Source organism: Alligator mississippiensis, chromosome 15 (assembly GCF_030867095.1).
Source record: "Alligator mississippiensis isolate rAllMis1 chromosome 15, rAllMis1, whole genome shotgun sequence".
NCBI classification, from domain to species: Eukaryota; Metazoa; Chordata; order Crocodylia; family Alligatoridae; genus Alligator; species Alligator mississippiensis.
In genome coordinates, this window is record NC_081838.1 from 3,365,630 (window position 1) to 3,637,524 (window position 271,895).

General features: G+C 63.0%; 15 protein-coding genes and 3 long non-coding RNA genes across 43 annotated transcripts in view; 7 read left to right on the forward strand and 11 right to left on the reverse strand.

The window, feature by feature from the left end:
- Nucleotides 1-3,557: 3,557 nt before the first annotated feature.
- Nucleotides 3,558-29,344, reverse strand: FRMD8 (FERM domain containing 8). 4 transcript variants are annotated; one of them, XM_019483979.2, is made up of 11 exons: nucleotides 29,247-29,344; nucleotides 9,490-9,574; nucleotides 9,162-9,329; nucleotides 8,871-8,972; nucleotides 8,501-8,559; nucleotides 8,246-8,412; nucleotides 7,522-7,743; nucleotides 7,288-7,411; nucleotides 5,758-5,919; nucleotides 5,426-5,609; nucleotides 3,558-5,026 (listed from the first exon to the last, which is right to left on the reverse strand). In XM_019483979.2, exons 2-11 carry the CDS (start codon nucleotides 9,572-9,574, stop codon nucleotides 4,920-4,922), a joined length of 1,380 nt encoding a protein of 459 aa, XP_019339524.2. In that variant the 5' UTR covers nucleotides 29,247-29,344; the 3' UTR covers nucleotides 3,558-4,919. The 4 variants fall into 4 exon arrangements, with proteins under 4 accessions (XP_019339524.2, XP_019339522.2, XP_019339523.2 ...); XM_019483977.2 differs by lacking the exon at nucleotides 29,247-29,344 and adding an exon at nucleotides 9,953-10,054; XM_019483978.2 differs by lacking the exon at nucleotides 29,247-29,344 and adding an exon at nucleotides 9,961-10,053.
- SLC25A45 (solute carrier family 25 member 45) lies at nucleotides 10,400-13,039 on the forward strand. 3 transcript variants are annotated; one of them, XM_019483984.2, is made up of 6 exons: nucleotides 10,457-10,884; nucleotides 10,970-11,013; nucleotides 11,088-11,159; nucleotides 11,563-11,748; nucleotides 11,868-12,138; nucleotides 12,423-13,039. In XM_019483984.2, the coding sequence occupies exons 1-6, from the start codon at nucleotides 10,848-10,850 to the stop codon at nucleotides 12,680-12,682; spliced, it is 870 nt and encodes a 289-aa protein (XP_019339529.1). In that variant the 5' UTR covers nucleotides 10,457-10,847; the 3' UTR covers nucleotides 12,683-13,039. The 3 variants fall into 3 exon arrangements, with proteins under 3 accessions (XP_059574479.1, XP_019339529.1, XP_059574480.1); XM_059718497.1 differs by lacking the exon at nucleotides 11,088-11,159 and having other exon boundaries at nucleotides 10,835-10,884; nucleotides 10,970-11,087; XM_059718496.1 differs by having other exon boundaries at nucleotides 10,400-10,884; nucleotides 10,970-11,748.
- Nucleotides 19,201-25,986, forward strand: TIGD3 (tigger transposable element derived 3). The gene is made up of 2 exons (XM_019483981.2): nucleotides 19,201-20,381; nucleotides 21,016-25,986. The coding sequence occupies exons 1-2, from the start codon at nucleotides 20,130-20,132 to the stop codon at nucleotides 22,435-22,437; spliced, it is 1,674 nt and encodes a 557-aa protein (XP_019339526.2). The 5' UTR covers nucleotides 19,201-20,129; the 3' UTR covers nucleotides 22,438-25,986.
- Nucleotides 29,345-32,979: 3,635 nt separating the features above from the next.
- Nucleotides 32,980-134,632, reverse strand: NRXN2 (neurexin 2). 8 transcript variants are annotated; one of them, XM_059718383.1, is made up of 22 exons: nucleotides 134,527-134,632; nucleotides 126,197-127,275; nucleotides 120,271-120,288; nucleotides 112,494-112,523; nucleotides 99,147-99,448; nucleotides 97,653-97,676; nucleotides 83,801-83,962; nucleotides 82,797-83,259; nucleotides 80,332-80,715; nucleotides 79,538-79,741; nucleotides 77,898-77,924; nucleotides 73,747-73,866; nucleotides 73,249-73,630; nucleotides 72,657-72,847; nucleotides 71,895-72,068; nucleotides 71,586-71,705; nucleotides 56,938-57,119; nucleotides 50,211-50,382; nucleotides 47,347-47,436; nucleotides 41,308-41,630; nucleotides 39,686-39,764; nucleotides 32,980-34,350 (listed from the first exon to the last, which is right to left on the reverse strand). In XM_059718383.1, the coding sequence occupies exons 2-22, from the start codon at nucleotides 126,894-126,896 to the stop codon at nucleotides 33,467-33,469; spliced, it is 5,031 nt and encodes a 1,676-aa protein (XP_059574366.1). In that variant the 5' UTR covers nucleotides 126,897-127,275; nucleotides 134,527-134,632; the 3' UTR covers nucleotides 32,980-33,466. The 8 variants fall into 8 exon arrangements, with proteins under 8 accessions (XP_059574366.1, XP_059574367.1, XP_059574368.1 ...); XM_059718384.1 differs by lacking the exon at nucleotides 77,898-77,924; XM_059718385.1 differs by lacking the exons at nucleotides 47,347-47,436; nucleotides 77,898-77,924.
- Nucleotides 34,612-55,763, forward strand: LOC132245716 (uncharacterized). Its single transcript, XR_009457444.1, has 3 exons — nucleotides 34,612-34,996; nucleotides 47,443-47,601; nucleotides 55,147-55,763. It is a non-coding gene; the product is annotated as an uncharacterized LOC132245716 (long non-coding RNA).
- Nucleotides 134,633-140,081: 5,449 nt separating the features above from the next.
- RASGRP2 (RAS guanyl releasing protein 2) lies at nucleotides 140,082-153,574 on the reverse strand. Of its 4 annotated transcripts, none has more exons than XM_059718474.1 (17): nucleotides 153,506-153,574; nucleotides 149,347-149,491; nucleotides 148,416-148,518; nucleotides 148,215-148,277; nucleotides 147,095-147,226; nucleotides 145,571-145,718; nucleotides 145,086-145,259; nucleotides 144,743-144,859; nucleotides 144,208-144,489; nucleotides 144,039-144,122; nucleotides 142,662-142,775; nucleotides 142,318-142,433; nucleotides 141,999-142,140; nucleotides 141,766-141,802; nucleotides 141,419-141,568; nucleotides 140,555-140,626; nucleotides 140,082-140,419 (listed from the first exon to the last, which is right to left on the reverse strand). In XM_059718474.1, the coding sequence occupies exons 2-16, from the start codon at nucleotides 149,417-149,419 to the stop codon at nucleotides 140,568-140,570; spliced, it is 1,794 nt and encodes a 597-aa protein (XP_059574457.1). In that variant the 5' UTR covers nucleotides 149,420-149,491; nucleotides 153,506-153,574; the 3' UTR covers nucleotides 140,082-140,419; nucleotides 140,555-140,567. The 4 variants fall into 4 exon arrangements, with proteins under 4 accessions (XP_059574457.1, XP_059574458.1, XP_059574456.1 ...); XM_059718475.1 differs by lacking the exon at nucleotides 153,506-153,574 and adding an exon at nucleotides 150,447-150,763; XM_059718473.1 differs by lacking the exon at nucleotides 153,506-153,574 and having other exon boundaries at nucleotides 149,347-150,426.
- Nucleotides 153,575-154,895: 1,321 nt separating this feature from the next.
- PYGM (glycogen phosphorylase, muscle associated) lies at nucleotides 154,896-164,428 on the reverse strand. Of its 2 annotated transcripts, XM_019490214.2 has the most exons (20): nucleotides 164,138-164,428; nucleotides 162,789-162,890; nucleotides 162,266-162,344; nucleotides 161,929-162,032; nucleotides 161,585-161,716; nucleotides 160,483-160,594; nucleotides 160,098-160,180; nucleotides 159,802-159,945; nucleotides 159,523-159,615; nucleotides 159,139-159,285; nucleotides 158,847-159,010; nucleotides 158,293-158,407; nucleotides 157,791-157,892; nucleotides 157,561-157,708; nucleotides 157,163-157,221; nucleotides 156,855-156,996; nucleotides 156,344-156,551; nucleotides 155,797-155,931; nucleotides 155,545-155,611; nucleotides 154,896-155,369 (listed from the first exon to the last, which is right to left on the reverse strand). In XM_019490214.2, exons 1-20 carry the CDS (start codon nucleotides 164,378-164,380, stop codon nucleotides 155,217-155,219), a joined length of 2,532 nt encoding a protein of 843 aa, XP_019345759.1. In that variant the 5' UTR covers nucleotides 164,381-164,428; the 3' UTR covers nucleotides 154,896-155,216. The 2 variants fall into 2 exon arrangements, with proteins under 2 accessions (XP_019345759.1, XP_059574407.1); XM_059718424.1 differs by lacking the exons at nucleotides 162,789-162,890; nucleotides 164,138-164,428 and adding an exon at nucleotides 160,684-160,858 and having other exon boundaries at nucleotides 162,266-162,338.
- Nucleotides 164,429-166,369: 1,941 nt separating this feature from the next.
- SF1 (splicing factor 1) lies at nucleotides 166,370-180,167 on the reverse strand. Of its 5 annotated transcripts, XM_059718430.1 has the most exons (13): nucleotides 179,586-180,055; nucleotides 175,617-175,742; nucleotides 172,978-173,053; nucleotides 170,168-170,320; nucleotides 169,867-169,956; nucleotides 169,381-169,564; nucleotides 169,094-169,209; nucleotides 168,896-169,003; nucleotides 168,545-168,725; nucleotides 167,943-168,183; nucleotides 167,766-167,825; nucleotides 167,495-167,665; nucleotides 166,370-167,209 (listed from the first exon to the last, which is right to left on the reverse strand). In XM_059718430.1, exons 1-13 carry the CDS (start codon nucleotides 179,965-179,967, stop codon nucleotides 166,875-166,877), a joined length of 2,223 nt encoding a protein of 740 aa, XP_059574413.1. In that variant the 5' UTR covers nucleotides 179,968-180,055; the 3' UTR covers nucleotides 166,370-166,874. The 5 variants fall into 5 exon arrangements, with proteins under 5 accessions (XP_059574413.1, XP_059574410.1, XP_059574411.1 ...); XM_059718427.1 differs by lacking the exon at nucleotides 172,978-173,053 and having other exon boundaries at nucleotides 179,586-180,167; XM_059718428.1 differs by having other exon boundaries at nucleotides 166,865-167,209; nucleotides 167,495-167,825.
- A 1,107-nt stretch (nucleotides 180,168-181,274) lies between these two features.
- Nucleotides 181,275-192,167, reverse strand: MAP4K2 (mitogen-activated protein kinase kinase kinase kinase 2). The gene is given in 35 exon segments (XM_059718571.1): nucleotides 181,275-181,784; nucleotides 181,873-181,885; nucleotides 181,888-181,927; nucleotides 182,471-182,541; nucleotides 182,706-182,792; nucleotides 182,887-182,958; nucleotides 183,089-183,278; nucleotides 183,460-183,563; nucleotides 183,688-183,746; nucleotides 183,852-183,975; nucleotides 184,114-184,174; nucleotides 184,260-184,339; nucleotides 184,834-184,878; nucleotides 184,881-184,917; nucleotides 185,037-185,078; nucleotides 185,430-185,533; nucleotides 185,740-185,824; nucleotides 185,826-185,891; nucleotides 185,991-186,021; nucleotides 186,101-186,139; nucleotides 186,383-186,423; nucleotides 186,545-186,609; nucleotides 187,742-187,820; nucleotides 188,404-188,511; nucleotides 188,886-188,967; nucleotides 189,053-189,115; nucleotides 189,226-189,357; nucleotides 189,562-189,634; nucleotides 189,886-189,928; nucleotides 190,059-190,106; nucleotides 190,367-190,422; nucleotides 190,732-190,796; nucleotides 190,982-191,072; nucleotides 191,244-191,301; nucleotides 192,029-192,167. Coding segments are annotated over 35 exon segments (2,538 nt in total). The 5' UTR covers nucleotides 192,125-192,167; the 3' UTR covers nucleotides 181,275-181,696.
- Nucleotides 192,168-192,336: 169 nt separating this feature from the next.
- Nucleotides 192,337-197,007, reverse strand: MEN1 (menin 1). The gene is made up of 10 exons (XM_059718477.1): nucleotides 196,909-197,007; nucleotides 196,137-196,589; nucleotides 195,749-195,957; nucleotides 195,246-195,374; nucleotides 194,723-194,763; nucleotides 194,544-194,631; nucleotides 194,293-194,429; nucleotides 193,934-194,072; nucleotides 193,669-193,839; nucleotides 192,337-193,397 (listed from the first exon to the last, which is right to left on the reverse strand). Exons 2-10 carry the CDS (start codon nucleotides 196,579-196,581, stop codon nucleotides 192,972-192,974), a joined length of 1,785 nt encoding a protein of 594 aa, XP_059574460.1. The 5' UTR covers nucleotides 196,582-196,589; nucleotides 196,909-197,007; the 3' UTR covers nucleotides 192,337-192,971.
- A 2,793-nt stretch (nucleotides 197,008-199,800) lies between these two features.
- On the forward strand, nucleotides 199,801-203,306 carry LOC102569896 (phospholipase A and acyltransferase 3). Its single transcript, XM_014608882.3, has 4 exons — nucleotides 199,801-200,303; nucleotides 200,643-200,739; nucleotides 202,691-202,959; nucleotides 203,093-203,306. The coding sequence occupies exons 1-4, from the start codon at nucleotides 200,301-200,303 to the stop codon at nucleotides 203,204-203,206; spliced, it is 483 nt and encodes a 160-aa protein (XP_014464368.1). The 5' UTR covers nucleotides 199,801-200,300; the 3' UTR covers nucleotides 203,207-203,306.
- Nucleotides 203,307-210,769: 7,463 nt separating this feature from the next.
- LOC102570128 (phospholipase A and acyltransferase 3) lies at nucleotides 210,770-214,803 on the forward strand. The gene is made up of 4 exons (XM_019488677.2): nucleotides 210,770-211,025; nucleotides 213,228-213,324; nucleotides 214,128-214,396; nucleotides 214,561-214,803. Exons 1-4 carry the CDS (start codon nucleotides 210,948-210,950, stop codon nucleotides 214,675-214,677), a joined length of 561 nt encoding a protein of 186 aa, XP_019344222.1. The 5' UTR covers nucleotides 210,770-210,947; the 3' UTR covers nucleotides 214,678-214,803.
- LOC109283486 (uncharacterized) lies at nucleotides 211,917-214,055 on the reverse strand. 3 transcript variants are annotated; one of them, XR_009457427.1, is made up of 4 exons: nucleotides 213,948-214,055; nucleotides 212,765-212,823; nucleotides 212,480-212,560; nucleotides 211,917-212,205 (listed from the first exon to the last, which is right to left on the reverse strand). It is a non-coding gene; the product is annotated as an uncharacterized LOC109283486 (long non-coding RNA). The 3 variants fall into 3 exon arrangements; XR_009457428.1 differs by lacking the exon at nucleotides 213,948-214,055 and adding an exon at nucleotides 213,205-213,219; XR_009457426.1 differs by lacking the exon at nucleotides 213,948-214,055 and adding an exon at nucleotides 212,939-213,030.
- Nucleotides 214,804-216,257: 1,454 nt separating the features above from the next.
- LOC132245713 (uncharacterized) lies at nucleotides 216,258-223,324 on the reverse strand. The gene is made up of 3 exons (XR_009457440.1): nucleotides 219,537-223,324; nucleotides 217,142-218,332; nucleotides 216,258-216,994 (listed from the first exon to the last, which is right to left on the reverse strand). It is a non-coding gene; the product is annotated as an uncharacterized LOC132245713 (long non-coding RNA).
- An 814-nt stretch (nucleotides 223,325-224,138) lies between these two features.
- On the reverse strand, nucleotides 224,139-240,314 carry LTBP3 (latent transforming growth factor beta binding protein 3). The gene is given in 31 exon segments (XM_059718569.1): nucleotides 224,139-224,558; nucleotides 225,035-225,166; nucleotides 225,295-225,375; nucleotides 225,988-226,149; nucleotides 226,819-226,863; nucleotides 226,866-226,958; nucleotides 227,084-227,221; nucleotides 227,362-227,490; nucleotides 227,944-228,027; nucleotides 228,069-228,080; nucleotides 228,212-228,239; nucleotides 228,241-228,368; nucleotides 228,572-228,680; nucleotides 228,682-228,701; nucleotides 229,124-229,243; nucleotides 229,699-229,821; nucleotides 229,920-230,039; nucleotides 230,156-230,284; nucleotides 230,399-230,530; nucleotides 231,572-231,697; nucleotides 231,999-232,094; nucleotides 232,256-232,340; nucleotides 232,415-232,434; nucleotides 232,825-233,019; nucleotides 233,112-233,267; nucleotides 233,524-233,646; nucleotides 234,040-234,132; nucleotides 235,034-235,139; nucleotides 235,212-235,432; nucleotides 236,015-236,305; nucleotides 239,540-240,314. Coding segments are annotated over 31 exon segments (3,747 nt in total). The 5' UTR covers nucleotides 239,835-240,314; the 3' UTR covers nucleotides 224,139-224,403.
- A 962-nt stretch (nucleotides 240,315-241,276) lies between these two features.
- On the reverse strand, nucleotides 241,277-251,511 carry MAP3K11 (mitogen-activated protein kinase kinase kinase 11). Its single transcript, XM_059718418.1, has 10 exons — nucleotides 250,148-251,511; nucleotides 247,970-248,150; nucleotides 247,627-247,775; nucleotides 247,213-247,388; nucleotides 246,775-247,018; nucleotides 246,489-246,599; nucleotides 243,815-243,935; nucleotides 243,631-243,707; nucleotides 242,822-243,520; nucleotides 241,277-242,717 (listed from the first exon to the last, which is right to left on the reverse strand). The coding sequence occupies exons 1-10, from the start codon at nucleotides 250,608-250,610 to the stop codon at nucleotides 242,347-242,349; spliced, it is 2,592 nt and encodes an 863-aa protein (XP_059574401.1). The 5' UTR covers nucleotides 250,611-251,511; the 3' UTR covers nucleotides 241,277-242,346.
- A 915-nt stretch (nucleotides 251,512-252,426) lies between these two features.
- PCNX3 (pecanex 3) lies at nucleotides 252,427-269,392 on the forward strand. Of its 3 annotated transcripts, none has more exons than XM_059718373.1 (35): nucleotides 252,427-252,681; nucleotides 253,525-253,721; nucleotides 253,845-253,950; nucleotides 254,728-254,767; nucleotides 254,975-255,070; nucleotides 255,277-256,224; nucleotides 256,416-256,545; nucleotides 256,692-256,861; nucleotides 257,169-257,265; nucleotides 257,427-257,565; nucleotides 257,946-258,106; nucleotides 258,517-258,670; nucleotides 258,781-258,813; nucleotides 259,307-259,478; nucleotides 259,628-259,738; nucleotides 259,888-259,979; nucleotides 260,085-260,194; nucleotides 260,307-260,409; nucleotides 260,500-260,592; nucleotides 260,978-261,128; nucleotides 261,629-261,776; nucleotides 262,149-262,326; nucleotides 262,524-262,632; nucleotides 263,214-263,343; nucleotides 263,707-263,765; nucleotides 263,931-264,146; nucleotides 265,006-265,259; nucleotides 266,145-266,375; nucleotides 266,565-266,668; nucleotides 266,748-266,895; nucleotides 267,049-267,279; nucleotides 267,532-267,806; nucleotides 268,028-268,152; nucleotides 268,269-268,591; nucleotides 268,906-269,392. In XM_059718373.1, the coding sequence occupies exons 1-35, from the start codon at nucleotides 252,529-252,531 to the stop codon at nucleotides 269,014-269,016; spliced, it is 5,898 nt and encodes a 1,965-aa protein (XP_059574356.1). In that variant the 5' UTR covers nucleotides 252,427-252,528; the 3' UTR covers nucleotides 269,017-269,392. The 3 variants fall into 3 exon arrangements, with proteins under 3 accessions (XP_059574356.1, XP_059574357.1, XP_059574358.1); XM_059718374.1 differs by having other exon boundaries at nucleotides 256,419-256,545; XM_059718375.1 differs by lacking the exon at nucleotides 254,975-255,070.
- Nucleotides 269,393-270,070: 678 nt separating this feature from the next.
- Nucleotides 270,071-271,895, forward strand: part of SIPA1 (signal-induced proliferation-associated 1) — a 12,281-nt gene continuing 10,456 nt past the window's right edge. The window contains exons 1-2 of one of the 2 annotated variants that reach the window (XM_059718415.1): nucleotides 270,071-270,160; nucleotides 270,764-270,812. The gene's annotated coding sequence lies outside the window, so the exon portion shown is untranslated. Of the gene's footprint in view, nucleotides 270,161-270,730; nucleotides 270,813-271,895 lie in introns of those variants that run through there. The other variant, XM_059718416.1, reaches the window with a different exon arrangement.

Sequence of the window (271,895 nt, forward strand, 5' to 3'; positions counted from 1 at the left end):
GGGGAGGTATAAAAAAAATAGTCCACCCCCCCAATATCCCTGCCCCCCCACTATTCTGTATACACCCCCCTCAAAATAGGGGCAGGGGGTCATGAATCCAGGAGAGGGAGGGGAACTGGGCAGGAGGGGGTAAGTTTTAGGTCCATCCCCAACCCCCCAGGACAAAATGGCCACCGGGGAATGTTCTAGAGGTCTCCGGCTGGGGAGGCCCGAAGCAAACAGGACTGGTTCAGGGGGAAGGAATTTAGCGTCACGCAACACACATGCTCGCCACACGCAACCAGGGGGCTGGCCTGGGCGGGGGGTGCAGGACATGCCCTTTGGTGTGGGCCAGACAGGGCCGTGGGGGAAACTGAGGCATGGACAAGGCCCTACGTCCTAGGGGGCTCGGGAGAGGCTTGTGACCCCCACCCCCAAATGAGGAAGGGGGGTAATTAGTGCTGAGAACCCCTCTCTCCCCCCCAGCCCCAGGCAGGAGGTTCAAAGACGATCCTCTGTGCACACAAGACTGGGGTGATGTCAACAGGAAGGGGCTAATTTGGGGGGGGGGCCGTGGGGGAGGAATATGCATGCCTAGCCCCTGGCAGGGTGAGAAGAAAGAGGGGTCAGCTCATTCTGTGGGTGACGCTAGAGCTGGCCCCTGCTGGGGGCAAAGGGGGTGCCAAAGGGGGGACACACACCACACATGCCATGCCCATCCCCCGACAGGGCAGGAGGAAGGGGGTGGGGGGGGCGTTACTGTCAGAGGTGACATGTACAACTCTGGCCCCGATAGGTCACAGGGTCAATGCGTGTGTGCAGACACGTGTGCGTGGTGTGCGCGCACACGTGGGCCCAATTGGAACCTGGGAGGGTATTTTTGTTTGGGGGGGGCGGGGGGCTATACCCAGCCACTCCCTGGCAGCCAGGGAGGGGGGTGTCACTAATTTTGTGCTGGTCCTTTAAGAGCATGCATATTTGGGGGTGGGAGGGGGCTGAAGAAATAAGGTCCGGGGTGGAGGGATACCTGCGCAGGGGGTGCATCACTGGTGTGGGGGGGGGGGAGAACACACTTCCACCCAAAACAGCACAATGCAACAGCCCCTGTACACAACACACAACTGCCCCCCCTTCCCCACGGCAACCCCCAGAGGTGGCACAGACCCCCACGGTACACAACACACCTCCCTGGCCAGTGTGTGCCCCCCCCCCGGCTCACAACCCACCGCAACTGTTGCACCACACAGCTCGGCCTGCACAGGACAACCCCCAGACACGTGTGCCAAACCATGGATGTGGAAGCCCCAGCTGTCACACACGCCCCAGGGCCCGGCACGCCGCAGCTGCCCCCCAATGGCTTCAGCACCAGTGTAGTTCCCTGGCACATGCAGGTGCACACGTACAATTTCATGCATAAACACACACACACACACATACACAGACCCACGTCTTGCACACGCATATACAGATACCCTGCACACACGAACCCTGCATACACATACTCCATTAAACCTTGCACACAGATGCATACACCCCACCACACGTACACCATCACACCCTGCACATGCACACACATGCCCTGTGCACAAACACATCATACCCTGTACATGCACACACAAACACCATCATGCCCTTGGACACGCACACATGCCCTGCGCACACATACATACACCCTGTCACACCCTGCATGTACAACAAAACACGACACAACGCAGCGACACTTTCACCCAGTGTATTGCCATTGTGGGCTCACGGGCTCAAAGACCCCACACCCCGCTCCTCCGCTCTGCCCACTGCAGGCGTCCTGGCTCCCAACCCCGACCCCGCTCCCCTCCTGCAAAACCCAGGGGTTGGGCTCCCTGCCCCCCTGCTCGGCTCCTTCCTCAGGATGGCGCTGCCCTCTGCTGGACACCAAACACCAGCTGCTGCAACTCAACACCGGGCAAAGCCAGGGCAGGGACCTCCCAGGAACCGGGAGAAAAGAAACCCCCTCGTCCCCCTCCTTCCAAAGCTGCCTGGGCCCGGCGAAGGGGAAACTGAGGCCAGGGGCTAACAGTCACGCCCAGGGCCATGGGCAGCAGGTCTGTGCCTCCAAGGCATGTCCACAACTTCCCGCAGCAGCTCGGCGGGCAGCCAGGCCTCACCCCTGGGGGAAGCAGCTGGACACCAAGCCTTTGGCCTGGTCATGGTAGGAGCTGACACATAGGCCAGTGGGGTGAGACCCATGGTCCATCCAGCGGTGTCTTAGGCACAGAAGAGGGACAACGCTGAGCTGGGCATCTCTAGAGCCACCTGCCCCCTATTCAACAACCCCCTCGTAGGCATCTACCTTCCCTGCCGTACAGATGCCCCGACACGGACTGGGTCAGACCTGGGTCCATTAGCCACATGCTCGAAGTCCAGGCTGGGGGACAAAACTGCCTGCCTGGGGTTGATGTTAAACTCATGCGCTGCATTTCACTGTCATCAGGGGGGAGCCGGCCCACGACAAACCGCTCCCAACTTCCTCGTCTCCATTTCACACTCTATAAACCCTCCGCATGTCACCTAATTCTACACGGACCAGGCCCAGCCTCATTAGCCCCCTCCTCATGTGGAAGCTCCTACATCATCCTTGCTGCTCTTCTCCAGAGGTGCCAGAGGCAACATCTCTACCTGTCCTGACCACCAGCCACAAATAGCAACACAAGTGGATGCTCTAGAGCAGCAGTTTTCAACCTTTTTCCATTTTCAAAATTTCAAGCGGAGGTGCGGGTCCCCTTGAATTGTACGTGTGGGCATTCACATACTTTTGGTTGATCTTTCACGCACCCCTCGGACAGAATATGGACCCCCCAGGGGTTGAAAATCATTGCTTCAACTTCAAACCGGATCTCTCTCGTGATCAATTCCCTGCTTAATGCTCACCCTGGCACCCACGGTCACAGGTGCAGAGGCAACTCTAGGTAGTTTCTTTTCTCCCAGCGTGAAATTAAAGTGGGGAGATTGGTGCCGCCAGATGTCGGGGGATCTGGGCGTTCAGCCAGAATCACCAAGGGACCAGACACACCCTCGGAGGAAAGGGGGGACTTGGGGGCTGTGGAGCGCAGGAGGGGCACAGCCTCTGGGTCAGAACATCCTGGTCCTGAAATGGCTGCAAGGGAGAAAGGAGCAGAGGGAAAAAATCCCTGCTCAGACCCAGTTGCTCTCCCTCCCAGCCCCTGTGCTCTGCTGCTGGGGGATACAGGAGACCTGGCGGCCTGACCCAGTCCGTGGTAGGGCTTCTGCTTGTACATTCACCAACTGATCTGCTTCGTACCCAGGTATAGATGCATCCTCAGTGACTTCATCCAGCCCCCGGTTCTACTCTACCTCCACTTTGCCCTGCAGCAATGAGTTCCATGCATCGCTTCCCTGAGACAGTCCAGATACTTGCTAGCCTTAAACCACCAGGCTCAAGCATCTGGGACACGGTGAACAGTGGCTCTGTTCCCCCACCTTGATGTTACAGCCCCCCGGCCCCAGCGGATCACCCCGTCACCTTGGTGAGCCGGGACCCTGCTCCCTCCACCACCTGCTTTGGTAAGAACACAGCGCCATCAGAGACACGGGCTTTATTGGTGTGCCGTCCACACCGTACAAAAAGGAAGGGGGGGCGTTAGTATCTGTGCAGCTCTGGGGCTGGTGACCCCGGCTATTAGTATGAGGCCAGGGATGTGATGCCCAGTAGTGAGCTGGAGCAGCATTGCCAGTGTTTCTAGTTCAGGACAATTATAAAAAGCGTGGGGGGGAAAAAAAGCCCACCACAAAACCCAGCCCCCGGTCACGCCCGGAAGTCTGTTTGCAGCCCAGCACGTGTGTGCATGGCGTGCAGAGTCCAGCTGGCACAGCACAACTGCTCCTCGGCCTCTTCCTTTGGCGAGGAGAAATGAGGTTCTCTGAAGACTGAATTCTCCCTTGAAGAATTGTGCCCCCAGCTACCCGCAGGGAGGCATCTGGGGATGTGACGGGGTGTGGGAAGGCGTTACATGCGAGAGGCTGCCCACAGCCCTGGCTGCATGGGCTTTGGCATCTGACTGGCTTTGGCCGCTCCGGCCCCAAGAGGTGCTGGAGCCTGGTGCAGGGCAGTGCTCCCAAGAGGGGGAACCTGACCTCTCTCCCCAGTGAGGGGAAGTGGCACAGAGCTTCCCACGAAGGGGCAGAACACAGGGACTCTGGACTTGGCCCTGGCATGAGGAGGTCCAGGGTCTGCAACCCAGGACACCTGGGGACCCTGGGGTCTGCACTAGGAGTCGAGACACCCACCGGACAATGCCCAGATTTGGCAAAACACTGCCAGCAGCGGGGGAGGGGGGGGCCAGTGCAGGGAAGTGTTCATGATCACTCAGGACCAAAAGGGGGGGGCAGTGCAGGGAAGTGTTCATGATCACTCAGGACCAAAAGGATCAGTGAGTGAGGTGAGAGCAGGACGGGCTGGAAGCCTGGACACCTGGGGTCTCTCCAACTCTGGGATGGGACTGGCGTCTGGGGGGTGGGGGTGAGAGATCGGGGGCTGGGAGCCTGAATACCTGGATTTTGTCCAGCTGTGGGAAGGGAGTGTGGGCTGGGGAGTGGAAGTAGGGGGGCTGGGAGCTAGGGGTTGAGATCACGGGGGCTCAGAGCCCGGATACCTGGGTTCTTTCTAGCTGTACGATGGGAGTGGGAGCTGGGGAGTGGAAGCAGAGGGGCTGGGATCCCGGATGCCTGGGGTCTCTCTGAGAGGTAGGGCAGGAGGCAGTGCTGGATGCCCCCTCTGTGCCATGGTCCAGGAGAGATGCGGGGTCTAGCCCCAGCTAAAGAAGAGGGTCTGAGAAAGGCCAGAGGTAGCAGATGGGGTTATAAATTAATGCAGAATAACTTAGAGGCATGGGTGCTGGGGGGCAGCAAACCAGGGGTCCTAGGGCGGCTCCATGGCTCCAGGCTCAAGCCTCCGCAGGCCGCACAGGCGCATAGGTGGTGAGGCCATGTGAAAGCTGCCGCGTGAAGAAGGATGTTGTCCGCCGCGGCTTCACCCGTCGGATCTCCTGGCCTGCACCCAGGGAGAGAAGAGGGTCAGGGTGGGGCAGGGCCCAGCTCCAGGAGGGGTTTCTGGGAGCCCAGACGCCTGGGTGTTCTCCTGCTACGGGAGGGCAGTGGGGGCTGGGGGGTGAGAGCCGGGAGTCTGGACAGCTGGGTTCTCTTCGAATCCCAGGAAAGAAGCAAGAAGCTGGGCTGCTTGAGTTCTTTCCCCACTCTAGGAGGGCAGTGGGATCTGGAAGATGGGAGCAGGGAGAGCTGGGAGCCCAGACACCTGTATTCTCTGGGAAGAGTGGGGTCAGGGGAGCCTGGACACCTGGGTTCTCCCTAGCAACAGTCTAAGTTCGAGGGGGGTCAGCAGGGGATCAGCCTGTTTGGGCTCCCCCCTGCCGTGTCCTCACCCTGGACTCACCATCCTCCACGTAGTCGATGGTGGCCAGCTGCTGGAGCCGGCTGCACACCACGCTGTCCTGGCGCTGCAGGCGGGGGCGCGGGCGGTCGCTGGGGACTGCTCCAGGGGGAGGCTCCGGGGGTGCCACCTCCACCCCCGCACTCAGCTCAATGCAGTACTCGATCAGGCCACTCATCAGCTCTGCCTGTGGAAGGATGAGCATATCAGAGCTGCCCCGATCTGGGGGTGGGGGGTGGCACAGGCCTGGGAGGGCATTGGCTGAGGCCTGTCTCCTCCAGGGGCCCTGATACAGGCCTGATCCTGGTTGGGGGGGGGAAGGAGTTGCAGCTCACCTGCTTAGAGTAGATCTTAAGTAGCTTGTTGACAGGGGAGCCGTCCTCGCCCTGGCCATCGAACTCGAGCCACAGCACGTGGTCACCGTCGCTGCCCGCCGCCTCCTCGGGGAACGTGTGGTCCCACGACAGCTCCTGGAAGCGCAGCCCCAGCAGCACGTGCTGCCACCGCGCACATGGACACGTGAGCCCCAATCCAGGTCCTGCCCCCAGGGTACCAGGCCTGATCCTGGGACATGGGATGGGGGAAAGGGGCAGGGATCTTTCACTCTAGGTGGCCCTGATCCTGGCCTGATTGGGGGCAGAGAAGTGGGGGGCACCAATGTCCACACAGCCCCTCCCCCCATGACTTTAGCCATCCATGTGCAGCTCCTTGCAGGCTGCCCTAAACACACAGCATATGCATGTCCTGGATGCCTGGGTTCTGCATGTCAATGCACACATGTCCCAGGTACCTGGGTTCTAGGCATGTGCGAATGTATCTGTGCCTAGGTTCTCTCTGCACATATGTACATGCATCCCCACAAGAGCTGGGTTCTCTGCGAGTGCACACAGGTATATGTCTGCATGCACGTGTCCCAGGCATCTGGATTCTCTCTGTGCGTGTGCACATGTATCACAGACACCCGAGTTCTGCAGGTGTGTCTGCATGCAGGTGTGTCCTGGACACCTGGGTTCTCTGTGAGGGGGTGTCTGTGTCCCAGATACTTGGGTTCTGTACATGTATGTGTCTGTGCACGTCAGACATCTGAGCTCTGCAAGTGTCCCAGGCACCTAGGTTTTGCATGCGTCTCCCCCAAACATCCAGGCTCTCTGTGTGCATGCATCCCACACACCTGAGCCTTTACACAAGTCTGTCCACATGCGTGTCCTGGACACCTAGGCTCTCTACGTGTGCACGTGCGTGTGTTGCTTGGGTGCATTCCAGGCACCTGGGCTCTACACATATGCATGTAAATGTGTCCCAGACAACTGGACTATGTGTATGCATGCATAAATATACATATGTGTGTGTGCATGACGTGGGCTCTCTACGTGTATGTGCCCACACGTTTCAGGCACCAGAGAGTTACACACATGCATACGCTTATGTCCCAGGCACCTGGATTCTGTGTGCGTCTCAAACACCTAAGCTCTATATGTGCATGTATGCATCCGTGTGTATGCATGACCTGGGTTCTCTACACACGTTTCCATGTGTATGTCCTGGACATCTAGGTTTTCTACATGCACACATGCATGTGTTGCTTGGATGTGTTCCAGGCACTGGGGCTCTACATGTATGCACGGGCACGTATCCCAGACACCTGGGTTCTGTGCATGTATCCCGGACACGTAGACTCTCTACAGGCGTGTATACGTATGTGTGTGGACATGACCTGGGCGCTCTATGCGTGTGTCCATGTGCGTGTCCTGGACACCTACGTTATTATGTGCACGTGCATGTGTTGCCTGGGCGTGTGTTCCAGGCACCTGGGTTCTACACGTATGCACGTGCCTGTTGTGCACGCACAGTGGTGAGGTCTGTACCTTCTCCTTGCTGTCTATGATGTAGACACCCTCCAGGCTGATGGCGACGGACACGGGCTTGCGCCCCCCGCGGTGCAGGAAGCCCTGGGCTGGTCGGTCGATCTCCCCGGGGAAGAAGGCACAGCTGTGGAGACACACACACACACGCTGCTCGCCTCACAGGAGATAGCATGGGGGGGCGCGGCAGAAGGGGGGCCCAGACGCCTGGGTTCCACCCCGCTCGGGCACACTCACCCGTAGTAGGGCAGGCGGTGGCAGTGCTGCAGGTAGGCGCGGTGGAGCCGGCTCTGTGCCTCAGGCTCGGGGCTGGCGGCCTCGTCCTGCAGGGCCCGGAAGGCCTTGAGCAGGCCCAGCTCGGGGGCTGGGGCCCGGGTGCTGCCCCGCTTACGTAGCACTCCCAGCAGCCCCCCGCCCCGGTGGCCCCGGGGGGGTGGCAGGAACTCTCCCAGGCTCGTTCTAGAGAAGAGGGGAGCAGCGAGGCCAGGTGAACCCCAGATACTCCAACCAGGGATTGCCAACCCCCACACACAGGTCCCCCCTTGCTTCCATCAGCCCCCACGTCCCCCATCCAGGTCTCTCATTTATCCCCTTAATGCCCCCTGTCACCCACAGTCAGCCACTGCCACCCATAACCCCTGGCCGGGGGGGATGAGAGTGAGAAGCCAGGACTCTTGGACTGTCTCCAGCTCTGGGAGGGGAGTGGGGGCTTGGGTCCCCACCTCAATGCCCCATTGTCTGGGCTGGGCCAAGCCACCCACAGAGGCCACGGGACAAAGCGCGATTGTCAGGTCTGGCCGCATTCCTGGGGTGGGACGGGGCTGCGTGGGACCGGGTGCCTCCCCTGCCCCAGATGCCTGGGAGCCCGGACGTCCGTGTCCTTCCTCCAGCTCTGGGAGGCGAGTTGGGTCTGGGGGACAACGGGAGCCCGGGCTCTCCACCCCCCCCTCCAGCCCCTTACTTGAGGGCACCGGGCGTGTGGCGGTCGGGGTTGTAGGGCCCCAAGGTGAGGCGGCAGGCCAGGGCACCGAGCTGCTCGCCGTCCTCGGGGTCGCAGGGGTAGCGCCCCTCCAGCACGTTCAGCTTGGCCTCCTCATACAGCAGCCGCAGCACCTCTGGGCTCTCCACCTGCCAAGCGCCATGGCCTCCCCGTCAGGGCTAGACAGATCCCAGCCGTCCTCAAGCCCCCCCGGATCGGGGCCCCCCCTGTGCTCACCTGCAGCTCCCGGTGCTTGGGGAAGAACACGTTACGGCGGAACTGCAGGGCTGGCTCGTCTGCGGGGCAGAGACAGGGCTGAGAGGGGACAACCCAGGCGCCTGGGCCTCCAGCCCGCCCTGCTCTCAACCCGCACCCTCCACGCCCTTCCTACAGAACCTAGGAGTCCCAACTCCCACCCCCATGAAACCCAGGTGTCTGGGGCACCGGCTCCCCCCACCCCGACTCCCCTCGGAGCTGGAGAGACCCCAGGCGTCCGGGCCCCCAGCCCCTTTCCATCCTCCAGTACAAGTGCAGCGGTTCCAGCCTCGCACTTGGGGCCTGTCACGCCAGCTGGGGGCTTTGCACATGCGTGTACGTGCACACGCACCTTGCACGATCTCCTCCTCAGAGCAGTCCGTGAAGCGGAAGAGCAGCTCCGGCCACTGCCGGCAAAGCTTGTAGGGCTGGTGCCGCGGCTTCAGCTGCACCTCTGGGGGCGGGGGGAGCGCAGGGGCCCGTCAGCGCAGGGAACGCAGGCGTCTGGGCTCTCCCCTCCCAGAGCGGGAGAGAACCCAGGTGCCGAGCCCATACAAGGCTTGTGTGAGACCCGTCTTGGCCCCCGCACCCTTTGGGGCTCCCTGTGCCTCAGTTTCCCCTGCCGCACCCGCGGGGCCCTCACCCAGCAGCGGGGAGATGAGCCAGAGGGCAAAGGCGTCAGCAGCGACGTCAGGCAGCTGCAGGGCGTCGCGCAGGCCGCGGTGCAGCTCGTGGGCGCTGACCGAGGGCAGGCTCTCCACCGCCAGCGGCACCGGCGTGTCGTCCACCAGATACACCACCACGTCCAGCACTGCCGAGGGACCGGGCGTCCAGATGCTCAGCACCCACCGCCCCGCACCCTGCTGGGGCCAGACCCCAGTCCCTCCCAGACAACCCGGGTGTCCGGGCTCCCAGGACCCCTCCTCTCACCCCCAGACCCCGCTCCCCTCCTGAGAACCCAGGGAACCCACCTCGGGCGCCGGTGGAGGAGACGCTGCTGCGCTGGGAGCGCTGGGCCGGGCTGGGGGGCACGGCCGCCCCCTCCTCGTTCTCCATCTGCACGGGGGGGGGGGTGTCACATGAGATCACCCCCAAACTCAGGCAAGAGGGGGGAAGGGAGTGGGGGGGCAGCACCTTAGTGGGGGGCTGGAGGTACCTTGGGGTCAGGGGAAACCCTAGAAAATGGAAGGAGAATCTGGGGGTCCCCAAGGTGGGGGGTGGCAGGACTCAGGAAGGTCTCTCCACTCCAGGGGAACCCCAATGGGTGTGGGGGGGCCCAAGGTGGGGGACTAAGTGGGAGATGGGGGTCCCCTGGGGGGAGAGCAGTCCGCAAGGTGGGGTAGCAGGAGCCCCAAGGGTGGGGTCTGGAGGTTCCCTGGGGAGGGGATCCCCAAGATAGGGGACAGAGACCGGGACCGGGACCCCGCCCCGCACCTCCATACCCCAGGGACCCGCCGAGCTGGTGCCGCCGCCGCGGGGACCAGGCGGAAGCCACCAGGGGGCGGGGCCAGCGCAGGCTCCACCCCCTTCCCGCCCGCGCCTTGCCCCCTGGGGTGACGTCAGGACCCTCCCTGTCCCGAACCCAGTGATTCCCATCATGCCCTGCGACAGGAATCCGCCTACAGCCAATGTGGGGGGGGAAAAACTCCATTTCCCATCGTGCCTCGCGCCGGAGGAGTCCGCCAGGCCCCGAGGGCGGGGCTGGACTCCATTTCCCGTCACCCTCCGCGGCGGAAGGAACTCCGCCGTTTTCCTCACCAGCAGAGCTTCACTTCCTGGGGTCCCCCGCGGTAGGGACGCGTTTCCCACCATGCATCGCGGCCGGACTCCATTTCCCGTCACCCCCTCGGGAGACGGTGGGGGAGGGGGTCCATTTCCCACAATGCCCTGCGCTCCGGGGGAAAGAACTCCGCTACCCAGCATGCCCCGCAAAAGACCATGTCCATGTCTCACAATGCCCCGCGACGGGAGCCCCGTATCCCATGATGCCCCGCGACGCCGACTACGTGACCAACAAGGCCCGGGAAGGATGGACTCTGTTTCCCATCATGCCCCACGTCCCAGCTTCACCTCCCCCGCCCCCCCACCGCCGGGAGAGGCCGGGCGGCCGCCAGGGGGCAGCAGTGGCGGGGGGCGCTCAGCCCCTCCTCCCCCCGCCCCGGGGCATGGCAGGGAAACTGAGGCACGTCCCGGCAGGGACAGCACCGGGGCCGGGCTCGCTCGCGCTGCGGCTCGGGGGTGCCCGGCCGGGGTAGACTGAGGCCGCCCCCGTGGGGCCCGGCTCTGCCTGTGGCCGGGGGTGCCCTCCCCCCCCGCCCGGGGCCGCCCCATGGCCGGGGCCGACTTCGTGGCCGGGTGGATCTCGGGTGAGGCCCGGGGGGTCCTGCCCCCGCCCCGGACCCCCGCCCCGGGGTGCCCCCGCGCCCGTGACGGCCTCTCCCTTGGGCGCAGGTGCGCTGGGGCTGGCGGTCGGGCACCCCATGGACACGGTGAAGGTGACCGGGCCGGGCGCATGCGAGCCGGGGGGGGGGCTGTGGCCCCTGCCCCGCGCCGACCCCCCTCGTTGCAGGTGCGGCTGCAGGCGCGGGCCGGGTACCGCGGCGCCCTGGACTGCGTGCTCCGCACGTACCGCGAGGAGACGGTGCGCTCGCACGGGGACCGCGGGCGCGCTTCGCACGGGCACCCCCGCCCCCCACACGCCTGGCTGGAGCCCCCACCCTGCACGCTGCTCCCACGTGCGACACCCGCTCCGCCGCACCGGTGTCCGCGTGTCTCACGGGGGGACGCGTGCAAGGGGCTGTGTCCGTGCAAGGAGGGGCACGTGCACTAGGGCAGCTAGGGTGCTCACAAGAGGCGCACGCACGAGCTCCTGCGGGGCACTTGTGCTTCCACGAGGGGGTGTGCGCTCCTGCCCCCTCGTGAAAGTGCAGGTGCCCCCCGTGAGCGCCCGAGGGGCAGGCGATCTCACGGGGGTGCCCGCACTTACACGAGGGGCGGGGGTTTCACGGGAGGCCGTGCGCTCACGAGGCCCTGGTGCCGGGCAGGTGCTGGGGTTCTTTAAGGGCATGAGCTTCCCGCTGCTGAGCGTGGCCCTCGTGAACGCCGTCATGTTCGGGACCTACGGGACCGCCCTGCGCTGCCTCGGGGGCCCCCCCCGCCCCGACCGGGGCGCCTCGGCCCCCCCCGCCCGCCGGGTCCTCGCCGCCGGCTGCTGTGCCGGCCTGGCCCAGGTGAGGTTCCCTCCGGCTCTGGGCGGGCGGCGGGGGCTGGGGCGAGAGCGGGGGCCTGGGGTGCGGGGGCAGTACCCCGTGCCCCACAGCTGGGGCGGGGGGCGGTCTCCTTTGCACAGGCCGTGGTCCTGGCCCCCGTGGATCTCATCAAGGTGCGGCTGCAGAGCCAGACCCACGGCCTGGGCCGGGGGGGGCCGGCGGAGGAGACGCGCGCCCCCCGGTACCGGGGCCCCGTGCACTGCGCTGCCTGCATCCTGCGCGAGGAGGGGCCCCGGGGGCTGCTGCGGGGCGCGGGGGCCCTGGCGCTGCGCGACACCCCCACCAGCGGCCTCTACTTCCTCCTCTACGCCAGCCTGTCCCGCGGCCTGACGCCCTCTGGGCAGGAGCCAGGTGAGCGGGGAGACGGGGCAGGGCAGAGCGGGGGGCAACATTTGGCCCCTCCTGGGGGTGCGGGAGCAATTCCTGTTATATAACAAGGGCTCAGCCGCTCCCTCCCTGGGCAAGGGTTAATGGACGTGCCACGGTGTTGCACGAACTTTGCACAGCAGCTGACGCTGCCCCTCCCCACCATGGCACGGCCTCCCTCGCTTCCCAGGACTATCCTGGGCAGAGCGCCCCCCGCTGGCTGCCCCCCCGCGGCACAGCCCTAAGCACCCCGTCCTGCTCCCTGCCAGGTGCGTGCACGGTGCTGCTGGCGGGCGGCGTGGCCGGGTCCTTGTCCTGGGCCTGCGCCACCCCCATGGACGTGGTGAAGGTGCGGCTGCAGGCGGGGGGCAGCCCCTACCGCGGGATCCTGCACTGCGCCCGCCTCAGTGCCCGGCAGGAGGGTGCCCGGGTCTTCCTGCGGGGCCTGGGGCTGAACTGCGCCCGGGCCTTCCCCGTCAACGCCGTCACCTTCTTCGGCTACGAGAACATCCTCCGAATCATCACCTGAGCCCCCCCCAGGCTGCCCCCTCGCTCCCTGCAGCACCCACCTTCCCTGACCCGGCTTAGCTTCCTAGGGCGTCTGCTGGCCAGCGCCCCCTGCTGGTTGCCCCCCACCCCGAGCCCCTCCACTCCAAGCAGGGAGACAACCCAGGCATCCGGGCTCCGGGCTGCCTGCACCAGCTCCCCTGAGCCACTGAGGTTTGGCACGGCCCCCCCCAGACTCTGGGTCTAGCCAGGACGAGGGGCAGAGCGTATCATCAGCCCTGGGGCACCTGGGCCCCGGCTCGGGTTGGGTGCGGGCTGTTACCTGCCAGGCTCACGCACCTGGGTCAGCAATGAGAGGGAATAAAGAACCTGCACATGACCCACGTCACCGCCTTCGTGCCCCCTTGCGCCCACCCAGATCCCTGGGGTCAGCACCCAGGTGACCGGGCTCCCTGCCCCCATCTCCGAGCCCCCGCTGCCTTGCCAGGGCAGGGGGAAGTACGCAAGGCCCCAGGCTCCCGTCCCATCCACCCATCTCCAGGGGAGCAGAAGACACCCAGAGCCCCGGCCTTCAATGCATTTCTACAGCCTCCCACCCCCTGTAAATTGCAGCTGCTTCTGGGGAGGAGGGCCCCAGGCTGGTGTGCTGCAGCTGTGAGCGATTAAAGCACTTACGGGCGGGGGGAGAGAAGCGTGATGGAGACAGTTTAGCACAGGCCTCGTCCCAGCTGGGATTGCAGCCGCGCTGCGTGGAAGTGCTTGTGGCCAGGGGCCTGGGGACCCTGGAAGGGGCAGCAAGGGACAGGGAGCCAAAGGAGGAGGGGGCCGGGTGCTTGGGTCCCACGGCTGCTCTGGGTGACCGGAGGTGAGGAGCCGAGTCTGGGGAGCGCTGTGCCTTGCGGAGGGAGCCGGCCCTCTGCTCCAGAAAGCCCATGCCCTACCTCTCTGCTGCCCTTAGTCTCTAAGGTGCGTGTGGCCCATGCCCAGCTCCTGCCTTCCCCACGAGGGAGCTCCAGGCGGGGATGGTGGGGGATTGCCCCGTCAGACCCCTGAGCTGCCCGGGTGCACGGGATCTCGGGGAGACGCCGTCCCTGCCAGCGCAGGCGGTGGCGCAGCTGTGGCCGCCCCGTCCGTGGAGCGGTGCGCGGAGGGGCTGGATGAGCCCAGGCCGGGGCGATCCCTGTGCGCGCGCTGCTCTGGGTGCTTCCCAGGCCTCCGGGCTTTGCCAGCTGCCGCGTGGGGCCAGGAAGGACCCCCCCAGCAGGGCTCTCTCCGGCCTGGGGGAGAAAGACCTGCTGGGGGCTGGTTTTAAACCGGCGGCCTGGCCCCTCGCTCCCCTTGCCTGCTGAGACACCGTGGGAAATCCTCACGGACTTCCTCTTCCCGCTGAGGGTTGTAAGGCCTCGTCCTGGCCGGTCCCGGCCCCTGTCGTGCCCTGACCAGGCCTGGCCTCCTCAGCGGCTCATAGGGAAGCCCCTGCGGGCCGCCCTACCGCTTCTGGTCCTTCCCCGGTTGGAGCGGAAACTAACCCTGACCCTAACCCAAATGTGGATAAACTGGAGAGAGTCCAGCGGAGGGCAATGGACATGGTTGTGGGGCTGGGAGACAGGACTGGTGAGGAGAGGCCGAGGGAAATGGGCTGATCGAGTCTGGAGAAGAGAAGATGGAGGGGGTTGAAAGCAGCCTTCACCTCCCTGCAGGGGGCTGCAGAGAGGCTGGAGCTGGGCTGGTCTCAGTGGGGGCAGGCGACAGGACAAGGAGCAATGGGCTCAGGCTGCAGCAAGGGGAGTCGAGGTTGGATATCAGGAAAAACTCCCACTAGGAGGGTGGTGAAGCACTGGAGCAGGTTGTCTAGGGAGGTGCAGCCTCCATCCTTGGGGGTTTTCGGGTAGACAAAGTCTTGGCTGGGATGATGCAGTCGGGGCTGGTCCTGCTTGGAGCAGGGGTTGCACTGGATGCGACACCCTGAGGTCCCTTCCAGCGTGAATTTTCATTCTATGAAATCTCTCCCCCTCCGAGACATGGGACACGCTGGGGTTTTCTTGCCCCCCGTCGGAGGGAAACAAGGGGCACCGATCACTGCAATGCTTGCGCTGCCGCCCTGTGCCCAGCGCCGTACCTGGACTCCTCGTGGCCCCACGTGCACTCCTAGCACTGGCCCCCCTTCTCCGGAGATAAGGATAATAATAATAATAAAAATGACCAGTTTTGGGCCCCTTTTCTGTCCAGGCCTCAGGCAACTGCCCGTGTCCGGCCCTGCCCGTGCTGGGCTATGGCCGATGCTTTGTATCGGACCTAACCCCGTCCCTAGCCGTGCTGCTCGGTGCCCTTGCCAGAGGATGTTTCTAGCTGACTGTCATCTGCTTGCTGTTCTCCGGACGACTCAATAAAACCTAGACACTGGACGGGAGGCTAGGGCCATCTTAGCCACTTTAGGCTGGCACCAGAACCACAGACCAGCTGCGACACTGTTACACGTGATGTGCACAACAAGCACGACACGCCGGGCGACGTGTCTCGATGGTGGTTGCTTCTGCAGACCCCCAGGCAGGTTGTTTCCAGCTTCACAGCACAACACCGGGGCTCCCGGAGCCCCTTGGCAGCGTGTCCAGCGCCTCCGAAAGTCAAGGCTGCCCGGGAGCTCGGGCTTGCCCGTGGCTGGGGTTTTGCCAGAGCTAACACCAGTTTGCTGGGCTGGGAAATGGGAGTTGCGTGACCAGGAGCGGCTGCTGGCAGAGCTGGGCAACAGCACCGAGAGGAGCGCATCGCAGCACCTCAGATCCCCCTTTTCCCCACCACATCAGGCCATTTAAAGTCAATGCGGGGTAAGAAAGCAGCGGGACAGGCAACGCAGAGAGGTGGTGCAGCCTCCGACCTTGGAGGTGTTGAAGACCCGGGCAGACAAGGCCTCGGTTGGGATGTTGCAGTTGGGGCTGGTCCTGCTTGGAGCAGGGGTTGGACTGAATGTGACCCCCCCGAGCACCCTTCAACCCTCCTTTTTTGTGATTCTAAGTCACGCTCACACCAGTATATATTAGAGTTATAAAATCACAGACAAGGAGGGTGGGAAGGGACCTCTAGTGCAGCCCCCTGCTCCGAGCAGGACCAGCCCCAACTGCATCATCCCAGACAAGGCTTTGTCTAGCTGGGTCTTCAAAACCTCCCAGGATGGAGACTGCACCACCTCTCTGGGTAACCTGTCCCAGTGCTGCACCACTCTCCTCGTGGGAGAGCTTTCTCTAACATCCAACCTCAATTTCCCTTGCTGCAGCCTGAGCCCATTGCTCCTTGTCCTGTCGCCTGCCCCCACTGAGATCAGTCCAGCCCCATCCTCTTTGCAACCGCCCTGCAGGGAGCTGAAGGCTGCTATTCAATCCCCCTCAGTCTTCCCTTCTGCAGACTCAATCAGCCCATTTCCCTTGGCCTCTCTTCACCAGTCCTGTCCCCCAGCCCCACAACCATTTTCCTTGCCCTCCGCTGGACTCTCTCCAACGTGCCACATCCTTCCTGCAGCGGGGCCCACAGCTGGACACGGGACTCCAGATGTGGCCTCCCCAGTGCTGAACAGAGGGGTTATTGCCAGATATTGCTAACAAAGACGATGATCTCGGTTTCCCCCGCCCCACCACGGGACTCGGAGCACTCCAGCCACGGGCCCCAACACTATCCCTCGACAACCATCACTTGCATTTTTTTCTTTCCAGCAGGCAGCACAAAACCCAGGTTTTTTCCCCTTCCCATTGAAACCATACGGTTTCCAAGCCACGCGCAACCCCTCCAGCCCCCAAACCACAGCGGTGTTCCTGCCCAAATCACCTACACCGCACACGTCCAGGCCAGCAGCTCACAAAATGCAGCCAGAAGTGACAGGCTGCTGGGTTACTGTCTTGGGGAAAACCCCATTATACTCCTCCCCACTCCCTGTTTTTCCAACTAGCCTGGACTTTCCTCTCTATTTATTCTTTGCATACTTCTTCCACTTCCGTTCCTTCCCACAAGCCGCATGCCCGCAACAACAGATGCACACATTTTCTCCTTTGACTTATTGGCTATTTTCCCAACAAGCTGTATTTCTAGAGACTCCGTATTTCTCCACGTCCCGATGTCTAGAGACGAGGCGACAAAGGGAGCTTAGGCTGTCGGACGGGGCCTGAGACCACGAGAGAGCGCGCCCGGCCCGTGTCAAGACAGTCACTCGATGGGAACGCCCAACCGGGGGGAATTACCATTCAGACCAGTAAATGCTCGCGCCTGGGAGGGTGGGTGCAGGCCGGACCCTGGGACCTCTGAGCTCTTGTCCAGCTCGTCTGGGTGCTCGGGTCCAGGACGCCCCACTTCCCCGGGCTCTGCAATCCCAGCTACGTGCTTATTAATGCCACGCGTCTGTCTACGTCCAAAGCAGAGGCGTATGGATGGTCGTGGAGACCCGCTCCCCCGCTACGTGAAGCGGTTAGGATAAATGCTTCCCGCCGGAGATCCAGGTTGTAGCTGTATTGGTCTAGAGGCGAAAGCCACCAGGACTCGTGGCAGAGGGATCTTTGTCAGACCGACTAGATTTTTGCAAAAACAAGTTCTTTAATTGCAAGCTTTCAGGCACAAACTTTTCTCCCGTGCCTGAAGAAGGGTATGTGTGCCTGAAAAGCTTGCAGTTAAAGACATTTTTTTGCAAAAATCTAGTTGGTCTGATACAAGAGATCCCCTCTGCCACGAGTCTCGGCTTCGGTTGGGTCTCACTCTTGACCGTGAGGCTCTGCCTTATGGCCGTGGGTCTCCCTTGCTGGGTTTGTGCGCCTACAGGCAGACACCCCCGTCGGTGCTTCCTTGTCCACGCCAGCAAAGACCAGGGCACGTGGCATGGTGTGGCCATGTCTCTACAAGGTTCCCCACCTTCCTTCCAGCCATTATACAATGGAGGGCGTCTGCAAGATGGAGGTGCTCGGGCCAAGGCCTCTAAAGCCTTCGTTGCGTTGGCCGTCCGTGGAGAACGGGCAATGGCTGCACGCCCGGGCACCTCTCGTGTGGACAACTCCTCGTGGCAGGAAGACCACGCGGGCATCCTCTTCGCCCGGTCAAGAGCCGAGGGCTGCGGCCATCCAGCCGAACCACGGGGAGGAGCGGGCTGAGGCTGGAGGCGCTTGGGAACGGCCTCAGTGGTGTGGCGCGAAGGCTTTGGAGGAAGAAGAGCCTGATCCGCGAAGGGCAGCAGAAACTCCGGAAGAACCTGCGCCGCGTTCAGGAGCGTCTGAGACCGATGTCGCGGGTAGGTGTGGAAGGGACCGGGCGCTCCCCGCACCTGCACACGGCCGGCCAGCTGGCACCTCTCCGCGCCGTCCTCCTGTCTCGGGGACGGGACAGTCACCGTGCTGGGGTCGCCCGAGCCCACGCGCCTGTCCTGCCTGGTGCAGCGGGCTGGCCCCGACGCCCTCCCGACGTCCCTTCCAGCCCCTGACGTCTGTGACACACACACATACACGTGTGCACACGCACACGTTCTATTTTTACTTATTAACATTTTTTCTCACGTCTTTTCTAACTTAATCCTCGACTGCAAGGGGTTGCCAAAGCAGAGTTTTCTAACCATCTATATTTGTCTAGGCTGTCTACATTTCCTTCCTTCATTTCAAACTATATACACACACACGCATTACACACACACTTTCTAATTTTGTTTTGTCTGCTTTTCTAAAAATTGAGGGTTTTCCAGACTATTTCTACATTTTCTTCCTCTGCCCCTGGCAATTTATATATATGCAATTTATATATATACTGTACATTATAACATACACACAAATATTCTATATACACAAACATCTTCTAATTTTCATGAACTGCATCTTTTTCTAATAATCTACACAGACTATATATTTCTATATTTTTCTTCCTCCCTAACAATCTATATTTTCATATACATGTGTGCACACACACACACACATATCCTGAACATCACACAGGCACATTTTCTACTTTTACGTATTGTCTATTTTTATAACAATCAATATTTTTATTTTATATTTTATTTCTACATTTTCTTCCTCTATCACTAACAATGTGTGTGTGTGTGTGTGTGTGTACACACATGTATATGACATGTGTACACATGTATACACACACACACACACACACTTGTATATAGACATACATACACACACACAGAGGTATGTATGTCTATATACACACACATAGATGTGTGTGTGTGTATTCTATATATTCTAATTTCTATTAATTCAATATTTTTCTACCAACCCACATGCTTACAGACCATCTATTTCTATATTTTTCTCCCTCTATTTCTAACAACCCATCCTGTTCAACGATACGCCTGCATGCACACGTACAGACACACGAGCTCACATACATGTATACGTGTTCTACAAGGGTTTAGGTTGTAGCCGTGTTGGTCTAAGGACATAGGCAAACAAGGTTCCTTGGGTGAATTTGATATCTTTTATTAGACCAACCCAAATGGTTGGAGAATAGTTATTAAGCAAGCTTTATTCTCCAACCATTTGGGTTGGTCTAATAAAAGATATCAAATTCACCCAAGGAACCTTGTCTGCCTACGTGTTCTACAGACACACACTTTCTAATGTTACTTATTGCCTATTTTTCTAACAACTGGCATGGTTCTGGATGGCCCCCATCTATATTTCCACAACCTACATCTTGCCAACAATATATTTCTACACATGTATTTTGCCGCATACTTTTGCTGCTCTTATGTACCTTTCCAGCAGCCCGTGTCTTGACGGAGCACGCGCTGCTGGACTTTCCACTCTCAGGATTTCTCTCTCTGTGTTTTAACAACCTACGTTTCTCAGAGATATTTCTCTCAGCACGTATAATTTCCTGATCTCCTTTACCTGTTCTCCTCGCCACCCCTGTGTTGGGAGATGGCATCCTTCTGCCCTTGCCACGTGCCTGCAGCTTACATTTGTTCTAACACTATATATGTTTCCATATATATATATAAGTGTGTGTGTGTATATATATATATATACACACACACACACACACACACACACACACACACACGTTTCTCTGTCTATATATATTTTCCATATATATATATATATCTATATATTGCTCTCTCCCCACGTTTCTGGCTCGTATCCGCTATCCGTGCACACCGTAGAGTTTCTCCCTTTCCTTGTCGCACTTCTCCAGTCCCTTCTGCTCCAGAAAACAGCAAACCGCCATGTGCCCCCCACGTTTCCTGACCCACCGGCACCCCCCCAGCCGCAACCAGTGGTTGAAGCAAAACCCATCATTTTAGGCCACCAAACCCCCCCAAATTCAGCCAACGCCCCTCGGCTGGGCTATCAAAGAGCCCCCCACGTTGCACAAGTGACACTCCCAGCCCAGGGCCCAGGGCCGAGCGAGCGCTGGGCCTGGCTGTGCCCCACATCCCTGCCCGCAAAGCCCACAGATCAGGATAAAAACCCCAAAGCCCCAAGAAACAACTGGGAAAAATGAGCAGCAGGGGTCACAGGTCCCTGGGGGGGGCAGCTAGAGGGTCCCACCATCCGCCTCCCAGTATAAACCACCCCCAGGCCTGGGAGAACTGGGGGGGTTGGGGGGGGGGAGCCGGACGCCTGGGTTCCCCCCTTGCAGCCCCCCCCCTTCCTCCTCCTCCTCTTCCTGCCGCCGCGCGGAGCCCTGGGAAGAGGTGCCTCGTCCTGCCCGACCGACCCCCCCGCCATGGCCACGGCCTGAGCCGGCAGGTAGGGGGGCTGGGGTGGGGGGAGGGGTGGGGGGCGTCCAGGGCACCCAGGTGTCTGGGACACGCGCGCACACCCCCGCCAGGCATCCAGCACAAACACAGACACACATGCGGAGAACCCAGGCGTCCGACACACACTCATGCACACACACACGCACACACGCGCGTGCACGCGCACACGCCACGGAACCCAGGCATCCAAGACACGCACAGAACTTGGGGGTCTGACACGCATGCACCACCCCCAACACACACACTCAGCCCCCCTCCCAGGCATCTGAAACACTCGCACACACCCACACCCACACCCACACCCACGGTGCCTGAGACACACACACACACACACCTGCAGAGAATCCAAGTGTCGGGGATGCACACACACTCACACACATGCTCACGCCCAGAACCCAGGCATCTGAGATACACATCCACACACACACACAGCCCAGGTGTCTCACACATACACACACACACCCAGCTGGGGGAGGTTACACCAAGGGAAGCCCAGACGCCTGGTTGCCCCCAGCCCCTGGGGGTTGCACCGGGGCACGCTGGGCGCCCGGACGCCTGGCGTCTCCCCACCCCGCTCACCCTTTGCCTCTGGGGGGGTCTCTTTGCTCTCTCCCCCCTTCCAGCTCCTTCCAGCCTCCTCCGCCGCCGCGGCCCTTCCGGGGGGGCCCCCCACCCCCTCCTGCCGCCCCTGGGGGCCCCCCCGCGCCCGTGCCCACGCCCCCATGGAGCTGGGCGGGAAGAAGAAGCTGCACGCGCTGTCGCTGGCCGAGAAGGTGCAGGTGCTGGCGCTGCTGGCCGAGTCCAAGCTGTCGCAGTCGGAGGTGGCGCGGCGCTTTCGCGTCTCGCAGCCCCAGATCTCCCGCATCTGCAAGAACCGCGACAAGCTGCTGGCCGACTGGCGCAGCGGCACGGCCAACCGCCAGCGCAAGCGCAAGCGCGAGTCCAAGTACAGCGGCCTGGACGAGGCGCTGCTGGGCTGGTTCCGGCTGGCGCGGGCGCGGGCCGGCGACGTCACGGGCCCCGTGCTGCTGCAGAAGGCCAAGGAGCTGGCGGACCGCGCCGGGCAGGCCTTCGTGCCCAGCATCGGCTGGCTGGTGCGCTGGAAGCGCCGCAACAACGTCTGCATGGTGCCGCGCCCGCCGCGTGCCCACCAGCCCCCGGCGCCCGCCCGCCTGCTCCGCGACTTCCCGCCGCAGGACATCTTCGGCTGCGGGGAGCTGCCCCTGCTCTACCGGACCCTGCCGGGAGCCGGAGCCGGCGCCGGCCCGCGGGTGCAGGTGGCTCTGTGCGCCAATGGCACGGGCACCGAGAAGCGCAAGGCCGTGGTGGTGGGGCGCCGCGGGCCGCCGCCCGGCGCTGACGCGGAGGCCCTGCCAGCGCTGTACCGGGCCGGGCGCGGGGGCCGCGTGACGCCCGAGCTGGTGTCCGAGTGGCTGGCCGACTTCGACTGGGAGCTGGGCCGCCAGGGCCGCACCGTGGCCCTGCTCCTGGACCCCGAGTGGTGCTGCCCGGACCCGGTGCCCACCAACATCCGCGTGGTCTTCGCGCCCCGTGGCGACGCGCCCTGCCCGCTGCACCCGGCTGTGGCCCGCGACTTCAAGGCGCGCTACAAGCGCCGGCTGCTGGCCAAGGCGGCTGCGCGGGGCACGGCCCCCGTCACCCTCCTGGATGCACTGCACATGGTGGCAGCCGCCTGGGAGGCCGTGGAGCCCACGCTGCTTGCCCGTTGCTTCGCCGACGCCGGGCACGAGGCCCCCGAGGTGCCACCCCCGCCGGGGCTGACGCCCGCTGCCTTCCGCCGCTACCTGGACCTGGAAAGCGAGGGGGGTGCCCCCGCGCTGCCGCCACCCTGCAAGGAGGAGGAGGAGGAGGAAGAAGAGCGAGGGGAGGAAGGAGAGGGGCCTGGCGAGGTGCCCAGTCGGGACGAGGCGCTGCGGGCGCTGGGGACGCTGCGGCGCTGGCTGGAAGCCCGCGGGGCCCCTGACACCGTCTTCCGGCACTTCTACGCCTGCGAGGAGGAGGTGGAGAGGGACCCCGGGCCCTGAGCCTCCACCCCCCGGGAGCCTGGATTCCCCCCAACCCGAGGCCACAGGGCAGGAAGCTGCTGGGAGGCCTGGGCTCTCCTCCCGCGCCCCCCAGCTTGGGGTCTGCCCCAGGCGGGGAGGGTGAGAACGACCCACGTACCGCGCCGTGCGCGCTGGGCGGCGAAAGCGGGGGCCGGGCACCGCGGTCCTACTGAGTCAGCAAGTGCATTTGGGGGCTGGGGGTGGGTTTTTTGAGGGAGGGGGGAGAGGAAATAAAGGACAAGGACAAACAGGAGGATTTGCTGGCCGTTCCTCTTTCCCTGGGGGCTGGGCCCAGACGCCTGGGTTGTCTCCCTGTCTGGGGACAAGGGGTGAGAGCGGGGGGCTGGGAGCCCGGGCCCTCCCCCGGCTGCCTTGCGACCCGGGCCAGGTTCAGCACGTTCAAGCGGTGACTCGACCCCGGGCTGCTCCGTTCCCGTCCCCGTCCAGCTCCCGGCGCAGCGGGATCACCGCCGCATCCGCTCAGCCCGGACCCCCAGCCACGGCCTTCGTGCCCCCACGGCTGGCTGGATCGGGGCCCTCTGCCCCACACCACCCTCCAACCCACCTGCCAGGCCCAGGGTTCGAGTCCCACCGGGGTGTCCGTCTCCGTCTGCACTGGGGCGCACCAGGTGCCCCCGGGATCTTACAGACGACGAGATTTGCCCGTTACAGTGAACAGGAAACGCCGTCAGCGACTCGGTGTCGTGGCTTCTCCGAGAATCGGGGCCTGGAAGAACGCGGGGGGGTCTCGCGCGCAGAAAAGAATATTTTGGAATTGAAATAATTTAAATGCGACAAATATAAGGAAGATTCAATCCCCCACTAACGAACAGACGCTAATGAGTACAAAGCAGTAAAAATGTGTTAGTAAAAGTATAGCAGCATAGCAAAGGTGCTGTCAGAAAAAGGAAAGTGCTAAAGAACAAATACTAGGAAAATGCCATTAATAAAACAACGATGCGGCGGTAACGATCCACTAATAAGAAGCATTATGATAAAGACTAAAGAGAATTAAAATCCATTGGTAACAAGTGTATGATGAAGAAATAGCAAGAACGGATTAGTAAAAAGTATTCAATAAAGGCTAAATAATGGCAGAAATCCACTAATAAAGAGTATATGCCAGCGATTACAAAACAGCACGACTCCATTGATAAAAATGTATGAAAAAGAATAAATAAGACCTAAATTGCATTAATAAAAAGCATATGCGAAGGAATAAATAAAAGCAAAAATTGATTACTTAGAAGCATATTATATAGAATAAATAACAGCAAAACTTTGTTAATAAAAGTGTATGATGATGAACAAGCGTGAGCAAAACTCCATTAGTGCAAAGTATACGATATAGAGTAAATATCAGCAAAAGTCCAGGGATACAAAATACACGATAACGACTAAATAAAAGCAAAAATCCACTAATAAAAGTATATTTTTCCTTTATAATATTAGTAAAAATCCACTAATAAAAGGATACGATAATGGCTAAATAACAGTAAAAATCCAAGAATAAAAAGTATGTTACAAAGGCTAAATATCAGCAAAAATCCACTGCTGAAAGTATGCCGTAAAGAATAAATAGAAGGAAAAATCCGTTTATAAAAGTATACGATAGACAATAAATAGCAAAACCCCACTAATAAAAGTATACGATAAAGAATAATGCACATATCCATGAATATCTCATATCTAATTATAAAGGAAAAATATTAGCAAAAATCCAGTACTAAAAGTATACAATAATAAGGAAAAGGAAAAATCTGTTAATGAAAGTATATGACAAAGAATTAACAGCAAAATCCGTGAGGAATAAGCATGTGCTATCGAAGAGACGCGAGCCCAAACCCACCACGAAGCCGGGTACGGTACAGAAGAAAGAAGAGTAAGTAAGGCAATAGAGGCAAAAGTCAATTAATACTAATGAAATAATCAACAAGACTGACATAAGAAATCATTTGGAAAAAAAAAAGAAATAGAAAAGCCTCAATTTTTTTTAGGCAAAAATTGGACACCCAGAGCAGCTCAGCCAGTATTTTAATCTTCTAGCAGAGCGGTTTATTAAAGGCAAACGACAGGCCAAAAACCCCGTTGACTCCATTTGGACCGTCCGTTTCCACGCGTGCCGGCACAAGGACAAGCCGCGGCGAAGCAAAAAGCCAGCGGCTGAATCGATCCGGCGTCTGCGCGTCGGTCCGCTGCAGAGACTGAACCCCCGAGCAAGGGAGCAGACCTTCGCTTCTGGTTGTGGAAATGCAGCGGTACGCCTGCGGGGCCGGGTCAGGCGCCGGGGGGCGCTAGAGCACGCCGCCCTGCTCGGCTGGAGCAGGCAGCCTGGGCCAAGGCGAGCCCGCCCACCCTGCAAGGCGCTAAGCACCCTGGGATGCTGGAGGACTGTGAGTTAACGTCAGCGCGGAGGGGCTCTGGGACAGAAGTGCACCAAACCGGTTCAACTTGAACCAGTTCAGTCTGACCCGGCACCCGTCCGGGCTGCTCTTCAACCCGCGCCGCCCATTTGGAAAGCAGTTTGCGTGCCGCCACAGGTCTGCACTGGTTTCCAGTCACTTCCACCAGTTCGTGTCGCGTCTGTCCCCGGACGACCGCAGGCAAAGACGTGAGGCACGGAGACGGCTCCGGGGCCTGCGAGCGACAAGCCGATCCGCCACGGTCAAATGATCCCTCGTCCCCCGAGCGCCCCCACGTCCGTGCCGGGAGCTGGGCCCCCCGCCACGATGGAGCGGGGGGTGTCAGGAGCCTCCTCCGCGCTTTGTGCTTGGGCCCCACGAGCGCGGCCGGTGTCCCCCCGAGGAGGAGCCCGGCGCGGCGCGGCGCGGCGCAGCACGACGCAGCACAACACGGGCCCGCACCCACACCCGCACCGCCACCGGGGGCAAGAACTAACGGCCCCGCCTGGAACGAGAGTCCAGTGGAAAGCAGCCCTAAGGCCTGATGGGTTTTGCCTTTTAGGCAAGTGCACATGTGTGCGTGCACACACACACACATGCAGAATCCAGGCATCTCTCATGTAAACACATGTGTGCGTGTGCACACACAAAATCCAGGCATCTCTGTCATGTAAACACAGGCGCACACTGTGTCCCCCCCCGGCCAGGTGTCTGGCACATAGGTGCCTGGATGTGCATGTCCTGGACACCTGGGTGTATGTGTGTGTGTGTGCGCGCACGCGTTTGCATTAGAGACAAAGATACCTGGATTTTGTGTTTCTCTCTAATGCAAACACACACACACACAAAATTCAGGTGTCCAGGGCACGCACACAAAAATCTAGGCATCTCTTTCATGTATACACATGCACACACGCATGTGCGCGCACACACACTATTTCCAACTGAAACTTAAATAAAGCAAAGCAAGCCCCCACTCTAAAATCCAGAATTTCTCCCTCCAGGCCCCCCTCCATAAAACCTCCCCCTTCCCTTTTCTCTCTTTTTGGCAAGCAGACTCGTGGCGCGGCGCGGCGCAGTGGGGGGGCGGAGTCTAGCTGCAATTAAAATAATTCAATGTTTCAAATATTTAAAATGAAAAATAATTAAAATCCAAACCTCGCCCGTCTTTCTGGCTCTGGACACGCACACACAGAGCAAGAGGCGTATGGGACACCCCCCACAAGGGTCCGAGACACGCAACGTATAGTGCACACGTACACCAAGCCCAAGTGTTTCACACACACACACACGCACGCACACGTAGTTTTTAGAGGAAAAAACAAATTCTGTGCAGACCAATGACTGGGCTGGAAAACAATGTCTAGCTAGGCCTTACACACAGACACACACACACACACACACACACACACCCCACAACACACCCACCACACACACAGGACCAATCACGGGGCACCCTGCACCGCCTGAACACACGCACACAAACACAGCCACAGGGCACCCCATGCCACCTGAACACACACACATGCACACACATACACTTTTGTTTGTAACACACGACACACGGGGGGGGGGGGGGAAGCCACTTGCACACGCCAGTCCCAGCTGGATTGTCCACTGAGAAACTCATCCCAAACTGAATCCAAAATTGGTTTCAGGAAACAACCCCCCCCAGGTGTCCAGGACACACGCGGTCCCACAACTCAGGCATCTAGGACACCCCCCACCCCCGAGCCCAGGTGTGCGACAGACAGACCCAGAACGAAAGAAATCGCGCTCAGACGATCTGTCCTAGTATTATCTTCATTCCCGCTGCACTTCTCCCCTGCGCCGCTCCCTGCTTTACACAAACGAGTACCCCGGGGAGCTCGGCTGGCTGTCGCTCTCCCAGGTTCGCCCCCCGGGTGATACGATCATTAGTACTAGTAGTACTAGCAGGAGTATTACTAGCCTTAGTAGTATTATTTTATCATCATTCTTACGACCCTCATCATTACTATGGCCATCATCATCATTATGATAGTTGTTACTACTGCCACTACTAGTACTATTACTACGACCATTGCTGTTACTACTAGTCATAATAGCCAGAATAGCAATGTGACTATTAGTACTATTAGTACTATTGTTGTGATCATCATTACTCTGATCATCATCGTTGCTATAAGCATCATCGTCGTTGTGAAAGTCGCTATTACTATTCCTACTCATACTAGTGCTATTATCATATTACTATTATTTTGGCCATCATAACTATGATCGTCATCATGATAGTTATTACTACTACTAATATTGCTATTATTATTACTACTACTACTAGCAACAATAACAAGGTTGCTATTATTACTATTGTTACTACCACCACCACCACCACCATTACCAGTGATAACAACAACGTTACTCTTACTGCTATTACTAGTAGCAGCAACACTAGCAGTGGGAGTAACAGCAATAACGGTAACATTGTTCTTGCTATTACTACTAACAGTAACAGTGATAACAATAGTAACAATAGTAACATTGCTACTGCTATTACTACCAGTAGTGATGGTAATAACAAGAGTGATAGTAGTAATATTGTTGTTGCTATTATTATTACTATCACTATTACTACTACTACTACTAAGATCAGTAGTAATAATACTAGCAATAATAACACTGTTACTATTCTTACTCCCGTTGTGATCGCCGTTCCTACGCTCACCACTACCCCCATCGCCGCGGCTCTTCTCTTCCCCATTCCCGCCAGGATCACGATCGATCAATCCTCTCGATACAACACTGATCAATCCTATCCTCCTCGAGAGCTGCAGCACTGCGAGGCGACCCTAGGATCGCCGCCGGCCCGGCCCCGAGACCAATATCCTACAAGAATAATACCGATGGCAGCGGGAATGGGAGCGGGGACGAGGGCGGGGACACGGGAGCCACGTAAGAACCAGATGGCGACAAAGGCAACAACAGGAGTGAAATCTGAATACACTAACGAGGCTGCTGATCACCTGTGAGCGAGGGGACTACATCACCCCCGGCCCCGACTCCGCGTGACGCTGAGGCAAAGGCCGCGGCCGCAGCCGCCAGGGCAGCCCAGCCGGCGGTTTATTCCCCAGCTGAGGTTCGGGCCTGGACAAGTGCTTGGGCCCAGAAGAAAGGCCCGGTCCCTCCCGGAGCAAAGGCCCCAGGTCCTTCCACCCCCAAAACTTTGGCCTGTGAAGCACGGTCCCCCCCGCCCCGGCGGCAGCTCCTTCACCGCCCAGGGCCCTGCGCGAGGGGGGGTGGGGGGAGCCAGGCCGCACTGCAGCTCCCAGCCGGCTCCTGGGAGATGGGGAAGAGGTGCATTGTGGGAAACTCCCCGCCTCACAGCGTGTCGGGACCAGAGTGCGGCTGCGGGAGCCCGGGTGGTCCTGGGGGAACGGGGCAGAGGAGCATCCTGGAGCTGCAGCCCCCCCGCAGAGCCGGGACCTGGAGCCCCGACCCCCACCCCCAGCCAATACATCTCTTCTACTGGGCTGCTGGTGTGTCCCACCCCAGAGCCAGCCGCCCTGCAGTCCTGTGTCCCCAGGGCCCAAGGCCTCACTCCAGAGGCAGCTGCATCTCTGCTCTACTCAGCCACTTACACCCCCCACCCCAGAGCCGGCTGTACCCCAGCACCTGGCTTTGTACCCCTGCCCCTGCCCCACCCCAGAGCCCGCTGCATCTGTTCTACTCGGCCACTGGCACAGCCCCCCCAGCCCCAGCCGCAGCACAGACCTGCATCCCTAGCCCCGATGCCCCCAGAGCTGGCTGCCTCCGTTCTACTTGGCTGCTGACACATCCCACCCCAGAGCCAGCTGCATCCCAGCACCCCGTCCTGCCACCCCAATTGCCCCGCGTGCAGAAGGGGCAGGCAGCTGCAACTGGCTCTAGGATGCAGCTGGCGGGGCGGGGCGGGGGTGGGTGCTGGGGCTGGGAGTCGGGGCCCCGAGCTGGGGTGCAGCCGGCTCGGCGGGGGGGGTGTTGGCAGCCGAGTAGAGCAGAGAGGCGGCTGGCTCTGGGGTGGGGCCAGGGGGTTGCAATGCGGCTGGCTCTGGGGTGCGGGGTGCCAGTGTCCGAGAAGAACAGATGCAGCCGGCTCTGGGGCGGGGCGGGGCGGGGCGGGCCGTGCGGGGTGGAGCCGAGGCGGGGCTGGCTCGGGCCGGGACACGGTGCCCCGGGGTGCGACGCGCGCCCCACGAGCCCGGCCGGCGCCTCCGCGGGCGCGGCTGCAGCGCGATGCGCGGGGGCTGGGAGACCCGGGGCGGCCGCCAGGGGGCAGCACCCCGCCCGCGGCAGTGACCCGAGCCCCGCCCCCCCCCGCGGGGTCCGGCGCGGTCCTGCCTGCGCGGAAGAGCTGGGGGCGGGACTCACCAATCACGTCGCAGCCCTTTGCATAGTAATGAGTTCGCGCGGGGCGGGGCGAGGCGTGCGTGTGCTCACACACGTGTGTGCAAAGCGTGCCGAGGGGAGGCAGGCACACCCTCCCCTTGCACACGGGGCGCCCCCCACACGGCCTCGGGCGTTTGACTCTATAGGCATCTCATTTGCATAACCCCGCCCCCACCGGGAGGGCTTGCCGGGCTCATCCGGAGGGAGCCGATTAGCAGCGCTTCGCTAATCAGGGGGAGGAGCCGCGCGGGGGCGGGGCGGGGCCCGGCAGAGAGCAGACGAGGCGCGGGCGGTACGAAGTCTAGAACCGGTTTATTCCCCTGGCGATAATGTACATGTGACATCGGCGGGGTCGGAGCCTCGTCCTCCCGGCGGCGCCTCCCGCGACACGCGTGACGTGACATGACTCGAGGGTGGGGGGGCGGATGCGGGGCCCGGCGCCGGCTCGCCCCCCCCCCGGGGCCCCTCGGCCTCTGGTTTTCTTTAAAAAAACGCCAACTAAAAAGAACCGAAAACCCCCGATTCGGTACAAAAAGAACCACTTAAAAGCCAGCCGCGCCCGGGGCGGAGCCTCCGGTACCGTACTGCCGCGTGCACAACGCAGCCCCGTGCCGTATTTCCCCGAGCACGCGCTGGGCGCGGCCCGCTTGACAGGCCCCGTCTCGGCTGGGCGGGCAGCGGGGCGCGTGGGCACGCAGAACTACGGTAGTTGTACTATGGGGGTAGAGCCGCCAGGTCCTGCTCCCCCCCGCCTCCAGCATGGGCCCCTGAACCGGGGGGGCATTTGGCAACTGGAAAGTAATGCGACCCGGCCAAGGAAGCAGCGGCGGAGCCCGGCGGCCCCGAGTCCCGCTGGGTGGAAAAAGCAGGATTTGGGGGCGCCGGAAACAGCCGGGTTTTGGGGGATGAAATCTGAGGGGAGCCGCTGCCTTTCCGGGGCTCACGGGGGGAGGGGGGCTGAATTTCGGGGCCTTTCAGGGCCCCCCCTCTGAATTTTAGGGACCAGATTTTGAGGGGGGAAGCTGAATTTTGGGGCACCCCCCCCCTCCGGGCACGCAGCGGGGGAGGCTGGGCCCTGACCCGGGCTGGCAGTGTGGGGGCACAGGCTGGCAGGGGTTAACACTGCTGGCTGGGCAGGGAGGGCTCTGCCCCCCCCCCCGCCCAGCTCCCCTATAGATATAGATATATGTATGTACATTTGAACACAGAACAGGCGCCTGGGCCCCATAGCGAGCTCAGGAGCCTATGGCGGTGCAGGCGTTGGGGGGCATCCACGGGGCCGGCACCTATAGCCTCATCTAGATAGGGACCGTGGGGGCCGGCCCTGTGCCTGTATATATCTATGGGGACCTCATGGGCCAGCTTCACACCTCTGTATAGGCACCCCACGGGTCATCCGTTACCTATCTCTCTGTCATATATAGGGATCTTGGGGGGTCATCCCTAGCTCTCTTTCTATATCTATATATAGGGACCTCACAGGTCCTTATATCTACATATATAGGGATTGGAGGGCCAGCCCTATATCTATAGACACCTCATGAGCCACCCCTATATCATACCTATATATAGGGCTGGCCCATGAGGCCACTACATATATATGCATCTATATATGTATCTGTATCTCTCTCTCTGTATATACATACATACATACGCACATGTATCTATAGGCACCTCATGGGTCAGCTATATATATACATATAGCTGATCCACACACACACACGCACACCCCCTCATGGGTCATCCCTATATCTCTGTATATAAGGCCCTTGCAGGTCAGCCCTATATCTATATGCATCTATAGGGACCTTGGAGGCCGTTATACATGCACACACACACACATATATATGTGTGTGTATGCATGTATCTATCTATATATAGGAACCTTTCAGGTCATTCTCATATCTATATATCTGTATATATATAGGGACCTCAAGGGCCAGCCCTATTTCTACTTAGCTATAGGGACCGCTCAAATCACCCCTTTAGCTATATAGGGACCATGCAGGCCATCCTTTTATTATATATATATATATATATATAGACACACACACACACACACATATGAGAACCACAGGGATCAGCCTTGTTTATACATATATACATGCATACATACACACACGCACACACACATATATATATATACACACACACACACATACACCCAGACATACATATATAGGGACCTCATGGGTCACCCACACATATATATGGGCCACTGGGGTCAGCCCTGTATCTATCCCTATAGGGACCTCCCAGGTCAGTGCTCTCGCTCTGTATAGGGACCCTGTGGGTCATCTATATATCTCTGTATAGGGCCCGCAGGGGTCAGCCCTGTATCTATATAAATGTGTGTGCATATATGTGTATATATAGGGGTCAGCCCTGTATCTATGTGTGTGTGTGTGCATGTCTATACACACACATATATACATGTATAAATACACAAACACAAATGTATGGCTATATATGTGTGTGTGTATATATGTGTGTGTATATATATATATATATATATATGGGGGAGAGCCCTCCGGGGCCATCCCTATACAGCTCCCTGTCCAAGGCAGATGCAGACACGCACGCTCCCAGGCCACATCCCTTAGGGGCTCCCCTATAGCTGCACGTCCCTACGTCTGCCTAGAGATACAGGGACCCCCCCATACCGCCGTGCAAGGCCCCCACGGCCGGTCTCTGTATCTGCCTATAGGGACCTCAGCCACTTGTCAAGGGGGGGCATACACAAAGAGACGCGCGACGGGGGGCGGGCGATAGCACCTTGGTACAGAGAGAAATTGGGGGGCCCCCAACCCGGGCAGGACGCATCCCCCCACAAACCCCATACAGTCACATACAGGCCGTGAGCCCATCCCGGGGGGGGGGGGTCAGATGCCTCCTGGTGGGGGCTTGGCTGGAGGGGCAGGGGGAGGTTTCAAAGACTTTGTTTTGGGGGGAGGTCGCTTTCTACCCCCCAAGAGTTCAAACCAGGGGGGCTTTTTCCACTGGTCATGAGCAAAAGGAAAAGAAATGGGGGGGACCGGGAGTGTCTGTCCCCCCCAGCTGCGTCCAGATGTGAGGGGGGCAGAGGGGGGATCCCCCAAAGTCATCTCCAGAGAGAGGAAGTGTCTCGCGGCCCCCCCGGCCCCGGCGGCGCTGGGGGGGGGCTCCGGCCCCGGGGGGGTGAGTATATTGAGATACGTGGAGGTCCGGTCTCCGTTCGTCCCCTCGGTGTCTGAAGGCAAAATCCTGGCTCGTCTCCGCGCTGGGGGAATTGTGGGGGGCTGGATCTGTGCCCCCCATGGGTCCCGCGGCCCCGGCCCCCTCATCCTCCTTGCTGGCTGGGGGGGAAGAGGGAGGGCAAAGAGCAACCCCGGGGGCCCCTAAATCGACCCCAAACCCCAAAGAAATGGATGGGAAATGAAACGGGAACCCCTGCAAACCCAAAGTGACATCCAGGCGGCCGGGAACGGGCCCGGCCCCCCGCAAGAGAAACCCCTCCAACTCCTCCCAAAAGGAAACCCTAAGAAACTCCAAACGACCCTCGAGGAGCCCGGCTGGGAACCCCAAGTCCCCGACCGAAGGGAAACCCGAAGACACTGACCCCGAGGCAACCCCGACCGAAACGCCCCCAAACCCCCAAATCAACCCCCCCGAAGGAAACATCCCCCCACAATCAACTCCCCAAAGCCCCTCACCCCCCCACAGGAAACAAGCCCCCAAAATCAACCCCCCCAAAAGGAGACACAACCCTCTGAAATCAACCGCCCAAGCCCCTCAACCCCTCACAACTCAACCTCCCAAAGCCCCTACAGCCCTCAAAAGGAGACAAACCCCTCTGAAATCAACCCCCAAAGCCCCTCAACCCCCCCAAAGGGCCCCCCAAGTCAATCCCCGAAAGCCCCTAAACCCTCCTGACCAAGCAGACCCCTAAGAAGCCCCGAAACTACCCCCTTCGACCTCCAGACCCCCCCCCGACAAAGCCCAGAGCCCCGTGGGAGGGTGGGGAGAAGGTGTCTCTGCCTGGGGGGGTCCTTGCCCCCCCGCCCTGGGCGTGCACTCCCGGAGGGGGATGAGGGGCCGGGGGGGCCGGGTTCTCCCTGCGCTGCTCTCTCGCTCGCACGCAGGAGGCCTGGCCGGGGCCGGGGCCGGGGGCGCCGGGGGTCCGTGCGGGCGTGTGAAGGGCAGGGCGGGCGGCGGGGGGGCGCTCAGACGTAATACTCCTTGTCTTTGTTCTTCTTGCTCTTGCCGGGGGCCTTGGCGGCGGCGGCCGGCTTCTCCTTGACCACGGCCCCGTTGCTCTGGGCCGAGTTGCTGATGTAGTTGCGGCTCTGGTCGACCTGGTAGGAGCCCTCGTCCCGGTTGCGGTACTTGTACATGGCGTAGAGGAGGATGAGGATGCAGAGGGCGGCGGCCGCCACGATGCCCACCACCATGCCCGTGGTGCTGCTGGACTCGCGGATCACCTCCACGGCGCCCGGCGCGCCCCGCTCCCCGGGGCCCGTGGTGCCGGCTGTGGGCAGAGGGCGGGGGTGAGGGGCGGCCGAGGCGCCGGGCGGCCGCGGCCGGCGCCGGGGGTCCAGTTCGAAGGCGGTGGGCGGGGGCGGGGGCTGCTCGGGGGGGGGCTTGGGGGCTTCGCGGTTGTTCATTTTCCCGGCGGGGATGTTCCTCAGCAGGTCGGGGGCGGCCGTGGTGAGCGGCGCGGGGCTGGCCGAGGCGGCGGGCGCGCCTGTCCTGCCCGGTGGCCGCGGCCCCTTCTTGCCCCCGTCCGGCCGGGCTAAGAGGGTCCGGTCGGTGACCAGGGGGAAGGTGGCCTCGAAGTCCTCGTCGTCCGTGGGGGGCAGGCTGGAGTCGAAGACCTCGCCCGAGGCGTAGCCGGAGGCCTCGATGGCGTCGTCGCAGTCGCTGTCGTCCTGCTCGGCCAGGCAGGGCGGGCGCGGCTGGGCGCCGGGCGCCAGCGAGTCCCGCGTGGCCTCGACCACGGTCAGGTAGGGGCCGAAAGTCGGCGGTGGGGGGATGAAGGGGGAGCGGGTGGCCACGGGCGGGGTGTCTAGGGAGTCCTCCGTGATTATGGGCAACACCAGGTCGCCGCCTGGAACAAGAGACAGAGACAGGAGGAGGAGAGACAGGGAGAGGAAGGAGGGGGGGCGGGTTAGTGCCCGGCGGGGATGCCCCCCCGGCCCCGCACGCCCCCCCCGGCCAGCTGCGCCCCGCTGCCCCCCTCCTCGTGGCCACTAACCACGCCGGACTTCCACGGGGGAACCAAAAGCCAACAAAAAAGAAGTGGGGGGGGAGGGGGAATAAAAGAAAACCAAAGCAACGGGGGCAGGACGAGGAACTCAAAGCGGGCAGCGCGGAGGCCGCGAACGGGGGCAAAGAAACAGAAAAGCTCCCTGGTCCGGCCTGAACCTCACACACCCCCTCGGCGCGGCGCGGCCTCCGCTGCCTCCGTTAGCGGCTCCGTCTGGGGGGCGTTAACGCGGGGACCTTGGTTTCCCCTGTGCTCGCAGCGTCACACAGCGGGTGTTTTTTTTTTCCTTCCTCTTTTTTTTTTTTTTCCTTTCTTTCCCTCGTTATTTTATGTATTTAGTTAGTTATGTTATCTGTTTCCTCCTTCCTTCCTTCCTTTTTTCCTTTAAACATAAGAGAGCAAACCCCGGAATTCAGGCAACTTACATCAACAAATTGGCCCATGTGATTTTAGCATGAAGAAAAAAAATTACAAAAAAGAAAACTAGGTAAGAATGTTTTTTGGAGAAAAAGCAACTTTTTTTTTCTTTCTTTCATTCATTTTTCCTTCTTTTTTTTTTTTTTTCCTCTGGTCTTTGTCCGACCTCCTCTCCTCTCCTCGCCCTGCCTGGCTGGCCCTCGGCCTGGCTCCGCTCCTCTCCGCGGCTCTGAGCTGAATGATCTTCCTGCCCCAGCTCCTTCCTCTTCTGCTCTTCCTTCCTTCCTCTCCCTCCTCTCTCCTTTCTCTCTTCCTTCCTTCCTTCTTCCCTCTCTCTCTCCTTTCCTTTCCTCTCCTTTCCCCCGCGCTCTCTCGCCTCCTTCCTCCCTTCTTTCCTCTCTGCCCTGGCTCCGCACACACTGCTCCGTCCTCTCCCTCTCGCTCCCTCCATCCATCCATCTCTGTCCTTGCACCCTCCGCCCCTCTCCCCAGGCTCCGGCCAGGCGTCATCCGCCAGCCTCTGCACCTGCGCCCGTGCCTCCCTTTCCTGCCGTGCTGGCTCTGTCCTTCCTGCTCCCCCTGTCCCCGTCCCCCCAGCCCTGCTCTCCAGCCTGCATCTCCATCTGCAGCTCCAGCTATCTGTCTGTGTCCCCTCCCACCGCCCCCCGCCCCGGCTTTCCACTCTGACAACCACCACGGTGGAGGTCGGGGTCGGGATCGGGTCTGCGGGAGACCCGTGGGAGGCCCTGCCCTGGCTGGAAGGGGGTTGGGGGCAGGGGGGCGGGGGCAGACAGAGCAAGCAGCCCGTCGGGTGGGGAGCGCGGCAGAGATGGGGGTGGGGGGAGCGCAGAGGCCGGCAAAGGAAAAGGCAGCTGAGCCCCGGGACCCAGGAGTCCTGGCGACCGGGTCCGCGTTGCTTTGGGACTCTAGGCCCCTGCTGGAGTGGGGGGAGCACCCGGGCCCCCACTCCCCGCCCAGAGCTGGAGGGAACTCAGGCATCCGGGCTCAGGCCCCGCTCCCCTCCATGAGCTGGGACGGAGCCCAGGCGCCCGGGCTCCCCGCCACCCCTCAGACCCCACTCCTGTCGTGGGTCTCAGGAAGAACCAGGTGTCCGGGCTCCCAACCCCTTGCTGCCACGTAACCCGCACCCAGGACTATGTCGCAGTATGAACAGAGCCCAGAGTGATGCCTTGGCCCTGATTAGGGGCACGACTGAGTGAGGAGGGGGAGAGGGCGGCAAATGTAGGTGAGGGGCCGGGATGCCGGGGTTCTGGGTGTTTTGGGGCTTGGGGAGACCAGGCCCCTCACTGGGATGCGGCTGGCTCTGGGGTGGGGGGTGTCAGCAGCTAAGTAGAACAGAGACACGGCTGCCTCTGGGGTGGGGCCTCAGGAACGGGACGCGGGGCTGCAATGCAGCTGGCTCTGGGGTGGGATGTGTTGGCAGCCGAACCACTGGCTCTGGGGGGCATCGGGGCTGGGGACGTGGGGCTGCAATGTGGCTGGCTCTGGGGTGGGATGTGTTAGCAGCCAAGCCACTGGGTCTGGGGGGCATCGGGGCTGGGGACGTGGGGCTGCAATGTGGCTGGCTCTGGGGTGGGATGTGTTAGCAGCCAAGCCACTGGGTCTGGGGGGCATCGGGGCTGGGGACGTGGGGCTGCAATGCGGCTGGCTCTGGGGTGGGATGTGTTAGCAGCCAAGCCACTGGGTCTGGGGGGCATCGGGGCTGGGGCTGCGGGGCTGCAATGCGGCTGGCTCTGGGGTGGGATGTGTTAGCAGCCAAGCCACTGGGTCTGGGGGGCATCGGGGCTGGGAATGCGGGGCTGCAATGCGGCTGGCTCTGGGGTGGGATGTGTTAGCAGCCAAGCCACTGGGTCTGGGGGGCATCGGGGCTGGGAATGCGGGGCTGCAATGCAGCTGGCTCTGGGGTGGGATGTGTTAGCAGCCAAGCCACTGGGTCTGGGGGGCATCGGGGCTGGGGACGCGGGGCTGCAATGCGGCTGGCTCTGGGGTGGGATGTGTTAGCAGCCAAGCCACTGGGTCTGGGGGGCATCGGGGCTGGGAATGCGGGGCTGCAATGCAGCTGGCTCTGGGGTGGGATGTGTTAGCAGCCAAGCCACTGGGTCTGGGGGGCATCGGGGCTGGGGACGTGGGGCTGCAATGCGGCTGGCTCTGGGGTGGGATGTGTTAGCAGCCAAGCCACTGGGTCTGGGGGGCATCGGGGCTGGGGCTGCGGGGCTGCAATGCGGCTGGCTCTGGGGTGGGATGTGTTAGCAGCCAAGCCACTGGGTCTGGGGGGCATCGGGGCTGGGAATGCGGGGCTGCAATGCGGCTGGCTCTGGGGTGGGATGTGTTAGCAGCCAAGCCACTGGGTCTGGGGGGCATCGGGGCTGGGAATGCGGGGCTGCAATGCAGCTGGCTCTGGGGTGGGATGTGTTAGCAGCCAAGCCACTGGGTCTGGGGGGCATCGGGGCTGGGGACGCGGGGCTGCAATGCGGCTGGCTCTGGGGTGGGATGTGTTAGCAGCCAAGCCACTGGGTCTGGGGGGCATCGGGGCTGGGAATGCGGGGCTGCAATGCAGCTGGCTCTGGGGTGGGATGTGTTAGCAGCCAAGCCACTGGGTCTGGGGGGCATCGGGGCTGGGAATGCGGGGCTGCAATGCGGCTGGCTCTGGGGTGGGATGTGTTAGCAGCCAAGCCACTGGGTCTGGGGGGCATCGGGGCTGGGGACGTGGGGCTGCAATGCGGCTGGCTCTGGGGTGGGATGTGTTAGCAGCCAAGCCACTGGGTCTGGGGGGCATCGGGGCTGGGGACGCAGGGCTGCAATGCAGCTGGCTCTGGGGTGGGATGTGTTGGCAGCCGAACCACTGGCTCTGGGGGGCATCAGGGCTGGGGACGTGGGGCTGCATTGCGGCTGGCTCTGGGGTGGGATGTGTTAGCAGCCAAGCCACTGGGTCTGGGGGGCATCGGGGCTGGGAATGCGGGGCTGCAATGCAGCTGGATCTGGGGTGGGATGTGTTGGCAGCCGAGTTGCTGGCTCTGGGGGGCATAGGGACTGGGGACACAGGGCCCTAGCAGGGCTGCGCCCAGCTCTGGGGGGTGTGGGTCACTCATGAACACTTTACCACAAAACAGCTCGAACAATCAAAGCCCCCTCGTCGGTATGTAAATGAAGCGGGTGGCAGCTATTCACGAGCTGGGCTTGAATCTCTGAGAGGAGGGAGCCTGGACACCTGGGTCCTCCACAGCTCGGGTGGGGGGGCAGTGGGAGCTGGGGGTGGGAGCCTGGATGCCTGGGAGGGGCGTGGGGTCTAGGGAGTCAGAGCAGGGGGCCTGGCAGCCCGGACACCTGGGGTCTCCTCCCGGTTTCACCAGCCAGGGCCTGGCGTTCCGGGTTCAATGGCTTCTGCTGCGTTTTCCTTTCTGGCCCTGAGTAATGCAGGGAGCTGGTGCTGGGGGGGGGGGAGCGGGGCTCAGTCTGTCCATCTGTCTGTCCAGTCTGTCCAGTCTGTCAGTCAGTCCGTCCGTCTGGAGAAAGGTGCTAAGGGGGGTGGGGGGTGGAGCCTGGACATGGGGGGAAGCAGGGGGTGGGGGTGGGGATCAGTCCTGGGGGGGACAGGCCAGGCCGGGCGCGCAGTACTGGGCTCTGGGTCAGTGCACAGCGGCCTGGGGCCGGGGTCTGGGACCGTCACAGGTGTGTGCAAGTGTGCACATGTACGTGTGACGTGTTGGAGAGTACATGGAGCCACAACCACATACACGCTTGCATGTATGCAGACGTGTGTGGGCATGTCTGAGTGTCGCAGTGCATTACTGCATGCTGAGATGGCGTGCGGGGAGAGCTGTGTGTGTAAGCGTGTGCACAGAAATGAGTGCAGGTTGGGGGGCTCCCAGTGAAGCTGTTAATGTTCCCTTGTGCACAAGGTGTGTTCGTGTAGGGCGTGTCATGGTGTGCACATGTGCCTGTGTCAGTGTAGACTTATGAGCACGTGACTGCATGTGTCAAAGGATAAGTGGCAATGCACGCAAGTGTATGTGAGCGCCCGTGTCCACACAGGAGTGTCTGAATCTTGGCAGGCATAGGAAGGCATGAACCTGTCCCTGTCTGTGCACAAAGGCATTTACAGGGACAGGTATGTGTGTTTACAGGGATGTGTGTGTGCATGTGTCTGTGCGTGCATGAAGGCATGTGTGGAGAGGGACAGCTGTATGCATGGGCACAGAGGTGTGTGCGTGTGTATACAGGGGTGTGTGTGTGTGTGCGTGCACACCATGCTGTGTGCATGCCCTGGGGATATGCAGGTGTGTGTGTGTGAGTATGCACTGGGGTGTGCATGTGTGCCTCAGGACATGTGTGTTCATAAGGGTGTGTTCCAGGATTTTTCTATATGTATGAATGCACCAAGGCTTGTGTATGTGTGTGTGCATGGGGGCATGTGCACGTGTGTGTACAGAGGCATATGTATATGTGCTGGTACCCCAGGGCATGTGTCCATAGGAACATGCGTATTTGTGTATGCACCAGCGTGTGCATCTACAGAGATACGCATGCATGTGCATGTGCACTGGGGTGTGTGTCTACACGGACATGTGTGTATGTACGTGTGTACCGGGGTGTGTGTCTACAGGGACACACGTGTATGTACATGTGCACCTGGACACGTGTCTACAGGGACACCTGTGCAGGTGCGTGTGCACCAGGATGTGTGCGCACGTTGCCCCCCCTCCCCCTGGCACTGGCGGCGGCGCGGAGAAGGACCCACCTGTGCTGGGCTCACACTCCTCCAGGTCCTCGTCGTCGCTCGGGCACTCGGCTGACGCCACCAGCAAGTCGTCCGTGTTCTGGTGGGGGGAAGGAGGGTGAGGTCAGCAGGGGAGCGCCCAGGTGTTCAGGCACCCTGCCCCACTGCCCCAACCCCTGCTCTAGCCGGTGCCCCCGGATCGGGCCTGGATCGGGCCCCCCGGAGGGAGCCGCGCTGTGGGGGGGCAGCCAGCAGGGGGCGCTCTGCCTCGAGGGGCCCTGATACCCACTCCAGGAAGCTAAGCAGGGTCTGGGAAGGTTGGCATACCAATGGGAGACCACGTGTGCTGATGTCCCAAGCCCTAGGGGGCACCGTGCTGCAGGGGGCAGCCAGCAGGGGGCGCTGGGCTTGGCTGCGGTGCCAGGGCCCGGTGCCCTTGGAGCGGGTCTGTGGCGCTGCAGGGAGCGGGCGTGGAGCCAGCAGGCGCTGGGACTGCCGAGGAGCAGCAGTGCAGGGGCAGCATGGCAGGGGCCAGCGGCTGGTGGTGAACACGGGCTGGGGGGCGGGCTGGGAGGGCAGCATCTGCTAGAGGGCAGGAGGCCTGTCCCCAGGTGTCCAGGCTCCCTCCTGTCACCCCCAGCTCTGACCCCCTCCCAGAGCCGGGGGGAACCCGGGCATCGGGCTCCCAAGTGTCTGGGGTCCCAGGCCCCCTGCTCTAGCTTGCAGCCCCCGCAGCGGGGAGGGGCTCCAGGTGTGTGGGGTCCCAGGCGTCCGGGGTCCCAGCCCCCCCCTGACTCGCAGCCCGGGCAGTGGGGAGTGAACCCAGGTGTCCGGGGTCCCAGCCCCCTGCTCTCGCCCCCCAGACCCGCCCCCTCCCCCTCGCTGCCTTCAGCTCTGAGTCATCCTCACCCCAAAACCCCGGCCTCCCCCTCCCCCCCCAGCTCTGCTCTCCCAGGGATGGGAAATCAGGCCGCTCTAATTACCGGCTCCGGTTGCCATGGCAGCCGGGACGACTTTGTCAGCGATTTTCCCTCTAATGCAGGAGGAGGAGGAGGAGGGGGCTGCAAAGGCTCTGTCACTGCAGCTGGGGTGTGAGACCCTGCAGCCCCCACAGATCTGCCCCCGGGGTCCCCTGTGCCTCCCAGTGGGGTGTCATCCCCTGCCCTGTCCATCCCCATGGCTGCCCCCGACATCTCCCTACCCCGCAGCACCAGCCCCCGGGGCTCCCCGGGGTCACAGGTCCCACTTATGCTACAGAGCTGGGACACGCGGCCTAGAGCAGGAGGTTGGGGGGGAGGATACAGACCCCCCATGTTACAGAGCTGGGACACTTGGCCTAGGGCAAGGGGGCGGGGAGGATACAGACCACCCTTATGCTACCGAGTTTGGACACGTGGCCTAGGGCAGGAGGTGGGGGGGGAGGATACTGACCCTCCCCCATGATATGGAGCTGGGACATGTGGCCTAAGACGGGGTTAGTGTGGGGGAGGATACGGACCCCCCATAACACAGAGATGGGACACGTGGCCTAGGGAAGGGGTTGCGGGGAGGATACAGACTGGACATGCTATGGGTCTGGGACACGCGGCCTAGGGCAGGGGGTTGGGGGTGAAGATACAGGCCCCCACCCCGGCCCCGCTGACCTGGGCAATGCTGTCACGCATGGTGGGGGAGCGCCCACGCCGCGTGGTAGTGGTGGCCATGGTGGTGGTGGTCTCCATGATGGTGGTGGACATGTCGGCCAGCAGCGTGGTGGCCGTGGTCTCAGTGGTGAGCACGGAGGGCACCTCGCCCACCAGGCGCAGGTTGCCTTCAGCCCGCACGTTGGGGTCGCTCTCAGCCGCCAGCGCCAGCACCTTCAGCCCGTTGTAGTACAGCCCCGAGATCTGGCCCTGGAAGGGGCGGTCCTGGTCGCGGCCCCCGATCTTGATGGCGGCCTGGCTGTTAAAGATGGTCAGCTGCCGACCTGCCGGGGGACATAGAGAGGCAGGACCAGGGTGAGCGAGCGCCTGGCAGCTGCTGCACGGGGGGAGCTGTAGGAGCCGGGGGCCCGTGGCCATGTCCCCTCCTCTGGGCCCTGCCCCCTGGATACGGTGGGGCTGCCCCTGCTCGGATCCCCTCACCCAGCACGTGGTGGAGATCAGCAGGCCTCTTGCCGGCACCCAGCACCCATCCATCTCTCTACCCCTGCTGCCTGCCATCCCTCCACCCCTCTACCCCCACTGCCTGCCATCCCTCCATCCTCCCTTCCTTTCACCCACCCATTCCCATTTCCACCCGCCAGCCCCACTTCCCTCCCCATCCATCCATTCTCCTCGCTCCTTCCTGCCTTCCTTCCATTCATCCACCCATCTCCATTCCCCCCCATCCATGCCCTGCAACCTCCACCCCGTCCTACTCCAGCCCCGGCCGAGCCCTGCAGGGGGAAGACGAGGGAACAGGAGGGCGAGAGAGCGCGAGGAGGTGCTGCTGGGGGGGGGGGGCTCAGACACCTGGGGACCAGGCCAGGGGCCATCACCACCCAGCCCCACGTGCAACGTGCCAGCCCTGGTGTGAAGCGAACCCCCACCCTCCCCTTCCCTCCCATGCTCTCTTCCCCTCCTCCTCTTCCTCACTCCCTCCTTCCCACAAGGTTTTAAAAAAAGCCAAAGGGAAGTGTCAGAGGGGGGTGGGGGGGGCATTGAAGGGACCTCCTAGTGCAAACGGCACTGCATCCTCGTGTGAGCCCCTCGCACAGGGCCAGTGCAGACGCTGTAACCCTCTGGGTGGGGCGACAGCAGGTTTAGGCACCTTTAAGCCACCTGGCCCTGCACGGGGCCCTGCCAGGTTTTGGGGGTGTGGAGGGGAGGGAGGGGGCATTAGAGTTTTAATTAGTTTCCCTCTCGTTAGCAGGTTATTATTAGAATTTTTGTTGTTGCTTATTTAGAGGCATTGTTAGATGGTTTAGTTCCTGCCGGGGGTTTGGTGCTTTTTTCAGCGTGCAAGAACCCGTGTGCGCTGGGAGGCACCCGCCTCCCCCCCTCGCATGTGCTTGTGGCAGGCATGGGGGCCGGCCCAGGCCTTGCTCACTGTGCTCGCACCCTCACTGGATGCTTTGGGCCTATGAGCATGGGGATGTGTGCGAGGAAGAAGGGGTAAGGAGTGTCACATGCTTGTGAACAAGGTCACGTTGGTCACTGACCCATGCAGGCAAAGGGGCATGATGGGGGCGCATGCCTCTTGTGAACAAGGCAGGCCTGGTGAACTGGAGTCATTGAGCGTGACCCTGGAGCATGTGGGGCACCAGGCCGTGCCCGTTGTGTGTGTTGGGGCATCCCCAAACCTGGCCCCAGTGAACACCAAAGCATCATGCGTGACCCTGGTGAATGCCAAGGTGCCACCAGGCAGGACCCTTGTGAGCACCGAAGTGTCATGAGTGAACCTGGTGAGTACTGAGGCATCAGCCCATGGGTCACGGGGGCCCTGATGCAGGACCCTTGTGAGCGCAGGAGCATGAAGCGGGACTCTCGTGATGCTTGGGCAGACAGGACTTGTGACGAAGGAGGGTGAGCCTGGCACGTGTCATGAAACTGGTGAGACTGACAGGAGCACAGTTGTGCCAAGCTGCGGCCCTCGTGAGCGCAGCAGCATCACCGACCAGGGCCCTCGTGAACAGGGAAAGCGTCAGCGAATATGACCCTCGTGACCAGCAATGTGTCACTGCACACGACCCTTGCGAACAGCAAAGTGTCGTGAAATAAGGCCCTCGTGACTACTGGCGTGTCCACAACATGTCCCTTGTGAACAGCAACTTGTCACAGAGTCATAGAAGATGACGGGACCTCCGGAGGTCACATCTAGACCAACCCCTGCTCCGAGCAGGACCAGCCCCAGCCCCAACTCCATCATCCCAGCCAAGGCTTTGTCTACTCGGGTCTTCAAAACCTCCCAGGATGGAGATCCCACAGCCTCTCTGGGGAACTTGTTCCAGTGTTTTACTACCCTCCTCCAGGGAAAATTCTTCCTAAAATCAAAACTAAACCTCCCTCGCTGCAACTTGAGCCCATTTCTCCTCGTTCTGCCATCTGCCACCGCTGAGAACAGCCCAGCTCCAGCCTCTCTGGATCCACCCTGCAGGGAGCTGAAGGCTGCTATCAAATCCCACCTCCGTCTTCTCTTCTTCAGACTGAATCAGCCCAGGTCCCTCAGCCTCTCCTCACCAGTCCTGTCCCCCAGCCCCACAACCATTTTCCTTGCCCTCCGCTGGCCTCTCTCCAACTTGGCCACATCCTTTCTGTGGTGGGGGCCCACAGCTGCACACAGGACTCCAGATGTGGCCTCCCCCGTGCCACGTAGAGGGGAAGAATCACTGCCCTGGATCTGCTGGCACTGTTCCTACCAATGCAGCCCAGGATGCTGGTAGCCTTCTTGGCACCAAGGGCACACTGCTGGCTCCTGTCCAGCTTCTTGTCCCCTGTCTCCCCACATCCTTTTCTGCAGAGCTGCTGCCCAGCCTGTCACCCCCAGCCTGTCCCAGTGCAGGGGACTGTCCCGTCCTAAGTGCAGGACTTTGCACTTGTCCTTGTTGAACTTCCTGAGATTGCTGTTGGTCGGATCCTCCAATGTGTCGAGGCCTCTCTGAGCCCCAGCCCCCCTCATCACACAACCCTTGTGAGCAGGGAAGCATCACAAAACAGGACCCTTGTGATAAACAAACGTGACCCTTGTGAACAGCAACGTGTTGCTGCAAGTGACCTTCGTGGAACAGCTCCCGAGACAGGCCCCTCGTGAACCGGGAAGCGTCACAGAGCAGGCCCCTCGTGAATACGGGAGCATTAATAAATGTGATGAGCAACATGTCACTGCACGCGACCCTTGTGAGCAGTGACACCTCGCAAAACAGGCCCCTCGTGAACAGGGAAGTGTCCCAGAGCAGGCCCTTTGTGAACACCAGAGCATTAATAAATGTGATGAGCAGTGTGTCACCACATGCGACCCTCGTGAGCAGTGACACCTTGCAAGAAAAGGTCCCTTGTGAATAAGGAAGTGTCAGCAAATGGGACCCTCATGAGCTCCAGAGTGTCAATATGACCCTTGTGAAAACCAGTGCGTTGCCACATGCAACCCTTGTGAACACGTCTCAAAACAGGATCCTCGTGAACAGGGAAGCCTCACCAAATGGGACTCTCATGAGCACCAGAATGACACTGAATGGGACCCTTGTGAATGCCCTCATGCTTGTGACACCATGTCACATGGTGAACACAGCTGAGCAGGCCCAACGTGCTCTGCTCACCGGGAGACACGGGGCCTGGGGGTGGCAGGCTGACCCTGGGGGGTGGCTAGGCCCAGGGAGAGGGATAAGTGGGGCGGGGGGGTGGGTGGATGGATGGATGGATGAAAGGATGTGGAGATGGATGGATGGAGGTGGGGTTGGATGGGTGGATGTGAGGACATGTGGAAGGCTATGGTGACAGATGGATGGGTGTGAGCGTGTATAGAAGGCTATGGTGATGGATGGATGGATGGATGGATGGATGGGTGTGAGGACATAGGGAACGCTATGGTGAAGGAAGGATGGTTGGATGGATGGATGTGAGGATAGATGGAAAGCTGGGGGAGGAGGGATGGATGGGGATGGGCGAGTGGTTGCGAGGATGGGATCGAGGGGGTAGGGAAGGTTATGGTGAAAGAAGGAAGGTGGACGGATGGAGGATAGCTGGGGGATGGAGAAGTGTGGGGATGACAGGTGGATGAAGGGAGGAAAGGACTTGGAGCTGAGCAAAGGGGCGAGTGGGGGACGCAGGGAAGGTGGGGGGAGGCATGGATGGAGGGGGCTGGGGCAGGGGCAGATGGAGGTGTCCAGAGTGGCAGAAAGGGAAACAGAGGGATGGATTTGGGGTGCAGGAGGGATGGACAGGGAGGGATGCCCAAGGGGGCTTCTGCAGGTGGGGAAACTGAGGCCCGTGGCCAGCAGCTGCTACATACCCTTCCCCCCTGCTGACCCAGAGGCAGCATCGGGGATGGAAGCCAGGCATCCTGGGGCCTGTGGGTCCCAGTCCCATAGCTGGGGGGGGTGGAGATAAGCAGGGTGGGACTGGGAATGTTTACCCCTTCCTGCTCCAGCACAGCCCCAACCCAGCCTGGAGGACCCCTCACTGCCTCGATGGTGGCTGCGATGGGGGACAGCACAGGGCTGGGATCGGGGCGATGGCAGTGAGGGGAGACCAGACCCAAGTACGTGCCCCCCTCAGTCCCAGCCTGGCCAGGAGGCTGCCCCTGTGACCCCCCACGCCCCGCGAGACCCAGATGCCTGGGTTCTCCCCTCACTCTGGGCAGGGACTAGGATTCGGTGGGTTCGAGCGGGGGCAGCGGGAGCCCGGACACCCGGGTTCTCTCCCAGGCCCCAGCCAGGTGCTGGACGCCAGGACAGACCAGGCCACGGTGGGGGTGGGTGGCTGGGGGGCCGATGTTTTCCAAGCGCCCCTTTCCCCACTGACTCCAGACAGGTTTTCGCGCCCAGCAGAACGCAGCACTTGCCACCCCCACCCCCTGGCACGCCAAGGGTTACCTCTCCTTCGTTACCAGGTCCGTCCATAATTAGTGAGCCGATCACCCTGAGTTGGATTATTTGGGGGGAGAAGTTTGGGGGGAGGTTTAAAAATCCATTAGCAGGTTAGCATCCCTTTAACTGGAGTTTTGGGTTGGTTTTTGGCAGTTTAATGATTCTGTTAGTAATGCTTTGTTAGCGGGTTCGGGCTTTGCCCGGCGAGACGGGCTGTTGCTTAGCAAGTTAGGCCAGTGGTTAGCTGGTTAGATCGGCCGTTAGCGGATGAGGCCGGTAGTTAGCAGGTTAGATCAGCCATTAGCAGGTTACCGCGGCGTGGTTAGAGCCTTGTTAGCACCTGGTTACACGCAGTTAGGAGGAGGGTTTGGGGGCAGGTTTTTTTTGGGGGGGTTGCTTTTTTGGGTGGTTTTGGTGGGGTTTTTTTGTTTTTTCCTTTTTCCCCAACTGAGTTTGAGCCTTAAAGGTACAGAGCTCCACCTGGCGGGGTGGGAAAGGCGGGCAGAAAGCTCTGCCCAGAGGGTGGGGGGAGCAACGGGGCAATTACAAAGCTGGTGAGGGGGCAGGACGAAGAGGAGCTGGGCTGGACTTGGATAAGTGTGCAGGGTGCCTGGGCAGGAGGGATGGCCCGGATACCTGGTCTCTATGCTCATCTCTGGGAGGGTGAGAGCAGGGGGCCGGAAGCCCAGATGCCTGGGGTCTCCCCAGCTCTGGGAGGGGAGTTGGGGCTGGGAGCCAGGACACTTGGGGTCTCTTCAGCTTCGGGAGTGGGGCTGGAGGGGGGGAGCTGGCAGCTGGACGCCTGGGTTCTCTGCCAGCTTTCCAGCAGACTCCAAGCCCGTTCTGCCCTTGCTCTTGCCCGGTGTCTGCCTCTCTGGACAGGACCCTGCTCCTTCTCAAAGTCCCTAAGCGCTGGTGTCCTATTGCCCAGGCCTGGGCAGGCGGTATCTCCCGACAGTGCCCTACGGGGGGGGAATGACACCCGTGCCATGGGGGAGCCCCGACCTTCCCAAATCCGTCACCAGCTTCCAACTGCCCTGGGGGCCTGGTGGGGAGGGGGAGGCGGGTGGGCAGAGCTCTGCACCTTTAAGCGCTGTGATTTATTGGTTATTAAGCGGAATTAATTGCTGTTAATTACCTTTGTCGAGTAGCCACTCATCTACTACTCGACCGAGCCGATACGGTATTCTCTGTCTAGCAATCGCCAGGCGTTCATTATCACTGTTGCCTTTAGAGAAGTTTAAGGGAAGAAGAATGTTGCAGTCGGTTAAAAAACGGGAAGGAGAGAAAGGAAGAAAGAAGAAACAGAAACCAGGAAAGAACCAAAGAACCAGAAAGAGAGAGAGAAAGAGAGAAAAAGACCCAGCCCCACGCGCCCGCTGGAAGGTCAAAGGTCAGAGGTTAGCGGGTGGGGGGGGCCCGGTTGGTTTAGCGGGTTTAGCGCGGCCGCGAGCTAGTTAGGCGGGTTTAGGGGGCTTTAGCGGGGGGGGTTAGACGGGTTTATGCAGCGTTTATGGGCTTTAACGGGGCTTTAGTGCTGGTCGTTAGTTCCCTCCGCGCGGTGGGGGGGTGGGAGGGGCAGCGGTGACCGGAGCAGCAGAGGAAATGGGGCATGTGGCCCCCCCAACCGGCTCCCCCCCTCCCTCAGCTGGTCCCAAACCAATGACCCCCCCGACCCGGACCCCCATCCCCGCCAGCCGCATTTGTATCTGAGAACAGGGGGAGCTGGGCACAGCTGGGAGCCATGGATGCGAGGGGGCAGGGGGCTTTTGTGCCTGGGGTAGATCAGGCCCCTGGTCTGAAAGGGGGTAGGCGGGGGAGATGGGGGAAGGATGCAGGGCAGGAGGGGGCTGGTGGGAGACGGGGTCCTGATCTTGGCTTGGGGGAGGCTGGGCAGTCCCGGGTGCCTGGGCTCCCTCCAGCTCTGGGAGGGGAGTGGGGGGCTGTGGGGTCTGGGAGCCCGGACGCCTGGGGGCCGAGAGCAGGGGGTGTTGGGAGCCTGAAGTGCTCTTCCCAGGGTCCCCCCTCTGTCTCTCAGCCCCGGATGTCGCTCGTCCCTCCTAATTAGCAGCCATCGGGGACTTTCCAGGCTCTCATTAGCGCCCGTATTAACAAGGCGATTAACATCTTTAATTAAAAGCAGGCGGGTGCTGGGAAGTGACCTGGGTTGGTAATCAGAAGCTGGCGCTCCCAGGGGGCCGGGGAGACGGGATGGTGCAGCTGCACATGGGGACCGCATGCATGTGCATTGCGTGTGTCCTCTGGTGCACAGAGCCACAAGGCAAGGGGGGGTTGTGGTGCTTGCATAGGTGTGCAGTGCACGTAAAAGGCGTGTCCGTTTGCACATCAGCCCATGCATGTGTGCCCCGTCCTCCTGACCCTAGCAGGGCAGACAGGAACCACATGCATGTGCCTGGCATGTCACTCCACCTGTGCATCACGGGGTGTAATTGTGTGAGTGCTGGCCTGCAGACGAACTACACGTGTGCTTCCTGTGTCAGCCTGCACGCTCCTTGGGGCCTGCACAATCCTGCCACGTGTGCCTGGCTTGCCTCCCCCATGCCCATGGCCACCCCTCACCTAAATATGATGTGCATGGGGGATACTGGAGTGTCCAAGAGTGTGCATGAGGACCCACGTGCACAAGCGTATGCATGGGGCTTATGTGTGCAAGTGTGTGCATGTAAGCATGCATGGGGCCTGCGTGTGCTCCCAGCCTGCTCTGGGGGAGGGGCTGGCTGAGCCCCCCTCCTGGGGGCAGCATGTCTGGGCAGGCGCTAGTACAACGTGATGCCTGTCCCTCACGATTACCCACAATGCTGTGTGCTGGATGCTGAGCAACTGCTAATGCGGCCTGGCAGCCCCGCTCCACCGGGCGGAAGCACACGGCCAAGGGTGGGGGAGAGGGGGGGTGGGGAGCACGCATATCAGTGCACATGTGTGTGCGTGCGCATGAGTGTCTCTCCCATCTACCTCCAGAGCAGCTCAGCTCGCAGGGTGCTGGGTTGCGGAGAAGTGTGTGCGTGCGTGCTTGTGCAAGGGACCCCCTCCGGCATGTGCGTGTCCCAGGTGTGCCTGTGAGCATGCACAGGGTCTGGGAGGAAGCGTGCAAGCACATGTGTGCATGCTGCACTGGGAGGCGGGGGCGTTACACGCTCACATGTGTCGGGATCCCTGCACGTCCTCTGGTCTGACCTGGTGGGGCTGGAGGGGGTGTTTTGTGCGTGACACAGCACTGGGAGGGGCAGTGTGGGGGTGAGACAGCCAGCGAGGTGCAGAACCGGGGGGGCGGGTGTTTCCAAATACAAATGCGGCATCTTCCCCCCCGTTGCCCCCCGACCCCAGGGGCAGTGGGATGCAGCAGAGGCCGGAACTGCCCCAGACCCTGCCTGGGGGGCACCCATGGCAATGGGGGGGCAGGGCAGAGCCGTGGCCCCCGGGAGCCGTATGGGGGGTGTTTCACTTCCCCCTGCTAAAATCCACCCCTGGGGCAGCTGAGATACCCCGCCCAGCCCGCTGGGAACTGCCCCACTAGACCTCAGCTACCCCTGGGCCATCTGCCCCCCCACGCTGTGCAGGCAGGTCCTGCCCCGGCCTCCTTCCAGCCCTGCGGGGAGGGCAGCTTTACGCAGAATCCTCTGCCCAGGGGAGAGTGGCATTCTTACCCAGCATGCTTTGCACAGGGCAGGCTGACGGCTTTACCCAGAATCCTTTGCACTGGGTCTGACACTAACAGGGCAAGGCTGGCTCCTGACCATACCCACAATCCTTTGCACTGGAACTGGTGCTAACAGGGTGGGCTGGCTCCTGACCATACCCACAATCCTTTGTACTAGAACTGATGCTAACAGGGCAGGATTGGCTCCCAACTGTACCCAGAATCCTCTGCACTGGGGCGGACGCTAACAGGGCGCACTGGCTCCCGGGGCTGGCGGCTGTCCCCAGCCCCCTGGGGCAGGCAGGCGGGGGGGCTCCGGCCCGCACGGGGCGGGGGGTGCCTACCTGCAGGGTAGCGCTCGTTGACGGGCCAGTTGTCCACCTGGAGCGTGGCGTTGCCCCCGCTGCGCGTGAAGCGCACCACGTGGTACTTGCCGTCGCTCACCGCCGCGTTGGGCTCCTCGATGGTGATGTCGTCCGTGCCCACGTTGAAGATCACCCCGATCGTGCCCTGGTCCTGGGGGCACGAGACACGTCAGGGGGGGTGGGGGGGCAGGACACCTGGGTTCCATCCTGGCTCTGGGAAGAGCGTGGGGGGCTGGAGGGTGAGAGCAGGGGGCGGGCTGGGAGCCCGGACACGTGTGTCCCCTCCAGCACTGGGAGGGGAGTGGGAGCTGGGGGGGGAGAGCCGGGGGGCCGGGAGCCTGGACACCCGGGCTCTCTCCAGCCTGGGGGGGAGTGGGAGCTGGGGGGCTCCCTGGCTCACTTGGGTTCTCCCCAGCTCTGGGAGGAGAGCAAGGGCCGGGGGGGTGCGAGCGGGGGGGCCGGCAGCCTGGGTCCTCTCCAGCTCTGGCAGGCGAGCGGAGGGGGAGTGGGTGCGGGAGAGGCAGCAGAGCAGTGCCCGCGGCAGTGGCTGGCTGGCAGAGGCGCGTGCGCAGACAGATTAGTAGGCAGGTAGGTGTGTGCAGAGGGATGCAGGGAGAGGACGGATGTGGGAGGGAGCGACAGAGGAGACAGAGAGGATGGATGGGACCCAGGTGGGCAGCCCCTGCTCCCCCCACCCCGGACCTGGAGGGAACCCAGGAGTCCCGGCTCCGGCTCCCAGCGCCGCCCCCCCGCTCCCCTGCCAGAGCCAGGACCCCAGGCGTCCCACCCTGCGGCTCCGTGGAGGCAGGGGCTCCCTCCCTGGGGCCTCGTTCATCAAAGCCCTGTTAATCCAGCTCCTGGAGCGCATTAATGATCAGGCCGGGCCTGCAGAGATGGGGGGGAGGCTTGGGCTCGCTGGCTGGCCCCCTCAATGGAGCGGGCTGCGTGTGTCCTGGATGCCTGGGGGGTGTGTGTGTGTGCGTGTGTGTTTGCGTGTGTCCTGGATGCCTGGGGTGCATGCATGTCCTGGATGCTTGGGGGGGTGTGAGTCCATCCTGGGTGCTTGGGGCGTGTGTACATCTGTGTGTGTGTGCACATGTGTGTTCTGGATGCCTGGGGTGTGTGCGTGTCCTGACTGCTTAGGTGTGTGTGTGTGTGTCTGTCCTGGGTGCTTGGTGTGTGTGTGTGTTGCCTGGATGCCTGGGGTGTGTGTGCGCATGCGTGTCCTGGACGCTTGGAGGTGTGTATGTGTGTGTGCGCGCGTCCATCCTGGGTGCTTGGGGGGTGTGTGTGTCCGTGTGTGTCCCAGTTATGTGTGTGTGTGTGTGCAAGTGTGTGTATCCACATGTCCCCCAGATGCCTGGTTCTGCGCATGTGTCCACGCACCATCGCTCCCTCTGTCCTCTTCAGAAAGGCCCCACGGGGGCTGTCTGCACGGGTGCACTCGTGTGTGCTGGTCCGTAACTCACCGCACCAGCTCTATCTGGGTAGTGTGCGTGTGCGCGCGCGCACGTGTGTGTGTGTACATGTGCGGGTGTTGGCTCATAGCTCACAGCTACCATTCTTGCAGCCATGCCAGCCTCCTCCCTGGCTCTAGGAGAGCAGGGGGGCTGGGAGCCCGGACACCTGGGTTCCCCCCTTGCTTTGGGAGGGGAATGGGGGCTGTGGGGTGAGAGCCAGGCATTACACACAATACAGACCGGCAGAGCAGAGCATGGAGGGCCATGGCCCGGGGAAGGGGCTGGAGCACGCTAGGACACGGAACTGCATGCATCACAGACCACCGAGGCGAGGGTGCGATGCCGAAGCCCTGGCAAAGCAACATGGAGCAGGCAAGGGGAGGGCATTATGGGAAGATGGGCCACCAGAGCCAGCCCAAGGGCATGGGACACGCTAGGTACCGAGGGCCGTCCATGGACTGCCAGGGCAGCGCACAGAGCAATGGCCCGGCAGGGCAAATCTACAACCTGCAACGACCGGGTGTTACATGAGACACGGGCTGCCACGACTGGGCGTTATATGGGACATGGGCTGCCATGAGTGGGCATTACACGGGACACGGGCTGCCATGACTGGGTGTTATATGGGACACAGGCTGCCACGACTGGGCGTTATATGGGACATGGGCTGCTACAACTGGGTGTTACACGGGACACGGGCTGCCATGACTGGGTGTTATATGGGACACAGGCTGCCACGACTGGGCGTTATATGGGACATGGGCTGTTACAACTGGGCATTACACGGGACACGGGCTGCCATGACTGGGTGTTATACGGGACACGGGCTGCCACGACTGGGCGTTATATGGGACATGGGCTGCTACAACTGGGTGTTACACGGGACATGGGCTGCCATGACTGGGTGTTATATGGGACACAGGCTGCCATGACTGGGTGTTATATGGGACACAGGCTGCCATGACTGGGAGTCACATGGGACATGGGCTGCCACGACTGGGTGTTACACGGGACACGGGCTGCCACGACTGGGCGTTACACAGGATACGTGCTGCCCTCGCCAGGTGTCACACAGCACACATGCCACCATGCCCAGGCATTACATGAAACACGGGCTGCCACCACTGGCCATCACACACGACCAGGCGTTACACAAGATACAGACTGCTAACAGGTCGCTACACAGGATACGGACCGCCAACAACCGGGAACCACGTGGAACGGGCTGGCAGAGCCACCCCAAGAAGGTCACTGTGCAAGGGAAGCGACAAGATGGCCGCTGCAAGTGCCTCCTGCCACTTCAGCCCCCCAAATGGCCTCCTGGTCATGCCAAGCAACAAGATGGCAGCTGCCTGGGCAGGATATCTGCTTTCCCGTCATTAACATCAATCTCTCCCTAACGAGCTGGGCCACCCGCTCAGTGGTCTCCTAGTCATGCTATCAACAAGATGGCCGCCACCCCGGACGACTGCTTGCTCCTCTCCCATTAACATCATGTTCTCTCCAAGAAGCGGGCCAGCTCCAAAATGGCCCCCAGTCCCGCTAAACTAGATGGCCGCTGCCCTGAGGTCTGCCCCGCTCTTGTGGTCATCACGAGCGATCCCCAAAATGGCTGCCTGGTCATGCTAAGCAAGGTGGTCGCTGCCCTGCTGACTGCCCCCGCCTCCGCCTTCCCCCCTCTCATGGACGTCCCACTCTCCCTAACGAGCAGAAGATCCCTAAAACGGCTGCTTGGCCGCGCTCAGCCAGCCCGGATGCCTCCTTCCCCCTTGTTAACACCACTCTCTCCCTCACGAGCAGGGCCACCACCAAAATGGCCGCCCGGTCACGTCAAGCGATGAGATAGCTGCCCCCGCGGCACGTGCTGAGGCCTGGGCGCCGGTCGGCCTCGCCCCTCTGGCCCTCGTGAAGAAGACGACGACAATTAAATCCGGACATCCAGCCCCATGGCGCTGCCCGAGGGGCCGACTCTGCCCTGGAGGAGTGCGGTCCCCAAGATGGCTGCCGGCACCCACGCCAAGTGAAGGGGCAAAATGGCAGGTCCGTCCGTCCTCCCCTTGGGCCGGCGCCACAGCTCAAGACCGAAACAGCTCGTCTGCCCAAAAAGGGGCACGGGATTGAGATGGGGACCCCCGCGCCCGAGCCTTTGCCAGGAAACAAAATGGCTGTCGCCTCATGGCAAGATGGCCGCCGCTCGTGCCAACCTGCAAGGCGCCGTGACAGCGAGCGGCCGGCTCGGGGGCATCGGGGTGGGATGCGGCTGGCTCTGGGGTGGGACACGTCCCGGTGGAGACGGCCGGGCCGGGCCGGGCCTGCGGGCGGACGGATCCAGGCGTCTGGGGCGGCGGCAGGTGCCATGCCACGTCGCCAGCCCCCCGCCGCCTGCCGAAGGCCAATCAAGGGAAATTGTTAATTAGGAGCTAATGAGACCGATCAGCTCCCAGCTCGTTAGCGCAGCTGTAATTACTGCGCCAGGGCAGAGAATATGGGAGCCTGGAGACTGGGCGGGCGGGGGCTGCCGGTGCCGGGGGCTCCCCTTGGCGAGGCGGGGAGGGAACCCAGGGACGGGGGCTGCCAGTGCCCCGCTCTCCCCCCACCCCGGCACTGCTGCCCTCCCCGAGCCGGCACAGCCCAGGCTGCGGGCTCAGGACCCCCGATGGGGCGCTGGGCACGGGGGGGGGGGCACAGGCAGGATCCTGGCTTTACACGGGCGCGGAGGGGCCGGGAGCCCGGACGCCTGGGCTCTCTGGGAGGGGAGTGGGGGGCTGGGGACCCGGACCCCAGCGCTCCCCACCGTGCCCAGACACCCGCTCGTGCGCGGCGTGCGACGCCAGGGCCCCGTGCGATGGCTTGGGGGGCAGGGCGGGCAGAGCTGAGGGCTCAAGGGCGTCGTGCGCCTGCTCGTGCGAGGGATGGAGGGGGCGTGCAAGGCACCTGTCACGGGGACACAGCTCGCACCAGGGAGAACCCATGGGGTCCGGGCCGCCTGCTGCACGCGCTCCGCCGCGCTCCCCTTCCCCGGGCTGGTGTCAGGGCCAGGGGAGCCCGACCTGGGGAGAGCCCGGGGGTCCGGGGTCTTGGGGGCTGGTCATACAGCCTATCCCTGCCCCCCGCCCCCCCGGAGCTACCATAATTCTGCTGACAAAGCGCACGCCCAAAACTCTGAGGTACCGTAATGCTCTTTGTAAAGCACCTGCCGCAACAGCCTGGGGCCATGCTGTCTCCAGGTGTTACCATAATTCTAGTAAGAAAGCGCAGGCAAATCCAGCAAGCCGCTCCCCAACCCCCACCCCTCCTTTTTTTTTCTTTTTCCCTTTCTGGGATCTACCGTAATCCACTGAATAAATGGACACACCAGGGAGACCCTGATGATGCCAGGCCAGGGGGTACCCTCGGTCTACCATAATGCTACTAATAAATGGTAAGCACTCACATTTCCACGTCCTCCCCCCCAGGTCTCAGCTGAAGTCTTTGGGAGCTACCGTAATACCACTAACGACACCCCCATCTCCAACTGGCAAGTGCTACCACCGGGCTGTTAATACAAGGCATGCTGTACCAGACACCACCCCACCTCACCGTACCGTAAGTGCTCCTTATAAAGCGCACACCACACGGGGGACCCCAGTCTCAGCGTGAGTTATAAGCGGGGTGGGGGGTCCATCAAGGGGCTCCCATAATGTTACTAATGAAGTGCACACCATAACAGAGACCCTGACCCCAGACTGGCCAGCAGGGTATGGGCGCTACTGTAACACCACTAATAAAGTGCACTCTGTAATGCAGACCCCGATTCCGGACTGGGGGTGCTACCATAATGACTCTAATAAGGTGCACTCCATGACACGGACCCTGGCCCCAAGCTGAGTATATGATCGTTACCGTAATACCACTAATAGACAGCATTATAAAATGGAGACCCCCGATGGCAGTAGTGGGGGAGGGGGTGCTGGCGATTACCGTAATACTACTGAGGAAGCACAGCTGGAAGCAGGCCAGGCGCCAAGGCAGGGAAGGGCCCGCGGGGCTGACGGGTGTGACAGATGCTGTGCATGGCTCCAGTGGTGGGGGAGGAAGGGGGGGCTGGCATCGATGGGAGCCTAATAGCTCTAATTAGGCAGAGATGCTGGCAGCCAGCAGGGACTCAGTGTGACCCAGTGCCAGCCCTCGTGAGCATCACTGGGAGACAGGGCTGCAGCTCCCAGCTCCCCTGCCCCCACTGCCCTCCCAGAGCTGGAGAGAGCCCAGGTGTCCGGGCTGCCAGGCCCCTGCTCTAACCCCCAAAGCAGAGGCCAGGCCACCCGCCGTGGGGGGGCGGGGCGGGCAGCCTGTCAGCCCAGGTTAGCCTGCTGGGGCTGGGATGAGCTGACAAGAGGAGACAGTGCCAGGGCCTCCGGAGGCACAGGCGGGGATGGGGAGAGTGGTTGGGAGCTGAGCAGAATGGGGGTGGGAAAGGACCCCCAATGCTCACCCTGCAGGAACCCCGCAATGGTGGTTGGTGCATGTACACATGCACGCGTGCGCTCTCTGGTGTGCGTTGCTCCCTCTGCAATTGTGCAAACATGTTGCACAGGAGGTATCTGAGCCTGGGGGGCGGGTTGAGCCGGGGCTGCCCTGTGCAGGGGTGTATGTGTGACTGTGCCTGTGCAACCCCACTGCACTAGTGCCCGGCGCATGTGAAGCATTGGTGCGATTGCACAAGGACCTGACTGGGCATGACGGGGTGCATGTGAGCTCGGGCTGCTGCAAGGGGACCACAGGGCTGCAGATGCTCCACGCCCTCCTGGCTCAGGTATGGGGGGTCTGGGCCCAGTGACCCCCCAGCACCTGGGGCCCAGCTGGGCTGAGCCTCTGGGAAGGTGTCAGGTGGGGGGCAGGAAAGGCGAGGGGCCAGGCTGCACACACTGGTGGGGGTGGGGGTAGGAGGGAGGTCAGTTCTTTGTGTGGGGGGCGGGGGGGGGGGGGGGGTTATAAGCTTCCAGCCCCGGAGTGAAAGGGGGGTGGGATCCAGCTGCTCCCCTGGCACTTGAGGCAATGGGAGAACCCAGGAGTTCAGGTCCCAGCCCCCGCCGGGACCCCCCATACCCTCAGCTGGGCAGGGAGAACCCAGGTGTCTGGGCTCCCCTCCCGGCGCTGTAGCGAACCCCCGGGTCCTGCTCTCCCCTCCCAGCGCTGAGGGGAGCCCCGGTGTCTGGTCTCCCAGCCCTGCCCCCCCGGGGAGCCCCGGCATCCAGGCGGGTGCTTACGATGTGCAGCTGGAGGTAGTCGCCGAGGCCGGAGGCGCTGTCGACCCGCACGAGCACGGCGCTCTTCTGGTGCGTGCTGAAGCCCACGGCCAGGCGGTCGGCGCGTGTGCTGGGCCGGTCGTTGGGCGGCCACGTGTAGGTGATGAGCGCACCGCCCTTCCCGAAGATGTACGTCGTGCCGGCTGCAGGGACAGAGCGTGTCAGGACCAAAAGCCAGGCGTCCGGGCTCCCGGCGCCCCCCAGCCCCACTGCCCCCAAAGCTGCAGAGGACGCAGGCATCCAGGCTCTCAGCCCTGGCTCCCCTCGAGACGGCCTGCAGCCCCCTTGCCTGCAGCTCTGGGGGCAACGGTCTAGTCCAGGCTCCTAGCGAACCCTGGGCTAACGAGCCAGCCAGGCCCAGGTGCCTGCCATAGAGACCACCTCCTTCCAAGCCTGGGCTGAAAGAGACCCTCCTCTGCCAGAGACCCCCAGCGCTGCCCCGCCCGTCAGAGCCCAAGCAATCTCCTGGGGCACCAATTAGCACTTAATGAGCCGAACAGCGGGTATGGAGGGAGCCCGGCCCTGAGCACAATGAGCTGTGTAAATGCGCGTGTGTGCGAGCACAGGTACATGCATCTCGGCCCCAAGACATGCACGCTTAGGTGCACACGGGCTAACATGTGCAGGTACATGCACCTCCAGCCTCTGAGACGCGCACACGTGCACACACAGGCGGAGGGGCACGGGGGTCAGGACACACATCCACAGACCCACACATGCCCCCAGCCCCACTCCCCTCTCACAGCTGGGAGCAAACCCAGGCGTCCGGGCTCCCAGCCCCCCTGCTCTGACCCCCCAGCCCCACTCCTCTCCCAGAGCTGGAGAGATCCCAGGCATCTGGGCTCGCAGCCCTGCAACAAGAGACGGTGGGGCTTGGCCGTGACCCCCACCCCACCCCACCCAGCGCCCTCCCACGGCGCCAGCAGCCGTGGGCTGTTGGCAATCGATGAGCAAGAGACGGTGACAAACACCACGAGCTGAGCGGGGAGACAGGCCCATCGCTCCGCGGCGCCGCGGCCACCCGGACGCCCCCGCCCTGGACACGCGGTGGCATTGGGGGACGTCAGGGCTGTAGGCAGCAGAGAGACCCTACAATAACACGCAGCCCCCGGTGGGCGCCTGGGCCGATATCCTTGATGAGCAGTGGACCAAAGATAACATGTCCAGAGCAAGGAGAGAAGCCCGGTGTCCGGGCCCCCAGCCCCCTGCTCTCACCCCCTTGAGCTGGGGCAGAGCCCAGGCGTCCGGGCGCTGCCCCACCCCTTCCTGTCAGCGCCTCCCATGGCCAGGGGCTAATTCATATTTAATGCCCACGCCGCAGCCCCCCGCTTCACCCCCCCACTCGATCGATCGCCATTAGCAGCTGCGCTTCGCCAGCGCCGGCCCATGCGCGGCCTGGGGTGGAGGGGACCGATAAACTGGGCCAGTATCCGGGGCTGGGCAAGAGCCCAGGCGTCCGGGCTCCCCACATCCTCCCTCTTCCAAACCACCCGCCCCCACCCAGGTGTCCTTGCTCCCAGCCCCCCCTCGCTCTGACTCCTCATCTCACCGAGCAGGGCAGGAGACGACCCAGGCGTCCGGGGTCTCAGCCCCCCTGCTCTCACCTGCCCCCCACCTGGGGCAGAACCCAGGTGTCCAGGCCCCAGCACCAGGAGCCCAGGGATTGCAGGGGGAGGCAGGGAGACAGAGCCCTGCATGGCTGTGGCTGGCTCTGGGGGTGGGGGTCAGGGCTGGGGATGCAGGTCTGTGCTGCGGCTGGCTCTGGGGTGGGCTGTGCCGGCAGTCAAGTAGAGCAGATGCAGCCAGCTCTGGGGTGGGGCAGGGACTGGGGGTACAAAGCCCGGCACTGGGGTGCAGCCAGCTCTGGGATGGGGGGGTGTCAGTGGCTGAGTACAACAGAGACGCAGCAGCCTCTGGGGTGGGGCCTTGGGTCCTGGGGATGTGGGGCTGAAATGCGGCTGGCTCTGGGGTGGGACATGCCAGCAGCCAAACAGAACAGACACAGCCAACTCTGGGGGGGTCGGGGCCCAGATCTGGGGTGTGGGCAGTTCAGGGGCCACGAATCCCATTCAGGGGCAGCTTTGGCACTGTCGGGTTTCAGGGCCCCAAGAACTGGTGCTGTTGTGTGTGCACAGATGCGCACACAGGCATGCACTGACATAGTGACATCGCTGAGTGTGCCTACCCCCCTCCAGCTCATGACTGTGCGCACACACACATGTACACAAACACACGTGTGCACAAGCACCCACATGCACATCTATGCCCAGTCCCCCTGTGTGTCCTGGGTCCCCCCATTAATTCCAGACCCCCAAATTCTCACCCTCTCGGTGTCTCACAATGGCCCCACCTTGCACACATGTGTATGTGCACACCCCACGCATGCCCACTCCCTGGTGCCAGAGCCTGGCCACTCCCCTCGGCTTCCTTGTCTGTGACGCTCATAACGAGGCGAATTAAGTCATTAGCAGGTAATGGCCCTGTGGGCGCTAATGACTCGCCCCCCCCAGCCTGGGGATTCCCCCCCCTACACACACACCAGCTGCACCAATACACATGCGTGTGCAATGCTCACTCACACCCCTCACATGGGGAGGGAGAAGCTGGGGAGGGGGCTGCACCCCCAGCCTCTCCTTCCCCCCTCATTCACATTCCCCCCACGGGTGAGCGGGGGCCAGAGGTGGGAACAGGGCTGGAGGCCCAGACGCCTCGGTTCCCTCCAGCCCTGGGCGGGCAGCGGGGGCTGGCGGGTGAGAGCGGGGGGCTGGGAGCCCGCACACCTGGGTTCTCTCCTCGGAGGCAGGATTCCTGCCTTCCCGAAACGCCGGAGATGAACCTGGCTCAGCTGGGCGAGATGGAGGCACCTGTGCAGGACACCTGAGTCCCCGTCATCCCCAGCCCTCTGCTCTGATCCCCCAGCCCCACTCCCCGCCCAGAGCTGGAGGGAACCCAGGTGTCCGGGGCCACCCCGCTCTCACCCCCAGGCCCCACTCCCCTCCGACATCAGGGAAAGGATGGGTGGAGCGATGGGGGGTGGATGGATGAATGAATCAACGGTGGGGACGGGCAGAGGTGGCACACAGCCAGACGGACAGATCTGCCCTAGAGTGCGGCTGTACACGTGGGGGTGGACACATGGACAGACACAGGCACATAGGGGTAGGGGGGCAGGGTGGTCGGGGCAGGAGCTGGAGGAATACAGGGGGCACGGATAGACAGACCCCTGCCTGGGGGTGGGAGATAGATAGATAGATAGATAGATAGATAGATAGATAGATAGATAGGATGGATGATACATTGATAGATACACAGATAAATAGATGATATATATATAGACAGAGAGATAGATGGATGATATATAGATACCTAGATGATACATATAGATGGATGGATGATAGATAGGCGGGTGGATGATGGATGGGATGGATGGGATGGATGGATGCATGATAGATAAATAGATAGGTGGATAAATGTATAGACAGACACGCGGACAGGTAGAGAGACAGGTGGAGGGACGGACAGACAGATGCACAGGGACGTGGCAGCTAGCGTGCTATATGGACAGAGAGGCAGACGGGGGGTGGATGGACAGACAGGTGCACAGGCGGATGGCAGACAGGCAGGGGTTGCAGGGCCGCTGGACGTATGGACAGACAGGTGGACAGATGGGAGGGGGTTGCCTGGACAGACAGCTGGACAGATGGCCGGGGGGTGAGGATGAGGCGGATGGACAGACAGACGGGTGGGGAGGCACGTGCAAGGGGCTGGGGTGGATCGGGACCGCCGGAGCCGGGGGCGCACGGGGCCGGACACACGGACGCGGGAGGCTCCCCCCTTCCCCCTGCAGCTCTGAACACGGCTCTAACGAGCCCCAGAGCTCCGGCGCCGCGCACCCGATCCCTGCCGTTGCCATGGCAACCCTAATACCCAGCGCCTCCCCCCCTGGACGCGCTCGCCCTCCAAATGAGAGCGCATGGGGGGGGGTTAACCTCTCATGTGCTGCAGCCAGTGCTGCACCCCCGGCTTGGGGCTGGATCGGGGCCCTGTCCCCAGTGGGACAGCCGGCCCAGCCCCCCCACCCCGCTCCAGGGCCCAGCCAGGACTCCTGGGTTTTCCCAGGCCCCTCAGGACTTTGAGGCTGGTGTTTGGCACATGTCAGTGGGGGCAATTTTGGCCCCTGGATGGGTGGATGGAGGGGCAGACGGATGGACAGACATCCCCCAGCCCCAACAGATGGGTTCGAGGACAGGGGGTGGGAGAGCGCGAGGGACACTCAGGGCCTGCAGAGATCAGTGGGGGAGAGAAGGACAGAGACGGGGGGGTCCGGGCGGACGGACGGACACAGTGAAAGGGGGCGAGGCGCGGAGATGGGGGATGGACAGAGAGACAGACAGGGAGATGGTCGGTGGAGGGATGGGCTGGTAGGTGAAAGGAAATAGGCAGATAAGTAGGTTCCTAGATAGATAGATAGATAGATAGATAAGTAGGTAGGTCGGTCAGTAGATAGATAGGTAGACAGACAGATGTGTAGATGAAAAATAGAGGATAGATGAATAGAATAATCAAAGATAGATAGATAGATAGATGCATGGATGGAGGGCTGAACAAATAGACGATAGGTGAATGTATCGATCGATCAATGGCAGAGAGACGGATGGATGGAGAGGGACGGATGGACGGATGAAGGTGGCGCGATAGAGAGATACGCAGCTGATGTGTCGAGGGATGGACAGGGGAAGAGGGAGAGAACAGGGCGGACAGACGGATGGAGAGGCGGCACAGGCCCCGTGCGGGGGCAGAGTGTGTGGGGAAGAACGGACCCACAGACAGACGGGCGGAGGGAGGGAGGGAGGGAGGGAGGGATGGGTGGATAGATGGGGGTGGACGGACAGACGAGCGGGTGGGCAGATGACCGAGGGCACCCTGGGTGCAGGCCAGCCCAGGATGCCTCACCGTACGGCTGCAGAGGGGAGGGGGTGTCTCAGCCTGGGGGTGCCCCGGGGGCTCTGTCCAGGGGGTGCTGGGGTGGCCCCAGCCCTGGGCCAGACCCATCCGGCGCTGCCCTGGTGCCAGAGCCAGGCATGGAAGCCGGAGTCCGGGCCCTGCTCCCCGTGGTGCCTCCCCCAGCGCTGGGGGAGCCCAGGGGTCCGGGCTCCCGGCCCCGTGCTCAATCCCCTACTCTCCTCCCAGGACTGAAGCAAACCCAGGCGTCCGGGCTTTCAGCCCTGTTCCTTTACACCCCCAGCCCCCAGTCCTCTCCTAGAGCTGGGGGAACCCAAGTGCCCGGGCTCCTACCCCCCTGCTCTCACCCCCCGGGCGCCGCTCCCCTGCCAGAGCGCGAGAGCGCCCCGGCGGCCGCGCTCCCGACCCCCCTCCCCAGCCAGGGAGAGCGCCTAGGCGTCGGGCCTGGCTCCGGCTGCCTCACTGCTCTCACTGCCCGGCCCCCCCTCGCCTGGGGATGCACCCCAGGTGTCCAGGTCCCCGGTGGCCCCCATCCGGGACAACCCAGGCGTCCGGACTCCTTGGGCCAGGGTCACAGGCTGGACGCCCTGGCTGGACAGATGGACAGGACCCCCCCTCCCCAGCTGCTCCCGGAGATGCTGGCTGCCGGGGGGGGGGGAGGTGTAGGGGGGAGTCCATGAGGGGGCTGCCCCCCCACCCCCTACCGGCTGCGGGGCTGGAGGTGCGGATGGAGGGAGCCGGAGAGCGAGGGAAGGTGGAAATGGAGGAGAGAGAAGGGGGGGGAGGGGCGCGGCCGCGGCAATGCGGCTAGGGGGGCTGCGGGGATGGGGGGGCCAGGCTGACCCCCTGGGAGGGGGGATTAACTCCTCACACCTTGTAGCTGCCAGGAGAAGCCATGGCAGCAATGCCCCCCCCCCCAGTTACCTGCCCCCACCCTGGACTGGGGTATTGTCCCCCCCAGGGGTTTCCCATCCAGGCCTGGCCCATGTCCCCCCCGCCCATTTCAATGCCATTCCGACACCGGAGACAACAGCACCAGGTGCCCCCCCAATCCTCCTTGCCCCACAGGGGGGTGCCAGGGGCCAGGCAGGGGTGGGGGGAGAACCTAGGAGTCCTGAGAGCCCCTGCCCCCCAGTGGGGAGGGAACCCAGGCGTCCGGGGCCGGGATTGGGGGGCGGGGGGGCAGTCTGGGCTGGCCCGGGTGTTATGTAATGGGGTTGCACTGCCTGCACGGACCCCCGTACGGCTGGCACTGACTGTATAGGCCCCTGCACAGCCAGTACTGACTGTATGGAGTCCTGGACCGCCGGTGCTGACTGTACAGCCCCCTGCACCACCGGCGCTGACTGTACAGAGCCCCAGACCACTAAAGCCGACTGCAAATCCCCCCACACCTTCAGGACCGGCTGCATAGCTCCTTGCACCACCAGCACCGACTGTAAGAGTCCTGGACTGCTGGTGTCAACTATACAGACCCCCCACACTGTCGGTGCCGACTGTACAGCTCCCTGCACTGCCGGCGCCAACTGTGCAGGGTCCCAGACCACCGGCACAGACTGTACAGCCCCCTGCACCACTAGCACTGACTGTACCGTGCCCCACACCCTGAGGACTGACTTGGCAGCCCCCCACACCACTAGCACTGACTGTACAGCGTCCCAGACCGCCGGTACCGACTGTAGAGTCCTGTGCACCCTCCAGACCAGCTATGCAGCCCCCTGTACCACCGGTACCAACTGCATGGAGGCCCAGACCACCGGCACTGATTGTACAACCCCTTGCACTGTGAGCACCGACTGTACAGAGCCCCAGACCACCGGCACTGACTGTACAGACTCCAGCACAACCAGCAGCAGCTGTAGACCCCCCCCCTGCACACCTGGTGCCGACTGTACAGAGCCCCACACCCTCAGGATTGACCGTACAGCCCCACACAATGCTAGCACCAACTATAGAGGCCTGGATGGCTGGGATCGACTCTACACCCCCTGCACCATGGGCCCCAACTGTACAGCCCCTCGTGCCACTGGTACTGACTGTACAAAGACCTAGACCACCAATACCTACTGTACAGCCCCCTGTACCACCTGCACTGACTGTACAGTCCCCCGCATTGCTGGTACTGACCGTTCAGCCCATCACATCCTCAGGACCGAATGTAACAGCCCCCCAGGCCACCCGGACTGACTGTACAGGCCCCTGGTCTGCCAGCACCAACTCTACAGCTCCTCGGACCTCCAGCACCAACTGTAGAGAGCCCTCGCACCACCAGCACCGGCTGTATGGCATCTGAACCACCTCAACTGACTGTACAGAGCCCCACACCGCTGGTCCAGACTGTCCAGCCCCCCAAACCACCAGCACCAACTGTTCAAACCCCACCCCTGCACCACCAGAGCCAGCACCGCGAGGGTGCAGTGCTCCATGCCCCTGGCCTCAACACTGGGGGCAGGCAGCTCCCCAGGGCCGGGACAGACACCCTCATCCCCCTGGCACTGACTGTGCTGTCTCCTTGGCCATCATGCCACTGGGACCAACAGCCAGATGATGGCTGTACCTACCCATCCCCTGACACCAACACTCGGACTGCACATTGACAACAGCCCTCCCCACCATGAGCCACACAGAGCACGGACCCCAGAGCGGGTACTAGCCCCCCCAGCACCCACCAGTTCCCCCCCAGAGCACGAGGGCAAGAGGATGGGAGAGGGGCAAGTGGGGGGTGGGGGCCTGGATGTCTGGGAGGGGATTGGGGACTGGGAGGTGAGAGCAGGGAGTGGGGGCCAGGAGCCAGACACCGGGGTCTCTCCTGGGCCCCTTCCCCTCCATCTTCGCTGCCCTCTGGCTGCCCCCAAGGGTGTGGGCAGTCTCCCCTTCCCCATCCCACCCCCTGGGGGGCTTGGCTGTGGGGGTGGCAGGGCAGAGGGGCCTGGTGTGTCCCCCCCACATGCAATGAGTTTGACCAGGCTCAGTGGGGGACACTGGGGAGAAAGTACCATGGTAGAAGGGGGTGGGGGGGTCCATGGGAGGAGGAGACCATGGTAGGGGGGCTGGGGGAGTTACCATAATGGTATGGACCAGGGGGGGGGATGGGAAAGGTGGGGGCTGCCCCAGGCATGGTGGGGGGCAGAAGGGCAGGGGCAAGGACGGGGTTGGGGGGCGGAGCATAGGGGGACCAGGGGCTTCCAGGGCATGTGGGGGGACGGGAAGGGTCCCAGTCAGGTAGGGTGGGCTGGGGCAGACACCTCCCTTCTTGTGACCCCCCGCAAGGTGATGGGGGGGCTACAGTTGGGCAGGGGGTTGCGGGTGCCCCTATCCTGTGCCCCCAGGTCATGGGGGAGCTGTGGCTGGGTGAGGGGTCCTGGGGAGGGGCTAGGGGATTCCTAGGGGGGCTCGGCGATGGGGGCAGGGGGCCGTGGTCAGGGAGACAAGGGGCTGGGGTCCCAGGATGGGATGAGGGAGCTGGGTGGGGGGTCTCACCAGCCTGTGCCCCCCCCGGTGATGGAGAGGTGACTGCAGCCAGGTGGGCCTGGCCCTAAGGATGGGGCTGGGGGTCTTGGGGAGGGTTTCACCCTCCTGTTCCCCCTGCCCAGGTGCTGGGAGGGGTTGGGGCCAAGCCGGGAGGGGGTGGCAGGTACTGGAGCTGTGGCTAGGCAGTGCTGTGGGTCCTAGGGGGGCTTCCCATCCTGTATGCCCAGGTGATGGGGCTTGTGGCCAGTTGAGCGGGGTCCCCACAGGTGCTGGGGGGCCGTGTCCAGGTGGGGGCCCAGGAGGAAGGGACCATGGGCTTAAGGGGAGGTCCCTCATCTTGTACACCCAAGTGATGGGGGCTGTGGCCAGGTAGGGGGGGCATCTCGGGGACCCCCCCCAGGTGCTGAGGTTGTGACCAGGTAGGGCTGGGGGTCCTGGGTAGGGATGAAGAATGGTCCCCTATCCTGTATGGCCCGGTAATGAGGGATGCAGCCAGGTAAGGGGGGGTCCCCACAGGTGTTGGGGAGGGTCTAAGGGGGGGTCCCCCAGCCTGTAGCCTCAGGTGATGGGGGATGCAGTCAGGTGGGGGTCCTTGGAGAGGGGACCAGCAGTTCCCTGTCCTGTACCCGCAGGTGATGGGGGGGCCCTACAGGTGCTGGGGGACCGTGGCTAGGTGGGGGTCCTGGAGGAGGGGACCACATAGCCCAATGGGGGGGGTCCCTCAGCCTTTAGCCCCAGGTGATGGGAGTCCCCAGGTGCTGGGGGGGCTGTGGCCAGGTGGGGGTCCTGGGGGAGGGGATCAGGGGACCAAGGTGAGGTGATGGGGGCTGTGGCCAGGTGAAGGGGGGCCATGGCCAGGTGGCAGTCCTGGAGGAGGGGAGCAGGGGACCTCCAGGTGATGGGGGCTGTGGCCAGGTAGGGGGTCTGGGGGAGGGGACCAGGGGTGCGAGAGGGGGTCCCCATCCTGTACCCCCAGGTGGTGAAGGCTATGGTCAGGCGAGGGTCCCAGAGAGGGTCCAAGGGGGGGGGGTCCCCCAGCTGGGGGTGGGGGCCCCACTTACCGTGGCCACCGCGGGTGAGGAAGGGCGTGCGGTTGATGGCGATGGGCACGGTGCCGTGCTTGCTGTGGAAGTGGTGCACGTGGTGGGTGGTGCTGAGGCTGGACGAGACCCGGGCGGCGCCCACCGGGCCCCCCAGCGCCCCCAGCGCCAGGGCCAGCGCCAGGGCCCCCAGCGCCGACCCCCCGCCCCCGCCGCCCCGCCGCCGCATGGCCTCAGCGCCGCATCCGCCGGGGGGGGCAGGGGGGCAGGAGCGGGGGGGGGCGACCCCGGGGGGGGGCTGCAAAAATGGGGGGGGAGAAAGCCCCCAGGGTCCGCTCACAGCCCAGGGGCCATGGCGCTGCCCCGGGGTCCGGGGGGGCCCGGCGCCCGCGGCATCAAGGGGACCCTGGCATCCGGCGGGGAGGGATGCAGGAATGGATGGACCAGTACGGGGAGGGAGGGAGGGAGGGATGGATGCGGGAGGATGGATGCGGGGACGGAGGAGCCGGCGGGGGGCTCAGGGGGGGTCCCTGCCCATGCCGGGGGCTGCGGCGGGCGCTGGCTCGGCGGGCGCTGGCTGCTCGGCTGGTGCGTGCTGCAGAGGAGAGGGAAGGCTGGAAGGAGGGAGCGGGAAGGGGGCGGCGGAGGGAGGCGGAGGGAGCGATGGAGGAAGGGGGAGGAGGAGGAGGCGGCGGCCGGGAGGGAGCGCAGCTCCGCTCCAAGAGCGAAGGATGGCCCGGGAGTGCCCCCCCCCGGGTACCAGCCGCTCCTAGCCTGGATATCAGCCCCCCAGCTAGGCTTCAGCCCCCCGGGCGGGGCACCCCCCCCACACGCTAGAGTATTAGCCCTTCCAGCCTGGGTATTGCCCCCCCCGGGTTTCAGCTCCCCTAGCCTGGGCATTGCCCCCCCGGGTATCACCCCCCCAACTAGGTTTCAGCCCCCTCCTAGCCTGAGCATTGCCCCCCTACCAGGTATCATCCCCCCCAGCTGGGCTTCAGCCCCCCCAGCCTGGGTACTGCCCCCACAACTGGGTATCGCCCCCCCCTCGAGCTGAGTTTCAGCACCACCCCAGCCTGGGTATTGCCTCCCCCCCCGGGATTAGCGTCCCCAGCTAAGATCAGCTCCCCCCAGCCTGGGTTTCAGCCCCTCTGCGGATCCCCCCCTTCCAGCCTGGGTATTGCCATCCCTGCTGGGTATTAGCCCCCCTCAACCAGGGTACTGCCCCCCCGGGTATAGCCCCCCCCAGCTACCTATCAAACTCCCCTGGTATCAGGACCCTCCTGGCCGGGTACTGGTCCCCCAGGTATCTGCCCCACCCTGGGTATTGCCCCACTTAGGCTCGCTTTTATGCCCTCCAGTTATCACTCCCTCCACTGTGTATTGCCCCCCCAGGTATCACCCCTGCCAGGTATTGCCCCACCTAGGCTGGGTATCCTGTCCTCCAGTTATCATCCCCCCCCCCGCCCCCCCCGAATAGTGCCCCTGCCAGGTACCAGCCCCTCCCCCCGGCTGGATATCCGCCCCCACACTGGGTATCCCCCCCTCAAGCACCAGCCCCCCATGGGTCAAGCCCCCCCATTGCTTTCAGTTCCCTGCATCTGCACCCATGCCCCCCAGAGCCAGGGCACACGCCTGCACACACATGCAGCACAGCTGTGGTGCTCACATGCACCTCAAACACATGCATGTGGGCAGCCTGTCACACTTCCCCCATGTGTGCCCATGCACTTTGTGCTGCAGGTGCGACACAGTCACGCTTCCCACACGTGTGCACATAGACACAGCACGCATCAGGCAGGAGGCCTGCAGTGGTTCCCACAGGCGTGGCTGCACGCACCTTACATGGCAGACAAGAACCTGTCACGCTTCCCACACACGTGCACAAGAACACAGCACACACATGCAGGCATGCATACACGCTGTAACGCTTCCCACACGTGTGCACACGGACACAGCGCACAGCACACACAAGCATGCACGCATCCTGTCACACTTCCCACCCATGTGCACACAGACACAGCTCACATCACACACAGCCATGCATGCACCGTCATGCTTCCCACACATATGCACACAGACACAGCGCACATCACACATAGGCATGAACCAATCCTTATGCTTTCCATGTGTGTGCCCACGGATACAGCTTGTATTGCACACAGGCCTGCACGCATCCTGTCACACTTCCCACATGTGTGCACACAGGTGCATCACACACCGCCATGAACACACCCTGTCCCGCTTCCCACACGTGCACAGCAAACACCACGTGCCCGCACAGCCTGTCACACTTCCCCGGTGTGTCTGTGTGCCCACTGCACGCACAAGCCCGTTGGTTTCACACACACAAAGCCTCTAGCCGCCCCTTGCCGCTTACCTGGTGTGCACCGCTGTGCCCCCCCAATGCCTCTCGCACAGACGGCCGTCGTGCACGCACACATTGCAGCTGCCCACCTCCCATGCATGTGTGCACGTACATGCACCCCACAGACCCCCCCTGCACCCCCCCCTTACCTTGCTAATCCCTGGGGGGCCCCAGCCCTCGGTTAACCCCTTCCCTGCCAGGCGAGGCCTCCCCATAGTGCCTCCTGTAGGCCACATGGCTGTGACCCTGGCCCCTTAGAGGTCAGAGGTCAAGGGTCAACCCCCTGGGTGAGTTGCATGAGGCCTGTAATCTGGCAAACTTGTCCCACCCTTGGGTGCTGCTGTGGGTGGGGGGGTAGCCAAGTGTTGCGAGCTTCCCTTAGGTAGTGCCCCAGCTGGTCCATCCCCCGGGTGGGGGTCTGGGGGAGGGGGCTGCCCTGCCGGTTCTGGCAGCGCTGACCTCACGGTCCCCAGTGGCTGTAAATCACCGGCGGTGAGATCATCGCGCTATGATGTCACTGCCCCATGGGAGCCGGTGGGCGGGGGGGGTTCGGCCTATCCACCCTGGTCTGCTCCTGGGGTGGGGGGGATCCCGGATGCCTGGTTCTCCCCGGCTCTGGCGGGGGGGGGGGGGGGGCTGGGGAGTGGAGGGTGAGAGCAGGGGGGGGGCCAGGAGCCCAGACATGTAGGTTCCCCTGGGTCTGGGGGAAGCGGGGGGATAGAGCAGGAGGGGGTGAAAACCCAGACACCTGGGCTTTCTGGCCGGGCAGTGAGGCCTAGTGCTTGGAGCCGGGCCGAGGCTGGCAGCGCCAGCGCGCGGCGGAGCTATAAATACGCCGGGCAGGAGCGGAGACTGACAGACGGGTGGGCGGCGGACGGGGGCCGCGAGCAGCGCTCGAATTAGCCACCGCCGCAGCCGGCGCCGTGCCACCCCCGCCCCAGGGCGCCGCCCGGACGCCTGGGTCCTCTCCCCAGACAGCCTGCCGGAGAGGACGGGGGCCTGGGGGGTGCGAGCAGGGGGGCCGGGAGCCCGGACGCCTGGGTCCTCTCCAGCTCGGGGAGGGGAGGGGAGGGGGGCTGGGAGCGACAGCAGCAGGGGGCTGGGAGCCCGGATGCCTGGTGCCACCTCCTACTCCCGCTGTTCGCACCCACGGCTGCCCCGGGCGCCCAGCGCTGGCACCCACTCCCCCCAGAGGTGTGACATGAGCCAGACGGTGACGCGAGTGGGAGGGGGGGTGGCAGCCGGCTCTGGGGGGCATGGGGGCTGGGGAGACCGGGCCTAGAGCTGGGATGTGGCTGCCTCTGGAGGGGGATGGGTCTTGGGAGCACTGGGGAAATGGGGCTGAAATGCGGCTAGCTCTGGGGTGGGACGCGTTGGCAGCTAAGTGGCTTGGGGTGGGGGTGGGGGGGTCAGACTGGTTCAGGGGGCCAGACCCACCACGGGGCTGGGAGGAGAACCCAGGCGCCCAGCCCCTCCTGCTCTCACCAGACAGACCCCTCTGGCACCGTGTCCCCCTGCTCAGCCTGTGGCTCCGCACCCTTGTACGGCTCACACCAACGCTCATGTTCATTTACCCTCCCTTGGCCCCCCCAGGCTCCGTGCCCTTGCACACACAGCCAATGGTACTGGGGCCCTCGTGCTAGGTTGGTGAGTGGTGCCAGGCTCCTCATGTGTGGGCAAGCTAGCACGCGATTCATGCCTGTGCACGCTATCTGAATTGCACCAGGCCCAGACACACCAGTGTGTCAGTCTGGTGCCCCCACCTCACACGGACACCAGGTCACGTGGTTTTCACACGGCTGCCCTAATAGTGACCTACGCCAAGCTTCTCATGTACATAGTTGTGCCACACTCTGGTTTCACGGCCTCACACCAATAGCAAACGCTGCCAGGTGGTTCATGTCTACGGCTGTGCCCTGGCCTGCTTTTCATGGCCTTCAATTGATAGTGAGTGACATGCCCCTCCTGTACATGCTTGTGCCACACACTGGTTTCATGGTCTCACCCTGATCGTGAACAATGCCCAGCTGCTAGCGTGTACAATTGTGCCTTGGTCTGGATTTCACAGCCTTGCACTGATAGTGAACTACACCACGTGGTTTGTCCGGTCTAATAGTGAACGATGTGGACAACACCTGGCCACTTGTGCATGTACAATTGTGCCCTGGTCTGGGTCTCAGCCTCACACTGATAGTGAACAGCCCTTTGTGTATGCCGTTGTGCGCCAGCTCCAGTTTCATGGCCTTGCACTGATGGTGAATGCCACCAGGTGGTTCACAAGTGCAGCGTGCCCTGGCCTGCTTTGCTTTCCATGGCCTCATACTGATAGTAAATGACCCCCAGCTATGTGTGTGCACGGTATTGTGCAACGTGCCAGGTCACTTCCTCTTTCTCCCCCTCCCACCACGTGTGCAAGTGTGAGATGCAACATGCTGCCTCACCTTCCGCACACCCTGGTGCAAGGCGCCCCGCCCCCGGCCATTTTCATGCTTGTGTGTGCAAAGTCCTGGATGGCTCATTTCTGTGCCCCTCCAACCCTCCCCTCACACACTTACGCCTGCACTGGCAGGCTCATGTGACACACTCACCCAGCACCACGGTGTCCCCTGCTCGGCCTGGGGCTCTGAGCAGGCCTGACACACTTTCTGTGCCCACGCATTCACCCTTGGCCTGGCAAGACCCTTTCCCATCTGGACACCCAGCTTGCCCCACCCTCCTCCGTGTACCCTATGTTGCCCCCCCCAGCAGCCCACGTGTATGCCAGCACTCACGGTCGTTGCACACGGGGCCACCGTACGAGGTCATAGTGCAGTCGCACGTGTAGCCATCCCACTGCTGCAGGCAGACACCCTGGTTGGCGCACGAATCCTCGGTGCACGTCGTGCTGGGGCCTGGGGGGTGGAGAGGGGGCCGGGGGGAGGTTATAGGGGCCTCCACCCCCAGCACCAGGGGGAGCAGAGCAGGGAGAGGCTCCCAGCCCCCAGCCCCACTCCCCTCCCGGAGCTGGAGTGAAGCCAGGCGTCCGGGCCCCCTGCCCGCCGTGAGTTTGGGGGAGCCCCGGCGTCCGGGCGCGGCCTCACCGTCACAGCCGCGCTCCACCTGGCCGATGCGGTGCAGGGCGTCAGCCAGCAGGTCGGGGAGGCGCCCGTTGAGGTCCACGGAGGCCAGGCAGCCCTGGAAGCCATCACGCGACGCCACCAGCTTGGGCAGGTTGTGAAACATGTTCTTGCTCAGGCCCCCGATGTACAGCTCCCCTGGGGGCACAGGCACGGCACAGTCAGGATCTGGGCACCCCTTCTGCCCAGAGCCTCGGGATACCGTACGTGGTCTCCCATCTGGGCTTTGACCCTGCACCCAAATGGTGTCTAGGCCTGCCTGGGACGGGGGCATGCTCTACGTGATCTCCTATCCACATGCCAACCTTCCCCAGCCCTGCTTGCCCTGTTGCTGGCTGCACCTCTTATTGCTAGGGGATAAATCTACTGGATGTTGTCTCCCTTCCACACTTGAGCCTGCTTAGCTTCCCAAGGGGCACTGTGGAATCAGCCCAAGTGCCCCCTACTGGCTGCTGGGGCAATTACTGCAATAATTGGGGTCTCCCATCTACACTCAAACCCTCCCAGGCCCTGCTTAGCTTTGCAGGGGGCACTGGGGGGCACAGTGCACATGGTCTCCCATCCATACTCTACACCCATCCAGAACCTGCTTAGCTACCCAGGTAGCTTTGGGGGCCTGTTGGCTGGTGCCACTATAGTCTCTCATCCACACACCAACCCCCCCAGAACCTGCTTAGCTTCCCATGGGCCAGCGTCCCCTGTGGGCACCCCCTGCCCGTGGCTCACCCTTGAGGTCCAGGTTGCGGGCGCCGTTGGAGTGCTGCGTGACCGTGCGTGAGTCGATCTTGAGCGTGTGCACATTGTTGGTGTCCCGCGACACGATCACATTGTGCCACTGGTTGTCGTTCACCGGCTTGTCCGAGTTCCCCTTCATCAGCGATGGCCCGTTGCCCAGGTCGAACACGTAGTGGACGTACCTGCCGGGGCAGGAGCAGCAGTGAGGGGCACTGGCGGGGCCGGGGAGAGGAGGGGGTGCGGGTTGGGAGTGAGGGGCCATGACTGGGAGGGGTGTTCTGGGCAGCGGGCATGGCTTAGAACCAAGGGGGTGTTGCCCCATAAAGGGGCGTGGCTCTGAGATACAGGGGCGTGGCTTAGAGCACAGCATGCCTGGGGGCATGGCCTGGAGGGATGACCTTGAGCAAAGGGGCGTGACTTGGAACAGAAGGGGGTGTGGCCCAGGGCACTGTTTGGGCAGAGGGTGTGGCTTGGAGGCTGGGGGCATGGCCTGCAGACAGCTTGGAATATGGGGCAGGGCTTGGAGGATGGAGGCGTGGCTGTGAGCAAGGGGGCGGGGCTGGGAGCCTGGGGCGGGGCTCACCCCTTGACAAGCTCCACCACGATGAAGTCGTTGCCGTTGCCGCTGTTGAAGAGGATGAGGCCGTCGGGCGCCGTGGTCTTGAACTGGAAGAAGAGGTGCATGGAGGCGTAGGCCTGCAGCGTGGCCAGCGCCAGGTAGCTGCCGCGGCTCTTGAAGGTGACGGGGTCGGCCACGATGGCGCGCAGGCCCAGGCGGGCGTTGAGCTCGCAGTAGGCGATGTCGCCGTGCTGGCACAGGTCCATGTAGGGCAGCCCGTTGAACACCAGCCCGCTCAGGTGCCCGATGAAGTTGGACGGCACCACCGAGATGAAGCGCCGCTCCGTCATGATGCCCGTCTCGATGTTGTGGAACTCCAGGCGGGTGTGCGCCCCGGCCATCTGCCCTGCGGGCCGGCGCCAGGGGGGTCACGGCCAGCCCCTGCTGCCCCCAGCCATGCCGGGGCCCCTCGCTCCCCACCCACAGCCCCCCAGGCCTGCCGGCGCCCCTTGCCCCCGGTACCTTCCACGGTGACGTTGTCCACGGAGAGCTGCAGGCTCTTGCCACGCCGCACCACCCGCACCGTGTGCCACTCGTTGTCGTTCAGCTTGTGCCCCGCGAACAGCGTCTCGGGGCCTTTGCCTGGGGGGGGTAAGGGAGAGGGGGGTCAGAGAGACCCCCTGGAGCCCCCCCGGGAGAGCAAAGCCCCTCACAGCTCTCCTGCCCTGTGCTGAGACCCCTGCCCCAGTACTACCCCCAGTCCCTGCCCCCCCTTCCCCAGGCAGCTGGCAACAGGCCCCCCTTGCCCACGGCCCCTGCAGCCTGGGCTGCGACGTGGGGGAGCGCGTCTGTGAGCACACACTAGTGCAACAGAGCACGCAGAGGGCCCAGCACATGCCCCGACATGCACGCACACAAGCCACGGCTCTCCCCAGTACACGCACATGTGTGACCCCGAGCCGGCGCACCCCCTGGCCATGTTGAGCGGTCCACACTCCTGGGCACGGGGGCGCTGAGGGTGACTGGCTGGGTGCACCTGGGTGTGTGCACGCACGTGCTGAGAACCTGTGTTCTGGACACACACGTGCACTGACACTCACATTCACACAGAGACACGCAATGAGAACCTGGGTGTCTGGGACATGCACACACACGGTGAGAACCCAGGTACCTGGGATGTGCATCTACACCCCCCCCCCCATAACCCAGGCATCTGAGATGTGCATACACCCCCCCCCCCCGAAAGCCCAGGTGCCTGGGACACATGCAGGCACATGCACACACACACGGATGTCCAGGACACAGACACACAAACACACACACAGGCGCACACTGAAAATCCAGGCATCTAGGACAGAGAGACAGGCAGACGTGCACACACACACACACCAAGAACCCACACACACCCACAGAACCCAGGCATCTGGGGCATATGCAACCCCCCCCCCCCCCCCGCAATGTCCAGGACAAGGACGCACAAAGCAAATCCAGGCATCTGGGACACACGCACACGTTCACACATCCCCGGGGCACCAGTGAGCGCTGTGCCATGCTGGCCTTGTGCACGTGTGTGTGTACCCACCTCCGTGGGACAGTGCAGCCCAAGCCCAGGGGGATCTGGCCCCGGAGCCCCCTCCCATGTACCCCAAACCCGAGGGGAGGACAGCCCCAGAGGCCCCCCTCCCCCAGCTCATCGGGCCCTAACGAGTCACTGACCAGGGGCACTAGGGGCAATTAGCCAGCCGGACACATGGGGGGCAATTAATTCATGCTCCAGGTCGGGCTGAAGTTGCCCTGGGGGGTGCAGGGGCAGCTGGCTCTCAGCCCCACCTTTCACCTCATTACCCCCACCCCCATAGACCTAGATTTACTAGGCTGACACCGGAGGCCTGGCACTAATGGGGGGGGTGTTAATTAGTGCTGGGGGGTTGTTAATTAGGGGTGAGGGGGTTCTTAGCACGTGAGGGAATGTGGCACAGCCCACATAGGTCACCTCGGGGCTGAGACACACGTGTGCACATATGCCATAGGCCTGTGCAGCCACAAGCACACATGCAGAGGTGCACACATACGCACATCCCCCCGCCCATAGACACCCCATGGTGCAGACACACAACACACACACCCCTCCATATATGCAGGTGCACATACACAGCTTCGCTACAGGTATGTGCTTGCACAACCACAGACACAACATATGCATGCACGCATACAGAGGCACACTGCAGGTCCCATGCAGACATGCAGACACACTTGCACCCCCAACACACATGGGCACATGTATGCAGACCCCCCTGGTACACACATGCACATGAAGACATCAGTACACGTGTACATACACACAGGCCCACACAGAAACACGTGAACATGTATACCTCCCTGCACATGTGCAGACCCAACATAGGCACACAGACACACAGGGACACAGCACATGTGTACAGAGGCACACTCCAGGCACATCCCCCACAGACACAGCATAGACCCATGCACACACCCCCAGCACACACAGGCACATGTGTGCAGACCTGCCACAAGTACACACACCTGCCATAGGCACACACACATGCAGATACATGCACACACATGCCTCACCCACACATGTGCAGCCAACAGCCAACAGGCACACGCACACACACACACAAAGCACAAGAGTGCACCACCCCCAGACACGCCACAATCCCATGCAGGCACACAGACACACCTGCACAGAGGCACGCATGCGTGCATAGAGCCAGCACAGTTGCATCTGTACACCCACCCACACACACACACACACACAGAAGCAGATGTGCACACACACAGGCACACAAATGCTCAGCCCCAGGCACGTATGTGGTGGGTGTGTGTACTTGTGGCACAGACCTGCCACAAGTACACACACCCACCACAGGTGCGTGCGCGCACACACACACACACACACGCACATACACGCCCACACACACACATACACAGACCTAACATGGGTACAGGAAGGCACAGAAACATACAGAGAACCAGCACACAAGTGTGTGCATGCACACCCCCCCATAGACACATTTGCTCTCACACAGACACACCTGCACCCCCCCCATTCACAGGCCCATCCCAGGGACACGCAGGCACACACATGCACATACACACAGTGACGTGGGCACACGTGTGGGCACGCACAGAGGCATGCCGCAGGCCCGTGCACAACTGCGCGCACACGCGCTGCAGCAGAAGTGCAGGCCGGTGCTGCCCCCTGGTGGCCCCCGTGGGTGCTGCACCCAGGCTCAGGCTGCTGGGGGTGCTCCCCTAGACCCCCTTCCACCCGAGCCCCCGCCCCAATTCCCGGGGGGGGGCAGCAAGGGAGCCCGGAGGCCTGGGTCCCCTCCCTGCTCTGGGGGGGGGAGGGGGCTGGGCTGAGAGCCGGGGTGCTGGGCCCCCGACGCCTGGGCTCTGCGGACTGGGGGTCCCCGCTGGGCAGGCTCCCGGGGTCTCCCCCAGCCGCGTCTCCACGTCACTGCAGCGGCAGGTCCCGTCGTTGCCTCGTGCCTCAGTTTCCCTGTGTGACCCAGGACTGGACTCCGGATGGGGGTTGGGGGGCTGTGTGTAGGGGGGACATAGGGGCAGGAGGGGACGGGGCTTGGCCCCCAGGGTCCCGTCGCCTTGGAGCGGGCATCAGGGGGCCCCTCTACGCACCTGTATCCAGGGACGGTGCTCTCCGTGTCACATCTGCTGGTCACACGTGGAGCCGCGAGTGTGTGTGCATGGTGTCCCCTCCCCCTGCATGCAGGTATGTCGGTGCCCCAGGACATGGGGCGTGCAAAGGGCATCCTCCTGTGGCAGGTGCACGTGTGTCATTTCCCCTCCCGTGCCAACACGCGCTCATGTCACAATACACCCCCTCCCCTTGCTTTCACAGGTCCGCCCCTAAATAGTGCCTTTATGTACGAATGTGTGTGCCCCCAGCTCGCACGTACATGCCTCTCGATTCCACCACCTGTGTGAGCAAGGCCTGGTCCACACGTGTCCGACCCCACGTGGCTCCGTGTTCGTGAGATGTCACCAGCCGGCCACCTACCGTCAGGGCCAATCCTCCTCTCGCGGCCCCAGCTCTAGGCTGGCTGGGGGATCCATGCCAGGTGGGAGACTCCCCCCCCCCTCGCAGTACAGGGCTTATGACACCCCATAGTTTGGCTGTCTCCGTGTCAATGCTGCCCTGGGGACTGGGGGGGCAGGACCATTGGGGGCGCGGGGCCAGCCATGGGGAAGACTGGGGGGGCAGGAGGGGCCTGGTGATGCCCCCATTCTGTGCCCAGGTGTGGGAGCGCCGAACCTGACGTGTCTGTGGGGAAACTGAGGCAGAAGCAAGGAAGTGGCTGGTTCCGAGCGGGTATGGCAGTGTGGGGCTACTGGCCCCCCTCTACGTGTGGGTGCTGGCCCCCCGCCAGGCTGGGAGAGAGCCCAGGAGTCCTGGCCCAGCTAGTCGGAGTCCTCCCAAGTGTGAGTGTGTCACTGCACCTGCCAAGAGGGGAGCCCCGGCATCCGGGCTCCGGGCCCCCTGCCCTCACCCCCAGGCCTCACCCAGAGCCCGGCCCCCAGACACCCTCTGCTCCAACACCCGGGTCAGAACCAGGCGTCCGGCGCCCCCCCGGCCGCGTGACGCCAGACGGAGAGCGCGAGCGGGCGCGAGCGCGGGGGGCACTTACTGGGGTGACAGCCTATCCTGACACAGTCTGACGGGGCGGGGAGAGAAAGAGAAGGCGACAGTTTTACATCCTTCGGTCCCGGCTGCCACCAACCCTCCGAGGAGGCCCCCTCCGGGGACGGCACGCGCCCTGGCCGCTGGCTCTGGCCCCCCAGCCCCCCACCCCCGGCTGGGACCGGCTCCGAGCAGTGTCGCCCCAAACCCTGCCCGTCTCCGCCTGCCTGGGGGCTCTGTGACACCTGTATGTGTGTGTGTGTGCGCGCACACGTGTGCATGTCCAGCTGCTCAGGCACGGGGGTGCCGGTCCCGTGGCCTGGAGGGGGAGTGGGGGGGCATACTGGGGAACAGGAACAGGCCTCGCAGCCCCTGGGGATGGCATCTGCACACAGCTACCCTGGGGGCAGGGGGTTCACCCCTGTGTGGACATGTTGGGGGGCGTGCGGAGCAACCCAGGGGGCACCAGGACCCCAAGCTGGGCCTGACGGGGGGCCGGAGGCTGTGGGGGGCAGGCGGAGGCTTTGCAGGGGGGAGCAGTTGCTTCTGAGGGGGTCCCAGCCGGTAACCCCCACCCCTTCCCCGAGCCAGCGGGCACCGGCTGTGTGGCCTGTGGCGTGGGGGTGTCCCGGCCCCCTGCCCCTGGCACCACAAAGCGGGTGCCGAGGAGAGGAAGGCGGGGGTCCCCTGGCCAAGCAGCTCCTGCGGGCCTGCGCAGGGGGGGTGCACCTCCTCCCGGCCGCCCCTTTCCCCCTCCCTCGTGCCCCCCTGCTGCCCGTTGGGACTGGGAGGACCCAACAGGGTCCCCCCAAGAGCTGCCGGTCCCCCCTTCCCCGAGGGAGCCCCCGCAGCCCGGAGGTGGGGGTGGCTGGGCTCTCTGAGCCCCCCGATCTCCGTGGCAGGCGGGGGGCGGGTGCAGGGGTCCCGGGGCCACAGGCCGCACAGCAGGGCCTGGCGCGTGCCGTCAACCGCAGCAGCAGAGCGGGGCGCAAGCAGGCGCCGGACCAAAGAGCTCACCCCGGGCAGGGGGGCCAGTTTGGGGTGGGAGGTCAGAGGTCGAAGGGGGCTCTGGGAATGAAGCGCAGGAGTTTGGGGGCGACAGGGTATTGTGTGGTCTGGGGGGGGTCATGCGAATGGTGGGAGGTCAGGGGTGGGGGTCAGAGGTCAAAGGGGGCAATGGGAAAGGAGTGCAGGAGTTGGGGGTTGTGGGGGGGTCATGGTAAGGATGGGAGGTGGGGGTGGGGCTCAGAGGTCACGGGAGGGTCCGGGGTGGAATGTGGGAGCTTGGGGGGTGCACGGAGCGAGGGTGGGGGGTCATGCTGGGGTGGGAGGTAAGGGGTCAAGGGTCAGGGAGCTCTGGGGTGCGTTTGGTCCCGACTGCTGCTTGCCAGGCTGGCAGAGTCTGCGCCGATGAAGGGTTAAAAACCGCGAGTGGGGGGTGGGGGCGGGGGCAGGGACCCCCAAAGCCAGGGGGGGCACCCCCAGATGGGGGGGGCTGTTAACCCCTGCACTGCTGGGATGAGCCCAGCGCCTCCTGCAGAGGGGAAGGGGTCCCGCTCCTGAGCACCCCAACTCTGGGGCGATGCCCATGGGAGGGGGGGAGGAGGGGGCCAGGAAGGGGGGCATTAACCCCGCGCGCGCCGGTACCGAGGTTGACGGTGAGCTTCATCTGGCCGCCGTCCAGCTCGAGGCGCAGCGTGTCGGCCGACTCCCGCGACGTGGTGGCCAGCATGAGCCCGTAGGCCCGCTGCGACATGAAGCGCAGTGACACGTCCTCTGCCTCCGTGTGCATCACGCCCGGCAGCAGGATCTTCATGTACATGCTGCCGTCGTAGCTCAGCACCGTCGCCTCTGCGGAGCCGGGGTGGGGGGCGTGAGGGCCACGGCCCAGGCCCCCCAGGCCATCGCTGGTCTCGCGGCCTCCCCGGGGACCTCCCGGCCCCTCTCGCAGAGCTGGCCCCGAGCTCCCAGCACGTCTCATGCCTGGGCCTCGGTACCCCCCGAGCCCCCTCAGGGAGGCAGGCTGTCCCAACCCCTGAGACCCCTGCCACCCCGCAGCCGTCACCCGTCTCACATCCTCCCCCTGGTCCCCCGACTCTTCTGGCAGCACTGGCCCAGATGCCCAGCCCTCTCCCCGCTCCCTCAGGGACCCCCAGACTCACCCTCCCCCAGGCACCCCAAGACCCCTTCCCAGTCTCACAGGCACCCCCCAGGCCTCTCCTCGGCTCATACTGTCCTCCAGGCACCCCCAGGCCCCTCTTGCAGAGCAGGTCCAGACACCCGTCTCTCTTCCAGGCCCCCAGTCTCACACCTTCCTCCGGGTGCCCCCAACCCGTCACAGGGCAGTTCAGATACCCAACCCTCTGCCAGCACCCCCTCATGCCGTCCCTAGTCTCACCCCCTCCCCGGGTACCCCCAACCCTGCCCCCTGGCGCCCTCACCCCTCTCGCAGAGGGGCCCGAGGTAGCCGGTGCCCACGCAGTCGCAGACGAAGCGGTTCCAGCCCTCGCGGCAGGCGCCGCCATGGCGGCAGGGCGCGCTGCTGCACTGCTTCTGGGTCTCGCGGGAGCAGAAGGCCGAGACGCCCGGGGCGGCCTGGGTCTCGGCCAGGCGCCGCACGTCGCGGCTGCGCCCGTCCACAAACAGGTCGCGCACGCAGCCCACGTAGCCCAGGCGCAGGAAGGCCGTCCACAGCTCGGGTGGCGGGTGCAGGTCGGGCCGGCCCTCGGGCAGCCCCCCCAGGTACAGCTCGCTGTCCAGGTCCAGGATCTCGCTCTCGCCGCTGGCTAGGAAGGGTGTGCTGCGGCTGTTCACCGAGATGGAGCCTGCAGGGGGAAGGGAGGGCAGGGGGTGAGGGGAGACCCCCATGCCAGCCCCTGGCACCCCCGGCTGGGCCCAGGCATTGGCACATACACGTTTGTGCCCTGGAATGAGTGTGCAAGCATTGGTCCCCATGTACTCACATGCACACATGACAGATACCTGACTGAGCATGTGGCACTGCCACACGTGGGCTCACACACACTCGTGCCCACACAACATGCACCCAACAGAGTGCGCAGGCACTGGCACATGTGGATTTGCACACACCTGTGCCCACATACATGCATAACACACACCCAACTGAGTGTGCAGGCAGTGGCATGTATGGATTCACACACAACTGTGCCTGTGCACACGCATAAACATGCACTTAATGGAGTTTGCAGGCAGTGGCACATGTGGATTCGCACACAGCCATGCCTGCACACATGCATAACACGCACCCAAGGGAGTGTGCAGGCATTGGTATGTGTGGATTCACACACACCCGTACCTGCATACATGAATAACATGCACCCAACTGAGTGTGCAAGCAGTGGCATGCCTAGATTTGTACACACCCATACCCATACCCACACACAAACACAACACACCCAATAGAGTATGCAGGCATTGGCATGTGTGGATTTGCACACTCATGCGTGCTCTCACACACTGCATTTGCACACATGCCCAACCGAGTGCACAGACTTTAGCACCCTGGATCTGTCCACACTCCTGCTGGCACTCATATGACATGGATCTTCTCAACTGGGTGAGCACCAGCATGCATGGATTCATGCATGTGTACGAGTAGGACATGCATGGAAATGATTTGCCAACATGCCCACAGATGCCATGCCTGCCTGCCTCCATGACACGCAGGCAGACACCTTGGATTCACACACATGCATGTGCACACTTGCATGTGTACAAGCCAACCCACACACATGCTTATCACAACAGGCTGCTGCATGATACTTCTCAGTCAGCAGGGAACAGACCTCTGCATGTGCTCACACACACACACACCCCACCCCCAGGTATCCAGGAGAAAGATGTGCACATGTATACATAGGCACACACACATGCATGCACCCACATATACAATGTAGGTGTCCGAGAAACAGACATATGTGTTCATATACCAGGATATGCACACACAACCCAGGTGCCTGGGAGACAGATGTGCACATGCACACACCCACCGCCCAATCAAAGCTGATATAGTCACACTCAGACTGAAAGATTTCAACCAGCAGGGGGCTGTGTTGTGCCATCTCTCTCTCTCAAGTTCAAGTGTGCACATACACACACACACACACACACACACACACAAGAACCCAGGTGTCCAGGAGACAGAAAAGCATGTGCAGATACACACGCACGCATGCACACACCTGTGCAGAACCCAGGTGTCTGGAGGAGACCCGTGCACGTGCACACATAAACACCCCCCAGAACCTAGGTGTCCAGGAGACAGACATGCATATGCAAACACACAGACACGCACCACACATACGCACAGAGCCCAAGTGTCCAGGAGACAGAGGTGTATGTGCACACACAACACCACATGTGCACATATACACACATGTGCTTGTGCACAGAACCCAGGTGCCTGGGAAACAGAGGTGCATGTGCACACACACACACAGAACACTAGGTGTCCAGGAGACAGGTGCATGTGCACACACATGCATGCACATACGAATGCACACTCGAATGCGTGCAGGGGTGAAGGTGAGGCAGGGGAAGGCAGTGAAGGGGAAAGCAGGCCTCAGGTCTCTCCTGTTTCTGCTTCCCCTTACCTGCCCCTCCTTTTCTCCCTCTCAAATGAGCTGCTAATGAACTGCCAATTTGCTGGTGCCAATCAGCATGGAGAGGAAAGAAGGGGGGCACCAGGGCTGTGGGCTGAGAGAGGGAGACACACACACACACGCAGTGCTTCCCACTTTGCACACACCCAGCCTCTGGGTGAACTGCAGTGCAAGGATTGGGATTCCTAGCAGGGATTTGGAGTGGGGGGGATCAGCACTGGGGCCTGGTCCCAGGGCCTGAGGGGGTCAAGGCAGGGGCCTGGGCCCAGGTGGGGGCCCCTCACCTTTGCGCCCGTCGCGCTGGAAGTCCACGTGGCACCACTCGCCATCGTTGACCTTCTTGCTGCTGGCCCGCAGCTTGATGCCGCCCGAGCCCATGTCCAGCAGCAGGTAGAGGTAGCCGTCAAGCAGCTCCATGGCAAAGTAGTCGGCCTTGGGGGGCCGGTCGGGGCGCGCGGGGCCTGGCCCTGGCCCTGGCCCCTCGCGGGGTGGCTGGAGGCGCCCATGGGAGAAGAGCAGCAGGCCGTGGGGCTCAGTGGTGCGGAAGTCGAAGGAGATGGAGCCCGTCTTCTTGGCGCTCCACTTGGGCAGGGCCAGGAAGGCCTCGGGCGCCTCGAAGGTGACGGGGTCCAGGGCGGCCACATCCTGGCAGCGGAAGGCCAGTTCCCCGTGCAGCTTCATCTTGGCGTCACCCTCCTTGGCCAGGCGCGACAGCTCCAGCTTGAAGTCGTTGTTCTTGTACACCACCTGCAGTGGGGAGGGTAGGTACATGGGGGCGCGTGGGCACCGGAGCTGGGGTCCCCAGCCCACCCCAGGGTGGGGGCAGTAGCTGCGGGGGTGACAGGGGCTTGACCCCTCCAGAGGTCCTGATCCGGGGGTGGGGGCAGGGGGTGCCTGTCCCTATCCAGGGGGTCCTGGTCCAGTCCTGATCCTGGGGGCACTGGCTGGGGGATGGGGGGGGTGTCCCCTCCAGAGGTCCCAATCTAGGCCTCACCCTGGGGGACCAGCTGGAGCAGGAAAGGGGGCTATCCCCTCTAGGGGGTCCCAATCCAGGCCTGGTCCTGGGGGGCACTGGCTGGGGAAAGGACCCTGATCCAGGCCTGATTCTGGGGTGTGGGTGAAGTTCCCCATCTCCTCCAGTGGGGTCCCAATTCAGGGCAGGCCCCTGTCTGCTGGCAGCACGTTCCCCTCACAGCCCCATAACAGGCACATCCCACCCCAGAGGTGGCTGCCTCCCGGCACCGGACGAGGGGTTTCAGAGCCTGTGGCGGCCCCCCCGGGCACTCACATCCTTGAGACACCCCATGAAGTTATTGCTGACGGGGGAGCCCGGCAGGTCGGCCGTGTTGGGGCTGCCCCCGATGTAGAAGAAGTCGTCGGAGCCCAGCATGGTGTAGTCCTCCTGCGTGTAGCCCGTCGTGGTCAGGATCCCGTCCACCGAGATGGTCACCTGTCCGGCGTCACGGTGCGGGGGGCGGGGGGGCAGGGAAGGGGGGGAAGGGAGCAGGTTTTTTGGGGGGGGGGGGAGGAAACAAGCAGACAACAGCGTATTAAGGGCCTGGGGCCGGCGGGGGGCTGGGGGGTGACGGGGGGGGGCTGCTCAGCCATTTTTATGTCTGGTTGTCTCTGGAGGAAGGCCAGTTTTTTGGTGGGGAGGCATGAGATCTGATGGGGGCAAGACTGGAGGGGGGGTGGTCAGAAATGAGGGGGCACAAGATTTGATGGCTCAGCTCAAGGGGGCCCCTCCCTCCCCCCCACAGGCTGCGCCCCACTCACCGCCGCTGCTGCTCCTTGCTGAGGTCCGGGGGGAGGCCAAGAGCACCCCAAAACCATGTGCTGTCTGTACCCCCCCCCATGTGAGGGTGCAGGGACCATGTTGGGGGGGACGGGGGTTCCTGAGGGGGGAGTGGCAGTGGTGGGATGGAGGGGCAGGGCCCAGCCATGGAGGCAGCAGGCCAGGAGGTGGGGGTGATGGCTGTTCAGTGAGGAGGTGCGGGGGGGGGGGGGGGGGGAACAGTCGTTCAGTGTAGAGGTGTGGGGGGGTAGCAGTTGTTCAGGGAGGTGAGGGGGGGGTTACAGTCATTCAGTGCAGAGATGTGAGGGAGTAACACTCATTCAGTGTGGAGGTGTGGGGGGGTAACAGTCGTTTAGGGAGGAGGTGGGGATGTGTGTGCATGTGTGTGACAGGTGATGGGCGTGCATGTGTATGTGACGTACATGTGCATGTTGTGCACGATGTGTGCATGCATGGGTCTGTGTATGTGTGATGTGTGCTGCATATTGTGTGGGTGTGATATGTTGCATGCATGTGATGTGTGATGCCTGTGTATATGCTGTGTTGTGTGCTGTGATGCCTGCTGTCTGTCATGTGCTGTGTGCTGTATTGTGTGCTGTAATACCTGTTGCATGTGATGTGTGCCATGTGCATGTGCTGTGCTGTGCTTCCTGTTGTGTGCGTGGTGTGCGCTATTGCATGCTATGATGCCTATTGTGTGTGCTGTGTGCACCGTGTTGCGTGCTGTGATGCCTGTTGTGTGCGTGGTGTGTGCTGTTGCATGCTGTGATGCCTGCTGACTGTGCTGTGTGCATGTGCTGTGCTGTGTTGTGTGTGCTGTGCGCTCTGCGTGTGATATGTATTAAATGTTTGATGGGTAGTCTGTGCATGTGTTGTACGCATGTGCCGTGTGCATGGGCGTGCCGTGTGTCATGTGTGTGCTGTGTGTGTTCCACACCCATGGTTCTATAGGGCCTATAGAGGTCAGGGTGCACCCTCTCCCCTGGGAGACCCCAGGTCCCAAGGATAACTTGGGAAGGACTGAAGCAAGTGAGTGTGCATGTGTGCATGTCTGAGAGGACACACACACACACATGCATTTACACGTGTGTCTGTATTGCCACCACAACTGGGCAACGTGGGTGGGGTGCCTGGCTCCATCCCAGACCCTGGCTGCATCGCTGTGCTTCAGTTTCCCCAGTCCCAGGGCTGGGAGCACGACATACCGCGCACCTGGGAGAACGCGAGGGAGGCGTGAGCACGTGTGCACGGGCATGTGTGGCCATTCCGTGATGAGGAACACACGGGCCACGACCTCCAACAGGGGCAGGTGTGTACAAAGGTGCTCACCCGGGGCTCAGGGTCCTGGGCAGCTGGGGACAGATCTGCATGCGTGCGCCTCCTCAAGCACCAGGAGATCACATGGTGCGTGCACACACCGTAAGTTCTGATCCTAGTCAGTAGGTGGCAGTGCACATGCACACACAACCACACACACACACACACACACACACACCCCTGCAATCCAAGTCAGCAGGTGGCAGTGGGCATTTACATACACACATACAACTCTGATCCTAGTCAGCAGGTGACAGTGCATGCACACACATACATGCACACACACCCCACCTCCAATCTGAGTCAGCAGGTGGCAGTGTGCACAACGTGCACACGCACCTAGACACCAAACTGATGCTAATCAGCAGGTACACACACAGACACAAACACCTGCAGTCCAAGTCAGCAAGTGGCAGTGTGTGTGTACACAAACACGCACACATAAAGAACCATGATCCTAGTCAGTAGGTGGCAGTGCACATGCATGCACACACACGAACAGACACAGAGACGCACACACCTGCAATCCAAGCCAGCGGGTGTGTGGCAGTGTACACACACACACACACATGCCCACACACACTACACAGCTCTTATCCTAGTCAGCAGGTGACAGTGCATGCACGCACACACACACACACACACAAACACGCGCACGCGCGCATGTGTACACCCCCCCGCCTGCAATCCAAGTCAGCAGGTGGCAGTACACATATGAACACGCGCATGCACACACACACAGAGTTCTGATCCTAACCAACAGGAGGCAGTGCACACACACATACATGCACACGCACACACATGCACACGCACACACAAAAAGAGCTCTGATCCTAGCTGGTAGGAGGCAGTGCACAAACATACAAACACGTGTACACACACATGCACAACTCTGATCGTAGCCAGCAGGAGGCAGTGCACACGCATGCACACACACACAAACACACATGTACACATGCGTGTGTACACAAAGAGCTCTGATCCTGCCAGTAGGAGGCAGTGCGCGCGCACACACACACACACACACACACACACCTGATCCTAGCCAGCAGAAGGCAGTGCACACACATGTACATGCACGCGCGCACACACACACACACACACATGCACATGTGCACACACAAAGAGCTCTGATCCTAGCTGGTAGGAGGCAGTGCACAAACATACAAACACACGTGTACACACATACATGCGCACACACATGCACAACTCTGATCGTAGCCAGCAGGAGCAATGCACACGCATGCACACGCACACACATGTACACATGCATGTGTACACACAGAGCTCTGATCCTGGCCAGTAGGAGGCAGTGCGCGCACACACACATGCACACATGTGCACACACAACTCTGATCCTAGCCAGCCGGAGGCAGTGCATGCACATGTACACACACATGCACGCATGTATGCACACATAGTTCTGATGCTAGCCAGGAGGCAGTGTACACACACGTACTATGTGTGCACACAGACGTGCACACACACGCACAAAGCTCTGATCTTAGCCAGCAAGAGGCAGTGCACACACATCTATGTACATATGTGTGCACACATATGCACACACACATATACTCACAGCTCTGATCCTAGACAACAGGAGGCAGTGCACACACACATACACACACACACAAACACACACGTACACATGCATGTGTACACACAGAGCTCTGATCCTGGCCAGTAAGAGGCAGTGCACACACACACACACACACCTGATTCTAGCCAGCAGGAGGCAGTGCACAAACATGTACACACACATGCACACGTGTCCACACACAGTTCTGATGCTAGCCAGGAGTTAGTGCACACACACATACCATGCGTGCACACATATGCACACACACACATACTCACAGCTCTGATCCTAGACAACAGGAGGCAGTGCACACACACGTACCATGTGTGTGCGTGCGCACACACGCACACACAGAGCTCTGATCCTAGCCAGCAGGAAACAGTGCACATGCACACACACGCACCCTGTCACCTCCAGGATCCGTGCACAATGATGCGCTCACCTCCCACCTCCCCAGCCCCTCCCCCCTGCCGGAGGCCAGGAGCGCCCCCAGAACCCGCCCCCCACACCTGGCCAGGGATATAAGCTTGGCCCGGGGACACCCCTGCTCAGCACCCACAGGGTGACCCCCCAAGCCAGCGGCCTGGGGAAGGGGGGGGGTCCTGGATCTGCCCCCCCCGACACACACACACACCTTGTCTGGAGCCATCAAATCTTGTGCCGGGGCAGGGGCAGTTCGGGGTGGGGGGGGGAAGTCGGGCTGTGCTGGGGGCGCTGGGTGGGTCCGGCTGGGCTGGGCTGGGCTGGGGCTTTGCTGTGGGGGTCAGGCTTGCAGAAGGGTGGGGGGGGAAGGTGCCCCCCCTCCCTCCATGGGGGTCATTAGTATTGGTCAGTACAAGGACATGCAGCAGATGGGGGAGGGAGGGAGGGAGGGAGGGGCGATCTGGCAGACTTGGGACCACCCCCCCAAGCTCACAGGAGCTGCCCCCCATGACCCCCTGGGGGCACCCTGAGCCTGGGACACACGTGAGAGAACTCGGGTGCCCGGGCTCCCAGCTCCCCCTGCTCTGACCCACAAAGCCCCAATCCCTTCCCTAGAGCTGGGAGAGAACCTGGGCACCCCACCCCCAGACCTGTCCTGCTCCAACCCAACAGACCTCAGTCTCCGCTCAGACCTAGGGAAAGAGCCCAGGTGTCCTCACTCCCAGCCCCTGGCCCCCCTCTCCCCGCCCAGGGCTAGAGACACCCCAGGCGTCCAGGCCCCCAGTCCCCTGCTCTCACCCCCACTCCCCAGGCAGGAGAGGACCCAGGCATCTGGGCTCCCTGTCCTTGTGCTCTAACCCCCAGGCGCCCCCCTGGGACGGTCCCTGGAAGTCGGGGTGCTGGGGGGGACCCACGAGGTAGGGGGAGGGATGGGGGGTGCAGGGGGGCTCTGGATTAGTAAGAGAATTTGGGGGTTCATTTCCTCGGACAAACTTAAAAAGTTCAGACAGAAAAATGGCAGTTAGTAGGGACAGTCGGACGGGGCCGGCAGTCAGCGTTAGTACCCCGTGCCCGCCCCCGCGCCCGCCTCGTGCCTCCATTCACCCCCACGCGCCCAGCGAGCCAGACAGCCACGGCCAGACACAGACGGACGGACAGACGGACAGAGCCATGCCGGGCACGGTAGCTGGTGAGGGGGTTCGGGGTGAGGAGCAATGGCGGTGGGGGGGGTGGGCGGGCAGACAGACAGACAGACAGACAGCGCGGGTGGCAGGCAGGCATGCAGGGCCGTGGGGGCTGTGACGGGAGCACCGGCTGTGACCCTCAGCTACGGTCGGAACAGCCCCAGCACAGGTCGCCAGATACACCCCTGGGACAGCTGCACACACAGCTGGATACACCCCTGGGACACAGCCACACACCCAGCCAGATTCACCCCTGGGGCTACAGCTGCATGCACAGCAAGATACACCCCTGGGGCTACAGCCATACACAGCCACTCACTGACCAGGTACACCCCCAGGCTACAGCCCCACGCACACCTAGATACAGTCCTGGAATACAGCCAGAATCACCCCCCCCCCCTCAAACATGGCCAGATACACCCCTGGGCTACAGTCACACACAGAGCCACACACCAGGCAGACAGACCCCCAGACTACAGCTGCATACCAGCCAGATGCAGCCCCGGGATTACAACTGCACACACAGCCAGATACACCCTTAGACTACATCTGCACACACAGCCATATGCTGTGCAGATACACCCCAGGGTACAGCTGAACACACACACCACTACTCACTGGCCAGACACACCCCAGGGCTACGGCTGCGCACACACTGCTACGTGCCAGCCAGATACACCTCCAGGCTAGAGTGGTACGCATAGATACACATCAGCCAGACACAGCCCCAGGCTACAGCTGTAACCACCCACACACACGGCGAGATATACCTCTGGGCTACAGCCACACAAATGGCCACACACCAGGCAGACAGACCCCCAGACTCCAGCTGCATTTGCCAGATACAGCCCTGGGACTTCAACCACATACACAGCCACAAGCTGGCCTGATACACTCTTGGGCTACAGCTGTACACACAGCTGTATGCTGCCCAGACGCACCCCAGGCTACAGCCGCACGCACAGCCACACACTAGCCAGATATACCCCCAGGCTACAGCAGTGTGCCCAACTACACACCAGCCCCATACACCCCCAGGCTACAACCAGAAACACCCACATAGATGGTCAGATACACCCCCAGACCGCAGGACACACACAGCCACACACCAGATAGATACATCTCTGGGCTACAGCTGCACACACAGTCATCTGCTGTCCAGATACACGCCCCACCCCCGGCCCCAGGATGCAGCCACACACATAGCCATATGTCAACCAGATACACCCCAGGGCTACAGCTGCACACACAGGCACACACCAGCCAGATATACCCCAGGACTATGGTAGCACACACAGCCCCATGCTCAGATACACCCCTGATCTACAGCAACACACGCAGCCAGATGCTGGACAGATACACCCCCGGGCTGCAGCCGCACACATGGCCACATGCTATCCAGATACACCCCGGGACTATACCTACACACCAACCAGATACACCCCAAACTGCACCTGGAATTGCTCCCCACGCAGAGCCACATGCCATCCAGACACCAACAGGCTACAAGCACACACACAGCCACATATTGCCTTGATACACTCCCAGGCTACACCTGAAACAGCCCTGTACAAATGGTCACACACAGTCCAGATACACCTGAAAATACAGCCACACACACCCCAGAGCTACACCCCTGCACATACAGTGACAACTGTACCCATCTGTACACGTACCACAACTGCATCTACAACCACCCCCTTACACAAGTGCCCTAGAGCTCCCTGGCTGGCACACATACCCCATCTAGACATACTCTGCACACACACCTGACAGCTACACCCCACCTAGACACAGCCCAGGGCTCCCACCCGGCACACAACCCCCACCCCAGATACACCTCATCCAGGCATGAAAGCTCAGAGCTCCCCCTGCACAGCTACAACAACACACACATCACAGATGTTACAAACCTGGCCCCTGACACCCCCCCCCTCAGCTCCACCCCACTCATGTGCACCCCCAGCCCTTCCCCTGTACAAACACGTCAGACTGAGCCCCCTGGGGCTACAGCCTCTGCACCCACCACCACATAGGTACACCCCAGAGCTCCCACCCTGAGCATACACATCCCAGCTGCCCCCTGCAAGGCAAAGCCCACCTCAGAGCCCCCACCCCCACAAAGCTACACACATGCACCTGCAGCTACCCCCCAGGTACACCCCAGCCATACCTCAGACCAGAAACTCCAAGGCTACAGCCTCTGTCCACATGCACAACAGCCTCTCTAGCCTCTCATGACAGCTGCCCCTGTGTGCCCACCCCCATGCCAGGCTTCGGACCAGCCCCAAGGCCCACAGGGAATGGCACACGCCACCAGCATGCCTGGTGGGCAGGTGGCCATCTTCCCCCTTGTGCATGTCCCAGGTAACCCCTACATGCCCCACAGATACCCCTACATGCTGCACTACACACCCCACAGGTACCTGCCCCTTTACGGCTACCCCCTACATCCCATACATATCCCTACACACCCTATAGGTACCCCACACACTGCAGATACACCTGCACATCCCACAATGACGCCTACCCCCACCCTATAGCTAGCCCCTATACACCTCACAGGTACCCCCAAACACCCCATAGTACCCCTTAGACACCTCACAGGTACCTCTGCACACTGCACTACACGCCCCACAGGTACCTGCCTGCCATGCCTACCGCCTACACATCCCACAGGTACCCCAACACACTGCAGATATGCCTACATACTCCACAATTACATCTATCCCCAACCTGTAGCTAGCCCCTATACACCCCACAGGTACCCCTATGCACTAAAGATACCCCCTAAACACCCTATAGGTACCTCTACACACTGTACTACACACCCCACAGGTACCAGTCCACTATGCCTACCCCCTACACACCTGACAGGTACCCTGACACATTGAAGATATCCCTGACACAGCCCACTGGTACCTTACCTTGTGGATACCCCTACACACACCTCATAGCTACTCCTCACCCCCACCCCCCAGCTATCCCCTACACACTGAGGATATCCTCACCTACACCTCACATTTCCCCCATGCACACCCCACAACTATCCCTACTCACTGCAGATACACTTTACGCCTGCCCCTATGGCTCCCCTTACACACCCGACAGGTACCTCTACACACACCACAGTGACTCCCATACACAGCCCAGCACTTCTCCCTGCACTTACAACACAAGCCTAAACTCTGCTCCAAACACACACACAGAGCTATCAAGCCCCTCTAACAGAACTACCTCCTACACATACCCCTCCTGAATTCACATGCCCTAACCCCCAGTACACACACACACACACACACACACACACACACACACACTCTAACACCTGCTGTGGAACTGTCCCTGTCACAATGTACAACCCAAAGCCAAGCTTGCATGTGTGTGCATGCACACACACACATGTACTTGCTCACTCTCACTAGTGCCATCCCTGTGCATGCACACACTCAGCAGCACTTTCCTCCTGTGTGCCAGCACATGTGAACACTCACAGACCAGCGCCCTGTGCTGGCACAAGCACCACGGGCCCAGGCTTGCATGTACACGTGTGTAGTCTCAGCAGCACCCCCTGCATATGTGTGCCTGAATGCACCTCTGCCCGCCAGAGCCACACCCCCCAGCTGCACCAAAACATGCCCCCCCATGCCACCCCCCAGACATCGCACTAGCAACACGCACCCCTGCATGCACATTGGAGCTCCTGCTACCCCCATGGGAACAGACTGAGCCCACTATCTGCACACGTGTGTTGAGTCCAGATGCCTTCCATACATGCATGTGCCCCACAGCCTTCCAATGAACCCACACAGACACCCCCACACACGCACACAAAACAGCTCTCACACCCTTGCACAGGTACCCCCAGAGACATGACTGAAGCAACTGTCCCCCTTCCAGCCCTTTCCCCCCACACAAACACTAGGCCCAAACACCCCCTCCCCAGACTCCACCCCCCACAGCCATGTGTGGACACCAGGCCCCCTCCCAACACACAAGTGGACACCAGAAACCCAGATATGCACACACACCCACACGTGAACCACCCGACCCCTCCCTCCATGCACATACATATGTCAACAGCAGACCTCCCCCCACACACACATATGTGCAGACACCAGACTCCCAGAGAGAGACACACACACACAGCAGACCACCTACACACACACACACACACACACACACACACACACGTGCAGACACCAAACTCCCAGACGCACACACACACACACACGTTCAGACACTAGACCCCCTCCCCCTGCACACACGTGAAGATACAAGACTCCCAGACACACACACATGCACCTCACCTATGCACACACATATGGACATCAGACCCCCCCGCACACATGCAGACAGCAGACCCCCCCACTCCCATCACACACACACACGTGCAGGCCCCAGACTCCCAAACACACACAAAGTAGACCCCCCACCCCCCACACATGTACAGACACACACACGTGAGAACAGCAGACCCCATATCCCATCACATACACGTGCACACACCAGATTTCCAGACACACATACACACAAGCACACACAAAGTAGATCCCCGCCCCCCACCCACACACGTGCAGACACCAGACCCCTCTCCCCACACACCTATACATACGGACAGCAGACCCCCCCCCACCCAACACACACACGTACAGATACCAGACTTCCAGATACCAACACATACGCACACGTGGACACCAAACCCACACCAAAGCCAGCTCCCTCCTAGACCCGTGTGCACGCACGCGCACACACATTGGTATTCCACACCTGCGCTCCATGCCCCGGCACACGAGTACCCAGACACAGGGGGTGTGAAACTGGCCTGATGGCTCTGAGCCCACACACACATGCTCAGGGGTGTCAGCAGCACACACTCTCATGCTCACACTCATTGTGGCTCCAGCCCAGAGACCACCCCCACCCCCAAAGTGGCCCAGCAGGGGGTGCTCCTGTGACAGAGGAGGGCAGGAAGGAGAGGATGGGGGTGGGGGGAGAAGGGGGTGAGAAGTGTTAGTTCAGCCCCAGAGAGAGCCGCGTCCAAAAGAAAACCCAGACAAGACCAGAGCAGCATGCCTCAGGCAATCCCAGCATGCCATGCGGTATGGAGGGCCGGGCCGGGCCAGGCCGGTGGGCAGCACCGGGGCAGCCAGCGGGGTCCCCCCTGCCCCCTATCCCCACCCGCCACCCCCTGCTGGCTGCCCTCGGCGGTGCCCCGCACCCCAGGCCGGGGGCCACGAGCGGATGGGCCGCGCACAACCAGGCTGCGTCAATGGGATGGTGTTTTCCATGGATTTTTTTTTGTCGTTGTCGTAGTTCGGGGGCAAGGGGGGGTGGGGGGGCAAAGGAACCAAAACCATGGGGAACCAAAAGGCAAAGGCGGCCGGCGGCCAGGGGGACAACGTAACTGAACAGAAACAAAGAGGCGCTGGGAGGGGGTGGGGGGAAAGCAAAGGGAACGAAAACCAGAGGGGGCAAAAATTTGGCTTTTTTGGCAAAAAATAAAGAAAGAAAGAAATTAAGAAGAACAGAAAGAAAAAACCAAAGAAGAAAGCACAACGACGAGCTGCTGCTGCTTTGGCTGGCGGCTCTTGGGCTTTGCTGGCCAGCAAGTTCAGCCGCTGCCTGGCCAGGGGGCAGATGGGGAGTTCAAGCTAAGCTTGGGGTGGGTGGTGGTTTCACCTGTGTCCTAAACCAACCCAAGGGATGAACCTGCCCTGAGCCAGGAGTCAGGCACAGGGTGGATGGCGCCGTAGGGTGAATTCACACCAGCTTGCTAGTAGGTTGCTGGCCAGGCTGTGGCTATGGCCGAATTCACAATGACCTCAGGCTGAGCAGTTGGCCGGATTGGGGAGGGGTACAGATGTCTCTATACCAACACCATGGTGATTTGTTGGCTGGATGGGGTTCTAGATGTCTCTATAGCAACACCGTGTTAGTGTGTTGGCTGGACAGGGGTTGTAGATGTCTCTATAGCAACACCGTGTCAGTGTGTTGGCTGGACAGGGGTTGTAGATGTCTCTATAGCAACATCATGTCGGTGTGTTGGCTGGACGGGAGTTGATGTTGGTACAGAGACACCATGTTGATCTGCTAGCCAGATGGGGGTCGTAGATGTCTCTACACCAATACCATGTTGGTGTGGTGGCTGGATGGGGGTTGTAGATGTTGGTATAGAGACACCGTGTTGATATGGTGGCTGGCTGGAGGTTGTAGATGTCTCTATACCAGCAGCAAGTTGGTATACAGACATCTACAACCTGGTCAGACGGGGGTTGTTGATATCTCTATGCCAAGACCTTGTTGGTTTTTTTGACCAGATGGAGGTTGTAGATGTCTCTATACCAACAACTTGTTGGTCTGTGGCCAGACGGGTTGTACATGTTGGTACAGAGACACTGCGCTGGTATATTAGCCATATGGCAGTTGTACATGTCTCTATACCAAGACCTTGTTGGTATTTTAACCAGGCAGTGGTTGTGTGTGGGTGAGATGGGGTGTTATAGATGTTGGTATAGAGACACTGTGTTGAACTTTTGGCTGGATGGGAGTTGTAGATGTCTCTGTACCAACACAGTGTTGGCCAGACAGGAGTTGTCGATGCTGGTGTAGAGACACTATGTTGGCCTGTCTCTATACCAGGGGCGGGCAATTATTTCGGGCGGAGGGCCACTTGCTGAGTTTTAGCAAGCCATTGAGGGCCGCATGACAGGCAGCCAGGGGCAGATAAATATAAATTTTCTAAACTTTGTAGGGGCCCCACGGGCCAGATAGAATGGCCTGGTGGGCCACGGGCCACATTTTGCCCACCCCTGCTCTATACCAACGCAATGCTGGCCTGTTGGCCAGACAGGGCTTGTAGGTGTTGATATAGAGACACTGTGTTGGTTTATTGGACAGATGGGGGTTTTAGATGAGCAGACACCAACCTTGGATTGGTCAGACAGAGGTTGTAGATGACTGTATGGCAACACCATGTTGGTCTGTTGGCAGGACGGGGGCTGTAGATGACTAACCTTAGCATGGCCTGTTGGTCTGACTGGGGCTGTAAGTTGAATTCACACCATTTGGTTGTTTATTGGCTGGATGCAGGGTTTATAGATGACTATACACCAACTGTGGGCTGGGCTGAATGGACGCTAACCTCGGATCAGTCAGCCGGCTGGTTTGGGGTTTTAATGGAATTTACACTAATTCTGGAGTAAGGGATTAACTGCTCTGGGGGCAGAGTTGAATTAATAATGAGCTTCACTCAGCCTGTTGGCTGGCTCAGGGGCACGGCTGAATTTACCACAAGTTTGGGTTGATAGATTGGTGGAGCTGGGGTTGTAGCTGAAATTCCACTGAACCTGGATCAGTCCATTGGTTGGATGGGGGTTGTAAACTAGTGTCCACCAACCCTGGGCTGGCTTAGTGGCTGGACAGGGGCTGTAAAGGCTTGTATACCAACCTTAGGTTGACCTATTGGCTACACGGGGGTTGTAGACGACTGTATACCAACCCTAGGTTGGCCTGTTGACTGGAGAGAAGTTGTAAAGGCCTGTACACCAACCATGAGTTGGCTTGTTGCCTGGACAGGGGTTATAGATAATTGTATATTAACCTAAGTTTGGCCTGTTAGTTGGACGGGGGTTGTAGATAACTGTACATCAACCCTAGGTTGGCCTGTTGGCTGGACAGGGGTCGTAAAGGCCTGTACACCAATCATGGGTTGGCCTCTTGGCCAGATGAGGGTTGTAGATGACTGTAAATCAACCCTGGGTTGGCTTGTTGACTGGACAGGGGGTGTAAAACCTGTACACCAAACTTGGGTTGGCCTGTTGGCCAGACAGGGATTGTAGGTAACTGTAAACCAGGCCTGGGTTGGCCTGTTGGTGGGACGGGGATCGTAAATGATTGCACACCAACCTTGGCTTGGCCTGTTGGTTGGACAGGAGTAAAGATGACTGTGCACCCAGTTCAGGTTGCTGTGTTGGCCACAGTGGGCTGTGGGTGATGGTACCCAGCCTTTCAGTAGGGCTGTAGCTTGGTTCCTTGTCAACCCCACTGACATTTAGGTACATTGGGCAGATTTCCACATTGTCCACCAACACCACCATTACCCTGGGACAGCATCAATGCTGGGGTTGGACAATTTTCTACTGACTCCAGATTGGCTGCTTGGTGGCTGTCAGTCACAATGTTTGAACTACAGCCTGATGTGAAAGTTTGGGTGGACCATAGGGACATCTGGGTGGACCATAGGGATACCTAGCTGGATCATTGGAGCATCTGGGTAGATTATAGGGACCTTTGGGTAGATCATTGGGACCTTTGGATGGATTATAGGGGTGTGTGGGTGGATCATAGGGACCTCGGGTGGATCACAGGGACCTCTGGGTGGACCAAAGGGGTGTCTGGGTAGATTACTGGGACCTTTGCATGGATTATAGTGGTGTCAGATGGATCATAGGGACCTTTGGGTGGATCATAAGGACCTCTGGGTGGATTATAGGGGTGTCTGGGTAGATTATAGGGGCCTTTGGGTGGATCATAGGGATGCCAGGCTGGATCACTGGAGTATCTGGGTGGATTACAGGGGCATCTGGGTGGATTTTCTGGTAGCTGGGGTGGAGGCCCGGGTGGATCATTTTGGTGCAGGCCGGGGGTTTGCTCGGGAACAGCTTTTCCCTTCCTCACGGATCGAACAAAACGAAAGAAGTCAGTAACGAACGGAAGTAAAACGAGAAGAAACCCAATCGATGAACAGAAAGAAAGGAGGGAGGGGAGAAGAGAAAACCCACGGCAAACCAAACGAGTAGACAATTAGAGTGATATCTACCAGGTAATGCAGTTTGTTTACCATAGCGTGTCCGATTCCTGCGTGCTAAACGGATCGACAAACACAACGGATGGGGGGAAGGTCCCGAAGGACACAAAGAAAAGAAGGGAGGGGGGGAAAGAAAAGGAGGGGAAAAAAAGGGGTGTGAAAAAAAAACCCAAAAGAAGGAGAGAACAGAACAATGGACCAACCGTGAGAATCGGGGGAGATAAAAGAGGAGGGGGGGAAAAATCAATTTTCCCATCGCAAGAAAAGGGGCGAATCAGGGTCAGGAGGGGATGGAAGGGGGCTTGGGTCATAATTAATTAAGGGGAGAGACGCCACCCCCTTCCCCCCCAAAACGCGCAGCCCTGCCCCAATCCCCCCCCTCCCCTGACGGATTTTTAATTGAGAAAGAGAAAGATCTGGGTTAGTAAGAACAGAAAGGAGCCGCAGAGATGACCGAGACATTGGCTGGATGAGACAGAGGGTTAGTTCTGACGCCTCCCCCGGGTCGTCCGAGAAGCGTGTTAGTAAAACACACACACAGAAAAAAGTCGTCAACGGAATCTCTAACGAGGCGGTGGAGGGGGGGAGGTGAGGGGGGCCGGGGGGGGGGGGGGGGGTTGAGAAGGAGGAAAGCAAGGCTGGTGTTAGCAGGATTAGTAGATCCTAGGGGATTTGGGGGGGACCCCAAGCTGGGGGGTGTTGCAGGGCCCACCCGTGGGTGGAGAGGTTTGTCCTGGTGGGGGGGTGATGGGGCGCTGCTTTGTGGGGGCGGGGGTGGGATTCTCCCTTTCATGAATTAACCTTGCTCGGAAAAAGGGGAGAGAAAGAGAGAAAGAGTCAAAAGCTGGGTTCAAGGGGCGGCAACATGTGGGGCCAGGGCCAGGCTCCACCCAGACCCCCTTTCCAAACTCTGCCAACCCCGTCTCCCCCGCAACCTCCAAACGAGGGTCTAATGCACCCACACCCAAAAGCAAGGCCCTCGCCCCTCCCGACCGCCCTGCCACGCACATGACGCCCCGACAGAGCAGTGGGGACCCTGGGGTCTGGGCACCGTGTGCGGTGGGGGGGCCCTCCTGGAACGTGCAAGGGGAGTTAGCGCCAGAGATATGCCCCCTTGATGGGCAGCACAGCATGAGGGGCAGAAGCCGGCTGAGGGGCGGGCAGGGAAGAGTCATGGGAGAGGGGAAGCCAAGGGGGAAGCCAGGGGGGGAACCCAGGCGTCCGGGCTATGCCCACTGTGACCCACCAAGCTGCTGTGCTCCCCTCCCAGAGCTGGGCCTAGGTAGAGAGGACCGAGGGGTGGGGCACCACCCCCTCCTGCTCCCAAGCCGGGAGGAGCTGCCACTTGGGGGTCCCCAAGCCAGGGGAAAACCAGGCGTCCGGGCCAGGGCGAACCCAAGAGTTGGGGCTCCAGCTGGGGGAAGAGCCCAGGCACAGAGGTCTGGGCAGGGGGCACAGCTTGGGGGAAAGACCCCTTCCTGGTCCCCAGAGGCGGTGGGGGCGCCGGGGGCCATGGCCGCAGCCTACCTGGCGCAGGTTCCGGGTGACGCGGATGTCGTGCCAGGCGTTGTCGTTGAACTTGCCGTTGACGGGCTCCACCAGGGCCTCGAAGGCGCCCGAGCCCAGGTTGATGACGAGCCAGACGGCGCCGCTCTTGAGTGACAGGTTGACGTAGTCGGCTGACTTGCCCGTGTGCAGCATGAGGCCGTTGCGCTGCAGCGTGCGGAAGGACAGCGTGATCTCGTCCGTGCTGCTCTGGATCGGGTTGTGCGACAGGTCGTAGCAGAAGAACTCGTTGCCCTTGAAGGTCGCCACGTACTCCTCCTTCCCTGCATGGGTGGAGGGCAGGCGTCAGCACCCTGAGCATGGGGGAGAGGGCAAGGGGACAGCGTGCGAGAAGGGGGAACTGGCAGGAGGGGTGTGAGCTTACGGGGAATGGTGTCAGGGTATGGAGCTCACAGGGAATGCTGAGTGTGCAACAATGTGAAGCTAGCATGAGGGGTGTGAGCTCATGGGGAACTGTGTTGGGGTATGGACACAACAGGTGTGAGCTCATGGGGAATGCTCACAGCATGCAAGAAGGTGGAGCTGGAATGATGGGTGTGAGCTCACGGGGAACTATATCAGAGTATGGACACAATGGGTGTGAGCTCACAGGGGACAGTGACAGTGTGCCAGAAGATGGAGCTGGCATGAGAGGCGTGAGCTCATGGGGAACAGTGTTGGGGTACAGACACAATGGGTGTGAGCTCATGGGGGACACTGACAGCATGTAAAAAGTTGGAGCTGGCACGAGGGATGTGAGCTCATGGGCAGTGGTGTTTACATATGGACACAACGAGTGTGAGCTCACAGGGAACGGTGTCAGTGTATGGCACCATGGCTGTAAGCTCACAAGGAAGTGTTGCTGTATGGACACCATGGGTGTGACCTCACAGGGGACACCGACAGCGTGCAAGAAGGGGGAGCTGGCAAGAGGGGCATGAGCTCACAAGGGAACGGTGAGAGTGTATGGACACAATAGGTGTGAACTCGTGGGGGACGCTGACAGCATGCAAGAAGGTGGAGCTGGCATGAGGGGTGTGAGCTCACAGGGGACGGTGGCAAGGTATGGAGACCAGGGATCAGTGAGCATGTGGGCACAAGGGGCATGAGCTCCTAGGGGCACAGGGAGAGCATGAAGACGAGGTGTGCACAAGCCCGGGCTTGTGAGAAGGGGGACGTGCAACAACTGGGCACGCCAGGGGCTGGCGAGGGCTTGAGGGAGGGGCTGCGGGCACAAGGGGAGTGCGCACACGCGCCTGGCTGTGAGCGCACGTGAAGGGCAGGGGAGAGGGATTGAGGACTCACCCGCCGTCTTGGGCAGAGCTGGAAGAGAACCCAGGCGTCCCAGCTCCTGGCCTCCCCTTCTCTAAGCCGCCAGCCCCCGCCCGGCGCGGGGAGAACCCAGGCGTCGGGCCCCCGGCCCCCTGCCCCTCTTCCCTCCCAGCCCCCGGGAGGACCCGGGCGGCCCGGCTCCCAGCCGGTAACTCACAGCACAGCCTTCCCTTTCAGGACCAGGGACAGAGCCCAAGATCCCCCCTCCAGAGACAGGCTAGAGCCCAGGCGTCCGGGGCAGAGCGCCCCCTGCTGGCTGCCCCTCAGGGCTGGGCATCAGCGCCCGCAGTCTCCCGTCCACACTCCAACCCTGCCCAGCTTCCAAGGGGCATCAGGGCTGCCCAGGCACAGCACCCCCTGCTGGCTGCCTCCCTGTGCTCTAGGGGGCTCGGGGCTAGTATAACGGACAGGAGCTGCGGCTGGGCCTGGGGAGGAGGGTGTAGGGGCCAGCCCTGAATCCTGCTTGCACACACTGTGCACCAACATGCTTGCACACTCATGTGAACCACCCATGCCCCGGTATGCTGATGTTCGCATGCCGGGATACCCCGACACACATGTGGCACGCCCATGCCCACACCCCGCATAGCAGTGCCATCACCCCTGTGGGCCCTGAGGCACAGCTCTGCCTGTGCAGTTCCCTCAGGACACACGAGTGCTCTCACACTTGCCCCCCAATGCACTATTACATTTGTACACTCATGCAAGGCCACCGACAGGGTAGAGCTACAGCAGTAGAGCAGCCGTGCTGACAGCGGCCCCACGTCCAACCACCTCCCTGCAGCAAGGTCATGGCCATGTCCTACACACTCACACCTGCCCCTCACACCTGCCCCATGTGCTTGTACACACTCATGTGTATACAGGCCCAGACACATGCGCTCACAGAACTGGGTCCAGGTCACTTGGTCTGTTTTAAGTCCAGCCCTTGTGCACACATAAGCCCACACCCAGTTCATCAGGGATCACATGGGCAGCTCTCATGCACACACAGACCTGTACCCAGCACACCAGGGATCACACACAGAACCCTTGTGCACACACAGACCCATGCCCAGTGCACCGGGGGTCACATGTGCAGCTCTCGTGCACTCAGTGCACCAGGGGTCACCACAGAGCCCTTGTGCGCATATACACCTATGCCCAGCACACTAAGACTCTAGAATACCCAGCCCCTGTGCACACATGGACCCAGTCAAGCACACCAGGGGTTATGCATGGAGCCCTTGTGCACATACAGACTGAGGTTACACATGCAGCCCTTGGGCACATGCAAACTCACACCCATCCTGCGTGCAGACATGCGCCTCTGCCTAGAGCTTCAGGGCATACATGTACCCACAGGGCCCTTGCACATACAGATCCATGCCCAGTGCACTAGAAGTCACACGCACAGCTCTCATGTACACACAGGCCCATTCTCAGGGCACCAGGAGTCACATGTGCACACACGGAGCCACGCTCAGTATACCAGGGGTCATAAGCTCAGGCCTTGTGCCCACCTGGGCCTATGCCCAGAGCACCAGGACGCACACACATACACCCCCCCCCCATGCCCACAACCAGTGCACCAGGGCTCATGTGCACAGCCCTTGTGCAAACATGGAACCACTGTCAGAGTATCAGCCCCTGTGCATGCACAAACCTATGCCCAGTGCACCAGGGCTCACACACACAGCTCCCATGCACACACCCCTGCATCCAGCACACCAGGGCTCACACATGCAGCCCCCATTCATGCACAGGCCCATGCCCAGTGCACCAGGGCTCACACACACAGCCCCCATGCATGCACACACCCAAACCCTATGCACCAGAGCTCACACGAGTAGCCCCTGGGCACACGCCCAGGCCCAGTGCACCAGGGCTCACACACACAGCCCCATTCGCGCACAGGACCATGCCTAGCACACCAGGGCTTACGCCTGTCACATCCCCCATGCCTGCTCCTCCCCCACAGCTCCGGCACTGAAGTCGTTAGCTCCTGCACACGAGACACCAGGACAATTAATCTGTGCCCCCCCCCACCCCCCCGGGACCCAGTGTGCCAGCATCCCAGAGTCCGGTTGTCATGGCAACCAGATCCAGGGATAATCGCCTAGCGACCGCTGCCATAAACCATGGGATGGGGGCAGAAGGGGGTGGGGGCTTGACAGGTTGTGTGTTGTGCCCCCCCACACCAGCGCCCCATGCCCCCCTATTTACACTGTGTGCTTCTGCAAGGGACAGGCTGTTGTGCTCAGCGTCCATGAGAGCTAAGGAGGTTCTTGTGTGAACCATGTGTCACACGTGTGGAAGCATGCCAACGTAGCACATTTCCCTGGCTTGTACATGCCTGTGTGAAGCTGCCCGTAGCCACAGGTGGGGAAGCGTGCAAAGCATGTGCAGTGCTGGTGCATGCTTATGAGTGTGCTCGTGCAAGAGAGCACTGGATGTGTGCAGCTGTTGTGAGGAATCCATCTCGGGCCCCATGTGTGTTGGTGTGTGCAGGGCTTGTGTGGTGGTGTTGTGAGGCATTGGGTGTGTATCATGAGCAGCTGTGCATGCTCACCATGACGCACTGAGACAGCCTGTCTATGGTGTTGGGCATGCACGGCTGTCTATGCCGTGTTGTGTATCGGTGTGTGTGAAGCTGTGCCGGGTGTCTACACTGTGGTGTGACAGCAGTTGCGTCACATCTCCAGTGTGCACAGCTGGGGCACATCATGCTTGTGAGCCGTGTGCAACTCCCAGTGCACTGAGTGGGGAGTAAGTGTGCTCATATCCGTGCAGGGTACCATGCGTGTCACAGTAAGCACGTGTGTGGCCGCTTTGCGGTAGATGCAGAGCATGTGCGCATGTGTAAGTGTACATGTGTTGTGCATGGCTGTGGCATAATGCACAGAATGTGCACACAGGCCCTGAGCTCTCAACCTCATGGCAGGAGCACGCACCAGTGCACAGACCCTGCAGGAACATGCCAATTGTGTGTGCACAGACATCCACCCTGGGCTGCGGCGGTCACCACGGGAACTGCCCTCGGGCCACATAAGCACACACGCAGACCTTGTGCCGCTGAGATTAGTGACTGGAACGTGCCCCAGTGCGTGTGGGTATGCTGCCTGCACCCAGGCTGCTGTGTCTCACACAGAACCCAGGCATCCAGGTCTCCCTCTCTCACACGCACATACACACACGCAATCCAGGTGTCCAGTCTCTCTCTCTCTCTCTCACCCCCCCCCCAGATGTCTGGATCTCACACACACACACACACACACACACACACACACACACACACACCCCCCTCAGGTGTCTGAGCCTTACATACAGACACACATCTCTTTCACACACACACACACGCACGCACGCGCACACACACACACACGTGCACGTGTCCAGGTCCCTCTCTTTGTCTCACACACACAACCAGCTGTTTGGGTCTCTCTCGCTTTCTCTTACACATGCACACACACACAGCCACCATGCACACACACATGCACAGCGCTGCTGGGATGACCAGGAGGAACACTCACCTGGTGCACACCCACATGCTGGGACCAGAAGAAATGCACCCCAGAACATGCACATGCAGACACATGCATGCAAACAGGTGCTGGGCTGAGGAGGTCTCTGTGCACGAGAACGCAGGTGTGCAAATCTGTGCTGCAGCCATCACCACAGGGAACACAGCCAGGGCACCCACATGCACACGCACCCAACAGACTGGGCAGGGATCCCCCAGATCCTTGTGCACATGCATGTGTGTCTACACACACATGTGCAGTGAAAAGTCTGTGTGTACATATCACAGTGGGAATACACTCATATTTGCACATGCACACGTGTCCAGACTCCACACTGCAGAAGTCACTCACAGGGATACATCCTGGTGAATGTGTGCATGCATGCCCACACATGTGCAAAAACACATACACCTACCTCAACACCCACACAGATGTACGCTCACAAGAATGCACCCTGGTTTGCACACAGGTAACAAACACACACACAACCACACATACTCTCACACGCACTGAGACCACTCCCCATCACACATCTCACACATGGACCACGTGTTGTGGAGGTGATTGACAGAAGCACACACGCACACACACACACACACACCTTATGGTGATCACAGAAAGGGAACTGCCTAGTTCATGTATAGTCGCATGCACACACATGTGTAACTCCAACCCTAGCCAGCAGGGAAACACATGCACATACATGTGTACACGTATGGACCCTGCACTGCAGCTTTCATTGAGAGGAACTGCCCCAGTACGTGTGCACATACAGACCTGATATGATGGGAAGCACAGACTAAAACACCCCCCAGTGCATGTGTGTGCACGTGCACACACACACACACACACACACACACACACACTTCCACTGGTAGGAGCACACTCCAGGCTGTACACACATACAGAGTCTATGCTGTGAATGTGACAGGGACACACCCCAGGTCACAGGCCTGCACACATGGATGTGCACGTATGCACTCACACATAAAACCCAGGCATCTAGGAAACATACACACACACAAACACACTCTCTCTCTCTCTCGGCATCCAGGAACACACGCATACACATGCACTCCAGGTGACTAGGACATGCACAGGAACACACACACACACACTCCAGGAGTCCAGGACAACTCCACCACAAACACACACACCTGAGAAACCATCACAAGAACACACCCCTGTGCCCACAAAGGGCTCAGGCTTTGGGGTCCCAAAAAGAATGAGCATGTGTACATGCACACATACAACCCAGGCATCCAGAACACACGGCACTAAGATGTGGGGGGATGCGGGCACGCTAGAAGGGAGGGACAGGCTGCAATCGGACCCAGACAGGTCACAGGGGTGGGCGGATGAGAACAGGATGGGGTTCAACACTGACAAGTGCAAGGTGCTGCACCTGGGGAGGAAGAACCAGCAGCAGACCTACAGGCCGGGGAGCTCCCTTCTCGTCAGGACAGAGGCAGAAAGGGATCTTGGAGTCATTATAGACTCCAAGATGGACATGAGCTGCCAGTGTGGGGACACAGTCAGGAAGGCCAACCACACCTTGTGCATCTACAGATGCATCACGAGCAGGTCCAAGGAGGTGATCCTCCCCCTCTACATGACACTGGTCAGGCCGCAGGTGGAGTGCTGCGTCCAGGTCTGGGCACCGCACTTCAGGAGGGATGTGGCCAGCATGGAGAGGGGCCAGAGGAGGCCACCCGCATGATCAGGGGCAGCAGGGCAGGCCCTACGAGGAGAGGCTACGGGACCTGAACCTGTTCAGCCTCCACAAGAGAAGGCTGAGAGGGGATCTGGTGGCCGTCTACAAACTAGTCAGGGGGGGACCCGCAGGCATTGGGGGGTCCCTGTTCCCCCGAGCACTACCGGGAGTGACTAGAAATAACGGTCACAAGCTGGCAGAGTAGATTCAGGCTAGACATGAGGAGGCGCTACTTCACAGTCAGGGTGGCTAGGATCTGGAACCAACTTCCAAGGGAAGTGGTGCTGGCTCCTACCCTGGGGGTCTTTAGGAAGAGGCTGGATGAACACCTCGCCGGGGTCGTTTGAGCCCAGTACTCTTTCCTGCCACGGCAGGGGTCGGACTTGGTGATCTGCTCAGGTCCCTTCTGACCCGACCAGCTATGGAACTATGAAACTATATGTACACACACACAGAACCCAAGTGTCTGGAACACACACACACACACACACACACACACACACACAACCCCCAGGCATCTGGGACACACACACACACACCCCCCCCAGGCATCTGGGACACACACACATAGGCATGCTTCCCCTCCCCCTCCTGCACTGCAGTGACAAGAGGGGCATGTTCCAGCATGGCTGAGTGCACAACAAAATGCACACCCCAGTGCATGAGCGCACACTCATGCAGGGTGCACATGCAAGCACACCCACACCCACATGCCCTCTGCTGCACTGATTGCTCACCGTAGCATGCTCCAACACATGTGCACGCACAACCAGGCCACAGAGAGAGCTGCAGCCTGGGTCCCCATGCAAACAGCCCCTAATGTGACCCATGGGCATGTGTCCTGCCCTGTGTCCCTCTGTCCACCCGCCCCTAAGCCCACTTCCCTTCCAGCCCCTCACCCCATTAAAGGTGTACCGAATGCATCGTTAATGCTAATGATTCTTGAGAGCCCCCTCCCCTGCCCACCCACATTAATTGCTCACGTCCTAATTAAATATTGAGGCTGGGAGTTCACGGTTATGCCAGGGCCAGGGGACAGACACACGTGCACGCACGCCTACGCATGCATGCAGCACAGCAACACAGGTGCACAGAAACTGGCATGTAGTGACACATCACGCACAGCTACACATGCAGCCTGCACACGTGTCAGACAATCACACACACACACACACACACACAGAGTGCACAGCATGGGCAGAAACCAGCATGCAGTGACACACCACATACATGTGCACACATAGCTTGGACACACATCAAGACAGCCACACACAACACAGTGACACCATGCATACAGAAACCAGCATGTAGTGACATACCACATACATGTGCACATGCAGCCTGAACACTTCAACACAGCCACACACACACACACATGCACATGGGCGCGTGCACACAGTAACACAGAATACACAGAAACTGGTACATAGTAACACACCACACACACATATGCACACAGCCTGGACATGCATTAGACAGCCACACACACAACACAGAGACACACTGCACGCAGAAACCACCACATAGTGACACACCACATGCATATGCATAGGTAGCCTGCACATGTGCCAGACAGCCACACAGACACACACACAACACGGACAGAAACCGGCATGTACAGACACACCACACACGTGCACACACAGCCTGTGCACACGTCAGATAGCTTCACACAAAGTGCATATGTGCCAGAGAGCAACACAACACATACACACACTGTTAAACACTGCACCCATGCACACAGCTCTGTAACACACCCCTTGCTGGAGACCTGGGAGCCAGGACACCTGGGTTCTGTCCCAGCTCCCAGACGTGCACATACACACATGGGTCTGTACATTCAGGATACACAACCACACACTCTTGTGTCTATGGGCAAGTATCTTAAATGCACAAGCCTTCCTCTCTCAGCACCGACACCTGTATCACCAGAGCACACATACACACTCCCTTGCGTGTCAGTGTGAGCGCACGGATCGCAAGGACACGCATTCACATGCTTTCCTGTCTTGGTGCAACCATGTCCTCCTGTGTCAGTGCAAGTGTCTGGATCACCAGAACACACACATATACACACACACACTCCCTTGTGTTTCAGCATGCATAACTGGACCACCAGGACGTGGACACACACACACACACGCACATGCAAGCATGGACACTCCCTCATGTTTCAGCATGCACGTCTAGATCAACAGGATACACACATGCTCCCTTGTTTTAGCGTGAACATCTGGATCACCAGGACACACGCACACTTTCTCCCTCCCCCTCATGTTTCCGCATGCACATCTGGATCACCAGGACACAAGCCTACACACACATGCATTTATACACACACAGAAACCGCCCCCCGCCTTATGTTTCAGTATGCTTGTCTGGATCACCTGGACAAACACCCACACATTCCCTCGTGTTTCACCATGTACGTCTCGATCACCAGGACATACACACACGTACACACACATGTGCGCACACACTCCCTCATGTTTCAGTGTGCACATCTGGATCACCAGGGGACATGCACACACACACACACATTTCTTTGTGTTTCAGCACACACATCTGAATCACCAGGACACATGCACACACACGTGCCCTTGTGTTTGAGTCTGCACACCTGTACCATCAGGACACATACATGCCACTATGTCTAGCCATGAGGTATTTTACCACCATGACTCACACATCCATGCCCTTGTGTCTCAGTGTGAACGTCCACCCTACCAGGGCGCACATGTACCCTTGGCCCCCGTGTGAGCATCCAAACAGACTGGACCAAGGCACATGCCCTTGTGCTTTGACTGCCATGACACACACACGTGCCCTCTTGTCTCTGCGCCTGTGTCTGTACTGACACATGCATGTGCCCCCCCCCACACACATGTCTGTGTGAAACTGTCTGTGCTCCTAAGCACGTGTGCATATACTCTTGTCTCTCCAGGGCAGGCACACACGGGCCCTCGTGTCTGTGCAAGGGTTTCCCCTATCAAGGCAGGCACACTCCATGTCTGGGAGTCATTGTCTGTGTGACCAGGGCACACGTGTATGGTCTGAGTCTCAGGACAAGGGACCTACCCCCAGGCTGGCACACGCCCCTTCATGTCTCAGTGCTAGCGTGTATAACCAAGGCACAAGTAACACACGTCCTGGTGTGTTTGTGTGACCCTCTGCACCAACAGGATGGACACATGGAATCTGTCTCAGCACATGGGCCTGTACCACTAGGGGATGCATACACACACGCACACACACACACTCACACACACCATAGTGCAAGCTTCCACACCACCTGAATGACAGCTCACACCTGTGTCTCTCACTGTGAGCACCTGTGCTGTGCACATGTCTCTGTGCCTTTGTTCACTTGTCTGTGACACCAGGACATGTGCTGCACACATCCTGTGTCTTGAGTGAAGGGACCCTGCCACCCTGACTTGCACATGTGCACACATGCATGTCTTGGCACGTGTCTGTACCACCAGGGAACCCACACATGCATGCTCTCATGTCTGTGTTTCAGTGGTACACACACAGGCATATTTTCCTGTCCCCGTGTAAAGACTCATGGCACCGTGACACAAGCCTGCAGAGTTTTGTCTCCATACCACCAGGACACACACACACACACACACACACACACACACGTATACTCTCTCTCTCGTGTTGCTGCGTGAGGGCTAAAATCACCACACACACACACACACACACACACTATGTCTGTACCATGAGGACGTGTGCACATGCGCACACACACATTTATGTCTCCGTGCAAAGGCCCAAACCACCATGATGCATACTTGCACGCTCTCATGTCTCTGTACCACCAGGACACATTCACAGACACACTCTTGTATCTGCACTGTATGCATGACACAAACACATGCACCCTCTCACATGTCTGTCTCACCAGGATGTGCACACCCATTTACCCTCTTGTGCCTCTGTGCAAGGGCCCAGACCACCATGACACAAACCTGCATGCTGCTGTGTCTCTGTACCAGGATGTGCAGGTGCACACACACAATCTCTTGTCTCTGTATCACCAGGTCACACACACACTCACACTCTCAAGTCTCTGTACCAAGATGTACACATACTCACGCTCTCGTGTCTCTATGCGAGGGCCCAGACCACCACACCACATGCCTGCACGCTCTCATGTGTCTGTTCAACCAGGACATACACGCACACAACCTGGTGTCTCCATACTACAAGGACGCACACACCCTTACACAACCTTGTGTCTTTGTACAATCAAGACATGTGCACACATACACAAACTGGTGTATCTATGCTATCAGGATGCACACACACCACATCCACACACTTGTGTCTCTGACCTACAACGAGGTACACATACACACACACTGATGTTATTGTACCATCAGGATGTATGCACTCACACACTTGTGTCTCTGTATCACCAGGACAAATGTACACTCAAGTCTTCATAGCACCAGGTTATGTACACTCACATTCTTGTCTCTTTGTATTACCAAGATACACACACACACACACACACACACACTCTTGTGTCTCTATATCACAAGGACATATGCACACTCGAGTGTTCATACCTCCAGGTCAGGCACACTTTCACTCTTATGTCTCTACCACCAAGACACACACATGCTCTCACGCTATTGTGTCTCTGTACCAGAATGTACACATGCTCGCACTCTTGTGTCTCTGGATGATAGCTCACATCCCCATGACACACGCCTGGATGCTCTTGTGTCTCTGTACCACAAGTACACACAGGCACTCACACTTTTGTGTCCTCCTACTCACACCTGTGTGCATCTACCTCCAGAATGCATGCAAGCCTACACTCTTGTCTTTGTACTCACACCAGTGTGTCTCTGTACCAAGACATATCACGCTCACACTCTTTTGTCTTTGTACTCAACACCTATGCATCTGTACCACCAAGTTGCATGCATGCTCACACTCCTGTGCATCTTTAACATGAGGGCACACACACACTCACACTCTTGTGTCTTTGTATTCATGTGTCTCTGTACCACCAGGACATGTGCACGCTCACACTCTTGTGTCTTTGTAGTCATGTAGTCAAGCTCATGCATCTCTGTACCACTAGGACACATGCATGCTCACATTCCTGTGTATCTTTATCACAAGGGCACACACACATTCACACCCTTGTCTCTTTCTACTCACACTCATGTGTCTCTATACTACCAGGACACATGCACACTCACACTCTTGTGTCTTTCTACTTACACTTGTGCGTCTCTGTACCGCCAGGTACAAGACCATGCATGTTCACACTCTTGTGCCTTTGTACTCATCTCCGTGCAACAGGATGCATGCACACTCACACTCTCGTGTCTTCATACTCACACCTGTGCATCTCTGTACCACCTAGACACAGGCACACTCACATTCTTGTGTCTTTGTAATAGCATTCTCGTGTCTCTGTACCACCAGGATGCATGCACACTTACACTCTTGTGTCTCTGTACTCGCACCCATGTGTGTCTGTACCACCAGAACACACACACACTCACACTCATGTATCTCTGTACCTGCAGGATGCATGTACACTCACACTCTTTTGCCTTTGTACTAGTATTCTTGTGTCTCTGTACCACCCGGACACTCAAATGCTCACACTCTGGTGTCTCTATGTTCATACCCATGCATGTCTGTACCATCAGGACACACACACACTTACACTCTTGTGTCTTTGTACTCACACCTGTATTTCTCTGTATCTGCAGGATGCATTTACACTCGCACTCTTGTGTCTTTGTACTAATACTCTTGTATCTCTGTACCACCAGGACACTTGCATGCTCACATTCACACTCATGCATGTCTGTACCACCAAGACACACATACACACACACACACACACACACGCACACTCTTGTTTCTTCATACTCACGCCCGTGCGGCTCTGTACTACCAGGACACACACCCACTTATGCTCTTGTGTCTTTGTACTCACACCTGTGCATCTCTGTACCTCCAGGACGCGTGTACACTTGTATTTTTGTACCACCCAGACACTCACATGATCACTCTTGTGTCTCTTTGTTCACACCCATGCATGTCTGTACCATCAGGATACACACACACACACACACACACACACACTCTTGTTTTTCATACTCACACCTGTGTGTCTCTGTACCACGACACACATGCACTCACGCTCCCGTGTCTTTGTATTCACACCTGTGTCTCTGTACCATCAGGACACTTGCAAGCTCACACTCTTGTGTCTCTGTGCTCACACCTGAGCATGTCTGTACCACCAGGACACACACACACACACACACACACACTCACACACTTTTTTTTTCATACTCACACCTGTGCGTCTCTACCACCAGGACACACACCCACACACACTCTTGCGTCTTTGTACTCAAACCCACGCGTCTCTCTACCACCAGGACACACTCACACACACCCACACTGACACTCTGGTGCCTCCGTGCGAGGGCCAAGCCCGCCGCCGTCACGCCCCGGCTCCTCCCGGCGTGGCCCCCTCCCGCCGGCCCCGGCTGCCCCCGCTCTCCTGGGCGGACAGCTCCCAGCGCGGGGCGGAAGGGGGGTGTGTGGGGTGGGGGTACGGGAGACGGATGGAGGGAGCGTTGAAACCAAAGTGGCGGCGAAGCAGAGAGCAGAGCGGAGCGGAGCGAGGGATGGATGGATGGATGGGTGGATGGAGCGACGGACGGACGGACGGACGATGGGAACAGAAGGGGGCGGCGGGGGGTGCAAACAAGGAAAGAAGGTTCGTACCTTGGCTGTTTAACATCAGGTGAGCAGGACCTCGGGGGGAGGAGAGGAGAGAAGAGAAAGAAAGAAAAAAGACGAGTCATATAAACGCACAGAGAAGAGGTTGGGCCGCCCTCGTGCCACAATTTAAAAGCGCTTTTAACTTGTGACAGACATCCAGCCCCCTGGGGGGAGGGGGGGTCCAGATGCCGGAAAGAACGGAAAAGAAAAAAAATAATTAAAAAAAGGGAAGAGAAGAGAGAGAGAGAGAGAGAGAGAGAGAAGGAGGGAGAAAGAGAGAGACGGAGCGAGCGACAGAGGCCGCGGCCGCAAAAAGAAAGAAGCATCGGCCTCCTGGGGGAGGGGGTCGGGGGGTCGGGAGGGAAGCTGGGGGGCTTGATGCTTCTTTCTTTTTCCTTTTTTTTCTTTCCCGGTTTTTAACTCAAACTAAAAACCAAAAGAAAAAGAGGGAGATGGAGGAGACACACACGCCCCGGCGGAGCCGCCGCCACTGCTGCTGCTGCAGGAGCAAAAGGGTTAATGGTGGAGGGAGTGCCCCCTGCTGGGGGGAGCTGTTGGGGGTGGGGGGGTCACACCCCACATGACACCCCCCATCCTGCCCCTGGCACAAGTGTCTAAGAGGTGGGACTCCGGGTTTTATCCCCCCTTGGGTGTGTAAGAGGCGTGACCCAGGATTTCGCCCCCCCACGTGGGTGTGTAAGAGGCATGACTCCAGACTTCACCCCCAAGTGAGTGTGTAAAAGGCATGACTCTGGGTTCACCCCCAATGTGGGTGTGTAAGAGGCATGACTCCAGATTTCACCCTTCAAGTGAGTGTGTAAAAGGCATGACTCTGGATTCACCCCCCCACATGGGTCATATGTAAGAGACGTGACTCCGGATTTGTCCCCCCCATGTGGGTGTGTAAGAGACATGAGTCCAGATTCTCTCCCCCCCATGCAGGCATGTAAGAAGGGTGACTCCAGATTCCAGACCCAGCACAAGCGTGGAAGAGGAGTGACTCCAGATCCCCCCCTGCCCTGTGGGCACGTAAGAGGCACGACTCGAGATACCAGCCCCGGTGTGACTGTGCAAGAGGTGTGACTGGGTTCCCAAACCGCACGAGCATGTAAGAGATATGACTCCAGATATCCCCCCATGCTGCAGGCGTGTAAGAGGTATGACTCTGGATTCCAACTCCAGCACAAGTGTGTAAGAAGTGTGACTCCAGAGGACCCGCCCCCCACAGGTGTGTAGGAGATGTGACTCAAGATTCCCCCCATACACAGGTGCCTAAGAGGTGTTACTCCGGATTCCAGCCTTGGCATGAGTGTGTAAGAGGTGTGACTCCAGACCGTGCCCCCCCCACCGACATGCAGGAGGTATGACTCCAGATTCACTGCCCCCCAGCCCCTGAAGAGGCAAGACTCCAGACACTAGCCCTGGCATAAGTGTGTAAGAGGTGTGACTCTGGATCCCCCCCTCGCAGGCATGTAAGAAGCATGAGTCCGGATCCCAACCCTGGCGCAAGCGTGCAAGAGGTGCGACTCCAGACTCCACCCCCCGCGGGCATGTAAGCAAAATCTGGAGCCCGGGGTGGAGAGAGCCGTGTCGCACACTCATGTGCAAAGGGGGCGTGTCTCATGGCTGTGCACGCTGGGGTCAACCTGCAGCCACTGCAGCATGAGTGGAGACGGGGTTCGAGCCCCCGGGCCCCCGCCCCCGCCCCCCTTGCACACGCGCCGGTGGCAGCAGGGAGCCCAGGTGTCCGTGCTGAGCGCTGCCCCCCCCCCGCCCGGTGCCAGGCCCTTCCCCCCCCGGGGGCTCCAGCCCAGGCCCGCCTGGCGTGAGATGAGCGTGCCAGGCCTCAGCCCGGGCTCGGGCTGGACACGGGCCACACGGGTCCCGGGGGGGCAGGAAGGGGGGGCACGGAGCCAACCCCCCACCGGGCCTGGCGCACTGCGAGGATGCCGCGCTCTCCTCCCGTCGCCATGGAGACCGGCTCCACGATCCCTCAGGCATGACGGCGGCGGCCATGTTGTTTTGAGCACTGCAGCCCCCCCGCCCCCCAGTGTCGGGTGCCCCTCACTCCCGCCCCGCAGCCCCCTGCCCCCCCGCCCCATGGGTGCCCCCCCAGCCCTGCCGGCGCCCCGCGGCCCCTGCTCTAACCACCAGGCCCTACAGCACCCTGCACGAGGAGGGTGCTGGCTGCAGGCGGCCCCTTCACACCCACCACATCCGCCCCCTCCCCGCCGCGTGCAAGCTCAGCACACGGCGTGCACAGACGCAGCCGCACACGACACACACCGATACAAGCAGCCCTGCACGTGGGCAACGACACGCAGGAACATGCACGCACGCGCACGCGCACACACACACAGGTGCAAACATGTAGTGGGACATGCGCGCGCACACACACCCACACATACACTCACACACCCATACTGGCACCCATACACACTGGCATACAGTGGCACACAAACACCCCCCCCACACACTGACACCAGCACATGTGTGCACACACACACACACACACGTGCATACACATACCAGCACTCACCCAAACCCCCAACCACACACAGTGGCACACGCATGCACACTGGCATGCACCAGCACACACATGTGCGCACGCATGCACACCCACGCACATGCTGGCATGCACGCATACACAGAGTAGCACACCCACACACATGCTGGGATGCACACGCATGCAGAGACACACATACACACATGCACAATGTTGCACACCCCTCCCCCCACCCCACCAACACACACACCACACACACACCCAGGGCTGCACCCTGTCCATGTGTTGCACACCTGTACGCAGCCCCGGGAGGCACACACAGACACTCCCACGTGCCAAGACAAGGTCACCCAGGCAACACGCTCATCTTCCAGGGGTGCCCAGTGTGACTGCTGCACGTGTGTGCACCGCACTCATGCCCCTGCCTTTGTCCTCGACATACACACCTGAACTGCTCACATGAGCCTGCCACGTGAACAGGCCCTAGCAAACCCACGCCATGATGCTCACACATGCGTGTGTGGCACGAATACACCAACACATGTGTGAGCATGTCACACACAGCCACACACTCTCATGTGGACATGGACATTGATCTTGCACTAACATGCCCAGCCTTGCTCACACCCTTCCGTGGTGCATGTGCAGGACCCCCTCACACCCACACCCCTATGGTGACTACCAGCCTCCCTGGGCACTGCCCCCCAATCTGCATCGCTGCACCCCATTGGCTGCTTGGCTCCAGACATTTGCATTGCATCACCCCATTGATCGCAGCACTCCTCCCCCCCCCCCCCCCGATGCCCCACTGTATATTTGCATACTAGGAGTTCATTGGTTCTCCCCTCCTACATTTGCATAACCCCAGCCCATTGGGCCCTGAGTTGGAGGATGGGGGGGCAGCCATGACGGGGTGTGTCAACACGCCAATGACATGAGGGAAGGGGGGGTGGTCTAGTGGGGGTGGCACGTGCCACGGACTCACGTGGCACATGCACATGAACACGGAGAACCTGTGTGTGGTGTGTGCCACACACATTCCTATGGGGTGAGCATGAGGGTTTGCACGGCTGCCTCCTTCCCACATGTGCACACGCAGAGCACACAGGAGGTATATCACCCCCCCTTTCCCCAGTGCTACAGGCTCATGCACACACAGAACACACGGAAGGTATATCCCCCCCCACCCCATGTCACAGGCTCGTACACAAGCAGTGCACACAGGAGGTATATCTTGCCCACCCCGTATCACAAGCCTGTACACACACAGTGCACATGGGAGGTATATCACCCCCCACCCTGTGTCACAGGCTCGTGCACACGCAATGCACATGGGAAGTATATCCCCCCCACCCTGTGTCACACGCTTGCACACATGCAAAGCACACAGGAAGCATACCCCCCACCCAATGTCACAGTCTCGTGCACAAGCAGCACAGATGGGAGGCACAAATGTAGCACAGCAGGCTCACATTCGAACATGGATATTGCATGCAGGGCACACACAAGGCACACACTCGCAACCACTCTCATACACGTACCATACTGGCAGAGGACATGATGCACCATACACAACACACACGGAGCCTGGGGGGGCACATGCCCCCCCACATGGTTATACACCTTCCCCACGCAAAGAACACATATCAGCTTCCCCATGCCTCTGACATGCGTGCAATTAGAAAGCCCCCCCCCAACACATACGCGCCGAGTACACGGCTGTGTGTGTGCCAGGTAACAAGGGAGCACCCAAGTGCCCAAGGGAAGACATATGTAGCACACAAGAGTGGAAGGCATGTGTGCATGTGTATGCTACGTACACTGAATGCATGGGAGGGGTGTGTGCACAGGTGCTGGGAGGTGCTGACTGCATGCATGCACACACGTGCATGCTGCTTGGAGATGCAACTGGGCACATGTGCATGTGGGACACGGATGTGTCTCCACTCCCCCTGACACGCACACACTACCTTGCACACAGAGCTGTACATGGACAGCACAGTCCCTCTACTCTCCCTGGCACACACAAGCACACACACAGACACTACCTCACACACACACAACTTAACATGTGTACATACACTACCTCATACACACACATCTACACACACACAGATACTACCTCACACACAGAGATGCACATGTGCATGTATGGATACTATGTTATGCACACACTTGACACTACCTTGTGCACACATGCTATCTCACGCATGCACACACAAATCCTATTTTGTGCACACACAAATGCACAGTCTTTACCTCACATGCATACACAGCCACGGCCACTACCACGCACTCACCCTCGACCTCACATAGCTCCACATGGACAGCACAGCCCATCTACTTTTCCTGGCTCACACCCACTGTCACTACCTCGCACACACACAGACACACATCACATGAACACGACACTACCTTGAGCACATGCACACTATCTCAAGTGTACACACACTACTTCATGCATGCACACACAAACGCTACCTTGTATGCATGCACTCACACACACACAAAAACAATCACTACTTTGCACATAGACACTTGGTACCACACACACACACTTCCACATGGACAACGCAGCCCCTTCACTCTCCCTGGCACATATACACACCCTGCCACTGTCATGACATCATGCACACACACACACACACACACACACACACACACACACACACACACACACAGAGCTCCCTCTGCATGGATAGCACAGTCCCTCTACTCTCCCTGGCAAACGCATGTACACACCACAGGGCCACTTCACACAAAATCAGAACCCCTGCCCCCCATAGACACTCAGATGTCCAGCAAGTGCACACGCACATGCATCAGTACCCAGTGCACACCCATGCTGAGCCACAGCCCTGCACAAGGTGGGGGCGGGGGGCAAGGCGGCAGGGGGAGGCTGGGATGTCACTCAGACAGAGACAGCTGACACTCAAAGATATGCACATGCAACATGCACCCTGCCCCCCTGTTAGAGATCCACACACCCCCAACACCACACACACACACACATACCCATTAGAGTTCCACACACGTGCACATAGCCCCCAACACCACACGCACACCTCACTTGAGAGCTCCACACACGTGCACACCAACACCACCCCTTAGAGCTCTGCCTACACACCACCTCACTTACAGCTCCACACACACAAAACCCAACGTCACACACACACCCTAACACCACCCCCTGCCTTTACACCCACCCTAACACCCCCCACTTTCGAGCCACACACACGAACATACTGCTATAGAGCAAACAGGCAAGGGGAGGTGGTACATGGAGCCTGACACTGCCCGCACACGCACCCCCTTGGCACTCCAGACTCGCATGTACAACCCACACACAGACTTCACGCATGTGCATATCCACACACCTCTGAAGGCACGCACACCACAGTTTGAAAAATGCACACACCCCCTTCAGAGCTACACCCACCTACCCACACACTCCACAGGCACAGCCATACACACACGAGCCCCACACACCTGTCCTTCCAGAACTATACATGTTCAAGAGTTGCACACACGCTCAGTGCCCCAAACCCCACAGAACCACACACACACCCTGACAATCTAGAGGTTTGAGACATGCACTTTGAAAAACCAGGGGTCTCACACACACACACACACACACACAGGCACACACACAAAACCTAGGTGTCCAGGGGATGTGCACGCACAAAGGCCGAACCCAGGCATCTGAAACATGGGTGCACATGCATACACATCTAGGACACCCACACAGACCCCAGAGATCCAACATACACATATACTTTCTGAGAACCCAGGTATCTGGGACACCCACACACATGCACGTGTGTGCAGACACGTGTACATCCCCTGCAAAGAACCCAGGCATTTGGGATACACACACACGCACATAAACACAGCATCTGGGGCACACGCACATACACACACGCACACACTTGAAAACCCAGGTGTCTAGGGGACATAAAAGCACACACACAGACATACACACATGCATGCATGCTGAGAACCTAGGTGTCCATGGGACCTGCACAGAGGCAGAACCCAGGCATCGGGGACATGGACGTGCACACATACACACACACGCACACAATCTGAGAACCTAGGTGTCCAGGACACCCACACACATGGGCACACACATGCACACACACACACACAAACTACAGAACTCAGGTGTCTGGGATACACACACACTTGAGAACCCAGGTGTCTGGGGGACATGCACTGAGAACCTAGGTGTCCAAGACACCCACACACATGCATGTGCACACACACATGCACACAACCTACAGAACCCAGGTGTCTGGGATATACACACACACTTGAGAACCCAGGCATCTGGGAACACACACACATGTATACACACACATGCACTGTGCGCATGCACACACACACACTGCTGAGAACCTAGGTGTTCAGGGGACATGCACACATAGACACAAAACCCAGGATGCACATGCGCGCACAAGTGCACCCCCCCCCCCCACCCAGGACTCACAACAACCACACGCAGACCTGACTGAACACTGACCCGCCCCCCCCCCCCCCAACTACACACCCCCATGTGCCCGACTGACACATGCCGGTTCCGAGTGTGCTCCCACACATCCAAGCAAGGCCTCCCCTCGACACCCCCCCTGCACACATCAGCTCCGTGGCAGCTCCCCCCAAACATGCACAGCCCCACCCCTGATCTGCACACGCTAGTGACATGTGGCCCACACATCTAACACTACGCTTCCCACATGCCCTCCCCACATACGCACGCCTGTGCCCTGACACACACCCCAGCACACCTCCCTGCACTTGCACACCCCATGGACGCACGCTGCACATGCCCAGGTGGGAAGTGTGACGTGTGCTCCCCACCAGGGCATGCTCTGTCCCTGCCCCCCCCCACTTTGCACACTTCACACCCCTGGCCCTCACACCCTGCGCACACTGCAGCATTAACACACACATGTGCTCTGCTCCACCCCCTGCCCCCCACTCACATCAGGGTCATGTGACCCCCCAAATGCCAAGGCCACCTCCCAAGCAGGGCTATTCAGACAAGGGGGGGAAGGGAGCCCCAGAGAGGGGGGCTCAGGGGCTCTGATCATCCTCTTGCCGTGACCCAGACACCTGGGTTCTCCAAGACGGTCGGGTCCCCCTTCAGCCACACCCGGCCGCCCCCCAAACACGCGCAGCTCCCCCCCAACACACACGGGAACCCATCCCAGACCCCCATGGCACCCCCCAGTCCCCCCATATATGGGACCCCCCATAAGAGGCCTCACTCACCTTCCATCGTGTTCTCTTCTGCCAGGGATGCCCCCACGAACACAGCCGGACAGACACACGGACAGAGAGAGAGAGAGAGAGAGAGAGAGAGAAAAAGGGGCAGCGTTAGCGATGGGGGGGAACAGACAGACGGCTGCACCCCGCCTCCCAGCACCCCCCGTCTCCCCCCTCGCCCAGCGGTGCCCCTCACTCCTGACCCGCACCACTACACTCCAGAGCCCCCTCCCCTCCTTCACCTACGTGCCCCAGAGCTCGGGTTCTGCCCCTGTCCGGACACCTGGGTCCTCTCCAGGCCTGGGAGGGGAGTGGGAGCTGGGGGGCGAAAGGCAGGTGGGGAGCCCAGAGGCCTGGGCTCCTTCCCAGCTCCTGGAAGGGAGTGGGGGCTGGGGGGAGGGGGGTCCCTCCCTCCCCATGACCTTGGCCCGACCTTGTCCAGAGGGACTGAGGGCCGCCACCCCCCACCACGTGTGCCAAAGAAGGGGGGCAGGCAGCCAGGGGGCCCCAAAAGATGGAGGGGAAACTGAGGCTGCGAAAGGGGGAGCCCATGTCACTTGGAGGAGGGGGGTCATAGCCACACCAAGCGCCACCCCACACCTTGGCTGCCCAGATGCCCACCACAGCCTCACGCAGCAGTCACACACGTGTGCAAAACACGTGCGAGGACAGGAGCCGACACCCGCCTCCCCTCCTGCAGCCTGAGACAGGGCCACACGTGTGCAAGCCATGCTTTCCCTGGTACACGTGCAACATGTGCAGCACCACACAGGAGGGCAAGACAGCCCATGCCCTGGCACACGCATGTGTGCATGGAGCGCAGTACCCTCCCATCCTGCTCATGTTAGCACACACATGTGCACACAGGAACAACCACAGGATTCCCCACACCACCTGAATACACATGCACACACAACCATAGAGCACCCTACGCCACTTGAACATGCCCATGTGTGCGTGCAAACACACGCGCAGGAACTACTATAGGGCATCCTAAATCACCTGAGTATGCATACAGACATAACCACAGATTTATAGATGTTAGGGCCGGAAGGGACCTCAATAGATCATCGAGTCCAAACCCCTGCGTAGGCAGGAAGCCATGGGGTGCCCCACACCACCTGAACACACACACATACACACAATCATGGAGCATCCAATTCCACCTGCACAAACACGTACGCACACACACACACACACGTGTGCACCCACACACATGTTCATGCATGTCCATAGGAACAACCGTGGAGCATCCTATAGCACCTGAACATGCACAAGAACCATGGGTCACCCCACATCACCTGAATGTACATGTGTGCATGCGCGCGCACACACATACACAGAGGAACCACAGGGCATCCTAAATCACCTGAACTTGCATACACACACACAACCATGGGGTGCACCCCATACCACCTGAACACACACACAATCATGGAACATCCTACACCATCTGAACACGCACACAGGAATGATCACAGGGCACCCCACACCACTTGAATACACACACACGGTCAACCATAGAGCACCCCGCACCACAAGAATGTGCACACACACATACATACACAGGAACAACCACAGGGTGCCCCACACCACCTGAACACAGACACAGAGGAACAACTACAGGGTGTCCTACAGCATCTGCATGCACACACACAACCACAGAGTACCACACCACCTGAACACACACACACAACCATGGAGCATTCTATACAACTTGCACACATGTGCATGTGCACACCCATACATACGCATGTGCACACACATACATACATGTACGTGCACAGGAACAACCATGGAGCATCCTCTACCACCTGAACACTCACACAGAAACAACCATGTGGTGAAAACCAGCACCTGAACACACACAACCATGAAGCATGTGTATGTGTGTGTGCATGGGTGTCCACAGGAACAACCAAGGAGCAACCTACACTACCTGAACATACACATGCGTGCACACAACAATCACAGGGTACCCCACACCACCTAAATATAACCATGGAGCACCCTACACCACCTGAACATTCATGTGTGCATGTACACGCATGCATGCATACACACACACATAGAGGAACAACCACAGGGCATCCTAAATCACCTGAACACGTATACATAGACACACCCAACCATGGGGTGCCCCGCACCAGCTGAACACACACACACACACACACACAACCGTGGAGCATCCTACACCACCTGAACACACACACATACACACATATATGCACGCACCCCACAACACACACAGGAGCAACCACAGGGCACCCTACACCACCTGAATACATGCACACAGAGCAAAACACATGCATGCCAACATCTACACACAGCTGCACACTGTGATCCTCCACTTAGACCCCTCAACCCCACGCTTTTTGTGTTCCTACACACACCATTGCCCTTCCCCTGTCACAACAACACACATCTCTGCTGTGCACACCCCTGGGTCCCAGGCTCTTGTGTTCATGCACACCATTGGCCTGCCCCGACACGCAATACCTGTGTGGCTACACCTGAACAGCCCTGCGTGACACCCTATCTGCCCCCATGCTGCACCCCACGTGCTTTGCGGTGCAGATGGGCAGCCCCTCACGTGTCACCCGGGCAACGCAACACCCCACTCACCCACTGTCTTCCTGCACACAACGCAGCCCATCACCCACACAACCTCCTCCCCTCCTTGCACTCAGCAACAGCCCCCACACAACTGTACTCAGCACACATGTGTGTACATGCACACACATGCATGCACACACACAGTATCAGGAAATGGCCCAATCGCTGGCCCCAGCAACAGCCACTGAAGAGTCAAGCAGACCAGTGGTCTCCGTGGCAACCAGCCTGGGGTGCTGAGGAGACAATTGCCATGGTCTTGACCATAGCAACCGGTCTCGGCAACAGCCACTGGCAGCACGGCCTGCCCAGTCTCCTCAGCAATGACGGACAATCGCCCTAGAGTCAGCCGGCCCAGCTGTTGCCATGGCAACCAGGCCCAGACAACAGCAGCCGAGGAGTCAGCCAGGGCATCCGTATCCCTGGCAACTGGCCATGGGCGACAGCCAATGAGGATCCTCCTGGCCCAGCTGCCTCCGTGGCGAATAGGCAGTCACTGAGCAGCTGGGAGTTGTCACCAGCGTCCTCATGGCAACCAGGCCCGACAACAGCCTAGATGGGCAGGGTCAGCACGGACCACTGGACCTCGGGTGTGCTGACTGCACCGTGTGTGTGTGTGTGTGTGCGTGCGCACGCACTCATGTGTTCCTGTGTCTGTGCCAGACTGCCAGGGTGTTGTGCAAGGGGCCAGGTGTGCAGCGCACCAGCCTGGGTAGTGTGTGTGAGAGAGAGAATGACTCGGTGACTGTGGCTTTAGGGAAGAGAGGTATCCTGGAGGCCTGGGGGGGGTGTGCGTGCACGTGTGCATGCATGTGTGTGCACGTATGTCTCAGGGCAAAGTCAACACCTCTGAGTACGGCACATGCTGCACGTGGGGGTGCGTGCATATGCATGTTGCACACCTACCTGCAGGCCTGGCGTTTGTGCATCAGCCTGTGGAGGTGAACATATGTAGCCATCATGCACGTGCACATCTGTATTGGAGCACACGGGTGTCACATGGGACTGGGGGTGGTGTGTATGTGTATGCATGTGTTTCAGTGTATGCGTGCACACCTGCACTTCATGCCTGTGCAACAGGCATGCCGGGTGTCTGCTCATGGCTATCACGTGTGACTGTGCCCTGCCGGGACCCACCTGTGAACACGCAGGGCACTGGGTGTGCAAGTGTCCGCTCTCTGGCTCTCAAGAGGATTCGTGAGGGTTGTGTGACTGAGCGGACTGCCTGGGCTGCGGGGGTTCAAGCATGTGCAGCCAGGCTGTAGCTCACAGGCGCGTGCGGGTGGGAACAGGCACACAACTGTCTTAAGTGAGTCAGGGAGCGTGTGAGAGCTGGTCAGGCCATCATCTACCTGGTGTGTGTCTGCAGGGGCCAAGACGTGTTGCATGGCACATGCTGGTGTCTCTACAGGACAGTGGGCATGCCACACAGATGCAGAGATGCATGTTATGGGTTTCCTCTCCCCCCACCCCCGAGTGTTGTGTGCGAGGATGCCCGTGTGTTGTCTATCTCCGCATGTGGGGGTGTTGTCTGTCACAGGCGAGCGTGTAGGCGGGCTGCCTGTGCGCGTGTCACTGCCTGTCTGCCCAGGTGCTTATACACACACAAACACACAAATGCACACGCACCCACGCATGGAGCTGGAAGGAGCCCAAGACGCTGAGCCAATGGGGGTCATGAACACGCAACACGGTGTGGTGGGAGGGGAGTGTTGACACGCACACGGTGTGTTGACACGCTCAGCACCAGAAACGCTCGACACATGTGGGGATGGAGGACACCGCAAGGTCACACTGGGGCCTGGCGAGGGAACCCAGGGCTCCTCGGGCCCTAACCAGCTCTGGGAGGGGAGTGGGGTATAACGGAGAGAACCCAGGTGTCCAGGCTCCCAGCTCCCACACATCAGACCCCATCCGAAACCAGGAGAGAACCCAGGCGTCCCCACTCCTGGACCCCCCCAGCCATCCGTGCCCTCTCCGACCCGCACCCGCAGGCATCCATGCACCAGCTCCAGCCGGCACACACCGCCGGCTGCCTGTGTACTGGATGCCAGGCAGGACCTGCCTCCCCCCCGTGCCCTGGCACACATGGACCCTCAGCTGCCAGCCCAGCATGAACTCAGGTGCCCCCTAGGATCCCCAGGGGCCCATGAGCTGGCTCCAGCCATAGACCCACCGCGAGGCCAGGCATGGGTACGGCAGCCCTGGCGCCACCATGCCGCAGCCAGCTGCAACACCCCCAAGTGCCCCTCAACAGCTCCCGAGCTCTCAGCCGCACACCAGGCCCAGCAGACAGAGACCTCCCAGCCTCACTTCTGCTTGGCCAGAGACCCCCCGCAAAACCAGCGCTGGATACAGGGGGACCCCTCGGGTGCCCACAAGAGCCCCCTGGCACACAGAGACTGCCCCCCCCCACCATGCCTGGCATGGAGAAACCACAGCCCTTGAGCCCCTGAAGCTGCTGAGGGCTGACCCAGCACCCGCGAAGGGCTGCTCCAGGACCCGAGGGCTAGCTGTGACCCCCACAGGCCCCAGCACCGCACTACCTGCCTCAGGACCCCCACAGATCACCCCTGCCCCAGGGCCCTCCCATGTGCCCCGTAGCTCACTTCAGGACCCCTGGCCTCTCCCTGCAGGCCATCTCAGGGTGCCCCAAAGGGGTCCCCAGGACCCTCAAAGAGCCACCTGTGCCCCCCATCATCCCACTGCCCCCCTACAAGGCTGCCCCAGCTCACCCCAGCCCTCCCCATCTCCTCCCACAGGTCACACTCCAGGACCACTAACCCCTCCCCAAAGGACCTCTCTAGGCCCCCCAAGGGCAACCCATGCCCCCCACGACCCCCAGCACCCCAAATACCTGCCTCAGGACCCCTACAGATCACCCCAGCCCCAGGCCTAGGTCCCTCCCTGCAGGCCATCCCAGGGCCCCCAAAAAGGCCTCTCCAGCTCCCCCAAAGGGCCACCCGCACCCCCCACAGCTCCCCCATGATCCCACTACCCCTGCAAAAACTGCCCCAGGCCCTCCCCAGCTCAACCCAGCCCCCCATTGCCCCCTACAGGTCAACCCAGGATCCCAAACCCTTCTTTGAAGGGCCACTCCAAGACCCTCCCCCCCCCGGACCACCCGCGCCCCCCACAGCCCCACTCATCATCCAACTACCCTCACAAAAGCTGCCCCAGGCCTTCCCCAGCTCACCCCGGCCCCCGCATAGGTCACTCCAGGACCCCTAACCCCTCCCTGAAGGGCCTCTCCAGGACCCCCCAAGGGCCACTCATGCCCCCCCACAGTGCCCAGGCACGGCCGCGGGCACAGCCTCACCTTCACTGCAGAACTTGCCCTGGAAGCCGGTCATGCTGCAGTCGCAGTGGGCCTCGCCGTCCAGCACGGTGCAGAGCCCGCCGTGGGCGCAGGGGTTCTGGCGGGCGCAGAGGTGCTCGGCGTCGCTGCGCACACCCTGGCTGCCCAGGAGGGCGGGTGGCATGTCGCCCACCTTGAGGTTGGCCACCAGCCCCTTGAAGGGCGCCTCGTACTTGACGGTGCTGAGGGTGAGGGCCGAGAGGCGCACGTCCGGGGGCACGCCGCCCACGAAGAGGTCGCTCTCCACGGCCATGTCGCGCCGCTTGGACTTGACCTCGGCCACGCGGGCCTCGCCGTCCACCACCAGCATGGTCTCCCGCGCGTTGCGGGTCAGCAGCACCATGTGCCAGCGGTCGTCGGCCACGGGGGTGTCCAGGTGCAGCGTGGCCGGCTCGGCGCACGAGATGGTGAAGCGCAGGCGGAGGCGCCCCTCGGCGATGAGCAGCTCCAGGAAGTCGCAGTTGCCGCCGTCGTCCAGGTACAGCACCAGCGCCCGCGACGCGTTGGTCTTCAGGCTGAAGCTCAGCTCCCCGGCCGCGCCGGCATCCCAGCGGGCGTAGCGGGCCCACTGCCCCGGGGCGCCCCCGAACTCCAGCGCCGCCGCGGCTGCCCCAGGGCCCAGCAGCGCGCCCAGCAGCAGGGCCAGCGGCAGCAGGGCCATGGTGCCCGTCCCCGCCGTCAACGCTGGGCGCCCCCCCCCCAACACCGCCGGCCCCTTAGATCCGCATGGGGGGGGTGGGCAGCGAGGGGGGCGCTCTGTGGCGGCCGTTCAGTGGCGAGCGGCGCCGGTGTCCGAGCGAGCAGTCCGAGGAGACGCCAGGTCGCCGAGCCCCCCGCGGCCCCCAGGCATGGACGCCAGCACAGCCGGGCAGGTCACGGCCTCCTCCACATGCTCCGGGCGGTGGAGGGACAAAGGTCGCTGCGCTCAGGTCCCGACGGGCGACGTGGCGGCTGGACCGATCGATGAAGGGCGGCGGGGTGGCTCCGGGGGCCCCCGCGTGCGCACGGTGTCCGCGGGGCGTCTCGTGAGAGGGCTGGACCTGCAATGGGGGGAGAGACGGGGGTCAGCGAGGCAGGGGGGCTGCACAAGGGTGAGGGACCCCCAAACACGGCCCCAGCCCCAGCAGCCCCAGAGCCTGGGAGAACCCAGGTGTCCAACTCCCGGCCCCACCCAGGGAAGCTCCTGGCCACGCCCCCACCCCTGGCCACACCCCATCCCCAGGGGCACTGGCAGGGGCAGCCATCGTGGTTCAGGCTAAGGTCAACGCCCCCCCCAACCCCACGAGAATACTAAAATCTCACAGGATTTGCAGTCCTGCCTTCTGATTGGCTGCCCTTCCCCCAGATGAGGCGGAGCATGTGGGGAAAGGCAGCCAATCACAGCTTCCTGAGAGCTCCTCCTTGCCACCCTCAGGGGCCCAGGACTGTACCACTCCTGCTGTCACAAGGGAGGGGCTGGAGGCAGACCGTACCATGCCAGAGGGGAAGGGAGGGCAAGAGGGAGGACTGTACCATTCACACAGACCAAGACCATACCATCGAAGCCCCGCCCCGACGCCTCACTATGAGCACGAGGATCCCCGTGAGCCTTCGCACCATGGTGCGATTTGCATGGGACCTGTCCCATAGCCCCTTGCACCATGGCGTGATTTGCACAAGGAACTTGCCCCCTGACTGCACCATCGGCCACATCCCTTGCACAAGGACCCTCCCCATCACCATGCGGGGGGGGGGAGGGACACCACGCCCCTCTCCATGGCTGTGCCCATTGCACAGGGACCCTCCCTGCCACCCTCCAGCTGGGGACACGATTGGCACGTGGCCCCTTGCACATGTGCCTCCTTTCCCTTGCACCAGAAATCGCTCCTTTGCACGAGGCCTGTGTCCTGCACAAGGACCCCACACAGCCACCTTCTCCCACTGGCCCCAGCACCAGCTCGGGCACCACTGCTGCCACACGCGCGTGCACATGCCCACACAGCGAGCGCCGTACCGGCACGATCACCCTTGTCACTGCCTGTCAGACAGCGCCGCAACCCCCCCAGCCCCCCCCCCCACAATCTGCATCTCGTTACCGCGCTGCCACCGAGGCATTATTTATAACCCAGCCGCGGCGGGAAGAGCGGGGAGGGGAGCAGGAGCCCAGCTCAGCCCCCAAGCAGAGCCCCCCCCCCAAGATCAGCCCCCCAGCATCAAGGGCAGGGCCCTGAGGGGGGGCCCATGAGGCCTGCTGGCAACAAGAGGGTCACAGCCAAGGAGGGGGGGCAGCATGGGGGCACTGGGGGGGTCATTCCCCTCAAGCCCCCCAGGCAGGTCACAGGAATGCAGGGGTCCCCCAGGCCCTCCCAAGCCACCAGGCCCCACGGCTCCCCCGAGCTGGGGAGGACCCAGGTGTCCGGGCTCCTGGCCCGCTTGCTCTCACCCCCAGCCCCCACTCGCCTCCCACAGGACCCTGGCGTCTGGGCCCTCGCCCCACAAACCAGCCCTACCCGTTTCCTCCCTGACTTCCCTGCTCCAGCACCCCGAGGACCGGGCGGCTTGGAGCCGGCGGCCCTGGGCTAGCTGGGCCCGATCCTGGGGCAGGAGGGTCATAGCCCAGGCTGGACGGGGGGACACGACACAGAGGGTGGGAGCAGGGGGGCTGGGGGCCAGGACGCCTGGCTCCTCTGGGAGGGGAGTGGGGCCTGGGGGTGAGAGCAGGGGGGCCGGGATCCTGGACGCCTGGGCTCTGATCTAGGGGGAGGGGGCCCTGGGGGGGGGGGCTCTCCCCTGCAGCCTCCTCCCTCCCCCCCTTGCCCTTGCAGAGCCCTTAATGAACATCTCTAATCAGGGGGGTGGGGGGGGCTGTCGCCGCGGTAACATGGGCACCGGGGAGACGGCATCATGCAAATGAGGCGCAGCGGGTTATTTATAACCCGGCCTCGTCGGCGCCCCTCGTTGGGTAACGGGGCCCATTAGCATGCGCCGCATAATTAGCCAATCACGGTAACTGCTGCACCTGCTGGGGGGGTGGGGGGGCTCCTCTGGGCCAGACCCCCCCCCCCCCCAAGCCCTGGGGAGCCGGGCCCCAAGCCTGGCCTGCTTGCCCGGGGGGAGCCCAACAGCTCAGAGACCCCCAGCCAGGCACTGCTCTACCCACTAGGCCCTGCAAATCACCAATCTCGTGCAAAACCCCACGTACAGGTACGCGTGCCAAACCCCGTGCGAGCGCCTCACACACGTGTCCACAAAACCAGTGCCACGATCGCACCCGTACATGGCTCACACTCGAGGGCCGGCCAAGGCCCCACGTCAGCCCCCCCCTGCACACAGGAGTGCATGCCCCTGAGCCCACGCCCGACAACACGTGCGTGTGCGAGGAAACCCGATCCCTCCCCAAGCACCGAGCACGGCCCAGCGTGCCAGAGCCACGTTCACACCCTGAGTGCGAAGGCAGGGCACTAGCAGCCCGGACGCCCGGGTTCTTTCCAGCGCTGGGAGAGCCGTGGGGGCGGGGGGCGAGCGGGGGGCCGGGAGCCCGGACCCCTGGGCTCTCTCCCTGCGCGGGGAGAGGAGTGGTGGTTGGGTGCAGGGGTGCAATCCCCAACCCCTTGGTAGGGTTTCCCCCCCGCCCCCCCCCGAGAGCTGGAGAGAAGCCAGGTGTCCGGGCTCCCAGCCCCCCCCCCCCGGTCTTACCCCAGCCCCCTCCCCTCCTAGCACTGGAGAGAGCCCAGGCGTCCGGGCTCCCGCCCTGCTCCCACCTCGGCGCGTTGCCGGAGCCGCAGCATCGATCGGCCGAGGCTCCCGGAGGGCGCTGTGAAGGTCGCAGGGAGAAGAAGGGATGGGGGGTGGGGGGGGAACGGAGTCAGGACCCCCCCAGTCCAGCCCTGCAGCTCTCCCGGTCCAGCCACCCCCCCCCCCCCATCACGTGTCCGTCTGGGGGAGAGGACAGGGGCTGCCCTGGCAGGGGGCCCTGATCCAGGCCTGATCCTAGGGCCCAGGCTGGAGCAGGGTGGGGGGGGCTCTCAGCTTCTTCCCCCATCCCCAGACCCCCCCCATGGGCTGGGGGGGCAGGGCTGTTGTGTGGCTGGTTTTAAATAACACCGAAGGGTTTGGGAGGGGGGAAAGACAAGCCCCGACTCAGGCCCTGGCCTCGGTAACCCCCCCAAGAGTGGAAAAGACCCCAGGCGTCCGGGCTCCCCCCACCCCCCAGCCAGCTGTGCCCCTCCATGCGCCCCCGGCAAAGGCAGTGCAGATCAACACGCGTGTCCAGTCCAGGGGGGCAGGGATGGGGGGGGTCACAGCCAGATCCTTCCCCAGATGCTGCCATGGCCCTGGTGCCCCCAGACCCACATGGGGGGGGGCAGGGCCAGGCTCCTCCCCAGCACCCAGGGGCAGCCAGCAGGGGACGCCGTGCCCGAGCCCCCTGGCACCTTTGGGAAGCTGGGGAGGGTCGGCGTGTGGGTGGGAGACCGGGAGAGCTGCTGCCCCAGGCGCCACTGCCCTCCACGATCACGAGAGAACCCAGGCGTCCGGGCCCCCAGGACCCAACCCCACGCAAGTACGCCCACAGAGCCCTCTTGCACACACACACACCCTGTTGCACACCTACCCTCCCCTGGCTCCAGCCTCTCAGACACACCTGCTCTGCCCCATGCTTGTGCAAGCACACACAGACATGAATGTGCATGCACTTGTGCAAGTACACACATACTTGCATGCATGCACACTTGCACAAAGATGCACACACCTGTGTACACAGACACTACGTGTGCAAACACTTAGAATCATAGAATCACTTGTGCAAGACCACACACGCTTCTGCAAGCACGCAGACATGTAGATGGGCGCACATGTGCAAGCTCTCCTTGCTTTTGCACAGATGCACACACACATGTGCAAGCTCCCCCACACACATATAGACTCCTCTCCTACACTTGTACAGGCCCCCGCACATGCATTCAAGCCCACACACTTATGCCTGTATGGGAGCACCCACCCTCCAGGCTCCACTCCCATCCCATCTCACACATGTGTGCAAGGACACACGCATGGACACTGGCACTCTGCTCTGGCTCCATGCACACACATGTGCAAGTGCACACGCACGTGCCCTTGGCCCTTCCAGTTCCTCCCTGCCTCCCTCTGCTCCCCACCCAGCCCTAGCCCCATGGATGAGATGAGTGTGCAGGGTCTCAGCCCAGTCCGGGGGGGGCACTGGGACTGGGACTGAGTCAGCCACTGCTGGGAGGGGCCCGGATGCCCGGGTTCTCTGCAGCTGTCAGAGATGATCTCTCTTGTCCCTCCAACCCCAGCCCTGGAGCAAATGGGTGTGTAAGCAGCACCCCACCAGGAGCCCCAAGTGTTCACACACAATTTGCACAGTGGCCTCCAGGGCTGAGGATGGGCCTGGTGTGAGTGTGGCACATCCCTGCATATACACACACACACAAGTGCATGCATGCACGCATGCATACTGCTTGGCACAGGCACAGAGACCCCTGGCATGTGCACACACAGCCTTACACATGTGCACACCCCATGTGTAAACAGACCACTCATACTTGTACATGGACCCCTTACACACACTGTGCCCAGACACATTCACCCCCTTGAAGAGTGGGCTCACGCTCTGGAGACACAGATGTACACACATGCACGCGCGCGTGCGCATGCACACACACACACTACCTACTACACACAACCTAGGCATCCAGGATGCACAGACATGCACACACAGAACCCAGGTGTCCAGGACACACACGCACACAAACACACACGCACTCGGCCCCAAGCCAGGTTCAAAAGCTGTTTTGGGGTGGATGGGCCTGGCCCAGATGCTGACCTCTGACCCCTGAGCCCTCTCCCACCACCCTCTAGGCTGGTGTCTTGGGACCTGGGGACACGGGGCTGAAATACAGCTGGCTCTGGTTGGGGGCGGGCGGGGGGCTGTGTTAGTGGCCAAATAAAACAGATGCAGCCAGCTCTGGGGTGGGGCAGGAACTGGGGGTACAAAGCCAGGCACTGGGATGCAGCTGGCCCTGGGGTGGGGGGTGTCAGTAGTTGAGTGTAACAGAGATACAGCTGCTTCTAGGGAGAGACCTTGGGCTCTGGGGACACGGGGCTGAAATGCGGCTGGCTCTAGTGTGGGACGTGTCAGTGGCCAAGTAGAACAGGGGCTACCAGCTCTGGGGGTGTCAGGCTGGCTTTTCAGCGTGGGGGGGGGGAACCCAGAGCAGCACCCTGCAGCTTGGCACACACACATACGCTAACACACATGCGCACATGTGTGCCCATACATGCAGATCCCCATGGGCACACACCCTCACAGGCTGCAGACCTGTGCACCCTTGTGCACACACCCTCTCGTGCACATGCTCTCCTCCAGTTGGCAGCCTGGCATGCGTGTGCACACGTGCCCATGTACTCAAGCCTCCATACGCTCACACCCATGCCCTCTTCTGCACACAAGCATTTGACCCTTGCACACTCTGCACATACACACATGCACACTCAAACTGATGTACTGTCTTGTGCACACATGCTGCTATGGGTGTGGACCCTGACACAAATATGTGCACTGTTGCACATACCCATAGGCTCCTGCTTACATGTTCACACACATGCATTTATGCACACAAGCACTCAGACCATGCACAAACATGTGCACTCCCATGGACATGCTGTGTTGTGCACGTGCTCCCACGGATGTGTACCCTGGCACACGTGTGTGCGCCCTTATACATATGCATGTACTTGTGCCTGCCACACTCACAAACTTCACTCAGGCACACACATACTCAACCCATGCAAACTCATGCACATGCACGTGCATGTGTGTACACACATATGCACGCGCACACCTGCATGAATGTGCATGCATCCACACACTTTTGCACGCACCGCCTGGGCACGTGGCTGGCAGGACCCTGTCTGGCTCTCAAGGAAGGTGGGGAACAGAGTGGGGGGGATCAGGGAGACCCCCCAAGGTGGCATGGGCTGTTGTTGGGGGGGGGTGGAGAGAGAGGAGCTGGGGAAACTGAGGCAGAGAGGGCTGGGCCCAAGGTCACCTGGGGTCTGCGTGGGGCAGGGGAGCCAGGCGTCCAGGAGCACTCCCCAGCTGCTGGTGTGGGGCGCACACAGCTTGGGGCGGCAGCCAGAGCCTGGGGGGGAACCGCAAAGCTCTGGGCTCCCCCCAGACATCTCACCCCGTGCTGCAGCCCCCCAGCACGGCTCCCCCACCCCCTCTGCCCCCCCAGAGACCCCCAGGTCTGCTCTGACAGCCCCGGACCTCCCAATCCCCCAGACCCTTCCCAGGCCCCTAGGCCCCCACCCCCCTGGGCCCCCAAGTCTCCCTCCAGCCCCCAGCCCCCTTCATTCTGCCCCTGGCCCCCTCTAGCCCCCCCAACACTCCCCCAGGCCTCCTCTGCCCCCCCTGGGCTCTCCCAGTCTCCCCCTGCCCCCTTCAACTCCCCAACCCCTGTCTGCCCCCAGGACGCCCCCCCATGCCCGGGGCTCTGGGTGGGGCCGGGCTGGATCCAGGCCTCAGCGCCCCCCAGGACAGGGAGATGGGGGGCTGGTACTGGGGCAGCAGGAACCCGGACCCCCCCCGCAGGGCTTGGTGGACTGGGGGGAGGGAAGGGGAGGCCTAGGGGAGGCACACGCGTGTGCTAAGGCTCGGGCACCCCTGCTCACACCAGCCTGGCTGGAGGCAGGGGCCAGCATGTGTGTGTGTGGGTGCGTGTGCAAGCCCCCTCGGAAGTGCCCGGCTCAGGCCCACGCCAGCCCTGCTGGAGGCGGGGGCCAGCATGGCTGTGCACGCGCGTGTGCGGGCCCCCTGGGGAGTGTCCCACACACGGCCGGGCACACGCGTGTGTTGTAAGGGGACGGGGGTCGGGGGGGGGAGGATGGGGGAGACAGACAACCCCCTCGGGCGGGCGGCACACGCGGGCACACACGAGCACACGCGTGCACACACGCGGGCACACGCGGCCACCAGCCCTGGGCAACACCCGCCGGCCGGGCCGCAGCTCGGGGGGGGGCCTGGGGGGGCACAGCCCATCTACCCCCCCGTCTGCAGAGAGGGGGCCCCCCCGCTGTCACCCCCGGATCCCGGCGACTGAGCGCCCCCCGCTGCGCCCCCCCCACCCAAAGGACCCCCCCGCCGGCGCTGTCATCCCCCCGCAGAGGACCAGGCGTCCGAGCCGGCGCATCCCCGCCCGTCCCCACGGCAACGCCATGGCAACCCCCTGGCGACGGCGGGGGAGGGATGCGGCAGGGCCCGGGGTCCCCCCAGCACCCCGCTCCGGTACCTGCGGCCCCGCTCCCGCTCCGGCCCCGGCCCGGCCCGGCCCGGCCCCGGTCCCGATCCGGATCCGGCTGCGGCAGCGGCGGCGCGCGGAGGCGAGACAATGGGGAGCGGCGCCCGGCCCCGCCCCCGCGCGCCCCCGCCCGCGCGCCCCCGCGCCGCCCGCAGCATCCGCGCCCGCCCGCGCGCGCCCCCGGCCCGGCTCGGCCACGGCGGGGGGGACACCCGGGCCCTGGGGATGGGGGCAGGACACTGGGGTCTCTGGGAGAGGGGGGCACGGGCGCCTGGGTCCCCTGGGAGAGGAGGGGGGCCTGGGGATGGGGGCCGGGGCCCCTGCAGGAGGAGGGGGCGCCTGGGGGCAGAGGGGGCCAGGGTGCTTGGCTCCCCTGGGGATGGGGGCCAGGACACTGGGCTCTTTGGGAGAGGAGAAGGGAGCTGGGGGGCCAGGTGCCCAGGTTCCCCTGGGGAGGAGCAGGGGCCAGGGGTGAGTACACTGGGGGGGGGGGGGCAGGAGCCCAGACACCTGGTCCCCTCCCCCCTGCATCCCAGCAGCCAGGATCAGGCCCCTTGGCTCGGGGCTGGGGACACCCTGCGCCCACCCCAGCCGTTCCCCTCCTCCAGTGAACCCAGGGGCCGAGCCCCCGTCTCCCCCCAACCTCCCCTTGTCTCGCGGAGAACCCAGGGGTCCGAGCTCTGCCCTGCCCCCCCCAAGAAGGACCCGAGCGTCCCCCCAAGAGTCCCCCAGCCCTGCCCTTCCGCAGAGCCCAGGCGTCCGGGCCCCCGCCTGCAGCCTGTGGTTGAAGCTGGTTCCTCCTTCCCGGTTCCTCCTTCCAAAGCTCCCGGTGACCCAGGAAAGGCCCCGGCCCCGGCGGGGACCAGCCGCGGAAGGAAGGTCTCGCCCCAAAGGACGGTCAACCCACTAAAAGGTCAAATAATGCCATGGCTTGAGTCCAGCGCCTGAATCCGGAGCTGGGGCCAGGCTGGGATCATGGAGAGGGAGCTGGGATTAGGCTGGGATTATGGAGTTGGAGCTGGGATCACACTGGGATTATGAGGAAGGAGCTGAGAGTAGGATGGGACTATGGAGATGCAGTTGGGACGAGGCTGGGATTATGGGGGAGGGGCTGGCATGACACTGGGATCATGGAGGAGGAGCTGGGAACCCCCTAGGATTTTGGAGGAAGAGATGGGGTCAGGCTGGGGCTATGAAGAAGGATCTGAGGCGAGGCTGGGATTATAGGGAAAGTGATGGGATCAGGCCAGGATTATGGGGGAGGGGAGGAGTTGAGACAAAACTGGGATTATGGAGCAGGAGTTGAGAGAAAAATGGATTTATATAAAAAGACCTGGAATGAGGCTGAGATTATGGGGCAGGAGCTGAGATCACACTGGGATTATGGAGAAGGAGATGGGATCAGGCTGGGGATATGGAGGAGGATCTGAGACGAGGCTGGTTTTACGGAGAAAGGGATGGGATCAGGCTGGGATTATGGGAAAGGAGTTGGGACAGGACTGGGATTATGAATTAGGAGCCAAAAGGAGGCCAGGATTATAGGGAAGGACCTGGGATGAGGCTGGTATTATGGGGCAGAATCTGGGATCACACTGGTATAATGGAGGAGTTGGGGTCCTGATGGGATTATATTCCCAGCCACAACTCAGCTCCTTCCTCATAATCCCTGCCCGATCCATGATACAACCCCATAATCCTCAACCTCCTCTCAGCTCCTTCTTTATAATTCCAGTCTAATTCCAGTACCAACCCCACCATCCCAGCCTAATTTTAGCTCTCTCTCCAGAATCCCAGCTCTGGATTCAGGTGCTGGATGTGAGCCATGGGATTATCTGACATTTAACCCCCCCAACCCTGCGGCCAGTCCCCGTTGTGGTCTCAGCCTTTCTTGAGCCAAGAGGAACTTGGGAACAAGGAACCGGAAACAAGGAGCCAGCATCAACCGCAGGCTGCGGGGAAACGGGGGCCGGACGCCTGGGCTGTTTGGGAGGGGCAGGGGGTACCTGGGGAGAGACGGGGGCCTGGACGCCTGGGTCCTCTGTGGGGGGTTGAGGCCCAGACACCTGGGCGCTCTGGGGATGGGGGCCCAGCCCCCTGGGCTCCTTAGGAGAGGAGAGGGGAGCTGGGGCTCCAACACCTGGGTTCTGGACACCTGGGGTCTGCGGGGCTGGGGGTCCAGATCCCTGGGTCCTCTAGGGGTGGAAAAGGGTCTGGAATGAGGCTGGGATTATAGGGATTATGGAAGAGGAACTGTGACGAGGCTGGGATTATAGGGAAGGAGCTGGGATCAGGCCGGGACTACTAAAAAGAATCTGGGAATCACTCTGGGATTATGGACAAAGAGCAGGGAACACACTGGGATTATGGGGAAGGAGTTGAAAAAATGCTGGGATTAGGAGAAGAAACTGGGTTTATGATAGGATTATTATCCCACCAACATCTCATCTCCTGCCCCATAATCCCAGCCTCATCCCAGGTCTGTCTGTATATTCCCAGCCTTCTTGCAACTCCTGCTCCATAATCCCAGTGTTGTCTCGGCTCCGTCCCCATAATCCTGTTCTGATCCCATAACTTTCTCCAAAATCCCATTTTGATCCCAGCCCCTTCTCTATAATCCCAGCCTTGTCTAGATCCTTCTTCATAGCCCCAGTCTGACCCCATCTCTTCTTCCATAATCCCAGCAGGATCCCATCTCCTCTCCCATAATCCCAGCCTCATCCCAACTGCATCTCAATAGTCCCATTCTACTCTCAGTTACTTCCTCATAATCCCAGTGTGATCTCAACTCCAACCCCATCCCCATAATCCCATTTTAATCCTGGCTCCCTCTCTATGACCCCAGCCAGATTCAGGCGCTGGATTTGAGCCATGGGATTATTTGTTATTTTAGTGAGTTGGCTGCTCTTTGGGGCGAGATTTTCCCTCTGCGGCCGGTCCCCGTCGTGGTCATGGCCTTTCCTGGGTCACAGGGAGCTTTGGAACAGACCAGCCTGGAGCTTCCTGCCAGACCGACCTGGTGGCCATCTACGACCAGGTCACAAAAGCCCTGGACGCAGGTGTCGCGGTGGATGTAGTCTTTCTGGACTTCAGGAAGGCTGTCGACACTCTCTCTCACCCCATTCTCATTAAAAAACTAGGGGACTGTGGTGCCGGCACCTACACAGTCAGATGGGTCGCTAACTGGCTGTGGGGCCGCACCCAGAGAGCGGTGCTGGACGGGTCCTATTCGACCTGGAGGGATGTGAGCAGTGGGGTCCCCAGGGCTCGGGCCTCGGGCCTGCACTGTTCAACATCTTCATCAGCGACTTGGACGAGGGGGTAAAAAGCACCCTGCTCAAATTCACAGATGACACTAAGATGTGGGGGAGGTGGGCACGCTAGAGGGGAGGGACAGGCTGCAATGGGACCTAGACAGGTCACAGGGGTGGGCGGATGAGAACAGGATGGGGTTCAACACTGACAAGTGCAAGGTGCTGCACCTGGGGAGGAGGAACCAGCAGCACACCTACAGGCTGGGGAACTCCCTTCTCGTCAGCGCAGAGGCAGAAAAGGATCTTGGAGTCATTTTAGACTCCAAGATGAACATGAGCCGACAGTGCGGGGACGCGGTCAGGAAGGCCAACCACACCTTGTCGTGCATTCATAGATGCATCTCGAGCAGGTCCAAGGAGGTGATCCTCCCCCTCTACGCGACACTGGTCAGGCCGCAGGTGGAGTACTGCGTCCAGTTCTGGGCACCGCACTTCAGGAGGGATGTGGACAACATGGAGAGGGGCCAGAGGAGGCCACCCGCATGGTCAGGGGCAGCAGGGCAGGCCCTACGAGGAGAGGCGACGGGACCTGAACCTGGTCAGCCTCCACAAGAGAAGGTGAGAGGGGATCTGGTGGCCGTCTACAAAATGGCCAAGGGGACCAGCAGGCAATGGGAGAGTCCCTGTTCCCCCGAGCACTACCGGGAGTAACAAGGAATACCGGTCACAAGCTGACAGAGTAGATTCAGACTAGACATCAGGAGGCGCTACCTCGCTGTCAGGGCGGCTAGGATCTGGAACCTACTTCCAAGGGCAGTGGTGCTGGCTCCTACCCCGGGGGGCTTTAAAAGGAGGCTGGATAGACACCTTGCCGGGGTTGTTTGACCCCAGCATCGTTTCCTGCCCAGGGCAGGGGGTCAGACTTGATGATCTGCTCAGGTCCCTTCTGACCCCAGAAACTATGAAACCAGGGAACAAGGAACGAGGAACCAGCTTCACCGGCAGGCTACGGGGATGGGGCCAGACACCTGGGCTCTCTCGGCGGTGGGAGACGGGGTAGGAGCAGGGCCCGGATGCCTGGGTTCAGTGCCTGGACTGTGGCCAGTTCTGGGGTGGGGGGTCCAGACCCTCCCGCATGGGCGCACCCTGGGGTGGCAGCACCTGATCCACACCCGCTCCCCCGCAAGGGGGGACAGGCCTGTGGCGGGCAGGGGACTCGTTACTGCTGCTGCTAATTCCCATGGAGTGCTGGGCCTGGGCCCCAGGCCAGCCCCACACCCATCCCCCCAGGCTGCAGCTGCCTCTGGGGCCCTGCCCAGGGTCTCAGGTGGAGCCCCCCAAGCCTGGTGCTAGGTCTCACCAGCCCTAGTTAGACAGTACCCCGCGCTGCCTGGCATGGGGGCCCTGCCGGCTCTGCTCCAGCCCCGAGCCCTGGTATAGATGGGTCCTACATGGCACCGGACCTCATCTGCCCCGGCCGAGCCACCAGCCAGAGGTTGCGACTGGCTCTGGGGGCAGCAACCAAGTGGAACAGGCACCCAGCTCCTGCCCCAGCCCCCAGTGCCCCCTGCTGGGGCTCTGAGGACATCGCCTGGGGGCTGGGATGGGAGGCCAGGGGCAAGGCCAAGGGGCATGGCTCCATCCTGTGGTCCACCCCAGAGCTGGGCACATCCCAGTGAGGGGCCCCATATCCCAGCCCCAGAGCTGGCTGTATCTGTTCCACTTGGCCCCAGAGCCAGCTGCATTGCAGCCCCATGTCTCCCCTGCCCACCCCAGAGGCAGCCGCACCTCTGTTACACTCAGCCGCCAACACCCCCCACCCCAGAGCCAGCCGCACCCCAGCACCTGGCTTTGTACCCCAGCCCCTGCCCCACCCCAGAGCCAGCTGCACCAGTTCTACTTGGCTGCCACCACAGCGCACCACAGCCCCAGCTCAGACCTGGCCCCCTGGCCCCAATGCCCCCTGAACCAGCTGCCTCTGTTCTACTCAGCTGCTGACATGTCCCACCCTAGAGCCAGCCGCATTTCAGCCCCAGGGCCCAAGGTCCCACCCCAGAGGCAGCCAGACCTCTGTTCCATTAGCTGCCGAAACCCACAACCCCAGAACTGGCTGCATCCCAGCAAGATTCCCCATATCGCAGTCCAGCCCCACTGGGTTATTTCTCTCTGTGCACCAGAGAGAACCCAGGCATCCGGGCTCCCAGCACCCTCTGCTCCCACCCCCAGCCCCCTTGGCGGGGGGCTTGGGGGCTCTGTGCTTGCTCGGACAGACAGACACACAAGGACAGCCGAACACTGGGGCCCACGGGCACTTTACTGGGACTCTGAGACTATTCACAGCAGGACCTGTACAGTGGCAGGCGCCCCCCCAGGCCCCCTACCCCCAGACACCAAGGGGGGAGGTCACATCAGACTCCCCCCCTCCCCTGAAGGAACCCAGGAGTCCTCGCTCCCAATGCCGGGAGGGACCCAGGTGTCCAGGCTCCCAGCCCTTCCCCACCCTGGATGGGGGCTGCTCCTCCATGCGGGGCCCCCCAGGGGGTCTCTGTTGTCACCAGGGCTTTGTTGAGGGGGGTCTCCAGTGTGGGGGGAGGAGGAGGAAGATGAGGGTCCGAGCTGGGGGTGAAGAAGACCTGGACGGGAGAGAGAACAGGGTCAGGGCACCCCCCGCAGTGCTGGGGAGGACCCAGGTGTCCGGGCTCCTGGCCTGCTCTCACCCCCAGGCCCCGCTCCCCTCCGGGAGGACCCAGGCATCCAGGCCCCCGCACCTGCGTCTCCGGGTCAGAGGTGCACATCGAAGACGCCGTCCTCCAAAGCCTGGACCTCCACCTCCGGGATCTCTGTGGAGACACAGACCAGCGCTGGCACCTGCCCCCCGCTACAATGCAGCCAGCTCTGGGGTGGGGCGGGGGCTGCTGGTAGGAAGCCATGCACTGGGGTGCGGCCAGCTCTGGGGTGGGGGTTGTTGGTGCCTGAGTATAACAGAGATATGGCTTGCCACTGGGCTGAGACCTTGGGCCCTGGGGCTGAAATGTGGCTGGCTCTGGGGTGGGATGTGTCAGCCGCCAAGCAGAACAGAGGCCGCCAACTCTGGGGGCATCGGCGCTGGGGATCCAGGTCTGTGCTGCGGCTGGGGCTGGGGTGGGCTGTGCCAGCAGCTGAGTAGGACAGATGCAGCCAGCTCTGGGGTGGGGCAGGGACTGGGGGTACAAAGCCGAGCTCTGGGGCATGGCTGGCTCTGGGGAGGGGGATGTTGGCAGCTGAGTAGAACAGAGATGTGGCTGGCTCTGGGGTGGGGCCTTGGGCCCTGGGGCTGTGATGCAGCTGGCTCTGGGGTGGGGCATGTCAGCAGCAGAGTAGAACAGGGCAGCCGGCTCTGGGGGAGGGGGTGCCTGCAGGAAGCCTGCCCAGGGAGGACAAGGACTGGGGACCCACCGCCCACCCCCCAGCTGCTGGAAGCAGCAAAACAGGAAAGTGCTTGGAGCTGGGAGCTTATCTGGGGCTTGCAACTGGCTTCCGGTACCCGGGCGGTGAGGAGGGCTGGGGGCCCCGGGTCTCTCCAGCGCTGGGAGGGGAGGGGGGCTGGGGGGCGAGAGCAGAGGGGCCGGGGGCCCGGGCGCTGGGGTCCGTACCTGGGGGGTGCCGGTTGGGCCGGGGCAGGGAGAAGCTGAAGGAGCGCAGGGGCGGGGGGCTCGGCCCGTCCAGGTTGAAGCTCTTGGCCCGTTTGCGGCACTCGACGTGCAGCCGGTCCCGGCACTGCCGGTGGCAGCTCACGCCGCAGGCTGGGGTGACCGGAGGGCGGGTCAGCAGGGCTGGGGGGACCCCACAGGACCCCCCCACCCCCCAGCTTCCCGCAAAGAGCCCCAGGGCGCTGGGCTGCAGCTGGCTCTGGGGTGGGAGAGCTGAGGGGAGCAGGCAGCTGCCCAGGGGGCAGGGGGCTGCGGCCGGCTCCAGGGGTCCCCCCTGGCCCCACACTTACCCCGGCACTTCAGCCCCTGCTTGTAGATCCCCAAAATCTGGGGGAGAGAGAAGGGGGTGAGCGGGGGTGGGAGGGCTGTCTTAACCCCTTCCCTGCCAGCCCCCGGGGCCCTCATCCACCCCCAGGAGGAAAGGAGACCGACCCCCCCCCCTCCCTGTCTGCCTTCTAAGGGTCTCCGAGTCCCAGAGGCCGGGGTCCCCCCAGCTCGGGGGGCCGTGGGGGCTGGGCCTCACCAGGCTCTTGCAGTGGCGGCAGGCGACGGGCCGCAGGAAGCTGCTCTCGGCGAAGGTGTGCACGAAGCCCATCCTGCCGTCCACGTCCGCGCTGAACTTGAGGAAGTAGGAGACCATCTCGTCCCGGGTGATCCAGCCGTCCCTGCGGGCAGAGCCGGGCATCTGGGTCCCCTCCAGCACGGGGGCGCAGACAGCCCAGACGCCTGGGGTCTCTCCAGCGCCGGGAGGGGAGTGGGAGCTGGGGGGCGAGGTGGGGGTGCCCGAGCACCTGGGTTCCCCGGGAGGAGGGGGCGGACGCCTGGGTCCCGCGGGCACTCACTGGTTCTCATCCACGTCCCCGAACTGGCAGAGATGCGGGAAATTGCTGCGGATGATGCTGAACTCGGCCTGCGAGATGCGCCCGTCGCCGTCCACGTCGAAGTTCCTGAACACCGACTGCAGGGCGGGGGGGACATGAGCCTGAGCCCCCCCGGAGCCCCCCGGCACCAGCACCCCTTCCTGGCACGCGGACTCAGCCCTGTGGCCCCCCCAGTCTTCAACCCCCTGCCCCCCAGCCTGGTCCCAGGACCCCTCCTGCAGCCCTAGACCCCCCAAACTGGTCCCAGGCCCGGCCCCAGCCTGGATCCCACCCCCACCCCAGGCCCTCCCCCAGCCCCGGCCCACCTCCACCATCTTCTCAATGTGCTCTCGCACGAGCGCCGGGTCGGGCTTGGGCTTGGCGGCCAGCGCCCACTCGTCCAGGTCGGGCGGGCGGGCGGTGCACGTGGGGCTGGATGGCTGCACACAGACACACGGGGTTTGCACACCAGCCCTTGTGCACCCCACACCTGCTCTCGCTCATGTCTGCCTCGCATGCGTCCCCGTGCACCACATGCCTGCGCACACTCCCAGACATCTGGCACGTGTGTCACACTCCCAAGCATGTTCACAGCAACCCCCATATATTGTGCCTTTGTACACACTCCCAGCTGCCCTTGCATACATCCCTGTGCATTGCACACCCACATGCCCCCCCAGCCACCTTGCACACGCCCCCACAAACTTATAGCTGCCTTGCATGTACCCCCATGCAGCGCACACCCACGCACATGCACGGCTGCCTTGCACATGTCCCTGTGCATTGCACACCCATGCACACTCAGGGTTGCTTTGCACACAATCCTGTGTGACACCCCCACACTCACATCCATGTTGCACGTGCCTCATGCATCAGACAGCCACACATACACAGCTGCCTTGCACACTTACCCATGTGTCACATGCCCATACACACTCCCAGCTGCTTCACATGTGCCCCCATTCTTCACACACCAGTGCACACACACAGCCACCTTGCACACCCCCATGTGTTGCACACACATGCACACTTCTAGCTGGCTAACGTGCCCCCACACACTCCTGGCCACCTTGCATGTGCCCCCGTGCATTGCATGTCTCTGCACACCCCCACCTATCTTGCACCCCCCCATGTATCACACACCCACACACACCGCCAGCTGCCTTCCATGTGCTCCCACACACTCCCAGCCACCTCACATGTGTCCCTGTGCATCACACACCAGTGCACACTCACAGCCACCTTACATATTCCCATGTGTTGCACACCCATGCACACTACCAGCTGCCTTGTACATACCCCCACACATTCCTGGCCCCTTTACACATGCCCCCATCCAATGCACACCCATGCACACTCCTAGCTGCCTCACACATGCCCCCACACACTCCTAGCCACCTTGCATGTGCCCCTGTGTGTTGCACACCCATGCATACTCCCAGATTCCTTTTATATGCACCCACACACTCGTGGGCACTTTGCACATGTGCAAAGGTGTGCATTGCACACCTGTGCACACTTCCTGCCATCTTGCACATCCCATGCATTGCACACCCATGCACACTCCCAGCTGCCTCACACATGCCCCTGTGCATTGCACACCTGTGCACACTTCCTGCCATCTTGCACACCCCATGCATTGCACATCCATGCACACTCCCAGTTGCCTCACACGTGCTCCTGTGCATTGCACGCTCACGCACACTCACGGCCGACTTGCTGCGGGGCTCCCTCTGCAGCGAGAGCTGGTAGATCTCGTCGTCAGTCTGGTACTGGTCCAGCGACACCTGTGGGGCAGGGGGCACGTCAGAGGGGTCTCACTGCCAGCAGTCTGAGTGGGTCGGGGGGGCTAGGGGGGTCCGGGGGCCTCACCGCGAGCAGGTTGAGCAGGTCAGGGTCAGCGGTGCAGGGTGGCTGCAGCCCAGGCACCAGTGCCAGTTGGTCGAGGATGGCAAAGAGCTGGCGCATCTTGGGCGCGTGGGGGCGGGTGTGGGCAGCATCGCGCCAGTCGGGCAGTGCCAGGTGCACGGCCACCAGGTCCTTGAGGTGCACGCCCAGTGCCGGCAGCCGGAAGCCCACGCTGCGGCTCAGGTGCCGCCGGTACTGCCCGTAGTTGCCCTCTGAGCTCACCAAGGCTGTCAGCGACTCCCACAGCTGGGCCCGGGGCAGGGGGCAGGGGTCAGCACGATGCACCCAGTGCCTGAAGCACCCAGTGCAACCAGTATGTAGAGCACCCAGGATCCAGTGCAAGCAATAGCCAGTGCACCCAGCACCCAATGCACCCAATGTCCAGTGCATCAAAAACCTAGTGTATCCAGTGCCCGGAGCACCCAACATCCAATCCTCCGCACCCCCCTGTGCCCCGAGCTCTCAGCTCCCAGCCTCCCCCCAGCCCCTCTCCCGGCACCTTGGTGGTCTCAGAGCCGACATGGGCGTGCGTCTCCTTGAGGCGGGAGATGGAGCTGTGGCTCAGGCCCCCGACCATGGCCATCAGCGTGTTGAAGTTCTGCAGCTCCAGCAGGTGCTGCACGGACAGACAGCGCCGGCGCAGGGGACGGACGGACGGACGGGGAGAGAACGGGGCGGGGGGGGAACAGGCTGGATTCACAATGCAGACAGGAGCTGGGGCAGGGGGCACAGGGCTGGGGGCAGCCGGGGACTGCAAGTCGGGAGTGAGGGGCACCAGCAGGCCTGGGGGGTCAGGGGGCTGCGGGTTGGGAGTGAGGGGCCCCCGGGGCGGGGTGCAGTACCTGGGCGACGCACACGAAGCGGGCGAGCACGCGGGCACGCTGGGGGGCGCTGGGCTGGCTCAGCACCAGCAGCTGGACCCAGCGCGAGACGCCGTTGAAGAGGGCGATGAAGCGCTCTAGCACCGGGTTGTCCACTGTGGCCCCGTGCGTCACGAAACTGTGGTAGTCCTGGAACTGGCACCGCCCGGGGGGGGGTCAGGACCCCCTAGGGCCCCTCCGCACCCCCAACCCCCCAGTACCAGACCTGTCTCAGGGCCCCCCAGACCCCCCTTCCCTCTCCCTGGGGGCTCCCAAACCCCCTAGGCCCCTCCCAGGGGTTTCTCCATGCCCTCCAGCCTCCTCCCAGGGGTTCCCCAGACCCCTATCTCCCTCCCAGGGGCCCCCCTATCCCCCCAGCTCCCCTCCCTCCTCCCAGAGGCCCCCCCATCCCCCTCCAAAGGGTCCCCCAGCCCCCAGAATGGTCCCAGGCCCCCCGGCCTTCGCACCAGGATGCGACCGAAGGCGCGGTGCTCCAGCAGGGTGAGGTGTGCGGCCAGCTCAGGCGGCTCCAGGTGGTCCAGCAGCAGGGAGGTCTTGCGCTTGGGGGCCGCAGGGTTACGCTGGGTCAGCTGCCGGCGCCACTGCTGCCGTGGCCTGGCTCCAGGATGGGAGGGGAAGGGTGGTTAGGCATGCGGTGAGCACACGGCACCAGTGTGCACTTGTGTCCCAGGCACCTGCTTTCCCTCTCCCAGGGGTCCTTCAGCACCCCCCCTACTTGTGCAAGCACACAACTGTGCTCTCGTGTGTGCACTTGTGTGTACAACTGCACACACAGACAGAGCAGGTGCTTGTGCATGCATACGTGCCCATGCAAGCACATGCAGCTGCACGCACACTCCTGCAAGTACGCAGGCTTGTGTCAGCCTATGCATGTGCAAGTGCATGCAAGCGTTACTCAGACCTCAGCAGGGAAGAGGCCTGGGCAAGGACCTGCAGTGAAGGCATGTGCATGCAAGCATACATGTGTGCAAGTACACCTAACTTGAGCACAAACTTGTACATGTACATGTGGCTCTGTACACACTTGTGCAAGCAGCCATGGTGCCATGCATATGTCTGCAAATCTACATGTGTGCAAATGCATGCCAATGGCAGTCACAATTGTGCAGGCACTTATTCTTGCATAGGCACACATGTGTGCAAGTGCATGCAAGCCAAGCACACGCAAGTGCCTGCAGCTGTATATGTGCATGCACAGGTACACAGATGTGCAAGAGCACATGCTTGTGCATGTACATGAGGAAACCCCTACAACAGCACATGTGCTTATGCAAGGGCAGGCAAGCTGTGCACAGGTGGTGTGTGCAAGCACCCATCAATAATGCACACACTAATCAGCACTCATCCCCACTCTGTTCACACATGGACGTGCAAACACGAGGGCAAGTCGTCATACATTCATGTGGGCCAGAGCTAGCAAACCTTGCAGGGTCCCTTGTGCACACGCCAGCTTGTGCACATGCAGCACTTGCATGCATGCACACCCAAACCCATGGGCCAGGCCTGGCCTGGGCCCACTTGTGCACCCTTGTGGGCCCACGTTTCAACTCACAAATGTGTGCAATCACAAGCATGTGCAGTCACAAGTGTATGCACTCACACCCATGCACACTCAGAAGCATGAACTCACACCCATATGTGTACTAACCAGCATACACTCACATGCCTGTGCACTCACACACATATGCACTCACATGGGTGTGCATTTACACCTACATGTTCACCCATGTGTGCACACACCTATATGCACTCACACCTGCATGCTCACCCACATGTGCACTTGTACATATATGCACTCACACTAACATGCACTCACACGTGTGTGCACATACACACATGCACTCATGCCCATGCGCACACATACATGTTCACACACACCAGGTGCCCCCGAACCCTCCACCTCCAGGGCACCTGGGCGGAGCCTCACCCCTGGCCCAAGCCCTGCCCCCATGGGGGCCCCGCCTCCTTACACGTTCTCGATGTCAATCAGGTTGCTATGGCGACGGTTGCCATCCTGTGCCAGGGCTGCCTTCAGCTCCTTGATCTGCTGGGCCAGGTCCTGGTTCAGGTCGAACTCGGCCGGGAAGGCGGAAATCCAGTACCTGGGGGCGGGAGGAGGTTGCAGCTGTCTCTGGGGCGGACGCGGGCCGTGGGGATGCAGGGCTGCAATGCGGCTGCCTCTGGGGTAGGATGTGTCAGCGGCTGAGTAGAACAGAGACCACCGGCTCTGGGGGCATCAGGGCTGCGGATCCAGGCCTGTGCTACAGCTGGCTCAGGGAGGGAGGTTGTGCTGGCAGCCAAGTAGAACAGATGCAGCCAGTTCTGGGGTGGGGCAGGGGATGGGGTTACAAAGCCGGGCACTGGGGTGGGGGGTGTTGATGGCTGAGTGTAACAGAGATGCCTTGGGCCCTGGGCACGCAAGCCTGCAATGCAGCTGGCTCTAGGGTGGGATGTGCCAGCAGCTGAATGGAACAGAGGCTGCTGGCTCTGGGGGGGTCAGGGCTGGGGATCCAGGTGTGTGCTGCAGCTGGCTCTGGGGTGGGCTGTGCTGGCAGCTGAGTAGAACAGATGCAGCCAGCTCTGGGGTGGGGCAGGGGCTGGGGGTACAAAGCTGGGTACATGGGTGTGGCCGCGAGGGGGGGGCAGGGGTTGTTGGCGGATGGGTGTAACAGATACAGCTGCTTCTGGGATGGAGCCTGGGTCCCTGGAGACATGGGGCTGCAATGCAGCTGGCGCTGGGGTGGGTTGTGCTAGTGGCTGAGTAGAACAGATGCAGCCAGCTCTGGGGTGGAGCAGGGGCTGGGGGTACAAAGCTGGGCACTGGAGCGCAGCCGGCTCTGGGGTGGGAGGTGTCGGTGCCTGAGTAGAACAGAGATGCGGCTGCCTCTGGGGTGGGGCCTTGGCCCTGGGGACACAGGACTGAAATGAGGCTGGCTCTGGGGTGGGACATACCAGTGGCCGAGTGGAACAGAGGCACCGGCTGGTGGGGGGGGGGCTGGGAATAGGCCCTGGGGGGCTGCAGCCAGCTTGGTGGGGGGAGGGCCGGGCTGGGCTGGGCCGGGCCGGGCCGGGCCGGGCCGACACACTCACCTGACCAGGTGGCAGGTTTTCACCCGCAGGGACCTGCTCTCCTCGCCGCTGGACTGCTGGTAGGTGCGGGGCAGTTAAGGGTCCAACCCCATGTGGGGAAGGGGGGGAACCCAGAAGCCCTGGGGGAGGGTCTTTTGGGGAGGGGGTCCCCAGGGATTCAAGCAGCCGGGGGCCGAGCGGGGGTTGCTGGAGGAAGGATATATGCGGAGCAGGCGGGCGGCCAGCTGGGCCGAGGGCAGGTACCAGGGGTGCATCATCAGGAACATGCGAACCAGCTCGGGGTCCCGCACCTGCCCCTCATTGTCTGCGGGAGGAAGGGGCATCAGGGACCCCCAGAAAGGGCTCCCGAGGCACCCCCAGATTCCCCTGAAGGACCCCCCCATATACCCTCAGCCTAGCAGCCCCCCTACCTGCCAGGCCACCACAATAGACCCCCACAAACCTCCCCCACAGACCACATCACCCCTAACCTGAGCCCCCTGTACCCCCCAGACACCCCCCAGAGACCCCAGGTATCCCCCCTAGACCCAATCCACTCCACCCCACAGACCCCTAGTCTAGGAGCCCCCATAGACCCATCACCCTCAGCCTGCGTCCCCCAAAACACCCCCCAGACTCCATCACTCCCACTCCAGGGACCCTCCCATGGACTGCCAGTCTAGGCCCCCCAAAAGACCCCCCAAGCCTTCCATTCAACCCCCTCACCCCCAGCCTCGGCCCTGAAGGATCCCCCCTGGCCCCCTCTATACACCCCCAGCCTGGGAGCCCCCAGACCCCCCTAGGAACTCCAGGGACATCTGGCACTCCTAACTGGGCCCCCCAACCCACCTCTTTGGACCCGTGGCACCCCCAAACCTGCCACCCTCGAGACCTCCCTGGGGACCCCATCTAATGCCACCCCAAGCCTAAATCTGAACCCCGTCATGGCCTCTAGGGTGGCACAGCCCCCCTGTAGCCCCTCCAAGCCCACCCAGTGCTGTGGCAGCCCTGTGCAGGGTCTCCCATCTGCACTCCAACCCCTCCCCCCCCCCGCTTAGCTTGTATGGGGGCTGCCTGGGCAGGGCAGGGCAGGGCAGGGCTCCCCCTGCTGGCTGCCCCCCTTCCCCCTCCTGTGCCCCCTCATGCCCAGTACCGAATGCCTGGATGCAGCCATGGATGAGCTGGTCCAGGGTGGGGTCTTCCTCCTTCTCCTGTGTTTGACTCATCTCCCCGCGCCCCCCGGTGCTGCCTGGGTCAGGTCAGGGGTCACCGCTGCTGCCTAGAGGTCGTCAGGGCAGCTGTGGGAACAGCAGAGGCATCAGAGCTACCGTCACTGTGGAGCTGGGGGGGGTGGCTGATTTGGGGGGCGTTGGGGCAGGGGATATAGGGTCCTGAGCTGGGGTGCAGCCAGCTCTGGGGCCAGGGGTGGGGGATCAGCAGCTGAGTGTAACAGAGACGCGGCGGCCTCTGGGGTGAGGCTTCAGGCATTGGAGACATGGGGCTGAAATGCGGCTGGCACTGGGGTGGGATGTGTTGGCAGCCAAGTAGAACAGAAGCCACCAGCTATAGTGGGGATTGGGGCTGGGGATCCAGGTCTGTGCTGCAGCTGACTCGGGGGGGCTGTGCCGGCAGCCGAGGACAGATGCAGCCAGCTCTGGGGTGGGGCAGGGGCTGGGGGTACACAGCTGGGCACTGAGATGATGGGTGTTGGTGGCTGAGCATAACAGAGACATGGCTGCCTCTGGGGTGGGGCCTGGGAAGCCGGGGACGCAGGGCTGAAATACGGCTGGCTCTGGGGTGGGGCCTGCCAGCACCTGAGACAAACAGGGGCACTGACTCCGGGGTGGGGTAAGGGCCCCTTCCCGGGATGCAGCTGGCTCTGGGGTGGGGCACAGCAGGTGCCGTTTCCTTTGGGCACTGCGGCTGGGGCTGGGGTGGGAAAGCGGAAGTTTCTTCTCTTGCAAAACAGAAGTTTTTTTCGGGTAAACTTGCAAAATGTTTACAGCGTCCTGGCTTCCTGCTCCGTGCCAGGCTGGCGGGGTGCGGGGCCCCAGGGCGGCCTGGGGAGGGGGACGGGCTGCCTGGGGGTGGGCAGAGGGGTGGAGGGATGGAAACACCGTTGCAGGCAGCACGGCAGGGCCAGAGCTGGAGAGAAGCCAGGCGTCCAGGCGCCCAGCCCCTGCTCACCCCCCCTCAGTCCCCTCCCAGAGTAGGAGCCAACCCAGGCGCCCAGGATCTAGGCCCGGCTCTGACCTTGGAGGGCGGCTAGGCCGGGCCAGGCCTGGTGGATCCTGCTGGGATGTGGGGCAGGAAAGGGGGTCGGTGCCTGGGTGGGAGGTGGGAACCCCCGGGGGGGGAGTACAGGGGCCAGGCGCATGGCCTAGCGGGAAGAGCAGGGAGGAATTTCCTGGGAGCTTGGCCAGCAGGACGCTGGCGTGCGAGGAATTTGCACAGCCCTTGCACAGCCCATGGGGACCCGGCCCCCCCAGAGCCAGCTACAGCCCCTGTTACACCAGCCTTGCCTCCCCAGAGCCAGCCACAGCCCCTGTTACACCAGCCTTGCCCCCCGAGCCAGCCACAGCCCCTGTTACACCAGCCTTGCCCCCCCAGAGCCAGCCACAGCCCGTTACACCAGCCTTGCCCCCCCAGAACCAGCCACAACCCTGTTACACCAGCCTTGCCCCCCGAGCCAGCCACAGCCCCTGTTACACCAGCCTTGCCCCCCGAGCCAGCCACAGCCCCTGTTACACCAGCCTTCCCCCCCAGAGCCAGCCACAGACCCTGTTATACCAGCCTTGCCCCCCCAGAGCCAGCCACAGCCCGTTACACCAGTCCTACCCCCCAATCTAGCCACAGCCCCTGCCCCGTTACACCAGTCTTGCCCCCCCAGAGCCAGCCATAGCCTCTGCCCGTTACACCAGCCCTGCCCCCCAATCCAGCTGCAGCCCCTGCCCCTGTTACACCAGCCTTGCCCCCCGAGCCAGCCACAGCCCGTTACACCAGCCTTGCCCCCCCAGAGCCAGCCACAGCCCGTTACACCAGTCTTGCCCCCCCAGAGCCAGCCACAGCCCGTTACACCAGCCTTGCCCCCCCAGAACCAGCCACAGCCCAGCCTTGCCCCCCGAGCCAGCCACAGCCCCTGTTACACCAGCCTTGCCCCCTGAGCCAGCCACAGCCCCTGTTACACCAGCCTTCCCCCCCAGAGCCAGCCACAGACCCTGTTATACCAGCCTTGCCCCCCCAGAGCCAGCCACAGCCCGTTACACCAGTCCTACCCCCCAATCCAGCCACAGCCCCTGCCCCGTTACACCAGTCTTGCCCCCCCAGAGCCAGCCATAGCCTCTGCCCCTGTTACATCAGTCCTGCCCCCCAATCCAGCTGCAGACCCTGCCCGTTACACCAGCCCTGCCCCCCAATCCAGCTGCAGCCGCTGCCCCTGTTACACCAGCCTTGCCCCCCAATTCAGCTGCAGCCACTGCCCTGTTACACCAATCTTGCACCCCCAGAGCCAGCCACGGCCCCTGCCCCTGTTACACCATCCTTGCCCCCCCAATTCAGCTGCAGCCCCTGCCCTGTTACACCAATCTTGCACCCCCAGAGCCAGCCACGGCCCCTGCCCCTGTTACACCAGCCTTGCCCCCCCAATCCAGCCACAGCCCCTGCCCCTGTTACACCAGCCTTGCCCCCCCAATCCAGCCACGGCCCCTGCCCCTGTTACACCAGCCTTGCCCCCCCAATCCAGCCACGGCCCCTGCCCCTGTTACACCAGCCTTGCCCCCCCAATCCAGCCACGGCCCCTGCCCCTGTTACACCAGCCTTGCCCCCCCAATCCAGCCACGGCCCCTGCCCCTGTTACACCAGCCTTGCCCCCCCAATCCAGCCACGGCCCCTGCCCCTGTTACACCAGCCTTGCCCCCCCAATCCAGCCACGGCCCCTGCCCCTGTTACACCAATCTTGCACCCCCAGAGCCAGCCACGGCCCCTGCCCCTGTTACACCAGCCTTGCCCCCCCAATCCAGCCACAGCCCCTGCCCCTGTTACACCAGCCTTGCCCCCCCAATCCAGCCACAGCCCCTGCCCCTGTTACACCAGCCCTGGCCCCCAGACCCAGCTCCCCCCTGTGACACCACCGCGACCCCCAGAGCCAGCTGCCTCCGTTCCACTGCGCTGCTGCCATCCCCCCAGAACTGGCTGCCCCTGTTCTACTCGGCCGCTGGCAGAGCCCACCCCAGAGCCAGCCGCAGCCCCTGCCCCTGCCCGCCCCCACCCGGCGGGGGGCCGCGGTGACGTGGGGCCGGGGCCGCCCCCTCCCCGCTGCCGTTGTCTGGGGCTCGCTGCGGCTCGGGATTATTTTTAGCCGGCCTTGCCCCCCCGCGCTGCGGCTGGGGGTGCGGGGGAGATGCGGCGGGCTGCGGAAGGGCAGAGCCCCGGGGAGCCGGGGCCGGGCGGGGGCAGCCACACGGAACCGGCGTCCGGGACTCTCACGCCCACGCGCGCGCGCGCACACACACGCACACACACACATATACAACCGAGGCATCGGACACACACACACACAAAACCCAGGCGTCCGAGACACACGTACACACACACAGCCCAGGCGTCCGACACACGTACACACACACACACACACACACACACACACACACTCACTCACACACCCGCGGTATCGGACACACACACACACGCCCCTCCGGCGTCCCGGGCGCAGTACAGACACACACGGGACCCAGGTGTGCGGGACATGCATGTGCACGGGCACACGCACAGCCCAAGCGTCCAAGACACACACACGCAGCGGGCGTTGGCGCGCGCACACACAACCCAGGCATCCGAGACACAACGCAAGTGTCCGACACACACACGCGGAACCCAGGAGTCCAGGACGCGCAGGCCGGGCGCGGGGCACACTCGTGTCACACAGGCGTGCGGCAGCTCACGCCGCCCCCCGGGCACACGCGCCCCCGGGGCCCGGCGCGGGCTGATAAGGCACCTCCGGCCGCTGCGGAACCGCCCGGGCTTTTATTAGAGCCCGCGGCCGGGGGCGACAGCCCCGCCCCGCCCCGGGCCAGAGACCCCCACCCACAGCCCCGGGCCGGATCGGGGCCGCTACGAAACGACATCCCCCCCCCCGGTCCGGATCGGGGCCAGATCAGCACCGGCTGGACGGGACAGGGACCCCGCAGCTCCGGATCGGGGCCCCGGACTCTGCCGCAACCCCCCCCCCCCCGCCCCGCCCCGCTCCGGACCGGGGCCGCCTGGAGAGGACAGACACCGCCTCGCCCCGGCCCCGGCCCCGGCCCCGCACTCACGGCCGCCGCTCCGCTCCGCCGCCACCCCCCACCTCCGCCGCCTGCTGCCGCGGGGGAGGGTCCAGCCCCGCCCCCGGCCCTGCCCCGCCGGGGGGGGTGACCCGGACGCCTGGGTGTGTGTGTGTGTGTGTGTGTGTGTGTGTGCGCGCGCGCGCACGCGGCCGGGGGGGGGTTCCCGCCTGGGACCCCCACCACACACACCAGGCATCCAGCACCCACATACGCACGCACCTATGCAAACACACTCACATCCCAGGCATACAGGACCCCCCCCCCCCACACACACACACGGGCCCCCCAGCCCCCCTCCCAGGGCAGGGGCATTAACACCCCCAGTGCACACTGCCCCCCAGGGGAGGGGGCAGCACCCCCAGCACAGACCAGGCCCCACACCGGGTCCCAGTCGCTTTGCCTGCTGAGCAGGGAGGCGAAAGCCGCTTGGCGCGCCCCACGCCCCGACCGCAGCGCCTGGGCGCTCTGCAGCAGCTGGGAGCCGCCTGCCTCAGTTTCCCCTCCCAGCCCTGGGCAGTGGAGGTAGCTCCTCCACTTCTGGCAGCCCTGCTGGTTGCTGCAGGGGGCGGGGGACGGGACCAGGGGGCCAGGCCCGAAAAACACACACACACACACACACACACACACACACACACACACTCCCTCTCTCTGAGAGCCCAGGCGCCCGGGTACACACACACACACACTCTCTCTCTCTCTCTCTCTGAAAGCCCAGGCGCCCGGGTACACACACACACACACTCTCTCTCTGAGAGCCCAGGCGCCCGGGTACACACACACGCACACACACTCACTCTCTCTCTCTCTGAGAGCCCAGGCGCCCGGGTCTGTCTCCCCCCACGCAGTGACTCACCCGCATCCCTGGGAGCCAATTATGGGCCGAGCTGTCGCTGAGCCCCCCCAGCTTCAGAGAGACAGCCCAGGCCGCCTGCAGCCCTCCCCGCCCGCCCCAGCAGCCAAGGCTGGCAGCGAAAGCCAAGCCCCCCCACCCCAGGACACCTGGGTCCCATCCCAGTTGTGTGGGGGGGGGGAACGGGACAGGACACCTGGGTCCCCAGGGTGACCTTGGGGAGCCCCTGCCCCCCATGGGGCTGTGAGGGTTCAGGCCCCAGCTCTGACCTTAGTTGTGACCTTGGGGGCAGCTATTTTTAGCCCCGTCTCCTCTGGAGCAGCTGTCCTGGGGGGGGGGGTCAGCCCCCACTCGCCTGGACAGGTGGGGAAGAGGGCCAAGGGCACAGCAGGTGCCGGGTGGAGAACCCAGGTGTCCGGTCCCCGACCCACTCCCCTCTTGGAGAGCCCGGGGGTCCAGGCCCCAGCCCCCCCTCGTCCCCTGAGCCGCCAGGCGTCCGGGCCCACGAGAAGGGAAAGGACCAGGCCGGAGGTGTCAGCTCAGCTTTATTGCTCCGGCCGGGGGGCCCGGCCAGGCCTGGGGCAGGTCACCGCAGCGCCTGCCCCCAGGGACTTACAAACAACCATTACAACCCCCCAGGAAACCCATGAGGATGCCTGGGCTCCCGCTGCAGAGGGGGGGGCTGCGGGCTCCCTGCCACCCCCTCGTTTTCACAGGGCAGCTCCCCCTGCCGCTGGGGGTCCGGACTGCACCAGGGGGAGGGGGTCAAGCTCCCCAGCATCTCTGGGGACAGGGGCGGAGCCAGGGCCCTGGGGCATGGCTCCAGCCCAGGGGGCGGGGCCTCAGGGGCTACTCGCGGGGGTCGTCGGGGGCGGGGATCTTGGCGCGGGTGGGCTCCACGCCCCAGATCTCACGGGCGTACTGCGCGATTGTGCGGTCGCTGCTGAACTTGCCCGAGGCTGCGATGTTGCGGATCGCCGTACGCGTCCACTCCCTCGTGTTCTGCAACACACGTAGACATGCGTGTCAGCCCCCCCAGGCACATATGGACAAGTGTGTCAGCCCCCTTGGGACACACGTCAGACCCCCCCAGACATGTCCTGGGGTGGAGGGGAGGCCATCATATGTGTCAGGCCCCACCCCAGCTTACATACGCGCGTGCCAGGCGGGCACTCACCTTGTAGAGGGCGCTGACTTGCTCCTGGCACTTGATGTAGGCCTCATAGTCGGCAAAGACCTTGAACCTGGGGGGGTAGGCAGGGAGCGGGGTATCAGCACCCCAGATGCCCCAGCAAGGACCCCTCCCACCCCGGTGGGAAAAGGCCCTGGTGGCTCCCTCCCAGCTCCAAGCACCCGCTCCCCGGCAGGGGGAGAAGCCAGGTGCTGGGGGCTCAGACCCCCAGCAGGATGGGGCCCAGGTGCGCAGGACCTGTCGTGGTTCATGAGCATGTTGACCACGTCCTTGAAGAGGTCGGGCTGCCTGGGCGAGAAGAAGCCGGTGCTGAGCTGGTCCATGGCCTGCTTCAGCTCGGGCAGGCGGTCGTAGTAGTCCTTGGCGCAGTACCTGGGGGCATGAGGAGGGTCACCGTGGGCTCCCAGGAAAGGGGGGGCTGGGGTCACCCCAGGACACAGCTGCCCCCCAGAACCCCCTGGGATCAAAGGGTGGTGGGGGAGGAAGGGTTAAGTGTCTATGGGGGTGGTCAGTCAGGGGGTCTCCAGCCCCAGGGGGCCAGGAGGAGACTGAGAAGAAGCTGGGGGGGTTGAGAGGTCATGGGGGGTCTCTAGCCCCAGGGCAGTGGGAGTCCCCAGCCCTGGGGGGTCTGGAGGGACAGGGAGGTCAACCAGGGGCTCCAGGGGTAGGGGGGGCGCTGGAGGTCAGCAGGGGTGCCCAGCTCCAGGGGATCACTGGGGGGTTTCTCCAGCCCAGGAGGGGCTGGGGAGGTCAGCGGGGTGCCCATGCGGGGGGGGGCACGCACCCCTGGCGGTCGAGCTGGTCCACGTCGTCCACACGCATGCCGAAGATGAAGATGTTTCCGTCGCCCGCCTCCTCAGCCATCTCCACATTGGCGCCGTCCATGGTGCCGATGGTCAGGGCCCCGTTGAGCATGAACTTCATGTTGCCGGTGCCCGAGGCCTCGGTGCCCGCCGTGGAGATCTGCTCCGACAGGTCGGCCGCTGGCACCACTGCCCATGGTACCACGGGGTTAAACACCAGCCCGGGAACTCGGGAGTCAGCCCCCACCCCACCCCCACCCTGGGGCCATTGCTGGCATGTACAGGGTTAAACAGCACCCAGGGTTAGGGGGCACTCACCCCCCACTCGGGGTCACTGATGGCACATGCAGGGTTAAACACGAAGCCTAGGGGTTGGGGGGGGTCAGAGGTCACTTGTCCTCACCCAGGGGACAGGCCCTACCCTTCGCAGCCAGACACACGTTATGGGGGGGCTCGAGCCTTGGGGGTCAGAGGTCAGGGGTCGGGCCCTACCCTTCTCGGCCAGGGATACGCGGTAGTTCTCCAGGAAGAGGAACTTGAGGCGGTCGCCGACCACGGGGTCGTGGTTCACAATGTCCCCGATAGACGTGATCAGCTTGATGATCATCTTGGCCATGTGGTACCCGGGTGCTGCCTGGGGGGCCGGGGGGCAGGGGTCAGCCCCCCTCACCCTATCCCTCGCCCCCCACCCTGCTCTGCTCTGCTCTGGAGGGTCCCCAGACCTAGGCAGCACTCCCACCCCACTGAACTCCCCCCCACCCCATAGCCCCACCCTTCAGCCCCTTCCCCCCCAGCCTCACCTTGCCCCCGATCATGACGGTGCGGGGCACAAAGTGCTTGTTCGGCTCCTTCTTGATCCCTGCGCGGAGACACAGGGGTGAGGGGCTGTGCCCGGACGCCTGGGTTGTCTCCAGCCTGGGGGGTGTGAGCAGGAGGGCTGGGAGCTTGGATGCCTGGGGGGGCTGGGGTGGGGGTCAGGACACCTGGGTGCACTACCCTCCCCGAGGGGGCGCAGGGGTGGAAGGCAGGGGCTTTGGGGCATCCCGGACGCCTGGGGTCTCCCAGCGCTGGGAGGGGGTGGGGCCCGGTGGGTAGAGCAGGGGCACTGGGAGCCCGGACGCCTGGGCTCCCCGCAGCTCTGGGACGGGCGGCGGGCGCGGAGCTGGTGCACCCCAGAGGCCGGGCGCCCCGGACTCACGGTTGTAGAAGGTGATGACGTGGAGGCAGTTGAGCAGCTGGCGCTTGTACTCGTGGATGCGCTTCACCTGGATGTCGAAGAGCGAGTTGGGGTTGATCTTCACCTTGTACTCCTTCTCCAGGTAGGCCGCAAACTTCAGCTTGTTCTCCTGGCGTGGAGGAAAGCATGGGTGAGACCCGCTCCCCCAGGATCGGGGCCCAGATCGGGACCCCCCTCCCCCGTCCCGGTACCTGCTTGACTTTGGCCACGTCCCGGATAAAGGCCTCGTCGTCCACGTGCGCCAGGAGCTTGCGCAGCTGGTCCAGGTCGGCGATGTAGTCCTCGCCGATGCGCTGGGGGCGGAAGGTGAGCTGGGGGACCCCCAGGGCCCCCCATCCCAAAGACCTCCCCCAGCCTGGATCCCTGACCCACTGTACCCTGCTGACCCCCCCCAGAGGCCCCTAAAAGGCCCCCCAGCCCCCCTCCACACCCAGGGTCCCTCCAGCCTGGACCCCCTCATCCCACCCCAAAAGTCCCCTAAGAGGCCCCCCCAAAGCCTCCTGCCCCCCAGCCTGGACCTTCACCCCCCCCCGTAAAGTGCCCCCCCGAGAACCCCCTAAAAGCCACCCCCCACCCCTCCCCACTCTGCCCAGCCCCCCCACACCCAGAATCCCCCTGCCTGGACCCCCTCATCCTCTCCTATGTTTCCATCCCCTGTGACCCCCCCCTGCCCCAGAGCCCCCTGCCCCCCACCTCGGCGATGACCTCAGCCAGCCCCGGGTTGCAGAGCACGAGCCAGCGCCGGGGGGTGATGCCGTTGGTTTTGTTCTGGAACTTGTGGGGCTCCAGCTCGTAGAAATCCTTGAAGCTGCGAGAAAGGAGGCGTGAAGGGGGGGCAGCCAGCTCTGGGGAGGGGCAGGGCTGGGGATCCAGGTCTGCCTGGCTCTGGGGTGAGGTGCAGCCAGCTCTGGGGTGGGCTGTGTCGGCAGCCAAGTAGAACATATGCAGCTGGCTCTGGGGTGGGGGGGGGTGTTGGTGGCTGAGTGTAACAGGTGGGCACCGGAGACATGGGGCTGAAATACGGCTGGCTCTGGGGTGGGACATGTCAGGGCTGAGTAGAATAGAGATGCAGCTGCCTCTGGGGCAGGCACAGGAGACACGGGGCTGAACTGCAGCTGGCTCTGGGGTGGGACATGTCAGCAGCCGAGTAGAACAGAGGCTGCCGGCTCTGGGGGGAATCAGGGCTGGGGTGACAGGGACCTCCGGGTTCCTCTGGCTCGGGGGGCTCAAGGGGGTGGGGGACATACATGGTCTTCTTGAGGATGTCGGAGTGGATGCGGGCCACGCCGTTGACAGCATGGGACCCCACGATGCAGAGATGCGCCATGTTGATGCGCTTCACGCTGCCTTCCTCCACCAGCGACATGCGCCGCAGCCGGTCCAGGTCCCCGGGGAAGGTGGTGTAGACCCGCTGGGGGGGCACAGATGGGAAGGGAAGGTGGGGTCAGGGTGTCCCCAAACCCAGCCCAGACACGCCCCCTCTCCCAGGCCCCGCCCAGCTGGAGAGAACCCAGGCGCCCGAGCCCGGCCCCCACGTACGTCGAGGAAGCGCTGGTTGATCTCGTAGATGATCTCCAGGTGCCGCGGCAGGAGGGTCTCGAAGAGGTGGATGGGCCAGCGCTCCAGCGCCTCGGGCAGCACCGTGTGGTTGGTGTAGGCGCAGGTCCGCACCGTGACGTCCCAGGCCTGGGCAGAGGGAGGGACAGGCCAGGCTGGGGGGGTGGGCAGGGCTGCAGGGACAGGGCCGTCTCTGGGGGGTCAGGAGGGGATGTCATGGGGACAGGGGCTGTAGCTGGGTCTGGGGAGGGCAGGGCTGGTATAACAAGGGCTGCGGCTGGCTCTGGGGAGAGCAGGGCTAGTGTAACGGGGACAGGGGCTGCAGCTGCCTTGGGGGGTGGGGGAGACTGGGTGCCCTGCACTCACCTTGTCCCACTCCAGCCGCTCGATGTCGACCAGCACACGCATGAGTTCGGGGATGGCCAGCGACGGGTGCGTGTCGTTGAGCTGGATGGCCACCTGCGGGCGTGGGTTTGAGTCATGCTACTGCCGGGGGGGGGGGTGCCCCCAGACCTCCCTGTCGGGGCTGGGACCACCCGGACCCCCCCAACCCTCAGTCCTGCCCCCTCAGCCCTCATGTCTCCCCCCACCCATACCCCTGTCCCTCAAGCGCCCCCTGCTGGCTGCTGGTGGGGGGAGGTTTACCTTGTCGGGGAAGGCGTCGAAGTTGGTGCGCACAGGATCGCGGCAGCCGAACTTGGAGGACTTGAAGCGGCGAATGATGTCCTGGAGGGTGGCGGCGACCACGAAGTATTCCTGCTTGAGCCGCAGCTCCTTGCCCTCGAAGAACTGGGTGCAGCCAGGGGAGGGGGAGGCGCTGAGCGGGGGGAGAACCAGGCGTCCGGGCTCCTGGCCCCCCGGCTCTCACCCCATGGCCCTCCCGGCGCTGGGGAGAACCCAGGCGTAGGGTGCCCATGGCAGGGTCTGGGGAACGCACTCACGTTGTCGTTGGGATACAGCACCCGGGAGATGTTCTCCGCCAGGTTCCGGTCCAGCACGGCCTGGATGTAGCCCCCAATGTTAACTGCACAGGACAGAGGGGGGTGTGAGGGGGGATGTGGCTGAGCCTGGGGGGCGTCGGGGCCGGGGATCCAGGTCTGAACTGCGGCTAGCTCTGGGGTGGGCTGTGCCAGCAGCTGAGTAGAAGAGAGGCAGTCGGCTCTGGGGTGGGGCAGGGGACACAAAGCCGAGCACTGGGGTGCAGCCGGCTCTGGGTTGTGGGGTATCGGCGGCTGAGTAGAACAGAGATGCGGCTACTTCTGGGGTGGGGCCGTGGGGCCTGGGGCCGTGGGGCTGCAATGAGGCTGGCTCTGGGGTGAGACTCACAATCCTTGAGGTTGAACTCATTGGGGGCTCGGGCCGACCAGAGGCGCATAGTGTTCACCGTGTTGTTGCGGTACCCGGGGACCGGCGTGTCGTAGGGCAGCGCCAGCACCACCTGTGGTGGGAGGAGGGGGTTAGTCCCACCTCTTTGCCTCCCCCTCCCCCCCCCGCCATCCCATAATATCCCCAAGGCTGCACACTCACCCCCTTCCTGGGCACAAGGGCTTGCACATGCACACACAGCCATGTCCTGCGCGGGTAGAAGCACATGCGTGTGCGAAGAACCTGGCAGAGTCCCAGGTGTATCCACACACGAGCATGCAGACACACGCCCCGGGGCCATGTCCCCACACGCCCATGCCTCCTCAAGCCATGTTGCCTGTGTGTGCAAAACACACGCATGTACTGTTCCCTAAGGACCAACACACCGTGTGTGTGTGTCCATACACACACTCCCCGAGCAGTCCCACGTGTGTGCATATGCACGTGAAAACTGTCCCATGCTTGTGCCCACGTGTGTGCTCCTGATCCATGTCCCACATGTATATGCAATGCACATGCAATGTGTATGCACATGCATATACTCCCTAAACCATGTCCCATACCTACACACACACGTGTGCACGTATGGAGTGCTCTATACACATGCGCACAAGCTGTCTCACACATGTGCCCCCAGATTCATGGCCCAGCTGCATTCATATATGTGCAGACACTCGTACATGAATGCACCTGAGCCACGTCCTCTATGTGGGCACACAGGTGTGCACCTGAGCTGTAGACCATGCATACACACACATGTGCACCAGTGCACACACCTGCTCTGTGTCCCATGCCCATACACACCACTCTAGCCACGCCCCATACATAGACACATGTGTACCCCTGACCTGCCCCATACGTGTGCACTCATATACACACGTGTATCTCGACATCTCCCATACAGGCTCACACCCACATGCATGTATACCCCCCTAGCTGCTCCACATGTTCACACACATACAGATGTGTATCCCAAGCTCCCCCACACATGTTCACACCCACACATAGCCCAAGCTCCCCCATGCATGTGCGCACACGTGCGTGTGCCCCCTCCCTGGCTCACCTGGGTGTCGACCCACTTGGTGCCATCGGCGCTGTGCTCCACGTGCCCGTAGAAGTGCACAGGGATGGAGTACTCTGGCCGTGCCTTCTCCCACGGGTTCCCGTAGCGCAGCCAGTCATCAGCCTCCTCCACCTGCGGGGGGGGAGGGGGGTAGTCACTGGGACCCCCCCAAAATCCCCTGGGCTCGGAGGGAGGGGGTAGGATACTCTGCCACCCCCCAACCATGACCCCTCCTCCCTCTCCCACCCTGGACATGCTCCCCTCCCCCCACAAGAAGTGCCTCTGCCCCCCAGGACTTGCCCCCCCACCCCCCAGGGGCACCCCAGCTCCCCCTGCCCCCACACCTGCCAGCCGCCGCTGATCTTCTGGTTGAAGATGCCAAACTCATAGCGGATGCCGTAGCCGTAGGCGGCCAGGCCCAGCGTGGCCATGGAGTCCAGGAAGCAGGCTGGGGGGCACGGACAGCAAAGGGTTAACGGGGCCAGCTTTGGGGGGGGTGTTCAGGAGAGTGGGGGGTTAATGGGGCGGGGCTGGCTGGGAGTGAAGGGTTAATGGGGTGGGGGCAAGCTGGGGGAGGCTCTGGGCAGTGAGGGGTTAATGGAGTGGAGTGTGGGGAGGGGTCCCAGGCAGGAAGGGGTTAATGGGGTCACCCGCCTTTCCCCCCTTGTGCCCCCTCCTCACCTGCCAGGCGCCCCAGGCCCCCGTTGCCCAGTCCGGCGTCCTCCTCCTCCTCCTGCAGGTCCTCCATGTCCAGGCCCAGCTGGGGGGCAGGGAGGGGGGCAGGGGTCAAGGGGCAGTGACCCCCCAGGCCCCTCCCCCACTTGAGCCCTCCCCCAATATCCCCCATAAGCCTCCCACTCCCAAATGCCCCCCTGACACCCCACTCTGCCTCCAATACCCTCCTAATACCCCCTCTGCCCCAACACCCATGTAAGACCCCACCCCACTTCCAATACCCCCCGCCCCCTCAATACCTGCCAGGCTCTGCCCTAATCCCCCCAGCCCCTCCCCTAAATACCCTCATGCCCCCCCCCATTTCCTGCCCTGGGGGTGCACACGCACACATGCTCTCACACACACACACACACACAGGGGCACATTCCCATGCGTGCCCATGTATGCCCATGTGTGCACACACGTATGCACACACACACGCACACATGTGCTCCCATGCCTGCTCGCACACGCGCGTGCGGGGCGGTACCTGGTAGGTGGCCTCGTCGCAGGCGTTCTGCAGGCCCAGGTTGACCATGGTGTTCTGCAGCGTGCGGCCCATGTAGAACTCCAGCGACAGGTAGTAGATGCGCTGCGGGGCGGGCAGGGGGGGTCACCAGGGTCAACGAGGCACATCCCCCCCCCCCCCCGACCCCCCAGGGCACCCTGCAGGGGGCGGGCATGATGGGTCCAGGCACACACACGTGCACCAGTGCATACACACTTAGGTGCACCCCCCAGTGGTGCACGCACGCATGAGCTGACGCCTGTGTGCACCTACTTGCACATGCGCATGTGAGCATGCATACACACATGCATGAGTGCTGGTGCCCATGTGTCCACACTCATGAGCACATACTTGCACATATGTGCCTGAGTGCACGCACATGAGTGTGTCCCAAGTATACACCTGTGTGTGTGCTTGCACATATGTATCTAAGTGCGCGCGCACAGTTGCACAGGACTGCACGCACACAGGCACACATACCTATACACACTGGTGCTTGCACAGGCATGTGAACACACCTGCAGGGGAGTGCGTGCACACACACCTGTGCACATATGCAGGGGAGGGCACGCTCTGGCACACGAGGGTGCACTCAAGCGTGCACAGACACATGCACACCAGTGTGCACACACTTGTGCACCCCCCAGTGTGCAACGACAGAGAAACCAGCCCCTCCCCTGCTGCCCTAGAGGAGTTCGGGGGGGGCTCTGTTTCCATGGCAGTTCAGTGACCCTGCCCCCCCCCCCCCCCCCCCCAGCCTGGCGGGTGCCCCAGGCCCAGGCCCAGATCAGGATCCCCCCGGCCTGTCCCCCACGACCTGGAAAGCCTGAAGGGCCCAGATCTCGCCCCCCGGACCCCGCTCCCCGCCCCCCCTTCCCGCAGCAAAGGGCAGGAGTTCACCGCAAATGTCAGGCTAAAATTAACCGGCCCCCCCGCCGCCCCGGGCTGGCCGTGCCCCCTGCCCCAGATCGGGGCCTCTTGCCTGGCACAGCCCCCCGGTTTTCCCCCAGCGGGGGCAGGCCAGGATCCCCGGCTCCACCCCAGGAACCCCCTAAACCTGCCCGGGGGCTCCCCCTCTCCCATCATGCCTTGCAGCCCAGCCAGTGGCTATTTATAACTGGCTCCAGAGACAGCAACCCCCCCCCCGGAAGTGACAGGGGGTTGGACAGGACCCCCCAGCTCCAGGGGACCCCCCCCGCATAGCCAGCCCCGCCTGGGGGCTGGGGGGCAGGAGGGCCACCCCTTCCCCGTGCCTCAGTTTCCCCAGCTCTACAAGCACGGGGGGAGGTGGAGCCCCGGCCGGGCCCCTCCCCGAGGCGCCCCCCGCGCACCTTGGGGTCCTTCTCGTAGTAGTACTGCTGCGTGCGCAGCCAGCGCCCCACCAGGTGGTCGCGCACGGCGTGGGCGAGCGCGAAGTAGTAGTCGCGCGGCGCCGCCACGTTGCGGTCCTTGACGAGCGTGAAGTGCAGGTGCCGGTTGAAGCTCTTCTTCAGCTCCGCCACGTTCTCCACGCCCGCCAGCCCGCGCACGCTGATCTGCTTGCGCTTCTCGTGGTCCGACAGCGGGCGCGACATGGCTGCGGTGCGGGGTGCTGCGGGGCCCGGCGGGCAGTGCCCGGCCCCGCCCCCCCCGGCCTATCTATACCCGGGACGCGCAGCGCTCAGGACCGCCCCGCCCCGCCCCGCCCCGCCCGGCGACGGGGGTGGGGGTCGCCGCCTGTGCCTGTCGGTCCTCCCTCCGGCCCCGCCCCCCTCCTCCCGGGTCGCCACCATCCTGCCCTTCCCCTCGCCCTCTGCCAGCCCCCCGGTCCATCCCTCCGAGGGCCCATGCCCTTCTCCCGCCAGCCGCGCCCTCATCAGTCTAGGCACCTGGTTCCACCTGCTCCTGCATCCAGCCCTGCTCTACCTGCCACCCTCAGTCCTCCACTTGCCCCCACCCACCCCTCTTGTCCTGTCCTGTCCTTTCTCTGCAGCCCACCTCCCTTCCTCCTCCCCTCCCCTCCCCTCCCCTCTGCAGCCCCTGCCTCCTCTCTCCCGTCAGTCCAAGTGCCCACCTCTCGCTCCCAGAAGCCGGGGCGGAAAGGACCCAAGCAGAGCTCTCAGCCAGTCCGGGCCCGCCCGGGGCAGGAGAGCACTGGGCTCGCGCGACCCCAGCTAGGGCATTCCCCAGCCTCCTCTTAGAGACAGACCCCCGAGGTAGGAGCCAGCACCACCATCCATCGGCCTGGTCACCCAGCCTCCATCTATCCCCGCCCGGGCCCGTCCCACCTGGGCTCCCTCCGCCCCGGGAGGGCTGGGGCTGAAGCCCAGGCGCCCGGGTCCCTCCTGGCTCCCGACCCCGCCTCCAGCCAGTGCCCAGGATCCGGCCCCCCTTGCCCTAGGCCTGGGTACCCGGAGCCCCGCCCCCTCATGAATAACCAACGACCTGCCCCGCCCCCCCCCCCGGTGAAAAAGCAGGGTTGCTATTTCGAGCTTGTCCGCCCAAGAAGGGAGGGAGCACGGAGGCGGGCCTGGGACCCCGCCGGGCTATTTCTGACCCTCCACAGTTCTTCTGCACACAGGACATGGGGAGTGCTGCCTAAGTGTGCAAGCAGCCTGCATGTGGGTGCACACCCATGCACAGGTGGGGCATGCACCTGTCTGCACACAAGGACATATAGCACACGTGCGTGCATGCTCCCCACGTGCACACGTGTAAACAGGGCAGCAGCCAGGAGCACACCTATGTCACCATTGGTCTCCAGTCTAAGGTACACCCATGCACAGGCCAGCGCCACTGAATCAGGCCACAGGGCACACAGGAGGGAACCAGGCCCAGGCTGCCACATGCCAGCTGGCTGCCGGTAACCAGAGGCAGCCTGAAGGTCGTGGCATTTCACAGCAGGCTGACGGACAGGCACAGGGGGCCAGGCCCTGCCACCCAGCTTCTCCCCTTACTCGAGGCACAGCTGGCAGCCCAGACACTCCAGCCCGCTCCTCCCAGCACTGCCTCCGCCGCCCGCAGGGCTGGAGGTTTCAGGGTGAATGCCTGGCTGCCGTTTAGCCGAGCTGGTCTGCCCCCGCTGGGACCAGTGAACAGGACCTTCCAGTGCCCCTGCTTTCACCCCTCTCCCTGGCACTGGAGAGATCCCAGGCACCCTCATCCAGACAAGGAGAGAGGCCAGGCTGCAGGCTGCCAGCTGCCCCTGCCCCAGACAGGAAAGGAACCCAGACACTCGGGCTCCCGGTGCCCCCCCACGGCTGGAGGGAACACAGGCACGCAGCCTCATGCCAAGCAGTGCTGTGGGGAGGAGGGGCAGGCAGCAGCGCCCAAGCCCCTGCTATTAAGTGCTGATTAGGAGCCGGCCACCCCAGGCTCTGGGGCTCTGGTTTCAAATGGCTCAGGGTGAGGCCGAAACCGGAGCTGCCAGGGTCAGGGCCCAGTGCCAGGGTCTGCCCCCCCCACTAGGGCAACAAGACCACAATTGCACCTTACCTCCATGCCCTCCCACCCCAGAGCAGCCAGGCCTGGGCTGCTGGGTCCCCAGGGAGGAGAAAGGTCGAAGGGCGCTAGCACTCAGCAGGTAAAGAAAGGGGTGTTTATTGGCAGCGCCTCCCCTTTAATGCAGTTTAATTCGTTACACCAAAAAAAAGCCATTAAGAAGGTGGGGGGGGCAAGGACCCCACCGCACAGAACATCCAGATGTTGGGGACAGGGGTGGGGGCCGGTGCAGCCCACCAAGCTAGGCTCCTTCTCTGAGCCCCCCGCAAAACCGCTGGCTGGTGGTCCGTGCCAGCCCAGGGGCACCGCGGCTCCGGCCCCGAGCCCGGGGGAGACGCTTGCGGAAGGGGTCAGGGGGTCACAATATGGAGCCGTGCCCCAGTCCTGGGGGCGCCGCCGCTTCTCACCGGGGCCTCGAGTCTTCGTCCGCTCCAGCCGCAGAGTGAAGAGGAGGAGGAGAAGGTAGGAGCCGCGCCCCCGAGGGCGTCTGCGGCCCCGCTCCGAATCTGGCTCCATAGGGTGAGATCGGCATGAGGTGCCCGTGTGGGCACAGGTCAAAGGGCAGAGTCCCGGGCGTCCATGCGTCCGTCAGTTCTGTGGGGGGGGTGGCGGGGGCGCAGGGGGCATGCCAAAGGGCGGCAGGCCGGGCACCCCCATGCCCATCATCGTGACGAAGTTAGAAGGGTCCATGGGGGGCGGAGGTGGGGGCGGGGCGTACATCATGCCCCCGGAGCCAGGCGGCGGGGGCGGGGGCGGCGGGGCCCCGGGCGGCAGGGGGGGCTGGGCCCCGGGCGGCAAAGGCACCATGGAGGGGTTGCCTTGCATCGGGGGGGCCCCCGTAGAAGCCGGCGCCGCCGCAGCCCCCTGCTGCTGCCATGGCGGGATGGAGCCGGTGCCAGCGCTCGTGGTGGTGGTCGTCGTATCTAGGGGGGCAAAGAAGGAGAGGCGGGTCAGTGTGAGGGCGTGGGGGCTAGGGGGGGGTGCCATGCAGCTTAGGGGAAGGCGGGGAAGGGGAAGGGGCTGGGACCTCCCTGTCTGACCCCAGGGTGGGCGTATGGGGGGAGTGGGGGGGCTCAGTCCCAGCACTGGCCCAACCCCACGCGTGGGGTGCGAGGCGCCCCCTTGCCCGGCCCTGCCCGCCTCTCCCCCGCCTGGGCCCGCCCCGAGCGCGGCGCCGGGGGGAGGGTAAGAGAAGTGCTCTTACTCACTTTGCTGCCATGGCAAGGGAGTACTGGACGCCAGACTGCTGCTGGGAGGCGGCGGTGGAGGCTGCTGCGGCTGCTGCCAGGGGGGGAGAGGCCCAGAGGGAGGAGGGGGCGGCTGAGCACTGGGCGGAGGGGGCGGCGGGGGCATCATACCCATCGGCGGCGGCATCATACCTGCAAGGCGAGAGGGGCGGGCGGTTAGGCGCTGGGCGCCACGGCGAGGCCAGAGCAGGGCGCGGCGACGGGCAGGCGGCACGAAACAGGCGCGGCTCACCTTTGCCTTGGTGCAGACGGTAGACGCCGGAGCCCACCGCGGAGCTCCCCAGGTATTGATCTTAAGGGAAGGAGAAACCGGAGCCTTAGTGCATGTTAATGGGGATGGGGCACTCCCCCCCCCACCCCGCTGCCCCCCCACCCCCCACTGCCGCACCACACCCCAGCCTGCACTTACCCATGTGGTGGGGGCCTGGGTGGCCAGGAGGGTGTGGCCCCTGGTTCATGGGCGGGTGATGTGGCTGCATCCAGGGCGGAGGGCCATTGGGGTTATGCTGCATGGGGTGCCCGCCGTGCCCACCCAGGCTAGGCATGGGGTGTGGGAAGTTGTGGGGCCCGCCTGGCCCCCCAGGCCCCCCGTGCATCCCGTGGTAGGGCCGGTTCTCCGAGGGGCCCGAGTTCATCCACAGGGGGCGGCTCTGGCAGGGAAAAAAGAAGAGGGGGAAGGTCAGAGGTCTCTAGGGGATTCCAGCTGCTGCAGTGCCCCTGCCCATGTCTGCTAATCCCAAAACAGACCTAGTGCCCACCCTGGTGCCAGCGAGTGCCTCAACCCTGCATGGAGGGGTCCCCCTCAGCCTGGCACAACAGTCCTGCTATGGCCCCTCATCACTTGAGATGAAGACTGCACAGCTGACTGTCCTGGCTCCATGGTGGAGACCAAGCTGGCCCCTGCCCCTGGCCTAGCCTCCCCTGTGGGCAAACAACGGCTGTGCCACCCAAGTGCGAAGCATCCCAGGTGGATGCACCTCCTGGCCTGGCCACGTGGGCCCAGGTACTCACTGGTGGTGGCTGACTGCTTCCTGGTCCTGCTGGTCTGGGCCCGCTTGACAGAGGGGTGGTGGTGGGTCCTGAGGAGGAGCCCACAGAGGTGGGCACGGGCGCTTCACCCAGCTCAGCCATGAGAGACAGGTACTCCTTGTCCATGCGCGCCTTGTCCTGGGCCGACTGCGGGTCGCCAGGCCTGGGGGCAGACACACAAGAGGCCCTGGTCAGCACTACGGCAGGGGCAGATGGACCCAGACACCCCCTCCCTGTAGCGAGGTCATCTCAGAGCCACCCTCCCTGCAGCCGCGTTAGGGGAGGGTGCGACACACTGATGCCCACCCCCGCGCCCCCCAGGCCCAGCCTCACCTGGTGAACTTGCAGTCGGAGGCAATGTGCCCAGCTCCCCCGCACTTGGTGCACAAGGTGGTGTTGGTGATGCTACGGGTCTCGGCGCTCTGCCACGGCCGCAGAATCCTGCCAGGTGGATGGAGAGGAGGATGAGACTGCCGCAGCCCCCAAAGGACCCACACCTGCTCTGTGCCCACCCAGCTGCCCAGGTCCTACCTGTTGTCGTCCTCTCGCAGGGTCCCATTGAGGCGGGCCAGCTCCCGCAGCTGCATCTTCCGCAAGTCGTTCTGGTCCTCGGGTGTCTCAATTCCCTGCTTCAGGATATTCCGGATCTGCCGAGGTGGGGAGGAAATCGGGGGGTGAGATGCTGCTTCAGCAGGGGAAGTGACTGCCTGCGGTCCAGCTGCCCCATGGGGCGAGGGCAGGGCCAACTTCCTCCCTCCTTGGGGGCATCAGCAAGCTACAGTCCCCTTCCCCCCCAACCCTGCACTCAGCCCCTTTACCTGCTCCACAGCTTTCTTCACATTCTCCATGGTGTTGGCAGTGACCAGGGCATGCAGGGGCTCGTCCTCCCCGGGCAGCATTTGGCCGTCCTTGCGGCCCACCTTGCCCTCCTTCACGGACCCCTTGCCGCGAATCATGATCTTGGCGTTGCATTCCTTCTCAATGTTCTTCAGCGTGTTGCCTCTGCAAAACCAAGACTCCCGTTAGAGGCCAGCTCAGGGAACCAGTGCATCACCTGTTCTACCCGTGGCAGGGTTTGGGGGTGGAGGGGTGGAAATGTCTCCTGTCAGGGTTGACAGCAGTTGCACATAGGGGTTAGGTAATGGATGTCTCTGGGATGGTTCAGAAGGAATGACTGTGCCTCAGGGACTAGCAGGTCCCTTCCAGCCCCACTTCTCTAGGATTGCAAACCCCGATTCAGACGGTTGCCCCAGAAGCACCTCCTACCAGCTCTGACCCCCTTCCCACACCATGGTGCAACTCACCTGGGCCCAATCAGAAGCCCGACAAAGTTGATTTCGGGGTACTCGTCCTGTGGAATCATCACCTTATCGCTCACTCGGGTTGCCGGAGGCCTGAAGGATTAGGAAAGCCTATGTCAGGATGGGTGTGGCCACAGTGCACAAGCTGAGAGGGAACCCCGGCTAACGAGGCAAGGACCCTCCCCTGATCTGGGATGAACCTAGCTTGGCAAGAACCCACCCAAGGGTACCACAGGGAAACATGGCCTGAAAAATCACTCGTGGGGTGCCCCAGCTGCATGCCACACTGCCCACAAGGTCTTACTTGTAGTCAGCCGGGGGCTTGAAGTCCGGGTTGAGGGCCACCATCTCGGTGATGAGGTTGTGCCTCTCCTCCTCCAGCTTCTTGCGGGTGCGGAACTCGCGGGTGTTCAGCCGCTTCCCCTCGCTGTTGTAAATGGGCTCGGGGGAAGGGGACCTGCAGAACACAGGGGTGGTTACTCCTCGTGCCGCCCACCCCTGGGGACCACTTACAAGTACAGCTCCCCCTCCACCCTAGCCTCACTTAGGCAAGTCAGAGCTACGGGTGCAAGCCAAGGGAAGGAAGGGGCGAGTTTGCTCATTCCTGTCTCATCGCTACGGGGCCGGGAGGTCACAGCAGAGCGCTGCCTGCTCCCAGGGGGGTGGGAATTGTGATGCTACGGAGGTTGCCAACAGATGTGGGGACAGCAGCTCTGCCATGAGCATGCCCGTTGCGTCTCTGGGGGAGGAGATTAGTTTGCAGAGAACCAGCTTTCCGCCTTCACCAAGTTACAAGTTTACAGAGGCTCCTAGCGTGGGTTCAAGTAGACTTTTAACACCGTAGCAAGAGCAACAGGAGCGCTGAGGCTTTTATCAAAAGTGGCTATCCCTGCTGGCAACACCAATTAAAGCTAGGGAAGAGCCCCAGCGTGAAGAGACGGTCCTGGCTTTTCCTTCACTGTGCTGGCAACTTCAAGGCCGGCTCTGGACCTGGGCTCTGCGTTTAAGGCTGGGTCAAACCGCCTTTGCTCGTTCCGCAGTCTGGACCTGTAAACCTTTGTGGGAAGCCCCGTTTCCTCCCCAGGTTTAGATGCCCAGAAAGCAGATGCTTTGGCTCGTTTGGGTTTAAGAGCAAAGTGCCGTAACGCTAAAATAAAAACGTCAGTTTGATTTACCACAGCTGTATTTGCGGTAAGAAAAAAAAAAAAAAGATCACACTCCCAGAATTTTGGTTAGGTTATGGACCTCTTTAAAAACATGTTGAAGGAAAATTTAGGATTAGCTGCAAGAAGGGAAGAGATTATGTGGATCAGGTTATCAAAAAAATACATCCCGGAGGTAAATCAGAAACCTACACCCTTGTTTTAGGTTAAGAGAAACTTTGTCTAGCTGGTTAAAGCAAGGATTAATAAAATCAGTTGATCCCACTGTCTTCTCAGCCTAAAGTGAACTGTCAACACATGAAATAAAAGGTCAGGTTTGATCAGGACTAACCAGGTCTGGATTAAGACCCCGCTTCTAAGATTTGAATCAAGTGCAATGCAACCCAGTAGCAGACAGAACATACATGAACACCCCCATGAGATTTCGCCCTCCCAGCTGGGTTTTACTAACCAGCTTAAACCCGCGTTAGCTAGCAAGTGGTTTAGAAACACACGTTTAACACATTCAAGGAACACTGGAATATTCAAGTGGCTTAATTTTAAGATGACACCTTCACAAATTAACACTAAAACCACGTCATGTCATGCAGTTTGGATTCGGTAGCGCTGCAGGAGAGCGATTAAGAGTGAAACCCTTCTGACACTTGAGCACAAACCCGGTGGAATGACTGTCTGGACCGCTAACGGCTCAGTATTTGGAAGGTCAGACCGCTCTGGCGCTGGTCTCTTTTGCTGACTTGATGGCTCAGTGTTAAAGGCTGTCATAACAATGCCTTGTCTTTAAAGAAAAAGGTTAAGACACCAATAACGCTCCCCCAGCATCCGGCTGGATTATCAGTCACATGTTAGAGAAGAGCTAATCTGTCAGGTTAATTAAGACCAACTGTCCCATCTTCATCCCCCCCTCTCCATAAAACCAAGTGCAGGGGGAGGAAAAAAAAGGATTGTTTTAAAACCTAGTCCCTCTGGAGAATAAAAGGGTTAAGAGTCCTCTGGCAATCTCTGCCTAGTGACCTGCAATAATGGGTTAAATAAGGTAGCCGCTGAAACCCTACTGAGCCGTCCCGGCTGTGCAAGGGAGTGCAAACTCTATGAGCTAAGGGAAACCAGAGGATTCCTCTGAGGAAAGGACGCAAAAAAACCCCCAAAACAGCTTGGGAGGCGAGCGGCTTTGCTAGCCAACCCACCCCCTGCACCCTCTGCTGGGTCGAAGGAGCCTTTTGAAAGAGTTATTTCAGGTGTGCCACATGCTGGAACGCAGCAGAAATTTCCAAGCTAGGAGAACAGGGATCAGGCCCCCGCTGTTCCACACTAACAAGCCAATTAAAAAACAAAGTGGTTAATTGCTGCTTCTCCCAGGGATGCAGCTCAAGCCAGGCAGACACCCAGTTGGCAAAAAATACAAATGAAAACCCTTCAACATCCCTGTTTGGAAAAGTGTATCCTGCCCCCCACAAAACAGATGCCCCTGGAACCCACAGCTGGGCTGGGTCTATATAATGGCAGGCAGCTGAGACATCGATTAGAAAACTCTTCTGATTTCCAGGAAAAAAAAATTCATTCATTCTCTGCAGTATCAGCTGATCAGAGCATGCTTCCAAGCTACTCACTGGACCATGCCATTAAAAAGGTAAAATAAAATAGTCCTTAAAAAGATGCACCTGTGAGACAGGCCTGAGAACAGGTGTTAATTGGCTACCTTCACCCCTCCTCGGATAGTCAGGTTAATTGAACCTACAGGCTAAGGGAAGTCCTTTCCCCCTGGGGGTCTGGCAGGGCTCAGGCTAGTGCCGCTGCTTCCCTAACCCCAGCTCCCTGCCCCATCAGAGCACTGCAGCCGTCTGCCTAGCGCCGGATTGCATTCAACTGACACATTACGATGCCACCGAAAAAAGATGTATTAAAAAAAGGTAAAAGTGTTACTGTCAGCTGGTTACAACTGTTTCCCAACCTGTCCTCAGGGTTAGGGGGGATGCCCAGGTCTCCTGTGCGCAGTTTACGAGTCAGGTCTTCTATCTGCAGTTGCACTGGAAGAAACCAGGTTAGGAAAGAAAAAAGGATGGAAAAAAGACAATGTTACCAAAAAACAAATCGCAACTCTCAACATCAAAGCATGAAGAACGGGGGGAGACTTTGCAAAGGGACGACTGACATACGCCCAGACCAGAGGAGACCCCACCGCGTTATGCCAGCCAGCCAAATTCAGTGGGGAATCCACAGCGGTCGTATTTACATCTAGCCAGTCTTCTTCCAAGAGGGTTGTTCGTTAGGAGGCAAAGCACTCGTTTGGGAAGGGGTTAGCAGGCTCCAAGAGATGAGCCAGGCCCATTCTGGAAGCAGATCCAGGGCGTGTGGCAGATGCTGTGGCAATTTCAGGGCTCCCCCCGCTGTTTTGGGGGTCTCTATCAAAGTCTCACTACTGATTTTGGAGCCAATTACAAATGCACCTTGGGCTGAGGCTGCCCACGTCACGTTAGCAGACGTCTGGCCTCCTGCAAGGAGGCAGCAACTCACAGATGGTGCTGTGTGCCTGTGCAGGGTCTGGTAATTAAGGCAACACTTTAGGGCAAAGGAACAGTGATGGCCGGGGGGGGGGGGGGGGGGGGGGGGGAAGCCGCACATGCTGCACTGTGCTGGTGGCCCCGGCCTACATCCAGCCCCCCCAAGTGCTCAGCAGGTTTCAGGGGTGGCGAGGCGCACACACTCAGAGCAGACATGACACCCGAGCAGCTGAGTAGGGCTTGGCTGACAGCTGAGGTGGGACCACGGAAAGATTGGGGTCCTCGAGCCCCCACTGCTGTAACGTGGCTGATTTCAGGGGAGGACGTGCGGGGGGCAGGTGCTCATCCTCTCACCAACCCTGCAGAAGGCACTGGTGTGTTGCACACACTTCTTTCCTTTGCACAGACTGAGAACTTGGAGCAGCAGTGACCTCTCCTGACCACCGACTGGGCTGGTTGACTTTTGGGGCTGCATGGAGCTGGCCTTGGGAGCAGAGGAACCTCGCTCTGTGGGAGATGCCCTGCGCATGGGGAACTAGGACACTCCCCGTCCTCGGCAGCCTTCTCAAGGCCGCTGCTCTGCAAACAGCCCTGGCTTCTCTCATGACCCTGTGCCTTGAGTTACCTCTCTACCTCAAGCCCCCTGGGATAAGGTGCAAACACTGGTGACGCTGCTGTGACAGCAGTTGCATCCTGTGGAGTGGGAATTGAAACTGCACGTCTCCTTTTCTTTTCCTCTTTGACCACAGATGGCATCAGCGCAAAGCAACTTTCCTGACTAACCTCTGCTGTAGGAGCAGACCCCTTGCCATCCTTTTTTTTTTTTGGTATTACAGCACTTGGTCAAACTCAGTTTAAATTTCTGCTTTGGGATCACTCTAGGGCAGAGATAAATAAGAGCAAAGCAGAAAGGTCCTGTTTTGACCAGGGGGTTGAACTAGATGCCCTGCTGAGGTGTCTTCCAACCCTTGTTTTCTATTAAATCAGTCTAAAATGGACTGGAAACCTGTCCATTCAGACTCTCAGCCAGCTCACAGCACAGCTGAACCGACAAGGCCAGGTCCAAAGCGTGTCAAAGCTCTTAGCATCTGTGCAAAAGGAAGAAGTGGCGGCTCGCGCTTGACCCTAACGGAGCAGGATCTCACTGTCTTGGGAAGAAGAGCTCGCTGTATGTAAAGCGCCAGCGGCCATGCAAAGTCTCGGGCACGTTAGGGTTTTTGCCCATTTCTCACTCTCCTGGCTTACATTTGGACACGTCAATATAGCATCACTGCTCGCAACGGAAGGCAAAGTTAACGTTAAACCTCATGTTTAAGAGCCGAGTCGCTGACACATCATTCTTACCCCCAACGGCAAAAATCAGAACATTTGACACTTCCCTGGTTTCAGTTACCGTTCCAAACCCGTGTCCCAGCCGTCTCCCCTTCCCAGCTGTCTGCCAGCAGATACAGAGCTCAGACTACAGGGAGCTCCAACCACAGGACAAGTTGAAGGTTTGTTTTTCTTTTTTTTTGTTTTTTTTTGCCAAAAACATATAAAAGGTGGAAGCAAACCATCTCATTTTCCTTCCGGAAGCAAAACCACCTTGACCTTTGCCACCTTGAGCACACAGCATTTTAACGACTAGACTCTAAGCTTTGTAACAATTAAGCAAGCTAAAACGCAAGTCAGATCGAGGCTGGGTGTGAAAGGGTTTCTGTGCAAGGCTGTGCTGTGAACGGAGGTACTTGCTTCCACATACCACATTTGGTTCAGAGGCAGGGTTCTCCACAGGGATCGCAGCCAGGCAATTACTTGCTGCCGCTAATTAGGCGGCAATGAATTAATCCCCATGGGACCCCCCCCTCGCGCACAACACCCATTTCCAACCGCACCGGTGGAGAACGCTGCTCCGGCCCCAGCGAGCAGGGAGCTGCGATGGTGCGCGACTGAGCAGAAACATGAGCGTTATCGTGTCTAAGGAACATGGTCACAATAACCTGAAGTCTAGAAGAAACACAGTTAAATGGCCCAGACGCTCCGCAGCCAGCAACAGCCCCAGGACGGGCACTGCCAGGACATTGGCGGGAAGAAGAGAACATGGATTTACCTATGTAAGCTCGCTCCTGCTCCCGGGTGAGGCCAGGAGGGATGACTGTGGGCATGCCCGGGATGACCGTCTTCTGCTCCAGGGAGTCCTGGTTCCATCTGCTCCTCTTCCGCTTCTTCGGGAAATCTGAGGACAAGCACCTTTCTTTAGGGAAGCTTGCACGTGTCTCACCGAACACGTGCATCTTGCAAAGCCCAGGCGATGCCAGCTGCCACCCAGGGCAAACACGCACTCCCTCCTTCCCCAAGCTAGACCCAGTCTCTGGTCTGGATACTGAGAGCAGTTACAGCGAGGCAGCAAAGATACTGGACTGACATCCTAGTCCCCAGCCAGCCCTAACAAGCGCAATAACTCAGAAGTGTTGCGTCCTCCCCACACTAGTTTTGGTTCCTCACTTTGGCCATGTGTGAAATGGCAGCCTGTCAGCCCTCGTACCAGGCCTCCGGGCACCAGTGACAAGGATGGGCAGGAGAGCGCATTTCACTAGCAAAAAAAAAAAAAACTTTGCTCCCTGGAGGCTTTTATCTACTGCCAATCAGCACACACCCCGAGCTGGCTGCTCAGGGGCGCTGGGCTGCCAACACAGGAGGGGAATACGAAGCCCTCCCGAGAGCGGTGCACAGAGCCACTCTGCTTCCTGTTTCCGTGCACAGTGTGGACATAATGCAGCTCTGAGCTCCGCCAGCGACATGGCCGCCTCCCGCAGCACTGGGGCGTAATTAATCTCCCCGCTGCACAGCCCTTAAGGAGATCTTGTGCCGAGCCCGCTGATGCCGGATGACGCCATTGGAAGCTCTGGCCATCCCACAGCAGCTTTCCCCCTCAGACTAACGCGGGAACAGCGGCTGTTTATAAGGAGGCTGTCTCTGCTCCTGCCTCGCTTCCGCGCTAAGTACAGCCGCACGGAGAGGATCCGTCTTTGCTAACAAACTGGCTAGGAGCGTGGCTAGCAAAGCGGGGAGAGGAAGATGAGGCCGACAGAGCCTTCCTGCTCCATTTCCTCCCCCTCCCTACTCAGGCCTCCATTTTGGTGGCTGATTCCCCTGCTAACATTCAAGCAGCAGGCCTGGCCTCTACCAAGGCCAGTGCCCAGAATCACCCGGGGCTGAACTGTGTGCGGCAGACTCCCAAGGACCCCGTTTGGGGGGCATGTGGAGGAGCCCCCTCCCCACAGGCACTTTCACTGTCCAACCCCCTTCCCATCTGCTCCTTGCCCTTGGACAGGTGCCGTCTCTGCCCACAGCCACCTCCCAAAACTAAGCTCAACTCCCCCACTCCTTACAGTCACCTCCCCACTCCCCCCCACCTAATTCCTTTGGTCACCCCACCCCTCCCCTCCAGGCTTCCCCCCTAATTTTGGCACTGAAATTTCATGCCCCCAAACCTGCAGCCACCCCCTTTATCAGCCTCCATACCACGCTAACGCTGCCTGCAGTGAGCACCCCTAGCTCCATGTCCCCTAGGTGCCTCTCCCAGCCCTCTCCCCACAGCCGAGAAAACCCCGTCACCCTCTGCTTTTAGCACTGCACCTGCCCCCACACCTCTAGTCCACATGTCACCTGGACCCCCTCCATGAGGCACACGCTGCTGCCCTGCACCCCGGATGAGGACAGACTCCCTGGGCATCAATTAAACCAGCTACCAGCATCTCTGGCCCTGACAGGCCCTCACCCATGACCCCCGCAACACCCAAGCCCATGTACATGCCCCCCACAAACACCTCCTGTGACTCAGTTCACACCTGTGTGACCATTTGTTAATCCGTGTAAGAACTGACCAGCTCCCCAGCAGGCCCTGAGGGACCATCCACCACCCAACAGGACCCTGAATCCCACCCCCCTAAGCTCCCATGATCTCCAGCACTTGTGAGACTTGGAGGCAGACTGAAAAGCCAGACCCCAGCGTGCACTCTGGGCCCCGTCTGTAGCTCTGGTTCTGCCCCCCACGTGCTTACACCAATGTTTCCCCAAGAGCAGACGCAGCCCCCACCTGCACGTGATCCCCGCTGCTCCATGGACCCCACTCACATGTGGACCTCTTACTTGCCTGTGATACTCTATGTCCCCCCCAGGCATCTGACCCTACCAACTTCCCCCACAGCTGCTCATGGGATGCCCTCCACACACTCCCATGCCCTCCATGACTGCCCCCATTTGCCTCTACCCCCATACCCAATGCCCTACAGAACGCCCACAAAGCACACACATGGGGGGGGGGGGGGGGGGGGGGGGGGGGGGGGCGCAAGGAACCAGTGGATCTACCTTGACCTCTACCCACTACTCATGTGATCCCTACCAGCTGACCAACTCCAGAGTCTCCCAGCCCCCCCCCCCCGTAGCCCCATACTTCTCTTGATCCCCACCCCTGAAACTCTCTCAGCTGCCTCACCCCACTCAAGACCCCAACACCATGCCCCTCATGACCCACACCCCTTGCCTCCCACCAGCCCCCTGGGAGATCCCTTGACACCCCCATTCACCACCTCAGAAGCCTCTGCATCAAAACACAACCCCCATATCACCAAGCCTCCCCCTACCACCTAAATTTCCAAGGGACCTCCCTTGTCGCCCCCCCCTACATTAGCCCCCAAGGGTAACTTTTGATACCCCCCATACCCCTACGGCCCATGTAGCCACCCCCCAAGCCTCCCTTGCAGCTTCCACACCTCCTTTGACCCCCCCACTTGCATGGCCCGTCAGGGCTTCCTTTGACCTCGTCCCCTTTTAACATCTCCCCTAAGCCCCCGTGCCCCTAAACACCCCCTAGGAACTCCCTCCATGACCCCCTGGGCCTCCTTTGACTCCCACATGCTCCCTGCACCCCCTCATAGCTCCCCTACTCATATGACCCTCCTTTGCCCCCTCCCACACCTCAAGGACCTTCCCCTACACACATGGACTCACCTCCTTAAAGCCTCCCTTACTCCCTAGGACCCCCTTGACACCCCCCCAATCATGGGATGCCTCAGAGCTCCTTTGATTCCCACGTCCTGCAATCCTCTTACGATTCACCCCAGCCCTGCCCCCAAACGCCGCCACGGACCACCCCCCATCGCCCTGAAGTCTCCTTGGTCCCCAAATGCCTCCTAGAACATCCCTTGACTCCCACCCCCCCCTCGCCTCAGGGCCTTCTTTAACCCTCCCACCCCTCACAGGTCCCAAGCCTGCCTTAATTTCTCCCCTCCGCACACGACCCCCCACCACAGCCTTCCTTGAGCCTCATGCGCTTCCCCCCACCCCTCCAAAGACCCAGCAAACACCCCCTTGACCCCCCCCCATACTCAAACCCCCAAAATGCCCTGTACTCCCTTTAAAGCCTCCCACAACCCCCAACCCCTTTGACCTCCCCCTACTGACATGACGTGACCCCCACACGGGCTTCCCCCAACTTCCATGTGCCCCATACCTCTCGGCCCCCAAACACCCCCTAGGACCTTCCCGATCCCCCCCCCACCCCCTTGGGCCCCCGCTACTCATGTCCCCCACGCAAGACCTTTGACCCCCCATCCACTGCCCCCCCCTCACAGGACCCCCCCATGCCCTGCTTAAAGTCTCCTCCAAGCTGCCCTTGAACCTCACCCCCGCCCCCTCCCCATCCTCACGTGACCCCCATGTGCCCCACACCCCCTTAAACCTCTCAACTGCCTTGACCCCGCCCCCATCACATGCACTTTGACCCCACTCCCTACTCCCGCCCCCCCCACAGCCTCCCCAGCCCCTCCACTCACACACGCCCGCAGTGACCCCCCAAGCATCCCCCCACCTCTTCCTACTCGCTGCCCCCGGGGCCCCCTTTAACCCCGTCCCACCCCGCCAGGCCCCCCCCGCTCACGTGCCCCCCCTTTTAAAGACACCCCGCCCCAGCCGCCCACCTAGGGGGGCCTCCAATGCCCCCCGACGCCCCCTCACCCCCACGTGTCACCAGCTGTCACCAGCCCTTGCCCTCCCCCCGCGCCCCCCCGGGCCCTACCTTTGCTCCGGCCGCCGCCGCGGCCCCGCTCGCCCTGCCCGCCCGCGGCCGCCCCGCTTCCCCGGGCGGCGGCGGCGGCGGCTGCTGCTGGGGCGGCGGCGGGGCCTGTCCCTGTCCCGGTGGCTGAGGCGAGGCCTGGGCCGGCGCGGGGGGCTCGGGGCCCGGCAGCGGCGGCGACGGGTAGCGGAAGGGCCCGAAGGGCGCCGGGGCCGGGGCGGCGGCTGGGGGGGGGACCCGGCCGCCGGCGGCTGCTGCTGGGGGGGCGGCGGCGGCGGCGGTGGCTGCTGCGGCGGCGGCTTGCGGCTGAGGCGGCGGCGGCGGCGGCGGAGGGGGTGGCGGCGGCGGGCGGCAGCGCGGCGAAGGGGAAGGCGGCGGCCGCCATGGGGCCCAGCAGCGCCGCGGAGGCCTGCGGCCGCGGCCTGTCCTGGGGGCGGCGGCGGAGGCGGCGGCGGGGGCAGCAGGCCCGGCGGGGGCGGGTAGGCGGCCTTGCCCGGGGGGGGCGGCGGTGGCGGCGGCGGGTGGAGCTTGCCCAGCGGCGTGGCGTTGGCTCCGGTCGCCATTGAGGCGCCCGCTTCGCGAACCTTCCAGCCGCGCCTTTCTCCTCAGCGCCGCGCTCGACGCCCGTTGGCGGCGCCGCACGCCACTCCACTCCGTTCTCCGCTGCTACTGGCGGGCCGGCCCGCCCGTCCTCCCAGTGCCACCGCTCATTGGTGCGGGGTCCGTTAGGGTTCCGCCTTCTTTCTCCTCGGGCCGCCCCTTTTTCTCCCCTCGACGCTCATTGGCGCGCCGCACGCCGCGCCTCTTGCTATTGGTAGGACGGCCTGTCGGTCCTCCGCGCGCACCCGCCCATTGGGCGGGAACTCCGGGGAAGAGACGCTATTGGAGGAGGAGGAGAAGGCGGGCTGAGGTGTCGCTCTGAGCAGGGCGGCGCTGGTAGTGGTGGAAAGGCGGGGGGCGGGCTCACAGAGGGAATAGGCGAGTGGGGATTGGTGTTTGTGGGGAGATTGGCCGCGCTTCACAGTGGGCGGGAGCGCGGCTTGAGATCTAGGCATGGATTGGAGGGGGAGACGGAGGGCGGGCACTCGGGGCGCGAAGACGCACCGGGATTGGCTGGGGGGCTCCGCCACGCGCTCCGGGTGCCTGAAAGGCTTTGGAAAGGGCGTTGGAAGACCCCGTCGCGGGGCGGGCGCCGGTGACGTCGGTGCAGCAGTGCGCGGTCATTGGGCGGCCGACGACTCGGCCGGCCGCGATCGGTTCCCGTGGCTGTCCGTCAGCTAGGACGCGCTCGGATTGGTGAAGACCATGCCTAAGCGAGGGGTGGCCTCCCAGAGGCTTATGGGAGTTTAATTCTGTCCCTTGCCCGTCCATCATGTAAGAGTCGCCTAGAGGCTCATGGGAGCCTGGTCAACCTAACCCCCCCCCGCTCATGGGACTCGTGGGGGGGGCGTTAACTAACTAAAGATGCCCCAGAGGCTCATGGGAGCTGGTCAAGGCCCCCCCAACTACAAAGGGGGCCACAAGGTCTGCACAGGCCACCCAGAGGCTCATGGGAGGCCCCCACCCCAGCAGACAGGAAGCGAGGGCATGGAGGGGCAACCGAGGCCCGGCTGCCAGTGGAACGGACCCAACCCCCCCAAAAACCTCCTGGGGGGCTACAAGGTCCCCCGCCCCCCAGCACAGCACGCGGGCTTTGACCGTCCACTTCTTTAATAGCGTCTCCCCGCGGGGTTTCTCAGTAGGTTCCAGCATAAAAACCCCCCTTAAGAGGGGGATAAAAATACAACCCCCCTAGAGAACAAGGGGGGAGGGGCTGGTGGGACCCCCAGCCCCCCAGGGAGGAGGGAGGCACGCGGGGTCCCCGGGGTCAGTGCAGCGTGCCCCCCCCGGATTGTCTCCGCCAAGGGATGGGGGAGGAGGGGAAGGGGCCGCGGCCCCCCCGCACAGCAGAGCCGGTTATTGCAAACAGTGGGGGGACAGGACGGGGGTCCCCCAGCCCGAGGGGAGGGAAGAGGGGGTTCTCAGGAAGACTTTGGGCTGTCACCTGCGTGACACTGGCCTGGCTTGGGGGGGGGCTGCCCCCCCTTCCCCTCCCACAAGTGTGAGAGTGGGGGTCAGTAGCTGCTTTCGTGGCCCAGGAGGATGTAGAGGTTGCTGTGCGCCGTGGGGCTCCCGGTGGGCCGGCTCTCCAGGATGATGTCCCTGCGGGTGGGGGAGAGCAGGGGTTATTGTGGGGGGGACGGGGGGGAGGGGGCTGGATGATGCTGGGGCGCCCCCCCACCGTCCTCACCTGTGCGCTCCAGCACCCGGAAAACCCGCGACTGATCCGTGATCTCCTGCGTCACCTGGGGGGGAGGGGAGGTCAGGTGCAGCCTGGGGGCCCCCCCGCGCGCCCCACTTCCTGGGGGGCTGCTGGGATATGCACACGCGCGTGCTCAAGGACACACATGCAAGCTTGTGCTTACACACTCTTGTGTACACACACATGTACATTCTCCCATATGCACTCTTGTATGTACACACACACTTGTGCTCCCATTCACTTGTACACACACACATATCTGTGCTCCATAAACATTCTTGTACACACATGCTCCCATACACTCACACCCGTGCTCACATAACACTCCTGGACACGCACGCGCTCTCGTACATGCACACGTGCTCACGTATAGGCTCCCACCCATGCTCACGCACATCCCCACCCAACCACGCTCCTGTATACCTGTGCACATGCCTGGCACACAGCAGGGACCCCACCCCTTCCTCCATAACCACGGGAAGGCCGATCCTGCCCCTCCCAGCCAGGTCTCTCTCTCTCCCCCCAGCAGAGCTGCCTGCTTGGCCCCACTTGAGAGGGCAGGTGTCATTCCCCCCCCCACGCTCACCTGTGCATCCTGCAGGCTGCGGCCCTGCATGCCATGCTTCCAGAAGGCCAGCACGCTGTCCTGAAGGCACACTGCAGGGGGGCGGAGAGGAGGGGATGAGGAAGGGCTCCCCCCTCCCCCAAAGGCCCCTGGCTCAGGGCAGCCTGGCAGGAGAGGGGGTGCCGGCACCCGGCAAAGGGTTCGGGGTGTGGGGGCACAGCCCCTTCAGCTGCCCCAACCCCCCCTGGGTACTCACCAATGGTCTCGATGGGGAAGGTAAAGTGCAGCTCGGGGGCCAGGCCGGGCTTGGGGGCCCCATTGAGATCCACAGGGCGCACGCAGCCTGGGGGGGAAGGGGGGAGAGAGTCCATGATGGAGGGAGGGGGACATGCAGCCTACGGCAGGGGGAGGGGAGCAGGTGGGGGGGGGTTACTCACGTTCAAAGCAGACGAGCACCGTGTCGCGATCCAGCTGCGTCATGTGGCTGGCCCAGCTCGAATCCCCGTCTGCTGGGGGGGGGAGGGGGGGGAGGAGACAAGACCTGTTGGACCCAGGGAGGGAGGGGAGACCCCTGCCCCCCATAACAGGATCAAGCTGGGATCAGGACCCCCCCCCCTCCTCCCACTCCCCAGCACTTACCCGGGGGCCGCGGGACGCAGGCACCGGGGTTGAGTGGGAGCAGGTGGAAATCGAGGGCCCGGGGGGGACTGGGGCCGGGACCAGGGCCAGGGCGGTCGGCGGCCCCCAGGCAGACGCGGGGCTGCTCCTCACCCTCTGCCACCAGTGGCTCAAAGAGCCCCAGCGGGGCTGGCAGGGGCACGTCCACATGCTGGGTAAGTGGGGGGCATCAGAGCTGGGGGGGGTCAGCTCCAGCCCCCTGCTCCCTCAGCCCCAGGCTAAGCCCCGTAAGGGCACAGAAGCCCCCCCATCGACCGAGTCCGAGACCCCCAGCCCTGCCAGTGCCCCTCACTCCCGCCCCACAGCCCCCTGCCACCACTCCCGACACCCACCTTGAGCAGCAGGAACTTCTGGAGGGGCTCGTACCACTGGAAGAGCAGGAGGCTGCTGGGCAGCGCCGCGCACAGGAAGGTGGCGCCCGACGTGGGGTGTCGCACTGGGGGCCGGGGCATGGGGGAGTATCAGCGAGGAAACCCCCCTGCCCAGCCTGCTGGTGCCCCTCATTCCCGACCCGCAGCCCCCACGACCGCAGCTAAGGCCCCCACCCCACATACACTCACCCACGCGGCACTGCGAGCAGCCCTTGCTGTCAGCCAGCTTGGAGGACAGAGCAAAACGCCTACATGGGAAGGACGGACAAGGGAGGGGTCAGTGGAGACCCCCCCCCCCGATGATGGGAGGGGGCACAGAGCTGGCTGGCATGGGGTGGGGGCTGGACACAGACCTGGGGATGATGCGCTCGGTGAGGCGGTGGGTGGCGATGGAGAGCGGGACCTGGTGCTTCTGCAGCTGCCGCCGCTGCTCGAACAGCCCCAGCAGGTTGTGGGACACGATCTGGGGGGACTTCCCTAGGGGGGGGCAGAGCCCCTCAGTCACATCCAGCCCCCCCGGCGCCCCTTCCTTCCAACCCGTAACCCGCAACGTGGCTCGTGTCCCTCACTCCTGACCCCCTCGCTGCCCACCCCCAGCCCCTGCCCCCACCTCACCTGCCAGGGACAGCAGCACGTTGTTCATGCAGTAAAGCCAGTGACACCTGTGGGGGAGGAGCTGGGGGGGACAAGAGACCCAGGGACATTGTCCATCAGGCCACAGGCATCCCCAACCCCCCATCCTGTCCACTGCCCCCCCTCACCTTCTCCATCATGTCTTCGTGCAACTCGTGCAAGTTGAGTGTGTAAATGCCCTCCTCGGCCCCCACCACCATGTACTGATCTGGGGGCACCAGGAACAGCGTCAGCCTGGGGGATAGGACCTTGCCCCCCTCCCGCCCCCCAGAACAGCTTTGCCAGGACCCGGGGGGGGGCAAGGCAGTTCCATGCTGCTGGGAGGGGGGCTGTATAGGGCAGAGGTAGGGGCTTTGGGAATGGGGGACACCCAATAACTCCCCCAGCCTGGGTCCTGAGGAGCCCATCATGTGACCTTCGGATCCAGGTCTGTGCTGCCCTGGGGCAGGGGTACAAAGCCGGGCAGTGGGGTGCAGCTGGTTCTGGGGTGGGGGGTGTAAGTGGCTGAGCAGAACAGAGATGCGGCTGTCTCTGGGGTGGGGCCTTGGGTCCTGGGACACGGGGCTGAAATGCAACTGGCTCTGGGGTGGGACATGTCAGCAGCCAAGTAGAACAGAGGCAGCCGGCTCTGGGGGGTGGGGCTCGGGGCTGGGGAGACAGGGCCCTGGCTGATGGGGTGCAGCCAGCTCTGGGGGTCCATACCTAGTGTGGCCGGGTGGATCCAGGTCACGGCAGAGTTGATCTTTAGGGGCAGCCGTTGAAGACCTTGGAGAAGCAGGCGCCCATCTGGTGGGGGGGAGGGGGAGAGAGCAGGGGGTGGGGGGACAGCCAAGAGCCCCCCCACCCTACCGCTGTCCCATGACCCCACGGCACCCCCTGCTGGGCGAGGACGGAAAGGCACTTACGTGGACCTTGGGGGTGGGGGGCAGCCCGTGGCAGCTGGACCTCTGCAAAGGAGACGGGGTGTCATTATGGTCGGGGGAGCAGTGTGGGGGGAGCCCAGGCGCCCGAGCCCCCAGCCCCCCCACTCTCACCTGCCAGCCCCCGTTCCCTCTCGGTGCCAGACGGAACGGGCGTCCAGGCTCCCTGGTTTAACTCCCCAGCCCCCGCTGCCCCCCCCCAGGCATCCAGGCCCCCAGCCCCCCTACTCTGCCCCAAATACCCGATCAACAAGCGTAACTTTTAAAGTTCACAAAACTAAGTATTTCCGCCTAAGCTCGCATGCGCATATATTATTTCAGAGCTGGGGTGAACCCAGGCGTCCAGCTGCCAGCCCCGGCCAAGGCTCCCACACCCACCTCTGCCTCGTCCCTCCGCTTCATGGTGGCCCAGTCTGTGGAGACGGGGGATGTCCCCAGGGTGGGGGGGCCGGCATCTGGCTGGGTGGGGGGGTCCAGGCTGCCTGGGGGGGCACCAGACACCCCATTAGCACCAGCTCTGTGTCCCCACCCAAACCCCACCCTGAGGCATCCTCCCCCTTGACCCACCAGGCTGAGACCCAACGCTCTCGTCTCACCCGGCCTTCACTGGGGAAGAGTCAGATCCCTGCCCCCTCCCCTCCCCTGGATTATGCTAGGACCAGGACTCCTGCCCCCCCTCCCCCAGTACCTGGCGGGGTCTCCACCCCGGGGGGCTCAGGGCTTCCCCCCAGGTCCCAGTCCAGCAGGTCCCAGAGCAGCGACTCGGTCCCAGTGCCCACCTTGGCCATGGGGCAGTTCTGGGGGTCCGGGGGGCTGGACCGGTGTGGAAGGGGCCAGGGCCTGGGGGGCAGACACAGAGTGGGTGGATGTGGGGATGGAGGGGCCCCAGAGGGAGCTGGGAGCCCGGACACCTGGGTAGGGGGTGTGGGGGGTACCTACCTGCCCTGCAGCCGGGCGGATGGTGAGGCTCCTAGAAGGTAGCAGGCGAGAGGCGGTTACTCCCCCCATGCTTTGGGGCGACCCCAGGACCCCCCCAATCACCCCCATACCTTTCCTCTAGGGCTTCCTCCACTGACTGCAGCAGGCTCCTGGGGGGGAGAGGAGTAAGAGAGCTGCCAACAGCCCCCGCCCCGCCAGAGCCAGGAGAGAACCAGGCGTCCGGGATCCCAGCGCCCCGCTCTCACCCCCAAGACACCCCCCTCCCGGAGCTGGGGAGAACCCAGGGGTCCGGGCTCTCGGCACCCCCCTCTACCTTCCCCTAGGCAGCCTTGGGGTCCCCCCCATCCACAACATGGCTGGTCCAGCCCCCCCCCAGGTAATAGGGTACCTACCCTCCATCTCCTAGCAACGTCCAATCCTCATCCTCTTCCCTCTGCCAAAGGTCAGGGAAATCAGTGACCCCGGGGACCTCTGCCCTGCAGCGCCCTGTTGGCTGCCCCCCTGCTGGGACAGGACCCCCCCCCCCACCGGGACCCCCAGACCATCACACTCACGAGGCCGCGGGACGGCTCTGGCTCTGTCTCTTTCCTCAGCGGAGGCCCGAATTTCACTTGATTAACTGGAAGTTAAATGAGGCTTTAATTAACGAAGCAGAACCAGGCCAGCCCCAGCACAGAGCCGGAGGGACGCGGCCGTGCCCCTTCCACATTAGAAGCCCTCCCACCCCCCTGGCCTCAAACCGGGGCTCCTGGAGCCAGGCGTGTGGGCGAGACCCATGGGGGAAGGGGGCACTCCACCCTGAAGAGTTTTAATTGGATTCAAGATCTTCTTCCACTTCCCTGCAGCTTCATGTGGAGCTTAAATTAACCTGGAGGCCCCCCCCCAGAGCTGGCCGCATGCCAGTGCGAGGCCCTGTAGCCCCAGCTCCAAGCCCCCCAGAGCTGGTGCCGGCTGCTACTAGGCTGCTGACACGTCCCACCCCAGAGCCAGCCGCATTTCAGCCCCATGTCCCACCTCAGAGGCAGCAGCACCTCAGCTCTACTTGGCTGCCTGCCCCCTCCCTCCCCAGAGCCAGCCGCACCCCAGTGCTCAGCTTTGAGGTGGGGCAGGGCCTGGGGGGACAAAGCTGAGCACTGGGACATGGCCAGCTCTGGGGTGGGAGGCGTTGGCAGCTGAGCAGAACAGACATGGACAGCTGCCTCTGGGGTGGGTCCTTGGGTCCTGGGAACATGGGGCTGAAATGCTGCTGGCTCTGGGGTGGGACATGTCAGCAGCCAAATAGAACAGAGGCACTGGCTTGGGGGGGGGGGGCATTGAAGCTGGGGCTTCAGGTCTGTGCTGCAGCTGGGGCTGGGGTGGACTGTGCTGGTGGCCAAGTAGAACAGATGCAGCCAGCTCTGGGGTGGGCCAGGGGCAGGGATGGGGGTACAGAGCCGGCTGCACCTGTTCTACTCGGCTGTTGGCACATCCCACCCCAGAGCCAGCCGCAGCACAGCCCTGGATCACCAGCCCTGACCCTCCCAGAGTCGGCTGTGTCCGTTCTACTTGGCTGCTGACATGTCCCACCCCAGAGCCAGCTGCACTGCAGCCCTGTGTCCCCATTGCCCAAGGCCCCACCCCAGAGACAGCCGCGCCTCCGTTCTCCTCGGCTGCCGACACCCCCACCCCAGAGCCAGCCGCATCTCAGCAAGGGGCCCGCATTAACGCTGCTGGAGGGACGCGCTCCCCTATACGGGGTGGGGGAGGCTCACACTGGATCTCGGAGAGGGTCCTTTCCGCTTGCCCGTGTCCCCCGTGGGAGCGGATCTTGTCCGGGAACACATCGTAGGTCTGGGAGATGAAGGGGGGGTAAAAGGGGGGGGCACGCAGGGGGTAAGACGAGGGGATCAGGGCAGCTAGTTTAACCCTTCTCCTGCCCCAGCCCTCCCCAGTCAGGACTGACCCCACCTGGTATTCTGCCCCCGCCCCGACCCATATACACCCCCAGAGCTGGGGGGGCACAAAACAGCCTAAACCCCCGGCACTGGTCCTCGTCCCACTTGGAGCACGTCTACCCCCTTCCCCGGGGAACCAGCTGGGGGGGGGGGGCACAGAAATTACCACCCCCACCCCCGGCTGGGGTGATTGTCATGGAAACGAGGTCTAGAGCACTTGGAGGGATGTAACTGGGGGGGGGGGGGGCGAGTACTAGCCAGGCCTGCTGCCCCCAGCGTGGTTGTCATGGTAATAGAGACTGCTGGTTGGAGGGGAGGTCGGAAGCAGGCGGGGGGGGGGGGGGTTGTCGTGGTGACGGGGCCTAAAGTAGCAGAGATAGGAGCTAGCCTGCACCCCCAGATACCTGTCATGGGGGGGTGAACCCTCAAGATTTGGGGGTCACGGGACAGCCCCCCCCCGCGCGCCCCAGGTCCGGTACCTCGAAGTCTCCGTCGTCCAGGGCCGGGGCGGCCAGGTCGGGGCTGTTGGCCTTGTCCAGCAGCTCCACGGCCAGGGCCCGCACCAGGGGCTGGCTGGTGAAGGGGTGCTGGGGGGGGGACACAGGGTGAGGAGGGGCCCCACCTCAGGCCCCCCCACCCCCTACTAGCCCTTGGGATCCCCCCCCCCCGTCTCTCCCAACCCCCCCACCACCCAGAACCCCCCAGAACCCCATTAGCCCCCAACCTTGCTAGCCCCCAGGACCCCCCCCACCCCTACTAGCCCCTAGGATGCCCCCAAACTCCCCTGGGCCCCCCCACAAGTGACTCCCACTACACAGAAAACCCCTCATAGCCCCCCTCGGACCCCCCCAGCCCCAGGACTCTGAAGGTCCCCCTCCCAACCCCCCCCAACCAACACACACCCAAATACGCCCCCATGGCCCCAAGCACCCCACCCCCTCCCTTGCTCTGCCCCCCCCACCTGCAGGAGCTTCTCGGCCGTGGCTCTCTTCTTGGGGCTCCGGGTCAGCGCCAGCTTGAGGAAGTGGTGGAAGTCGGGGGACCTGGTTGTTGGGGGGGGGTCAGCCAAACCCAGACACCCCCAAGCGCTCCCATAGCACCCCCTGTTTGGGGGGCCGGGGTACTCACCACTGTGCTTTGTCTTTCAGCTTGGGGGGCTGGAAGCTGCTTTTGGACATCACCATCAGGGCCCTGCAAAGGTGGGGGACAGACGTGGGGGTGGGAGGTAGCACCCCGGCCCCCCAGCTTAGCACGGTTGGGGGGCGGGAAGTAACAGGTGGGTGGCATGGGGGGGGGCCTACCTCATGGGGTGCAGGTCGAAGAGGGGGGGCTGCAGCTCGGCCAGCTCAATGGCTGTGATTCCCAGCGCCCAGATGTCACACAGCTGGTTGTAGCCCCCCTTCTTCTCCACCGCCGCCACCTCGGGGGCCATCCTGGGGGGCAGAACAAGTCCTGGGGTCACACCCCATGGGTCCCAGGCATCCAGGGGTGCGCCCCACCTCTCCCACAGGACCCTGGGCTGTGCTCCCAGGCCTCTGCCACCCCAGCCCTGCCCCCTCCCTGGCTCCTGTGCACCCCAGGACTGCCCCCCAGGTGACCCAGGACCCCCACAAACCCACTGCCCCCCCGGGGGTCACCAGTAGGGGGTGCCGATGAAGGATTTCCGCTTGGCCACGGACGCCGTCAGCTCGGCGGAGACCCCGAAGTCGGCTGCAAAAACGGGGGGAGATTAGTTGGGGCGGGAGGCAGCTATGGGGAAGTAGCTGCAACCTTCTGCCCCCCCCAGTCCTGTTGGTGCCCCTCGCCCCCAACCTACAGCCCCCTACCCCCGCCAAGCACCCCTCACTCCTGACCCACAGCCCCCTGCCCACCCCCAGCCCTGCCGGTGCCCCCCACTCCTGCCCCGCAGCCCCTCTGGAGGCAGGGGGGAGGGATGGGGGCGAGCCCGGGCACTGACTGACCCAATTTGACATCTCCATTGTGCGTGAGGAGGATATTCGCTCCCTGCAAGACAAGGTGACAGCATCAGCACTGCTGCAGAGTTGGGGGGGGGGGGGAGGGAGAGGAAAGGGGGTCATCCCCTCCCCCACACCCCAGCTGAGCCGGGGGATCGGGGGGGGCTCTAGGTGCCCACCTTGATGTCCCGATGCATCATGCCTTTCGCATGCAAGTGTTTCAGTCCCTGCGAGGAGAGCAGAGAGCCTGTCAGCTACAGGACCCCCCCCCCCCCACCTGCATGGATGTCTGACCCACCAGAGGGGGGGTCTCTAGCACCCCCAGGTCACCCCCAGGTGCAGCCGGACTCCGAGGATGGAGAAATGATGCCCTAGGGCAAAGGACAGGAAACCCCTCCCAGGTGTCTGGGCCCCCAGCCCCCCCTGCTTGCCCCCCCAGCCCCCCCCCCGGATTGGAGGGAACCCAGGCGTCAGGGCCCCCCCCCACCTGCAGTGTTTCTCTGCACACGTAGGCAATCTGCTTCTCAGACAAGGGGCCTGTAGCTGCAGAGGGACAGATGGACACAGGTCAGCCCCCCCCCCCAAAGCCCCTCGGTGCCCCCGGACGCCCAGCCCCCCACCCTCCCCTTCCTCCCCACTTCCTGCCCCCCCACCCGAGGCAGGAAAAAGGCTCATGTCACAAACAGGAAGCAAAACAGCATGAAACTAAGACCGTTCCTTACAACACCCCCGGACGCCCGGGCTCCATCCGTGGGGAGGGCAGGGCACCGGGGCAGATCCCCGAGCCGGAGGGGACCCAGGCCTCCAGCTCTTGCCCCCCACCCCCAGGGCCGGAGGGCACCCAGCACTCACCGTGGTAGATTTCTTGCAAGGAGCCCCCCCCGCAGTACTCCATGCAGATCCAGAGTCGGTCATTCCTGGGGGGGCAGAAAATGGGGGGGTTACGACACCAGCAGGGCACCTCTGGGGGCTGCACACATGGGGCCCAGAGCTGGGATGCGGCTGGCTCTGGGGTAGCGGTGTCAGCAGCCGAGTACAACAGAGGCCGCTGGCTCTGGGGGGGTTGGGGCTGGGATAGCGGCCCCCCCTCACCCCCCTGCACCTGAGGTAGCTGCCAAAATAGGCCACGACGTTGGGGTGGCCGCACTCCCGCAGGGCCGTCACCTCCTGCTCGATGGAGCTTGTGTCGTCCCCTGCAAAGGGAAGGGGGGGGGTCGGTACCTGTAGCTTTGAGACCCCCACTCCCAAGTTGACCTAGGGGGCATTTCCGCACCCTCTTCCCAAGCTGGAGACAAGCCAGCTGCCCAGGCTCCCAGCCCCTATTCCGGGGGTCCAGGATGGGGGTCCTCAAATCCAGTCCTTACCTGGGTCCAGTTTCACGATCTTAATAGCAGCCAGGTCCCCTGTCTGGGTGTCCCGGGCCTGACACGGCAAATGGGGTGTGGGGGGCAGTGAGGGGGGAGAGGACCCGGGCTCCCGGCACCCCACTGCTCGAACGCCACGGCTTGGCCGAGGACCCAGGCGTCCAGACTCCCGGCACCCCCTGCTCTCGGCCAGCCGCGGAGCTGGCAGAGAACCCAGGCATCCGGGCAGGGAGACATCCCAGGCGGGCACAGCGGAGCGCCCGGGGGGAGGGGGCATCCCAGCCCGGGCTGGCAATGCCTGCGCAGGCGGCTGCCCCTGCCCCGGGCGGGCCTGGCTGGGGCGGGGGATCCTTGCAGGCCACAGGCAGGAACACAACCCGGGTGGCCCTGGCTCCCCGCCACAGCTCCCTCCCAGCCTGGGGAGGGACGCCAAGCGTCTGGGCTCCCCGCCTCGAACTCCCCCAGCCCAGACAGGGAGAAACCCCCAGGCATCCCGCCCCCCCAGCACTGGAGAGCACCCAGGAGTCCCGGCTCCCGGCCCTACCCCCCCCGGCACCCACAGAGCACCCCCAGCACCAGGGAACGAACCCAGGTGTCCGGGCTCAGCCCCCCTGCACTAAAACCCCCTCCCCAAATAGAGGACCCAGGTGTCCGGGCTCCCAGCCCCCCTGCTCTCACCCCCAGCACTGGAGGGAACCCGGGCGTCCGACCTCCCCCCAGGAGGGAGTCCAGGCATCCGAGCCCCCCCCGCCCCCCCCTCTGGAGCGAGCCCAGGCGTCTGGCACCTTGTAGACGTCCCCGTAGGTGCCGGCCCCGACGCGCTGCACCAGCTCGTAGCGGAGCCGCGGGTCCTGCGGGGACAGCGCCCGCCACAGGCTCATGCTGCCCGGGCCCGAGTCCCGCCCGGGAGGGGCCTGAGGCCACGCCCCTTGGCTGGGGGCGGGGTGGGGCAGCCCCGCCCCCCTGGGGGTGGGGCAAGGCCAGGGCCCACCCCAACAAGCACTAGGGGGGCCCTATGAACTTCCCCAGCCCTGCTCCTGCTGGGGTTAGACTCCCTACTCTCAAAAGCCCCCCCCAAAGAGGCGCCAGCATCTGGGACCCAAAATTCCCTTTATTGAGTTAAAAAAAAATAGACCATTTTTAGTACAAAAATTTCTTTTCTCAGCTTCCCTCCACCCCCCGCGCACACACACACACACACACACACACACACACACACACAGCCCCCGGGGTAGTGGGGGCTTGTTGAAGGCAACCCCGCCATTGGGGCTATGCCCGCCCAGCTGTCCCAGCAGCGAGGGGTGGAGGGTGTCAAGCCCCTCGGCCAGAGCAGCCCCCCCCCCCCCCCAGTGTATAAGCGCCCCCCAGTCCCAGGGCTCATGTTGGGGAGGGTCAGGGATTGACCTCAGGTGACCATAGCTGGTTTGGGGGACCCAGGGTGGGGCAAGTGGGCTTGGTGGGGGGCAAGGGTCCTGGGACCCACTGGGAGGGTACCTCGTCAGGCAACACAGGGGGGCCGGGGGGGGGGCGGGAACGGGATCTCAGGGGGGAGAGCTCAAGGGCTGGCCCCTGGAGGGGTTCGGGCACCCCAGGGGCTTGGGGGGTGGGAGTGCTGGGCCGACCTGGAGGAGTCTGGGGGGCCTGGGGGGAGCCTGGAGACCCAGAGGGAAGTGTGGGGGGGACCCCTGGGGAGGGGCTCAGACACCCCAGGGAGGCTGGGGTGGGGGGTCAGAGGGCCTTGCGCGGGCGCTTGAGGAAGGCGAGGGTGTAGTCGCTGGGAGCCGAGACCTTCTGCTTCTTCATCTGCACCTGGGACTGGGCCGTGAGTTGCAGCTTGATGGCGCTGGAGTTGATCTTGGCGGCCACCAGCAGCTCCTTCATGCCCTTCATCTTCTCGCTCTGGAAGGCCAGCACGGGGCCCTCGGGCGGCGCAGGGGCGGGGGCAGGGGGGCCGTCCTCGGCGCGGGGGGGACCAGCAGGCGTGGAGGGTGGCGGACGCCGGCGCTCAGGCACCTTCTTGGGCAGCGGTGGCTCCTCGGGCTTGGACTCGCGCCGCGGACCCCGGCGCCGGCCCTCGCGGGGGTCCTCGGCCCCTGGCTCCTCGTCCTCGTGCGCCTCCGCCTCCCGTGCCACCAGCGTCACCTTCTGCCGCACCTGGGGACCACACCATGAGCTGACAAGGGGGGGGGGCCTCACTCCTGCCCCGCAGGCCCCAGCACATGGTACCACTCACTCCTGATCTGTGGCGCCCCCCCCACCCCCATGCCCATCCCACAGCCCCCTGGCACCCCTCACTCCCAACCCACAGCCCCTCTGGTGCCCCTCGCTCCCACCCTGCAGTGCCCTGGCAGCCCCAGTGCCCTTCATTGCCAACCCGCAGCACTTTGGCCCACGGTGCCCCTCACTCCCGACCCGCGCCCCGCACCTGCCCGTCGAAGCGGCCCAGCGACTGCACGAGGAAGGTGGCCCAGCCCACGTGCAGCACGGGCGTGGGGCTGCCCTCCTCCCACTTGCAGATGCCGTCGTAGAAGCGCAGCAGGTGGGCGAAGCACTCGGGATCCTGCAGGGCCGAGCCCCCGCCCTGCACCGGCGACCCCTGGGGGGATGGAGAGGGGGTGACTGCCGGGGCCTGGCACAACAGGGGTTAACCCAGGACACACCCCCCCCCCCCCACCCCTGCCGGCACTCACCTCGGGGCGCTCCCCAGGCCCCCTGTCCTCGGGGGGCTCGGCCAGGCTGGCCACCTCCTTCAGCAGGTTGGGGATGACGTCGTTGGCGATGTCGAAGAACTCCTTGTAGATCTCCTCGTCCTCCCGGCAGTAGTTGTAGCTGGGGGGGAGGGGGGGCAAGGGGTGGGGGTCAGGCCTGGCCCCTTCCCCAGCCGGGATCCCCCAGGATCAGGCCCTTACTCACCGAGACCCCCCCACCCCCCATATCAGACTTGGAATCAAGTCAGGTCCCCTCCCCCTGCTGCAGCCAGGACCCCCCCCAAGATCGGGCCTGGACTGTGTCCCTTGGCCCCGGGCAGGGTATGCGGGGGGGCCCTCACTCCTGAATGACGGTGGCGGTGTCGGCCCAGGCCTGCAAGGCCTCCTTCACGTTCTTGTTGCGGCAGTGGTAGCCGGCCAGGTACATGTAGGGGTAGATGTGGTCGTTGCTGTAGTGCTGCCGCGCCGAGCTGATGCCCTGGGGGGGGCAAACAAGGGAGAGGAAGAAGTGCCCCATGCCAGGGGCCCCTCATTCCCGACCCACAGCTCCCAACCCAACCCATGCCCCTTGCTCCCGACCCGCAGCCCCCACCTTGTGATAGAGGGTGAGGGGGTCTGGCCGGCCGGGCGTGGGTTCCAGCTCTTCCAAATCAGCCAAGTTGCCCAGTGCCATGGGGTACCTGGGGGGGGGAGGGGACATTATTAGTGGGTGGGGAGGAAGGGGAGCCCTGAATAGTGAGGCATGGGGGGAGGGAAGCCCCTAATACCAACCTCTCCAGGTGCCCCATGTCATACAGCACCCACAGCAGCCGCTGCAAGACAGGACAGACAATTCAAGTGGGGTGGTGGTGGGGGGGGGGGGGGCTCAGGCTCCTGCCGCCCCCTCCCCTGCACAAGGCAGAGGGGATGGAAGAAGGCGCAGGGGGAGCTGGCCCGGACAGACAACCAGGGCACCACGTAGGAGGAGCATGAGGAACAGAACGAGAGACACAGGCAGACAAGCCGGCACAGCCGGCGCAGACAGGCGGACACGGGTGCAGTGACAGACACAGGCAGACCCAGGGACACAGGCAAAGACGGGCACAGAAAGACAGACGGTGCACGGGGGAAGAAGCCGCACGCAGGTCCGTGGCGGGGGGTCAGGGGTGGATGGACACAGGCAGGGGCTGGATGAGGAGCCGGAGACAGATGGATGGAGGCAGGGAAGCCCCTGAGGAGGGGTCCCAAGGGATGTTGGTGGCACAGAGGGGTTGGAGAGGCCGGGGGGTCTCGGCTGGGGGCCAGCGGTGCCCACCTGCTGCAGCTGCAGCAGCTCCAGGCTGTCGGTGTGCAGGTCGATGGAGGGATTGATGGCGCACACCATGAAGGCCACCTCCATGTGCCGGTCACAGCGCAGGTATGAGCCCTTCAGGTACAGCCAGCTCTGTGGGGACGCAGCCATCACCCCGGGCACCTGAGCTCCCCCCCCCCCCCACACACACACTAAGGCCCCCTGGGCTCTTGGGTTCACTGCCCCCTTCCCCCCCCATGCAGACCAAGCCCCGCAGATGCCTGGGTTAGCTGCTCCTAGACAGATGCCTGGATTCATTGCCCCACCATGCCATGGTCCCCCAGACACCCATGCTCACTGCCCCCCCGTGCCACGGACCCCCAAACACCTGGGTTCACCCCCCTCACAGGCTCCTGAGTTCACTGCCTCCAGACAAACACCTGGATTCACTTGCCCCCCACGCCATGGTCCGCCAGACACCTGGGTTCTCTGCCACACCTGCAGAGCAGGGGGCGCTGGGCCCGTACCCGCTCAGCGACGCCGGCACTGACAGTCTGGCCGCGCCGGTCCTCGTTGCCCTTGCCGTGCCAGGTGACCTCGGCCGTCTGCTCGCCGTCGCGCCCAAACACGACCCAGGCGTGGTCCTCAGACAGCGCCAGGTGCACGTCGGGCAGCCCCAGTGCCTGGCAGGCCCCCACCACCGCGAAGGCCACGCCCGAGCTGTCAAGCTTCGTGCCTGCGGGGATGGGACGGGTCAAGGGGATCATGGGGGGTGAATGCCTGGGGGCAGAGTGGAGGGGCACAGGGTCTGGGCAGGGCCAGGGTCCTACCCGGGGTGGGAACCTGAATCGTGCCCATGTGCCCCTTCAGTTGAGTCAGGTGAGAATCAACGTGCCCCCCATGCGTCCCCTGTACCGGTGATGAAGCTGAAGAGGGACTGGATGTGCGCGCGGTCCTTGAAGTAGGAGCGGCTGAGGCTGTTCCAGATGACGTCCGAGACCTTCTTGACGAGCTCGCGGGAGGAGAAGCCGTCGGGCCGGGGGTAGAGGGACAGGTCCACGGCGCCGCGGATCTGGGCGGTGAAGCGGGCATAGAGGGCAGCCACGATGCTCAGGTCGGCCACGGGGAAGTAGGTGGGCGGCGCGGCGGGCTCGGGGCCGGGCCGCGGCTCGAAGCTGATGCCTGGCACATTGGTGGGCAGCACGCGGTTGACGGCCAGGAAGTGCTCCACGAAGCCCAGCACCAGGGAGAGCAGCACCAGGTCCGGCTGCGGCCGCCGCAGCTCCGCCTCGAACAGCCCCACCACGTCCTGCACCGAGCGCAGCGGGAACAGCGCCTTCTGCGCCGCCGTCAGCCCCATGCTGCCGCCTGCGGGGGGGCACAGCTGCAGGGGACCCAGACGCCCGGACCCCGGCTCCCCCCACGCCCCTCCCGGGCGTCTGGACCCCGGCTCCCCCCACGCCCCTCCCGGGCATCCCGGACCCCGGCTCCCCCCTCGCCCCTCCCGGGCGTCCGGACCCCGGCTCCCCCCACAAACCCAAGTCCCCCTCCCACAGGGCACAATGGACCCAGGCGTCCGGCTCCTGGCCCGCCGCTGCCTCCCAGACTATGGGGGGCCCGGGCCTGCGGGGAGGAATGGGGGGCACCGACACCCCACGGCCCCCGGCTCAGCCCCCCCCCCCCTCACCAGGGCAGCCCTTCTCACGCCCCCCGCAGCACTGCACGAGCCAGCAGAGGCGCGCAAAGCATCACGGGAGGCGCCCCGCGCGCGCAAAGCATTGTGGGAAATGTAGTCCGCGTGGGACAAATGGTTGATCGGATGCCAAGATGCGCCGGGGGTTGGGAAATGGGAGGGGGAGTGCAATGCGTTGTGGGGAGGGTGGAGGCTGTTTCGCGGGGCATTGTGGGAAGTGGAGTTTCGAGGGGTGGGGGGCGAAGAGACCCAGGCGCCCGGGCTCCCAGCATGCCTTCACCCCCCCAGACCATGGAGGGGGCTAGGCCCTGGGGACCCTGGGGGGGGGGGCAGAATGGGGGACACTGACACCTCAGTGACCCCCCAGACTCAGCCCCTGCATGGACCCCCTGTGCCCTGCTCCATCCCCACCTCCCCCCTTGCCCCCCAAAAGCCCCTGGTCCTCCCCCGGCAGGGGCAGCGCCCTCACAACCCTGCAGCACCACATGAGCCAGGCAAGGCGTGCAAAGCCTCACGGGGGCACCCTCGCGTGCAAAGCACCATGAGAAACATAGTTGGGGGGATGACCTTGAGCAAGGGTGGTGCAAGGGATTCTGGGAAACGGGGGGCAGAAGGCCAGGCACAACCCACAGGCCCCCCCGCCCACGGCCCCGATCCCCAGCCCCCCATCGGATCCCAGCGTGTGCCCAGAGGCCCCCGTGGGAATAAAAGCTTTCCTGGTGGAAGAGGAGACCGTGGGGCAGGGCGAGCAGGGCCCACGGGCCGCCCCGGGGCCAGGCTGGCACCAGGAGGACGCTCGGTCCCTGGGGCCGGCGGGCGGTGGGTCCTGGGGCCTCAGGGTTAGGCGAGGAGTCCAGCGCGCAAGCGCCAGGACGTCCAGAACAGGACAACTGCGCCCAGGAGGAATCGTCCCAGCTGAATCGGAAGGAGGCAGAGGTTCGCCCAGCTGCCCACACCCCCCAGGCCGGGATCAGGGGGCGCCGGGCGCTGTGCAGACCCCCCAGGCCAAGATCGAGGCCCTGTTCTGCAGGCGCTGCCCACATCAATACCAGTGGACATGGCCTGGGGGCTGCAGGAGGAGGAGACCCAGATCGGGGCCCTGCTCCCCAAACTCCTGTCACCCCTCACAAGGGCTGTGCTCCCCCCCACCGTGATGCAGAGGCACATGTGCCCCCTCCTACCTCTCCCCAGCTGCCCTCACCTTCCCCAACCCCCTGCCCAGGACAGCCCCCCAGCCAACCCATGCTATCTCTGACCTACAGCCCCCTGACCCCCACAGTGCCCCTCACTCCTGACCCACAGCCCTGGGGCCTGACAGTGCCCCTCACTCCTGGCCTGCAGTCCACCATAGCCCTACAGATACCCCTCGCTCCCAACCCACAGCCCCCTGGCCTGCCGGTACCCTTCACTCCCAACCTGCAGCCCCCCCAGCCCTGCTGAGACCCCTCACTCCCAACCCGCAGCCACACACCTGCCCATCAAAGCGGCCCAGCCACTGCACGAGGAAGGTGGCCCAGCCCACATGCAGCCCCTCCCTCAGCTATCTCCCCACTGTACCCCAACCTTGTCTGCTCCCAGCGACCCCCAAATGTGCTACAAGAAAAAAAGCCATAGAGAGGTGGCAGGGGGGCCTGGCCTGCCCCACAGGCAGCCCCTCAGCTCACAGCTACCTTCTCCTCCCATCGTGCCTGGCATTTACCTGCGGAGGGCGCAGCAGGAGCCCCGGTTCTAGACGGTGAGATGTGCAGGGGGCCCAGGACCGTGCATTACGACTGAGCCCAGCCAAGGGGCAGGGGGGCGGGGGGAGCAGCACGGTGGGAGGCAACTGGCACATAAGGGGATTGTAGGGCAAGGGGGGCGGTGCGTGCCCGTGGGCCCTGGGACAGGAGGGGTGTCCCTCCCAGCAGCTGCTCGGCTTTCTGCCCCCGCATGTACACGTGAAACTAAAGTTGCTTCCTTATTCCCATTCCTTTTGGAAAGGTTGAACGCTGGGCCCTGTGCGTGGGCAATGGTGACGTCAGTCATATGACACTCAGTAAGGGCCGTGCTTCAGGCTTCTGCCCACAGGACCGGCCGGGATACCCCCATAGTCCTGCGGCTCCTGCCCGGTTCAGACTGTAATGTCACTCTCCCTAGATTACTCGCCTGCCGCACCTTGATCTTAATATTAAAGGTTGATTAAGGGAGGCCTGAGAGCGAGCCCTAATCCTAATAATTTCCCACGGGGTCTCTTGTGAGCCCCCACTAGCCTCCATCCATCCCGTGGGCCTGGCAGATCCCTCTGCGGCCTTAAGGGCAAATTGCACAGCTGAGCTAGGTGAGGGTCTCCTGGGTGAGGACCTGCGGCCAGCATGGTGAGCTGTGTTCACCGTGCCCCCTTGCTCCCTGCCAGATGGGAGCAGAGGATTGAGCTCCTTTGGGTTCATTGGCTGGGCCGTGGTGAAGAAGGCACAGGCCAGCTCACCCCAAACTGAGATCAGGGGGTGCCGGGCACTGTACAGACCCCTGCCAGCCAGAATTAGGGTTGCTGTACAGACCCCCAGCCAGGAGATCAGGGGGCGCCGGGCACTGTACAGACGCCCTAGGCCAAGACTGGGGCCCTGCCATGTCGGGCACTGCCCACGTAAATAAAGATCTCAAACAGGTCCTAGGGGCTGCAGTAGGAAAAGGCCCAGATCAGGCCCCTGCTCCCCAAACTCTCTCATCACCCCCTGTCCCCTCCTTAACCCCCCACCAAGCACCCTACACCCCCACATCCCACCAGGACCCCCAGTTCCTCCTACCCCAAGGATGGAAGACCCCAGTTCCCCCCCTCCCCAATGACGCAGTGGCACACAGTAATGCCCTGCCTCCTCCTAGCCCCCACTGCCCACCCAAGCCCCTGCCCAAGACAGCTCCTGTCTTGGGGGGTCGCCCCTTCCCTGTTCCCAAGCCCCTCCGCCCCACACTCACCATCCCCCAGCTATCTCCCCACTACCCCCAACATTTTCTGCCCCAGCGACCCCCAAGCCCTGTCCCTCCCAGCTCAGCTTGGCCCCAGGAGAGTGCTCAGGCCTCAGCCCCGTGCACCCTGGCCCGAGTCGTGGCTGCTCTGAGCTGCTCCGGCCCCTTTCCTGGTCACCACAAGCTGCCGACGGCCCTGCGAAAGGGCTAGAAGAAAGTCCCAGCCGAGTGGCGGGGAGACACACCCCACACCGGCTGTCACACATTTCTGTGCCAGCTTCTTCCTTCTGGGCAGCTGTAGCCACGGCTCCTTCGGCTACGCTGGCAGGGATCCCAGGAGGGGCCCCGACGGATCGGTCCAGCTGCAGGACAGCTCAGCGGCCCCGACCCCCTGCGCCGAGACCAGGGCTGGGGCAGCGGGACGGGCCTGGCCCCGATTCTAGATGGTGAGAGGGGCGGGGGCCTGGGGCCGTGCATTGAACTCAGCTCAGCTGCTGGGGGCAGGGCCCAGGCACGGGGCTCGGGGCAGCACTGGGGTGAGGGTTTGTGGGGCAGGGTGCGGGGGGCATGTGGCGTGCCCTTGGGGGCTCCTTGGCTTCCTGCCCCTTCCCCCAGAGCACCACCCTGTGCCATTCAAGGGAGCTGCTGGGGTGGGGGGGTGGGGTGCTGGTGGTCCCAGGGCCCTCGGCAGGGGGGCTTAGGGGCTCAGAGGGAATGGGCATGGGGGTCCTGGGAGGGGTGAGGAGGATCCTGAACCCCTCTCCCCCCCGGCTTCTCTCCCGCAGCCAGACCCCGGGGATCTGATCCAGATTTTCGGCCCCTTGTTTGAGCACTGGGCCCTGTACGTGGGTGACAGCTACGTCGTCCACCTGTCGCCGCTCGGTAATGCCTGGGCCTGAGGTGGGGGGGCAGGGGGCCTCTGAGCCAGGGGGGCAGCACCTTGGGGTGGGCTCCGGTGTACCCCCCCATAGGTGTCTTTGATGTGCCGTGGGGCCATGGGCTTCAGCCCATCACAAAGTATGAGCCTCCCATGTAGATGGCCAGCTTGGCCAGGAGCTCTGCCCCCACAGGTGGCTGTGCTGCAGGGGCTGGGGGCACAAATGCACCCCCAGGCATGGGGGGGGGAGGGGGGGGGCAACGCCTGCAGCTGGGCATCCTGACACCCTTGGTGGAAGCATCAGCCCGGCCTCCTGTCCTCAGGGCACACCAAGGGACCCCAAGTGTGCGTTTGCCTGCAGGCGCACATGCATTCATGCGTGTGCGTAGAAAGGCACGTGGGTCTGTCTGCGTGTACACGGGCACATGCGTGAATCCCCCCTCGGGGGGTCACATCTAGTCCAGCCCCCTGCTCCAAGCAGGACCAGCCCCAGCTAGATCATCCCAGCCAAGGCTTTGTCTAGTCAGGTCTTCAAAACCCCCAAGGATGGAGATTGCACCACCTCTCTGGGTAACCTGTCCCAGTGCTTCACCACCCTCCTAGTGAGAAAGTTCTTCCTAAAATCCAACCTCAACTTCCCTTGCTGCAGCTTGAGCCCATTGCTCCTTGTCCTGTCATCTGCCCCCACTGAGACCAGCCCAGCTCCAGCCTCTTTGCAACTCCCTGCAGGCAGGTTAAGGCTGCTATTCAATCCCCCTCGGTCTTCTCTTCTACAGATTAAATCAGCCCATTTCCCTCAGCCTCTCCTCACATGTCCTGTCCCCCAGCCCCTCAGCCACTTTTGTCACCCTCCGCTGGACTCTCTCCAATGTGTCCTCATCCTTTCTGTAGTGGGGGCCCACAGCTGGACACAGGACTCCAGATGTGGCCTCCCCAGTGCTGAATAGAGGGGAAGAATCACTGCCCTCCATCTGCTGGCACCGCTCCTGCCAATGCAGCCCAGGATGCCGGTAGCCTTCTAGGCAACACGGGCGCACTGCTGGATTGTATTCAGCTTATTGCCCACTCTCCCCCCAGGTCCTTTTCTGCAGAGCTGCTGCCCAGCCCGTCATCCCCAGCCTGTCCCGGTGCAGGGGACTGCTCCCTCAGTGCAGGACTTTGCACTTGTCCTTGTTGAGCCTCCGGAAATGTACATTTAACTGTAACAACTACAGGACTAATGACACAGCCTTTTTTGCCCATTTTGCCTTATATTGCGTTTTTTTAAAAACACAATATCTCATCTAGCAGACGAGGGCACGTTCCAAAAACGTTCAACTTGTTTCTCACTTCGATCTCACACTGAGTACGACGGTGCTGGGCCCTTTGATCTTACACCGAGCCCTACCCCTGGCCTGTTAGCAATGCTTCTGACTTTTCTGTAACTGGAGAAAAACGTGCGTCGTGTGTATATGCAGCGACGCATCCATGCGCACAGCCCCTTCCAAGCTCCTCGCTCCACCCACGTTCACTCAGGTGTGGAAATAGGTTTCAGGGACGCATCGGGCGTGCGGTCGCGCTGCTTCCAGAGCCTGGGTTTAAGTTTACGTGGCTGAAAGAAAGGTACGTTTCATTGGAACAAGGACAGAAACCCCATCTGCCCTCAGATAATCTTGGGATCATTTCTGGCCCCGTTTCCCATCTCATGAGCACACAGGTGCGACATAGCTGATGGACGCAGGTGTCGTCTTGGTCCTGGGTGGATTTTAAAGGGAACAGCAGGTCCCAAGTGTATTAGTAAAGTTTCTAGTTAATTTTTAGCTGGAGAAAAAAGCGCGGGGTTCGATGTGAGGATGCCCCAGCCCAGCTGCACCCCCGTCTCGTGATCCTAGATGTGCCCACGTGCATGTGGGCACCACTGGGTGAGGGTCCACGGGCAGCACGGGGGGTTCATCGCACTTCCTCGCTCCCCGCCAGACGAGAATGGATGGCTCAGCTCCTCCCGGCTCACGTCGGGCTCGGCGGGCTGGGCCGTGGTGAAGAAGCAGCGCCTCTGCGACGTGGTCAGGGGTGACAGGTACCGCGTGAACAACAAGGACGACCGGAGGCGCAGCCCGCGGCCCGTGGGCGAGATCCTGGCTGAGGCGGAGGCCGAGGTGGGCAAGAAGCTGTGGTACAGCCTCCTCTTCCAGAACTGCGAGCACTTTGTCACCAAGCTGCGCTACGGCCGGCGCGTCAGCCACCAGGTGCATGCTGGCCCCGCTGTGGCCCGGTGTGGGGCTGCGGGCGCCGCCGGCTGGCTCTGGGGTGCGGCGCTGGGGGCTCGGCCAGGGCCGGGGGGCCCCGACAGCAGGTAACCGGCTCCTCGCTGTGCCGCAGGTGCGGGACGCGGTGACCTCCGTGGCGCTCACACTGCTGATCTTCATCTCACCGTACTTGTTCCTGGCAGCGGCAGCCGCCCGCGTGAGCTATGTGCTGCAGCGGGAGTCCTAACAGCCCCCAGCCTGGCGGGACGAAGGTCAGCCGGGCCCGGGGCCGCGTGTGCCCCGTAGCACGCGCTTGTGCTTGCTTCTTGCACCAATAAACCGCTTGGCCCTGCACAGGATGCGACCCTGTTCTGGATGGGGGTGGAGGGTGCAAGGGGGAGGCGGAGGTGGGATCGCTGCTGAGCGCCCAGGCCCATCTCCCTGCTCTCGCCCCCAGCAGGAGGGATCCCAGCCCCCCACACCCTAGGCCACGGGGGACCAGCCCCGGTGGGGGCCCGGGATGGGGGTGGGGCGGAAGGGGGGGCACTGACACCCCAGGGCCCGGGCTCAGCCCCTCCGTGGCCCCCCCGCAAAGCCCCTTTCACCCCCCAGCACCAAGCCAAATGAGGTGCGCAAAGCATCATGGGAAACGTAGTCGGGGGGGGGTGCAAAGGCAGCAGGGGGGATGTTGGGAAACGGAGGGAAGCAGGCGAGGCGCGCAGGGCACCTTGGGATACATAGTCCCGATGGGGGGAACGGAGGTGGCGTGGGGGATTCTGGGCGCTGGGAGAGTTGGGCAAAGCATCATGGGAAATGTAGTCCGGATGCGGGGGATGGGAGGGATGTGCCAAGATGCCGCAGGGGATTGGGGAAAGGAAGGGAGAGCGTCGCTATGCATTGTGGGGACGGTGAGGCCTTGTCGCGGGGCACTGTGGGAAATGGAGTTCGGCTCTCGGGGTATTGGGAGCGCTGTCGCGATGCATTGTGGGAATTGCAGTGCACCGCCTCGGGGCATTGTGGGTAGTAGAGTTCCCAAGCCCCAGCGCGGGATCCGCTGGGAATGGGAGTCCGGGCCTGTCGCAAAGCCTTCTGGGAACTCACCCTGTCACGAGCCATTTTGGGACACGACGTCTGCCCCGGGGCAGTGTGGGAAATGTTGTCCCTGACTCCTGGTGCCGCAAAGCACCACGGGAACTGCCTGCAGGGAATGATGTCATGGCTTGACCCTCCTCTTCCCCTCCAGCGCGCGGGCTTTTATGGGATATGCAGTCCCGCGCCCTCCCCGGGACCAGGTGTAGCATGGGACTGCAAAGCATCATGGGAAAGGTAGTCTGGAGCGGGGCCAGGACCCTGCCTTGCGTCTGTGCATTGTGGGCCTGGCAGGCCGGAGCCGCAGAGCACCCTGGGAACTGCAGTTTGGACCCTGTCCTGATGCAGGGTGGGACCAGACCCCAGTGCATTTTGGGAAGGGAAGTCTCAAGCCCCCTAAGGCATCATGGGAAGGGTAGTTTGCAGACATTTAGGGGGAAGGGACAGGGCTCTACCCTGCCGTGGTGCATTGTGGGTGCCGGCGCCAAGGGCAGCTGGGAGTTGTAGTCCACCCTCTTCCACAGGGCATGCTGGGAAACCCGCTGACATCATGTTTGCAAGCCTCCAGTGTGGTCGTGTCCCCCTCGCTCCTTCTCCAGACACACACACTCCAGGCGCGGCTGCCGGGATCCTCTCCCTTCCTTTAATTAATTAAAACAGCGTCACCGTCCTTCGTTAGCTCTTATTTACAACCTCCATCCCCGGCCTGCCACACGCGGGGGTGGGGGCGGCGCTGGGGCAGGCAGAGCCCGCCGTGGGGGCGCGAGCGGACGTAGCCGGGCTTGCAGGTGCAGCGGTAGGAGCCGCTGGAGCTGACGCAGCTCCCGCTGGTTCAGCTCCCGGCACTCGTCCGTGTCTGGGGGGAGTCGGGAGTCACGGGGCAGAGCACCCACGTGTCCGGCGCCCCGCACCCCGCTCCCCCGCACTCCTCCCCGTACTCAGGCCCCACGTGTTCGGCACCCCCGCTCCCCTCCCCGTACTGACACCCCACGTGTCTGGTGCCCCTCACCCCCACTCCCCGTACTGACACCCCACGTGTCTGGCGCCCTGCACCCCTGCACCCCCACTCCCCGTACTGACACCCCACGTGTCCGGCGCCCTGCACCCCCACTCCCCGTACTAACACCCCACGTGTCCGGCGCCCTGCACCCCCACTCCCCGTACTAACACCCCACGTGTCTGGCGCCCTGCACCCCCACTCCCCGTACTAACACCCCACGTGTCCGGCGCCCTGCACCCCCACTCCCCGTACTGAGAGCCCACATGTCCGGCGCCCCGCACCCCCTTCTCGCCACCCCAGGATCAGGACCGCACTTCTCTGCCAGGATCAGGCCCCCCCACCCCCAACAAACCAGCTGGCACCCCAGGACTGGGCCAAAATCAGGACCACACCTCCCCTACTAGAATCAAGCCCCCCCAGGATTGGGACCACCCCCCTGCCAGGATTACCGCCCCCTCCAGGATTGGGCCCAAATCAGGACCACACCCCCACTTGGATCAGGTCCCCCCACCACCCACAGCGGGATCAGGTCTGGATTGGGACCATACCCGTCTCCTGCCAGGACCAGGGTCCCCCGCCCCCCGGGCTGGGCCCTGCGCATGCAAGCAGCTCACCGGGGCCGCGGGGGGGGCAAGGTCTGCACTGGTGCCCCCAGGTGCAGGCGCGACGGCAGCATCACTCGTGGAAGGTGACGGCTCCAGCGCCCAGCGGCCCCGCACACATCCCGTCCTCGCCCCAGTGCTGCCAGCACACATTGCGCCGCTCGCCTGCCCGGTTTGGGCCGGGCAAGTCTCTGGTCAGAGATGTCCCTCTGCTCCAGACTCTGGCTGCTGGATGCCCCCGGGCACCTCCGCGATTCCACTGGGAGCGGAGAACTTGCTCTCCCTTTGCTTCCCCTTCCTGCCCAAATACCTGGGAGGCACCACTCACTCTGCCTCGGGCTGCGGATGTGCTCCAAGCTGACCGGCCGGCATCAGCCGTGGTCTGAGGAGCCTGGTTTCTGGTGGGAACGGAGTGACGAGGTCGCAGAAGGCCGCAGGGGCCTCTCGGAGGCTGGACAGCGCCCGGCTGGGGGCACCTGGCCCCAGCGCTCTTTCCTGCCCGGGGCAGGGGGTCGGACTCGGCGGTCTGTTGAGGTCCCTTCCGACCCCAGCATAGATGACTCTATGGAAAGCTTTAAAAGTGGCTCGCTCCGTTTTGGAGGGGGCAGACATCTGGGGGCACTGCAACAAGCAAGCAGCCTCCAGAGCTCAATGGGCCTCTGCATGAGCGTGCGAGTAACTTATACACTAAAACCCGGGCAGATGTTGTCCTCCAGGTCCAGGCAGGCGGCGGGCTGGGGTGGGAAGGAAGCCGTGCGGGAGGTAGAGGCCCAGATGGGGCATGGTACTGGGAGGAGGCAGGAAAAAGATCTTCCAGGCCAGGGCCCACTGGGTGGGCGAGGGGGAGGAGTGGGCTGCTCGAGTCTCCAGACTAAAGAAGAGCGAGGACAAGCTCACGACACACCTGCGAGACGACGCGGGAGCAGAGCACCGGTCGAGGGAAGGCGTGCTGGAAACGGTGACCGCTTTCTACCGAGAACTCGACACTGCACGGCGGGAGGGCCCGCGGGCCATGCAGCAGAGCCTGCAGGGGCTCACCCGGGCCCTCGGAGAAGCCGAGCAGCAGCAGCTGGAGTGAGAGTGGACACCGGAGGGGCCCAAGCAGACCCTCCAGGGGTTCGACAATGGCAGGCCTTCTGGGGCAGGCGGCCTGGCCAAGGAGTTTTACGCGACCTTTTGGGACCTGGAAGACCCCGAGAGCGAGTGCAGGAGGGGCACCTGGGGCCGGGATGGACCGGGGCCTCATAGATTCATAGGTTCATCGATGCTGGGGTTGGAAGGGACCTCAACTGATCATCGAGTCCGATCCCCTGCCTGGGCAGATGATCCAACCAGGTGCCTGTCCAGCCTCCTCTCGAAGACCCCCAGGTAGGGGAGAGCACCACCTCCCTTAACAGCCTGTTCCAAGTTTGGCCCGCCCGTACTGAGGAGACGTTTTCCCTGATATCCAGCATAAATCTGGTCTCTGTCAGTCTGTGACCATTGCTCCTTGTTACCCCATAAGGTGCCCTGGTGAAGAGAGCACCTCCGATCCCTCTCTGCATCCCGCTAATTAATTTGTAGGTGGCCACAAGATCCCCTCTCGGCCTTCTCTTGTGGAGGATGAAGAGGTCCAGGTCCCTCGGTCTCTCCTCATAGGACTTCTCCTGTAAGCCCCTGACCATACGTGTGGCCTCCTGTGGACCCTCTCGACTATCCACGTCCCTCCTGAAGTGCGGCACTCAGAACTGGACGCAGTGCTCCAAGCGCGGTCTGAGCAATGCCACACAGAGGGAAGTATTGCCTCCTTGGATCTATCTGTCACGCATCTGCTGATGCACGATAAAGTGTGGTTAGCTTTGCTGGTGATTTCGTCACATGGACGACTCGTGTTCGTCCTGGAGTCCATGATGACTCCGAGATCCCTTTCCGCTGCTGTGCTGCTGAGAGGGTCACTTCCCAGCCAGGAAATGTGCTGGACATTTTTGCGCCCTAGGTGCAGCACTCTGCACGTGTCCTTGTCTTGCATCCTGTGGTGTACTGCCCACTTCTCTCACCTCTCCAGGTCTGCCTGCAATCGTTCCTTGCTCTCCAGAGCATGCACTTCACCCCACAATTTAATATCATCCACAGACTTGGACAGAGCACACTTCACACCCACATCCAAGTCACTGATGAAGATATTGAAGAGCAGAGGCCCAAGGACCGAGCTCTGCAGGACCCCACTGCCCACATCCATCCGGGTCGATACCGACTTGTCTACTACCAGTCTGGGTGTGACCACTACGCCAATCTGCCACCCACCGGACCGTGTAAGCACGTACGTCACGGCCTCTTCATTTATTGATCAGACTAGGATGAGCTACCATCTCGAAGGCCTTGCTTAAGTCCAAGAAAACGACATCCACCTCTACTCCTGCGTCTGAGCCTTTGTGACCCTGGCATAAAACGAAACCAGGTTGGTCAGACACGATCCCCCTGCTACGAACCCATGCCGGCTTCCCCGCTGCATTATTATTCCTGCTGGGCTCCCACAAATACGATCCTTCATGATCTTTTCAAAGACCTTTCCAAGGATGGAGGCGAGACTGACTGGCCTGTAATTACTCAGGTCCTCCTTCCTCCCCTTCTTGAAAATAGGGACCACGTTGGCCCCTTTCCAGTCCTCCGGGACCTGGCCCGAGCGCTCAAACAGCCGTGCCAGCGGTTCTGCTATGACACGGGCCGAGTCCTTCAGTACCCTCGGATGCAGCCCATCCGGGCCGGCCGACTTGAACACATCCGGTCCATCCAAGCGACTCTGCACCAAGCCAGCGCCGACAGCTGGGGGGCTGGTGTCCCTCGGATGCCCGTCTAAGAGCCCCTTAGCAGAGTTATCCTGAGCCCTGTTCAGGAACACCGAGGCAAAAAGCTCACTGACTAGCTCAGCCTTGTCCGTTCCCCCCCGCTCCGCCCCGTCTGTCACTAATTGCTCCTCACTGTTCAGTAGGGGTCCCATGCTGCCCTGCGCCTTCCTTTTACTCCCTACGTACCTAAACACAGACTTTTTCTTGTCTAACTTGTGTTGCCAGCCTCAGCTCTGCAGCTGCTTTGGCTTTTCACCCTGCCTGCCCGCAAGTGCGGGCCATGCAGGTGTACTCCTCCTTGGTAGCTCCCCCTGCTTCCACCGCCGAGATGCCACACGATCTGCCACGTGGTAGGCAGAAACTCTACCACACAGCCACCACTGCTGCCTCGTGACCCTCGTGCACAGGAAAGGTCCGTGGGAAGAGTTGAGGAACCGGAGGCCCATCACCCTCCTGAACTTCGACTGAGAAGGGCCGGGGCCCGGGGATGCTAGACAGCCACCTCTCCCTGTGGGCACGGTACACGGGCCAGATGTGCAAGCTGGCGACTGGGCCAGCAACCAGAACAGCCTGTCTTGACAAGTGTTTTACAGGTGCCCTCCTGAGACCGTGGGGGTCTTCGCTGCAGCCACAGGGAGACCGTGCACCACGGGGCAGCCCTGGTTCTGCAGGGTGCTGAAGGATTTCCAGAGCGAGTACCGGCTACGGACGGAAAACCCAGGCCCTTGTCCAACCCCAGGGAGATACAGAAGGCAGTCAGACACAGAGACAGGCTATTGACCGTGGGGCTGCTCCCAGGTGATGACTGCAAGGCCACCAGAGACCAGATCTTTTGCAAAGAAAAGAGCATGGGGACTTGAACCGGCTCACAGCTCACGGCGTGCTCCCAGGGACGGCGTGGAGGCGCAGAGCAAGACGAGAGGCCAGGCCCAGCCACCCCAGGGCAAGCTGCCAAGCCGGGGGCGAGACCCTCGACCACCTTTCTTGGCTCTGCCCCGTGCCAGGCGAGCATGGAGCAAGGTAAGCCGGCTCCGGGTGGAAGTGACGGGAGTCCGGGTGATGACGAGGGAGGCGGCGCTGTACAGACACCTGACGAAGCATCCGGGGGCCCCGACTCCCCACCTCCACCTGTTTGTGTCCTGCGTGGGGAGCGCCCCGTGGCAACCCCCTGATGTACAGACACACTCGGCTTGAGCACCCCAAGTACCGCGGTGGCTTAAGCACTTCCAAGGGCTGCCGGCCCTGCGTAGCCCCGGCTGCACAGAACCCGAACGCAGGCCCAGGCCCGCGTGGAGGCAGCGCTCGCGGGTGTGCTCCAGGAAGCGGGGCGGCCGGACGTAGGCGCGCCAGGGGAGACACCCGAAGCGCTGGTTTATGGCTGGGCGCGGTGAAGCGGGTGGTTCGGTGCTGAAGCCCGCCGTGCACCCCACAACAGATCCATCAGCAGTCCTGGGTTGTACACCTGCACCTCCACAAATGCAAGCCCACGACCTTCAGGGCAGACATTGCTGCAGACAAAAAACATGGACTCAGTGCAGACCTTGGACTTAGGGCGCGTTACAGCCTGCCGGCCATCCCATAACCCCAGCTACCCATCTACATTGCCCAGCTCTGTTCTGGCACAACTTCAGCGTTTCCCCTGCCTCGCCCGCCTCCCGTCCTCGCTGCCGTGCATTTTCAGTCTCACAGAAACGAAATCTCCGTTGTGCAGCCTGGTTTCTATCTGACCATTCTTGGCAAGAACCGTTTGGCGAAGTCCCTTGTGTGCAGAGGTGTCCCCCTCCCAGACTTTCCTTTCCCCCTAGTAGCCGCTGCACATCTCTTGCTTCTTTCTGATACCAGGGATGGTAGCTGCATGTCCGGGGTGACTTATTTGCTTCCTGCTGGAGCACGGCTCAGCTTCTCTGTCCGTGGGCGATGGCTACGTCATGCGTGCGGCCCCGCTCGGTAAGCGCTGTTCCACAGGCTTGTGGCCGCGGGGCCGGCCACGACACCCCTGGCCTGCCCTCCCCACCGAGAGCCCTGCGGCTCCTGCCCGGATCAGACTGTAATGGCACTAGAGTGAGCGCTAACCCTAACGCTTCCCCGCTGGGTCTCTTGTGAGCCCCGCTAGTCTTGATCCAGCCCTCAGGCCTGACGGGTCCCTCTCGGCCTCACGAGGCCCCTGAGGCCCCTGTCGCGCACCTGTAGCCTTAAGGGCAAATTGCGCGGCTCTGCTGGGTGGGGTCTCCTGGGGGAGGAGCCGTGGCCAGCCTGGCGGGCTGGTGTTCACCGTGCTCCCTCGCTCCCTGCCAGGCGGGAGTGGAGGATAGAGCTCCTCCAGGCTCATCAGCCAAGCCACAGTGAAAACAGAGCGTCTCGGTGATGTTGCCCGGGGGGACAAGTACCACGTGAACAACAAGCAGGACCAGAGACGCGGCCCGCGGCCCATGGGCGAGATGCTGGCTGAGGCAGAGGCCAAGGGGGAAGAAGATGTGCTACCGCGTTGCCTTCCAGGACTGCGAGCACTTTGTCACCAAGCTGCGCTGCGGCCGGCGCGTCAGCCACCAGGTGCGCACCCAGCCCTGGCCACGAGCAGGTGGTGGGCCGCAGGTGGTGCCGGCTGGCTCTGGGGTGGCGGTGCTGCACCTGCGGCTGGGCCGGGGGGGCCCGATTGCCCCCTGCCAGCCTGTGCTGCCTGGGTAGCCAGCTCCTCCATGTGCCGTGGGTCTGGGATACGGCGACTGCTGTGTCTCTGCCCTCGTGGACTTTCATCTCGCCCTACTTGTTTGCTGTGGGTGTTGCTGCCCACGTGAGCGACGTCCTCTGGGGAGTCCTAGGGGCCGGGAGCCTGCCCCCCTGGTCCCCGGCCAAGCAGGACGAATGGCAGACTGGCCCCAGCCCTGCGTGGCACACTCCTGTCTTCTTGCACCAACAAAGCGTTTGGCCCTGCAGGTGTCCGTGCTCCCAGCCCCGCCTGCTCTGGCCCCCTCCAGCACCTGCTCCCCTCCCAGAGTGGGAGGGAACCCAGGCGTCCGGGCTCCCGGCATGCTCTCGCCCACCCCACACCGTAGGGCATGGGGGACTAGGCCCTGTGGGGGACCCTGGGTTGGCAGTGGGGGGCAGGTGGTGGGGCTCCAACCCCCACTTCCCCTGTTGCCCCCTCTCCTGGCCCCCCCCCGGCCTTGCCACCAATGGGGCAGCAGTGCTGTCACCCCCCCGCCCCCTCCGCACCACACAAGCCAGGCAAAGTGTGCAAAGCCTCACAGGGCACCCTCTTGTGCAAAGCACCACCAGAAACATAGGTGATGGGGGGCCTTGAACAAGGGGGGGCAAGGGATTCTGGGAAACGAGGGGAGGTAGGTGAGGCACGACCCACAGGGCCCCTTTTGTCCAGCCCACAGCCCTCCCCAGCCTCCGGCCCCGACCCCCCCCGATCCAAGCTGTGCCCAGAGGCCGCTGTGGGGCTAAAAGGGTTTTATTGGGGGAAGAGGCTGCGCGGGAAGGGGGGGCAGGCGAGGCGCGGAAGGGATCCTGGGGTACATCGTCTAGGCGCGGGGAGGGAGGCACCGCCTGGCATCACAGAGGCTGCCCCGGGGCCAGGTGTCGCCGGGAGGATGGTCATTGCCTCAGCGCTGCCAGGGCGGTGGCTCCCGGGGCTTCAGGGCCCAGTGGAGGCTGCGTGCGCCGTGCGCTTGGCAAGGAGGATCATGGCGAATGCGAGAAGTATGCCCACGAGCATTTTTGCCAGCTGCATGGGAGAGAGGCAGAGGTTAGCTCCGGGGGCGCGGGGCGCTGTGCAGACCCCCGGCCGAGATCGGAGCCCTGTCCTGCGGGCACTGCCCACATGGACACCAGCGGACACAGGCTGGGGCTGTGCCAGGGAGCAGGCGACCCAGATCGGGGCCCTGCTCCCCAAACTCCCGTCGCCCCGACACCTCCTTCACCCCGCCAGGGCCGCGCGGCCCCCCATGATGCCCCCTCCTGGTGCCCACGCCAGCCCCCGCGTCCCCGCGCGTGTTCACCGGCATCACCATCCTGGCCACGGCCATGCTCTGGCGCGCTCCCGTCCGGCCGGCCGGCCCGGGCGCTGCTGCCGCGACGTGCTGCAAGGGCAAGGACGGGGCTCAGCCCCCGGCGCGGGGCAGGGCGGCGCGGGGCCCGGGGCTGCGGGAGTCTCCCGCCACCCGAGCGCCCCGACGCGGCCCCAGGAGCCGGCTCCCCCGCCGGGCCGGGCCGGGCCGGGCCCCGCACTTTAGCGGCCCCACATCTGCAAGGAGCCTCGGCGGGCGGGGGGTGGGGGGAGTTACCACAAACTTTGTCCTCTCTCCGACTCGGGGGCGCGTGTCCGGGGCAGGACGCGGCGAAACTAAAACAGAAAGTGGGCGACTTCCTTGCAGGGCCACGGACATGACCGCCCAGGGCGCGGCCGCACGAAGGGCAGGCCCCCCGCCGCCCCCCACCCCCCCGGCGGCGGCACTGACCCGCGGAGCCAGGGGCGGCGGCGGCCGAGCGCGCCGGGGCTTCGCGGGCCGGCCAGAGCGGGAAGCGGCGTGTGATGCCCCGCGCGCCCCGCCCCGCCCCGCCCGCTCCTCCACGGCGACCCGCGCGGAGGTACTGGTGCGCGGGGGGCTTGCGGCGCCCGCTCCCGCCTCGCTGCCACCCTGCCCCTGTCTCGGGGGCAACCCTCGCTGGAAGCCTGGCAGGAAGGAGCCGGGGCCGGGCCGGGAGGGGTGCGCAGCGTCCTTACCCCCTTTGCTTTTTCTCCCGCAGCCACAACCCGGGGATCTGATCCAAATTTCTCGCCCCCTGTTCGAGCACTGGGCCCTGTCCGTGGGCGATGGCTACGTCGTTCACGTGGCGCCGCTCGGTAAGGGCCGTGCCACAGGCTCGTGGACACCCCGCTAGCCCCGCGGCTCCTGCCCGGTTAACGGCAGCCCCCGGATCGCCCGCCCGCCCGCCCGCCGTGCCTCGCTCTCAATATTAAGGGCTGATTAAGGAAGAACTGGGAGCGACCCCAACCCCAACACCTTGCCCGCTGGCCTCAAGCTGGCCCGACGCCCGATGGGTCCCATTCACGGGCAGGATGCGCGGCTCCTTTCCCTTCCCCGCACAACGCCCCAAGCCGTGTGGGTGTTACCACTGGGATGTTGAGGTCACACGCTTGGCCCCTTTGGCCTGCGGACCCCGTGGTCCCGTGTTTGGCCCTCCCGGGGCTCCAGGGCCCCCCGGTCTCGCTCACGGCCCCTCTCAGACTCGTGGGCCCCTGTCCGGTTCTCCCCGTCCCTGGGACGGCGCACCCGCTGCCCGGAGGCATGGCGGGAAGACAGCCCTGCGCCCGCCTGCGTTGCCCCAGCCAGAGGTGTAGGCGGCCAGGAGCTGTGCCCCCGCAGCAGTCCTGGGGTGGACACGTGGCATCTTTGTTTCGGGGGGGGATCTTCAAGGGAACAGCAGGCCCCTGGTGTATTAGAGAAGTGTCTAATTTCTTCTTACCTGGAGAAAGTGTGTGCTGTTAGCTGCGAGGGTGCCTCGGCCCGCCTGCTTCCCCCTTCTCGTGATCCCAGATCTGCCCGTGTGTGTGGGTGGGCTCTGCTGGGCGAGGGCCTCCCGGCTGAGGCCCTGCGGCCAGCGTGGAGGGGCTGGGCTTCACTGCGCTCCCTTGCCCCCCACCAGACGGGAGTGGAGGGGCCAGCCCTGCCTGGCTCTCGTCCAGCTCCATCGGGTGGGCCATGGTGAAGAAGGAGCGTCTCCAGGACATCCTCAGGGGTGACACGTACTGCGTGAACAACAAGTATGACAAGACACGCACCCTGCGGCCGGTGGAGGAGATTCTGGCCAAGGCGAATGGCAAGGTGGGCAAGAAGATGTTCTACAACGTTTTCCTCCAGAACTGCGAGCACTTTGTCACCGAGCTGCGCTATGGCCGGAGCATCAGCCACCAGGTGCGTGCCAGCCCAGGGGCGAGCGTGCGTGGGGCCGCAGGCCGTGCCTCTGCAGGGCCCCGATCCCAGCCTGGGGGCTCGGGCAGTGCGGGCAGGGCAGGGGTTCCTGATTGCCACCTGCTCATCTGTGCAGCTCAGGCAACCGGCTCCTCCGTGTCTTGCAGGTCCAAGATGTAGTGACAGCTGTGGCTGTTGGCTCGCTGGTTTGCATCTCACCGTGGTTGTGTGCCCTTGCTGTGGCCGTCACGGGGGGCTACGTCTTCCTGCGAGAGTTCCAGTAGCCAAGAGCCCCAGCCCAGCCTGGCGGGACGAACATCAGCCTGGCCCCCCCGGCCGTGGCGCCACGTCGGCCCGTGCAGCACGCTCCTGTGTTCTCTCCTTGCACCAATAAAGGGCTTGGCCCTGCACAGGCTGTGAGCTGTGGCCTCATCCCGGACGCGGGGGTTGGGGGCGTGAGGGGGCAAGTGGAGCAAGGAGAAGCCAGAGGGGTGGGCAGGGGGCCTGGACACGGGGGCAGGACGGGCAGGTGGCCTGAGGCAAGGCAGAGCCGAGGAGCGAGGGAAGCACCCAGGGGACACACGGATAGACAGAGGGGCCCCGGCCGGGCGGACAGATGGATGCGTGCGTCCAGGTGTGCACGAAGTATCCCGCGACAGCAACATCTGCCACCCCCAACAAGATCCAAACTACTCAGGGGCCCCTGTGGGGCTAAAGGCTTTATTGCTGGAAGAGGGGAGTGCGGGGCAGGGCCTCCCTGGGGCCAGGCTGGCGCAGGGGGGATGTCCATGCCCTCAGGGGCTGGCGGGGACTCTGGTGTTAGCAGAGGCACTCAGCCAAGAAGCGCCGACAGGCCCAGGAGAGGATGTAGCCAAAAACCTTGCTTTGCAGGACCTGTCCCAGCTGCGGGGCAGGAAGAGGCACAGGTTTGCTCAGCTGCCCGCTCCCCCAGGCCGAGATCGGGGGGTGCCGGGTGCTGTACAAACCCCCCCGGCCGGGACCGAGGCCCTGTCGTGCCAGGCGCTGCCCAGATAAGTGAAGGTTGCCCATGGCCTGGGGGCTGCAGTAGGAAAAGACCCAGATCAGGCCCTTGCTCCCCAAACTCCCACCACCCCGACATCTCCTTCACCCCCCAGCCCCACCAAGGGCCCTACTCCCCCCACATCCCACTAGCACCTCCAGCTCCCCCTACGCCTGCAAAGGAGGGCCCCAGCACCGGGGGGTCGGGGCTCGGGGGTCCGTCGCACTCACCCTTGCGGCCCTTGCCCAGGAAGAGGGGGCTGATCTCCCAGAAGGAGTTGCTCTCGCTCTGCGACGACTGGCATTGCTGCCCTGCCGGGGGACCGGGCATCCCCGAGTCAAGCCATGTGCAGCCCCGGCCCCCCTCCGCCTCCCCAGGAGTGGGCCCGGATCTGGACCACAGCCCTGTGCCAGGATCAGGGCCCTCCCGCACCCCGGCACCCTCCAGGAGCAGGACCTCTCCCCCTGCTCCCCCACAAAATTGGCTGGCGTCCCAGGATGGGCCTGAATCAGGATCACACCTCTGACCCTGGGGTCAAGCCCCTGCCCCACACAACCCTGTTAGGGTCAGGAGCCCCCCACCCCGCCCCAGGATCAGGACCACACCCCCCTGCCAAGATCAAGGCCCCCAACCCCAGGATCGGGACTGCGCTTTTCTGCCAGGATCAGCCCCCCCCATCCCCAACAAACCAGCTGGCACCCTAGGACTGGGTCCACATCAGGACTACACCTCCCCTACTAGAATCAAACCCCCCCAGGATCGGGACCACCCACCCTGCCAGGATCCCCCCTCCCCCGCCCTCCAGGATTGCGCCCAAATCAGGACCTCACCCCAACTAGGATCAGGTCTCCCCCCCACAATGCGATGAGGTCTGGACTGCCAGGATCAGGTCTGGACACACTCAACCCCACGGGACCCCACTACCCACATCCATCCAGGTCGATACCGACCCGTCTACTACCACTCTGGGTGTGACCACTACGCCAATCTGCCACCCACCAGACCGTGTAAGCACGTACGTCACGGCCTCTTCATTTATTGATCAGACTAGGATGAGCTACCATCTCGAAGGCCTTGCTTAAGTCCAAGAAAACGACATCCACCTCTACTCCTGCGTCTGAGCCTTTGTGACCCTGGCATAAAACGAAACCAGGTTGGTCAGGCACAATCCCCGTGCTACGAACCCATGCCGGCTTCCCCGCTGCATTATTATTCCTGCTGGGCTCCCACAAATACGATCCTTCATGATCTTTTCAAAGACCTTTCCAAGGATGGAGGCGAGACTGACTGGCCTGTAATTACTCAGGTCCTCCTTCCTCCCCTTCTTGAAAATAGGGACCACGTTGGCCCCTTTCCAGTCCTCCGGGACCTGGCCCGAGCGCTCAAACAGCCGTGCCAGCGGTTCTGCTATGACACGGGCCGAGTCCTTCAGTACCCTCGGATGCAGCCCATCCGGGCCGGCCGACTTGAACACATCCGGTCCATCCAAGCGACTCTGCACCAAGCCAGCGCCGACAGCTGGGGGGCTGGTGTCCCTCGGATGCCCGTCTAAGAGCCCCTTAGCAGAGTTATCCTGAGCCCTGTTCAGGAACACCGAGGCAAAAAGCTCACTGACTAGCTCAGCCTTGTCCGTTCCCCCCCGCTCCGCCCCGTCTGTCACTAATTGCTCCTCACTGTTCAGTAGGGGTCCCATGCTGCCCTGCGCCTTCCTTTTACTCCCTACGTACCTAAACACAGACTTTTTCTTGTCTAACTTGTGTTGCCAGCCTCAGCTCTGCAGCTGCTTTGGCTTTTCACCCTGCCTGCCCGCAAGTGCGGGCCATGCAGGTGTACTCCTCCTTGGTAGCTCCCCCTGCTTCCACCGCCGAGATGCCACACGATCTGCCACGTGGTAGGCAGAAACTCTACCACACAGCCACCACTGCTGCCTCGCGACCCTCGTGCACAGGAAAGGTCCACGGGAAGAGTTGAGGAACTGGAGGCCTAGCACCCTCCTGGGCTGTGGTGAAGAAGGAGCGTCTCCGTGACATCCTCGGGGGTGACAAGTACTGCGTGAACAAGTACGACAGCAAACGCACCCCGCAGCCGGTGGAGGAGATTCTGGCCAAGGGAGAGGCAGAGGCGGGCAGGAAGATATGGTACAATGTTTTCCTCCAGAACTGCGAGCAGTTTGTCACCAAGCTGCGCTATGGCCGGAGCATCAGCCACCAGGTATGTGCCAGCCCAGGGGCGAGCGTGCATGGGCCCGCGGGCTGTGCTGGCCTGCAGCTGCAGGAGGTGCCTCTGCAAGGCCCCAATGCCAGCCGGGGGGCTCGGGCAGTGTGGGGAGGGTCCTCATTGCCACCAGCTCCAGTAACCAGCTCTTCCCTGTCCCGTAGGTGCTGGATACGGTGACTGGTGTGGCTGTCCCCTTGCTGAGTTTCCTCTTGCCGCCCTTGTTCTTTGTGGTAGTGGCCACTGCTGCCAGCATGGGCTATATCTGCTGGAGGCATTTCTAGTAGCTGGTGTTGAAACATGTTTTGGAATATGCCATTATTGTTCAAAACATGTTGTACTCACGCTATGATTTTGCTTATGAATGCTTATGCTAAGCAAGCCGTTCACTTATGCTAAATAACCATCTTAACTGTGTCAACCATTTTCTGAAAAAGCAGGGAGTGAGCCTGCGTAAGTCTGTGTGCTGTGGCTGAGGTGGGAGTAATGGTTGAACGAAGGCTGGTATGAACCAGCTGTAGTAAGTAACCAGGTAAGATACAGGGGTCTTAGGAACGTGGAGATGGTACAACTGGGACTGAAAAACAGACTGGATTGTGAAAAATGGCACGTAACTGGTGACAGAGTCCAAAATAAATCGAGGCAAAAAGGAAGATGGTGATTGGTGAAAAAGCCTCCAGCAGTTTCCAGGCTTTGGTCAAAGTCTGCGCCAAAAAGAAAGAAAAAGGCAGTGAACAGTCAGCCTACTGAGGGCCTTGACCACCAACACCAACCTACCCGCACGTTGTGAGAGAGACGGCACCCCCTCTCAACTGGACATCGCCTTGAAGAAGCCTGTGACTGGCCATCGCAGCGTGACTCCAAGAGCCGCGGATAGGTGACTTAGTGTGAATGGTGTGCACGACGAGTGTGTGGTGTGGCGTGGTGCTAAATAATCGGACTCAGTTGTCCATTACTATGCACTAAACCCTGGTTTGCTGAACCTGTGTGTTGGTTGTAAGTCCAACACTGGGAGCCCTGGCCCAGCCGCAAGCATGAATGGCACGTGCCCCCAGCAGCTGTGGGGGGCATGGCAGCGGTGGGAGCACGGCAGCGGTAAGTGGGGAGCTCCCACGGACGCTCTTGGCAGCCGGGGGGATCAAGCACTGACTACCGGTCAGTGACCACCCGCAGACGCCGATGGCAGCCAGTGGGGATTGTTGACTGCCTGCAGACGCTGCCAGTGGTGTCCGCGGTGGGGTGGTGAGCTATGACCGCCCGCAGGCACCGCCAAGTGTCAGCAGTGCCTTTTTGTAGGGGGTGCACGTGCATCCATGTGCACCCCCTACTTGTCGCCCCGTCTTCTTTTCTTGCGCCAATAAAGTGCTTGACCCTGCACAGCCTGTGGTGTCATTCGGGCGGGGGGGGGGGTTGAGCACAGGGGAGCCAGAGAGGTGGAATCGCTGCTGGGTGTCTGGGCTCCCAGATATGGAGCAAACCCAGGTGTCTGGACTCCCAACCCCCACTCTCCCTCCCAGACCATGGGGGTGGGGGGCAGGGCCTGTGGTGGATCGGGGGGGCAGTGTCGCCCCAGGGCCACCCCAAGGCTCATCCCCACCATGCCCTGCTCCCCCCCACCTCCCCTTTTGTCCTCTCTCCTGCCCCTGGTCCCCCATATCTCCACTCCCACCACCGAGGCAGTGCCCCTCCCCCTCCCCACAGCACTGCGTGAGCCAGGTGTGCAAAGCGTCACGGGGGGGGGGGGGGGGAGGGGGGGCACCCTTGCATGCAAAGCATCATGAGAAACGTGTGGTGGCCGGACGACTTGTCGGGCTATGGCCGGTAGCCCGGAGCGCCAGGTGGGTACTTCGGCGAATGGAGCGGATTTAGGCATGGATGCGTATTGGTAAAAATAGATTGTTTACTTACGCCGCTGATGCGCGCAGCGCAGGCACAACGTTGACTTTGGTTGCAGTTACAAACCTGGCGAGTGCTCTCTGGAATGCGAGAAGGTATCGAGGCGAGACGAGACGAGACGAGACGAGACGTTCGTAATCAGCTGTATCAGGGAAGGGGTACGTCAGGAAAGACGGTGACGGGGAGCTGTTGGTGGGTGATCAGTCCGCCAAGTTTACTCCGAGATGCATGCGGAGTTCTCCAACGAGGGCGGAAACTGCTTTTACTTTTATATAGCTAGAAAGCCAATTACTAGTTGCCAAGTGGGATTAATTTGTAACTGGCCAATGGGTGGCGCGCATGGTCAGCCAATCACGAGGACTTGTTGAAACTTAAACGATTGCAGCCATTGAACTTGGCGGGGCTTTTTGCTGTGCTAGGACTTTCCACTGTGCCAGAGGCATTTAGTCAATGGGTTCTGACATGCCCCCTTGCCGATGGCACAGTCGGAACTATTATGCTATAAGCCGATTACGTCTTTGTCGTCTTGTTCGGGGGGTTCATATGGCAAGCGGGTATATACAAAAGCAGATAGCGAAATAAGTTTGTTTTTAAGGTATTGTATAAAACAACAACTAACACATACACAAATACCAATACTAAAAAGAGGCATTAACAAGGTAATAAGGGGGGTTAAGAGGTGTAAAAACCATGAGGATGCGTCTCAGCCAAACCAATTGAATAGGTCAGATAGCCACCCTTGTCCGATACCTGAGATTTTGTTCGTGTTGGCGGCCATTTTTCGCATTGACTCAATTTTTTTATTTAAGGGTATTGAGACATTTGGAAGCGTGCGGGTTTCTACATCTGCTGAGAGAGTTAATAGGATTGAGCTAATTACGAGAAGTCTGAGTATGACGGTGTGGTCAGGTGTCATGGTAACGTCACGCGTCGGCGTCTCAGTGTTCGCGGTGTTGCTCTTCCCTTCGGTGTGGGTCTACGACCGTCGTGCGTCTTGGGTTCCAGACCCGTAAGGGAAAACCAAGAGCAGTAAATTTGGGTTTTCGTAGACTTGCTGTCGTAATTGGCGTGGGTACACTTTGCTGTTGAAAGCGTCGGAGAAAGTCCGTTAGTGCCCCCTGCAGGTGATCTGCAGTCGGGGTAGGGTCGTAGCGCCATGTGGAAGTGTTGCAGGGCGTGGGTTGGTAGCAGTTTCTACAACGAGTTTCGTACAAGGCGAGGGTCCGCCAGGCCAGGTTGACAGGTGTTTCCGCTGGCCTGGCCAGCGGCGGTTATTTGGGTTCTATCTTTTTAACATATCGGAAGCCCAACCCCTTTGCCAGCTGTCGTTGTCCTGCATCTCCCAAGACGCGTAGCTGTTGTTTAGCGAGTTTGGAGTGGTTCAGGAGGAAGCCAAACATGGCTCTCTCCTCTGGCGTCCTCTGGGGTGGCAGTTTCGATGCTCTTCGAGGGTCAGGTTGGTGATGTCTCGGCCTTTGGTACTCGACCGGGCGCTCAGTGGGATGGCTCGGCGTGCCGGCTGGGCTTTTGGGTTGAGCGGCTGCCGGGGGTGTCAGCGTACCCAGCGGGAAGGTTGGATACCGGTTCCCGCCCGGTGGTTCCCCCCCCGCAATAAGGGGGCGGGGCCATTGGCTGTGTTCCCACCCAGCCTTTCGTGGCGCCGCCCTCTTCCCCCTTCTCTTCCGGGCTTTCTGAGCACTTCCCCTTTTCCTTGGCGCCATTTTCGAGCGGTGGCTCGGGGCTGTGCTGCGCTGCCATTTCCACGGCAGCTTTGCTGACCGTGGCTAGCTGGGTTTCTAAGTTTGTATTTTCGCGTAGTAGGAGCAAAACTGTGCGGAACAGTACATTAATCATTTTCCCTTTGTCCCATTCGGGGCCTGTCCACCTTGCTGTGGTGCGGCCCTTCGCTTCTAAATTATCACAGAGCTGGGTTAGCAGTTCGTGGCCGCGCGACTGGGGTGCCAGAGTCGGACAGTTAAACTTGTCCTGGGGTGTCCCTTCCCATCCTGCCTGACGATATGTAACGTGGCCCCATCGGTCACCTGAATCAGACGTTACGCGCACCCCACTGGGAAGGGGGTAGCCTTTAACTAATCCCAACTCCATTGCTCCTTCCCTGGATCCTGTTCGTGACGCCATGCGGTGGCCGGCCGACTTGCCGGGCTATGGCCGGTAGCCCGGAGCGCCAGGTGGGTACTTTGGCGAATGGAGCGGAATTAGGCACGGATGCGTATTGGTAAAAAGATTGTTTATTTACGCCGCGGATGCGCGCAGCGCAGGCAGAACGCTGAATTGGTTGTGTGGTGAGCACGTTTGTTATTACCCTGAAATAGAATAGTTTTCTGATAGCACACTGTTAGGTTAACAATCATTTGGATTATTAAGAAGTATTAGCTTTGCAGCTGAATACAAGGCATGACCTGTGGCCTAGCAATGCCGCTGACCACAGGGCAGAATGATAGCTAAGCCTTTGCTTGTGTCAAGTAATCATTTTAACTGTGTTAAGCATTTTCTGAGTAAAATGCAACAAGCGGATCCGTGTCTGTGTGCCGGAAAATCAGCTACAGCACGAAGCAAGATAAGACGAAGAAGCCGTTGTTCTAAGTACAGTGATCGTGTCCTTCAGAAGTATCTACCACCGCAAGTTCTTGCTAACCTATCATACTGTTACTGTTACGTAACTTTTAGCTTTTAAAAAGTGCTAGTTCAGCTTAATAGAAATATGCTGTTATAAAGATTTGTGAAGCACCGCCCAGGTATTGCTTTTGTTAACCCTGTAGTGTTGCCTTGCTGGAAAAAGTATAAAAGAACGCCCCACCCTTTGGAGGGGGCCATTTTGCCTTTTGCTGGCTTTACGGTCTTCGCTCGAGCAAATAAACGGCTGTTAATACTTTACCCGTGGCTGTCTGGTTCCTGTGCAGCTAGACAATGAACCCCAGGGAGTTCTCTCCCACCGCAGTTGCAGTTACAAACGCAGCGAGTGCTCTCTGGAACGCGAGACGAGACGAGACGAGACGAGACGAGACGCTCGTAATCGGCTGATCGTGGTACCAGGGACGGAGTACGTCAGGAAAGTCGGTGACGGGGAGTTGTTGGCGGGTGATCAGTCCGCTAAGTTTACTCCGAGACGCGTGCGCAGTTCTCCGATGAGGGCGGAAACGGCTTTTACTGTGATATAGCTAGTAAGCCAATTACTAGTTGCCAAGTGGGATTGACTTGTAACCGGCCAATGGGTGGCGCGCATGGTCAGCCAATCACGAGGACTTGTTGAAACTTAAACGATTGCAGCCATTGAACTTGGCGGGGCTTTTTGCTGTGCTGGGACTTCCCGCTGTGCCAGAGGCATTTAGTCAATAGGTTGTGACAAAACGTAGTCGGGGGGCATTACACAGAGATGCTGCAAGGGACCCGGGACACGCAGGGGGGACGGCAGGCCTGGCACCACCCACAGGGCCCCCCCCAGCCCATGGGCCCAATTCCCACCCGCAACAAGATCCCAACTGCGCCCAGAAGCCATTCTTGGAGGAAGAGGAGCACGCGGGGCGGGGCGGGAAGGGGCACAGGCCGCCCGGGGCCAGGCTGGCCCCAGGACGCTGATCCCCTCCGGGGCTGGGGGCGGCGGCCCCGGGCCTGCAGGCTTAGGCGCCGCCAAGCGCCAGCAGGCCCAGCACAGGACGCTGCGGACAACTCGCTCCGCAGTGCTGCGGGACTGCAAGAGGCACAGGTTGCTCGGCTGCCCGCAGCCCGGCCGAGCTCGGGGCGCCGGCGCTGTGCGCACCCCCAGGACCGGGCTCAGGCCCCGCCCCGAGCCCCGCCCCCCGGGGCTCCGACACAGTCCCGGCACCGCGCGCTGCGGGCAGTAGCGTGCCCGCCCCCCGCGCGGGGCATTGCGGGAACTGGAGTCCACCGCCTCGGCGCATTGTGGGTAGTAGAGTCCGCGCGCCCCAGCGCGGAGCAGTGTGGGAATGGGAGTCCGGGCCCGTCGCAAAACCTTCTGGGAACACACCCTGTCACCACCCATTGTGGGACACGGCTCTGCCCCAGGGCAGTGTGGGAAATGTTGTCCCTGACTCCTGGTGCCACAAAGCACCACGGGAACCGCCTGCAGAGAATGATGTCATGGATTGACCCTCCTCTTCCCCTCCAGCGCGTGGGGTTTTATGGGATATGCAGTCCCGCGCCCTCCCCGGGACCAGGTGTAGCATGGGACTGCAAAGCTTCATGGGAAAGGTAGTCTGGAGCGGGGCCAGGACCCTGCCTTGCCACTGTGCATTGTGGGCCTGGCAGGCCGGAGCCGCAGAGCACCCTGGGAACTGCAGCTTGGACCCTGTCCTGATGCAGGGTGGGACCAGCACCCAGTGCATTTTGGGAAGGGAAGGCTCAAGCCCCCTAAGGCATCATGGGAAGGGTAGTTTGCAGGCATTTAGGGGGAAGGGACAGGGCTCTACCCTGCCGTGGTGCATTGTGGGGGCTGGCGCCAAGGGCAGCTGGGAGTTGTAGTCCACCCTCTTCCACAGGGCATGCTGGGAAACCTGCTGACATCATGTTTGCAAGCCCCCAGTGTCGTCGTGTCCCCCCCCCTCCTCCTCCAGACACACGCACTCCACACGCGGCTGCTGGGATCCTCTCCCTTCCTTTAATTAATTAAAACAGCGTCACTGTCCTTCGTTAGCTCTTATTTACAAACTCCATCCCCCCGCCTGCCACACGTGGGGGGGGTAACCCCTCCCGGTTGCTGTGGAAACGGGGGCAAAGAGGAGGAAAAGCATAAAAAACCCGCGAGAGTAAAAAATAGAAAGGTGGGGGGGAAAATCCCCCCAAATGCCCCTTTTCTGGCCCTTATAAAATGGGGGAGGGGGTCGGGGTCAGGCCCGGGGGGTTACCGGCGGCGCTGGGGCAGGCAGAGCCCGCCGTGGGGGCGCGAGCGGACGTAGCCGGGCTTGCAGGTGCAGCGGTAGGAGCCGCTGGTGTTGACGCAGCGCTCCGTCTTGCACAGCAGCCCCCGCTGGTTCAGCTCCCGGCACTCGTCGATGTCTGGGGGGAGACGGGAGTCACGGGGCAGAGCACCCACGTGTCCGGCGCCCCGCACCCCCGCTCCCCGTACTGAGACCCCACGTGTCCGGCGCCCCGCACCCTCACTCCCCGTACTGACACCCCACGTGTCCGGCGCCCCGCACCCCCGCTCCCCGTACTGACACCCCACGTGTCCGGCGCCCTGCACCCCCACTCCCCGTACTGACACCCCACGTGTCCGGCGCCCTGCACCCCCGCTCCCCGTACTGACACCCCACGTGTCCGGCGCCCCTCACCCCCGCTCCCCTCCCCGTACTGAGACCCCGCGTGTCCGGCGCCCCGCAGCCCCGCACCCCCGCTCCCCGTACTGACACCCCACGTGTCCGGCGCCCCTTACCCCCGCTCCCCTCCCCGTACTGAGACCCCACATGTCCGGCGCCCCACACCCCCGCTCCCCTCCCCGTACTGGGAGAGAACCCAGGCATCTGGGGGCTGACCGAGGCAGCGGGTGCGGCTGGCGTCGAGCTGGAAGCCGGCCGGGCACTCGCACACGGCTCCATGGTAGGTGCGGACACAGCGGCCGTTCAGGCAGTGACACTCGTCAGAGTCCTCATCCGAGCTGTCATCCTCTGGTTGGGAGCGGGGGGGAGTGGTGAGACTGAGATGCAGCTGGCTCTGGGGTGGGACGCATCCCACCCCAGTAGAAAGGAGGGCCCCAGCACCAGGGGGTCGGGGCTCGGGGGTCCGTCGCACTCACCCTTGCGGCCCTTGCCCAGGAAGAGGGGGCTGATCTCCCAGAAGGAGTTGCTCTCGCTCTGCGACGACTGGCATTGCTGCCCTGCTGGGGGACCGGGCATCCCCGAGTCAAGCCATGTGCAGCCCCGGCCCCTCTCCGCCTCCCCAGGAGTGGGCCCGGATCTGGACCACAGCCCTGTGCCAGGATCAGGGCCCTCCCGCACCCCGGCACCCTCCAGGAGCAGGACCTCTCCCCCTGCCCCCCCCCCAAATTGGCTGGTGTCCCAGGATGGGCCTGAATCAGGATCACACCTCCGACCCCGGGGTCAAGCCCCTGCCCCCTACAACACCGCTAGGGTCAGGAGCCCCCCACCCCGCCCCAGGATCAGGACCACACACCCCTGCCAAGATCAAGGCCCCCACCCCAGGATCGGGACCGTGCTTCTCTGCCAGGATCAGCCCCCCCCAAACCAGCTGGCACCCCAGGACTGGGCCCAAATCAGGACCACACCTCCCCTACTAGGATCAAGCCCCCCCAGGATTGCGACCACCCCCCTGTCAGGATCACCCCCCCACTCCAGGATTGGGCCCAAATCAGGAGCACACTCCGACTAAGATCAGGCCCCCCCACACCCACAGTGGGATGAGGTCTGGACTGCCAGGATCAGGTCCCCTCCACCCCCCAGGCTGGGCCCTGCGCGTGCAAGCAGCTCACCGGGGCCGCGGGGGGGGCAAGGTCTGCACTGGTGCCCCCAGGCGCGGGCGCGGCGGCAGCAGCACTCGTGGAAGGTGACGGCTCCAGCGCCCAGCGGCCCCGCGCACATCCCGTCCTCGCCCCGGCGCTGCCAGCACACGTCACGCCGCTCGCCTGCCCGGTCTGGGGGAGGGAGTGTGCCAGGGGTGAGTGTGCCGGGGGGAGTGAAAGGGGGGAGTGTGCTGGGGGGAGTGTGCCAAAGGGTGAGTGCGCAAGGGGGTAAGTATGCCAGGGGGAGAGTGCAAGAGGTATGTATGTGTGTAAGGGGATCAATGTGCAAAGACAGTGTGCAAGGGGGTGACTGCAAGCGGAAGAGAGTGTGCAGGGGAGTGTAAGGTGGAAGTGTGCAAGGGATGAGTGTGCAAGAAGGTAGTGAGTGCACAAGAGGTGAGTACAAGGGGAAGTGTACAAGAGGGATGTGTAAATGGGGGAGTATGCAAGGAGTGAGTGTGCAAGGGGTAAGTACAAAAGGGGAAAGTGAGTGTGCGAGGGCCTCATTAGCTCACACCTGCGGGACATGAGGGCACACATAGGGCCCAGCTGGGCACCATGGACAGGGGTTTGGAGGAGGGGGGCTGGGAGGGGGTTGCACACTCACAGGTGTGCAAGGGGCGCTCACGGGTGGGGGCATGTGCATGGTTGGGGTGCACACTCACAACTAGGGAGTTGCACGCTCACAAGTACACTGCACACGTTCCCCACTGAGCCTCGCACACTCCCGCCAGGGGAGGCTTGTGTTGCACGCTTGCCCCCGGGGCTGCACGCTCGTGCTCCCGCCGCCCTGTGCCTGACCTGCCTGGGTGTCGGGCAGGACGCAGTCGCGCCCGCTGGGGTCGAGGCGCGGGGGGGGCTGCACTCGCACACGTAGGACCCCAGCGTGTTGATGCAGCGCCCGTGGCGGCAGGCCCCGGGGTCCCGGCACTCGTCCACGTCTGGGGGGAGGGCATGGGGTTACCATGGCAACGGGGGCGAGCCCAGATGTCTGGGATCTCTGGCGGGGGCGGGGGGGGGGCAGGACGCCTGGGTTCTCCGGGTGGGGGGGGGGGGGGGCACTCACCGAGCTCCCCGGGCAGGAGGCACTTCTTGTGGTGGGGGTGGTAGACGGTGGGGGCGGGGCAGGTGCACACGTAGGAGCCGCGCGTGTTCTCGCACATGCCGTGCACGCAGTTCGACTCGTCCAGGCATTCATCCACATCTGGGGGGGGGGGGGGGGGCTCAGAGACTAGCCCCTTCCCACAGGTCCCCCCTCATCCCCCCCAGCCTGGGCCCCAGGATCGAGTCCAGAGCGCGGCCCCCCTGGCTGGGACCGGCCCCCCGGGGCGAGGGGGCGCTCACCCACGCACTCCAGCAGGTTGCCGTCGTAGTAGAAGCCCTGCTTGCAGTAGCACTCGTAGCCCGGCTGCGTGTTCACGCACTTGCCCTCCTTGCAGATCTCGGCGCCGAACAGCGAGCACTCGTCGATGTCTGCGGGGCCGGGGCCTCAGCGCTTGCTTTGGGTGGGGGGCGCGGAGCCGGGGGGTTGGGGGGCTCGGGGCTACAATGTGGTTGGCTCTGGGGTGGGGGGATGCTGGCTCTGGGGGTGTGGGTCTGTGCTGCAGCTGGCTCTGGGGTGGGATGTGCCAGTGGCTGAGTAGAACAGAGGCAGCCGGCTCAGGGCTGGGGCAGGGGTATTGGCAGCTGAGCGTAACAGAGATGTGGCTGCCTCTGGGGTGGGGTCTCGGGCACTGGGGACACAGGGCTGCAATGCAGCTGGCTCTGGGGGGGGACATGCCGGCAGCCGAGTAGAACGGAGGCAGCCGGCTCGGGGCTGGGGTCTGCCCTAGCCCCTTGCATTGGAGGGTGGTAGCGTGGGCCTGGAATTCCCCCTCCATCCACCGCCCCCACCCCTCTCCCGACGCCTGTGTCCCGGGGACTCACCCCTGTGCGCCGGGATGCCGTAGTTGAGGATGTTGTCGTCCAGGATGAAGCCCCTCCCGTCGGGGCAGAGAGAGTGGAATTCGGCTGGGGGGGGGGCAGAGGGTGAGGGGCCGGGGCGTGTCAACCCCCTCCCAGAGCTGGAGGGACCCCAGGCATCCAGGCCTCCAGCCCCCCCTGCCCCCGCTCTCCCCCCAGCCCCCACTCTCCACCCAGAGCTGGAGAAAAGCCAGGCGCCCGGGTGGGGGGGACAGGTACCGGAGCCGGGCACGGGGGCAGGGGTAGATCTCGCAGTGGTCCGCCCCAGCCGGCGCCCAGGGAGCAGCAGCACTCGGGCCGCGTGACGTTGGTGGCCAGGACGCTGTCGCAGAAGACGGTGTCGTCGAAGTTCAGGTAGCACTCCTTCTTGTGCACCAGCGGCTCCAGCGCTGCAGGGGTGCGGGGCGTCAGGATCGGGCCCGGATCGGGGCCCCTGCCTCGTCCCCACCCCCTGCCCCAGCCAGAACCCCAATGGAATCATACCGTCCCGGCCCCGGAGGGGGTAGCGCAGGGTCAGGTCTGGATTGGGGCCCCCGGGGAGCAGACAGGCCCCCAGCCAGGGACTCCCCAGGATCGGGGGCCCCAGGCTCACCCTCACAGCTGTGCCGGTCCTCGGTGGGGGCGTAGCCCTCCTCGCACGTGCACACGTAGGAGCCGTCCACATTCTCGCACGTGCCGTGGGGCAGGCAGAGCCCAGGGTCCCTGCGCACACTCGTCGATGTCTGGGGGGGTGTTTGTATGCTTCTGAGAGCCTTGCACAAACCACCCGCGCGACATGGCCAAACCCTGGTGTATGCCACCCACATGTGCCAGCTTGCAGGCTCCTGTGCGATGCCCCGGGGGCCCATGTGCCGTGCTAGTCCCTGCACCCCGGCACTCCCTTGTGCAATGCACGAGGCCACCCTGTGCCTGCCCCATGGCCCCAGGGCTCCATTGTGCGAAGCACAAGGCTGCCCCATACTGACCCCATGACTCTAGGACTCCCTTGTGCAAATGCACGAGGCCACCCTGTGCCCCTCCCTGTGGCTCCAGGACACCAATGTGTGACACACAAGGCCACCCCATAGCTCCAGGGCTCTGTTGTGCGACGCCCGAGGCTGTCCCGTGCCCACCCTAGTCCCTGTGCAACGTGGCGGGCGCTCACCCTGGCAGCGACGCCCATTGAGCAGGCGGTAGCCGGGGCGGCAGAGGCAGCGGTACGAGCCCAGCGTGTTCACACACTCGCCGCCCACGCAGGCCGCTGGGAACTCACACTCATTGATGTCTGTGGGGGAACGGGGGGGGGTGACCCCATGACCCTTGCGTGACCTGCCAGCAACCCCCCAACTCCTCTCCCACCCCATGACCCTGTGACCCCCATCCCCTCCCCCACCCCATCCCCCCCTCTGACTCCTCCATGACGCCCAGCCCCACTGGTGCCCCACCATAACCCCCCCCACAATGCCCCAGCCCCTGCACGCCCCCCCCAAACTCCCCAGCTGCTTTAGATATCCCCAATAACCTCCCAGCCCTCTGTGACTCCCAACAGCCCCTCATGACACCCCACAACTCCCCAACAACCCCCCCAAAGCTCCCCATGACCCCCTGCCCCCAGCCTCGCTGTGACCCCTACATGATCCCCACAATGCCCCAGCCCCTTCCCCAAGGACCCTACATGACCCCCAGCCCCTCCATGATTCCTGTGATCCCCCCAGCTCCCCCCCGTGCCCCCTCGCTCACCCTCGCAGCGGGGCCCGTCCTTGCGCGCACGCAGCCCAGCTGGGCACTGGCACTTGTAGGAGCCGAGTGTGTTCACGCACACGCCGTGGGGGCACCGCGTCCCCCCCTCGCACTCGTTTACATCTGCAGGCACGAGCGGGGGTCAGGACACGCGGGTTCCCTGATGGGGGGTGGGGGGGTGAGAGCAGGGGATGCCCGGGTCCCAGGCACGGGGGTGTTACCGAGGCAGGAGCGGGCGTCGGGCGCGGGGGCGAAGCCGTCCTGGCAGGTGCAACGGAAGGAGCCGGGCAGGTTCTCGCACCAGCCGTGTTTGCACGGGGACTCCTCGCACTCGTCCATGTCTGCAGGAGACAGCGGGAGGTAGGGCTGGGGGCCCGGGCCCCTGGGGCCCCTCCAGCCCTGCGAGGGGAGGGGAGGGGAGCCTGGGGGCCCGGACGCCTGGGGCCTTGGTGGGTACCTTTGCAGAGGGGCTGGCGCGAGGACTTGACACGGTAACCAGGGCGACAGTCACACTTGTAGTGCCCGGGGTAGTTGGTGCACGTGCCACCGTCCCCGCACACATGGGGCTTTGCACACTCGTCAATGTCTGGGGGAGGGAGGGGGAGACGGGTGTGAGCAGGGCAGGACGGGAGCCCAGACACCTGGGTTCTCGCCAGCTCGGCGGTGGGGCGGGGCTGAGACCCCTTGCACGAGGACTCACCGACACATGAGCGCACGCCCTTGTGCACCTTGAGCTGGTAGCCGCGGTTGCAGTGGCAGTTGTAGGAGCCACCTGTGTTCATGCACACGCCTTTGCCCAGCCCGCACGGCTCCGCCTCACACTCATTCACATCTGCGCATGGGGGGTGGGGGGAGAGATGCTGAGTGACCCCCCCACGAGCCCCCGGACCTCCCCGTGGCCCTGGGGAGTGTTCATGTGTGTTGCACGTGTCACATGCCTCCAAGGGGAGGTGATGTGTCGTATGTGCCTCACACGTGTCACACACCTCCGAGATAGGGACGTGACTCATTTTACAGGTGTTGCATGTCTGCTACGGGGAGGTGACGTGTTGCACGTGTGTTGCACAAATGTCACATCTCCTATAGAAATGTGACATCACACATGTATCATATGCCTCTTACGGGGAGGTGATGTGTTGCACATTGCACACCTCCTATATGGATGTGACATGCCACGTGTTCCATACTTATGAGGGAGGAAATGTGTTGCATGTGTGTTGCACACCTCCTATAGGAAAGTGATGTTTTGCACGTGTGTCCTGTACCTCCTATGGGGTCAGTGAGATGTTGTACATGGGCTGCACGTGTGTTGCAGTCCTACAGGGACATGATATGTAAAATGTGTCATCTATGTTCTGTGCCTCCCATAGGAGGTGACGTGTTGCACACGCACGTGTGTCACACGCATATGAGAAAGTGATGGGTCACATGCATGTCACATGCCTACTACATGGAAGCGCCATGGGAAGGTAAAGTGTTGCACGTGTTGCATGTGTTGCACACCTCCTCCAGGGAGATGATATCTCACACGTGTCACACGCATGTACACCTACGGGGCCATGACTGGTCACATGCACATCGCACGCCTCCTATAGAGACATGTGGGCAAATCACCCATGCGTAACGCACAACCAACCCCTGCAGCTGCACACGTGTCACACCCTCTAAGTGGGAGCATGTGCCCTCCTGTGTACCACAGGTATACGCACCATGACACATGCACGTTGCACACTTATGTGCACACCCCCCTATCCTACCATGTCACATGAACAGATCCTACCCCCACGCCCTGGCCTCCTCCCCAGCCTGCAGAGGGGTGGCACAGCAGGCCTGGCCCCCGTGCGAGGCCCAGCTCTCGTGCAAGGCAGCCTACCAGTGCAGAAACGACGCTGCGGGTGCCAGCGGTAGCCCGAGTAGCAGAGGCAGGTGTAGCCAGCAGCGCCCATGATGCACTCCCCGTGCCCACAGATGTTGCGGTTCAGCTTGCACTCATCTGTCTCTGCACGCACGGGCAGACATGGGCACAGACACAAAGAGATGTGAACATGGGCGTGCGCACAGATACAGACACGCACACGAGCACAGACGCAGACACAGGCGTGAGCGTGGGCCCAGATATGTACATAGGCATGGGCACAGGCATGGGGAGGGGGGGCACAGGGTTTAGCAGCAGCCCCCCCACTCCTGGGATGCCCCCACACACACCCAGGAAGGCAAGGGGGGGCTGAATTAGGGGGTCCCGTGGGTGCGAGCGGGGGGGCTGGCAGCCCAGATGCCCGGGTTCTCGGGGCGGGACTCACCGGTGACCTGGGTGGGGGCGATCTCCACGGCGCTGCGGGTGAACTGCTCCGGCGCCACCTGCCACACCATGGCCGTCGTGGGCCGCGCCACCACCTCTGGGGGGGCCGGGGGGGGTCACTGGCGCTGCGAGATTCCCCCAGCAGTGCCCCCAATGCTGCAAGCTCCCCCCCAACAGTGCCCCCAGCCCTCCCAGTGCTGTGATCTTCCCCCCTGCAGTGCCCCCAGTGCTGCCAGCTTCCCCAAAACTTTGCCTTACCGGGGTAGCGGGCGCCGGGCGTCGTGGGGCTGTAGTAGAACTGATCCACCAACTGCTCCTCGGAGTTGGTCGAATACGCCGGGAGCTGGGGAGGGGGACATTAAGGGGGGCTCTGCCCCTCCCCCACCCCCACCCCCCACCCCCCAGGTCCCCACTCACCATGGCTGCGGGGCTGACGACTGGAAGAGAGAGCAGACAGCAGCAGTGAGAATGGAGGGGGGTTTGGGGGGGTCCCTGGACACTTGCCCCCCCTGGAGAAATGGGGTCCATGGGGAAGTACTGACCTAGGGGGGCAGGGAGGGCTGAGGAGGTCGGGGGGGGTCACAGGGGGTCTGCAACTGGTCTGGGGGGTTGGGTGGTCCAGAGGGGGCATTGGAGGGGCTCTGGGGGCTTAGAGGCGGGGGGCTCTGACACTGCCCTGAGGGGTCGGGGGCGCCCTGGAGGGTCAGGGGGTGTGGGGGGGTCCAGCACTGAGATGGGGGGGCCTTGGAGAAGGTCTGGGGGGTCAGAGGGCATCACTCGGGGGTCCCTGGGGGGGTTCAGGGAGGCTTGTGGGGTCCGGCACTGACCTGGGAGGTCAAGGGGTGGGGGGCCAGGCACAGGGGGGCTGGGGGCCGGGCGGGGGGGCCCCGGGGGGGGCAGGCCAGCGGCGCCATCAGGGTGCAGGTGCAGGGTGAAGTCGGTCTCGCCCTGGATGGTCAGTGTCTGGTGCGAGGTCAGGATGTGGTAGCCCTTGCCCGCTGGGCAGATGGCCTTGAACCCCGCTGGGGGGGGGGGGGGGGGGCACCACGTCAGCGCTGCGAGCTTCCTGCCGTGGTGCCCCCCGCGCTGCGCGTTTCCCCCCAGCAGTGCCTACCGGTGCCGTCGGCTGGGCAGCGCTGGCAGCGGGCGCCCCAGGCCTTGCCCACACTGCAGCAGCAGGTCTGGCGCGTGAGCCGCGTGGGCAGTGGGTGCTGGCAGCCCTCGGCGCTCACCAGGCGGTAGCACAGGCTCTTCTCCTCTGGCTTCTCCGCTGGGGGACAAGGAAGTCACTGGGCACCCCCCAGCCCCACCAGACACCCCCAAACTCCCGGCTGGACCCCCCCAGGCCTGCCACCACCCCCTGCTGAGCTCAGACCCCCCCTCTGCTCCTGGCAGCCCCCACCCTGTGCCCCCCCATAGACCCCCAGCCCCCCAAAAGCCCCCAGAGCCCCCCCTCAGTGGAGCCCCCAGCCTAACAGCCCCCCCACTCAGCCCCCCCACAGACTCTCAGACCCCCCCATACGTACGGACACACTGGGTGCGCAACGGCGCCAGCACGTGCCCAGGTTTGCACGCGCAGCGGAAGCTGCCCTGGGTGTTGAGGCAGTCGCCCAGTGCGCACACGCCCGGCAGCGCACACTCGTTGATGTCTGCAGGGACGCACAACACGTGGCTGCACAAGCGCACGCCGCTGCATACAACCAGACAGCTACACAACCACACACAGCTGTACAAGCAGCACACAAGGGTTGATGTGTGCGGGGGACGCACAACAGACGGCTGCACGACTGCACACAGCCACACAACCACACGTAGCCCTGGCAGTGCGTACCTGTAGATGTCTGCAGGGAGACGCACGCCACGCCACTACACAACAGCACACAGCCACACACTAGACAACTGCACAGCCACGCACAGCCGTACAACCTGACACTACTCCACAACCACACACTGTACAGCCAGAGAGCAACCCCCACCCGAACACAAGCCCCCCCGTCTTCCCCAGGGAACCCCCCACCCCGGCTACACAACACCCCCCGTACCCTGGCAGTGGGTGCTGTTGAGGCGCTTGTAGCCCTGGGGGCAGTCGCCCCCCTGCTCCCCCCGGATCGGGCCCGTCTTCTGCACGCCCGTGTCTGCAACACAGCCCCGACACCTGGGTTCCCCCCTGTCTGGGGACGGGGGTGAGGGGAGGGGGAGGGGCTGGCTGCCTGGGTTCCCCCCTGTCTGAGGGGGCTGTGAGTTGGGGGGGCGGCCGCCCGGTTTCCGGAGCTGCGTGGGCCTGGCCCGGGCCCCGGTGTCTGGGCCGCGCCGCCAGGGAGGGGCCATGGAAGGAATGCGAGGGGAGGGGTGGCAGCCGGAGGGGGGGGGGGGGGACAGACAAGGCAATGAACACCCCCCTGTCCCCCCATCCCTGCTCCTGCCCACCCCCCCAGCTGCCCCACGTGGGGGGAGGGGGGGCAAATTCCTTGCAGGCGGCAGCCCAGAGGCAACTGGGAAAGTCATCGGGGGGGGGGGGCAAGGGGGTTAGAGAGGGGCCGAGAGGGCCACAGGGCACTGGGGGAGCCCAAAGTGGGGTGGGGGTCCCAGCTGGGGTAGGGGGGGCTGGAGGGTTTGGAGGGGGCTGGGCTGGTCTGGGGGGGCTGAGGGGACCCAGAGGGATTGGGGGGAAGTTGGGTCTGGGGGGGCCCAGGGGCATCTGGGGGGAGGCAGAAGGGTCTGGGGGTCCCAGGGTTAGCCTGGGGGTGCAAGTAGGGGCCCAGGTGGATCAAGGGGGTCTGGGGGGACACAGGGGGATTGGGGGGCAGGAGGGTCTAGGGAGGGTTCCAGGGGAACTGGGGGGGTCAGGGGGTCCCAGGGGTGGTACAGGGGGCCTGGGGGGGGGCCAGGTAGATCGGGGGGGTCTGGGGGTGCCAGGGGTGGTATGGGGGGAGGTCTGGGCAGACCCAGGGGTGGTGTGGGGGCAAGGGGGGCTGGGGGTGCCAGGGGTGGTGTAGAGGGTTCCCGGGGACTCGGCGGGGGTCCTGGGGGGCTCACACTGGAGGTGGGGGCACTTGTGGCACTTGCTCTGGCCCCAGGATGCGCCGATGCTCCCGCAGCAGTCGTCCTGCTTGGTCAGGCCGGGCAGGGGGTTGCTGCCGCACTGGGGGGCACAGGGGGAGGTGAGAGGTGGCCACAGCCCCCCCAGCGGGCCCCCCCAGTGCCCCCCACTCACCGACTGCTTGGGCAAGGTCTCCTGGAAGCAGCGCCCCAGCGGCTTGGGGGTGTGGGGCCGGGCGTGGGGGGCTGGGGGCTTGTGTCCAGGGTGGGGGATGAGGTGCTGGGGAGCGCCCGGGCCCCCCACCTCGGCCCCCAGCCCGTCGATGCGATGCACCTGCACAGAGGCCTCAGGGGGGTGGTGGACTCGTACGTTCACCAGGGGGGGGTGCACCTGGACTAGGGGCAAAAGGGGTCACGGGGCTGCAGACCCCTGCATGCAGGACCCCCACCCCCTCCTGCACCCTGGGACCCCCCTGTTCCCACCAGCCCCCCCATGCAAGAGCCGGGACCCCCTGAAGCCCCCCCAGGATCCTCCTGCCCCCCCCACAAAGGACCCCCACCCCCTCCTGGAACCCTCCCAAGACTCCCTGGGACCCTCCTGTGCCCCCTCACTCAGGCCCCCCTCTCCCCTCCTGCCCCCTGGGACTCCCTCATGCTCCTCAAGGAACCCCCTGCCACCTCCAGCCCCCACCACAGGACCTCCCCCCCTCCTTCCCCTGGGACCCCCTCTGCCCCTCATTTCTCCCTACTCAGGACCCCTGACCCTTCCCATCCCACTGAGACTCCCTCAAGCCCCCCAGGGCCCCCCATTCCCCCCTCTCAGGACCCTCATCCCCTCCTGCCCCCCCAGGGACCCTCTCAAGCCTGCCTGGACCGCCCTATTGCTCCCACTCAGGACCCCTGACCCCTCCCACCCCCCTGGGACCCCCTCATCCCCCCCCACTCAGAACCCCCCACCCCGCCCAGGCCTCCCAGTACCTTCAGCGGAGTGGTGCCCGGGCCCGAGGGGCACAGTGAAGGTGGCATGGCCGAGCGTGGCCTTGGGGCCATGGGCGGGGGGGTCGTGGCCGTCAGCGATGACCTGCACGGCGTAGACGGCCTGCACCTGCTTGGCGCCCGCCGCGGCCTCCTCCGTGCCCGCCCCGGCCCCCCCCGCGCCCTGGCGCCCGGCCGGCACCTGGCAGAAGCGCCCCGTGAACTCGGGGGGGCAGAGGCAGTGGCTGCGCGACGTGCACTGGCCCCCGTTCATGCAGGGCAGCGGGCACACCACTACGAGGGGGGGGGAGCCGTGAGAATGGGACCCAGGCATCCGGGCCCCCCCCCAGTGCCCCGCAATCACCCCCCTGCTGGGAGGGAACCCAAGCATCTGGGCCACGCGCAACAGCCCCCCAGCTGGGAGGGGATCCAGGTGTCTGGGTGCCCCCCAGCACCCTGCAATCACCCCCCAGCTGGGAGGGGACCCAGGCATGCGGGTGCCCAGTCCCCCACACAACTTGCACCCCCAAGCCCCACTCCCCTCCCAGAGCGGGAGAAAACCCGGGTGCGCGGGCCCCCAGCATCGACCCCTAGCTGGGCAGGATCCCAGGTGTCTGGGCTGCCTGCCCCCCCAGCAGGTCCTGGGCTGGACCAGGGGCCCGGGTGCCTGGGCTGTCTCCAGCGCTGGCAGGGCAGCGGAGGCCCGCCTGGCTCAGAACAGCGGGCTGGCCGCCGGCCGCCCGGTTCTGTTCTCTGCCTGTCTGGGCAGGAGGAGAGCAGGGGGCTGGGCGCCCGGACCCTGGGCTCCCTCCAGCTCTGGGGCGGAGGCCGCAGGGTGACCCTGGCACGGCCGGGAAATGGCCCCGGGCTCCTCGCCCGCAAACCCGCAGCCCCACATCCTGCCTGAGTCAGGGCTGCAGAACCCAGGCGTCCCGGCGCGCCCCCCCCCGTGCTCTCCCCTGGCCCCCGGGCTGGAGGGGAGACAGGGTCCAGGCTCCCGCCCCCCTTGCTCTCACCCCCAGCCCCCGGGGAACCTGGGGGGGGGGCGTGGGGTCTGGTGGCTTAAAGCACGGGGGTGGGGAGGAACCAGGACGCCTGGGTTCTTTCCAGGATGCTGGCTAGACCCAAGTGTGCGCAGTTGTGCACGTGAGCAAGTGTGTCTGTATGTCACGTTGGATGCCTGGTTTCTGTGTGTGTGTGTCCCAGACATCCAGGTTGTGTGTGTGTGTGGGGGGGGGGTCTCAGACACCTGGGGGGCTGTATGTGTGTGCGCGCGTGTGTAACTGAAATGCTTGGATTCAGTGTCTGTGTCCTGAACACCTGGGTTCTCTCTTTGTGCGTGTGCACGTCTGTGTGCAAGAGAAACAAATGCCTGGGGGGGGCGTATGTGTGTGTATGCACCAAATGCCTGGGTTCCCTGTATGTGTGTGTGTGCCAGCCACCTGGGTTGTGTGTGTGTGTGCATGCACACATGACTGAAATGCCTGGACTCTGTGTGTGTTCATCACACACACCTGAGTTCTGTGTGTCCGAGTGTGTGCAAGCGCATGTGTGTGTGCATCAGATGCCTGGATTCTGTGTGTGTGTCTTGGCCTCACACCTGGGTTCTGTGTGTCTGGGTGTGTGTGTCTGTCCCAGACACTTGGGCCCTGTGTGTGCGTGTCCGTGCTGGCCAAGGCTTGTGCTGGCCAGGCCCCAGTGACCATGTGTGCCAACGCATGTGCATGTGCATGTGTGTGTGTAGGCGTGTGTGTGTGTGTGTGGCTGGGCCCGGGCCAGGGCTGAGCTCAGACTTTCCCCCTGGAGGGGGGTGGGGTTGGTGGAAGCTCTGACGTGGGGTGGGGGCAGGTGCACGTGTGTTCACAGACACACGCATGTGCAAGGCCGTGCGGGCTTACCTCCAGCTCTGGGAGGGGAGGGGCCTGGGGGGCAAGAGCGGGAGGGGGCTGGGAGCCCAGATGCCCGGGTCCCCTCCAGCTCAGGGCTGGTCAGTGCCTGGGTCCCGCTCTGTCATGCCAGGGGGGCGGCCTGGCAGCTCCGACACCTGGGTCCCCTCCCATTGCGGGGGGTGGGCTGCAGCCCCCCGACGCCTGCGTTCCCTCTGGCTCTGGGTCAGCCCCTCGGGTCTCTGGGGGTCGTGCCCCGGACATGTGGGTCCCCTCGCTCTAGGGTCTTGTGGAGGGCTGCACCCTTGGACACCTGAGTCCCCTCGATCAAGGGTCCCGTGGGGGATGCAGGCTTAGACACAAGGGTCCCCTCCCTCTAGGGTCCCGTGGGTGGGGGGTGCACCCCAGACGCAAGGGTCCTGTGGGTAGGGGGTGCACTCCTGGACGCAAGGGTCCCATGGGTAGGGAGGTGCACCCTGGGCGTGAGGGTCCCATGGGTGGGTGGGGGCACACCCTGGATGCGAGGGTCCCATGGGTGGGTGGGGGTGCACCCCGGATGTGAGGTCCCTTGGGTGGGTGGGGGCGTGCCCCAGATGTGAGGGTCCCGTGGGGGGGTGCACCCTGGACACGAGGGTCCTGTAGGGGGGTAAGGGCATGCCCCAGATGTGAGGGTCCCATGGGTGGGTGGGTGGGGGTGCACCCCAGACATGAGGGTCCCGTGGGTGGGGGTGCACCCTGGACATGAAGGTCCCATGGGGGTGCACCCCAGATATGAGGGTCCTGTGGGTGGGTGGGGGTGCACCCTGGACGTGAGGGTCCCGTGGGGGGGTGCACCCCGGGCGCGAGGGTCCCGTGGCGGGTGGGGGTGTGCCCCAGACGTGAGGGTCCTGTGGGGGGTGGGGGGTGAACCCTGGACAGGAGGGTCCCGTGGGGGGGTGGGGGTGCACCCTGGACGTGAGGGTCCCGTGGGGGGGTGCACCCCGGGCGCGAGGGTCCCGTGGCGGGTGGGGGTGTGCCCCAGATGTGAGGGTCCTGTGGGGGGTGGGGGGTGAACCCTGGACAGGAGGGTCCTGTGGGGGGGTGGGGGTGCACCCTGGACACGAGGGTCCTGTGGGGGGGGTGGGGGCGCACCCCGGACGCGAGGGTCCCGTGGGGGGTGGGGGCGCGCCCCGGACGCGAGGGTCCCGTGGGGGGTGGGGGCGCGCCCCGGACGCGAGGGTCCCGTGGGGGGTGGGGGCGCGCCCCGGACGCGAGGGTCCCGTGGGGGGTGGGGGCGCGCCCCGGGCGCGAGGGTCCCGTGGCGGGTGGGGGTGTGCCCCAGACGTGAGGGTCCTGTGGGGGGTGGGGGGTGAACCCTGGACAGGAGGGTCCCGTGGGGGGGTGGGGGTGCACCCTGGATGTGAGGGTCCTGTGGGGGGTGGGGGGTGAACCCTGGACAGGAGGGTCCCGTGGGGGGGTGGGGGTGCACCCTGGATGTGAGGGTCCTGTGGGGGGTGGGGGGTGAACCCTGGACAGGAGGGTCCCGTGGGGGGGTGGGGGTGCACCCTGGACACGAGGGTCCTGTGGGGGGGTGGGGGCGCGCCCCGGACGCGAGGGTCCCGTGGGGGGTGGGGGCGCGCCCCGGACGCGAGGGTCCCCTCACCCACGCGGAAGCCGGAGCCCGTGAGCGTGTCGGCGGCGCGGCCGTTCTCGCCGATGAGGGTCATGTTGGAGCCGGGCTGGCAGCGGTCGCGGCAGGTCCCCTTGAGGCACGTGCGCTTGCAGACCACGGGCGCGAAGACTACCTTGAAGCGCTCGCGCAGCGGGGCCCGCTCCCGCTCCCGGTCCCGGTCCCGGTCCGCGGGGGCCCGCTCCCGCTCCCGCTCCCGCTCCGCGCCCGCCGGCCGCCCCCCCCCGCCCAGCGCCAGCAGCGCCAGCGCCAGCAGCGCCCCGCGCATCTTGGGCGGCGCGCGAGGGGCTGAAAATAGCGCGCAAAGCCCGCGCAGCGCCCCCCGGAGCCCCCGGTCCGGCCCGGCGCCGCCAATCCCCGCGGCCGCGCGGCGGACACACGTAACCCGCGGCGGGGGAGTGTCCGGGGCCGCGGCCAGGCGGCGGGGAGGGAGCGCGGCCGCCCGGCTCCTTTGTCTCCCTGCCGGGGCCGGGGCCGGGGCCGGGGCCGGGCGGGGGGCTCGGCCGGCCGGCCGGGGGAGGTGGAGCTCGGCGCCCGGCGCGGGCAGGGCACGAAGGGGAAGGGAAGGGGAGCGGAGCAGCCGCCCGGCCGCCGCCAGGTACGCGGGGGCGGGGAGGAACCGCGGCTCTGTCTCCCCGGCTCCGTGCCCGGCCCGGGCAGGGGAGCGGCGCCGCTCGGGGACCTCGGCCCCTTCCCTCCCGCCTCAGGGTCCCGCTCCGGGAAGGGTCGGGGCCGGGACGCCCCAGCCCCCGGCGCCAGGGCTGGGCCCGGACGGAGCCCCAGCGGCCGCCGCTGCAGGGGCAGGGGGATGTACATGAAACCCAGGCGCCCCTGGGTGTGCGCGTGACCCCAGCACCACAGCGGGGGTGCGCGCACAAGTCCATCCCGGACGCCTGGTTTGTGAGTCTGCGTCCCAGACCCTGACCTGGGTGCTCAGTGTGCCCCCCCCCCCCGCCCCTGGGCTCTGTCGCGTGCAAGTGTGAGTGTGTCCTGGACACCTAAGTCCTCTTTGTGGCCCAGACGCCTGGATTGTGTGTGTATGTATGTAGGTGTGTGTATGTGTGTGCACACACTGGGCCCAGACCCCTGGATTCTGGGCGTCTCCGACGCCTGGGGTGTGTGTGTGTGTTCCAGGCTCCTGGGGGCCTTGGGGGGGGGGGTGTGCCCTGGATGCCGGGGTTCTGTATGTGCATGCAGGTGTCCCCCAAACCCCTGAGTTGTGTGTGCACACAAACATGCACACGTGTCCCCCAGCGGCCCGAGTTCTGTGCAGGCAAGTGCATGCAAGTTCCCAGATGCCTGGGTTGCCTGTGCACGCACACGTCTCGGCTGCCTGGGTTCTGCATGCACACGTGTGCCCTAGCCACCCAAGTTCTCATGCATATGTTTGTGGTATGGGCTGCAGCTGTCTGTGATGTCTGTCCACGCCTGTCCCGGACACCTGGGTCCTGTGTGCGTGTGTGTCCCCCAGCTACCTGGCTCCTGCATACTTGTGTCCATGCGGGGCACCTGGGTCCCATGCGTGTGCACATGCATGGCCCAGATGTGTGTACACGCCCTGGACACCTGCATCATGTGTGGGACACCTGGGTCCCACATGCCCAGGCTCTGCCTGTGTGCACGTGTCCACATGCCTGCTGCCCTTCCTCGTGCACTCACGAGTGACTTGTGTGCCCTCCCCGTGCGAAACACCAGAGGCAGGAGCCCGGGGAGGTTTGGAGGCAGCTGAGTTTATTTGGTCTTGGTCCATAAGTGTCACAGCAGCCGTCCTGCCCCCCCAAAAACTGAACTCACAAGGCGCCCCCCCCCCGTATGCCAGTGCCCTCACAGTGAATTGGGGTCGAGGAGAAATCAGTAGCTCACGTCACAGACACGCACGTGCGCTCGCACGTTGGGGGGGGGGGGGAGATTCCTGAGAGCTGGGGGCACGACTGGTCCCGGACACCTGGGCTCCACCCCGGGGGGGGGGGGACACACCTTTAGTATCTACAGAACCAAAGCCCCGCCCCCCCGAGCTGCACCCCCAGCCCTACCCGTGCCCTGTGCTGCTGCAGGGCCGGGGCAGCCTGGCGGGATCAGCCCCCCGCAGTGCATCATTTTGGCCCCATCACCCCCAGTGCACCTGGGGGCCCCTCCCCTTCCAGTGTATAGACAAAGCCTCCCCCCCATTGGCTGCAATCTGCAAGAGGCAGGACTTCCTGTGCCCCTAAAGCCAGAGAGGGTAGGACTTCCTGTATCCAGTGTCCAAAGAGGGCGGAACTTCCTGGTTTGCTTCTGTTAGCTCCAGGACTTCCTGTGCCCAGTGCAGGAAGGGGGAGGACTTCCTGCACAGCAATCCTTCAAGGATGGGATTTCCTGTTTTGCATGAAGTGTCCTGAGGGAGGGAAGACAGGTGCAACTTCCTGTATCGTGTCCAAAGAGGGTGGGACTTCCTGTTTTGCCAGGCAGAAGTGCAAGGTACTTCCCGTGTGAAGTATCCCAAGCTGGTGGAGCACAGGCGGGACTTCCTGTATTGCTCCTGCCTCCAGTTCAGTCTTTGGCAAGGCTTCCTGTGCCGCCAACCAGCAGAAAGGCGGGACTTCCTGCCTGGGCCCTGTTGGGCTCAGGACTTTGTGTGCGCAAGGTCCAGTGGAAGTTGGGACTTCTTCCCCCAGAGGGGTTGGACTTCCTGTCTGGCTCCTCTTGCCATCGCAGACCTTCCAGGGCTCAAGATCCAGAAGAAGGCGGGACTTCCTGTCCATGCAGGGCTGGGGTGGGACTTCTTGTCTCCCCCTTGTGCCTCACTTCCAGGCCCTGCCCTCGTCCGTCACCCACCAGGGCTGGGGTTGGGGGCCTCCGGCTGGGTCGGGGCGGGTGGGGGGCCGGCGGGGCGGGGGTGAGGGGAAGGGGCTGAGCCCCCCAGGCTCGGGGGCAAAGGGGTCGAAGGGGTCGGAGGTGTCGAAGGGGTTGGCGGGGTCGGGGGGCGCCAGGCGCCGGGGCGGGGGCTGGGGGGACGGGGCGGGGGACGCACGGGGCCCGGCCGACACGAAGCTCCAGGGGTCGATGCGGCTGCGCACGGGGGAGGGGCGAGGGCGGGCCAGGGGGCCGGTGCGGGGGCAGGGCCGGGGGGAGTGGGGGCTGCGGGGGGACGAGGGTGAGGGCAGGGCACCACCTGCGGGATGGGGAGAAACGAGGGGTCAGAGCAGCTGGGCCCCCCCAAGCTCCCAGACTCTCCCCACCCTAGGGGGGTCCCCAATCCCCGGCCCCTGCACTCACCCCACTTCTCCGCCGGCCGCGGGCTCTTGGGGGAGCGCTGCACCCACAGTGGGGCCAGCGCCCCCCGGTCGCCCCGAGGGGCCGGGTCGCTTAGGGGCTCCGTGGACCCAGGCGTCCGGGCAGCTCCTCTAGGGCCAGGCTCTGGGGACCCAGGCGTCCGGGCGGCTCCCTTCACAGTCAGCTCTGGGGACCCAGGCATCCAGGCGGCTCCCTTATGGCTGGGCTCCGGGGACCCAGGCGTCCGGGCGAGCCCCTTCACGCTCAGCTCTGGGGAGTCAGGCGTTTGGGCGGCTCCTCTATGGCTGGGCTCCTGGGACCCACGCGTCCAGGCGGCCCCCTTTGGCCTCGGCTCCCGGGACCCAGGCGTCCGGGCGGCCCCCTCCAGGCTCAGCTCCGAGAACCCAGGCATCCGGGCAGCCCCTTCCTGCCCGGGCTCGGGGGACCCCGGAGTCCGGGGACCCCCCTCCCCGGTCCCCCCTAGCTCCACGGGGCTGTGTGGGGGGGTGAAGTGGATGAGCTCAGGGGAAGGTGGAGGAGTGGGGGCATGGGGGGGGCTGGGTGGGGGGCCCCGCTCCTCCCGGGGGGGCGCGGGGGCAGGCAGGTCCCGGCCCAGCCCCAGGGAGGCCAGAAGGGCCGTGCCCCGTAGCAGCGCCCGCTGGATCAGCCCCCGCTCTGACTCCTGGGTCCCACTGGCATCACCTGGACAGTGGAGAGGAGGGGGGCACATCAGGAAGGGGCTAGGACCCTCTCAGGGCTCTGCCCCCTCCTCCACCCCCTCTCCCCCCTTCCTAAGGACCACCCCGTCTCACCATTTAGGGTCCCCTCCCCCGTGGGGGGCTCCTCAGACTCCAGGTACCACGTTGTATCGTCCAGCCGTGACTTCCGCCTGGGGGGGGGGGGGAAGAGTCAGAACCCAGCCCCCCGCTGCGCTCACCCCCCACCCCACTCCCCTCCCAGCCAGGGAGGGGCCCCAGGCGCCCGGGCGGCCCCTACCTGCCATTCTGCGTGGGGGACCCAGGGCCCCAAGCCTTGGGGCGTCGCTCCCCAGTCCCAGGCTCGTCCCCCCGACGCGGCGCCGGCCGGGCCCAGCTGGGGGTGCTCTCCACGGGCTCCACTGCGTGAGAAAGGCAGGGTCAGTGGGGTCACAGTGATGTCATGCCCCTCCCTCTATGACATCACATGTGGTCACTGATGCATGCAAATGTGTCTCACTTTGAGACAGGGCCTATGAAGGATGATGTCACTGGAAGCCTCGTGTGACATCACGGGATGCTGGCACACCACCAGGAAGCAGCTACTTATGTCACGCATCATCATGCATGGCATTTCTAACAGCAGCACATAGTCTTTATGGTGTCACTTCCTGCTCTGTCCTAACTCCCCAAGCTCTCTCTGTCTCTGGGATGGGAATTCATCATGTGATGTCATTTCTATGAACCAATCAGCTCACGGTACTAGGCAGAATGGTGCACACTTTCTTCCCGAACCTGCTCTGCCTTTTTCCCCATGATGTCAATTCCTGTGATCCCGGTGAAACTGCCAACAGGAAGTTACATCACAAGCCCCTTCCTGAGACACCATATATTCCAACCCATCGACAGAGCAGTGACGTCTGATGCAACTGCTGGTGACATCGTGCTCCTTGGTCCAATCAAAACAGAATGGATGGGAGGGACGGGGGGGGGGGGGGCACAGATGGGAGGGACGGGGGGGGGCACAGAATGCAGCTGCTGATGTAATTTTTAACTGACCAATCAGCTTGGGGGTAAGAGTTGCACCAGCCCCCACCCTGCCATCCCAGGATGGGATCTCATTGCACAGCCACTGGCGGGAATATCTGAAAGCTCGTGGCACATGGGCCAGGTCCTGGAGGACGGGAAGAGGGCCAGTGTGGTCCCCATTTTCAAGAAGGGGAGGAAGGAGGACCCGGGCAACTATAGGCCGGTCAGTCTCACCTCCATCCTTGGCAAAGTCTTTGAAAAAATTATCAAGGCTCACGTTTGTGAGAGCCCGGCAGGGCAAATTATGCTGAGGGGAAACCAGCACGGGTTTGTGGCGGGCAGATCGTGCCTGACCAATCTAGTCTCTTTCTATGACCAGGTTACGAAACGCCTGGACACAGGAGGAGGGGTGGATGTCGTATACTTAGACTTCAGGAAGGCCTTCGATACGGTATCCCACCCCATACTGGTGAACAAGTTAAGAGGCTGTGATGTGGATGACTGCACAGTCCGGTGGGTGGCGAATTGGCTGGAGGGTCGCACCCAGAGAGTCGTGGTAGATGGGTCGGTCTCGACCTGGAAGGGTGTGGGCAGTGGGGTCCCGCAGGGCTCGGTCCTTGGACCGATACTCTTTAATGTCTTCATCAGTGACTTGGACGAGGGAGTGAAATGTACTCTGTCCAAGTTTGCGGATGACACAAAGCTATGGGGAGAAGTGGACACGCCGGAGGGCAGGGAACAGCTGCAGGCAGACCTGGATAGGCTGGACAAGTGGGCAGAAAACAACAGGATGCAGTTCAACAAGGAGAAATGCAAAGTGCTGCACCTAGGGAGGAAAAATGTCCAGCACACCTACAGCCTAGGGAACGACCTGCTGGGTGGCACAGAGGTGGAAAGGGATCTTGGAGTCCTAGTGGACTCCAAGATGAACATGAGCCGGCAGTGTGACGAAGCCATCAGAAAAGCCAATGGCACTTTATCGTGCATCAGCAGATGCATGACGAACAGATCCAAGGAGGTGATACTTCCCCTCTATCGGGCGCTGGTCAGACCGCAGTTGGAGTACTGCGTGCAATTCTGGGCGCCACACTTCAAGAGGGATGCGGATAACCTGGAGAGGGTCCAGAGAAGGGCCACTCGTATGGTTAAGGGCCTGCAGACCAAGTCCTACGAGGAGAGACTAGAGAAACTGGACCTTTTCAGCCTCCGCAAGAGAAGGTTGAGAGGCGACCTTGTGGCTGCCTATAAGTTCATCCCGGGGGCACAGAAGGGAATTGGTGAGTATTTATTCACCAAGGCGCCCCCGGGGGTTACAAGAAACAATGGCCACAAGCTAGCAGAGAACAGATTTAGATTGGACATTAGGAAGAACTTCTTCACAGTTCGAGTGGCCAGGGTCTGGAACGGGCTCCCAAGGGAGGTGGTGCTCTCCCCTACCCTGGGGGTCTTCAAGAGGAGGTTAGACGAGTATCTAACTGGGGTCATCTAGACCCAGCACTCTTTCCTGCCTATGCAGGGGGTCGGACTCGATGATCTATTGAGGTCCCTTCCGACCCTAACATCTATGAATCTATGAATCCCCAGTAAATGACATCATAACTTGGGGTCTTCCCGCCTACTCCATTGGCCACAAGGAAGTGACATCACAGACACACACTGTGACTTTCCTCAAGTGGCTGGCAGAAGGACACTACCTGTAACCTCATGACTTTAAAACACTTCCAATTGGTTAACAGGAATAACGACATCACAGCCCACATTTCCCCGCTGGGCAAGAAGAAATTGATGTCATGAAGAGCCCTGATGGTGTCACCAGATGAGCCCCTCCCCTCTCAGCTCAGGGGTCAGGTGAGGGGAAGGACTTATGCCACCCCATTCCCAGCCAGCTGGGACCCAGACTCCTGGGTCCATTCCCCCCCCCGTTAAAGGGGCAGTGCAGGACTCACGTTGGATGGCCCGGAAGCGGGGGAAGGTGGGGGACCCCCCGGCCCCTCCCTCAGCCACGTTGCGCCGGTCCAGCCCAGGAGACGCCTGGACGGTGATGCGGTGCTTGAAGTCTGTGGGGGAGGGGAGTGAGGGTGAGACATGGCCCAATGCCTCTTACACCTGACCCACAGCACCTGCACGCACCCCCCCGCACCCCCCGTCTTGCTGAGGCCACTCACTCCCAGCCCACAGCCCCCCCCACCCATGCCCCTCACTCCTGCCCTGCAGCCCCGCCCCGGGCAGTACCAAGGGGCATGCTGATGCGGTCACCGCCATCCCGGCCCTTGCTCTTGGCGCGCCGGAAGGTGCCGCGGCGGCGCTTGAGCAGGGGGGGCTGACGGGCGGCCTGCTGCAGCAGCAGGCTCAGCTCTCGCTCGAAGACCTCCAGCTCCCACTGGGCCAACTGGTGCTCGCGCTGCCGCAGCGCCTCCTCCTGGCATTTCTGCTCCACCGCTGCCCGCGCCAGCTCCTCCTCCCGGCTCAGCAGCTCCTGGAGGGGGGCAGGAGGGGTCACCAGGGCTGTGGGAGGTCATCAGGGGCACAGGGCGGGTCAGAGCAACGAGGCCACCAAGGGGTGCTGGCGGGTAGTGATAGGGGAGGGGCAACACAAGGTCACCAGGGGATGCTGGGAGGGTAGCGTGAGGTCACTGGGGGGAGCTGGGAGACCCCTGGGGGGCGGCGCACCTTCTCACGGGCGCGCAGCTGGTCAAACATGGCCTGGATCTCCAGCTGCCAGTCGTCCTGCAGTGAGTGGAAGGAGCCCGGCGGCAGCTCAGCCAGGCCCTGCTGCTCCAGCGCCTCCAGCTGGCTCAGCACCGCTCCGAAGCTCGGCCGCTCGTGGGGGTCCTGGTCCCAGCACTCTTCAATGGGGGGGAGGGGAGGGGTCAGGGAGGCCTCTGCACTCCTCTCCTCTTGTGCAAGGAACCCCCCACAGCAGCCATCAGCTCCTTCCCCGCTGAAGGAACCCAGGTGTCCGGGCTCCCGGCCTCCTGCTCTGATCTGCCGCCCCCCCCCCCCCCCCCCCGCACAAGGAGAGGACCCAGGCGTCCAGGATCCCGCACACCGCCCCCACCCCGGGGACACAGGCATTGGGCTCACCAGCCATGAGCTGGGCAAAGGGCTCGGGGCAGGTGGATGGGATCGGCAGTGTCAGCTTGTTGACGGCGACGCCGTAGGCCACGGCCAGGCCATCGATACCGCGATAGGGCACCTCGCCCGTCAGCAGCTCCCACAGCAGCACCCCGTAGCTGGGGGGACAGGGGAGCCGGTGAGGGCCTGGGTGGGGGCCCCCAGGCACCCGCAGAGTTGGGGGGCGGGGCGACCAGGCGTCCAGGCTCCCACCAACCCCTGCTGGGACGGGGAGCCCAGGAGTCCGGGGACTGCGAACCCCGGCGTCCAAGCTCCAGGGACAGGGAACCCCGGCGTCCAGGTCAGCCCCCACCTCCAGACGTCGCTGCCGCGGGAGAAGGTGGAGGACTTGATGACCTCGGGTGCCATCCAGGCGTAGGTGCCGGCCGCGCTCATCTTGGTGGTGCGGTTCCACTCCCGCGCCAGCCCGAAGTCCGTGATCTTCAGCGTGTTCCCGCCCGGTGCCTCTGGGTCCACGGGCTCCGCCAGCAGCACTGCAGGGGCAGGGGTCAAGGCTCAGTGCCCAGAGTCGGGGCTCCCAGCCGGAACTGCCCCCCAGGATCGGAGCCTCTAGATCCCAGCCCCCCTGGCCAGGATTGGGCCACCCCGTCACCCCCGCCCTCTAGACAGCACTTCCTGTCCCACCCCGAGTCACTTCCTCTTTCCAGGCGGGCAGGAGAGTGGGAATGGGCAGGGAGAGGACCCCCGCGTCTGGGCTCCCTGCCCCCTGCTCTTGCCCCCAGGCCCCACTCCCCTCCCAGAGCTGGGACAACCCAGGTGTCCAGGCCCCCACCCCCCTGCTCTGACCCCCCACCCAGCGCTGGAGGGAGCCCAGGCGTCGAGGCTCCCCGTGACCCGCCTGCGCAGCAGGAAGGTTCCCAGAGCCAGAGAATGGACCCTTTGTCCTGCCTCCGCTACAGCCCCCCCTGCCCCTCCTCCACCCTGGGGGGGGCAGGAAGTCGGGGCAGGAAGTGGCTGCAGGAAGTGGAGCTGGGAGGCTCTGGCCAGGCTGGGGGGGCGGTGCATCCCCTGCCTGGCCCCACCCTCATCATCAGGACCCTCCCCCCAGGGGGCAGTTGTGGCCCCCTTGGAGCTGGGGATGGAACCGGTCAGACAGGATGGGGCAGGATGATGCCCTGAGGCCCCCTCCTCCGGGAACCCAGGGGCCTGGGCGCTCTGGGAGGGGAGGGGGGTCTACGGGGTGAGAGCAGGGGGACTGGGAGCCCGGACGCCTGGGTTCCCCCCTTCTGGGTGAGCCATGGGGCGGAGCAGTGACCTTTGACCTATGCTCCAGGCCTGGCCGTGGGGGGGAGCTCCCATCATGCCTTGCAGCCGCGGGTGGGAGGTGGAATGCGGCTCTGCCGGGCGCGGACTTGAGGGGGGTGGGGGGCGGGGGCAGCCGGACCAACAGACAGACACGGGGCCCCTTGTGTGCCGTGTTGCACATGCGTGTGCTCATGTGCACAGGGGGGCTGGTGCCTGGGAAGAACCCAGGCGTCCGGGCTCCCAGCGCCCCCCGCTCTCACCCCCCGCCCCCACTCCCCTCCCGGAGCTGGGGAGAACCCGGGCAGGCGTCCAGGGTTGGGAGCGAGGGGCACTGCTTTGGGGTCCCAGGACTGGGGGTACCTGGGCAGGGGTGAGCGTCAGGAGGTCACCTAGTCGGGTTACAGGACTAGGTCAAGGATTGGGGAGCACCTGGCCAGGGTCAGGGGACATCAATTTGGGGTCAGGGTCCTAGGTTTGGAGGGAGGGTCATTGCGAGAGGGTGAGGGGTCATGTGAGGGGGTACAGAGTTCAGACTTGGGGGGGTCATCACGGCAGGGTGAAGTCCCAGGAGCAGGGTGAAGGATCAGGGATCACCAGGTCAGGGGTAACCTGAGCAGGGCCAAGAGTCACCAGGGCGAGCTAAAGGGTCATGGGCCAGGGTGAAGTGTCGGAGGTCACCAGGACAGGGAAGCGTCAAGGGTCAGGGTGAGAAATCAGGGATTACAAGGGCAAGCTACAGAGTTATAGATCAGGCTGAAAAATCAAGGGTTTACCATGGCAGGGCGAGAGGCTGGGGGCCACCAGGGCAAGCTACTGGGCTACGGACCAGGGCAAAGGATCAGCCATCAGGGCAAACTAAGGAGTGTCGGGGCAGGGCGAAGAGTCAGGGGTCACAGGACAGGGTCGAAGCCTCCGGGGTCAGGCTGAGAGGTCAGGGGTCACCAGAGCAAAGTAAGGGGTCAAGACTAAGAGTCAGGGATCGCCAGGATGCGGGGAAGCCTCAGGGTTGAGGCCAAGGGGTCGGGGGTCACAGGCCAGAGTGAAGACTCGGGTTAGCGGGACTGGGTGAAGCCTCAGGGGTTGGGTAGTCACCAAGGCATGGAGGCGGGGCAGCCTCAGGGGTCAGGGGTTACGGGCCAAGGTGAAGAGTTGGGTGTCACCAGGACGGGGAGCAGGCTCCAGGGTCAGAGAAGAGCCAGGGGTCACCAGGATGGGGGGCACTCACCGTTGTTGGACTTGAGGTCGCGGTGGATGACGGGCACGGCGTGCAGGTAGCGCATGCCGCGGGCGATCTGCAGGGCCCAGTCCACCAGCACGGCGGGCGGGAAGCGGCGCCCGGCCAGCGCGCGGCTGAGGGGGCCGCCGGCGGCGAAGTCCAGCACCAGGCAGAGGTGCGGCTCCTGGAGGCACACGGCCTGCAGCCTGATGATGTTGGGGTGGCGCAGGCGGGCGAAGAGCCGCGCCTCCTGCCGCACGCTCTCGGCCGCCGCGCCCGGCTCGCCGTCCGCGTCCCGCCGCGCCGCCTTCACCGCCACGCGCTGCCCGCGCCAGGCGCCCCGGTACACCTGCCCGAAGCCGCCCGCCCCGATCACCTCCTCCAGCCGCAGCTCCCCGAAGTCCACCAGCGCCGGCAGCGCCTCACCCGGGGCCCCGGCCCCCTCCTCCGGCCGGCCCCAGGGCAGCTCCATGGGGCATCGCCACGGCCGGGGGGGGGGTCAAGGCACGGGGGGCAACTGGCCCATGGGCTTCGCCAGGCTGTGCCCCCCTTGAGGGTCCTTCCTGGCCCGTAGCCCCTCTGGGGGGGTAGGATCAGGGGCCCCCGAACTACTACCCCTCTGAGGGGTAGGATTACGCCCCTGCCTGTCTCTTACCCCCCTCCAGGGGGAAAACTTCTGCCCTCTTCCTGCCTCTTAACCCCCCGCCCACCCGCCGTGGGGCAGGATCAGGGCCTCCCTTACCTCTTACTCACTTAAAGGGCAAGTTTTTGCCTCCTCCTGTCTCTTACCCCGGCCCAAGGGGAAAACTTCTGCCCTCTTCCTGCCTCCGACCCCCCAGCGAAGCAGGATCGGGGCCTCCCTGATCTACTGCCCCCCCTTGGGGGGGAATACCTGCCCTCTTCCTGCCTCCTACCCCCCCGCGGGGCAGGATCGGGCCTGCCTGGCGTCGCACCCCCGGCAGGGCCAGGGTCTGCCCCTTTCCTGCCTGTTGCCCCCCGCCCGGGCTCCTACCCCCTGGAGCCTGGCTCTTACCCCCCGGCTCCCACCAGCCCCAGCCCCGGGGCCGCCGTGCGCCCGCGCCCGCCGCGTCTCGGCTCCGGGCCCGGGGTGGAGCCTGGCCCCGGCCCGGCCGGAAGGCGGAGCCGCAACATTGTTACCGGACAAAGGAACAGGAACTGCGGGGGGCGGGGGAGGGAGGGGGGAGGGCGCCCGGACGCTGGGCTCCCTCCCCGGCTCCGGGGGGCGGGGGGGGTCGGACGCTGGGCTCCCTCCGCGGGGCTAGGGCCGCGGGCTGAGGGCGGGAGCCCGGGGTCTCTCCCAGTGGGGTGGGGGGTGCGGGGGTCCCCCGCAGCTAGCCCCCGCCTGCCCGGGCCGCGCTGCAGCTGGGAGCCCCGGAGCTGTGAGCTTCCCCCCACAACAGTGCGCCAGCCTCCGGGCTTCCAGAACCCCCCTAAACCTACGAGCTGCCCCCCTCCTAGCACTGATTGGGAGACCACCCCGTCCGTCCGAACCACCTGTCCAATAGGAATAGACAGCGCGGTAACGTCACTTGTCCAATGCCCACCCCCGGCCCAGCCGGAAGCGCGCGCATGCGCAGTGGAACGCTCGGTCCTTCCCCTAGTGCACCGTTTGCCCATTTGCGGGCCCCGCCAGGCAACGCGCGCAGGCGCAGTGCTGTCAGGGGAGCGCGGCACCGGAAGCGGGATCTCGACGCATGCGCTGAGAACACGAGGCCGGAAAGCCCTCGAGCGCGCATGCGCATGCTGGATCCCGTCTACCTTCCGGAAGAGAGCCGCGCATGTGCCTGGGCGCCCCAACAGTCTTCAAGCCTTTGACCCTGGCACCTTCCCTTCCGCTTCCTGTTGAGCCGGGGAGGGGCGGGGCCGTTGACTCGCGCGGCGCATGCGCAGTTGCGGCGGGCTGCTCTGCCTTGGGTCTTCGGGCTCCTTGCTTCCGGCCTGCGCGGGTTGCAGGGGACCCTCTGCGGCCGGGCCCGCGCCGCTGACCTCTGACCCCGGAAGTGAACCAGACTTTGGCCAGCCTGCGCTTGTCCCGCGCCTTTGGGGACCCCCCTCCTCCCCCCTGAGGTTTAGGGACCCCCCCCTCGGCCCTGCCTGTGCCCCCCTAGGCCTCCCCTTGGCTGGGCCCCCCCGGGTGCTTGCCCCCAGGCCCCTGCCCCCCCCAGCCCTCCCTGGGGTCACCATGGCGTGAGCGAGGGGGGGCGTTCATCACCCAGGGGTGCCCTGCCCCCGCCCCCGGGGCAGTGGGGTTGGGGGGGAGGGGAAGGCGCCAGGAGGGGGGAGCGGGGGCTGGGCAGCTGCCTGGATGAGGGTCCCGGCCGGGGCGGGCGGGTCAGAGGAGATCCCCGAGGGGGCGGGGGGCCCCGGCCATGGGCTCCCAGGTGCTGCAGATCCTGCGCCAGGGCGTGTGGGCCTCCCTGACGGGCGGCTGGTTCTTCGACCCGCACCAGAGCACCTTCTCCAACTGCTTCCACCTCTACGCCTGGCTCTTCTTGCTCGTCCTCCCCTTCCTGCTCTACATGGTAAGGCCCCGGGCGCCCCCTCCCCGTGGCGCCCCTCTTCTCCTGGTCTCCAGCAGCCGACAAAGGGGGGCGGAAAGTGAGGCGCGGGTCTGGGAGAGAGGGGCTTGGTGCAGGGAAACTGAGGCACGGGGGGGGCACCTGAGGCATGGATCTGGGAATGGGGAGGGGGGTCTTGGTGGAGGGAGACTGAGGCATGGATCTGGGAGGGGAAAAGCAGGGGCTTGGTGCAGATCCACGGTACATTTTTTTCTGGGTTGGGGCCGTGGGGGTCGTTGGAGGAGTTGGGCCAGGAGCCCGGACACTTGGGTTCTCCGTACACTTGGGGGGGGGGGGTGTTGGAGGGGTAAGAGCAGGAAAGCCGGGGAGCCCGGATGTCTGGGTGCTGCCCAGCTCCAGCAGTGGGGTCGGTGGGGAGCAGAAGCTGGGAACCAAGATGCCTGGGGTCTCTCCAGCTGGGGAAGTGGGGTCTGGGGGGCTGGGAGCTGGGACACCACCTGGGTTCTTTCTCTTTTCTGGCGGGTGAGTGGCGTCTGGGTTGTCCAAGCAGCTGATGCTGAGAGCCTGCGCCCAGACACCTGGGATCTTCCCGGCTCTGGGAGAAGAGTAGAAGCTGGCGGGGTGGAAGTGGGGGTGCAGGGAGCCCGGATACCTGTGTTTTCCCTGTCCTCTTGGAGGGGGGTGGGCTCTGGGAGCTTAAAGCAGTGGTGGGGTGAGATCCCGGATGCCTGGGTTCTCTCCAGCTTTGGCAGAGTGGGGATGGGGGGTCAAACTGGGAGACTATCGGGGTGGGAGTGCTGGGACCTCCTCACCACTCCCTGACGGCGGCGGTCCATCTCTCCGCAGGTGCTGCCCCCCAGCAGGCTGGTGGCCGGTATGTACTGTGCCGTGGTCGGCGTCTTCTTCACCATCATCAAGACTGTCAACTACCGGCTGCACACCATGTTCGACCAGGGCGAGATCGTGGAGAAAGGAGGCGCTGTGCTGCCCGACGGGGCCAAGGCCGAGGAGGGGGATGCGGGCGATGATGGCAACATGCCCAGGTGGGTCTTCTGGGTTCCCCAGGTGGGGCCCATCGGAGTCTGGGGGGATGGGGTTCCTCCCTGGGGTGTGGCTGCCTCTGGGGAGAGGTGCTGCCAAGTGGGTGACGCTGCCTCTCCCTGCAGGGACCCGGGTGGGAGCGTTGAGATGACGGTGTTCAGGAAGGCCAGCTCCACGCCGCCCGTGCGCTGTAGCTCCCAGCACTCCGTCTTTGGCTTCAACCAAGTCATGGTGAGTCCAGGGTGGGTACGAGGAAGACGGGAGAAGAGGCGCGGGTTGCCTTAGCTTTGCAGTCTGGAAGTGAACAGCATACGTCGCTGCGAGTCCTCTCTCAGGAGACAGCAGTGGCAAAGAACATCAGGGTCTCTATCTCAATGCCCCCCAGAGCCAGCTGCATTTGTTATACTGGGCTGGCAGCACAGCCCACCACAGAGCCAGCTGCAGCACAGGCCTGTCTCCCCAGCCCAGATGCCCTCCCAGAGCCAGCTGCACCCCAGTACCTGGCTTTGTATCCCCAGTCCCTGCTCCGCACCAGACCTGGCTGCATCTGTTATACTCAGCCTACCAGCACAGCCTACCCCAGAGCCAGCTGCAGCACAAACTTGGATCTCCAGCCCTGATGTGCCCCAGAGCTGTCTGCTTCTGTTCTACTCAGCAGCTGACACATCCCATCCCAAAGCCAGCCACAGTTCAGCGGCGTGTTTCCACTGCTCAAGGCCCCACCCCAGAGGTTGCCTTGTCTGTTATGCTTACCCCACCCCCCAGAGCGGGCTGCAGTCCAGCGACAAACCCCCTTTTCCCAGCTTCAATGCCTCTCCAGAGCTAGCTGCAGCCTCGCAAGCAATTGCACTGTGCAGATCTCTGTGGGCCATTGGAGGGGCAGGACTGAGACTTGGTACTCGCACGATGCATTTAGGAGTTTATTTGTGCTAGATAATTGGGCCTTGGGGCACACGGGGGCTCAGGGGCCAGCATTGAACCCCCCTGTATCTGCCTGTCTCCCCCCAGGAGCTGCTGCCCCACCTGGAAGATGCTGGAGCCCGACGAGGTGAGTGGGGCACTGGCAAGGGCAGAGGGGAAGGTGGTGCCTCCATCAGTGCTGCCCTGCCTGGCCGCAGACATGGGGTACCTGCTCCCCACCTATAAGGCTCCTTGAGGGGCCTTTAGCGTGGGCTGGGTTACCCCATGGTCAGGGCCTGCTGGGGTCCCCCCACCACCACCCTTGACCCCGGGCATTTGTCTGTCCATCCGGCAGACATCAAGGAGCTGGTGAGGGCCCAGGGGAGCAACAACGTCATCGTCACCTCGGCCGACCGCGCACTGCTAAAGCGCCGCCAGCAAGATGACCCCAGTATGGGCTGGGGGGCACTGGGGGATCTGAGGGGGGCTTGTCCCTTTGGGGGTGCAGATAGACAGCAGCATGGGAACCAGGTCTTGGAGGGGAGCTAGATGCCTGGGTTTCAGCTCAGCTCTGGGAGTGGAGGGTGAGAGCAGGGGGGCTGGGAGCCTGGACGTCTGAGGTGGATAACTGCTCTTTCCCTTTCTCTCCCCTTGCAGTTGGTGACTCCCCCCCCGATGGCCTGCCCGGGGGTCCCTCCGGCAACGCACCCCCTACCCCTGCACCTCCGGACCCTCTTCTCCAGCCCCTCCCTCCAGCCCCTTCCTCAGCGCCCAGCACAGACTCCTCGGAGCCCTCCCCAGGGAGCCGCTGGACAGGCGAGAGCCCCGTCGAGGCTCCCCCCAGCCCCCTGCTGCCTGGTGGCCTGAGCCAAAGTTTCCTGAGCCTGGCACTGCCCGGAGGACCCCGCTACCGGCCCCTGGAGGGGCCGGGCCCCGAGCACCCTCCTCCCCCACAGGCCGGCTCCTCTGACAGCTGCTTCAGTGGCACTGACAAGGAGACGCCCAGCACCCGCAGCAGCTACCGCAGCGAGCAGACCCACTCCACCCAGCTGGACAGCCCCCCTGGGCGGGTCCCAGCACCCCCCGCTGGCAGCGACACGGAGCCCCCCTCAGACGGAGACCTGCCCCGCTCTCCTCCACCGCCGGCTGAGCCCGTGGTGAGGCCCAAGGAGCTGGCCTTGCGGCGGGGGAAACCAAGTGGACGTCGGCGCCGGAGACCTGGAGGCCGGAGCCTGGAGCCTGGAGGGGCGTTCACGGAGGACGAGGACTCCAGTGAGGGCAGTGAGGACTCCAGCCTGCGCTCCCAGCGCCCCTACAGCTCTGACAGCTCCTCTTCCACCTCCTGCTACTCTCCAGAGACCGAGGCCCCTGCGGCCACCCGCTATGGGCCCCGGGCCGCGAAGACCCACGCCCGCGTGCTCAGCTTGGATGGTGCTGGCCCAGGGCCCCCCGCCACAGCCACAGCCCCCTCGCTGCCACCGCCTCCACTGCCCCCGCCTGGCCTGGCCAAGGCTGACCTAGAGGCCCCCCCTGAACCCGGGGGACCTGGGGCCAACCAGCCAGGCTGGCGCGGAGAGCTGATGGATGAGGGTGCCGTGGGCGGAGGTGAGTCTACCCAACCTAAGCTGGGAAAGACCGATATTGGGGGGGGGGGGGTCTGGGGATGGGGTTGCTGGGAGCTGTGGCCTGGTCTGTTTGTGACATCAGCCCTTCCATGGCTCTGGCGGGGCGGAGGGGGGCAGGGCACCAGAAGAGCTCTGATCCCAAACTCTGGCTCATCCCTTGTCTCCCTACAGCAGGGCCAGGTGGGGATGAGAGCCGGCGGGAGAGAGCCAGCAGCGTGCGGCGCTCCCAGGCCATGCGGCGGCGGCACAATGCAGGCAGCAACCCCACACCCCCCTCCTCCGTCATGGGGTCGCCACCCAGGTAAACAGTGCCCCACACTCCCAACCTGCAGCCCCCTGCTCCCCTAGCCCTGCTGGTGCCCTTCACTCCCAACCCACAGTCTCCCATCCCCCAGTCTCTGGCTGACGTCCTTCTGTCTCCCTCCTTCCCCCTCCCTGCCCCCCCAGCCTGCAGGACCTGCACCGGGGCCGGGCAGCCTCTCATGGGCGGGCACTGACGCTGCCCTCGGCCCTGCAGTTCGCCAGCTCGCTGCTGCTGCCACGCGGTGCCATCCATGAGGCCTGCACCTTTGATGACACTTCTGAGGGTGCCGTACACTACTTCTATGACGAGAGCGGTGAGCGGGGTTGGGGGGGAAGGCTTCCCTGGCATGGACCCCCCCAGCCTGGGTGATGCCCCTCGCTCACAACCCGCAGCCCCCTGCTCCCCCCTTCCCAATGCCTGGTGTCCCTCATTTCCAACCCATAGCCTCTGCCCCCCCCCCCCCCCCCCCCCCAGCTCTTCTGGTGCCCCTCACTCCTGACCCACAGTCCCCTACATGCCTGGGACTTTCCCTTCTATCAGGGCTCTGGGGGAGGGTGTGGGGTCCGGGGCCAGGGCCTGGCACCCCCTCCCCCTCAGTGCCCCCTCCCATCTCCCCACAGGTGTGCGGCGCTCCTACACCTTTGGCCTGGCAGGTGGCGGGTATGAGAACCCCATGGGGCAGCAGGTTGGTGCCGAGCACACAGGGAACAGTGCTTGGTGAGTGAGGGTCAGGGGGGTTTGGAAGTGGGTGGGAGAGTGTATATAGCACACCAGTCTTTCAGCAGTAGGCGGTGTTTCGTTGGAGGTAGGGTAGCAGCCAGCAGGGGTGCTATGTCTGGGGTCTACCCCTCGACCTTAATGACCCCCGTCTTCTGCAGGGACCGGCACTCGCACTCATCCAGCTTCAACTCAACAGAGGTGGCCGAGGGTGGGGGACCCGGCCTGGCCCTGCTCCAGCCCCGGCCTGTGGTGCTTCAGGGGATGCAGGTGCGGCGCGTCCCTCTGGAGATCCCCGAGGTGAGGGGGGGCCTTGCCTGGGGGACTGGCGGGAGGGGGGCAATTGTGGGTCCAGGGGGTGGAGGAGGCAGGGGCTGAGTGGATTCCGGGGCTCTGGGTCAGGGGACGAGCTGGGAAGAGCTGGCGTCCTGGATGCCCGGGTTCCCTTCAGCTCTGGGAGAAAGCAGGGGCAGTTGTGAGCCCGGACACCTGGGTTCTCTGCAGCTCTGGAAGGGGAGTGGGGCTGGGGGGTGAGAGCAGGGAGGCAGGTCTCAGGCTTGGAGTAGAGGCGCTGTCAGCCAGGTGGGTGGGTCTGTGTGGTAGGGTGGGGAAGTGGGGGGCACTGGATGGGCCTCGGGGGGGCTGTGACGATTGCTGACTCCCCCACCCCCTCCCTGCAGTTCGACCTGCTGGACCAGGAGTCTCTGCACGAGTCACAGGAGCACGCGCTGATGATGGAGGAGCGCGGCCGCCCCCGGCACTGCTACAAGTACTGGCTACTGCCTGGGCGCTGGGTGCGGGTGCGCTACGACCGCCTTGCCCTGCTGGCCCTGCTCGACCGGTCAGTGGCCCCCGTACCCCAGCCCCAATGGCCCCCCAGAACTGGCCGCATCCCAGTGAAAGGCCCTGTCTCCCACGCCCTGGCCCAACTGCCCAGAGCCAGCTGCAGCCCTGTACCTTCAGCCCTGAGCTCCCTAGAGCCAGCCCCAGCTCTGTCCCCACTAGAACCAGGGACAGCTCTCTACCCCAGCCCTGACTCCTACCCATAGCCAGGGACCCTGGCCCTGACTCCTCACAAGAGCTGGTCTCGGCTCCAAATCCCGAGTCCTGACCCCTTGTCTAGCCCCAGCCCTACGTCCACAGCCCTGATGCCCCCAAGAGCCAGCCACATCTCAGCAAGCAGCCTCCTCTTCCCAGTCCACATTTAGGGGGTCCCTGCTGGTCCCTGACCCCCCCTCTCTGGCCCTGTAGGCACCGGGGGGTGATGGAGAATGTCTTTGTGGTCGCTCTGGTGGTCCTGGTGGCCTTTCTGGGCTACCTGCTGCTGCTTCAGGGCTTCTTCAGGGACATCTGGGTCTTCCAGTTCTGCGTGGTCATCGCTAGCTGTCAGTACTCACTGCTCAAGGTGAGACCTCCCCCTGCCTACCTCCCTGGCAGCCTCTGCCCACCTAGGTGCCCTCAGTCTGCCCCTTCCCCCACCACTGGGGCCTGAGCCCTTCTTGCTTTGTCTTCTAGAGTGTCCAGCCTGACGCCGCGTCTCCCATGCACGTGAGTGACCGACGGGGCTCACCACGGAGGGTCTGGTATCCCCACCCCAGAACCAGCCGCAGCCCAGCAAGGGGCCCCATATCCCAGCCCCAGCGCCCCCCAGAGCCGGCTGCATCTGTTCTACTCAGCTGCTGACATGTCCCATCCCAGAGCCACCCGCATTTCAGCCCCATGACCCCAATGCCTGAGGCTGTGTTCGAGAGGAAGCCACGTCTCCGTTCTGCCCAGCCCCTGACATCCGCCACCTCAGAGCTGGCTCACCCCAGTGCTCAGCTTTTGTGTCCCCAGACCCTGCCCCACCCCAGAGCTGGCTGCATCTGTGCTATTTGGCTGCCAGCACAGCCCACCCCAGACCCATCTCCCCAGACCCAATGCCCTCTGGAGCTGGCTGCATCCCAGCGCTGGGTCCTAACAGCCCCAACACACACTGGGGGGCAGGAGGGGGCAGTGCCAGCCCCTCTGACCCTGCTGCCCCCCCCTTCCCCCCCCACAGGGTCACAACTGGATCATTGCCTATAGCCGTCCTGTCTACTTCTGCGTGGCCTGTATTGTCATCTGGGGGCTGGACTTGTGCGCCCGTGCCCCACCCCTGCCCCCTGCTACCCTCTACGGCCTGGCCCTCTTCTCCCCTGGCTTCTTCCAGGCTGCCCGTGATGCCACCACTGGTGAGTGAGGCTCCCTCCATCCAACCTGGAACCCCTCAGCCAGAGGGGGGAACCTGGAAGCGGCAGTGCAGGGGGGTGACTTCAGCCTGGATTTGGGGAGCTGAAGGGGTCCCGGGGGCCTTGCTTGACCCCTTTTCTCCCCCCTGCAGTTTTCACCCTCTGTTTTCCCATCGTCTTCCTTCTTGGACTCCTGCCCCAGGTCAACACTTGTCTCATGTACGTCCTGGAGCAGCTGGACATGCACCTCTTCGGGGGCACGGGTGAGCCCGGACACCAGGGTTCTCTGCAGTGCTGGGAGCGAGAGCAGGGGGGCTGGGAGCCTGGGCACCTGGCTTCTTTCCAGCTCTGGGTGGGGAGTGGGGGCTGGGAAGCCCCTGGTAGTGACCTTGCCTTCTTCCTGCCCCCCCAGCTGCCACCAGCCCCCTCTCAGCCCTGTATAGCCTCCTGCGCAGTCTCCTTGTCGCCACCTTCCTCTACGGATTCTGCCTCGGCGCCATCAAGGTACTGGGGGGTCCTGATCCTGGATGCGGATAGGGAAGGGGAGCTGGGAAGGGGGACCTGGCCCCAGGGTTTAGACTCACCCTGCTCCCCCCCTCATCCCTCCAGGCGCCGTGGAGTGACCAGCATGTGCCCATCCTGTTCTCTGTGTTCTGTGGTCTCTTGGTCGCCCTCTGCTACCACCTCAGCCGCCAGAGCAGTGACCCCACCGTGCTCTGGTCAGTGCCCGGGGGCTGGGGGGCCGGACTTGGGTTCTCTCCAGCTCTGGGAAGGGGGTGGGAGTGTGGGGGGTGGTATCCTGCCCAGCTGACCTCTCCCCCACCCCCCCAGGTCCCTGGTCCGTGCCAAGCTGTTCCCAGAGTTCGAGAACCGCAGCCCCGAGAGCCCCCCCGGCGTGCAGGACCCCCTGCCCGAGAAGCTGCGCAGCTCCGTGGTGAGCAGGGGATGGAGGCTGGGGTGGCAGTTTTGGGAGGAGAAGGGCCCCCCAGGATGCCTGCGCCCCTGACGGCCACTCCCCCCACAGCGGGAGATCCTCTACTCGGACCTGGTGATGTGCGTGGTCATCGCCGTGCTCACCTTCGCCATCAGTGCTAGCACTGTCTTCATCGCCCTCAAGGTGCGGACTCCCAGCCCCCTGCTCTCCCCTCAAACCCCATTCCCCTCTCAGGGCTGGAGGGAAGTCTTGGGGCACGCAGGGTGTGGAGAGGGGTGCTCCATGGGGGAGTGTCTTGGAGGGGCTGGTAGGATATGGGGGTGTGTGAAAGGATCTCGGGGTGCATGGGGGGTGAGAGGGTCTCAGAAGGGCCAGGGTGTATAGGGGGATGTGAGGGTCTTGGAGGGGCCACTAGGATATGGCGGGGTGTGAGAGGATCTCGGGGGGGGGGGTGAAGTGGGGAGTGTAAAGGTCTCAGGGGTGCGCGAGGGTCTTGGGGCAGGGTCTGGGGCCAGTCTCCTGTGAGCCAGGAGGGGGCATCTCTGACCCCTGCCCCCCGGCCCCCCAGTCGGTGCTGGGCTACGTGCTGTATGCCCTAGCTGGGCTGGTCGGCTTCCTCGCCCACTACCTGCTGCCCCAGCTCCGCAAGCAGCTGCCCTGGGTCTGCCTCGCTGTGCCGGTGCTGAAGCCCCATGAGTACAGCCAGTTCGAAGTGCGCGGTGAGTGTCCCTCCGCTGAGCTGGCTGCTGCTGTTCTACTTGGCTGCTGACATGTCCCACCCCAGAGCCAGCTGCATTGCAGCCCCATTACCCAAGGCCCCACCTTAGAGGCAGCTATGTATGTCTCTGTTCTTCTCAGCTGCTGACGCCCCCCACGCCAGAACCAGCTGCATTCCAGTGACTGGCTTTGTACCGCCAGCCCTTGCCCCACCCCAGAGCTGGTTGCATCCGTTCTACTCAGCTGCCACCACAACCCACCCCAGAGCCAGCCACAGCACAGACCCCCCCCCCCCCGAGTCGGCTGCCTCTGTTCTACTTGGCTGCTGACACCCCCTACCCCAGAGGCAGCCACATTTCAGCCCTGCATGCCCATTTTTCAAGGTCCCATCCCAGAGGCAGCTGCATCTCTGTTATACTCAGCCCCCTGCCCCAGAGCTGGCCGTGCCCCAGCATGGGGCCTTGTGTCTCCAGCCCTGATGCCGGCATTGCCCCCCTCCCAGGTGCGGCCCAGCTGATGTGGTTTGAGAAGCTGTACGTCTGGCTGCAGTGTGCGGAGAAGTATGCGCTGTACCCGGCTGTGGTCCTTTACGCTCTCACCCTGGACGCCCAGGCTGCCAGCGCCCCCCAGCCCGGCACCCCCTGCCTCTAGTAGGTACCCCCACACCTGCCCACCCCGCGGCTCCTTGCCCCCCACCCCTGCCTGGGGGGGGTGCTCAGGGCCCAGTCCTGGGACCGGAGCCTCAAACGGGCCTATCTCAGTTGTCCCTGTCTTTTCCTTTGTTCTTGGGGGGCAGCTTAATACTAACACAGCAGGGAAGGGGCTCCCCACTGTATGTGCCTCCGCCTGGGCAAAGAGGAGTCCAGAGGTGTGGGGGGGGGGGGAGGGACAAGCTGAGGTGGGGGTCAGTCAGGGGGGTGGGGGGATCAGTGTCTGGCTGGGGGTCCAATTGGAGGGGTTGGGTGATTGCAGGGGCGGTTTGGGGGTCCTGGCCCCCATCTCACCCCCCCCTGTGCCCACAGCTGCCGTGCCCTGCTGCTGACCGTGGCAGGGATGAAGCTCCTGCGCGGAGCATTCTGCTGCCCCCCCCAGCAGTGCGTGACCCTCGGCCTCACCGTCCTCTTCTTCCGCTTCGACTGTCCCCGCTGCACTGAGGGCTTCGTGCTCGACTACTTTCTCATGTCCATCGTCTGCAGCAAGGTGGGGCGGGGGTCTCCACCCCACACACACACCCTCCATGCCTCACTCCCTCCTACAGCAGGGAGAGAACCCAGGCATCCGGGTTATCAGTACCCCCCCCGGCTCTCACCCCCCAGCCCTCGCTTTATTCCTTGAGCTGGGGGGAACCCACGTGTCTGGGCACCGTGCTGACCCCCCACCCCCTTCCCTCCCAACAGCTGTGGGACTTGCTGTACAAGCTGCGCTTCGTGCTCACCTACATCGCGCCCTGGCAGATCACCTGGGGCTCTGCCTTCCACGCCTTCGCCCAGCCCTTTGCCGTGCCCCGTATCCTGCCTGTCGCCAGGGTCTGGGGGGAGCTTGGAGGGCCTGACTGGGGGGCGGGTCTGGAAGTCCACGTCCCCAAGCAGTCGGTTTGCATGAGGCAGGTTGGGGGCTGCAGTTTGAGGGCAGCCTTATTGGGGGTTTCCATGCCCCTGAGGGATGTGAGGGTGTCTTGGGGCGGTCCCATGCACCTGTGGACGTGTGGGGTCCCACTGGGGTTTGGGGGTGTCAGGCTGGGGAAGCATCGTGGAGGTACTGCAGGGGAGGGGGGGTTCAGCTGTGGTTTGGGGTTGGGGGGTCTGTGGAGAGTCTCTACCTCGGGGGGTGTTGAGGGTCCAGCTGGGGAGGGCCCTAGGAAGTCTGTGTCCCAGTGGGGTGTGTTGGGGGGGGATCCTGGGGGGTCTGTGCCTCAGTGGCGTGTGGGGGAGGAGGGTAGGGCTATGGTTTGGGATGGTTGGGGGGGATCTAGCTACGTCTCTCTGGTGTCAGAGGGTTTCTGCCAGTGCAGGGTCCCAGTCCTGCCTGTGGGGGTGCATGGGGGGCTTCCACCCCCCCGGTTGTTTCCTTGACCGCCCCCCCTGCAGACTCGGCCATGCTGTTTGTGCAAGCTGCGCTGGCTGCCATCTTCTCGGCCCCGCTGACACCCCTGCTGGGCAGCGCCGTCTTCCTCATGTCCTACGCGCGGCCCCTCAAGTTCTGGGAACGCGACTACAAGTGAGTTGGGGTCCCCGGGCCCCCTCCACCTCGCTCCCTGTTCCACAAATCCTGCACAGGTGGGTAGGCCCTCTGCTGCAGGTGTGGTCCCCTCTGAAATGAGGACCCCCCCAAATTCCCTCCTCCCCAGAACTGGGCACCTCGTAGCAGTGAACTGGAGACCCCCCTCCTCCCCCCCAATAGCCAGGGCTGCATAAACACACCCTGGGCTTGTCTCTCCCTCTGAGGTCCCGCAGCTGGGCTGGGCCTGCTCCCACCTCCCTGTGTGAGGACCCCCCCCCCCGCAGCTCCTTCTGTCTGGGCTGGTGACTGGGGTGGGGGAAGAGGGGGCAGTGTTAACTCATCTCTCTTCCCCCCCCTCAGCACAAAGAGGGTCGACCACTCCAATACCCGCTTGGCCACCCAGCTGGACCGTAACCCCGGTGAGTAGGGGTCCCCATCGAGCCACCAGTGTGGTATCATTGGTGTGCTATCAGTGGTCTCCCATCCACAAACTGACCTTGCTGGATCCTGCTTAGCTTCCCAGGAGGCATCAGGGCCAGCCTGGGCCAAGCACCCCCCCCCATTTAACCCTTGCCTGGCCACAGGGGCGGATGACAACAATCTGAACTCCATCTTCTACGAGCACCTGACGCGGTCGCTGCAGCAGACGCTGTGCGGGGACCTGCTGCTGGGGCGGTGGGGCAACTACGCGGCCGGTGACTGCTTCATCCTAGCCTCTGACTACCTCAATGCCCTGGTGCACCTCATCGAGATTGGCAACGGGCTTGTCACCTTCCAGCTGCGTGGCCTTGAGTTCCGCGGTGAGTGCCTGGCGCCCCCCAGAGCCAGCTGCAACCCTGTATCGCCAGCGCCCCCAGAGCCAGCCACATCCCTGTATCCCTGGTCCTAAAACCTCCCCCCAGAGCCCGCTGCAACCCTGTATCCCCAGCGCCAGCGCCCCCAGAGCCAGCCACATCCCTGTATCCCTGGTCCTAAAACCTCCCCCCAGAGCCCGCTGCAACCCTGTATCCCCAGCGCCAGCGCCCCCAGAGCCAGCCACATCCCTGTATCCCTGGTCCTAAAACCTCCCCCCAGAGCCAGCTGCATCCCTGTATCCCTGGTCCTGATGCCCACCAGAGCCGGCCGCATCCTCATCTCCCCAGCCCTGATGTCCCGCAGAGCCAACTGCATGTTCTGCTCAGCTGCTGGCTCTTTCCACTCCAGAGCCAGCTACATTTCAGCCCTATATCCCAGCTTCCACACCCTACCCCAGAGCCAGCTGCATCTGTTCTACTTAGCTGCTGACACATCCCACCCCAGAGCCAGCCGCGTTTCAGCCCCACGTCCCCAGTGCCCAAGGCCCCACACCAGAGGCAGCTGCATCTCACTTCTGCTCAGTTGCCAACACCCCCTACCCCAGAGGCAGCTGCACCCCAGCGGCCAGCTTTGTACCCCCAGCTCCTGCCCCGCCCCAGAGCCGGCTGCATCTGCTCTACTTGGCCACTGATGCATCCCGCCCCAGAGCCAGCTGCATTTCAGCGCCACATCCCCAGTGCCCAAAGCTTCCCCCCTGCCAAGGCAGCCGCATCTCTGTTCCACTCAGCTGCCACCACTACCCACCCCAGCATCAGCTGCGTCCCTGTCTCCCCAGCCCCGTGTGACACCCACCTCTGCCCCTAGGCACATACTGCCAGCAGCGGGAGGTGGAGGCCATCACGGAGGGGGTGGAGGAGGACGAGGGCTGCTGCTGCTGCGAGCCAGGACACCTGCCCCACGTGCTGTCCTTTAATGCGGCCTTCGGGCAGCGCTGGCTGGCCTGGGAGGTGGCCGCCACCAAGTACGTGCTGGAGGGCTACAGCATCAGCGACAACAACGCTGCCTCCATGCTGCAGGTCTACGACCTCCGCAAGGTCCTCATCACCTACTACGTCAAGGTCAGGGGGCGGGGTCTGGGCTGGGGGGAGGGGCTTGGAGCTCCTTGGGTGGACGTGGAGAACCTAGGGCAGGGGTGGGCGATTATTTCGGGCAGAGGGCCACTTGCTGAGTTTTGGCACGCCATCGAGGGCCTCATGACAGGCAGCCAGGGGCAGATAAATATTAATTTTCTACATTTTTTAGGGGCTCCGCGGGTTGGATAAAATTTGCCCACCCCTGGCTTAGGGCAAGTGGGACCTGGGATGGGGTGGGGCATGAGGTTTTGGGGGTGGGGCCTGAACCTGGCGAGGGGGCAGGGCTAATACTTTGGTTGAAAGGGTGGAGCTAGGTGGAGGGAGGGGCTTGGGGCAGGGGGTGGGGTCTGAGCTGGAGGGGGAGAGGCTAGGATCTCCATGGCTGTGTAAGGGGTGGAGCCTAGAGAAGGATTTGGGAAAGGGGGTGGGGCCTGGATTGGAGAGGGTGGAGGAGAATGGGGTCTTGGGAAATGAGTGCGGTAGGGCATGTGGAGCAGGGCCTGGGCTGGAGGGGGTGGGGCTAAGATTCCCTGTGCAAGAAGGGGCGGAGCCTGGGGAGGGTGGAGTCTTGGGAAAGAGGTGGGGTCTGGGTTTGGGGTGGAGCCCAGGCTGGAGAGGGCGGGGCTAGACCCTTCTTGTGTGGAAGGGGTGGGGCCTTGTTGTGGGGCTGGAGTTGGGGGTGGGGCTAGAACCTGTTGCACTGGAGGGGGCAGTGTGTGGGCGTGGAGTCTTAGGAGTGGGCGGAGCCTGGGCTTGTGGGCAGGGCTGAGACTGGCATTGAGGGGCGGAGCTTAGGCCCAGTCCCAGGAGAGCTCCCGGGGGATGCTGCCCCGGGTGCGCTCATCCCCCCCTTCCGCGCCGGCCCCCCAGAGCATCATCTACTATGTGACGCGGTCGCCCAAGCTGGAGGACTGGCTGCGGCACGAGGGCATCCGTGAGGGGCTGCGCGGCGCTGTGGCGCCCGGCTACGTCGATACCGACCCCACCTTCAATCCCAACATCGACGAGGACTACGATGCCCGCGCGGCCGGCCTCACGCTGCCCGCCTTCCGCCACGCGCACCTGGCCTGGATCCAGCACTGTGCCGCCCAGTGCCCCACGGTGCGCCCCGGACGCCTGGCTCCTCTCCTGCGCTGGGCGGGGAGCAAGAGCAGGAGCCCAGACGCCTGGCTCCTCTGGGAGGGGAGTGGAGCTGGGGGTGGGAGCAGGGGGCTGGCTGGGAGCCTGGACGCCTGGCTCCTCTCCTGCTCCCGCTCCCAGCCCCTTACCTGCCTGCTCTGGTCTCTGCAGCCCGTGGACAAGGAGTGGGACTCTCCGTTGGTCACTCTGTGCTTCGGGCTGTGTGTGCTGGGCCGCCGGGCTCTGGGCACTGCCTCTCACAGCATGTCGGCCAGGTGAGACGCCCCTGCTCCGCCCCAACCTACGCCACCCCACCCCACCCCACCCCCCACTGACTCTCCCCTGCTCCCCCAGCCTGGAGCCCTTCCTATACGGCCTCCATGCCCTGTTCAAGGGGGACTTTCGAATCACCTCCCCCCGTGACGAGTGGGTTTTCGCCGACATGGACTTGCTGCACCGCGTCGTGGCGCCTGGCGTGCGCATGGCCCTCAAGCTGCACCAGGTGAGAGGTGGGGACTTGGGAGTCTGGACACCTGGGTTCCCTGGGCAGGTAGTAAGAGCGGGCGGGGGGGAGACGTGTGCTCCCGAGGGAGACCCCTGGGCACCTGCAGACGAGGTGGAGGGGCTGGCTGACTCCCTCCACCCCCCCCCCCAGGACCATTTCACGTCACCAGACGAGTACGAGGATCCGGCTGTGCTGTACGAGGCCATTGCAGGGCACGAGCAGCGCCTAGTGATCTCGCATGAGGGTGACCCGGCCTGGCGTGGTGCCATCCTGGCCAACGCGCCCGCTTTGCTGGCCCTGCGCCACGTGCTGGACGATGCTGCCGATGAGTACAAGGTGGTGACCTTGCACCGCCGCCACCTCGGCTTCCGCGTCATCAAGGTGAGGGACCCCAGTGCCCAGGCCCCCCCTGCCCCAGCTCAGCATCTGGATGCCAGGCGCTGTGTGGAACCCAGGCATCCTGGCCCCATCTCACCCCCCTCCCCCAACCAGGTGAAACGCGGCGGGGAGGAACCCAGGCGTCCAGGCCCAGGGTCAGCTCTTCGTTGCAGTTGAACCAAGAGCAGATGGTAGGCCTGCAGGCCTGGTGAACTCGGGCGTCCGGGCCCTGTCTCACCGTTGTCCCCCCTGCAGGTGAACCGGGAGTGCGTGCGGGGGCTGTGGGCCGGGCAGCAGCAGGAGCTGGTTTTCCTGCGCAACCGCAACCCGGAGCGCGGCAGCATCCAGAACGCCAAGCAGGCGCTGCGCAACATGGTGAACTCCTCGTGCGACCAGCCCGTGGGCTACCCCATCTACGTCTCGCCCCTCACCACCTCCTACGCCGGCCCCCACGCCCAGCTGCGCCGCCTGGCCGGGCCCCCGCCCAGCCCCCGCGCCATCGCCAACTGCCTGCTGCGCACCTGGCACCGGTGGGTGCGGGCGGCACTGCGCTGGAGGGGCAGCTGGGTGCAGGGGAAGGCAGCCTGAGCCCATCTCTGGGTCCCATCTCTGCTAGGAGGTTGGGGGCGGCTGGGATGCCTGGGTTCGATCTTGGCTGTGCGGGGAGGGGGCTTGGGGGGTAAGGGGCAGGGAGGCCGGACACCTGGGTTCCACCCCCCTGACCCCCGCCTCCTCTATTTCCTTCCCCCAGGCTGCAAAAGGGCTGCGGCGCCGGGTGCAACAGCGGGGGCAACATCGAGGACTCGGACTGCGGCGGGGGTTCGGGGGCTTCAAACCCCCACGACCCGCCCAGCACCACCGGCCAGCCCCAACCAGGTACTGCCCCAACACCCGGGCTCTCCCCAGTTCAGCGAGGGGAGGTGGGCCTGGGGGTGAGAATGGGGGGCGCTGGGAGCCCGGACCCCTTTAACCCCTCGTCTGCCTCCCTGCAGGCCCAGAGCCCAGCCCAGCTGCCGCAGCGCCATCCTGGCCGGGGCGGGGGGCAGGGGAAAGTCGCCGCGAGGCCCCGCCCCGAGCGCCGGCCCCCCCACGCCTCCCAGGCAGCCAGGCGGGGAGTGCTGAGGGGGCAGGGAACGGGCGTAGTGCCCCCCCACGGCCCCCACCCGGGCCCCCCGGCCCTCCTGATGGGCCCTGTGGCAAATGGAGCCTGCCTGGGCGCCGCGGCCCTGGAGGAGGGGGCGACAGCAGCGACGGGGGGCCCCCCACGCCCCCCAGTGCCACAGCCCCCCCGGGCACCCCCAGCACCCGCACACAGGTGAGCCCCCCTTGCTTTGGGGATCTCCTGGGCTGACGTGAGGGCCCCCCCCCTCCATCTACTTCTTTGGCTGTATCTGAGCCACCCCCCCCCCCCAATATCACACCCTGGGCTGGCCTGAGGCCCTTGCAACCTCCTATACGCCCCACCCCCTGGGAGAGGGGGCAGCCGCCTGACCTCAGGGCAGATTTGATACCCCCTGGCTCTTCTGGGGGGGGGGGGTCCGTGATCCCCGATGCCCGCCCTGTGAAGCTCCAGGGAGGGGGTCCACTGGGGATATACCTGTTCTAACCACTGGGTCTTTCTCCCCACAGCCTCCAGAGACCCCCCCAGGATCCAGCACTGCAGCCAGAGCCCCGCCGGAGCCTGCGCCCCTCCCCCAGGACAGCCCAGCCGCCCAGCCCCTGCTCCAGCATCAGTACTGAGGCTGGGGGGCCGCCCACTCCCACCCACACCCCGGGCTGGACCCGCCGTACCCCATCCCCCCCAGGACTGAGCAATACGGGGGGGCCCATGGACAGCTGTGCTGGCCCTGGGCCAGGAGACCCCACAGAGGGGCAGGAGACCTTCCCCTCTTATATTCCCCTGGGGGCAGGAGACCCCCCCCTTCTGCCCTCCCCCCCGTTCTTTGCTTCTTTGGGGGGCAGATTGGAAGGTATTTCTTTTGTTTTTCCTTTCAGGTTTGGGGGGGAGCCCCAATTTTGGGGTTTGGGGGGATTTTGTTTTATTATTATTATTTTTTTTGGTTGGTAAGAAAAAAAAACTATTAAAAAACTTAAGAAAAAAAGAAAGGCGGAGGAAGTGGTGAGAAGGGAAGGGGGGGCAGCCCGGGTGCTTGGGGGGGGGGGGGGCGGGACCCGGACGCCTGGGTGCCCTCCAGCTGTGGGAGGGAAGGGGGTGCTGGGGGGTGAGGAGGGTGGCACTGCCCCCTCATGAATATTCATATATTCTAATTCCCCCCATCCCAAGTAGCCTCATGTAGCCAGCCACCCCCCTGGCACGTGGGAGAAGCGTGGCAGCCCCAGTCAGCTAGGAGCCAGGCGCCTGAGTTCACTCGGGTGCTGGGGGGGCTGGGAGCCCGGATGCCTTGGTTTCTTCGGTTGAGGAGGGCAGAACCCCGTTCAGGCTGGGGGCAGCCCCTCACCTGTATATGGGGGGGTAGGTTGGGCAAGCACAGCCCTGCCGTTGCCCCACACTCCTGACCCGTGGCCCCCGGCCTTCGTTCCCACCCCACTGGCGGGTCGGGGGTGAGGGCCACTGCCAAGGTGGGGGCAGGGGCTGCGGGTCAGGAGTGCGGGGCACCGGCCGGGCCTGGGGGCGCAGGGAGCTGCGGGTCGGGAGTGAGGGGCACCGGGGCCTGGCGGGCAGACCAGCGCGGGTCACGTGTGTGCGTGTATGGTGGGGGGGGGTCCCTCTCAGGCCTGGCTCTTCCTGAGGATGTGTCGTGGGGGGGGGGTGTGACGCACGGGGCCACGCTCCGGCTCCGCGTTGCACCATCACTTCCCGCGCAGCAGGAAACAGCACCGCGTCGCGCCGCCTGCCTTGGCCTCGCAGCTGCCAGTGCCCCAGGTACCAGCCCCGATGCCCCAGGCTGCGTGGGGGGCTGCGGCTTGGGAGTGGGGGGCGCCGGGGGGGACGGGGGCCTGCGGGTCAGGAGCAAGGGGCACTGGCAAGGCTGGGGGGCCGCAGGTCGGGAGTGAGGGCACTGGAAAGTTTGGGGGTGCCAGGGCCTGCAGGTCAGGACTGAAGGACACTGGCAGGGTTGGGGGGCTGCAGGTCGGGCGCGAGGGGCACAGCAGCGTTTGAAGGGGTCAGGGAGCTGCAGGGTGGGAGTGAGGGGCACCAGCGGGGCTGGGGTGGGGGGCAGGGGCCAGCCAGGCCCTGCCTCCATCCATTTGTCCATGCCCCATGTGAGGGTCCCATTCCCCCAGGCGGGGAGCCCGGGAGTCCGGATAAACATCCCAAGGCAGTTCCTGTTTCCTGAGTCCGCAGGATCCAGCCTTCGCCTGCACTTCCTGTCCGAAACTCCCCCAGGGGTCAAAGGGCAACCGCCTTCCAGAGCCCAGCCTAACCCCCCTTCCCCGCCCAGAGCCAGCTGCATCGCAGCCAGGGCCCACCCCAGAGGCAGCCGCATGTGGCGGCCGGGGCTGACCCAGCTGTGTCTGTCTCCAGGCTCCTGTGACCCCCCCTCCCTGGGCTGGGACCTGCCCCTGCCGCGCGGGTGAGTAGCTGTGGGGGGTCGAGGGGAAATGCCCCCCTCCCCGGGGGTCTCTGGCCCTTTCATAGCCTCCTCAATGGGCCCCCAGGTAGGTGGGGGGGACGTCAGGGTGCTGCCTGGGGTGCAAGGGGTTAACAAGCAGAGCCCGCACTTGAGGGTGCAGGCGTGCAGAACCCAGGCGGCCGGGACACGCGTGTGCGCACACGCGTGCAGAACCCAGGCATCTGGGACACACATGCAGAGACACATGGGCGTGCACACGCATGCAGAACCCAGGCGGCCGGGGCACACGCACACACACTTGTATGTGCAGAACCCAGGTGACGGGGACACGCACACGCAACACACACACGACCCAGGCGTCCGGGACACACGCGGATGTGCAGCCCAGGCATCCGACACCTCCCCCCTGCGAACCGAGGCATGCGACACGCAGCCGCGCAGGGCCCAGGCGGCTGGGACGGTTTTGCGCCCCCCACGCATGAAGAGCAGCTGCTGCTGCGGCCTTCGGCGCAACTTCCTTTTTTGAGGGGGGGCAGATAAACCACCTAGAAAATATCCCCCCAGCACCCCTCCCTTGCCCTCGCCAGCCCCCCTCATGCGTGGGGGCCACGGGGTAGGGGGGGTGCTGCTGTCTACACCGGGGCAGTGGTTACTTCCCCCCGCCACCGTCCTCGCAGGAAGTAGCAGGGGGGGGCAGTGGTTTCCTGCAGTCTTGGCCATGGCGCGTGGGTGGCCTCACACCTGCCCCCCCACACCCCGGTATGGGGGGGGGGGGGGGCGGGGCAGGCAGCACTCAAGTATTAGCCAAGGGAAGTCCTGGAGGGGGGAGCTGCTGAGCAGCAGAGGGAAAACCCTTGAGTATTGCTGGGGGCAGATTCAGGGGGTACCCAGGTATTAGTGGGGGAAGTACCTGGGTACTAAGAGTCGATGCCTGGGGACGGGGGCAAGAACCAGGCGGGTGCTAAGGAAGGGGGAAGGTACCCAGGTACGGGGCTGCCCTGCCGGGGACTGGGGGAGAAGCCAGGCAAGGGAAGGCCGGGGCAGTCACGGGGGAAGTGACTGGGGATGAGAGGGAAAATACCG

Bases quoted from the DNA above. Each gene is read 5' to 3' on its own strand.
- FRMD8 (XM_019483977.2), bottom strand. The intron at 8,973-9,161 runs GTGAGGGCCCCG...CCCCGCCCCCAG, and splicing joins GCTCATCTCCCCGCTGCTGG to AGGTGCAGCTGAAGCCGCGG. The intron at 5,027-5,425 runs GTGAGTCCAGGG...CCCTGGGTGCAG, and splicing joins CATCGACTACGTGGAGGATG to GCCAGGAGATCCGACGGGTG.
- SLC25A45 (XM_059718496.1), top strand. From the start codon at position 10,848: ATGGCCGGGGCCGACTTCGTGGCCGGGTGGATCTCGG. The intron at 10,885-10,969 runs GTGAGGCCCGGG...CCTTGGGCGCAG, and splicing joins CGTGGCCGGGTGGATCTCGG to GTGCGCTGGGGCTGGCGGTC. The intron at 11,749-11,867 runs GTGAGGTTCCCT...TCCTTTGCACAG, and splicing joins GCTGTGCCGGCCTGGCCCAG to GCCGTGGTCCTGGCCCCCGT.
- TIGD3 (XM_019483981.2), top strand. From the start codon at position 20,130: ATGAGCAGCAGGGGTCACAGGTCCCTGGGGGGGGCAGCTAGAGGGTCC. The intron at 20,382-21,015 runs GTAGGGGGGCTG...CCCCCCTTCCAG, and splicing joins GCCACGGCCTGAGCCGGCAG to CTCCTTCCAGCCTCCTCCGC.
- NRXN2 (XM_059718383.1), bottom strand. From the start codon at position 126,896: ATGGCCCTGCTGCCGCTGGCCCTGCTGCTGGGCGCGCTGCTGGGCCCT. The intron at 73,867-77,897 runs GTAAGTGCCCCC...TACCCCCCCCAG, and splicing joins CAGGATAGGCTGTCACCCCA to GCAAAGGCCCCGAGACGCTG. The intron at 47,437-50,210 runs GTAGGCACCCCC...ACTTCTCTAAAG, and splicing joins CAACGAGCGCTACCCTGCAG to GCAACAGTGATAATGAACGC.
- RASGRP2 (XM_059718474.1), bottom strand. From the start codon at position 149,419: ATGAGTCAAACACAGGAGAAGGAGGAAGACCCCACCCTGGACCAGCTC. The intron at 148,278-148,415 runs ATATCCTTCCTC...ACTGCCCCGCAC, and splicing joins GCCGCCCGCCTGCTCCGCAT to CTACCAGCAGTCCAGCGGCG. The intron at 144,123-144,207 runs GTGAGGCCCCCG...CCTGCCCCACAG, and splicing joins ACCTGCTCAACCTGCTCGCG to GTGTCGCTGGACCAGTACCA.
- PYGM (XM_019490214.2), bottom strand. From the start codon at position 164,380: ATGTCGCGCCCGCTGTCGGACCACGAGAAGCGCAAGCAGATCAGCGTG. The intron at 160,595-161,584 runs GTGAGCCAGGGA...CTCCCACCACAG, and splicing joins CCAAGTGGGTCGACACCCAG to GTGGTGCTGGCGCTGCCCTA. The intron at 156,552-156,854 runs GTAGGGCCCGAC...TACCATGGGCAG, and splicing joins CGTATCCCTGGCCGAGAAGG to TGGTGCCAGCGGCCGACCTG.
- SF1 (XM_059718426.1), bottom strand. From the start codon at position 180,145: ATGGCGACCGGAGCCAACGCCACGCCGCTGGGCAAGCTCCACCCGCCG. The intron at 169,565-169,866 runs GTGAGTTGCACC...TTGGTTTTGCAG, and splicing joins GGGCTTCTGATTGGGCCCAG to AGGCAACACGCTGAAGAACA. The intron at 167,210-167,494 runs GTGAGTAAGAGC...TTGCCCCCCTAG, and splicing joins TCCCTTGCCATGGCAGCAAA to ATACGACGACCACCACCACG.
- MEN1 (XM_059718477.1), bottom strand. From the start codon at position 196,581: ATGGGGCTGACGGCGGCGCAGAAGGCGCTGTTCCCGCTGCGCTCGGTG. The intron at 195,375-195,748 runs GTACGGGCCCAG...GCGTCCCCACAG, and splicing joins GTGCCGGCGTCGCTGAGCGG to AGCTGGCTGTACCTGAAGGG. The intron at 193,840-193,933 runs GTGAGTGCCGGC...CCATCCCCCCAG, and splicing joins GGCCTGGGGAGCGCCCCGAG to GGGTCGCCGGTGCAGGGCGG.
- LOC102569896 (XM_014608882.3), top strand. The intron at 200,740-202,690 runs GTAATGCCTGGG...GCTCCCCGCCAG, and splicing joins CGTCCACCTGTCGCCGCTCG to ACGAGAATGGATGGCTCAGC. The intron at 202,960-203,092 runs GTGCATGCTGGC...GCTGTGCCGCAG, and splicing joins GCCGGCGCGTCAGCCACCAG to GTGCGGGACGCGGTGACCTC.
- LOC102570128 (XM_019488677.2), top strand. From the start codon at position 210,948: ATGTGCTACCGCGTTGCCTTCCAGGACTGCGAGCACTTTGTCACCAAG. The intron at 213,325-214,127 runs GTAAGGGCCGTG...GCCCCCCACCAG, and splicing joins CGTTCACGTGGCGCCGCTCG to ACGGGAGTGGAGGGGCCAGC. The intron at 214,397-214,560 runs GTGCGTGCCAGC...CGTGTCTTGCAG, and splicing joins GCCGGAGCATCAGCCACCAG to GTCCAAGATGTAGTGACAGC.
- MAP3K11 (XM_059718418.1), bottom strand. From the start codon at position 250,610: ATGGAGCTGCCCTGGGGCCGGCCGGAGGAGGGGGCCGGGGCCCCGGGT. The intron at 248,151-250,147 runs GTGAGTGCCCCC...CTGCCCCTGCAG, and splicing joins CGACCTCAAGTCCAACAACG to TGCTGCTGGCGGAGCCCGTG. The intron at 242,718-242,821 runs GTGAGTGCAGGG...CCCATCCCGCAG, and splicing joins GCGGCCGGCGGAGAAGTGGG to GTGGTGCCCTGCCCTCACCC.
- PCNX3 (XM_059718373.1), top strand. From the start codon at position 252,529: ATGGGCTCCCAGGTGCTGCAGATCCTGCGCCAGGGCGTGTGGGCCTCC. The intron at 258,814-259,306 runs GTGAGTGACCGA...CCCCCCCCACAG, and splicing joins ACGCCGCGTCTCCCATGCAC to GGTCACAACTGGATCATTGC. The intron at 261,777-262,148 runs GTAGGTACCCCC...CTGTGCCCACAG, and splicing joins CCCGGCACCCCCTGCCTCTA to CTGCCGTGCCCTGCTGCTGA.